Genomic DNA, 288,358 nt, shown 5'->3' with positions numbered 1-288,358 from the left:
TTTCCAATCTGCTCCAGCTCTGGGTTTCCATGGTCATTTTAGAGGGTAAACTAATAGATGAAAGGACATAGTAATACTTTGGTCTTGCTATTGAAGCCTGTAGAACTATGAAGAAAATGTTGGTTAAGATAATGAAACTGCAGCATCTTAAGTAGTAGCCCTACCAAACAAATATGAACAAAAATGATTTAAGCATATTAAAAGTTGACCCACCAGAGTAGTTTTTATATTAAATTTATTCTATATTTCACTTCCTAGTTAACTGTATTTAAATCTCTTAATTCTATTGCATATTTTTGCTTAATATTCTTTCAGTTTATGTAGTATCAAATAATTGCAACACAGTCATCTTACAGCCTTTGTGTACTGATTCTTTTGAAGTATATATTTATGTCTAACACAATACCACAGAGCAATGTAACTGTATTTGAAGGATGAGTCATCAGGAATACCCATTTAACAAAGTACTACAAATTACTTTTCATTCTAGATTAGTAAAAATGTTTACAATTCATAGTATTAAAATTGTGCAAGTTAAATATATCTATCTATTTATACACATATATTTGTTTTCAACCTCCAAAATAAAAGGCAAATGTCTAGGATGTGCATACACTGATTTCCCACTGCACACTGTGCACGTGTGCTGAAACATAATACAATATCACATAAATATGCGTAATCAAATATATATATTTGAAAGCCAAAGATACAGAGCAAGTGGGAAAGAGAAAAAGAGAAACAAACTGAGAGAGAGATATCAAGTATTTGACCTTCCATCTGCTGGTTCACTGCACAGATAGCTATAAAATGTAGGACTGGGGACAGGCCAAAGCTGGAATCTTTGAACTCCCTCTAGATGCGCTGCGTGGATCTTGGGAGCCCAAACACGAGGGTCATCTGCTGCTGCTTTTCTTTTTAGATCATTGGCAAGGAGCTGGATCAGATGCAGAGCAGCCAGGGCTTGACTCAGATCAGTATGGTGTGAGGGAAAAAACTTTATCCATTACAAAACAGCACCAACTAAAATAGACAAAAAGGAACTGGCATCAGAGAAAGAAAAATTTAAACAATCATTAGGTATCACAGTACACTTATGAGAATAAATTGGACCAAAATGGTATTTCTAGTTTCAAATGTGTATATACTGTATGGTTTTGTTTACATATATACATATCATGAACAGACACAATTATTCAGGTGTGACAGAAGTTCAGAGGCACATAAAATAAATGCTAGAAGTAAAGATTGAAGCAAATTGATTGTGTTGTTTCTAATAAGTAACAGAATGCATAGTTGTCAAGGGTACTGCATTATAAATTGCCAAGACAACATGCTGTTTTCCCACTCCTTTCATTTTAGTCTATCTTTTGAATCAAATTTTCTATGCTAAAGGCTGACTTTTGCCCAGAAGTAAAAAATAGGAAATAAAAGTTAAGAAAACGATTTAAAAGAAATATGATGCAATATGCAGGTCCCACTGAGCCAAACTTGCTCTTCTGAATACATTTTGAGGTTCTGTTCCATTCTTCATAATCTGAATCAAAGCATCTGTGTAAAGAATAACACAAATCAGACTCACTTATTTTTTTTTTTTAGTTTTCCTCCTCATATAAAACAAATATTTATCAATAAACTTGGAATAGCAATGGAAGCTCACATGAAAATTCAGTGATGAACTTTTGATCGCTGTGATGTGGAACCATATATAATTACCATTGCACATATAACCTTTCCTAATATCAATCAGCCAAATAGGGAAGGAAAGGCAATTTTAATGATCTTATTGGTCTATGGGTTACCTCAATAATGGGGAAACATAGTGATTTAATTCTCTGTATGACCTCAGTAACCACAGGCCGAGTAGTTAAGTGCCCCACCATGCTCCTTCTCGGCTACAGGCTAAATTGTGCACCCGTGCCTGTTACCTTTCCCCCGACTCTGTTTCATTGTATGTCACACAGAGTGTAATTTTGCTAAAAACAAGCCCTTTAATTATACATTGCCAAAAGTGTCATCTACTGTTAAATGATTACTGAGCTGCAAACAGAAAAACCATAGGCTCTGCAAGGTTCTGAAGTTTCCATTACGTGCACAGACCTCAAGAACAGCTGTTAACAAATCTGTTGGTGGTTCTGTGTAAAAAGGAGCCAGGCTGCCCTCCTGCTGTCCTTCTGGTCAGAGAAAGCAATTTGCATTTTGACAGGCTTCATGGGCAGGAGAAAAAAACAGCATGAGCATAACAGAGCAAAATGAAAGATTTGAACAAGTGCATTGCTAATATTTAAGGTTTAAACAATAAGCAATGATCAGAGATGAATTTAGCTTGTAAAAACCGCAACATTAAAGCTTCTCACTGATTATTTTAATAAAAGTACACATTTATTATTTTTAATTTTAAAACTTCATATAAGGGGAATAGGTTTCACGTATTTAACATATATACTTTTTAAAAAATATTTATTTTTATTGCAAAGTCAGATATACAGAGAGGAGGAGAGACAGAGAGGAAGATCTTGCGTGTGATGACTCACTCCCCAAGTGAGCGCAATGGCTGGAGCTGAGCCGATCTGAAGCCAGGAAAAAGCTGCTCTTCCTCAAGAGTATGAGATTATAAACAACAACAAAATACCCAAATTTCAACTTGCTAATATATTAACATATGTATGTTTATACTCTGTAGATTTATTAGAACAGACTATGGAAAATATTAGTCTTTTGGAGATTGACTTGTTTCTCTAAACATAATGGTTTCTAGTTTCACCTGCTAGTGGCCAAAGATGATTTCATTCTTACGACTGAGGGTAATCCTTGTGCATATATACCACATTTGAAAGAACTTAATTTTTAAAAGAAATATGTGACTCAGCATTCATTTATTTTAAATGAATGCCCTGGGACCTGACATGGAAGCCTAGCAGCTAGAGTCCTCAGTTTGCACACACCAGGATCCCATATAGGCGCCGGTTCTAATCCTGGTGGACCTGCTTCCCATCCAGCTCCCTGCTAGTGGCCTGGAAAAGCAGTTGAGGAATGGCCTGAAGCCTTGGGAACCTGCACCCATGTGGGAAACCTGAAAGAGGCTTCTAGTTCCTGCTTCTGACTGTTGTGGCCACTTGGGGGTGAATCAACGAAAGGAGGATCTCCTCTCTGTCTCTCCTCCTCTCTAGATATCCGAATTTGCAATAAAAATAAAATGAATCATAAAAAAATGCCCTGCACAATGGCTCAGGTGGTTAATCCTCCCCTTGCAAATGCCACTTCTCAGTTGGTTTCACTTCTCAGCTACTCCACTATTGATCCCTACTTATGGCATGAGATAGCAGCAGAGGATGGCCCAAAATCTTGAAACTGCACACATATGGAAGACCCAGAAGAAGCTCCTGGCTCTTGGATTTGCATTGGTTCAATTCAGGCCATTGTGACCATTTGGGGAGTGAATCAATGGATAGAATATTTTTCCTCTGTCTTTCCTTCTTCCTGTAAATTTGTCTTTCCAATAAAAAAAAAATCTTTAAAAAAGAAAAACTATGTAGATGGGACCGATACTTCGGTATAATGTGCTGGGTTTCTGACTGCAGCACCAACATTCCATGTGGATGCCAGTTCATACCCTTGCTGCTCCGTTTTTGATCCTCATTACTATTTGTGTGGCAGAGGCTGACCTGAGTCCTTGGATCCCTGAGCTCATGTGGGAATGTGAAAGAATCTCCTTAGCCCGTAGCAGTTACAGAGAAACAGAATGAGAGAGAGAATTCACTTCCATTCACTGGTTCATTCCCTGAATGACCACAACAGACATGACTGGGCCCGGTCAAAGCCAACAGCTGTGAACCAGGAGCTTCTTTAAATCTCCCAAAAGGTTAACAGGGTCCCTAGCATTTGAACCATCTTCAGATGCTTTCCCTGGCTCATTAACAGGCAGCTGTATAAGAACTGGAACATCAAGAACATAAAACAACAATCATACAGGATGTCGGTGTTGCAGGCCTTGGCTTCACACCCTAACCCACAATGCCAGCCTCTCCAACATTATTTTAAATTTTAGCAAATTACACAGGCATATATAAATGTATGCATATATACACATTTCCAGACACACACACACACACTCATATGAGAAGTCTTCAAAAAGTTAATTAAAAATATATATTCTTAAAATCTCTGTATGATTTTCAAAACTTTTCCAACAAAATAAGTCAATTTTTAAAATGTTTGTTCATTCTCCATACATCTGAAAGAGTCTGTGACAATGTAGTGAGAAAGAAAGAACACTGATCAGGTTGGTTCACTCCCTAAATGTGTGCAACAGGCATATCTGGGCCAGGTTGAGTCGAGTAGCCAGGCCTCCCACCTTGAAGGGCCTTGGGCATGATCTGCTGCCTGTCCAACAATCAGTAGAAGCAAGATCAAACCAGAAGCTCTGATACAGGATGCAAGTATCCCAGTTGGTGATCTAGGCCACACCACCAAAACACCTGCCCCAAAGTGATATTTTAACTATATTTTTCCATGCACTTTTTGAAGTACTCTCATAAAAAAGTTTTCTTGGAAAACTTTTTCTCTGAAAAATCCACACTCACACTGTTTTACTCTGGGATTTTATATGTAATAAATGAAGATAGAGCACAGACCTTGGTGCTTTCATTTAATAAGTCTATAGACAGTATATTGTAGCTAAATTATTTTAAGTTACCTTCTTAATAGGGTTAAAATAATTTTAAATTATACACTGAGTATACAATGTGAGATAATTTTCATGTGTAAATTGTTCATAAGAAGCATTTTTTTTAAACTTTGAAGAAGGAGGTATGTGACAGACCTGTCAATACTTCCAGAGCTGATAAAAATCTGACTGCATCATAGCTTCGTTCTTCTCTCCAAGACTACAGAAAATGATAGAATAAGGTGGGGAGTCCTTGAGTCACAAGTTGGATCACAGCTTTCCCCAGGAGTCATCTGACAAAAAACCAATTATGTTGTGCAGGACATTACTAGGAAATACAATTTTGTACACTTGTCCAGAGATTGGGAGTACCCACAGGTCTCAGTTTTACTGTTAGGCTCCATCTGGCTAGTGCATTACTGTTATGTAGGCTTTGTTAATTCAGAATGTGAAGCACTTCTACAAAAATAATTGATCAGTTTCTGTAACCCAGTAAGGATCTTCTCTTTTCCTCACTTTTTTCTTCTTTCTCTTAGAACAGAGTCAGAAAACAAAGAGCCATGCAAAAATAATTGGTCAAGATGAGAGATTTCAAAAACAAGCATTGGAAATACTACTTTTTATGCTTTTTTTTCTTTGCTTTACAATCAAGAAAAAAATGAATCTGTTGAATTTTGCAAGTATCCATTAAAAGTTGTATCACTGTACTTTTCTTTACACAAAATAAGCATGTGATTTCTATGGACTACTTTTACTTTATTTCAGAATTGTGCCATCCTCACTGTCTGTGGGGTCCTTTGATTCCTTCTGGCTAAATTGCACTAGGTTGGACTTTAAAAAATTCTATTTCCCTAGCTTGACTGAATTTTGCACAGGTTCTCTACCTTAGGGCTCTAAATGGCCTAACCGAAGAGCTAGTGTGCTTTCCTTGTTCTCGGAGCATTTACTATTCTTAGAAAAGTTCTAGTTAAAAACTCTTTCTTGCCCCCTTGAGAAGAAACAAATCTATTGTCAGTTTTCTAATCCAGGATCATTTTTTTTTTTCTCAAGGACTAGAGGGATATGCCTTTGGAATGTTTATATCAATGAAGATAGCACTTCCATCTTCTAGAACATGTTGGAGATTAGGAGCTCAATTTTCCTAGGAATCCAGCTTCAAGTTGTAAGCATACCTCCTTTCATGAAAATAAAGGAATGTTTACATCTTCTGTGAGTTAAAAAATAGCAAACATTAGCAAATACAGGTGGTTATGGTGACCCCATGCCAGCAGCATAGAGAAGGAAATGGGTTGACAGTAAAGGACACTTTTCGTCTATAAGAAACTCACATAAAGGAAATTAAGCTGGGTTAAGTGCTTAATATAATAACCATCTTATCTGTTTCTTAAAGATTTGCTTATTTTTATTGAAAAGTCAGATATACAGAGAGGAAGAGAGACAGAGAGGAAGATCTTCCATCCAGTGATTCACTCCCCAAGTGGTCACAACAGCAGAAGCTGAGCTGATCCAAAGCCAAGAGCCAGGAGCCTCTTCCAGGTCTCCCATGCGAGTATAAAGGCCTTGGGCCATCCTCAACTGCTTTCCCAGGCCACAAGCAGGGAGCTTTATGGGAAGTGGGGCCGCTGGGATTAGAACCAGTGCCCATATGAAATCCCTGTGTGTTTAAGGTGAGGATCTTAGGCTCAGGGCTCCGTGCTGGGCCCCAACATTTTTTAAAAAGATTTATTTTTCTTTGAAAGGTAGGTTTACAGACAGAGAAGGAAATACACAGAGAGATTTTCCATCCTCCGCTTCACTCCCCAGATGGCCATAAGAGCCTGAGCTGAGCTGAACTGAAGCTAGGCACCTTCATATTGTTCAAGATTTCGATGATGAGTGGAGGGGCCCAAAGGCTTGCATCATCTTCCACTGCTTTCCCAGACTATAAGCAAAAAGCTGGATCACAAGTGAAGCAGCCAGGACACAAACCTGACCCCATATGGGATGAGGACACTGCAGATGGAGGCTTAGTTTACAACACGACGGCGCTGATCTCACACCAGAACATGTTTATAGTTCTCCCTCTGATGTCTTGACAGTTAAAAGGTAAGGGAGCCTGTTGATTCAGGCTGCATGATCTCAAAGAGAGCTAACTAGCGAGCAGGTTGAGGCATCCGACAATATAGGTACTCATCCCTTTGTAATATGACATCCATTATATCAGATTAAGAAGATAAAAAGATGTCATGCATCAATACATTAATAATTCCATTAGAATTGCTATCACAGAAAAATTTCCAAATCTTGTTGAATGATAGAAAATAAATTATCAAGGTAGTGAAAATATTGCTGTCACCTGAGTGAAAGCTTACAGAGACATATTGCTAGAGAAAAGGAAAGCAGGGCTTGCTAGACCCAAGCGAGTCCATATGTCTGAACTATAATTATGGCCCTCTTCACTAATAAAAAGAATGTCCATAGGTGTTAGTAAAGTGTTAGATCGATGATATAAATAGGACCTCACCCTGGAAACCCCAAAAGAATTATTACAGCCTGCTGCTGGATAGTGCATGAAACGGGGAATAGAGAGAAAAAAGGCTGAACACCAACCTTTGGGCTGTTATTGCGAGAAGGTTGTCATTGATTCTCATTACGAATTCCAGCTGAAAAATTATAAAAGACTTTGCTTCTGTATACAGCTGAAAAATATAAGCAGTTAAACATGAATTTTTTCCAAAGGCAAGTGATAAAAGTGAACTATTTTCTTGAATTGAAGCACGATATTTTTTCCTTTTTTTCTTACTGCTTTAGAGGGTTTCAGCGGTGGATTCTATCCTTACTGCCTTTCCAAACCAAACCCAGACATTTTCCACAGAGGAAAGAAAACAATAAAACATTTTTCTATGAAATCATATCAAATGTTCCAACCTGCTGCAAGTTGAGTGATGTCTACATAAATCCCAAATAGGGGTTCATTTCCTGGCAACTCTATGTGCATTTAGGATATTATTATGAAATTTTTTTTAAATAGTTTTTATTTGAAATGCAGTGTGACAGAGAAAGATAGGCATGTGCACACACACAAAATGATACACACACACACAGCAGTATCATCTGTCCACAGACTCATTTCCCACATACTGCAACAATAAAGGCTTGACTGGGTGGAAGCCAGAATCCCAGAACTCTGTCCAGATCTCCCATCTGGGTGGTAGGAGCCCAAGTACTTGAGCCATCACCATTGCCTCCAACGATGCATATTTATAAGAAGTTGGTATTAAGACAGGAACCAGGATTTGAACCAGAGCATTTTGAGGTTCCATTTTCCATTATAACTAGCTACCGCTGTATTTACCAAAGGCACTATTCCAATTCTTACGAAATGTCTATACATTTCCAAGTAGCTTAATTTTTTGAGTGACTCAGCTAGTAAGTAGATAATACAGGATTTTTTTCTAAGGTATTATGCAGGAATTTCTATAATCACTGTAAGCAGCATTTTCACTCTATGCCTATAGGCGCTGGTGCTGCCTGAATCAGCTATCAGTGGTCAGAAGTGCCCTTGGGGAAATCGAGTTCCATTGCTGCTAGGTATAAACGAGCAAACTTGGACCACGAATTCAGAAACAATAATAGGTTCAAGGAAACCTTAGATACGAATGCTTGTTTGTATAATCTTTTCTATAATTAGGGCCATATGTGGGAGTTATGTCTGTGAGGAAAAGGCAAATTCAGGCACTGCAAGTATCAAGCAAAGGCAGTGCTTCTTTTCCTTTTCAAGCAAGTGCATTTAAGATTGTAGAATGAATCTTATCTCACTCAAAGGAAATATCAAGCAAAGAAAATTTATTGTTAATTAATGAATCAATAGTACATAGCATTGTGAAAAGTAGACTTAAAATGCATGTAGAGTAAATATTAAAGAGTCAAGAGTACAGTGACTACTGGTTTTAATGAAACAAATATATTTCAATTTGTGGCTATTTTTTGAATCAGGTTTTTGTTAGATATATAAAAAAAATACCATCTCAAAAATAAGTGAATGTTACCCATCCTCTTTTTTACTCCTTGGGAGGATAATAACATGTCCAGGAGTTAAATGCAAGTTTTCAGTTTGCATTCTGATCTGAAGTCAAGAATCATACAGAATATTTGGAATCATTAACACCTGCTGAATTGGCCTTTTAATGGCTTAAAAGACTCTCAGCTCTTTCAGGGTTATCTTTAATTGTTTCAGTCTTTCAAATTTTAAAAAATATATATATAGAGAAAACATCTTTATATCAGGTTTTGAGCTAAATCATGCTACCACAGGAAGAAATTAACAATAAACCTGAAATTCCCAAGCAATTACATGGTTTCTCTACTGATTTTTTTCATACGTATGAGAAGTTTGATGTTAGATACAAAGCTTTTGCACTAGATGACAATGTTTTACAAGTATAATCATGAATGCATTTGGACATCCAGTTGGTTCAGAAATGCTCTGTGGATGAGGTGAGGTTTGGGAATGGGGCAGATTCTCTGATGTGAGAACACTGCTTTCTCAGGTTGCGGTGCGTGATGTGTGATAGGAGCAAGAAAAAATAGAACTAGAGAAGGTGGTGTGTGGCCATTTTTGAATAAATGATCATGTAGGGATTTGGGTGAGAGAACTTCTTGTGAACTGAATGTGTGGCTTTAACTTAATATTTATCTTATTCTTTATTACCAAAAAGGCAATTAATCATTAGTGTAAGTATTAAATCCAAAGTCTTGGAGAAATGCTGTAACAATGACTTTAAGCAGTGCACAATATCATTTAAAAAAAAAAAAAACACACTACACCAATTGATGCAGGCATTTTGACACACCAGTTGAGTTGCCACTTGGAGTACCAGTTGGTATCCCAGATATCCTTTTTTTATTGTTAATAACATTGTATTATGTGATACAGTTTTATAGGAACTGGGATTTCCCCCTCCCACAACCCTCAGATATCCCTTTTTAAACTGAGCTTTCTGCAAATGTGTCCTGGGAGCCATAGATGAAGGATCAAGTTTTTTTGTCCTCCCACCCACTGGAGGAACCTGGTTAGTAAGTGATGAAAGATAACATTGGATACAAAGCTCTGTGAATACATTAAAAAACATTTAGTTGATATCTTAACTGTGAATTATGAAATTCACATGGCAACACAATAATGGGTGCATAAGCAAAGGACTGAGGGGGGAAAGAGGAATTTTCAAGATCTGTATGCTGTTTAATGGGCTATGCATTTGATACTTATTTGTACATTTCAAACTGAAATAGGCGTAATTGTTTATCACTGATTACAATAGGAGAAATAATCCACTTTACCGGATATCTCCAAAGGAGCAGGTGAGAGATAAATGGAACCATAGCCTATGAGAACTTACAATAGTACAGATGCAGACAAACTGAGAGGGTAGAAATTGATGTACACAATTATGCAAGTTGACATGTGGCAGAATTGATGGGCTAATTTTGATAATAGAGCTCACGATATGGTTCTAGTTCTCAGACACACAGGATTGAAACCCAAGAGAAGCAGAGGCTTCATTTTAATCTGGTGCAAAAAGGAAACCTCAATGGAGAAAGTTCAACCTAAGAGGCTTTTCTGTTGTTGTTGTTCTATTTATGTCTGTCACTGAGTGCATGAGGTCCACCTGCATCGTAAAATCAAGCTGCTTTTTACTCAGTCATTCCACTCAAATGTTAATCTCATCTAAACACTTTCACAGAAGCATTAAGAATATGTGTGCTCAACTTTCTGGGCAACGTGTGCCTAGTCAAATTGACAAATACAATAAACCATTGTACCTTGAATAATGCTCCTTCGTTGTCTGAGTTTTTATTTAGTTTCCTATCAATTATAGTAGTGCCTTCTCCAATAAATGTGATGAAAAATAATAATAAATATATAGTAAATATGAAAGTTTCCTGTAAACTAGTGTGTTCATATTATTTACCATGATTTTACCTAATATCATCAAAGACATTTCAAAGATGCAGCTACAGAAAGTTTGAAATTGCAAATGCAAAGATTAATTTCTATATTTAACAATCATATTCTAGTTTATGGCATCTCAACATTCTATTACAGAGCACAAATTCAATTGGGGACTACATTTTTTTGACATAATTATAGAAGAAAGTATAAAGAAGACAGAAAGAAATAAAGGCCAAGACTTTTTCAAACCTTTAGAAAACTTTTTGGATTTTCTTTTTAAGTGAAGATCAACCCAAATTAAACTGAGATGCTAGCATTGAGACTACATTATTTTATTGTTTAAATCACATGAAAAAGAGATCATGAAGATATCTCAGTGAGGTGCTGTGGGAAGGGCAGGCAGCCAGTGAGGCTTCATGTATTAGCAGTAAATAACTAAATAGAGAAAAATTTGCTCAATCTTTTGTTGTGCTCTAATTATTTATAGGTCAGATTGCTAGCTTTGACATACACTTTCTGACCCCAGCCTCGGGAGATATCTGAAAACATCTGCTGAGCATGACTTCAGATCATGGACTGAGTTGAATTTCAAGACTTAATCTTGCAGAATGTAGTAGATTGATATCTTCCCCATCTTCTTGAAATGACTTTTTTCCTGTGGTTACTGATCAGTCCCAAGCTATTCCCAGTAGTAGTGAGCAGTAGCAAAAACACAAGTAATTCATAAATATTACTGCTTGAAAGGTTCTGAGAACTTGCAAAGTAAAAATATTTATTGATAATTATCTGATAATTATCAGTAATATCTTTCTTGACAAACATTTGATTTCATGCTTATGTTTTTAAGAAAATGTTCCTACTTTTCTAAAAAACATTATATTTATTTATTTATTTATTTAAAGGTGAGGTTTACTGTGAGGGAGAGGCAGATAAAGCTAATTTTCCATTCATGGCTCACTCACCAGATGCCTGCAATGGTTGGAATTGGACCTGGCTGAAAGTCTGCAATTCGATCTAGGTCTCCTCTGAGGAAATACGGCCAGAAAGACTTGCGCAATGTTCCACTGCTTTTCCAGCTGCATAAGCAGGGAGCTGGATTGAAGCAGAGCTCCCAGGACCTAGAACCGGTGCCTTACTTTCTGAGAACGATTATGGAGGGTTATATTGGAAAAAAGTCTCTAGACAATAATTGGTTGTGTTTTGGGGGAAGAAGAGGCAGTGCACCTGCTGGCAGGACTGGACTTAAGATGTTTTGAAGTCAGCTAATAAAGTGTTACGAAAGAATGGATATACATATGAAAACAGCAGAAATAAAAGCAAATAACTTCAAGATTTTGGCAATAACTTTTGCTAGAAAATGAGGTTAGAAGACTAAATATAAAATAGGATTACTGGAAGAGCTAAGGAGTAGAATTAGCTATGCTTAGCTGTGGATATAGCAGTAAAATATTTAAAAGTTGGGAAGAATATTTCTGAGCTGAAGAGAGTATAGGATAATGGAAACTACCTTTGGAAAAAAAAATGGAGAAGGAATTATCAAGAAGTTCAAAACACTAGTAAGAAATTGGGTATAATGAAAATGGATAATTAGTCCAATTAAAGCAGGTTTACAGAAATAGGTTGGATGAAATCAGAAGCATGAACTCTAAGTTTAGCTATGAGAGAATGGTAAAGAAAAGTTAGCCATAGCACAAACTAGTTCTGCTACAAGAGGACAGGGAAGAAGGAGGGCAAGAGTATCAAGAATGTGGATCAAAACAAAATATGTTATCTTGTTTTGACTTATTTTCTTGAGTAAAAAAATAATAGCAATTAATTGAGAATGAACTTATTGAGAAATAAAATGAATGGTGGAAGAAAGGACATGATATCTAGAATGATACTCTTACATAGGCAATGGAGGATGGAATCTGACTTGTGGCAGATGCCCAGGTAACTTGGAATTTCTATCAGAAAGGACTGTAGATACAGATGCTGTTATTAGGATAAATGTGTTCACTGTGTACTTAAGTGCTTCGTTTCTTCAGTGACTAGAGGCATCAAACAGAGTTCTAACCAAAGGAAATGTCTCTTAAAACATGGGAAAATGGAAACAAAATGATTATCTCATTATGAGAGGCCTAAAATTCCAGTAATTTTAAAAACTCGTGACCCATAATACAACAAAAAGATCGAAAAGTTTGTTAATATTTGCTAAAATAAAAATGCTTAAAGATGTATGGGCCCAGCCTCTTGCAACCAACATAGTTCCTATTCTTTTATTTTACTCTGTACAAGTATTTATATTTGTTGCAGGTTTAAAATTATCCAGAAGGGTCTTCCATAAATAATTGAAGAAAAAAATCACAGAGAAATTGATGTATTTTTCATAAAACAAATCCTCAACTGAAGCCTTGGAAAAAGCAGACATGTAGGTGTGTGCATATAAATACATTCACTGTTGAGTGACATTAATTACTTTAATCATGACTTTAAAAAACTGCTGTTTCATAACTATTTCAGAAATAATATTAGGAATGCTAGTCTTTACTAGGGTATTCAACACCATGATAACTTTGAATTTTTAGCAAAACTAGCAGTTTCAAATCTCATAAAAAATTTCAAAACTATTTTAAAATATACTAATTAAAATATTATTCATTATGGCAGGAACAAAATATTAATTATCTGTGCAATGCTTTTTATGTTGAAAGGATCGTTGATACAATTTTAATAGATAATTCCACCCTAAAACTGTTTATGTCTGTTTCTGGAAGTGATACATAATCACTAACTGACATTAGCAATAAAACAAAATTTGAATAAAATCTTTAGTAGTCCAGAAAGAGTTTGAAAAGCCTGTAAAACACGTTAGCAGTTCAAACTTCAAGACTCATTAAAAGTGTGGTTGGATATATCTGGCACATAGCAATAAATGTTTCATTGGAGAATGTAATGGAAAGAATAGGATTGTAGTAATGGAAAATGTATATTTTAAGAAGAAATATACCAATTTTCCACTTTTATAAAATATAAATGAGGTTGAAAACAAATGGAAAAATAATTCAGAGCATGTGTGCTTGAAAAATGAATGCAAAACTGGATAGAGCTCTAGGCCAACATCGAAGTACTTTTCTAAAAATTCAGGAAAAAGAGTGCATCACGCAATATGAAATTTCAAGATGTGGACTCTTGAAATGAAGTAGCTTTTGCTTTAAGAAATCATGCAGCAACCACTGAAATAATACAAATCAATAATCTCACCACAAAAAAATTACTTTCTGCCATCCTTTTGTAGTGGCTTATTCCTCCCTTTAGTCTTTGGGAACTATTATTCTGTTCTGTTTCCTGATGAGCACTTTTAAAAATGCCAACTAAAGGAAATTAGACAAATCGAAACCTTTTTTGGGGTTCTGGTTTCTTTCCTTTTTTAAGGATTTGTTTTACTTTTATTGGAAAGTCATATATACAGCAAGAGGGAGAGACAGAGGACTTTCCCAGGCCACAAGCAGGGAACTGGATGGAAGCAAGGCAGCCGGAATTAGAACTGGTGACCATATGGAATCCTGGTGTGTGCAAGGCAAAGACTTTAGCTACTAGGCTACCTGTGTTCTGGTTTCTTTCAGTTAGTACATTTAATGCATGTTAGATTTGGTCATGCATTTTTACATTAATCGGTTGTTCAATTGATTCTATTTGCTGAGGTCTTATTTCATTTGGATTTTTCAATAGCTTATCTGTCTACCTGTTTAGGGATATTGGGATGTTTCCAATTATTTACAATTATCGATAATGTAGGTGAAACATATATGCCTATTTTTTTTCTGCAATGAATTGTCAACGCTAATTTGGTGAAATAGGAGTTTCATATGTTCAGTTTCTTCTCAGAGAAAAAAAATTTAAGTAACTATTTGTATTTTAAGATTGAAAGGAGAATACTGGAACTCAACAAGGGATGCGCAATTTCTACTTTTTACATCACTAATAACGTTAATAGAAAATTAATAATGTGATTATAAAGTGAATTGAAATTATATTGTTGCAAGAATAAAAAAGAAGAAATAAGGGGAAGAGAGATAATTGAGGATTGGTAGGAGAAGGAAGGAATTATGGTTACCTGTTAGAATTGCCTGCAGGAAATATATAAAATCTACTCTGTTTATATTAAAAATTTTAGAAGAATTCCATAAGACATAGAGATGTTGGACTCGCAGAATGAACAAAAGAAAAAAGTCCACCAACAACTGAAATCCTGAGATTTTACTTGGAAGTTGGAGATCTCCATTGAACGTGAAAGAGTGCCTGGGAATAGCTTAACAGGCCCATCACCAGGGATGCCAGACAAGGTTAATATCACTTCAGAGGGGAATCCATCATCATCACCAACTTGAAGTGTATCAAAGGAAGTTATCTGGAATGTATCTGGTAGCTTGCTTAAGAAAATGAATTCTTAGCATGAGGTCAAATGGACAAAAATGTTACATCAAACTATAGTGCTTGAGGCAGCAGAAACATATATATATCTCCACACTCAGAATGCGATAGATGCTTTAACACATGGATCTCACAAATTCAGCTAGACTTAGAACTAATACTAACTCTATAATGTTAGCCCAGGAACTATTGACAACAGAGGGCAGGTGATTTATTAGAATATGTTGTTTGTAGATCTCAGGACTTTAGAAGGACATAGCTCATCTCTGTGAATCTACAGCTCTCCGCTTATATCTTCTCTGGTCTGCAAGGTTAGAAAACACTCAAACTGAACTGGGATCAATTGTACTGCAATACATTCCTTGTGCTCATCCGGGCTTTAATGCACATGGGTCATGCTATATGTCCTTCTCAGTCTTTGACCAATATTTCCCTGTCCCTGGCCACAGACACCAGGATCTTTACATCACTATTAGGCATAAAAAGAGTTTCAACAATCCTACACAAGATACTATATGTTGTCATGTAATAGAGTATAGAAGGACTGTACTTCAGTATCCAAGTGAAAGTTAACCTAAGGTAGCCTACTCAATTGATGCTGATAAAACTTTTTTGGAAAAATATCCTTCAATCAGTGAAAAAAAAAAAAAGAAAACAAATAGAGGGGACTTATTCATGAATTGTTTAAATATCAATCGAGAGAGAAAAGAAATAGGAAAATATATTAATATGGTTTTTGCAAAACAAAATTCTTTCATATCAGACAATAATGAGAGGTTGAAATCAATAGACAAATTATCTAGTTTTGGGAAGTCTTGAGAGATAAAGCAGGAGTAATGATATTCTCTATAAGACTCCCAAAGAATAGGTATCAAAAGCTGAAGTAGATAAATGGGTGTATATACCATGCTTAAAAGCTTCTGTATATAAAAAGAAACAACAAATAGAGCTAAGAAATATCCTAGATATCGAAAAAAATCATTGCAAACTACTTATTTGACTAATGACTAATATTCAGAATACATCCACAAGTCAAAAATATCAACAACAACAAAAATCCAGTTAACAAATGGGCAAAGTACCTCAATGGATAGTTCTCAAAACACTGAATATATGAAAAACAAATAGTCAACATCACGAGCCAGTAGGAAAAAACAAATCAGAACTGCTGTGAGATATCACTTCATCAGTGTCAGAATGGTTAATATCTAAAAGACAGGGACTAATAAATGCCAGTAGAGGTGTTCAGAAAGAGAAGCCGTATACACACATTTGATGAAAATGTAAATTAATGTAGCTACAGTGGAAAAGAATAAGTAGATTGCCTTAGAAACTGAACTAGATGTTCATATAATCCAGAGATTCTACTACTAGATATGTACTCAAAAGACAGAAACATGAACGATCTGATCTCTGCACCACCTTGTTTATCAAAGCACTACTGAAAATATATAAAATATGGAATCAACAAAAATGAGTACCATTAAATGGATGAATGGACAAAACAAATTTTATACATACATCAGATGGGTACCATCAGGTGCATGAATGGATAAAAATGTGTAATACATATATACAATATAATATTAATCAGCTATAAAACAATGAAATTTCATAATTTCATCAAGGTGATTGGATTTTAAAGACATAGTGCTGAGTTAGATAAGCAGGACCCAAAAAGACAAATACTGAATATTTTCCCTGAATGTGAAAGATAAAATTTCTTAGATAAAAAGCTCCAGTACTAGTATCTGTTTTATTGTAAATGTAGTGTGACATGAAATTTTATTTTGAATCTTTGTCAAATTGTTGGCTACTATATTATTATACTTTATGACTTGAGACTATTTTAAAACTTTTTTGTATAAATTTGAATTTGAACAACTTTTTATTTGACTATTTTAGTCCTTGCCTATTACTTTGCTATTATTCTTAAATTAAAAAAAAATTATTTGTTAAATTCTTTACATAGTAAACATTAAGCCTTTGAGTATAACATGAATTTAAAAAATTTTATCTCAAAATAACAATTAATGTAGAGAAGGAATCTATTCAATAAAATGATACCTGATATTTTATTAAATTTGTAAAACATACGGATGTTCAAGTACAAAAGCATATAGGAACCCAACTTGAAATAGCCAGAGATCTTTACTATCTGTTGCATAGTTGAACTCATTAATGTACAACACAAAGAGATTCTGAAATCTGCAAGAGAAAAGTAGCAGCCCATCAGAATAATGGACTTTTCAAAAGAATAATGAAAAAAGGAATATAATAATCTGTAAATTCTGAAAGAAAAAGACATACCAGCCCAACCCAGAACCCTTGAGCCTATTAAATCATCTTTCGTGAAAGAAAGGGAGAAAATTTCAAATTTGACTGAATCCATTAACATCAGGTTGATCTTAAAAAGATGCTTAAGGAAGTGCTATCTCTATAAACAACAACAAAAAAGAAAATATGAATATATAAAATTCACTAGAAAAATAAAAGATAGTCAAAATAGGTGATTTTTTAATTAATGATATCACTGTCCTTACTAGTCAATAAAATGAAAATGGACTAACTTTCCTAATTAAATGAGGGTGACTGGCTGAAAAGACAGGGAAACAAGACATGAGAATATGCATTCAACAAGAAACTTCCCCAGTAAAGACTACAAACACACTGAAAATGACAACATGAAAAACGGCATGGTATGAAAACAGAAATAAAGAGATTGAGTAGTTAGAATTTGATTAGACAAAATAGATTCTGAAACCAAAACTATAAAAAGATCAAGGTATTCCTCTTTATTACCAGGAATTGGTTAAGAAATTAACAGAAAAAGAGAAATTTTAGCAATTATACAGCTACATTAAGGCTGAACAGTATTTTTAGTAATGAAAAATCAGTCATGCATGATATCCAAAGGGAAATTGAAAGTGAATTTAGAACTTATTAAAATAGTAAAATAGCATATCAAACTTTATTAGATTAAAGAAACCTAGTATTAATAGAGAAGTTTATATCCAGATGTATCGGCACAAAAAATTAACCAAAAATAAACCACAACATACCTCTAGTAGTTCATAAATTACTAAAAGAAGATAAATATCCAATAAATAAAAAGGAATGAGGACTGAGAAAATACAAAAGATAGTAAAAACTGTGACAGTCCAGACAATAAAAAATGGCAACAGTGGCAACAGTAAGGCCAGATCTGACATTTGCAGGACATGTTCATGACCTTGGGATCACACAAAGACCTTAGGTTCTTGCAAAGTCCCAGGAATGCGTGTGAGAGTAATTATGTTAAGAACATATCTCATTCTGGAATTAGATCTTGCTTTTCCTTTACAGTTCACATGGCAAGCTTATTGCCCCAAATTGATTTCTGTACATGGAATTGGAAGGACGTGTTTGCCTGCTGTAGGTATTCACTATTAGACAAGATATACCTGGTAGATATTTTATCGTATATGATGTTTAAACTGTTTGGGGGGTCTTTGTTTCATAGCACACTACAGTTGGCTAGATAATTTGTATTGTGTATTTCTGTAAGCTTGTTTGATCAAATGATTAATATCTTGATTGGATGATCATTGCTGAAAAAAAACTCCTGAACATGGCTGGTTGGAGCTGCTCTCCTGTTCCACTTGCAATGGAGTGGGGACAGTCTGGCTGCTACCAGCTGGTGAATAAAGACTCCTCACCTTCAAAGAGTTGGCCTCAGGTTCATTTCAGAGAATTTGGTCAACTCGCAACAAAAACAAGGCTGCTTTTAATTTTTCAATATATAAAAGATAAAATCAACAAACCTTTAACTAGTCTAAGAAGATTAGAGAGATGGGGCCGCTACTGCAGCATACTAGATTCCGCGTCCCATATTGCTACCAGCTTGAGACCCAGCTACTCCATTTTTGATCCAAGTTCCTGCTTGGATCACTTCATCCACTTGGAACACTAGAGAAACTCCTTGCTGGCTTCAGACCAGCCTTCCTGTAGCAGTTGTAGTTAGTTGGGGAATGAACCAGCTGACAGAAGCACTCTCTCTCTCTCTCTCTGTTTCTTCCTCCTTTTATAACTCTGCCTTTCAAACAAATAAAACACGGTCTTCAAAAAATATTTCAAAAATACCCAAAGAGAAAGAATATAAAAAATTAGAGATGAAATAGAAACCATTACAGTTGATATTACAGAAACACGAAGAATCATGAGGGATTGTAACAGACAACCATAAGTCAACAAGTTGTAAAACCTAAATCAAAATGGTAAATCTCTAAATGCATGTAACTCATCAAAATTTATCCATGAAGACATGGAACACTTGAACAGACAAGTAACAATGACATTGAATCAGTAATAAAAGCTGTTCAACACACAGCACCACAGGCCATCACCCCTGAACTCTACCATATGGTAAGTAATGTTGCACACACTGTTAGACCTACATGTCTCCCAGGGATTCTGACCAGCAGGCCCCCATGACCACCAAGGGGATGAGGTGATGGTGTTCCTCAGCAAGAATCACTGGGACAGTCAAGTCTGGCATGACCATTTATTGCAAAATGAACACAAAATTAAATAGATCAAGAAAAGGGGAGGGCAGAAATCATCTGAAAATCCTCCTACCCACCAACAGCGCTATAACTGGCGAGAAGGCAGCTCCGTCTCTCTGGACCCTGCAATTCTGCTGCAGGAAGTGTACACCATGTGTGGATGGCAGGTAACATGGGACTGCACTGACTTCTCAGAGTTGGTTATCGAAAAAGCCCCAGCATAGTCCGTCCAGTAACAGAGAAGGAAATCTGGGGCACAGACCACTGCTCCCTCCCATACGGCCAGTGATCAGGTGAAGCTGAGGTCTCAGTGTGCCAAGAACATTGCCAGGGGGCTCCCCCACGGGCACAGTGTGCCATGTCCTTTTACCTAGAGCAGAGGCCAAGGGGGCTGAGATCCAGGGATGATCTCCCACATGTTTGCCCTTTCTCTAATCTCTGGAGAGAGGAGCAATTTCCCAGTCCTGGCGTGGCAGCTGTCACTACTACTGCCATCAGAAAAGCTGCAAGAACAGCTGTTGGAAGACTGTCTTGTAAGAGGGAATGACAATGACAACAGAATTAGTAATTTCCCACACGCAATCATTCTTCAAAGGGGCTTCTTTCTCAATTTTATCATTAGAAAAGGTTTTTCATAAGCCAAACTTCCACACAACTTCAGTTTTAAATTTTTATAACATCTGTGTAGAAGTATGGGGGCAGAAAAGTAATAGAAAAACAGTGGCTTTCGCCACTCCCCGAATCTTGTTTCACTCTCTCCACTTCCTCACTGTATTTTCCGAGCCATAAGGTATCGACCCCCTGGCCAGTTTCCAGGATTTCAAACTTAAATTTGCTTTAGTGACAGTGTGTATTGTGGTAACTCCATTTTGCCAGACCCGTACATTTCCAAACATGTTTTTAATTAGTCATTTAAAATTTGTTTTTAGGGCCTGGCGGCATGGCCTACTGGCTAAAGTCCTTGCCTTGGACGCACCAGGATCCTATATGGGCACCAGTTCTAATCCCAGCAGCTCCACTTCCCATCCAGCTCCCTGTTTGTGGCCTGGGAAAGCAGTCGAGGACAGCCCAAAGCCTTGGGACCCTGCACCCGCGTGGGAGACCTGGAAGAGGCTCCTGGCTTCGGATTGGCATAGCATCGGCCGTTGCGCTCACTTGGGGAGTGAATCATCAGCTGGAAGAGCTTCCTCTCTGCCTCTCCTCCTCTCTGTATATCTGCCTTTCCAATGAAAAAATAAATAAATCTTTTAAAAAATTTGTTTTTAAAGGTGTATCTTGAAGCTGTGAATTGTCATTCTCATGCAAAAAGATATACCATAAATGCATAAAAATCGATTAAAATTTAAAAAGTAAAATAAATTATATGCCATGTTATTATGTAAGTAAGTTGGTTTTATGTGTTTTGTATATTAAGGCTTTTAGATGTTTCTACTTCCAAGAATAAACTGTTATATTTGAAATTAAAAAAATATTTCTAGTGTTCAGTAGGAAATAACAACGATACATATTTTTCTATTTCACACTTTATCCCTAGAAGTTTACGAGGAAGTAGATGCGTGTATTTTTTAAAATTGATTACTGAGAAAAAGGCTTTCTTTCAGTTGTTGTTTTTTTTAGATATGCATCCTTGAGGAAGCCCAGGGGTTAAGAAGGATTTCCACGGAGCCTGAATCTAACTGAATAAAAATTCATTGGTGAGAAGTGATGAATGGCATTTACTATAGGTCACAGGGAATCATGTTTATCCAGTTATGGAGGATTTGATCCTTCACTTTCCTACACTAGTGGGGACTTCTCTGTGCAATGTTGTAGGAAGCTGTAAAGAGTTAGTAACGTCTTGCTCACGATCAAGTTTTCTTTTGTTAACTTTTGACTTCTCTTTTGAAATATTCTTTAATCCAATACCCTTTCATTGATGTGAAGCACATGTTTCAGGGATGAGAATGTGATGAAGACCTGGACAATGCAGTACAGTGCATTCTGTTCTGTCTGAGAATTTTGGTTCAGTTACAGGAAAATGAATCATTCAAAGACAGTCATCACCATTGTAGAGTGCCCAAAAATTAAAGATGGCCATTGGAGCCTGAAATGTAGTTTAGTGAGAAAAAGCTGACAACTGAAATTCTGGCATACCCTATCAGAGCTGGTTTGTGTTCCAGCTGCTCACTTCCAATCCAACTTATTGTTAACATGCCTCAGAAGTCAATGAAGGCTGTGTGCTTGAGCCCCTGCTACTCCTGTAGAAGACCTGGAATAGGTTCTTGACTCCTGGCTTTGTTACCAAATTCTTATTGAGGGCATTTGAAAAATGAAGCAGGGATAAAAGACCTCTCTCCTCATCTCTCTCTCCATCACTTTGCATTTGAAGCAAATAAAAAAATGTGATCCCTATATAAATCTCATAATAAAGAATTATGAAAATTCACCAAAATAGTGCACTACTTGAAAAAAAAAACTTAATGTACTTCCCCATCTTATTGCCTACATGTTATGTTATTCTCAGAATTACTAAACAAACCAGCATATAACTACGGAACCATAAAATATTAGAGATATGAAAAATGGTATGTGTAATCTGATCTAAGAATCAATGTTTTACAATTTCCGAGTAAAGTTATACATATAAAGCTCTTAGGAATTTACTAACCAAGCAATTGACACAACATGAGTTTCATCGTAGCATCAATTTATCTTATTGCAAAGAATAGACATTGCTAAATTTGAGAATCGTAAAGAAAATACATAAGCAGCAAGTTGTTGAAAAATGTATTCTGCTCAAGAATAAAGAATTAAGGAAGAACTTATCCTGTGTTTTATTTTTAACATACATTTTTATAAATGAACACTCCTCATTTGATCATTTAAAATCATAACTAATCCTTTACTCTTTTTTTGTAATATAAATTAACCCGTTAATTAAGAGTTGCTTGTATCTGCAAGAGGTGCTTCTACGGGTCTTCTAATTATTTCAGTCTTCTGATTGCAGACTGAACTGTGACAGACAGCAGAAGTGTTCTTGTAAATCCAGGCCCCATCAGTGTTTCCATGCAGGAACCTCAGTACCAGATGCCTAACTCCTAGTACTTTCTCTTGGTTTTGCCACTTGGAGAAAGTGTACTTGGCAAGATGACTGATTTCTTACCTACTTCCAGATTCATGTTTGAGATCCTATATCAAATAATAGATTACTAAGTGAAATGGTGTAAGTTCATGTACTATAAGCTCTAAATGACACGGGAGCCTTTAGGGAAAAGACTAAAAGAGATGGCAGAAGTTACAGGTTCCTGTGGACCAAGAAGAAGCAGTAGGGGAATTCTAAAAGTAATTCGCTAAAGGCCTATTCATTCATATTCTTTTTGATAACTCTGCTTCTTCGGGGTTAACACATTTGGCAGGGTTTTATGGGAAAAAGAGCAAGGAAGGGTAAAAACGTCTCAGCTATTTTGTGTTTTTCAGCATCAAGGTCCCACATTTCAGAGCAGCATATGCTGAACTCAATGCATGAGTTGAACGTTTCTAAAATCATGAAAAGAAATGTGTGTGGATACATTTATGCACATGCATGCACACACACACACACACCCCACATACAGAGAAATAGATCTTCCATTCACAGGTTCACTATGCAAATTTCAACAGCCAGGCATGAATCAGGAGGAACCAGGAGCCATGCAATCTACCTGGTCAACCACATGATAGCTGGAACCCAAGCATTCCAACCATTATCTGCTGCCTGTGGGGTTTGTAGGAAGCTGTATTGAAAGTAGAGTTGAGTCTAGAAATCAGGCACTCATATGTGGCAAGCCGGGTCCCAAGCAGTGGTTAAACACAATGTGCCAAAACACAAATTCCAGAAAAACACTTAAATGTACTTGACTTTCAATTCTGTTGGAAGGATAGCATTCAAGGTATTTTATGTAAAATCTAATGGTTTGTATGTTTAAGCTATCAGAGATGACCTCAGAAATTTGCAATTTGTTACCGATAGAATTAAAGTGACAAAGTATATGCTAGCTTCTTAAAGTCATTCCTGATTGTTTTTTAACAGTGGTGCTAATTTAATTCTGTGTTTTCCCCAAAGCACATTGTGAGTATGGATTTAGGGATTAAGGACAAGAATATCAGATATGTTTTTATGAACTGGAATGCAATCAGCTTAAACTGTAATGGTTTCATTTGACATGCTATGCTTTTGCTTATTTTGCTTTGTAACTCACACTTGTATTACTACTCTCTTATTTGAATGAGAAAATCCAACAGCTCACTTAGCTATGTGGATTTATAATTGTATTTGTTTGAGGGACATCTATTTTGTATTGAACTAGTTTGTTTTTATGATAAATTCATAAAAGCTACTATTAGAACATGTTAACAAGTAAATTGTCATGTGTATTAACCCTCCTCCACCAAGGAGTGCATCATAGATTTTTATAAAAACACCTGATACTTCTTTTAGTTACCCACAACATAAGCAGTTCCCAGATTTCCTGGCTTAATATATTTTGAACTTTTTATGGTTTGCATGAATTCATTTAGAGCATTTCTCCTTGATTTTGCTGCAACTTAATATGATGACTTAAAAATAGGATCTTTCGCCATGGTTCAGTGGCTAAATCCTCACCTCACAGGTGCTGGGATTCCATATAGGTGCCAGTTCCCATCCAGCTTTCTGCTTGTGGCCTAGGAATGCGCTAAAGGATGGCCCAAAGCCATGGAACCTTGCATTTGTGTGTGAGATATGGAAGAAGCTCCTGGCTCATGGCCTGGGGAGTGAACTAGCAGATGGAAATTTTTTTCTCTGTTGTTTCCCATAGTCACTTTAATTCACAATAGTCTTAGAAATTGTTACACATATAAACTTTGTAAAATCATATTCTGTTACTATTAATGTATTTATATAGAAACATACAGTAAAATGTTTTGCCTAAGAAAATATATGATGAAGAGATTCAAGGAGTAGGCTAATAATGTGGGAGATCACTCCTGGACCTCTGCCTGCTTAGCCTATGTGGGAGATCGTATGTGCAATACCATCCCCGCCCCCGCCTTCCCAATAGAACTCCCTCTTAGGAGTCTCAGCTCAGCGAGACCTCCAGCTGGCCTGCTCACTGGAAGTGCAGTGAGAGTGGTGGGTTGTACCCCATGCTCTCTTCTCTGTCCTTGGATGGTCTGTGTTGTAACTACCTTGCTATTTACCAGCCACACATCGTGACTATGACCTAAGGCATAGCTTCCTACTTATGTGCTAGCTTATGTGTTATTCCTGACTCATGGCCTCTATGCCTATGAGCTGAGGCATCCCTCCCAGCCTGCATATGAACCATGACCTATGACTTGGTTGAAAGGTCCAGAGAGATAGACATGCCTTAGCCAGTTACAGTGTCATTGTTGGGTAGGAGGACTGTCAGGGAACACCCTGCTGCCTTCCCCTTTCTCAGTCCATGTAATCTGTGCTCACTTTGCAATAAACAGACATGCTCCATCAGACTGTTCCTAGTTGTTCTTGCAGCCAAATAACCGAATACCCATTGCCTCACCCCCTCGGTGCTCTCGGGGACCTGCCAGCAAGAAAAAATCCTGAGATGATAATGTAAGAATTGAGTCTGTGAGTATCAGATCTTACAAAATCCTCACTTAATTGGCTCATTGATTGTTACACATAGAAAAATGTATTAGGTATCTCATGTGATTTATAATTTATCAACCTCTTTAAAATGTGTTACATAGTTACTCTCTCATTTTAGAGTTAATGCCAACTAAGAAATATTTTGCACTGCTTGTCAAATGTTAGAGTCCTCAACTTCCACTAAGTAAATCCCTCTTATTCTAACAATTGAAAAATAAGAACATGAAACTTGCACATCTATCCAGAGGAATGGTTACAAAGTTCACTAATTACTCATGAATTTTTAGACTATCAAATAAAGGTTGGGATCTTTAAAATGTACAACCTAAAATTACAAAAATTATAAGCTCTCAACATTCTTTTTTCAAAGATTTATTTATTTAGTATACAATGTAATTGAGAGAGAGAAAGGGAAAAAGTGAGAAAAAAATCTTCCAACTTTTGGTTAATTCCTCAAATATCCACAGAAACCAGAGGTTTACCAAAGGGAATCTTTGCTGAATTTCAAACATTCTTGCTGCTTTAACTCAACTTGAGTAAATTATCAGTAAAGAAGGCTGTTTATGTCTTAATTTGCCTTGAGACATTTTGTAGTTAGATAAATTTGTATGTGTTTGATATTGTGGTCTTCATTTTGCAACTCAGTTTTTTTATCCTATAAATATTGTCTAACATGTTATATTATGCTTCAAATGTAGTAGAAATGAAGTCAGCTAATGAACTATTATGTATATTAATTATCACATATTAATGATTTGAAAGGTCTGTGATAAACTGTGATAATAAATTAAGCAAGGATGATTTTAAAATATCTTAATGTTCAATCTGGTACACATGTTCTTTTTTCTTAGATTTATTTTATTTTTTATTGGAAAGGCAGATATACAGCAAGAAGGAGAAACAGAGAGGAAGATAGATCTTTCTTGCACTGCTTCACTCCCAAAGTTGCTGCAACAGCTGAGCTTAGCCAGTCTGAAGTCTGGAGCCCGGAGCCTCTTCCAGGTCTCCCACATGGGTGCAGGGTCTCAAGGCATCGGGTTGTCCTCTGCTGCTTTCCCAGGCCACCAGCAGAGAGTTGGATGGGAAGTGTGGCCACCAGGATTAGAACCGGCGCATATGGTATCCTGGAGCGTGGAAGATGAGAACTTTAGCCACTTGGCTATCATACTGGACCCACATTTTCTTTTCATAGTAGTTATAATTTTACCTTGCAGGTATAGAATCATAATTAAAATGTGTCTGAAAAATTTCACATTTCATAGTATGATAATTTTGATCTATATGTTAATTATATTAAAACATGTTGTAATTGTTTTAAGTAAACCCAATTTTTAAAATAATTTCCTTTGTGTAGGAAAAATGTTCATATATATTCTTCATATAATTTTACAATTATGAATTAGCTTGCTATTAAAATGCCAATCTTAATTTCAAAGACAGAGAAATCTCCCATTCACTGATTTCTTTCCTACATGCTTGCGGCAACTTGGTACTGGACAGGACTGGAGCAACAATGCAGGAATCCAACTTGGTTTGTAGCAGAGAAACGCTGTTTGATGCATCGGTTGCCATCTCCCACTTGTCTTGGACTGGAGGCTCTAACTGAGGGCTGGAGCTCAGTTTGAACCCAGGCACTCTGGCATGGAATATGAGAGCCTTAACCTATAGGACAAATCCCCACTTCAGCTGAGCTTCCACCTTTTTGCAATCAGTCACAGCTGATTAACCACCAGTTCATATTCGTGTTAATATTAGAAAGCTTAATATCTTGGCCAACAAAAAATTTACAGATAATGGCAGATATTTGGTGACCATTTGAAAAAAATATGTAACAATACAATTTAATGCAGGTTTGCATTCTATGGTAAACAACACGTGTTAGCACTATAAAAACTATGTTGACATATGATATTATCATGTAACTGTAATGAAGATGTACTTGAATGAAGCTCATCATGCAACTGAGTATTGATGTCTTTTTCCTCTTCGTTAGTTCATCTTAAGAAACAATTATTGGGCCTGGTGCGGTGGCCTAGCAGATAAGCCCTCTTTTTTGAGGGCTGGAATCCCATATGGGTGCCGGTTCTTATCCCGGTGACACTACTACCCATCCAGCTCCCTCTTGTGACCTGGGTAAACAGTCAAGGATAGCCCAATGCTTGAGACCCTGCACCTGTGTGGGAGATCCGGAAGAAGCCCCTGGCTCCTAGCTTCAGATTGACTTACCTCCAGCTGTTACAGAATCATTGAATCATTGAATCATTGAACAGAAGATCTTCCTCTCTGTCTCTCCTCCTCTCTGTAGATCTGAATTTCCAATAAAAATAAATTAATTTTCTAAAAAACCTATTTTTTAGATAGAATAAGAAAAAATAGCATTTGGATTGTTTTCATTTATTAACATAATTTCTCTTAGATGACAAGCTTAATATTTCTTTTTCTCTGATAATACAGAGTCTGATAAATTCTGCAATCATTTATTTGTGCTAGCATTGAAGAAACAAATGATGGTCTCCACTCCTCCTTCAGTAACTTTTTTTTTAATGTTAAGGTGATAGTAGGATTTAAGTTCTCTCCACATCTGAGACTTTGTTACATTTTAGTTTAATCAGTATGTTTCAGTGTAGATTACTTTACTAAATTTAGTATTTACTTTTTATATCAAAACAACAATGTTAGCAGATTACATATATAACTAAATTTTAATAGTGGAAGATACTTAAGGGTAGATGGAAATCTTATGGGAATTCAAAAATGTAATGAAAATTCCACATTAAACATTTTCCCTGAACTCTTTCAAGCATCTTGTATTTATCTGAATAATGTTGTTACATATTATTTGCAGTCAGACTACTGGAATAAGTTGTAAATTGGTAAGAAGTAAGTATTTATTTATGTTCCTGTGCTTTCGGTGAATTTGGAACAATTGTAATAAAATTATTGCACAATTAGACTTACTTCTTTTTTTTGAAAAGTAACAACATTAAAATCAAGCAAGGATTTTTCTGAACAGGGGCAAATTTTCCCTTGTTAAAATGAGTTTTAAATACATAGTAAATGCATGTATACATATTGGGGTATTCAAAGTGAATGGAGTGTGAAACCATTATTTCCTGCCATCATGTAGAGGTCTTTCGCCTAACAAATGTCGACTAAGTGCCAGCAACTCCATCCTAGAATTAAGACAACAGGACTTTCAGATTCCAGTACTGTCCCCAGGAACTGCACCACCTGACCAGGTGGCTGCCTTATTTATCTTGTGACCTATTTAGTGCATCCTATTCATCACTCTACCCTGGCTTACTTTACCAGACGACCTTCCAATTTCTTAATTCAGTGACCTGACTGTACAACCAAACAAAATTTTTCTCATCCCAAAAACCTTTTCTGTTTCTTTCAATGATGAACTTGTATCATTTGAAAATAATTTGTACTCTGTTTTCCTTTGACACAGTAGTCATATTATTTTACACTCCATTCTGGTATGTGTAGCTCTATTCTGTTGAATAGCATGTGGCCCAAGTAGGCTTATTATTTAATCTAATAATAATATGTATAAATTTAGTCATCAGGAATAAATTCCTAACATTAATTATATTCTATGTTACAAGTAAACCTACATCCACAGATAGAATAATCCTGATGTGTAAAAAAAAAAAAAATCCTGATTTAAAGTTTTGGGCAAGAGAGCTTTTCTTAAGTTCAAGTAACAAGATGAAAACTACCAAAGATCTTTTTTTTCAACTACTAAATTGCATTTGGTCTTCGCAAGTTATCTAAGAGAGCTGCTTTGTTCTTAAATGATTTTTAATTAGCAAGTCACATCCTCTGTGGACTCCTAAAGTTTCCTCTATTTCTCCTGGTGCAAAAGTGACAAGAGAAAGGAATTATAACTGTTAAAAAAAACAATAAGCATCTGTCTGAGCCTGTGTGCAGCTGAATGCAAATGATTCGTGTGTTTCAGTGGGGCCAATTTGGTACAAAGGAGCTGCGTGATTCACTAAGATAGAAGCAAGAGACGACAATCCCAGCTGCTGAGTACACCATGCATATGTATAATTTTGTAGAATGAGCAGACCATCAACATGAATTTGAAGTAGAAACAGAAACATCAAAAAGTAAAAATGAAGGACATTAATTTTAGCAGCAATAAATAAACCGATCAGCAAAACATATCTAACATTTGTATTTTCAGATCTTAATAGCAATGCCTTAAGTCTTTTCTTCTTAAGATTTATTTATTTATTGGAAACTCAGATATACAGAGAGGAGGCAAGGCAGAGAGGAAGCTCTTCCAGCCGATGGTTCACTCCCCAAGTGAGCGCAACAGCCGGTGCTGCACTGATCCAAAGCCAGGAGTCAGGAACCTCTTCCAGGTCTCCCACTTGGGTGCAGGGTGCCAAGGCTTTGGGCCATCCTCGACTGCTTTCCCAGGCCACAAGCAGGGAGCTGGATGGGAAGTGGAGCTGTTGGGATTAGAACTGGCTCCCATATAGGATCCTGGGCGTTCAAGGCAAGGGCTTTAGCCGCTAGGCCACGCTGCTGGGCCCACAATACCTTAAGTCTTAAGAGGACAAGCATGTATGACTCTTTACTGATCACTAGTGGTCTCTACCTGGGGATGATTTCTTCTCAGTGCCTCATTAATTTGAAGCCTAAGAATTCTTCAAGACAAGCAGCCAAAGAATCCTGAAAAGGAAATAAGGGAAGGCAGGCAAGGGAAATGGCATTTCCCATGGTGGTCTGCAGGTGAGCTGCCTGGGAGTCTACAGCAAAGAGCTGGGCAGTCCATCATCAAGGTTGGAACACGTGAGACTTACCAAGTAACACATACTATCATTTTATAACAAGACAAAGCAATAAAACTGAACAAGACTGATAGATTTTGCAGCTTTTGTCCAAATGAAGATTATAAATGTTGCTGGTGCCCCATTAATGATTGAAAACCCAGTTGCAGTTCCACAAAAGTCAAATATTAGCAGTAAATGCCCATCTAGGGTTTTCTTAATATATGATGAAAGCAAGCCTATTTAAGCTACAACATCAGCAATGAATAACGGCAGTGAGGTTGAAAGAAATAACCAAAGGAAATATAACTAACAAGTATAATACTACATTTGGGATATTTTCATGGAATGGAGAAAAACACTCAGATAAACTAAAGCAATTTGAATAAGCTATGAACTTCAGTTAAAACTTCTGTATCCATTTTCATTCGTTCTTGCAATTATTCCCTAATGATGTAACATTATGATAATAGGAGAACTGAATCTAAATTTTGCACTCTTTTCACAGATTTTATGTAAACGTAAAATTTCCCAAATTAAATTTACTTTTTGAATGTGCTAAACAGTATCACTGCTTAAGCTACAGAGTGGTTCAAATCAGTGCACTTTCCATTTGAGAAGAAACAAGTTCTAACTATATGACTAAAACTTGGCACGACAGGGCTGCTGAATGCTGACGATGACATCAAAGGTCCAAGGTTTTCCACCGTTATCCATGTAAATACTGCAAAACTTGGAGAAATGAAATCCAATCACAGTAACGAATGACCGCTCTTAATAGCAAGCATGAAATGCTGTAATTCCTCTATGGACATGATTAAATCACTCTTTTTTGATACTAGCTTTCAGAGTTACAAAAATTTTTGCTTCATTATGTTCTTTCTTGTTCATAAATGATACAACTGCTTTTTCCTTTGAAGAAAACAAGAATAGTTACACTATGTAAGTGTATTTTAAGCATAATAATGCCAAATATGAGATCATTCTAAATTTTAAGTCCATTGTTTAGACCATTTTTGAGACCGATTTCTGCAAAGGAAAGGAAAATTGCTCATTGAGATGCTTGCCTATGTAGGATGACTCTTTGGGAAAGAATATATCAACTTTAATCTCTATCCTTTGTCACATTCCACCATGTGTTTGCCTGAGGCTGTTTACACACAGGGATCTTCATTCCAATAAAATCATGTTATACCTAACATAGTTAAGCACAAATGTTCCATCTAAAATGTTCAACCAAAGTATAATTCTTGCTAATTTTGTTATACTTGTGGTTCTTAATGAGTATTTAATTATTTTCTCTGAATACTCAAAATATGTTTCATACTAAGTAACAGACTATGAGAAAAATCTGGTGTGTGCTGCCTACTTTTGCGCCACAAAACCTTAGCTTCCCATCCTTGGCTTGGAGAGTTCAAAATCTTAGATATGTTTCATAAACACCAAAGAAAGACCCTCCAAAACTGCTTGTTTTATCATTTACTTTGCTGTTGTTATATTAGCAATTTCTCTCCTCTGAATGTTTGTTTAATCCCTCTTCTTTCCTATATCAGTATGTGGAACAAATCTGTGCTCTCTGTAGTTTATCCAAAAACATGTTACACACAATAGTTATCTGTGGTGGAAGAGCATTCAGCATATTTCTCTGTCTTTCTCTGCCAGCTGTAAACTGTGCACACACACATACAGGTGAGTAAAAGACTTCTGAGGCCCACTTCAAGAAAACTTGAAAATTACTTGGGAATTATTTTTCTAAGTTATTCTCTTCTAGTTTCTTTATATTGTTATTTTCTACTGATATCAGGTTCATTTTGTACATATATTCTTTATACATATACATATATACACAATATATCTAATATATATTAAATACATATTCCAATATTATATCTAAATATATATTTTGATATATTATATACATATTTATTTAACATATATATTCATTTGAAAAGATCCATTCATCTTTTTTTTAATTGTTAATAACATTGTATTATGTGACACAGTTTTATAGGTACTGGGATTCTCCCCATCCCTCCCATAACCCTCCCCCCATGGTGGATTCCTCTGCCTTGTTGCATAACCACAGTTCAAGTTAAACTACCAGTAATGTGTTGTACTAATAGTCATGAGGGGTTAGATAAATTCTTAGTGTAACATGTTTCCAAGGTATTCACAATGTTTATCTCCTTAAAAACATTTAACTGAAGTAAAATAGTAAGGTAATAAGTAAAAAAATTGTTGTATGCAGAAGTTACATATCACTGAGATAGAGTTTGTATAGACTTCTGGAGTTTTTTTCTGACTGATCTATGTTGTATACTTTTTTTCCTAGACATAGATAATATTTTTATGGGTAAGATATATATATATATATATATACATATAAATGCCTTTGTACATATGTATGTATATAATATTAATAAATAATCAACAAATAAATTATTTAGCAACCACCTCAATCTGTGGACTTAAAATTCTAGTTCTGCCTGGCTTTGCCATTTGCAGGAAGTTACCCCATATGGATTCTTTGATGTTTGGCCAGTCTAATGTTTATAAAGTCATCCACATTGCAATATGATAATTGTTTTTCACTGTAAACAGTTATATAGGTGCCATTATGTAAATCAAAATAAAATAACTTATCTTGAAATATTCAGAATTGCATAAGAGAAGCTTGAGGTAGTCTCAAATTTATTTTCCATTAAACAAAGATTAATGAATGCAAACAGGAGAGTGAAATAACTTGAGATTTAACCAAGCATTAATAAAGTTTAGTACTTTAATAATTAGTTGTGAATTAATGATAATTAACTAATGATAATAATTAATGGCACACTCCATAAGTGATCAGTCCATAATGATCACATATATCATAGATTAAAATAATTCAATTTTAGTTTTTTATGTTTTGAAGTATCTAATGCATCAATGAAACATTTAGACAGTGCTATGGTAGCAATTTCCTTACTTCATCTTTGGGGAAATTGCACCATAAGAAAGACCATTTTACCAATTATAGTCTCCATGACCTCATTATGTGAAGGCAATTACTTGTTCTTTCATCAGCAATGTAATGGCTTTAACATGACGGAATTGTTCATTTCTAAATCCAAATAGAGATAGAGAAGGATAGGGAAGAAAGACCAACAATGGGATTTATTATAAAATAAAATAGGTTTGCATTATTTCTATTGTAGGAAAATGATCACTTTACTCCAGCATCATTGATGTTGACTTTTCTTTTAATATTAGCAATATATAATTGTCTTAAAACGACGGACATATTTTAAGAAATAGAAATTATTTAAAATTCAGTGCAGAGAAGAGAAACAAGAAGTTCTATTCCATTATCCTTGCTGCCCAAGTACAAATATTTTCTTTCATAATTTAAAAGGCAATGCATTCAGGTTTTTTCCCCCTAATAATTGACAATGTGTTTGTTATTCTCATTCTTGGAAAGAATTCGAAGATGTGTTAGTGTGAACAAGATTTTGTGAGATGCAGGAAGTCCAGCTAAACTATATTGATTGTTGTATGAAACATTTCAAGAAAAATGTAATCCAATCCTCCACCACCAATTCAAAACAATGAAAAGGGAGACAACACTGGCAAACTCATTTTCTGAAGCCAACATTGCCTTAATATCAATGCCAGATAGAAACACGACAGAGAAAGACAACTAGAGAAAGATATCCCTGATAAACATAGACTCAAAACTTCTCCACAAAATACTAGTCAACAGAATCTGACAATAAATCAGATGGATCATTCTCCCAGAAGAGCCTGCAGAGATGATTCAGCTCATGCAAATCAATAAATATGGTACACCATCTAAGCAAGATGAGGAACAAAAACCGTATGATCTTCTCAATAGTTGCAGAGAAAGCATTTGGTAAAATTCAACACCATTCCATGTCAATAATCATATACAAGATAGGAGCAGAAAGAACAGTCTACAACACAATGAGAGTGATTTAGTAAAAAACCAATACCAGCATAATACTAATTGGGAAAGAATGGAAGCCTTTCCACTATGATCTATTGCTAGAAAATTATGCCTGCTCTTACCACTGTTATTTACAGCACAGTATTGGAAGTTCCATCTAGAAATGTTCTGCAAAACAGATATTTAAAAATCTAAATCGAAAATGAGGAATTAGAATTATTACTGTTCACAGAAGACATGATTTTACATGTATGACTACCAAAAGTCTCAATAAAGAGATTACTGAAACTCTAAGAGTTTTGAGAATTTGGCAGGGTAACAAGCTAAAAATCAATGCACACAAATCGATGGCCCTAGTAGACACGGACAACATGATGGCTGAGACAGAACTTGTGAGAAAAGTCCCCTTCAAAATAGCAGAGAAGAACACCATCCCCAAGGATATTCTTTGTTTTTAAGTTAATGATCTTTTTACTGGGAAAACAAAAAAGACTAGCATTTACAAGTTGGAATGGAAAATGGTAGTTTCTTCAATAGCAATATTAATAGTGTGCCGGAGTCCAGAGCCATAGCCGACTCCGCCAGCTCCAAGTCATGCTTCAGAAGGTTTTTAAACACAGAGAGTACAGAGATACTCCCTTGGGAAAGGGTTCTCACTAAAAATGTTTATAAACAATGACAGCAGCCTGATACCCAATGCCACTCTAGTATAGAAGGCAGACACTCTAAGGCAACTTACACGTGAGCACATCTCCAGGCTGTCACGCTGGGACAAAGCACACAAATCTGTAGGACTACCATCCTCCTAGTATCCCCAACGATATTCTTAAAATAAATAATAACTCCTAGAAAACTATACACCTTCAAGAACTGAAGCAATGACACTGAATATGAAAACATTATATATGATAGCAATATATTGATATATAACTCAGAAAATCTGACTCTCTCTATATATATACTATGAAAAGAGAAACTCTAAAATCTGTAGACTAGAAGATTAGCAGAGTACTAAAGAGGAAGCTAAGTATTTATTACTAGACACTAATTGAGCATTTTCTGAAAGTGAACACTGACGTGAAGCTAGGCTTTCAAAGTGGTCAATGAATCCTAAGCTGGAAAAGCACACACACACACAAAGAAGGTGAAAAGTAGTTTCACTAAAGTAGCCAAATTTCAAATAAAGAATTAAGCAGCTGTAGGGAAGAAGAAAAAGCAGAGGAATAACTTTGTCAAAGTTAACTGACAGGCTGACTGCAACATTCCTTTAAAACCTCCTTCAAAGCTGAAGACAAGACACAAAGATGAGTTAAATTCTCCTAGAAGATGGACACAAATGTAAACATTGGAGGAAGTTATTGAGTCAGAAAGGAAACAGCCACAGATGGAAACAATTAACATTATGGTTAATGGTGAAAAATTAAAAACATCTTCCCAGTCCATGAAATTAAGAGCAAGTCAAGGCTTTCTGAAATGACCAGTTTTATTTCACATTGTGCAGCAACATGTCTCCCCTGATTGATGGGGAAAAATATTCTTTATTCAAATGAAAACATTTTCTAAGTACAATTTATCAATCTATAAACTTTTAAAATCTGTAAGTAAATTTAGAAAAGTTACTAAAGAAAAAGCTTTGTTATATAAAATTTAAGGATATTCTACCTGTCAGTAGAGGAAGAATTACTCAAAATCATCTTATAGCACTAAAAGAATTATTGAATATTCAACTATTTTACTTGAGATAGTGAAATGTGACAATAAGAACAAATTTAATATAGTCACAACATTTACTCAGTCATGCATGAACTGTTGATCTATGATACAGGTAACATTGTAAATGAGTAGTAATGATGACCTCTTAAATATAATGTGTTAACTGAATATCTGCAAGTAACATTATATGCAATTTTCCATGACAGAAGGTGACTTTTTTCTTTTAAATATTTTTATTATTTTCCACAATACAATTTTGTAACTATAGGAAATTCCTGCTCCACCATCTCCCTCTTCCTCCGTAGTTTCCTCACTCACCATTGCTCCCCACATTATTATAGCAATTTAGTTCTCTAGCAACAGTTACAAATTCAACATGTTGCTGCTCATGTGGACTATGGCATTGTAGGTATGGACAAAGACAGAAAATATTACATCATATTATTGAAGTATATTTACCTGTGTCACTAGGAGTAGAAATGCATACTGCAGGTTATTTTCACTGCCCAGGATGTTAGCCTTCATTATAAAGTTTGTCTGTGGAAACATATTTATGTATTTCTTCACCTATACATGTATTTGTATTATCATGAAGGTTGCCTTATATCAGAGACAGCATATAACATTTGTCCTTTGGGGATTGGATAATGATTTCCAGTTGGGACCATTTTGATGCAAATTGTAGAATTTTACTCTTTTTAAGGGCTGAGCAGTATTCCACAGAGTAGATGTACCACAGTTTCTTTGTGCACTCCTGTTTCAATGGGCATCTGGTTTGTTTCCATGCCCTTGCTATTGAGGATTATGCTGCTATAAATATAGGGCTGCATGTCACTTTCTCATATGTAGATTCTTACTGACTGGTTGTATTCCTGGAAGTGGAATATCTGGATTATACAGCAACCAGATTTTCAGTTCTCTGTGCACATTCCCACCAGCAGTGAAGTAGACTACCTTTCTGCCTAATCCATACTAGACTGTGTTGTTAGTGGAATTCTGAATGTATGCCAATCTCACTGAATTCATACTGGCTACCCAGCATGTAGGTAGCCAGAATTGAGTATCGATGCCTTAGTTAGCTTTTAATTAGGCACAAGTACATCATTTCTTTCAATGAAATATTTTACATAATCATGTCTGAAAACACTATTTGTGAGTCAAACCAAATGAAGCAACCTATACTGCTGTTTGACGTTATGTCATTTACTTTTCTTAATATTTTTTTCCGTTGGACAAAACATTTCTAACCATTTGAAAAATTAACTAATTAAAAGTAGCAAAGAAATAATTTAGTAGTTACCTAGTAAATGGAAAATACCTTAGAGTATTTTCATGTTGTGTGTGTGTCCTTTAGAATACTAATTAATTAAAAATCAGAGAAATTGACTTTTGAATAAAATATTCATGAGTTTTCTTTCAGGTCCACCTAATTATAATTAATAACTAATTAATCCAAGCTAATTAAACCAATCAAGTAAAAATTAACTACTGAAATTTTAAAGGATTTAATTTACAAATGGACCTGCTCAGAAATATTATAGTACAAACTCATTATGAGTCAATCAAATTTCAAATTAATTGTGAGGTTTTCATGAATCTATCAATTATGTGAAGCAAGTTGTAGTGTTAATTTTCCACTGATTTGCCAGACAGAAGACAATATTCTTTTAAAACAACCTTATTTTATACCTTGACTACAAATTAGATTTTCATATTGTTGCATATTCTCATGTGTTATTTATTTTGACTCACACTTACTAATATATTTAGAAATTTGCTTAATATACCTATAGTCCTAAGTGTTAATCAAACATTTTGAAAAAATGAGACAGATACATGAATTATTTATATATCCAGAAACATTGGATTAAAAAACCTAGGATTTAACAATTATATTTAATGGCTTGCATTGTTCATATAATTTGGATAGGGTTCGAATTTGGGTAGGGTTTAGGTACGCAGAATATGAAATAAAGTTTTGAGACCACTCCTTTAACACAGGATATGTTAAGCTGTAGCTTTTGCCTCATGAGGAACGCAATGGTTATACTCATGTTCCTCTTTTATTGCAGCTTCACTCTCAATACTTTGTGCACACATGATATAGCAGCTCTTGAATATCACAATTTTCCTTTTGTTATTTTGTATCTTCACTTAACCAGGGATGGATTTCATTTTCTTTTCTCCAAGGATTGATAAAATGGAAAGGTTCATTTTGCAACAGTCATACATTTTTTACTTCATTATCATCAACTCCTTCAATAAAAAAGACAATTAAAAATCTCTTATTTATAAAATCACTGTTCTGTGACATTGGGTATCGGTTTCACAGAAAATCTTTAATTGGATATTTGGTATGTGAAGCAGTACACCAAGTCATGCTAAACATTTGGCTGACATGTTGGGTAGAGCAGGATAAAAGTTCCCTGTGAGGCTAGCATACCGTATCAGTGCACAGCTTTGGATCCTGGATACACCCTTCCAATCCAGACTCCTAATGTGGCTGTGAAAATAGTGCCCTACCATTCAAACAAATAGATACATAAAAATTGAAGGAAACACTTTACAGAGTAAATCACATTCGAAGCATTAAAGATAGATTTTTTTTTTGTTTCTACATCCTGTGTGTACAATGACTTGTAATAATGGCAGAATACACAATGAAATATGATTTCCTAAGATACATCGCCTTTAATTTAGTATTTCAATGTTTTGGGATATATAATATTAAGGCCCAATGGTATTCACAATATATTTCAAGAAAATAAAACCTCTCTATACAGTTGTTTCTTTTTTCAAAATATTTGTTTCATTTTTTTATTGGAAAGCAAGATAGGCAGAGAGGAAGAGAGACAGAGGGGAAGATCTTGCATGCAGTGACTCACTCCCCAAGCCACTGCAACATCTGGAATCTATAATCAAAAATAAGGTATGTTTTCTTCTCTGTGATGTACAAAATGAAAAAAGTGTTTAGCTAAGATAAAACTCTACAATTGAGGCTGGCATCAAAGTCATCGATAACCAGCAGAACTCTCCTTCTCTCATTTTTTTTTCTGGTGGTTCATGGTTTGTGTCATGAAATTACCTGAAATTGCTTTTAGAATTCTGTCACTCAAAATTATTTTGTTCTTCTGTCTGTGTCCTGATGTCCCTCCCCTCTCTCTCACCTATTACCAAAACATATAATCTTATTCCTTAAAAAAATATCTACCTCATCCAAATGATTTTCAATGACAATTTTGCCTTTTGCAAGCCTGTGTGTTCCACTGTTGTGTCCAAATGATGGTGGTTTGAAAGTTGGATCTTCCTTTACCACAGTAAGAATGATTTCCTTTTCTTCCTCAACCCGCTGTTCATTTGTCACAGTAACTAAAGTGGTTTGATCTATAAACTGTCTGTTTTTTGTATCATTTTAGACAGATCATGAAAGTGTCATATTCACCAAAAACGGAAGTTAATTGTCAAAACATTTGCTGATTAAATAGTGGATTAATCAATTGATTAAAACGTAGCCAGATGTTTTGTTTTATCCATTGTAGTAGATTTGCTTTTGTAAAAGTTCTTGAAATTCACTATTTAGTGGAGCAATAAGCCTTTGAGAACAATATAAAATGAAATTGTTATTTCAAAGATTAAAAAAAGCTTAAAAACTCTTGAAATAGTTCAGTACCTGAACAAGACATAATTTTTCCTGTTTCTTAATATCAAATATTCAGTAACCTTTTCAAGAACCATTGCATGCATGATGTCAAAAGGTTTTTTCAAGATTTATCTATCATCTGTCTATCTATCTATCTATTTATTTTACTGGAAAGATGGATATACTGAAAGGTAGAGAAATATAAAGATCTTCAATCCTCTGGTTCACTACCTAAGCGCCCTAAACCACCTGGGCCCAGCCAATCTGAAGCCAGTAGCCGGAAGTCGGTCTGTCACACAGGTGTAGGGTCTCAAGCCTTTGACTCGTCCTCTATCACCTTCCCAGGCCACAAACAGGGAGCTGGGTGAAAAGTGAAGCAGCTGGGATCCCAAATGGTGGTCACTAGGCTATTGCACTGGGCCCTCAAGAGATTTGTGTAAAATCAAACCTATCTTTTAATTCCATTTCCCACAAACATTTGAAATGCAAACCCTTATTTCTAAAACTATCGTTTATGACATTGCTATATACTTTCATTGCCAAGTCTAGATTTATGAGTTCTTGACATTTTCTTAATACTTTCTTTATCTGTCAGGCATTATGAGTTCATGATGTATTTCTGATGATTTATAGGTAATGTTTCAGGAATCAAAATTTTATTATATATTAATTGTAGAAGGACATTGTGATTTGTAGAAGGACAGCGAACATTAGATAACAATTCACAGGACATCATTTTGATACCACAATTGGCAGGTATGCAAACAACTGATTAGATATCATTTGTATGAGGATACTTGATTGATACAGAAAGATAGCATCAAACCATGATGTAGAAGCAAATGATGAGTTCCATAGAAAGTTTTATGGAAACTATGTAAGCTCCTTACTACCTCCTCCCTTATCCCATGTGAACCTCAGTTTATAAAAGCCTGATGCCGTTAATGAACTTCAGCTATGTCACCACACGGTAGTCCATGCATACTATCATAGGTTCTGTGTCCCAAGTCCATCACTCTAAGACAGCAAACAAATAATAAGAAGCATTGGAAATAGTTTGGAATTTTTTAAAAGATTTGTTTATTTTTATTGGAAAGTCATATACAGAGATAAAGAGAGACAGAGAGGAAATCTTTCGGTGGCCGAATCACTACCCAACAGCTGGCACCTGTATGGGATCCCAGCGCGTGCAAGGCAAGGACTTTAGCCACTTGGCTACCATGCCGGTGCCCTTATTTTGGAATATATTAATAACAAATATCATACTATAGATATAAAACATGACCAGCAGTAAACATTGCTGATTATATTTAACCTTATTATAGCTTAAATTATCAAATTACTAATAATTTAAATTACCTCTACAATGATATTAGACCTTTACCTGATTGCTCTACTTTGAATGTGAAAAACATTAAAAAAAAAACCTTTCAGAAAATTGTCACAGTCTTCAAAAATTTAACTCTCAAATGTCATTTAATTAAAATCAAATATTTTGTAATCAGGACCATTCATATGCTGTGTATACTTAGAATTGGTATATTTGAAGTTATATTTTAATATGTTGAATTTTATTAATACAAATGCATTATCAAAGATCAACTTAACAGAGTACAATATTACTCATTAGTGATTTTATGAACCAGATAATTTTTGGATGAATTTACTGTTTTGTCTTGGATTTTGTTTACTGAGGCACTGAAGGATACACTTGACCCCCAAACCCAAAATGGCCACTGGAGCACAGATGCATTTTGCACAGAACTGCAAATTCCTCACAACAAGAAGCAAAAGAATGCAACTGGCACATTGCAGCTGGATTCTTGTGGCTTCCATAAAGCATTTGGATAGCCTTGTCTATTCTTGTCTGTCAGTTCTTGTCTATTTTTTATCTTGCCTCAAACAGCTGTAAATTATTGTGAGTTCCCTGTGGCAAGTTAAAGGAATGCGAACAGTGACTGGTTTTATAGACCCTTGTGGACTCAACTTATTTCAAGAGAGGAGAAGGTGTGCGTATTTCTGTGGGATATTTTTAGATTCCGACATTGAGTGCAATCACAGTGCTAAGACTGCTTGAGTTTCAGCACACTGTTAAGCTTGTTTCCCGGTGAACCAAGACTGGATACTCTCCGCTCGCCCCGATTTAAAACGCTCTTCTTTTGTCACAAGGTCTATTTGAATCATAAGGAAAAAAATACAAACTACTTATTGTTCTATGATAACAAGCATGACTAGAAGTAAATAATTTAAAAGTAAACAAGTGGAAATTAGTAGGCATTGGATAGTATTGATATTGATAATAATTTAAAGAAAAATAAGATATGGGAAGCCCCAGAAATAGAATACTTACAATCTGTAATTAGAAGAAAGTTTCTTTAACTACAATGATTTTAAAAGTTTCTATATACAAACTTTAAAAAAAAAGGGAGAAATTGATTGAAATAAGAGAATTGGAAAAGGAAAATAAATATAAGCTGGAATTAATCAATAAAATTAGAAATGTCCTCATAAAATAAGTTTAAACTGGGATACAGGGTAAAGTATTTATTAGGTTTATGAAAAGATACTTTCTAATAGGATAAGAATATTCTACACCTTCTCTTTTGAGTGTTGCTGTTAAACTGGACTGAAGACATTGGGCCGCAATTTGAGACCTCTGAAAAATAAGAATAGGTTATAAAGACGAAGAGAATTTTAAATATCATTGAACTGTTGTGAATTTGTTACTTATTTCACTCCTGTATGTTTTGGCAGTGGACTCTCTCCCTACCTGCTCTCAATAAACCCCAAAAATTGAAAAGTAGCTTCTACTACTTGTATCTAGAAATTATATTTAAAGATACAGCACCTCTTTGGTTCTGGCTGAAGAAGAGAAGAGATTCCTTAAAAAGAACTCTAAGACAATATAAAAGTCTTCATTGCTTTTCCTCCATTTCTTTCTAGACTGGCTCTCAAGCTGTCTTGTGTAGGTCATGTCCATAGAAGCCAAGGAAGCCCACAATAACATGACCTTTCTCTCCAATAGGTCAGAAATGTTACAAGAGTGTGGGCGGTATCAACACCTAACATATGTGATTTTGTGTTCCCCTATGTCCTCCTACTACTTGGCAGAAGCTATTTGGAGCCGCATTTAGCAGAAAAACAATAAGCAAATATATGCTTTCTGGCATAATTTCTAGAGAACCAGAAAGTATTGGGAAAAATTAGAGAGAGGACGAGGCAGAAGGATCTCATAAAGTTATTTGTGGACCACTTGGTTTGATTTGGAGCTGAATGAACATGGATCTGATCTTGACCAATACAAAGAAGAATTTGAATATTTCACCTCATGATTGACAAACACAAGATGTGATCATTTCATTCATTTCCTATGGTGCATTTTAAAATTAAGATAAACATAATGGTTTTAAACAATACAAATTTATTCTTGTAACACTTCTGAAGATCAGAATCCAAAATAAGCCTGGATGGGTTACCTTTGATAGAGGTCAGGGTGTTGCCTACAGAGAGACAAGGGACAATTCGCACCTTCCCCTTTCTAGCTTTGCAATCAACACCAGCATTCCTTGAAATTCTGTGGCTCATTATCACTGTAATTTCAATCGTCAAAGTTCCTTGTGCTTCCTACTGGTAACTACAGTGTGGTTACACTTAGAGGCATCCTAGATAATCAAGAATAATTTTTTTTTCTTTTCAAGAATATTTATTTATATATAGCCTCAAGGTCTTTTGTAGAGTACACACATATTGAGGAGTAGGGGTTAAGATATAGATTCTTTTGAAGGCCATTACTAAACCTACCGAAACCACTTTGTTTCATACATTAATGATTCACCCCAGAAACACAGAGAAGTTTTGAAAACAATATGCATTGGCATCACAGTCCATAGAAGAAGACTAGAAACCTGGTCTTTATATAATTTAAAATATAAATACCCATTCAGACTCATAAAATGTAATATTTAAAATTTCAAGAACAGAATCAATAACTACCTTGATATATAAGAAGTAAGCAAGAATATTTCTGTTCACATAGGAAAGTCCAATGGATGTTGAGATGACACCAATTCTGGAAGTATAAAAACACTGTATAAGGTAGAAATCACACAGCGATGATATACTCTGGAACTGTATAGAAAGATTAAAAGAATATAACCAAATATAAAATATATAATATGTTATTTATAATATTTAAATGTTATAATATATGATATATAAATATGTTATATATTTTATATTTTATACAAATATAAATGTAAATACAAATATAAAACATACAAATATATTTATACAAATATAAATACAAATACAACTAAAATATTTGTCTTGTTTTATGGAATATAAAATATAATATATAAAATATTTCTCAAAATAAGACAAAGGATTTCAAGGATATATAGGAAAACAACAAAATGAAATACTTGTCTGAAAAAATACAACAAAAAATTCAAAGTAATGATAATGATTTAAACTAAAGTAATGATAATTAAAAACATGATAAAAATATAACTCAATACACATAAGCATTCAACTGTATGAAAACAGACACAAATATTTTGTGTTTTCAGCCATCAAAATCCTGGAAGCAGCCCGTGAAAATGACACATTGTAAAAAGACAGCAGTGGCTTTCAATAGATGGCGAATGTCTCCTCCAGGGCAATACCTGGAGATCTATGTGTTTGTTATGACTTGCCACTGGCGTTTGTTCTGGGGAGTGGGACAGGTATGACATTTAACATTCTGGAAAAGCAGTTAACTGGTCCAATATTAAAAGTGCAAAACTAAGAAACACACAAGAAAATCATTTCATTAGGTATTGATTTTTCCATCAGAAAAAATATGGAAGCTATAAAAAACTATAATTCTATATCCAGTAAAAATCAAATAACTGAATGCTACAAAATAAATATATTCTCAGGTGAAACGAAACTAAGGAAAATGTTGTGTGCAGATCTGCTTATGATTACTCAAGGAACAAACTTGGAAATTGGAAGCAAATGAGAGAATAATCAAAAGCATATGCAGGCCCAGCGTGATAGCGTAGTAGTTTAAGTCCTCGCTGTGCATACCCAGGATCCCATGTGGGCACCATTTCTGCTGCCGGCAGCCCCACTTCCCATCCAGCTTTCTGCTTGTGGCCTGGGAAAGCAGTTGAGGATGGCTCAAAGCCTTGGGACCCTGTACCCGAGAGGGAGACCCAGAAGAGCTACTGGCTCCTGGCTTTGGATCAGCTCAGCTCTGGCCATTGCGGTCATGTGGGGAGTGAACCATCAGGCAGAAGATCTTCCTCTCTGTCTCTCCTCCTCTCTGTATGTATCCACCTTTCCAATAAAAATAAAATTAATCTTAATAAAAAGCATATGCATCTATGTGGATCAACAGATATGCATATCTCTTGAGACCTTTTAAAAACATTCAACTATCAGGAGGAAATTTTACATATTTGTGTAAAATTTATTTATTTATTATCTGTAATCTCACACTGAGACAGTGATGGAAAGATAGTGATATCCCCTCCACTAATTCTCTGTCCAAATATCTGCAGCAGCTGGAGCTGTGCAGGCTGAAGTCAGGAACCTGGTACTCAATCCTGGCTTCCCTCCTGGGTAGTAAGACCACAGCTGCTGCTCAGATTGGGAAACAAATGGGAAACTGGAATTAGCAGTGGAGCCAAAACCAAAAGTCAGGCACTCCAGTGTAGGATGCCTGCTCTCCACATGATCACCCTGAAAATTTGTGTGTTTTAAATATTTATTTATTTTTATTGGAAAGACAGATATACACAGAGGAGGAGAGACAGAGAGAAAGATCTTCCATCTGATGGTTCACTTCCCAAGTGACCACAATGGCCAGAGCTGAGCTGATCTGAAGCCAGGAGCCAGGAGCTCTTCTGGGTCTCTCACGTGGGTGCAGGGTCCCAAGGGCTTGGACCATGCTCGACTGCTTTCCCAGGCCACAAGCAGGGAGCTGGATGGGAAGTGGAGCTGCCAGGATTAGAACTGGTGCCCATATGAGATCCTGGCACGTGCAAGGTGAGGACTTTAACCACTACGTTATCGCGCCAGGCCCAAAAGCAAAATTTAAAAAGTGTCTAATTCTTTAGGATTTTGTTGACTGTTAACTTATTTTAAAAACTGTCATCCTCATTGAATTAGAAAACACACTCATAGCACATGGCAGGATTCAGACACTAAGGGCAGCCATTAAACTTAATTATCAAGCAACCACTTCATGATTATAAACATCTCTGAATTACAAAAATGAATATAATGTTCCCAAGAAATATTTCAAGTATGGACTTATTTTCTTTGTCCAGGTTTTATGAAGAATGGGGAGAAGTCAGGGGATATCAATACTGAAACAACTGAAAGTAATTGTTAAATAATTCTTTCAAATCAAGTTTCCATCCCTGACCCCAAAAGGTATTTGAGAAAAGCATTGAGCAATATGGATCCAAAATAATGTAATACATTAAGTATTGATTAAACTCAGTTTCTAATAAACATGACAGCATTACAAGGCAACAGTTACAAGGCAAAAGTAAAACAAATGGATGAAATTAACAGTTCAGTTATTTAAGCTGGTAGGACTGTAATAATTCTAGGCCAAAAGAGGAGGAAATTATTCAATAACGCAACTGCATCCTGTAAGAAGAGAAATCTGTTTTGAAATTATTTCTGTTTTGATAAAAGACATTTTTGTGAGATTGTATAAGGAAGTTATGTAGGAAATTAATTACACTAAGTCATAAATAGCACATTCAACTGTATTTTAGTTGAATATACCTATTGTTTGAAAGGTAGAGGAGGGAGCAATTTTCTCAACTCTATTTCAACTCTATTTAGATTCCTCTCCAGGAATCTAAACCTCCATCCCATTCTCTCACACAGCAGGGACACAAGTACTTGAGTCATTGGTCTCATGCTTTCCAGATGCAACAGAGGCAACCAAGTTGGTAGAGCAAATTGGTCAAGACTTGAAACTGGCAAGTTTGCGATGCTTACATTCCAAGAGGTTTGATGAGATGTGTCACAACACCTGTCCATTTTTCTGTAATCTGATGCTGTTAATGTATCCTGCCTCTTACCATTGTAGAACAGTCAATTTCACTAACCCCGTTGCTTAGTAAGACTTCTAAAGGGCTTGGCATTGTGATATGGTGGTTTTTGCCTAAAATGCCAATACCCTATGTAAGGACTAATTCCAGTCCCGGGTGCTCCACTTTCAATACAGCTCCTTGCTCATGCACGTGGGAAGTTCGTACAAGATGCACAAGCCTTCAGACCGCTGACACTCAGAAGAGACCCAGATGGAATTCCAGGTTATTGGCTTTTGTTTGGCCCAGCTCATCTACTGTATCCACTTGGGAACAAATTACCAGACAAAAGATTTCTCTACCTCTCTCCTCTTTTCTATAACTTTACTTTTCAAATAAAATAAATGAAGGTTTATTGACAACCCATGGCCTAATATTTGTAAGAAAGGAGTCATTCTGTATTAAGAAATCTGTATCTGTATTTATTCATTGGTACATGGGAGGCACTGAGACAGATAGACAGATAAACACACACACACAAACTGAGAGTGTATTGATCTGCTGGGTCATTCTCCACTACAGGAGTCACAAGTCAGGAACTCAGCTAATATGTTTCATTCTTGATTCATCATTGGGTGCTTCTCAGTGTCTATGTGAGCAGGAAACTGCTATAAGGAGCTGCAAGCAGGTATTCAAACTCACTCCCTCATATGGGAGCCAAGAATCTTAGCCAACTTCTTAACCACAATACTGAATACGTATTTACTGAGTTTCTATTTTGAGATTAATAGACACAATCATGTTAATTTGATAGTATAGAATAAAAATATTTTCCTGATCTTGGCAAAGGGAGGCGACTCCTCACCTAAGAATCCTGTCCAACTTTGTTTTCAACTATTTTTGTTATTTTCAAACAGTCTATTTGAATAATATCTACTTTTTAGTTTAGCTGAAATGTCAGCCACAAACAGGTGGAAAACCCCAGAAATTTGGATGGATTTTCATTTTCTTTTTACCATTTCAAATAATTGCCATTGGCATTGTTGCAAATGCTTATTGCTGCAGAGTACAGTGTGTTGCTGGGAAAATTAGTGTGCCATAGCTACATGTTACAACTTCCACAAAATGAGCTCAAACAATTATTTCCTTGGGAAATCTATAGTGCTTATGATGATTGAGCTTATTTTTAGTAGCAGCACCACTTAGGCTAACTCTAATGACTACACAAATATATGCACAGTACATAATATTGGACACAAGCTGAAAGTTTTCAGTGCTTTAAAAGCAGTGGCAGCAGACAAATAATACTTAGCTGTGACTGGATCTGTGCCTATTCCAAGTAACTCACTGTCATGGGTATTAGCAGTGTTTTCCTCCATGCTGATTTGAGGGCAGGAAAGCAAAGTCAGGCAGAAATCTTATATTACTGTAATTGGAGAACAAGAGCATCTGTAAAAAGCCTCTCTTTCTTATAGAAAGCTTTGTTTCTCAAAGGAAGATTTTTTTTCAGCCTTGCCAAGCAGAGGTCTCTGTGAAGCAATAATGGAGTCACAGAAAACAAGTCTATTAAAAAATACCAATCGGGCTAATAGCTTGTTCTGTGTCATGTGAAGTAGTGCTTGGTGAATTGAATTTTCCTGCTGATATTTTTAGCTCCGAGTCCACTGCTTAAAGAGGATCATCCATCACTTAAACCAACACAGTTTCCATTTTCTATCTTTACCCAGAAATCGATTGAACGTGATTGAAGGAACGGGGAGTTGTATTTGTTCTTAGAGAAGGCTCTCAGAGCTGTTGCCACAAACCAGAGAAAGCCTTGGGAATGCTGATTTTATCCTTCTAGGCAGCGTTTCCCAACAAATTCCAACTGAAATCATTTATTACAGAGTGGCTGCTTTCTTGTCCTCCAAATAAAGCAGCTACATCCTCATTCCTGCACTGCTTTTACCATCTCATTACTCTTGGCTGGCATTCTGTGTGCTGTGAGCAGACAATGAAGAACTTAAGGGCTTTACCCTGGAGCCAGACAGCCTGCATTCAGAACCAAGGCTGCCACTTAACTATATTTTGGCAGTTACCAATTTGAGGTTTCTATATCCATAAAATAGAGCTATTAATAGTACCTTCCCTTCAATTTGATGTGCAAATTGAAATAAATTATTTGCATATAACACATGCATTCTTATGTAAAATACATATAACAAGATAAAAAAATTATGTATTTATATAAATATATCTATAATAAAAAATTAGACATAAGACCTAATCCAGAGTAACTACTATGCAAGTGTTTATTTTTGAATTTTCTTCTTCGAATGACTTTCTATCTTCCAAGAACCAATCTAACGAGCCATATAAATATGTATATCTGATGTAGGCTACAGGCCGAGTCTCTGTGAAACAGTAATGAAGTCACAAAAAGAGCAAACAAACCTGGAACTTCTATTAAAAATATCAGTTAGGCTAATAACTTGCTGTTTTATTACAAAGCAGTGTTTTGAGTTTTGCCAAATTTTTAAATCATTTTGGCAATACCTCATGTTTGCATTTAATGACTTGATAATTGTTTCTACTTTACATCAATATTTGTACAGGGAAATAATTGGCACCTTAATAAGGCAAAAAGCATTTTATTTCTATGCAAATTAAATGTAGTCCAAAGCCAGTGAAATACAAAATACTACTTTATATTTGATCAGCTTATAAAATCCTATTCATAAATTGAAAGCTATGTTCTATCTATGTTCTATCACTAACAACTAGGAAATATTCAGAATTGCTCCTTTTGTAAACTGAAGCCCCAATATACTTCTAGGCCAAAACAGATAGCTTTTATTGAAGGTACTGCATTTTGAATTCAAACATTCATTTTTTTAAAGTTTATATTTGATACACACATGCCTCAGGAGTTAAGATGCTGATTCAAAAGGAACATTGGAGTGATTGAGTGTGAGTCCAGCTTCCCGATAGTGCATCCCCTTTAAGTCTCAGGTGTGTCAGTCCTTGGCACACACGTGAAGGACTCCTAATGAATTCTGGGCTCCTGGTGTCAGTCAGGCTCCATTCAGGCATTTGGATAGTGGGCCGGGCTCCTGGTTTCACCCAGGCTCCATCCAATATTATTGGGGCAGTGGGCCAATGGTGGAAGATTTCTGTCTGTCTCTGCCTGACTTTTACATAATAGTAAATGATTTCATGTATTTATAACTAGGGGCTTATGTGCTCCACGAAATTGATTGTTATATACATAATGTCCTTTAAATCATTAATCATATTAATAGTGTTTTTTCAGTATTTTGTTTTAGCATTGTATTATTTTAATCTATCTGTATTGCTTACTGTATCTGGTTATGGATTATGTCATTATGGTTCTTAAAATATTAACAAGCCATTGTAGATGTTAGAACGATATTAATGAAATGGCACTTAATTTCTATATGTAAAGTGTGTGGTTACATCATTTTTTAAATATAGATAGGTGGAAACTTAATTTTTAAAAACGAATTGGTCAACAAATGCACACAATCTAAATCCTGAGACAATTTCATAACAAATTACAGATTGAAGGTCATAGTAAAAACAATGCATATAAAATGGGAAAACTGGAAGTCAAGCAGGTGTATATTTGGAAAAGATAGCCATAAACTATTGAGAGGCATTTAGGTAAAATTTCACTGAGTTGATATGTGTAGAACATGGACCAGCGAGATAATATGGAATCTGAAGAAGCCACAGACTTGAACATGTACACACACACCCACGCACATTCACACAGATATTCTACTCCACAAGTCTTATGAGAATGCCCACAAATGATTGACGATATGTTTGATAAAGAACAGTGGTGGTTCTTGTCTTCAGATGAGTAATAGCTGCTGTGAAAAAGACAATGCTACTTCTAGGTATCCACATTTTTCTTCTCTTTCTCTTTTTGAGACTAGGCATATAAATAGACAGGGAAGCAAACACTTTCTCTTTTTGGGTTATGGAAAAATGTATTGCACATCAGAAATGCAAAAGAAAACACCCTTTATTTATCTGAGAGCAGCAGAAATAATGTCTTGAGTCCAAGCTATGAGTATGAAATGGATAAAGTGCTAAAACAGCCACACTTATGAAGTCTAGATGCACAATATCAACCTAAACCATTATCTTGCCCAGAGTAGCAAAGAAAACACATCCTGAGCATTAACTCAAAAGTTATGAGAGGTAATACAGTGATGCTGCAAGGATATTTAGTATATTTTTTTGTTTCCAAAGTATACCGCGAGTGGAAAATCTAGATCTTAGAACACAGTGGATATTGAAAAAAAAATCCTTTCCCAAAGCAAACCAGTGCAAACATCAGCTATCACAAAAAAAAAGGTCAGTATATTTTCCATGGATTATTATGTAATAGCATTTGCTGGACTATGGTCCTCTTAATTTTTCTTTTCTTTTCTTTCTTTTCTTTCTTTCTTTCTTTCTTTCTTTCCTTCTTATTTTGATATAAAAATAAGTACTCTAGTGTTGAAATTGATCAACATGCAAATGCAGGGGCATAAATCTAGCATTGATAAAAATGTAAAAAACAAAGCCAAATTTTGCAAATACAACACATAGAAGTATAGATGACAAATTAATTGAAGGGCTAAAGCTGGCTTTCATATGGTCAAAGAAGCACTGGTCAACCCAAAACCAAATGCACAAACTTTCCAAAGTGAACATAGGCAGAGTGAAGCATGTAGTTGTAAAGCAAACAATATATATCAGAAAAAAAGTTATATCTGTGTTATTTTTCAAAATGATGCAACAAGGAGAATAATACCTCAATAATGGAAGCAACACAGAAAAAAAAAAACTTTTCACCCCAAATTATATACATAGCAAAATTTCTTTCAAGTTAATGTTGCTTAAAGATTTACTCAACATGATAATGCTCAAAATAATTAATTGCTATTAACTATCATCTGAATCAAAATGAAATAAAGCTGTATAAGTAGAGATAAATCATGCAATATGAAATCCTGTATCGACAAAATGATTCTTGAATTGTAATAACTGAATACTTAAAGGAAATATTAAATATGAGATTATTATATACTTGGAAGTACAATATGTGACAAATAATGCAAAGAATGGAAGGTACGTTCCGAATTTTAGTCCTATGAATATTGTACACTATAAATAAAAAAGTGTGATATCATCAGAGACTAGATTCTGATTACTCAAAGATGTGTATTGCCAAATGTAGGATAACAACTGAAAGTAGTTTTTGAAAAGTGTGAATAAACAGTCAGTATTGAAGATATAATAAAATCAATTTTTGGAGAAGACAAATCAACAAAGATTTTTCTTCTACAGAGAAATAGAGTCATAATAAGACAATTTATTTTATATGTATTAGTCATTATAAAATTTTCTTTTAAGCAATCAATATAAATAGTCACATTTAATTCTAGTGTTTCAGCATGCTCTTTATAAGGAAAATCGCAAAATAAGACAACCTAAGTCATACAAATGTATGCACAGGAAAATATATTGCTATGCTATGTGTTTTGGCAACATTAGCAAAAAGAATATCAATCACCATAAAAATGCTACTCCTTTACGATACTAACAGCAATAAAAAAGGAATAAAAAATTAACATTGATAAAAGGATCAAACTTCCAAGAATACAAAAAAGTAAAAAAATGCTAAATGTCAATCAAGTGGAAATCTCTATAAAATAAAATATTGTAGGATTAAAAAATACTTTTGAATTTACAAATAAATCTAGAAATCATCATTTTTCTCCTATCAAACACACCGCAAGCAGACAAAACAAATACAGGTATGCAGATCCACAAACATGTACAAGGTTCTACCTCACATATAGAACCCTATCAGTCAGCCAGACTTAACTGACCTTTATAAACACTATGAGAGATTGAATCACTTACAATGTTCTTGCTTTTTGTTTGTAATCCAATGTCATAGTGTTTGGCATTTTTATATAATGTAAAAGGTTAGAGTATTTTATCTTTACATCAATATTGAAGCTCAGTATCCTCAAAAGCAGTATTTATCCTATTTTATAAAACAATAGATTAAGTTAAATTGGCTTTGTTGTTTGTTATTCCGAAGTTCACACACCTGTAAGTGGTAGACATTGACATTAAAAAGTGTTACCTAACCTAAGAAAGACGATGTTACATCCTGCTTCAAATACAGCAGCAAAGTATGCAAGGGTTGAATTTAAGACTACCCCAAACCAGATTTATCTTATCTAATTCTTTGTTTAAACCCAGTTTAAAAGTAGTAGGAAATAGAAAAAAAAAATGGTACTTTTGGCCCTATAGTAATATTAAGATATGAAATCTATTCAGATGATTTATTCAATAGGAGCTGGAATTGATCTCTGGCACTCTGTTGGGTATGATGATGTAGGAAAGAGACTGACATGAAAAAGTGCTTCAAGATTTAGCAGGCACGTGTCAGCAATTGAGTTTGAAGTTTGCATCACTGAGTAGACTGAGAATGTTGGTGGTTGGAGAAAACCTCGAATCAGAACCATGAAAAATGTCATGTTAACACTCAATAAATTGGAATTATGTGTCGGAGACAGGCTGAGGAAAGTAGACATCCTGGCATGGATTTATTACGTAAAACTAAAGATCTGTCAAATGATTTTCTTCCTCAAGCAAGTATAAAAAATAGACCATTCTCTTATATAATAAAATATGTGATGATGTGAGAGATAATAGCACCCCTGGAAATTCAATGTTTGTTCTTTTATGCAGCTAAGATTGATGGCAAGAAAGCAATCACATATCTGTATTTATTATGTAGCATGGAGATGATGAAGCTTCCTTATTTCTTAAAACAATAGTTGATTTTTATTTGAAAGATAGATTTTTACAGAGGAGAGATAGAAATAGTGATGATCCATCTACTAGTTCAGTACTCAAATGGCTACGAGAGCCAGAGCTGAGCCACACCTGGGTGCAGGGCCCCAAAGACTTAAACCACCCTTCACAGTTTTCCAGGACACAGTTTTCCAAGCAGGGAGCTGGACCAGCAGTGGAGCAGCTGAGACATGAAATGGTGTCCATATGCAATATTGATGTCTCAGGCAGAGGACTAGTCCGAAGCTCACATAAGGGAAGGAAGATCTTTACCTTATTTATCTTATTTATGAACTGCAATTGAATTCATGGCTAGAAATCTTCAGAGTTAACAGAGATGCTTAATAGAACATGCTGCTCCTAGGAGAAATACAGACAGGTAAAAGATTAGCTGATGCTTAACATCTAAACTGAAAGAGAACAAAGAATGGAGAAACTGAAGAAGAAACAATTCAACTCCACCAACCACCTACAAATCTTGATGTGCAGATTTGACTGAAGAAATAGGCAAGATACTGAAAGGAAGGAAAGAAACCACCATACTAAGTATTTAGCACAGTGATTTGAGCATTTCTTCTCCAATGCACTGCTTTGAACACTATAGAAAAAGCATAGCTTCACATCTCTAGAAGAACTAGACAGAAAGTCTGAGCTGGTATTGGTAACTGGAAACCTGGGGTGTTTCCATGCTTTCCTTGACAAAGTAGAGACAATGTATTGAAATAATAGATCATCCTGTCTGAAATGTGTTTTTAAGTGTGCCTAGTGAGTGAGGTTAGGCTCCATCTTTGGGATCGTTACTTCAGTTCCTGAATGTTTCATACCACAACTAGAACCTTCTCTTCCCAGAGAAGCAGTTAGAATATGCAAATACATAAACACCTGCTTAAAATAATTTTTTTATTTTTTCATGATATAGTTCCTTAGACTCAGAGACCCCTTAGACCCCTTTCACCTGTCCCAACTCCTCCCCTGCTACTGTTAAATATGTAAACAATTTTAAAATTAATGCTGAACTTCTTTGAAATGCTTTAATGTTGCTCACAGTCAAAGCAAAACTCTCAGCACATGCTGTTGGATAAATATTGTTTTCGCTTTGACCTTGATCCAAGTATATTTTGTCCATCTTCACATGAAAGGTTGCAATTCTTCATTTCAAGGAAATTCAAGATGAATTTCAGTGTAATGTTGTTGCTACCATTATGTAAAGTTGTTATGAATATTTGCACATTGTTTGCTATAAATGTATTCCATTGTGCTTAATCCCTTCAACTGATACCTCTGGCAACATGTTTTGATGTGGGTTTACTCAACATGTCCGTAAAAATAAATGATTTGTAAACTACAGTGATGTGGATGCACATACACATGAATTTAAGACACTAAGTCACTCAGGTCTGATTCAGGCTATTACTTGGCATTATTATATACTTTTTTGAGTTAGAAAATCAAATAGATGCCTAAAGGAGAGTCCAGTAGCATAGCAGGTAAACTCGTTTACCTGCCTGCAATGCTGGTATCACATTGGACACACCTCCTTGTGTCCTGGCTACTCAATTTCTGATCCACCTCTCTAAATAATGTACCTGGAAAAGTAGTAAATCATGGCTGACGTGTTTGGGCTCTTGTACCCACATGGGAGACCCAGAGAAGGCTCCTAGTTCCTGAGTTCAGCCTTGCCCAGCCATGACCACCATGGCCATTTGTTGAGAGAATCAGCAGAATGGGAGATCTCTCTCTCACACTGTCTGTCTCTATCTTTCTCCCTTTCTCTTTCTATAATTCTTTCAAATAAATCATTTTTTAAAAAACAAAGATAAGTTACTTAACTTTCACAGGAGGAGTAGTAATGGTTAAAAATTAAATTTCACATTAGTATGATGAATATATGATCAAATTGGTTCTGATAACACTAAATTGTGTTTAGTACACTATTCAAGAAGGCAGTATTATGGTAATCAAATTGAAGTTAGAAAATTACAAATGACATTACAAGAGAATAATAATTAAAATTAGAAAACTTTTAAATAATATACCTTACGTTGGAAGAAAATAATTTGAGGAATTTTAAAATCACATTTTTTTCTCACTTCAATTTTTCAGTTCATTTTTTATTCTCTTTGGGAAGGGCAGGACTGTTGTGCCTATGAGATAAATGTGGAAGATGCTTGTTTAAAGTAAAAGATAGGATGGGAACATTTTGTGAACCCAGACATGAAAACCATCAAAGAAATGTTAGTGGAAAAGCACAGGAAACCAGTTTCCCAAGGCTCTGTGAGCTCCAAAGGATTTTTCACAGTTTTTATGACCTATAAGGATCAAAGATAGAATTAATTTTAAAAATGCTAAAATAGGAAACATTGAATCTTGTGATGTACTCTGTAATATGACCTACTTTGATTAATATGTTTTGGGGCACCATCAAGTACATAAAACTTGCATGAATTCATTTTTCAGTTGTCTTAATTTATGTATGTAAGCATACATGTCAGTCAAAAAGGAGGAGGGAGTGGAAAGAACCCATAATTATGTGTTATTTAAACCAAGGTGAGCAGCATGTAGTTAATCAGAAATACAGATGCATGACTGTTTCCCACTTATATTAAAAACTGTTACATAAGAAGTATATTTATCAGGTGCCATGTGATGTCTTCATGCCATTATGCATTGTATAATTAAAATAAGATCAAGAATACCTATACTCTTCTCTTCATCGTTTTCCTCTTTATAACTCCCAGCCAAACCAAAAGATTATTTTGCTTTTCTACCAGAATGATGTATTAATGAATATTGCTCTTAGTCCCCAGGGAATAAGCATTCTATGCAAAATTCATGGATCAAAGCATCAGCAACAAAAAAGCTGATCAATCAACTAATTCCTAGCTGCAATGAGCAAAATATGCCAGTTTTATCCAAGTATTTCAACGTTACGTGTCTCTATGACTGTGTAATTACTAGTGCATTCAACTTAAAAATAGCTAGAAGATTTCAGAAAGCTCATGGGAATGAAATCAAACACAATAAGCATCTTCCAGGAGTGTTTTGAAGATCCCTTATTCTGACACATGGTGACCAGAAGCAGGTACAATTTTGAGTGTTCACAATTGCAAACTGGAATTGAAAATGGAAATGCACATAATTGTATTGTCCATATGGCACATTAGTGGTATGAGTTTATGAGATTAAATCTTGTATTGGGATGAAAAATGATAAGCCAGTGTTATTATTGTGAAGCGTACAATAACATATGGGATGGAAGCCAATAGATCACTCTAAATCAGCCTTAGACTTTCACAAGCCACTGAATGTCACAGATGGGAGCTGTTATTTATTCCACCTTCTTGACATGATGAAAAAAAAATGATAAAAGTTTATCCTTAGCGTGCCTTTTCTCTCTGGGTTATGAGTTTAGTGGTATGGTGATTATAGAGGCCAGCTATTTACACTGATCATCAGGATGCAGCACCATGACAACAAATTAATTCTGACAAAAATTTCATGGGAATCCGCTTTCATAATTTAGATGAGTAAACAAAAGGCACATGGAGTCTTCCTTGTCAGAAAGACCTTAAAAATAGATAACACGCCAGGCTATCTATTTTTTTTTTCTGTCAAATATAGAAAGTCTACCTATTTCTTATGAGTTCCTAAGATGGATTTTTTTTTTTCAGCTTTTCAAAAATATTTTACTATGAACTACTTGGAGTATATATGAATACTTGGTTTGCAAAATATTTGACTAAACAGAAATTTACAGAGAAAAATAATAAATTTCATCCTTCTCTCATAGGTATATAAACTTAGGTCTCAAATTTCGACATAACTGTCTTGCTCATATAAATTCAGCATATATCATATGTATTCACCATGTGTCATATATATGTATGCACATGTGCAGATAGAAGTAGATACCTATTCTTTTGTAAATATTTGTGTGTTTCTCACATAAACGAAGTGCGTGAACAGGTGCAAATATAATTTTATACTGATATAGGTGACATTGTATATACTTGCCACTGTCTTTATTTTTTTTTTGTCCTTGACTTGAAATCCAACATTATAAAATACATAATAATTTATTATTTTACATTCTGAACCCTTTTTCTTTTAATTTTGAACTCATTTAGTGAAGTGTTAAACCTTTGACTATAAAGTGAGTTAAAAATGTTATCTGCAAAATTAGAAAAAAGAAACAGAAATGAAGCAAGAAAGGAGGAAAAGGAGTATCATTAAATTGTTAGAATTGTTCCTAGGAAACACGTTGAATCTGTTCTTTTTGTATCTTTATGTGATCTACTGTATCACAATAATACCAAATTATTGTAAGAACTGTGCAGTAGTGATTATCATACATTTCATATGAGTCTGGCAATCTAATGTCAGCAAATTCCCTTACTAAGAAATTACAAGTGAAACAAAAAAATTGAAAGCTCTACACAATACTGCTTGTGATAGATAAGGGGTCAATTATCAAAAAATTTCTTTACTGAATAACCTTGCTTTCAAAATATTTTCCTCTGTTGCTCAGAAGGCTAAAAGAAATTTGGACAAATGTAGGCACAGAAACATACATCAATAGATGTGGATAAATTATGAATATTTATATATATAGGATTATGCATACAGAGCACACACACACACAATCAGAGGTCATGGGCCTCAATTTGTCTGAGATTGCATTAATAATAGTAATAATGATAAATAATGTGTTTCTTTATCATTTTTCCTCTGATCCATGTTTCTTTATGCATACTGAAGGGTTCCTTTGGAAACTCTGTTGTTTTCTTTATAATTGCCATGATTATCTTCACGTTAAATTTTTTAAGATTACCTTCTCAGTTTAACTGGACTTACATCTTCAGATGATTTTGAAGAATTTATCCTCCTACCTTTTTAATGATATTCCTCCATATCTGTTTCATCCTTCATCATTTTAAATTTTTTCACCAAGTATGTGCATATCCATTTTCAAATGTATTGTATTTATGTATAAACCAAATTTGTGAGCATAAGGAAAGATTCATTCTTCCCAATTAAATTTTATCTGAATATTTCTGGTAAGTAAAATGACAAATTTTAAATTGAGTTTGAAACTCACCAAATGCTTTAAATTTCCCTTCTATCCTCATTAAAATAATGCTGTGACATATTCTTTCATATGCACTTTGTTTTAGTGTTATCTCTATGCATAACTACTCAACCCTTAACCTTGACTTTTGAAAATTGTAATTATAACTAAATGTAGACCTGGTTTTATTAATCTGGCCTATCATTTTCCAGACTTTCCAATATAACACTTGAGTTTTCATTCCATGAAAGTGTTTCTCATGTTCTTTTTGTTTTAGTGTATATCTTTCTCAGTTTCCTTCCCATCAAGGATCTCTATGCCTTCCAAAGTCATTTTATTTTGTCAACATTATCTTTTTAATCAATCACATTATCATTATATGTAGCCTTACATTTTAATGATTTTTTTTTTTAAGATTTATTTTTATTATTTTTTCATTGGAAAGGCGGATATACAGAGAGGAGAGACAGAGAGGAAGATCTTCCGTCCGATGATTCACTCCCCAAGTGAGCGCAACGGGCCGATACTATGCCGATCCGAAGCCAGGAGCCTCTTCCGGGTCTCCCACGCGGGTGCAGGGTCCCAAAGCCTTGGGCTGTCCTCTGCTGCTTTCCCAGGCCACAGGCAGGGAGCTGGAAGGGAAGCGGGGCTGCCGGGATTAGAACCGGCGCCCATATGGGATCCCGGGCGTGCAAGGCGAGGACCTTTAACCACTTGCGCCACCGCGCCGGGCCCCATTTTAATGATTTAATAAATTAACCATTGTGTTCACTTAAGGGCTCATGTAGTGGTGAAGCAGGCTAACTGCAGTTTTTTTTTTTTTTTTTTTAAGATTTATTTATTTCTATTACAAAGTCAGATATACAGAGAGGAGGATCCTCCATCCGATGATTCACTCCCCAAGTGAGCGCAACGGCCGATACTATGCCGATCCGAAGCCAGGATCCAAGAACTTCTTCTGGGTATCCCTCATGGGTGCAGGGTCCCAAGGGTTTGGGCTGTCCTTGACTGCTTTTCCAGGCCACAAGCAGGGAGCTGGATGGGAAGTGGAGCTGCTGGGATTAGAACCGGCGCCCATATGGGATCCTGGCGCGTTCAAGGTGAGGACTTTAGCCGCTAGGCCACGCTGCTGGCCCGCTAACTGCAGTTTGTAATCTCAGCATGCTGTGTTGAAGCTCTGATTCCAAGTTCCACCTGCTCACTGCTGATTCAGTTCTTTGCTAATGTGTCAGTATAAGCAGCAGAAGCTGAACCAAGTTGTGTCACATCCCAATCAGTTTTCAGTCGAGTCAGTGCTCTGGAATCTGGACTTGCTGACAGACCCATATTACTATTTAATCAATTGTTCTAAGATATGATTATGTGGAACATTTTTCACACATTGATTTTCCACCTGATCACTTTCTTCTGATAAGCTTTTTTTTTGAACAGGTATTTTATTTTAATGATGTTCAGTTGTCAATAATTTTTGTGACGGGTTGTTAAAGTGGTCATATGTATTTTCTCCTGTGGTAACTTCTGTCTGTTTAACAGTTCATATTCTGTGTCTTTTTTTCAATAATCCATTTGAGTGCATTTTAAAGGAAATCTGAAGCGTCTGTGTCCATATGCAGGGGACATGAAATATGAAAATGTGTGTCCATATTTTAGGTGAATTATTTGGATAGCTTTTCTCCAATATGATATGTTTATTTTTTTGGAATATCAGTTGCCATTATTTTTGTGGATTTAGTTATGTGTTCTTTGTTTTTTCTATTTTCTGCTGGTTTTCTCACCAATACTGTTTGGCTTTGATTACAGTAATTGTACATAAAGTGTATTCTAAAATAACTGCCAATGTCAATTGCTCAGGAAAAAGTGTAAATTAGGAAATGTCTTTGGAAAACCAGGGAGGAAAGAAGAGTATCTTAGATGATAAATGTCTAGATTAATATAGGAAACCTTCTTTCTCCATTTGAGGCTTTACCATTGTATTTAATTGTTGAAAATGCAAAGTGTGATACAAATTCAAAAGATGAAGAAAAATTGTGAAGTTTACACAAGAATTTCAAAATTTTAAGGAAAGAGTGAATGAAGTTGCATCATCATGAATTGAATAGTCAGCAGTGTTGTGGCACAGCAAGGTAAGCTGCTGACTATGACATGGGCATAGTGTTTTGCACCAGTTCAACTTCAACTGTTCTGTTTCTGATGCAGCTCCCTGCTAATGCACTTGGCAAAGCAGATAATGGTCCAAGTTCTTGGGCCTCTCACATCCATGTGGGAGACACAGAGATCTATGCTCCTGACTTCAGCTTTGCCAAGCCATGTCCACTGTAAAATCTGCATCGCATTTTGACGTGCTTGAATTTTAGTCCAAGATCCACTTTTGGTTCCAGTTTCCTGTTAATGCCCACTCTGAGAGGCATCAGATGAGTGAGTACCTCCCACTCATGTGGGAGACACAGGTTAAATTCAAGGGCTTGCCCCCATCAGCTTTCTCTCTGCCACCTTTAAGTAAATTTGAAAGGCATACTGTATCTTTAGTGAGTATAGATGTAAATTGTATTAGATAAAATAACAGGAAAGTTATATTCGCAGCACATGAAAAAAGTCACAAAATATACAAGCATTCAACAGTGATTAAGCTATCGCTTGGGATGTTCACATCTCATGTCGGTTTTTCATGTTAGCTGGGCATTAAAATATCTGGAAGAAAAGAGGCAGAAAAAGTTAAAAGAAGGGGGCAATACAAAGGTATTCAAAATATGGAGCAGGTGCCTTAAGAGCGTGCCACACCCACATGTTCACATGTAATTCATCAAATCACCCTTCCATTCTCATTCCCTTTTCCACTTTAGCCATGGAAAGTAATAGAGGAGCTGGGAGGTAAAACAGAGAACAAAACTGCTGTATCTTCACCTCTTACTCAAGTTCTCTTGTCAAGTTCCTGCCTTAAGTATGTCTAGAGGAGGAAAGTGAGTCTAACCTAAAGAAAATTCTATAGTTTGACCACTATGTGGAGTATACATTTTAGTTGTAGAATGAAAACATCTTTTCATCTTAATATTTCTGTAAACAATTGTTTTCTTTATTTGAGAATATCCAGGAAATGCATAAGCCTTCCCATTTCACCAATGATAAGCATAGATTTGGTTGTTATGGGCAGAAAATAAAGCTGTTTTCTTTTCATCTTAGGAGTTTTACTTGTCCATGCCTTTGATTACAGCTACTGTGAGCTAAGGTTACTCTTCATTAAGTTCTCTGAAACATCAAGTAACATAGTCATTATAATCTTCATAAGAAAATCTGAAGTTAGGGAATGTAATAGTCAACATTTTATACTCAGTGGATAGCAATGGTGCAGTCCAGTATGCCCTTCTGACTCATGTAGTGTGACAGCTCATTAGCTCTGGTTTCTGACAGTTCCTTTCTGAGAATTACAGGGTAGAGGACAGATGGTCAAATGGTCTCTTGTTTATGCCTATTTGCATGAAAGATCTTTAGTAAAATAAATATTATTCACAATTAAATTTTTTCCAGCCTGAGTTTTAGAAAATAGTAACTTTATTGAACTCTAGACCTTCATATTTTTAAAGAATTGAAAACTTAAAATGCATTTAAAATATTCTATTAATACAGTACATTTCTTTTATCTATTTTACACCTCTTTAATTTTGTGTTTTTGAACTTTGCTTTTCTTTTCTTTTCCACAAGTATCTTTCCCATTTACTGAATGTGTCTATGTAGAATCTTACATAGCATTGTATTTCAGAGTCTCTGCTTTAGAACTTTCTATGAAATATTTTTGCCAGAAGATCATTGATATCTAACAGAAATATAGCTATGATGGGGAACTACAACTTCTCATACTTTATATCCAGAGTGACTTTATTGGTGTAATTATTCTTCGTTCCTAGGTGAGATCTTTTGGCTTCTTTCAATGTCATTTCCAAATTCGGGGGCATATAAGGAGATTTAAACAAAAAAAAATATTTTATTAGAAAAATTGTTAACAGAAGATGGCATACAATTATTTCTGAATGGTTCCATCTTTCTCTTATTTATAAAAGACATATGCCACTTTTATAAGATGTTTTCTAAAAAGCAGAGATTTGAAAATGGGTACATAACTACAATACGGTATTATGTAATGTGATACCTGCATCCAGACTCAGCAAGCAGAAACTAGCAGTGTGCACAATTATCCTTAAATCCAAGGTATTGTTGAAAGAAAAAGAGAAAGATGTGAAAGAGTTTGTAGGTAACAATCCATTTCTTTTAAAGAAAACTCTTCTTGCATTAGTTCTGATTCTAGACTACTACATGCCTAATTTTACAGAACAAGCAAAACAAAATAGAGTGTTGTAGAATTAAACGTTTTTTTGTGAAGAAGGATTGATTCATTTGAAAGACAGGGAGAGACAGGGAAACAGATACATCTTTCATTTACTGATTTTCTAGCCAAATTATCCCAATGGCCAGAGTTGAGCCAGGTGAATACAGGAGGCAGGAGCTTCATCCAAGTGTCCATGTGCCTGCAGAAGCCCAAGGACTCAGGCCATCCTCTGCAGTTTGCCCAAGTGCATTAACAAGGAACTTGAATGTGGGATTCCAGACTCGTAGATGGCATCTTAGCACATCATCCCGCAATCTCAGCCGCATAATTACAAATGTTTTAAGAAAAATCTTAGACAAGATCTACAGACCAGTGTAGTGTCAAACTTGGCTTTAAACTTTTATCAAATGATTAGATATAATATACTACTATTGTATTAAAGATTTGTGAGTATTTGAGATTTTACTTCATATGAGTGTAGTTGAGCATCTGCTCATTAGATGATTATAGCCCTTGCCTCATTGCCCGTGAGACTACAAATGATTTACTTTTTATTTGCTCAATTTTTTATTTAGGAGAACTGTTAAGTCTTTGACTACAATGTAAATTAAATAATAAATGCCTGTATATTTGTTATCAAGACTTGACCTAAAAAATATCAGTATAAAGCTATTAAATATAATGTTTAAAACACCTACATAAAAATAAATTAACTACTATGTACTCTTTTTAGCTTTTATAATAAATACTGAAAAGGGGGAGGTAAAGATGCTGCTCTTTCTCATGGCATATTTAAATTTAACCAAACAGTAGGGCTAAAAATGGATAAAGAAAATGTAGTATATTCACTGAATATTACTCAGCCATGAAAAACAGTGAAATTTTGCCTTTCGCATTTGAATGGATGTAGCTGGAAATCATTACACTTATTGAAACAAGTCCCAGAAGACAAATGTAATATTTTCCCTCTGTGATAGCCATGCTATGGTACAAAAGCGTCACCATTATGAAGAAGATTAGCATCCTGAGCTTCAACTGTTATTTATAGATATTATCTGTGATCTTAAGGAGTAGTGTTTTTTTTTTTCTTATTTGGTATATGTTTATATCTTTATCTATTGGAATGTTAAGCTTGTGAGTGCAAGGTGAAATGAAACTATGCCACTGTAAAATTAGGGAAAGAAGGAGGCAGGAGATAGGGGAGGAGAAAAACAGGGCAGGAGATGATGCTATGCTTCTAAAACTATATCATGAAATACATGGAATATATTAATTTTATATAAATAAAATTAATTAAAATGGCTAACTAAATTTCATGACTAGCTGAGCTGTCAGTTACAGGGCAACAAAAATAGGCATTTAGCCAACAGAAATACAAAGTCTTTTCTACATAATAGCAAACATTTGGGAAAACAGCAGCATGTGGAAAATTGGCAGATTCACAAAGTCCCTACTGAGTGGCTCCAGAAGAAATCACTGGAAAACCGTCAATATGTCACAGCATGTTTGGCTTCACCTTGATGCTTTCAGAAAAGCATCTCTAAAGCAGCAAAATGAGGGAACTAAGCAACTGACACACATGTAGAACAGTCAACAGAGAACCCACAACTTAACTCTGAAGTTGGAAATAACATTGATCCCCAATCCTAAAAATGAGACTGAAAAAGACTCTAAGCAACAAGGAAGAGAGGGCTCCTGAAAGGACCCATGATGAGACTGGGAAAAAGTCCTTCTGTTTTGTTGGGGGCATTAAAAATTAAAAGCATAACTTTTCTAGTCAGTCTGGTAGCTCCAGATGGCTCCAAGGTGGTTGCCCCTAGACAGCTAAGAAACAAAGGTGTGAGTAAGCCAAGAAATAACACAGGCATGTGGACTAGCCCTAGAAATTCTCTCTGTGCTCACAGTTACTCAGAGATTTTGGAAGCAGAAAGCAAGGAATACGATGAAGATGATTTTTAACTTAAACATTATTCTGTGGTTATCATTATTCTATATGCAAAAATTGTGCATGTTATACACCTTATAAATCTCTAAAAAGTTAAAATTTCTGTCTTGCTCCCATTTCCATACTCGTATTTACAACATAAACATCACCAAATGTATCTTCAGTTGTATCTTCTAGTAGAACGGCTTAAATATGTGCTTTCTTCTAGTTCTTTGTATGTGATACTTTTATCTTTTTTTAAACATTTTTTTTTATTTGAAGAGCACATTTTATAGGGAAAGGAGAGACAGAGAGAGCTCTTGCATTCACTAATTTACTTCAAGTGGCCACAATGATCAATGCTGGGCTAATCCAAAACCAAGAGCAAGGAGCTACTTCTGGGTCTCTCGTGTGGGTACAGGAGCGGATGTACTTGAACTATCTTATGCTGCTTTATCAAGCCATAAATAAGGAGTTGGGTTGAAAGTGGAGCCAGGACAGGAGACAGTGACCATATGGGATACTAGCTTATTCTTGATTGCCTATTCCTGTGAATATGGAACTGAACCAGCACATGGCAGATCTGTTGGCCTCTGCCTCTCACTCTAATATTCTGCCACTCAAATGAAATATAAATAAGGAAATACATATTTTTTAAATTATGGCACACAAGCTTTAAGTCCAGTCTTCATTTCATATGTACATGCTGTCCACATCTTTAACCTTTCAAGTGCAAAATTTCAAATCTGAGTGAAAAACAGTAAAAGAAAAAAAATTATATAGGCAAACGCTGTGTTAACATCATCTACCATATACTAAAAGGATAATAATTAGCAGTTGTCACCTTCAAAGTGTTGCAGAAATGTTAAGTTATTGTGTCGCATTGATGTACTTTCAAGAAACTCATAGCAAATACTATCAATAGGACTTTTCACTCCTTCAAACTACAAAGAAAATGTGTCACCAGACTATTTTCACAATTCTAATTACAGTGTCGCTTTTGCAACTCTATAATTAAAGAGTGAACTACCATTTTCTTTCTTAGTATCAGCTATAAAATGAAAATAAAAATAAAATACAATTTGTTGCAAATTTAACAGGTTACTAATGTCCTTATGTGCTCAGTGTATTAGCCTCTACAACTTCATTGGATTTAATCTATTCATTGATAAGTCTAATTTTTAATAGGTGTACAAATGATTATGGCTTATTCTCAGTATTACATGATATTTTCACTACTGCCTCCTCATGTATCAGTAACTAAAATGTTAACTAAAACTTAACTAAAACTATTTGATTTCCTATTTTTTAGCTTTTCTTTATTTCTCAATATTATATATTTGTATGTCAGTATCAAGGCAATTACTATCAAGGTGCATGCTTCTGCCATGCTTATTCTCCTGACATCTTGATTTGTTTTAAAAGTAGATATTATAGTTATTGCATCAGATTTAAACTATTACAACAGTACTGAAGAGCATAGTATATAAGGCACGTCCCCCTCCAGCATATACTGCATGCTTTTGTAAACTGTGATGCATTTTTCAGGTAAGGAATGCTTGTTTATCAAAGCTTATTCAGAATGTTGTTAAAATGCTCTGACTTGTGTTCTATTCACGCAGTTACTATCTATGGGTACTGTTCATTACAGCTTGAGCTCTGTATGACATGCATACAGGTCATGATAAAGAGAAGATGTACAATCACTGTGAGAAGCAGGACCTGAGTGCCAGGTTCTCGAAGGAGAGATTTTGCAGATATCAGTGAGGGCCCATAAAATTTATATGCATGCTGGGCCCGGTGCCATAGCCTTGCACATATCAAGATTCCATATTGGCACTGGTCCTAATCCCAGCAGCCCTGCTTTCCATCTAGCTCCCTGTTTGTGGCCTGGGAAAGCAGTTGAGGATGGCCCAAAGCTTTGGGAACCTGCACCCGCGTGGGAGACCTGGAAGAGGCTCCAGGATCCTGGCTTTGAGTCAGCATAGCTCCTGCTATTGCAGTCACTTGGTGAGTGAATCAACAAACAGAAGATCTTCCAGTCTGTCTCGCCTCCTCTCTGTATATCTGACTTTGCAATAAAAATAAATATTTTTTAAAATAAAATAATATATGCATGCTAAAATTCTAAATCAGAGAGCCTGCTGAATCTTCCTTTCTTCCCACTGCTTTTTCTTTCCCTTTCTCTGGCTCTCTTCCTCTCCTATATCTTTTTCTGGCTGTTTTGGGGGGTTTGGTTGGTTTGTCTGTTTGTTATATAGTAATCTAGGCTTAGTTATCAAAAACAGAGTGACAAAATTTTTGAAGTAAATGTTTCATTTTTCACAAACCTGTGGATCCTCCCCAAATTTTGGGTAATGAGAATAATGGAAAAGAAGGAATGGTTAGTAGTACCTTTAGTTGTACCTGTGCTGGGCCAGGCATTGTTCTAAACACTTCCCATTCATTGTACCAGCCAGCCATTGGGCTAGATGTCACAATCATCTCTTCTTTATATGTGAGCATACGTGGAACTAGAGGTTAACTAACTGGGGATCAAGTTCAGAGTGCGTGAATAACAAGAATTTGGATCTATAATCCTTAATGTAAAAGAAAAAGTGCTTGTTCCTAATGGATAATCTAACCTCAAATTTTCCATCAAAATTCAATGTAAACACCATGGCTAGATTTCTTATTTGTTTTTTTTCCTGTGGTTACTTTTCTAATAATATTTTTTTGCTTATTTATTTGTTTATTTGAAAGTCTGAATTACAGAGACCGAGAGAGAGAATCAGAAAGAGATCTTTCATCTGGTGGTTTACTGCCCAAGTGGACACAATAGCCAATCCTGGGTCAGGCTGAAACCCAGAGACAGGAGCTTCAGTGGGATTTTCCAGTAGGGTAAAGAGAGACCCAAATATTTTGGCCTTTCTCTACTGCCTTCCCAAGTGCAGTATCAGAAAGCTGGAACAAAGATGGGACCGCTGGGACTGGAACTAGTATCCACATGGGATGGCAGTTTAACCCACTGGACCACAGCATTGGCCTGTCTGAGCTGATCTCGAAGAAAACCATTACTTCTCTTATTACTGGAGTGACTGTTGAAAAGCAGATATACTAAGCATCACTGAGAGATTAGGTCACCATGTAAGAATTCATGCCAACTAAATATTCCGCACACAATGCTGTTGCATACCCTATAAAATCAAGTCTGTCCTTTTTGTCCTCTGTGAAAACGGAATATATTCACTTCTTCTCAGCTGCAAAGCAGTGATCGTTGCCATCAGTGCTGGTCAAAGTCTGTTTCGCGTTCATCATTATCTTAATTTTCCATCTCTCCATCTGGTTAAGTAATTTTAAGATTTTTTCCAGTTGGTAATCCACTCTACTATTCCTAGAAATTAGATAATAAAAGAACTCACTATAAATAATTTTGTGAAGTCATTATTAAATTGTTTTTCTTTCTTATCAGTTTCACTTATCAACTATTTCTTAATTTTATAAAAATTTAGCAAGAGTAGAGAAGAAATAAGATGAATTTAAAGGCTTTTGCTTTGTAAAATGTATATTTCAATAACATTTGTTTTATTTATTTTGCTATCTTTTTTTCTTTAAGAAATCACTCATACAGTAGCTTAAACAGCTCATCAATTCTAATCAATGTGTTAATATGTACAGCTTCAAAAATGTGAAAATCTTAATGAAAATGATACTGATGCAGTAAAATGGAATAGCATGTATAAAATTATATCTTTCTATGTTGGTGCTATTGTAAATTGCAGTCATAATTATTCATTTTATCTCTGGTTGAATTGGATGTATTTCTAGAAATCCGAATTCAACTAAAATATTTATGCCAATTTTTAGACAAATTTTATACGAAATATAAATATAGAATTGTTATGACCAATATGGTACTGAAGACTTAGGAAGCTCAAAATTTGAACAAATAAAACCACCTGAAATCACCACTCAACTGTTTAGTAAGCAGTTCTTTCCGAATGTGAATAAAAAGCTTCTTGGGACATCTGAAACTACAACAAATGACACCTCTCAAGGTCAAAACATTTTGATTAACACATATTTTCTCTAATAAAACAATTCTGGCTCTTCCTAATATGTTAATTTGTCACCTTTCTTTCTAACAGCTGTTATTCTCTTTCAACCAGATCCAACTGTTTACCGTGGAATGCAAGGCAATTTGCATTCCACAATAAACAATTGTCTGATTGACTTGGATTTTATTTCTCATTGCACAGGCAGTATTAGCTCCGATGGTGTGACTGAGGAGAGTGAGGTGTAACTAAGACCCTCCACTAATGGGTCAGGGGTCTTTCTTGCCTCTCTCAGTGTCAGTTCCCTGCTATTGTAATGAAAACACTTCAAGCAACACCTAAGATCCTTTATTAACTTATAATATTATATGATTTGTTTACCCTATCAAAGAGTTCACACTGAGTGAAATGGGTAACAGCGTAAAGATGCACATATCCTAAATTGAAGTGTTTGAGTTCGAGGCCTGACTCCAGATTTGGTTCCCAGCTACATGCCAGTACAAAACCTAGGAGGTGACAGGTTAACAGAGGAAGTAACTGGATTCCTACTAACCACTTAGAAAATTCAAATTTACTTCTCTGTTTCCAGCTTCATCCTTACCCAGTTCTGGCTGCTGTGTCAATTGGGGAAATAAACCGATGAATGAGACTTTTCCATGTGACTTACTCTTTGTCTCAATTTTTTTTTTTTTAACGTAAGTAAATGTATGCACTTTTCTGGAATTAGGCTGGTTTTCTTCCCATTTGCATTCATTAGTGTTTGTCTCTCCTTTTACAGCTGATGAATGATATTTAAGTAAGAACTCTCATCTTTTTATTTAAGGATTTATTTTATTTTATTGTAAAGTCAGATATATATATAGAGAGAGAGGAGGGTAGAGAGGAAGATCCTTCCATTGATTCAGTCCCCAAGCTGCTGCAATGGCTGGAGCTGCACCAATCTGAAGTCAGAAACCTGGAGCTTCTTCCAGGTTTCCCACGTGGGTGCAGGGTCCCAAAGCTTTGGGCTGTCCTGGACTGCTTTCCCAGGCCACAAGCAGGGAACTGGATGGGAAGTGGGGCTGCCGGGATTAGAACCGGTGCCCATATGGGATCCTGGAGCGTTCAAGGTGAGGACTTTAGCCACTAGGTCACACTGCTCGGCCCCATAGGATTGTTTCTCTTAAGATTTTATTTATTATTATTGGAAAGAAAGATCAGATTTACAGAGAGGAGAGACAAAAGGAAGATCTTTCATCCTTTGGTTCACTCCTCAAATGACCTCAATGGCCAGCACAGAGCTGATCTGAAGCCAGGAGCCAGGAACTTCTTCCATTGTTCTATGTGGGTGCAGTTTTCCAAGGCTTTGAGCCATCCTCAAATGCCTTTCTAGGCCAGAGGCAAGGAGCTGGATGGGAGGCCGTGATTAGTACCAGCACCTTTATGTGTGTATTTATCCACTTCCCATTGAAGGAGTCTTAGATTTGTTTATTCAATTAAGAAGAAAAAAGAAGGCAGAACCAGAGAGACAAACAGAACCCTCCTCTTCCACTGGCTCATTTAGAAATGCCCAAGAAGACTGGGCTGACATAGGGTCCAAACTGGGTATCAAAATGCAATCCGAATCACTAACATGTATGGCAGTGATCCAGCTACTTGTTTCATGTGGCTGCCTCTTAAGATCAGTGTAAAGAGGAAGCTGGAGGCAGAGATGGAGCCAGTGCTTGAATCTGGATGCTCCCATTTGGAGCACAGGTATTTCATTGCTAGGCTGTCTGCCCTGAACAATTTTTAGATTATTTTACCTGTGAACTTGTTTCTCTGGGAAGTCATTGTTACTAAATTCTTTATATGAAATTCTAAATGTGGTGTAGGTTCACTGAAGTTAGGTGATTAGCACCTAATCATAGCTTCTGAGTATTTGGGGGATGTGTTTATTCTCAATGTTTTTGAAATTGGAAACAGTCTACTCAATATTTTACCTACAAACAATTGATATGTCACTCAGAATGCCTTTTAACAATCTTAGCTTTTTCCTTCACAATAATACATTAATAAAAAAGAGGATGGTTCATTTTTAACCTATCAATCATATTCTAAGTTTTTCACTTCACTGCAAGATTATAAAATGAAATAATGCACATGAAAGCACTTTGAAAAGATCTGTGGAAATGTAAATTATCGTTTTTACAAACTTCTGTTAAGTCTCAGCTCTGCTACCTAACTTGAATGTCTAATTTTGGAACATCACTGAAGTGACTTCCCAGCTCTAGTAAACTTTTCTCTGAATTCTACCCGAAAGATTCTTCTTGCAATCCATGCCTCACCTTTATTGTCACAACCTGAGAATGCATCTCCAGGACTACCCAAGCAATATAGATTACTCTTACTAGTCTCCCTTCTGGAACCATACCTTTAGGTTTTCAAATCATTTTACACGATTTCTACGTCTATGTTGTGTTAGTTCACTTCTAAGATTGTGATTTCCAGGACTGGTGTGATGGCTCAACTGCCCAATCCTGTATTTACAAGAGCAAGTATACATATGGGCACCTATTCATGTGCCGGTCGCTCCACTTGCCATCCAGCTTTCTGCCTGTGACCTGGGAAACAGCAGGTGATGCCTCAAAGCCTTGAGACCTTGCAGCTATGTGGAAGACACTGAAGAAGTTCCTTGCTCCTGGTTTCGAATCAGCCCAGCTCTAGCCATTGCAGCCATTTGGGGAATGAACCAGAAGATGGGAGATCTTCCTGTTTCTCTTTGTCTATAAATCCAATTTACCTCCCCCACCAAAAAAAAAAAACATAAATCTTAAAAAATGTTTTGTAGCTTTCATATGTTTGCTTCTTGTCTGTTCCACCCAAACTCACCCCCATCCAAAAGACTATGTTCCATGAGATCAGAAATCATATAAACTTTCTTCAAAAACTCTATGGATCTCTAATTCAAATATGCAGATATTACCAAGAATATATGCAAAAGGAGGAAACTAGTATGTCACTTAGTTAATAAGCCAAAAAGCACTTTTAAAAAATTATTCTTAAGCTTATGAAAATAGCCACAATTTAAATATGATCATTGTGTGACCGGTGCCATGGCTCAATGTCTAAATCCTCACTTTGCAATTGCCAAGGTCGCATATAGGTACCAGTTCATATCCTAGCTGCTCCACTTCCCATCCTGCTCCCTACTTATGTTCTGGGGAAATAGTTGAGGATGCCCAAAGCCTTGGAAACCTACACCAGCATGAGAGATTCAAAGAAATCTTGTGGCTTCATATCTGCTCATCTCTGGCCATTTTGAGTGAACCAGCAGATAGAAGAACTTTATCTGTTTCTCTTTTTTGTAGATATGCCTTTCTAACAAAAATTAAAGGTCTTTGGGTTTTTAAAAGTAAGTCTTTCAAAAATGTTTAAAACAATAAATCTTTGTTTGAAAATATCCAAACATATTTTTAAAAAAATAAGCTGATCTGAAACCAGGAGCAGCTTCTTCCAGGTTTCCGACATGGATGCAGGGTCCCAAGGTTTTGAGCCATCCTCTATTGCTTTCCCAGGCCACAAGTAGGGAGCTGGATGGGAAGTGAGACATCCAGGACATGAAACAGTGCTCATTTGGAATCCCAGAACATACAAGATAAGGATTTAGCCCACCCCCAAAATTTTGGCTTCCCCAAAAAAATATTTTAAAAATTTCAAGATTGCTTACATTCAGAACCTACTAATAACCTTAACAATATGGATGAGAGAAGAAAAAGGTGCCCTTCTTCACCGTTAGTGGTAGTGAGGGCCAGCACAATTCCTGTTGGAAGTCAGTATGGGGAGTGCTAAGAGAACTGAAAATTGATCCCAAGTGACTTGGCTATCCCACTTCTGGGAATATATATAAAAGAAATGACTTCTGCTTATGAGAAAGGGATCTGCAGCCCTATATTTACAGCAGCACAATCTATAGTAGCAAAGACATGGAAATAACCCAGATGTGTTATCAAAAGAGGCACAAATCCTGGAGTTCCTTAGAATCATACTAACAAAATTTTACATGTTGTTTATAAATAGAGCATCCAAGCCCAGATGAGAACACGTCTGTTCACAACACGGTTTACTGAATATCTGAAGCCCAATGGTGAGAACCGTTGCTCAAGGAAAGATTTTTTTTTTAAATATCACCGTCTAACTCACAAGGTTCCTGGTCACCCGAGAACTCCGGTGGAGATGCACAAGAAAATCAATGCTCAACAAAACCCACAGCTAGGGATGAAAAGCAACTTAACCTCAAGTTTTATTATTTAAGAAATGTGTTTTGTAAGGGAATAGCGGCTGTAGGCAGTGATTCTACTGATAGATCTGGACAAAGTAAATCCAGAACCTTCTGGAGAAGATTTGCCATCTGGGAAGGATGTATTAAGAACATTTGTGATTCATGGGAGAAAAGCAAAATATCAACATGAACAGGAATTCGAAAGACATTTATTTCACCCTTCATGGATGGCGTTGGAGTTTCAAGGTTTCAGTGGCGAAAGTAGCTACAAATAGGCAGAAATAGACAACGAACTAGAGGTAGAAATGAAAAGCAGAAATAGAAGCTAAAGATGGGACAATCATTGCGATTTTGTGATCAAGCTTTAGCAGAGGGTTTGCTTATGGAGTATTATGAATGTATATACATATCTTTTTTGAAGCAGAATCTACTGTTAAGGATGCTGTACAACAACAAAAGCATTTCTAGTATTTTGCTCATTCCGTTGGTAAAGCATCACTAGAGTTTGAGAGGATTGATAGAAAGAGGTTCTTGGAAAGCAAAATCAGTTCTCTGAGAACTTATTCAACACAGAAATGTCCATTTTGAAGAGTGTATTTCCAAATAGAACTGGCATAGAATGTAAATTTGAGTTGATAAACACAGACTCAATTGCTTCCCTGGGTTGTTAAATATTCTACTATATATCACAGCATGATTCTGTTTGGAAAATCACTTTCTCTGTATTCAACCGAGTGGAGTTTACATTTATGAAAGAAAGATCATTGCATGTACCTGGGATCTGAAGTTATGTAGTGCTTTGGACACTGCACTAGCTTACTCAGGACGTTTATAAATCCTTCACAAATCACTTTACGGAGTTGCAGCAGTTCTTGTTTGCTTGAGGCTTCGTGCATTTGATCTTAGTAACACAAAGATGTCATTATCACATTTTATTTCAGTGTGATAGTCTGCAAAACCCATTCACGAATCTTTCATATGTGATTCTACAACATTAAGAAACATCATAATTTCCTTAAACAAGGTGTTCACATTTGCATTCCATAATCTTCTCATGGTACTCTATTCCTTTTCTTACTCTTGCAGATCATATTAATGAATATAAATGGGGCTGTTTTTCTTTTGAATGTGCAGAAATTCCTTTTATCGCACTCAGGACTCCCTTCTGTTTTTTTTTTTTTTAATAATCAAGCAACAATCACTAAGTAATATGATTTTAATTGAGGAAATCTGTCTTGATGACCTGGAGAGAAAAATTACTCTTAGCAATGCAGTGCTTTTTTTAAGTATATGATTGCTACTCAAATTGCTGTACTATGAAACAGGTTCTTGCACTTTTAAAGTAGTTCAGAAAAATGTAAACATTTACCACACATGGAGAAATGTGCAGTCAAAAGAAATGAGTTACCAAATAATTAGATCAATTTGCTGAAAAACTGAGTTTCTTCTCAGTAAGTTGGCTATGCTATTATGTGTCATTTCTTCCCAAGTCTCAGAAAAAATCCTGTACTTTAGGACAAGTGACCTATATCCCACTAATGGTAAGATAATTTACCTTAATGTGACAGTGTTCATATCTCTTGGTCTTTAATTGAGATTTCTCTTTAATTTATAAAGAAACAATAACTTTAGAGGGTATGGAAGCTGTACAATCAAGATGCAACCCAGCCCTGAATCCGCTAAGGACTTTCTTGTTCCCCTAGGGTAGAGTCCCCCAGGGCAACTGAATTGAATGCTGCTACAGCAAGGCCTTTACGATGAACAAAAGCACACATATTCATGGGTTTCACTAGTATATTTCAGAATATATATAAAATTTAATGATCAAAAATCAGATTACCAACATTTCTCCTTCCTTGTCATGACTTTGATTGGAGGCTTAGAGTTACTGTTTGGTATTTGTTCACAAAAGGTCTGTTAGGTTGTCATGGACCACAGCCTCCTCACCATTCTTATGGTGCTTCTTTCTTCTATTGGATTCTATTCTGGCAATTCATTAAAATTCTCTCTATCTTTTTCATTCATCTCAGCCTGTTGTAATCAGCATTCTGTGTCCACATTGCGTATTTATTAGCTTCCAAAAGTGAAGCAGAGTGTGTTATATTTGTCTTTCTGTGCATCTCTTATATAACTTTACATGGTATTGCCTAGTTCCATTTACTTTGGTAAAAATGGCGGGATTTTGTTTTTTTTAGTAAATGACTTTTATTTCATGGTGTATGTCACATTTTCTTTATGCATTATAAAATCTTTTGACACATATACAATAAAGGGGTCTTCAGGGTTTAATCACCACTTAAATCAGCTCTGAGTAAATATATACATATATATACACACACATATATCTCTCCTATTGAATATGCTTTCTGAGAAAAATTTAATATGTAATACATGCATGTTTAACAGTACAAGTTCAAATTTTCAACACATGAGTAAAGTGTATGTTTATCAGAAATTTTTACAAGAATTTCAGAGAAATACAAAATGCCATATGAAGTATGCTTATTATGTGATTTTTTCATTGTATTTTCATATGTATTTCAAAATATAATTTCTTATGTATCTTGCATTTCACTTTAAAATCATGGATTATTATTTCCATCACTCCATCTCCTTACCAAACATTGTAGAGTGAAAGTTATAATTATCTATGTTAGATGTAAACAAATCACTCCCATAAAGTTTTGTGGTTTCCATGAAGCCAAATTGATACAAATTGGGTGATTTCTCAGTAGACACAATGCATCATTTTTATATGCCACACTTCTGCCAGAACCTAACTAATATGTAGTTTTCATCAGTGAAGATCATCTGATCTTCATTTCTTACATAGTGAGAGGCACTTTGGACTTGTAAGAGAATGAGTGTTTTCTTTGGTCACATTTTACATGTAATAGATGATATCTAGAAAATTGTATAAATTGCAAGTACAGTGATGTTACTTTTATACGTAGGTTGATGTGAGGAGTCTTTAACAATGCATAGAGATATTAGAAGGTTGTAAGATCAATAATGATAAGCTGATGCTCTTAAAAGTGCACTGTCTACATTGTAAAATCATCAGTATTTGCAGTGAGTCAGGTGAGTTATATGTGGCTAAAAGCTATGGAAAAGAGTTGCATCTCTCCCCTAAAAAGCTATAAAGTAAAATGGAAAAGAAGAGTAACTGTTAAAATTTAGAATTGATAAATACCAAAAGATACTTTCTCTAATTATAAAAACAGACACAGTTAAGACAAATGAACAAACAAACAAAAAACACAAATTGCCTATCATATGTAAAGACAAAGCTTTATCCCCATACACAGTAGATGAAAACTTTCAGGAAATCAGAGCCCTGTTTCCCAGATTCCAAATCCCACACCACGACTTCTGTTTATAGGCCGGTAAATTAACCAAACATCTAGGGAGAAAAAAATGACACGGCCTGTTGTGCTTTTGTGTGCAATAGTATATGTTGGGAAGTAGTCTTTTGATGTGAAACTTCTACTGCTCCAGTATTTCAGTGTTGAAGAACCAAACAACAGGGAAAGGAAAAGAACCACAGATGAAAACAAAGGCAAACTCACACACACACACACACACACACACACACACACACACCATGAGACACAACCAGAGTAAGGTTCACGGTATGGTAATGGTAACCACTTTCACTGAAGCAAACTGGAGCAATGAACCAGGCAAATCACTATTCTCCCACAGATATCCTGCCAAGATATTTCCAGTGTGAGCACAGTGGGTCGATCCTGAGAATCAGAGCAGAGCCAGTGACACACAAAGCATCACATCTAGACAACCTCAAATTCCACTAGAGAACTACACACACACACACACACACACAAAGATGTGATGCCCTTGTTGTATGTATGTAAGCCCCGCCTGTGAAACTGCCATCTCACAGGGTTCCAGTTTGTATCTCAGCTACTCCTCCTGATAGTGCTCCCAGGAAATGCATGGAAAGAGCAGTAGAGTGTGGTCTCCATGCTTGGGCCCCTGTCACTCATGTGGGAAACCTGCTAGAAGGCTCCTAGATACTGGCTTTAGCCTGGTTCAGCCCAGTCATTGCAGTCATCTTAACCAGCAGATGGAAGCACTGCTAACCCAATACTTTTGCAAATAGTCTTTCATTATTTCCAGTCAAAGCTTGCAAGTGTGCTATCAGTTTCTTGACCAACAGAAAAAATGTTTCATCAAATAACTAGAATCTATAACAAATCTCAAATGCTCTGTTTTCCTTAAGTTTTCACTGTTTAAACTAATGACTGTTGGCTGCATCTTCTATAGCCATTTTCTTTTCCTTTTGGTCCTCCTCTTCTATTCCCTGAGACATTGTATAAGCAGTTATCATAACCAGGGACAGACAGGTAAAAGATAACCATTCTCACTGACCCTCTTAGAAAATGCAGCCTTTACAAAATGTTCCACTGGTGATCTCTGGAATGAAATTAGCCTGTGTTAAATCCTCAGAAGTCCTATTTTTGGAATTTGGATGACAATTAGGGATTGACACTCACAAGTGAAAATGACTTGAACAAAAACATTTGTAAATATGTGTATCTCAACAAATGATGCTAGGTCTCCTGGGCACACATTTTTAAGATAAAAATAGCCATGAAAAATAAATGAATTCTAGCTTCTAAGAGGGTAAATGAGGGCATGATGATTAGGTTCATCTTGTCTCTCCTGGTCTTCATGTGAATTGCATTCCATGCATTTTTGAATTATTGAAGGAAAATGGCTATAAGAGGAAATCATAGAGAATAAAATCATAAAGAATAAAATCTTTGAAATTAAGAATAAGCATATTCTAACTCACATATATTTCTATTTTTTAAAAGATTTATTTATTTATTTTGAAAGGGGATATACAGAGAGGAGAGACAGAAAGGAAGATCTTCTAGCCAATGGTTCACTCCCCAAGCGAGCGCAATGGCCGGTGCTATGCTGATCCGAAGCCAGGGTCCAGGAACTTCTTCTGGGTATCCCACACAGGTGCAGGGTCCCAAAGCTTTGGGCCATCCTCGACTGCTTTCTCAAGCCACAAGCAGGGAGCTTGATGGGAAGTGGAGCTGCCGGGATTAGAACTGGCGCCCATATAGGATCCTGGCATGTTCAAGGCAAGGACTTTAGCCACTAGGTCACACCGCCGGGCCCTATATTTCTATTTTTTAAGCCACATGACATGATTTTCTTAATACACACTCTAGGAAGAAAATAACAAACAAAAATTATTAATTAATTAATCAATAATATTAATAATCAATAATCACTTATGCTATTTTTGGTTGGATGATATAAATTTGTGTATATTGAATTTCTTCTTAAAATGTTTTTGTTAAGTAATTAACATTGAGCCGATCAGTAAACTTTGACTAAGAGTTATCTTAAATGTAGATATAAAATATTTAAAAATTTTGTACAATTATGAAAATTTTAATTTTTGATCTTTTAAAGTCAACTATTTATACTTCTCTTTTTAATTTTTTCAGCTTTTGAAAGTGTAACAATAATCATTTACGAGTACTGACTTTCATAATTTTTCCACATTCACCTCATAAATTGAAACCTTTGTTCTAACACAGGGAAAAGCACAAATCTGTTTTTTTATAAATTGTATTTGTGAAATATTGGGAAATCATTGTATGGGTTTAAACGGACTATTATATGGAACTTTGCATGGTATGTTATTTTTCTTACTTGTTATTTTTTTATTTCATTCTACCCTATCTAAATTAATGCTAAATGATTTTATTTATTTATTCATTTAGGTTTGCATGCTTTTAATGTCAAGAGCCTAGAACACAGATTCTGATAGGATGAAAACAGGTAAACAAAAGTGATAGAACATTTGAAAGAAGAAAAACATGTAGAATCATGTAGACCTGCTGTAAAATGAAGAACAAATAAAAATAATAAAATATGGAGAAAAGAACTGGCATAATTCCATACAGGTGGTATGTGTCTGGGAGAGAAAGAGAATGAGAGAGCCACTGTGAACTTCTGAAATACTTTTAACATACTTTTTTTTTTTTTTTTTTGGCTTGCTTGCATTGATGCTGGTAGCAGGAATGTAGTGATGATAGACCAAGGAGGGACATTCACAGTTAGAGCCCCATCACTCACCTCATGTACCAGCACTTTGCAGATTCTCTTTTGTGAATAGTTGATACCTGTAACTGGTGGAAAAACAGCTCTTACTTAACTTTGTCAGAAATATAAGCACTAGTGTGAGGGAGCTGAGCCAGTGCCATCTGAAAGAAGCTTTTGATAGGCTAGGGAGAGAGAAAACACGAAAGGGAGCAGTAATGAGCTTTGGAGAAGCTGAGCAGAAGGGCAGGCAGAGTGGCTCCAAGAAAGGCAGGGAAAAGTGCAAATGGGACGCCAAAGATAAACTTGGAGTTCTTCTAATTTTGCCTAAGTGACGCAAAACCATTTCCCCGAGCAGATACAACATCTGATCACCTTGAAATGAGAAATTGCTTGAGAAACAAAAATGGATCCCTGCACTTAGCAGAATGAGGAAAGTATTTTTACAGATTGTCACTTTCTCTGAGGAAACCACACGATCCTTAATTCAGCAGTCTCCAGGAGCTGCTGTGAACTGTTACATGGTTTGGGTGCAGATCATAAGCGTCTCACGTACGTTGTCTAACCCTGACTGTAGAGATTTATGTCGAGTTTACTCAGTTTCTAGGAGGTACATGTGGCAACTGCATGCACTCATTTTCCATCACAGAAAGAAGGAAAGATGTGAAGAATATCATCCAAATTCACTTGGACCCAATGACTGGGTCAGGTGTTATTTTCATGTTATTTCATGTTATTTTGTGTTTTCCATCAATTCCTTACTAGGGTTCTCAGTCAGAAATCAAGACTGTGCTTCGGCCCATACATTATAATAGATTGAAACAGTCTGCATAACATTTCTAGAATGAATAAGTACTGAATTCATTGTCCCACCAATATCTGATATTTTTATGCAATCATCTTTTGGATTGCAATTTTCCATTCTTTCAGTGAGATGCCTGTTTTCAGTCCAACTTTTTCTTTCATTCTTTTTCTGTTTTTGCAATTAAACCAAAAAAATCGTGAGCATGCAATAAATCACTGGAGACTAACAAGGAAAGAAAAGACTTGTAACCTGATCAAAGATTAATTTAGAAATAGGCTCAGCATACCTTAGAATAGTACTAGAGAATATAGTATAAAGAAAACAGATTGGAACATAAATCAGAAATCTGTAGTCCCCAAAATCCCATATGAATTCTTGAGTGTGTGCCTCTTGACTGTATGTCTGCTTCCTCCTACAATAAGATTTATACGTGAAGTACAATGTAAACTATAGCAGCCGCCCACATTGTAGAGCTGTTTGTCCTCTTATGCACTGTGGTTTTCAAGTCTGAAAGGTTTTGATTGTAAGAAACTCGTTATTTTAATAATATTTTAGATTTTTGGTTAGGATATAAAATTAGACAAATGTATGAATACAGAATGAAATTTGAAGCTTGCACACATTTGATAATGCTCAATCTACCCATTCTTCACGGTGAATCTCAAGGATCATTTCTTCATTCAAGACCTCTTCCAGGAGGGAAAAATCCCACATTTTGATTCCCAAGAACTGTGGACAGCATTCCATTACCTAGATGCACTTATTTGGGTTATTCTCCTAGTGATTTCTGTATGTTAAACTCTAACTCAAGCCTCTTAGGGACTACATCTTTTTCTTCTTGGAATTTTAAATTTGCCTTGAACCCAATGCTTCATGCACAGTAAGGTTGTCATTAGCCATTCGATGGTAACAGTCTATGAGACTCGTACAAACTTAAGGTAGCATTTTCAGACACAATATTGTTTTAAGTTAAGTTACTATATACTTAATTACATGCATTATTTGAGCTACAGTTTGCACGTTAATTATGAGTGCATAAAGTCAAACTTCTTGTGACAAGAGAGTTGTTTTGTAAATTCGAATCCTACTGTAGACCAAGTTTCATTTTTATTTCATAGTTGCTTCCTGAGGTAACTGAAAGGGACAGTGTGATAACTAGTATCTCTAACGAGCTAAGTTAAAACTAGTCTGAGAGGCAGAAGGTGAAATTTAAAGATAGTTTTGCTAGAGGATCATCTGCTAAGAAATCATTCGTGAAAAATAATCTGTGCTGATGAGAAAAAGAAGTGAAGAAAAAGATAAGGGCTTTACTATTTTGAGTTCTTTGTTTTGCTTTTGACAAGGTGTCTTTAGTCCTCGCTGTGAATATTGTGTATGTTGTTGGGGTCTAACACTCTGAGAAGTGCAAATGAAACCATGCCAAGTCATGGCACATGGTGTGTGTGGGAAGAATAACCCAAAGACTCAGCGTTATGGCAATTACTTCTGTAGACTGCTATGTTAAGCTCAAGATCCCTAATTTGTTTAACTGTTTTGAACATCCAAAGTTCTAAAATGAACATTGCAAGCTGAACAAACAAGCAAAAACAACAGTAAATCATAAACATGGAATTTTAATTATTAGCTATTCTGTGTATTGAAATGCTAGGGAAAAAGGTCACAGAGTGGAAGCTCCTGGTTGGTCTCTGAAAGCAACCAAATAATTTGTTGATATACTCTCAAATGAAGCTTGTACTCATTCATCACTAAACATTGGTGAAAATTATTGTTAGTGAAAATTGCTATGCTTATTAGTAGATTTAGTGCAATTATACAATTAGCATCTCCCCATCACTCTTTTACAGTTTACAAATAATCAAATCGCTCAGTCAAAAATATTATAAGACAGTGTCCAACTTTACATGATGTATTTAAGAAAAGATAAAGATCGGACCCAGCTTCGATTGCCAGTGGCTAATTCTTTGCCTTGAAGCTGCTGAGAACTCATATGGGTGCACTTTTGTACCACAGCGACTGCACTTCCCATCCAACTCCCTGCTTGTGGCCTGGGAAAACAGTAAGAATGGCCCAAAGCCTCGGGACCCTTTACTCACGTGGATACCTGGAAGGAGCTCTGGCTTCAGATCTACTCAGCTCTGGCTGTTGGGGTCACTTGTGCAGTGAATAAGTGGATGGGAGATCAGCCTTTACAATAAAATAAGTCTTTAAAAAAAAGAAGATTAAGATCCCTTTGTCATTAATTAGTGAGGCATTAAAGTATAGCTAGTAGCTTTGTACTCAGAACAGCATTTTCTTTTAAAATACAGATATGAAATATTTCCAAATATATTTTCTATAATGTGAACAATTTTTATTCTGGTTACAAAATTTCAAAGTACTATGCAGATACAAAGTGTAACATATGTTTGAGGTAATGCATTTTCTAGGTAAGTGGTTCAGTTAGAATATAGTCATTAGTAGATCTGAAATTTTGGTGGATAAATAATCTGTTCATCAAGTCACTGCATTTCAGAGTGTGCTAAAGTATCTTTTTCTTCTCAAGAAATAGAAACATCAAGTTGATGTATGAGTGGGTGTGCAACAGAGACCACCTTTTCTGTTGTTTATTTCCCAATGCTCTGTGAGAATAAAGCATTCCCACTAATTGAGAAGCAGAACTGCAACTCTACGTTTAGGTTTAAACTTGTGTATCTGCCATCAACAAGTGTATTTCTCTTCCTTTAACTACCTTGGACATTGCAATATTTTAGGCCCATCTTTCCATTATTCTACAATATGATGAAAATTTTCTTAGTTCTTCCTAATAATCCGCATATCCGCAAATATGTTCATAGAAATATGTTCAATGAAAAATAGGGTAAAAGATACCTGATTTGGTGCAAAATTTTGGAAGTCATGTGTACTTTTACAGTAAACATTCTCCACTCAATTTTAAAAGATGTGTAATATGGATGGATTTTAAAATTTTTGAACCAACGTAAATTTATCTTTTAAGTTTACTGCCCATGGATATTTAACTTGTATTTTAATTCACCAAGACCTAAGGGCCAGCAGATCCAGAACTCCAACAGTGGCATATCAACTGCCATTTTGTACAGGATGGCAAAGGCTTTGAGACTAGAGGGACAACAGGGAGCAGTGCAGGTGTTGAGCTGGGAGTGAACTCATTTCCTGCCCAGTGCATTGTACTGGTTCCACAGGGAAAATAATACCGATTTTGGCACTGTATGGGTCAAGATAGGTGTGGGTTGCCCTCACTCCTAATGGCCATCAGTTTCCTGCACAAGCAACACCAACATTCTAGTTATTTGGGACACCTGGCATCTCCCTAATCTTGGGAACTGCTCGAAGCAGAAGTAGGAGAAAGGTTATACATACAATGGTGCAGCCTCAGCGTGGGATCACTGGGGAGGAGACTGGATTAAAACCCATCTATTTGTTGCCTACAGGAGATATATCTCACCAACAAAGTTTAGGGGAATATGTATCTCCTGGATATTGACATTTTGTTTTTATTTTCATTTCTTCAAAACAGTTTTTTTTCTTCAGCAAATTCTGCACTGATTCACATGTCATACTGTAGCATCATTTTCTTCAAGAATGTTTTGATTTTATTTTTTTAATTTCTTCAGTGACAATTAGTCATTCAGCAGCATGTTTTTCCCTTCATGGCGAAGTAAATTTCTGTTTTTCTTCCTATTGCTGATTTTGTTTTGTAGCCTTTCATTTAAGGGGATGTATAGTAATTGTGTAATGGAGACTATCATATCCATATGTGAGGATGTGATGCAGTATGCATCTCTACTTCCAGATCAAAGATGGACTCCCAATGAAACTGTTTACTGTATCTTGACATTAGGATGATGGACTCCCTGCTGTTGTCCATGCCTGCAATGATGGACTTATGACTGTTTATAAAAGACTAAACTGGGCCTGACACAATAGCATAGTGGTTAAAATCCTGACCTTGCACACACCGGGATCACATATGGTCACTGTTCTAATCCCAGCGGCCCTGCTTCCCATCCAGTTCCCTGCTTGTGACCTGGCAAAGCAGTTGATGACTGCCCAAAGCTTTTGGCACTCGCGTGGAAGACCCGGAAGAGCTCCTGGCTCCTGGCTTCGGATTGGCTCAGCTCCAGTCATTGCGGCCACTTGGGGAGTGAACCATTGGATGGAAGATCTTCCTCTCTGTCTCTCCTCCTCTCTGTCTTTCCTCCTTTCCAATAAGAATGAAATGAATCTTAAAAAAAAAAAAAAGACTAAACTGCTGTAATTGCATAGGGAAAATCAGTGGATGCAGAAGGGATTTGGTGAGGGGACAAGGGAAATCCTAGAACCTATGAAATGGTATCATAAAACAACAACAACAACAATAATAATAATAATAGTAAATGGGGAAAAAGAAGTGGATCTTAAAATCTACTGTACATTTTTGTATTGTATGAGAAATTGCCATTTGTCGATATTGCTTATAATACTTAAGGGAAAATCATATTTCTCAAGAATGCACTGATCAGTGAGAACATTTATAGAAATCATACTCTATCTCTATGTGTTTATAGTTTCCTTCAGAATGATAGTCCTTTGACATATTACTAGTATCATATGTTCTAATGAGCATTATTTGTGCTGTATACGTCTCAACATCTGGATGTTCTGCATGACTAACCAAATCTCCAGATACTCAAAAGTGTCTGGGGTTATGTTCTCATACTAGAGGAAGGGCACAATCAGTTCTCATTTTCCTGTCTACGTAGCAGTGATGAAGGGATTATCTCTAATGACAAGTTTACAAATTTCTATGGAATTTGACTCAGGAACTTTGTGTGGTAGCCAGCACTGTACATTTTGTCTTACTGAGTAATATTGGAGGAAACTGTACATACTCATGCCAACTGGGGAATGAAGTAATATGCAAACTCTTTGTCTTGTGTCTCTCCACCTCTCAAATAAAGAGAATTCACAATCTTCTATTTTATCTATCCTATGCTAGGAATTGAAAAAAGATATGAATAAAGGTACTGAAAACATTCTTTCCTAAGAATCTTTTAGAAAAAATAGTGATTATTAACTTGAAAGTAAATCTTACCAAATGTGTTATTTGTTGATAGCCAAGGTCATGATCCTTACCTTAAAACCTAAAGCGAGAAAGATACAGAAGCATGTGGAATAGAACCAGGAAACATTAAACAATCTATGAATAATAATAATAATTAACTTAATGCATAAACAGGTGAATAGATACAAATATAGCTAATTATTCCCTAAAATTTCTGGAGAAGATACATCTAATTTCAGATCCTGTGTTCTCATTCTTAGGTGGCAATAGACTCTGTATGGAACTATTCTGAAAGTTAAACACAACCATCATATACATGACTGTGAGTAAATATTGTTTCAGACACTGAAGATTTTTGAAATTATCATAGAAACTTCACTTGGTTGCTACATCAGGAGAGCCAAGAATCTGTAACCATGCACCTATAGGTTCATATGCATAATAGAAAACATATCTTAAAACACACAAAATTTGGAATGCCAGCATGCAAGTCTATGAGCAAGCAAGCAGTTCTTCACTAAAGCAGAAATATAACAATTCTGTATGCCAAACTTACATGTAGTATTAATAAAAGATGTATCTAAACTGACAAAGTCTTATCAAAAACTCAGGTAAGAGAAAAATAAATAATTAGAACTCTTAGCCAATTCCAATAGGTTTTTTCACCTAGCTTACTAATGAATTCATTTCACAGCAAGATTGAAATTCTGAAAATAATCATAGAATTTAGAGGAACACCTAGTTGAATGCCTCTAGACTGTTCACATTCTATTACTTTTGATCAGTCACTGTAAGCCTTTAGAAAAAGAACACACTTTACTAAAATGAAAGGCAACTGTGGAAAAGAATACATGCAGTTAAGTCAGGGAGAGGGAAATTTGCTCTGAGAGGGCAAGCCCTAGCTAGTCCTGATTCAGGCATGTCAACAAAGGCAAATAGTTAACCATCTCTTAGGAGATTGCACGGACTGTAGGGAGCCATGCTGTTAGAAAGTGGAGGCCGCTGTTCCATGCACACTCAAACTCTGCAGATATTTCAGAAAGTCTCTCACATTTATGTTGCACTGAATTCTTCTGGAACTTTTCTGGAGATCCTGTCTGTGTCAGCGAAAGCTACTTTCGCCATGCCTCCTTTTCGCAGTTGTGTAAGCCCTCTCTTTTATTCTCAAATATGCTTCCTCAACAGTTGTTTTTTGTAGTTTGCATGATTTCTGGAAATTGTTTCTTTTGAGACTGATCTTTTATTTGACTGTGAACTCTTGAAAGTAATGATTATGATTTATTCAGTTGGTCAGTTCACTAACTAATTTATTCTTTTGATCCTCCAACCTGGAGCACAATGCTTTGAAAATACTGAACACCTTGTTTTCAGCCATTAATTTTACTTTACCGCCTTATTGACAATCACCATGAAGAACTATTGGCTTTCTGACAGACCGATGGTCTAAGTCCTCAATGAGTTACTTTATTTTATTTCACACACTCCTCTTGTATCCATAAACAAACTGGCGTCCACTTTCCTGTCTTTATTTTGTCTGTGGTCTTACATGCTTTCCCCTACTGGTTCCACTTTATGCTTCCATGATGGTATGTTTTGAAATAGTCCCATAGCGTTGATACTATTGTCTTAAATTGGGTTTACTGCCAACTCAGGTGAATATCCCAAGCTGGTCTAGGCTGGCTTTCCAGAATCTGCACACGAAAGGCCCATAGTTTCGGTATCAATGTCAGGCTTAATTTACTCATGAGAATGAGCCATACATGAGGCCTGTGTTGTGGTGTATTGAGTTAAGCCACTGCTTTCAATGTTAGCATCAGTTGGAGTCCTGGATGTTCCAGTTTCTATGTAGCTTCCTGCTGATGTGCCTTGCAAACCAGAAGATTTCCCAGTACCTTGGTCCCGTGCCATACAAATGGGAGACTAAGATGGAGAACCAGGCTCCTGGCTTCAGTATGCACCAGTCCCAGAAGTGTGGCCATTTGGCAAGTGAAGCAATAACTAGAATAATTTTTTGTCTCTGCTTATCTTTCTCTGTATAATTCTGTACTTAAAAATAAACAAATAAATCTCTTTTAAAAAGAAATAAGCAGACACATAGCAGTCACTTAAAAACTACTGCTCACCAGCCCAGCACAGTGGCCTACCAGCTGAAGTCCTCACCTTAAACTCGCCAGGATCCATATGGGCACCTGTTCTGATACCGGCAGCTCCACTTCCCATCCAGCTCCCTGCTTGTGGCCTGGGAAAGCAGTCGAGGATGGCCTAAAGCCTTGGGACCCTGTGTCCGTGTGGGAGACCAGGAAGAGGACCTGGCTTCTGACTCCAGAACAGCACAGCTGTTGAGGTCGGTTGGGGAGTGAACCATGGGACAGAAGATCTTTCTCTCTGTCTCTTCACTCTGAATATCTGACTTTGCAATAAAAATATAACTCTTTAAAACAAACAAACAAACCAAAATGTACTGCTCATAATGCAGGAAGCCTTGAAAGAATGAAAGATATTGTATAAAAAAGACAGATTGGTGCAATGTTTTGTAACTTGCATCCATAGGAAATAACAAAAGGTGGATTTGCAGTCTCAAAGTTGTTGAACCAATAACTCTAATATACTATTTTTCCTACCAGGTGAATTTCAGAGAGAAATTTAATGACACACAGAAGGCAAGATTATAAAATATATCTGTCACAGTACATACAATTTATATACTAAGGCAAGGAAATTATGATACAAGTTAAAATCAAAATTATTTGTGATTTGTATTGTTTTAGAACTCTAAGAAGCAACTCTTATATCTGTATACAACAATATTCTCCAAAATGGGAGAATGAAATCAACTTGGTTTCCAGGATGTCCCATTGCTTACTTTGCATTTATTCAAACAGATTCAAATTCATTTTCATTTCCAGCCCATATGGTCATCCCATGAGTATTTTGCATAATTCTCAGGTACATAGCCACTGAGCTCTAAAACAAAAGGAAGAGCATTGCAGGCATGTAACTTATTCATTTTTCTATATAGCAATCCATGACCCTTAAAGAAATGGTACAAACTCTGGTGAAACATATTAATTTCCAGTTGTATTGAATAGCAGGTCAGAAGTCGCTTGTGCTTGCAATGTGAGGGGCATGCTGGTGAGAGAAGGGGTGCTCAGAACTGCTTTCACCACTGAGCTAGGGTAGGAAGCTTCCATCTGAGTGGGAGTTCAGGATCTGTTCTGTGATTTCTGTTGCTAGGCAACCACTTCCTTTGTCTGCTTTGTTCAGAACACTAGCTTTATTTATACTCGGTTTAAATGATGCAGATCATAATGTGAAATCATAAAAGAAAATAGGAAAAATTATATCAAAGATTATTCCAGTGAATTTTTAATACTGTATGAAAAACTAATAAATGTTGATGCAAACAGAGCTTCTAAAAACCCAAAGATGCATAACCCAATGAATCTCTTCGGCAAAAGCTATATAATAAACTGGAAAAAATTCTGATATCTATGACTGTAAAAATAATACCAAGCAGCTAGCTTACAATCTAATAATGCTAAACATAACTTGAGCAAATTTGTCAGGAGAAAGAATGTTTTTAAGTGCCTGATGCTGGTCTAAATGCCTCAAAAGTAAAATCTGTTTTTACAAATGAATTTGTCAAGAATTAAAAAAATAAGATTGAGAGATACAGAATAGCAACAGTGTATTCATAGGTTTCCAAAGTTGGATGACTTTTGAAATATGTTATAAAGTTTCCTATAGCTTTGACCTGCACATATGCTAAAATTGAAGTAAATGAACTTTTTGATTATCAAAATTTCTTTCTTGATCTACCCTATGTTAAAGGTTTTTGCTTGTTTGTTTTTACAGTTCTGAATCTATTACTTGAAAGGAAGCCAAGCAACAGTTACTATCTAATTATGTTTATGATTACTTAAGTCTTCACTCTTTCTTCTCATTAACTAATTCTTCATTCTATTACTCATTACTGACAGCGAACCACTGCGTGCCCACAAGGTCCAGCTGTGTTAAAACTTTATAATCTCAATTCATCTAACCTTCAAAGGAAACTGCTAGGCAGGTGCTCCTGGCAATCCCACTGCACAGATGAGAAATGTGAAGTACAGAGTGTGACCAGCTTCCCAAGGGACAATCACAGTGGGGTGAAACCTGAACAGAAACTCTTGTAACACTAATATGGGTGTATCCTGCCTGCTGAGCTACACATTTATGAATTATTTTATTATATAAGCAAAATTGTATAATCGACTATTTTTTTCTGAATACACTCCTTGACTTGGTGTTTGATAAACAACCGAGTCAACATTTTCTACCTTTATCTCTTTTGAGTCTCCAGACTGAACACCATGGGCTATGGAACAGATGCACGACTTGCAGCCTGTTGTAACCTTAGCTGATGTGTGTCCTAGTCATGCTATCACTCTTCATACTTTCCCTGCTGTTGTTACAGTATGCAACTAGAAGCTGCCAGAAGACCTAAAGGAATCTCATTGCTGCTGTCATCTTGTTTGCTTTCATTCTTATGAATGTCTTCAGGCCTTCAGTGATAGTTAAATGATAAAAAAAAAATAAGGGTTAAACACATTAGAATCTGTTTATCAGCAGCATTTCTTATGAAAGTTGAGCTATTTCTAGACCATTTAAAAATGCTTCCATGCTAAGAATCGATTGTTCTTTTTTTATTATTATTATTTCACAATCAGTGCGATGAGTTTTTGAGGTAATAGTAAGTCTGGTGTCAGAAATATTTCTCACCTGTTTATACAAAAGCATTCATCTGGGGGAAAAAAAAAGAGTTCTTTTATGCAAAGCTGTCACTGGTAACAATGACAGAACTGGGAAAAGATTCTGATACCACTAAAACATTAAATAAGGCTACACTTCAGTAAAAAAAAAACAACCTGCTTCATCCACATGCAGTTGCTTTCTAATGAAATTCCTGTCTGAAGCATTAGTCTTCAAATGTTCTAGTTCAGGCAAATAGGGAACAGAGTCTGAAGTGCACATGTGCTCACGTGCTCCTTCACTACACAGAAACAGAAGAGCAAGGTGATAAAAGCCAACGGTGCTGATGAGAGTGAGGGGCATTCAATTTCCTTAAGCCTTGTTAATTTTCATTTGACTGCATTTGACATTGTTGTGAATCAAAAAAAGGTCATTTTAATCCACTCACAAAATTCTAGCTATCCCAAAGCAAATGTTTCCCGTGAATATACTTCTTAAAATTGTTCACCAAAAGTGTTATTATTATTATGAAATTTGCAAGAAAAGTGTTTTCTTGTTAAGGCTTTCCTCTGGAGTAATACAGTTAGATAATAGCCCAGGTGTTGGCAGGTTACTGTGTGCCAAACCCAAGGACTGTATCACGTACAATTAGTCCCCAAAATGTAACAGAATTGGCATCAAGAAATTCCAGTCACAAAGATATAAGTCTGTTAAAGAAGTGGATCCAGTTCCTGGGGGATAAGCGCTTTGCTAACACACACAACAAAAGCCTGCAGAAGATGAAGGCTAACAACTTCAAGCCTATCATTGCACACACTGACGCTATCAAGGCTCCTGTCAAGCCTAGGGAAGTCAGCCCATAATCCCAAAAGGTGCCAGTCACTACCTGAATCCACTTCCCTATATTGGCCAACTCCAGCTTAGGAAGCATGCTTCTATCTGCATCCCCAAAGGTTTTAGGCTATCCTGGGTAAGACCAAGGTTATGGCTAAGCCTGTGATATAGACAAGGCTCAAACCAAGCTTGCACCTGGACCTAAGCTCAGGCTATACCTACACCGGTGTCCTCAATTCTACATCAGCCTCCTCCCGATGGCACCAGCTCCCTTCAAAAGCTCCACAGCAGTAGCCTTTGCCTCTCAATGCAAAGAAAGAACTGGTGTGAACTACAGGTGGCTGTCAGCATGCCTTGGTTTAAAAAAGCAGCCTGGTGAGCCCAGCGCGGTGGCGCAGTGGTTAAGGTCCTCGCCTTGCACGCCCGGGATCCCATATGGGCGCCGGTTCTAATCCCGGCAGCCCCGCTTCCCTTCCAGCTCCCTGCCTGTGGCCTGGGAAAGCAGTCGAGGACGCGGCCCAAAGCTTTGGGACCCTGCACCCGCGTGGGAGACCCGGAAGAGGCTCCTGGCTTCGGATTGGCATAGTATCGGCCGTTGCGCTCACTTGGGGAGTGAATCATCGGACGGAAGATTTTCCTCTCTGTCTCTCCTCTCTGTATATCTGCCTTTCCAATAAAAAAAATAATAAAAATAAATCTTAAAAAAAAAGCAGCCTGGGCATTTTAGATAAAGGAATAATTTTAATAATAAAGCAGTATTTAGCAGTATTATTGAATGCTCATACATTTGAAATATTGTTTAAGATAACTGGAGTATATTAAACATCAAATGTGGGCCAAGCACAGTAGCCTAGTGGCTAAAGTCCTTGACTTGCATGTATCAGGATTCTGTTTGGCCGCTGGTTTGTGTTCCAGCAGCCCTGCTACGCATTCAGCTCCCTGCTTGTGGCCTGGGAAAGCAATCCAGGATGGCCAAAAGCCATGGGACCCTGCACCTGCGTGGAAGACCCTGAAGAAGCCGAACGCTCCTGACTACAGATCAGCTCAGCTACAGCTGTTACAGCTACTTGGGGAGCGAAGCAGCAGACAGAAAATCTTCCTCTCTGTCTCTCCTCCTCTCTGTATATCTGACTTTCCAATAAACTAAATAAATCTCTTGTAAAAAATAAACATCAAATGTATTATTTTATGTTATGAAATACAAAATAAGTTGCAAGTAAGTAAGGTACATTGTGGCATTCATAATAGTCATTCCTTTATATGAGCTAAATCCAAGACAAGAAAATTAACAATTCATTAACATTTATGTTTTTTAGGTGATTATTTTACAGACATTCTAAGGACTAAAATAAAAAAGTTTGAAGCATATATTAAACAAATCATTAGAGATAATATGCCTTTGTATAAGCTGACAAGGAGACACATAGGTAATTAGAGAACATACAAGAAAGAATAAGAATTAAAAATTCTAATTTTTGTAGACATTAGGTTTCTAATTCCTGATATGTTGAAGATTAATTTAGATACACAAGTGAGTCACACAGTCATAGAATTTGGGATCAAGCAGGTATTATAAGTCACAAAGGCAATTTCAGAAATAAAATCATTTCATATTTTTATTTACACTTAGAGACACAATCAACCCAATAAACTTAATTGAGGACTTATCAAAATACCACAATATGGAAAATAGCTAACTTTAAAAAATAATAACAATACGAGGAAACATTCACATAATTCTACCTCCCAGGGAACACTGCTTTAGATTCATATTATTTATACATATAGACTAATCAAATTTCTATGTAAATGATTCTTTCCCAAATTTGTGTATGACAGAAGGCTAGTAAGTATCGGGCTCAAAATCTGAAGGCAATGACATGGCAAGGCTAGGCTGGACATCACTGCCCGTTTGAATGAGATGCTGAGTGTTTATTTTGACATTTACCTATTCCTTTTGCATTTGTTTTGCTTTTCCCTTCAAAAAACTGAAAACTGTCTTTCTTTAGTGGTCAAAATTATCACCTTATTTAAGCGTTGTTGAAAAAACAGTTGTGCTCTGTTCAATTCTGTCCCAAACTACTTCTCTTTAATAAAATACTTTTTCTACAGTATAATATGCTTCTTGATTAATATCAGATTGCACCTAATTCTATAAAAGCAATTATTTGAAATATACATGTTCAGTTTATAATTTTAAGTAAAGGGGAAAAGTACAAGATTATTATATTAGCATCTCAGTAAGGCAATTTATTTAAGTAATTTCATATTTTTAACTTCTGAAAAATGTCTTCCATGATGCCTGCACTAGCCTACATTCCCACCAAAAGTGGAAAAGAGTACATTTTTCATAACCACATCAGCAGGTGTTGTTTGTAGATTTCCAAATGTAGGCCAAAATGTATGCCGAGTGAAACCAGTGAGGAGAGGGTTCGAAGAACTGAAAATGGATTCGCTGTATAACCCAGCTAGCCATTGCTGGGAATAGAGCCAAAGGTAGTAAGATCTGCATATAAGGGAAAAATGACCTGAAACTCTGTAGATATAACAGTACAGTACTCAGTATCAAAAGCATAGAAATAGCCCAGATGTCCACCAATAGAAAAATGGATAAAAAATTGTAGTACACTTACTCCACATAAAACAATTCAACCATTAAAAAAGACAGAATGTCTACCATTTGTTACAAAAGGGTCACAGAGACTGTTAAGCTCTGTGATGTAAACCAATTCCAAAAGCACAAACATCATATGTTTTCTCTAATATAAAACAACCTTCATGTAAATTACAAGATCAATGGATATATAAGTAAAAATGTATATACATATATTTTCTAGTTTCGGATCTGCTCAGCTCCAGCAGGGCAGCCACTTGGGGAGTGATGCAACAAATGGAAGATCTTTATCTCTCCTCCTCTCTATATATCTGACATTGCAATTTATATATATATATATATATACACACACATATATATTTAAAGTAGATGCATATATTATCATAGATGAATTGCATAATGGAGACTAGCATATCCAGATGTGAAGATACAAAACAGTAGCATCTTTATACCCAAACAAAAAGAAGACACCCAATAAAACTGTTAGATATACCTTGGCAATAGGATACTAGACTTCCTGCCAGTGTCTACACTTACAATGCCATCAGACATTTAAATAGCAGAATGTTGAATTTGTGACTGTTGCTAAAAGACTATACCACTGTAATAATATGGAGGAAAATAGTGTGCAGGGAATGGGGAGGGTGGAGGGGTAGTCCCTGTGTCTGTGAAACTGTATCATGAAAAACAAATAAATGAATCTGTGTGTAGAAACGTAAGTATATAGTTGTATGTGTGTATATATATTTGTGTGTGTATACACGTGTGTGTTTTGCCACTCATTGCTGTAAAATTCAAGCTGTTTTTACACATCAGTCCTGATGAAAAAAATACACACACACACACACACACACATATATATGCTTTTCCTACCTTCTCTTCTTAAAAAAGAATTATAAGAGCTTGCAGCACCAATAGCAGTGGTGGATTAAAAGTTCAGCTTATTTTTCAAAGTTTTTGATTAGTATAACAGGCCAGGAAGTTGAATCAAAATAAATGAGCATTAAAGTAAAATGAATTGTATCTTAGGTAAATTAAAATATGCATCATACCACAATGTTTCCAACTCTCTCTAACTCAGGGATGTAACAACTACAAGCACTTCATATGGCAAAAATTATGAATCTATCACTTACTTGTTAAACTTACGAACAACTGTGCTTTGTTCTTAAGGTACTTACGTTTACATGATAGTAAATAATGAATCAAGGTGCTGCTTTGCCCACGTATATTTACAGGCATCAAAGACCACAGAATTATTCATTCAACATAGTTTAAACCATTTTAAGAATTAGATAATGATAACGTCCTTCTTATACTTATCTAAACTATTTAGCTAATTCTAGATAGCATATTAATAGACATAGTGTGTGCTTAAACTCCTTAATGTTAATTGACTAATAACTTGCTTGTATAAATAGGAAATGTTTCACTGGTGATGAAAAATAAATACATAATATTTGAAACATATATTTTAAAAGTGCTTTGGTGAGAATGAGTAAAAGTGAAGAGTTGGAGTGTTTATGAAACACAATCTCTGCACAGTAGTCGGCCAACAATATCCTGAGTTGTTATTGCTTCGCTGGGGAAGTCAGAAGTTTTCCTGAACAACATGTTTTGCCAGCAAATCAAATCTGAATTTTAGGCTAGTTTAAATACATACCATGGTCATTTATAATAACAAAAGTTAAATCTCAATCCAATTCAGAGAAAAATGTGCTTAAAATACTCTGAAGAAATAACAATTTTGTCCACAGGTTGACCAATTAAACAGTATAATATAAAAATCTTAGAGATAACTGGATTCCCAGTTGGAAAACTAGTCTTCTGTTCTGCTCTTTAGTTATAAGCTCTATGTCTATAGGATTTTAAATGCTCCACATTGTAATCACTGTGGATTAAAACCACAGCCGTTTGGCACAGAGAAAAGTTTGAAAGCATTGCAGGAGGCACCATCAGCAAGAACAGCAGGGGTGAACTTTATTAAAGCAGTTTTGCCACTCATTGTCTGTAAAATTCAAGCTGTTCTTAAACATCAGTCCTGATGAAAACTAACTTCTGGAAGCTGAATTCTTTGCAAAATTTCCTAAGGCTAGTTTTTGCCATGGGCATGCCAGTGGATTAAAACAAAAATTAAAGCTATTTTGTTGGCTTTAAATATTCTGATTTTTTCTGTCTAGATTTTCTCATTTTTCTCACGAACAAATTCTGACACATTTAAGTGGAAACAAAAGAAATGCATTTTCATAAATGATCATTACATTGTGCTTTTCTCCAGCAATAATCTCTACTCAATAGTTTTCAATTTTAAGTTTAATCTGGTGCTTTACATTTGATAACATTTTACCATAATTAAATGTGAGTTTAAAAGATATTTAATAATGCACAAGTGGCCAGTGGCATGGAATGAAATGCCAATTATTCACCTACTACATCAGTGTCCCATAGGGGCACTGGTTTATGCCCCAACTTTGGCACTTTTAATTAAGCTACCTGCTAATAGCCTGGGCAGAATAGCAGGGGATGGCCCAGGCCTGGGAGCCCTGACCCCATGTGGGATATCTGGAAGAAGCTCCTGGCCTGCACCTTTCTACCAGCTAGCTCTGGCTGTCACGACCATTTGAGATATGAAACAGTTGGATGGAAGCTCTGTCTCTTTTTTTCTGTAACACTGATTCTCAAGTAAAGTAGATAAATCTTAAAACAAAAAGAATTTGAGATGATATTCAGCAGCATCATGTTTTGAACTCAAGTTTTTTTCTGTTAACTTTTGTTTTATATTAAATTATTATTGGGGTAAATTATGTCTAATGTATATTTATCATTTTAGCCATTTATAATCACCTTTATAGTTCAGTGGCACTAAATGCATTAAAAATGTTGGGTAACCTTCTTATTTATTTATTTATTTATTTATTTATTTATTTATTTATTTATTTAATGATTTTCCATATGCTCTGTGATTTATGTTAACTGATATGATTCTTGAAGGCTATGTGGCTCCCTCTTGTTAGCTCATCAGAGTGAAAATTACCTTGAAATTTGAGATTCTTAAATCTTTGAATTCCCGCAAAATTAAAATACAAAGCTGTTACTTAGTGTTTTGAAGTTCCTAATGCTGTTATTGGATATTGTTTGATGTAGAAAGATAATAAAAATCAGACAAGACCATTTGTATAAAATAAATCTTTATTTTCTATCTACAACGTCCATTGAACATCAGAGAAGTGATATGTGATTTATATCTGCGCACCTGCTGCAAAGTATTGCATAGCAAAATCCTGAGTTTTGAATTACCAATAGAAAGAGATTAAACGAGAGAATCTGAATGAAAACAATATGCATTTCAACAAAATTTTATTATATTCTATTATGTTAAGATTTTGTAACAGCATCTGGGCAAATTATCTATCTACTTGTCTGTCGGCACCATCTCACACACAAAAGCTGATGTTTCAGAGTATTAGAAAATCTAGGGACATGAACAAGCAGGATTTGGAAGCAATCTTCCTTCTGAAGCACTAGAGCTAAGGTCCTGAAGCTAAATACAACCTCAGTCTTGGGGAAAACCCTCAACTCAGATTAGAAGCGTCATCAATGTTTCCTTATATTTGTGCACAATATTTTAACCTGAGTGTTGTGCAAAAAAGCAAAAATCCCCTGCACCTTTTACTCCCCTGTTGCCATTGATGTTGCCATGATGAATCATGTTCAAATTCTATTTTACGGCAATCACTGAAATCAACACAGGCTGACTTTTGCTTTGAAGTGAAACTGCCCAGATGTTGAAAGACTGCTCTTCTTCCATTCCCCTTTGTCCAGTGCTGAACTCTCAACTTTCAAAGCGAATCTTCCCAAAGTTCCTGAAGTCAACCTTTTAGCAATCCATTTTGTTTAGTTTTCTGTTTTCTTTTTTATTATTTTCCAGAAGAAGTCAACTGTATTCACCGGCGTTCTGTAAACAGATTCCACGATATGTGAGGATATGTGCACAGATATGTGAAAAGAAGCCCCTTGACAGGCTGGCTGCAAATGGGAGACTGCAAGATGCTTTTGGTGTATTTCAGTCTAAGTGAAAAGGCCTCAGAATCACAGAAGCTGCAAGTTTAACTATCAGTTCAAGGCAACAAAGTCTGAGTGCTACCAAGGGGTTTGCTTGTATAAATTCTGGGATTCAAAGTCAATTGGCAGAGGCAACAAATATTTTAAAAAACAAAAAAGGAAATAAAATATTTAAGTATTATTTGTAGAGCATGTTTGGAAGAGGAATATTCCTTTAATTATTCATTACTCTGGAAGAATTTTATTTCATTTTCAAAGACAAATGAAAGCTTTGCTGGGTACGTTATTCTGGGACAACAATTTTTTTTTTTTCTCTTAGAATCTGGAATATGCAGCTCCATTCTGTTACCTACAGGTGATACATCTCAGCAACAAAGATCAGCAGAAACTCTATCTCTTGATTTTGATGTTTTTTTGTTTTTATTTTCAGTTCTTCAAAACATGTTTTTTCTCATTACATTCCTCACTATTAGATCATCTATTAGCATCATTTTCTTTGAGAAGATTTTTTATTTTCTTTTTCACTTCTTCAGCGACACATTAGTCATTCAATAGAATGCTATTCACCTTCAATGCGTTGTAAGTTTCTATTTTTTCTTCCAGTTGTTCATTTTGTTTTGTTGTTTTTCAATTTAAGGGATGTATAGTAACTGTGTAATAGAGACTGTCATATCCAGTGGCATGTTTAACTTCCTGGCAGTTTACATTTCTGTTTTTCTTCCTATTGTTGACTTTGTTGTGGCTTTTCACTTGTGGGGATGTATAGTGACTGTGTAGTAGAGACTGACCTGTCCAGATGTGAGGATACGGTGCAGCATGCATCTCCACTTCTGGATCATGGATGAACTCCAAGTGAAACTGTCAGATATGTCTGGTCAATGGAATGCTGGACTCTCTGCCATTGTCCATGCCTGCAATGATGGACTTATGACTGTTTATGAGGACTATACTGTTGTAATGATAAGGAAGTGAGGGGAAGGAGGATTAGGGGATGGAGGACGGGAAATCCTAGTGCCTATTTAACTATATCAAAAATGATAATAATTGTAATAATACAAGAAAAGAATCTTAAAAAAATTTAAAAGGAAGTGATGCAGAGGGATTCCTATCAGATTATGGCAGATGTAAGGCGAGGATTTAGTGTCAAGGCAGTTGCAATGGGTCCCATGCACATTCTTTTCATAAACATATATTGCTACTATAAACAAACAAACAAACAAAAGCAGGGCCCAGTACAATGGTTCAATTAGTTAATCCTTCCGACCTTCAAGCATTGGGATCCCATGTAGGCACTGATTCGTACCCTGGCTGCTCCACTTTCCATCCAGGTCCCTGCTTGTGGCTTGGGAGAGCTGTAGAGGATGGTCCAAAAGCTTGGGACCCTGTAACCATATGACAGTACCTGGAAGAAGCTCCTGGCTCCTGGCTCCTGGCTTTAGCTCATTTTCGGCTGTTAACACTTAGGGAATGAAGTTGTGTCTGAAAGATAGTTCTCTTCTCTCTGTAAATTTGCCTTTCCAATAAAAATAAATCAATATTAAACAACAACAACAAGGAAACAAAAACATATCTCCAAATACAATTTTAAGAATTGGGGCTTGGGGTCTGGCATGATAGCCTAGGGGCTAAAGTTCTCACCTTGCATGTGCCAGGAAACCATACAGGCCCCGGTTCTAATCTCAGTAGCCCTGCTTCCCATCCAGCTCCCTGCCTGCGGCCTGCAGAAGCAGCAGAGGATAACCCAAATCCTTGGGACCCTGTACTCATGTGAAAACCCAGAAGAGTCTTCGGGCTTCTATTTTTGGGTTAGTGCAGTTGCGGTCTATCAGGTGCTTGGGGAGTGAATCACCAGACAGGGAAATTTCCTGTCTGTCTCTCTTCCTCTCTGTATATTCTACTTTCTAATAAAAAAAAAAAAACCCTGAAAAATAAAAACAAAAGGAAATAAAATTTTAATTATAATTTTTAAGACTTACTGCAACCATACCACTAAGATAATATTACAACCACCAAATATCAAGAAGATTGGAGACCAAAAAGCATTAAAGTACATCCTAAAATTGGTGACTTAAAAACTGAGGTAAAACAGTATTATAGGTCATTTTTGAGAAATTAAATCATGAAGGCTGCTCAAACTTAGCTTCTGAATCTAATACTCAAGTTGAGTGTTCTTATAGATATAATAGGAACCACAAGTTACCTTTCTAATATTCATTACATATTTTTCTGATAGGCTAGCAAAAGCAGATTGATCATTGCATCAATGTTCTATGACTCTTACCCTTATTCTTTCTAAATCACAACATTCTCAAATTGAAATGAGATATTGAAGGGAGTTTCCTCAGCACAATTTCTCTTACGCAATGAGTGTCCGCGGAAACAACTGTCATTAACATTGGTGTTTCTTTGACTCATGCAATTTTTATTTGCTTGAGAGGAACAATGTTTGGGACAGAAAATGACAGTTCAACAAATATACTGTTGTTATGTATTTAGGTTTTCTTTGTTAATAACCTCGAATTCAACAGTATGAAACAATTCTCGGAATCTAGAAACTTGGCAGCAAGAAGCTGGCAGTCCTGCGCTCTTATGTGAAATCTTGAAGAAACGAAGTGGACTGTTCATGTGTCTATATCCATACCACGAACATGACCACGAACTTTTAGTTAGCCTCAGCCGAGCATGAGCTAGAAGTCAACACTAGCATTGTGATTGTAGAGTTATTGCACATCCACTAGTGTCTAACTTGTTAAACATGAGAAGAATTCAAACCATTCTGATTCATTTCATAAAAATTTTATGCAATCTACTACAAGGAAATGGTGTTTTGCATCCTGTTTCAAATTTTAACTTGAAATGTTTTCCTTTTAACAAAAAGAAACCTTTTTATACATTGTTCTAACTAGATGTAGGAGGTTTTCATTGGAGATGACATTAATTATAAGCAAAGCTAATGCAACAGATGGATGATAATGAGATACATTGAGTCATCAGTTCAGAGAAAAACACACACTTAGATGAGAATGACAATGAGTATTCATGGCCATTGGTATACTATGTATCCCATCTGTCAAATAATCAGATTCAGAATTTTATTACCTTTGTTAGTTGCTGAATGTTTTATAAGTTATGCTTATAACAAAATGTAATTTCAGAGGTATTGAAATAATGTAGATTTTGCACAATGCTTAAGAATGGTTCAAAAGTAGAGCTACCAATTCTATTTCCAGAATATTCCCTAATAGTTTCTGTACAGATATTTAAATTTAATACCATACTGCTATATGTTTTAAAACATACTCTAGTTATAATTTGTAAATATATACCTTGTTTATACAATAAACTTGAACTATGAGGTGCTTCATTGTTTTAAATTCTGATTGAATAACATCTAATCCTTTATAAAGGAAGTTGAAGATATTATGAAAGAAAAATAGTCATTTAATAGTAATGTGTGACACTTTGGATATACCAAACCACCTTGACATCATTGGAGTTACATTCATATGTGTTAATGTATCTGGAATTAAGAATTCCTTTGTTTGCAAATAGCCAATTAGAATAGGGTATGTAACTAAACAGCATGACGGGAAGTTTTACAATGGGCCTGGCGTGGTAGCCTAGTGGCTAAGTCCCAGCCTTGCATATGCCAGGATCCCAAATGGGTGCTCGACTTTCCATCCAGCTCCTTACCTATGGTCTGGGAAAGCAGTCAAGCAGAGCCCAAGACCTTGGGACACAATGCCCGCATGGGAGATTCCAAAGAAGTTCCTGGCCGCTGGCTTCAGATCAGTTTATCTCTGACTGTTACGGTCACTTAGGGAGTGGACCAACGGATGGAAGATCTTTCTCTCTGTATATCCTTGTCTCTGTGTATCTGCCTTTCCAATAACAATAAATAAATCTTTAAAAAATATTTTTCAATGCTTTATTATGATTTTTTAAGAATCGTATATTTTAAGAGTGATCTGAACATACAACAAACACACATATTGCAGCCTATCTTGACAATCATCTCATAAACAGGTAGTATCACCTTTTAATTTTTTTCAGAAATTTATTTATTTTTATGGGTAAGGCCAGAGCTGGGCCAGGCCAACGCCACAAGAGCTTCCTGTGGGTCTTCCACATGGGTGGCATGGGCCCTGCTCCACAGCTTTTCCCTCAGTATGAGAAGGCAGCTAGAGTGCAGCAGCTGGTACTCCGATGGGGGATGCAGGTGCACAGCCAGCCGTTTATTCTGCATGTCACTATGTCCGACCCGTCACCTTTTCTTTAAGCAATACCGTTTATAGATTTTTGTCAAATGAACTCAGTAGTGAGTCCAAAGCACAACCAAGGCATCTACAGTGCAACAAAAGTGATAGAGACTTCTGATAGTTGCTGCTTTGCCTTTTCTAGAATATCATGTCCTTAAAAAAGAAAATAGCAAACCTTGCTGATTCTTTTAAATGTTGCTTCTTTCACTTCGTAAAGTGTTTTAGTGACCCATTCAAATTGTTTCACTGTTAGTGCTTCAGTTCTTTTAAAAATTGAGCCCTATCCCATTACATTGCAATTTGTATTTACACTTTGAAAGACATTTAAGAATTTTTGGCTTTGGCTAACTATAAACACAATTGCCATAATCATTTGTATCTAGATTGATCTAATATAGAATGCTGTGGCTTTTCTTGGGTAAACACCTAGAAGCGGCATTGTCTATTCAGGAGTTCAACGGACAGTTGCCCCTATAAGAATTTTTTTCAACTATTTTTAGATTGTTACACCATGTTGCATTTTAAAATAAGGTGGGAGAACTCTAGGTGATCAGCATCCCGACCAAAATGAGGAATTGCCATTGTCTCCAAATTTAAGCATTCTTGCAGGTGTACAGTGGTATGTTATAACAGGTTTAATCTGCATTTTCTTCATGACTAATTACTCTCAGCATCTTTTTCTGAGCTTATTTGCTCTCCATGTGTACTTTGCATTCATAACTTTAGTGGTACAAATGTACTGGAATGATTTTCTTTTTATTGCTGAGTTGCATGAAGAATAAGAATTTTGCAAATATTTTTTAACATTTATGGTTTACATTTTTTGAAAAAATTACTGTGTTTTAAGAGAAACATTTAATTTTGATGAGTTTTAATTTTTCATCAGTTTTTCTCTTTAAGGTTTCCTTTTTTCTAATAACTATTTGCTTAAAGCAAGGTATAATAGTGTCTTCTTTAATTGCTCCATGAATAATTATGCATCATTTAATTTTCAGCTGTATTTCTTTTCAGATCATGCTATATATAGTTGCAGTAATAGTAAAGGCCTATTTCTTTTTTGAGAAAAAAATGAAAGTTCAATTATTTAACTGCTGTTCAAAGGCTTGTCCTTCCTCCTTTGTATTATTTAGGCACTGTGTCAAAAATCAATAAATTGATACATGTGGGTTTATTTTTGTACTCTGTATTCTGTTTCATTGATGTTTATGCCCCTTTTTTTCTTAAAACAGCTGACTTGAATTCTCTTAGCTTTTATTTCTGTAAAAATGCCTTCATTTATAAGAAGTCTCAAAACCAAACAATCTGTATTCTCCAATTTGCTTCTTTGACAAAGTTTTCTTTTACTTGGTTTACTTCCATATACATTTTATAACTGAGTAATTAATTTCTATCAAAAATTTTAAAACATGCTTGTGGCTTGTGTTCTCATAGGACTGCGTTGCTTCCTTCCTTTTTTTTTTTTGTTTAATTTCTTATGGGACAAACTCATTCTATTTACTTACTATTTGAAAGACAGAATTACAGACAAAAGGAGAAAGAAGAGAGAGAGAGAGATAGCAGCATCTGGAGCTGGGTCAGTCAGAAGCCAGGAGTCAAGAGCTCCCAAGGATGCAGAAGTCCATGGATTTGAGCCATCCTTTGCTGCTTTCTCAGCCCTTCAGCAGGGAGCTGGATCAGAAGTGGAGGAGTGAGACATGAACCAGCCGAAGTGAAATGCCAAGTGCCAGCACCCAGGCAGAGGCTTAGCTTACAACTCCATGGTGCTGACCAGTCTTGACTCTATTTACCATTTTGGAAAGAATTTGATATTTTTAGCAGATATTATCTTCATTTCTTCAAATACAGTATATGTTTCCATTTACTTAGGTTGACAGTTTATAATCTTTATTCTTCAGATAAGATGGCTTGTTTCTTCTTGCCCAAGTGTGATAACCATTTGTAAACAGGATCTGCTAGGGAAGAAGTTAATACAGGATAGAACTGGGCTTTCGCTAAATTCCCAGAGCATTTAATTATTAAAGAAAAAAAAAGAATATATGGACTGTGTGATCACAGGCTTTGATCTTTTATAAATCTATTGTAACAATAAATTTAGTATAGAAGGTGTTAGCACGTTAGCATTTATGTGCTAGTTGCAGCTGTTTTCTGTAAACAAAATGACAAAAAAAAAAAGGTTTGCAGAATATGAAGAAGGAAGAACAAAAATGGAAGATGATAAAACAGTCTTCAATACCTTCTATTCAAACTTCAGACTACCACTATAAGATCCAATTAGTTTTTAAACATACAGACGTCACATTTTACCCAGTTTTCTTAATGAGTAAGTATATATTTACTAAGTTCTAGTTGAAGTATTTATAAATCAAAAATGAGCTACCTAGAAAATAAAATTAATTTAAAAACCATATAATACTCAATGTTTTATAGAAAATTCTCAGCAAGTTAGATGTAAAATAAGCCTAAATTGTACAAAAATCACAGGGCCCAGTGCAGTAGCTTAGCGGCTTAAGTCCTTGCCTTACACTTGTCGGGATCCAATTGAGTGCCAGTTCATGTACCAGTGGACCCACTTCCCATCCAGCTCCCTGCTTGTGGTCTGGCAAAGCAGTTGAGGATGGCCGAAAGCCGTGGGCCTCTGCACATGGGAACATCAGAGACCCGAAAGAAGCTCCTGGCTCCTGGCTTTGATTCAACACAGCTCTGGCCATTTCGATCATTTCGAGAGTGACTCATCAGATGGAAAATCTTCCTCTTTCTCTCTCCTCCTCTCTATACATCCAACTTCTGAATAAAAACAAATAAATCTTTATAAAATTCGCTAAGCAGTTTCAAAGTCATACATCATGGGCCCGGCGCGGTGGCGCAGTGGTTAAGGTCCTCGCCTTGCATGCCCGGGATCCCATATGGGCGCCGGTTCTAATCCCGGCAGCCCCGCTTCCCTTCCACCTCCCTGCCTGTGGCCTGGGAAAGCAGTCTAGGATGGCCCAAAGCTTTGGGACCCTGCACCCGCGTGGGAGACCCGGAAGAGGCTCCTGGCTTTGGATCGGCATAGCATCAACCGTTGCGCTCACTTGGGGAGTGAATCATCGGACGGAAGATCTTCCTCTCTGTCTCTCATCCGCCTTTCCAATGAGAAAATAATAAAAATAAATCTTTTAAAAAAAAGTCATACAGCATTAAACAGATTTGAAGCCCTAATAACACATGGACGATATGGTAGCCCACTGGGGCCTGCAAAGGACATTTGGTACCATAGCAGAAGAATAGAACAAATTGGACAACCACCCCAGCTAAATGACGATAACAAAAATCTGGGCAAATGGAGACTATAAGTTTGGCTATGTCAGCCCATGGACACTGAACAGAATTCCTCATCCTTGAATTGGTGAGATCAAGAGCATTTCACAACTATCAAAATCACCTGGGTAGAAGCCTTGAATCTTGCGCCACATCGGGACCCTGGGTTGATACTGGGTGGCCATTCCCCATCCCTGCATAGAGGTTGGGAGACTAGATATAACTCGTCCCCTTATCTCCTCCCTTCCCTGAGAAACAGGGAGAAGAAATAAGAAAATTTAGAAGCAATTTTTTTTCCCATCCACTTCTCCCTAATCATCAAATCTTTCCCACCCTGCTCAACTATGTAAACATCATCAAAAATAGAATTAAAAATAATAATAATAGAATTAAGTGCAACACATATCATTTACAGTGTATTAGTAGCAATAAACACACTTTGGTCCTCTACCATGTTACTTGTCTTTATAAGTAAAAATATTCAGTTAATTTTATTTTTTTTTTTTACATTTAGGATTATGATACTTTTCTTTTGTAGCACATATTACTTCTCTACCATTTGCTAGATAGTATGACACTTCCAATTAAGTGAGAAAATTAACCACTGTATTCTGAAAGCTAAGATCTGATTAACTTTTAAATCATAATTTTGTTTTGATTGAGAAAATCAAATGGTAGGTTATGAACCTGAACATCCCAAGAGAAACAGAAAATACTTTTGAAGAAAATGCTGCAAAAATTTTGTAGATTGTGCATTTATCAAGAACATTTTACAATGTTAACGCTAACAACTCTTCCTAGTATCTTTTCAAAAAATTTATTATAAAATAGTAAGACTCATACATATGTAGTATTTTATTAGCACTTAAATGAATACTAAAAGCATGAATGTTATTACAGATTGTATGTATATCATGTTGAATAGTGAAATGTTAGGCACCCATTTTAAGAAATGTTTTCTGAGGACAGATGTGTTGCACAGCAGGTAAATCTTCTGGCAGTGACAGCAGCATCCCATGTGGGTGCCAGTTCATGTCTCAATTACTCTGCTTCTGATCCAGTTCTCTGTTCATAAACTTGGGAAAGACTCAAGTGCTTTGGTCCCTACATCCTCTTGGGGCACCTAGAAGAAGTTCCTGGCTTTTGGCTTCAGCCTGGCTCAGTCTTTGCGTTGTGGCCATGTGGAAACTGGATCAATGAAAGAAGACCTTCATCTCTCTATGTATATCTGTGCCTACTACCATCACCCAGTCTCTCTCTCTTTCTCTCTCTGTCCATATATATACATGAATATAAAATTATTTTAAGTAAATAAATCATTCAGAAAAAATTTTGATAAGAATAACTTTTCCCTCTCAAATTATTGCTGTCTTCAACCCAAAATCATTACATACCTGTAATTCTAAAATTGATTTAATTTGAATTTCCAAAATGGAACAAGTCATATATCAACTTATGTCTATGAATTAATTTGTGTATGTTATTTAAAAGGTAGTAAAAGCATTTCATGCCTTGATATCACCAACAAAAGTAGAAGATAATCGTTTGTCTACCAATTTGCTTATATTAAAATAGGGAAACAAAAAAGGAAACTAATTAATGACGCATAGGGAAGTATTAGAAAGACCTGTGTTTTAATTATGTAAAAAAATACTTTACGTAATAGAACACTTAAAAGCAATCTCCAAATTTTAAACTGAAAATACATTTGCACATTTTGTTATATAAGCAGATAGCAATGCATAGAAATTATTCCAAGTGATTTTAAATTACAATAAATTTGCTGTCAAATAACATAAATTGAAAAACGTAAGACTTATTTTTGGATTCTGTATTCTGTGTCATAAGAGTTTATATAAGTCTCTTTTTACCAAAGCATTATTATTGTGAATTCTCTCAGCCTTTGCTTTTTTTTTTTAAGATTTATTTATTTTTATTGGAAGGTAAATTTACACAGAGAGTGAGAGACAGAAACATCTTCCTACTGTGCTGGTTCACTCCATAAGTGGCTACAATGGCCGAAGCTGAGCTGTTCCAAAGTCAGGAGCCAGGAGCTTCCTCAACTGCTCTCCCAGGCCACGAGCAGGGAGTCGGAAGAGAAGTGGAACAGCTGAGACAGCTGGGGTCGACATGGCATCCCAGTGCATGCAGATGACTCAGTCACAAGGCTACTGTGCTGGGCCCTAGCTTCCTTTTATTTATTTATTTTTTTAGTCCAGCTCAGATTGTATAAATGAGTGAGTGGATATGAAACTGGACCTCAAAAATATGTTGTTTATAAGAAATTAATTTTGAATATGAAGGTATAGATAGAATCAATGCAAAATAATAGAAAAGATGCATCATAAAACATTAACACGGTGCAATAAGTGTTTATATTAACATCAGATAAACAAGCCTTCAGGGTAAACATCATTTGAGACAAAAATTAAAAATTAACAAAATATCCATTCCTATAAAAACACATAGCTATCTTGATATATATATCAGACAATGTAGTTGTAAAATACATGAAGCAAAACTGATTCAACTATAAAGAGAAATTTTCAAATACAGTTGTAAAGCTGAAAATCCCACTCTGGACTATTGACAAAAGAAACTAGATAGAAGATCAACAAGGATAAGAAAGAACTTAACAAGGCTGGGGAGAAACTGCTAGATGTACTGTTGGGAGTTAGGGATTACCCAAGCAGAGAAAACAGGATTGAAGCCTGAATACCCCAGACAGTAGCACAAGGACAGAGACTTTACACTGTTTAAAAATCCAAGAAAGAATTCAAGCCAAATGGAGTGAAGTCAATACAGCTTTTGGCAGGGCTGCAGTCTCTACACAATAAGCCGTTGTGTTATCTCCAGTAAAATATCACAGTAATGATTCTTTTGTTATTATCGGAAATTGGTAATGCATAGCACATTGCTGATGCATATTTTTAGGAGGAATTTTCATGAAAGTGGTTGTGGTGCTAAACACCTCCAGCCCCTGCTGTACATTAACACTCCGCTTGCCTCCTAGAGCTTTCTACATGCAGCTGGAGATGTTTAGTCCTTGTGCTTCTTATTGCCTACGAGGCTTCTTCTGACAGTCAATACATTTTTAAAAGGGTGTGAGTTATTGTACTACAACAGACCCCAGGAAAGATTGAAACATGTAAAATGAAAGTCTCCAGGCTCAGAAGATTGTTCTTCAAGACAATGCCTGTGAGTCTCCAAATGTAGTAAAGAACACATTGATGCATAATATAAAATTCATGTAAATCTTTTCAAAATGAATTTTCATTTCTTTTTCTTTAAGCCGGGGGACATATAAAAAGATGGAGAGAGAAATCTTGTGTATGCTGGTTCACACAACAAATGCCCACAAATCCTCCTGGCATCTCCAGGTGAAAGCCAGGAGGCAGAAACGTCAGGATGTGGCACAGAATGAAATAATTGAGTCATCAATTGCTGCTTTTCAGTGTGCGCATTGGAAGAAGGCTGGCTCAGTAGCAGAGGTGGAACTCAAATGCAGGCATTCTGATATGCGAGGTATGTCTACCGCCATACCACCCTGAACGTGCCCGATCTCGTCTGATATGCGAGGTAGGCATCCAGATGTGGAACTTAGTGCCTGCATCACATTCCCAATCCTAAATCATTATTGTGTATTCTAAAGAAATTCTATAAATAATCCTAAAATGTTGGAAGGCTGTAAGTCACAATCTCTTTTTATGTTTCAAAGGTGCTTTCAGCATTTTTCTTATACCAGAGTTTTCAAGCTAACATCAAGTGGACAGCCCCCATCCCTGGGTATTGATACAGTTTGGCAGATGGGAGCACCCCCTCCCCATTCTTGCCCTCCTAGATACGAGGAAGAAAAGGGAAGAAAAGGAAAATTGGAACATATGCCCCACCCATCTTCATCTATGCCTTGACCCTCTCCACCCTAAACAGTGATTTTTGTGGGGATGCACCCTTGTCAACCACGCAAACAACATTAGTCCAATGTGCCACAGTACAACTTGCTGTCTTCAGTTGTAGATGTCTTGTTGAAACCAATATGGATAGCCTAGCAGTTAGCACATGACTTTCAGTGTTTACATCCCACAGCAGAAGACATGATTTAACACATATCTGCTGCCAACTCTGGCTTTCTAGCAGGTAGTTATTGTGGCTGAAGGATTTGGGTCCCTGCTGCATTTATGGAAGACATGAATCAAATCCAGCTCTGGGCTTCAGCCTGACTCAGCCTTAGCTATTACAAACATCTAGGAAGTGAACCAGAAGATGGGAACTTTCTGCTTCTCATTCCAAAAGAGTGAAGAGTACCAAGCCCATCGACAAGAAGTCAGCCTTGAATTACTTTCACTTCTCTTTGACAATTAATGTACACACTGACACTGTTCATTAACAAACTTGAGATACCAACATTAATTGGTTTGTATATCTACAATGATGCTTATTGCCTACTAATATCTATTTTACATAAACTATGTATAGTATATGCCATATTATTTTAATTTTAAAATACATTATATCATACTTAGTACACATCATCAATATATATTAATTATTATTCATTTGCCTAAATAATCAGCATAGTTTCTCAAACTATAACATATTTATGTTTTTTAGTCTTCAGTCTTTGTGCTTATAATTTTTTTTAAAGATTTATTTTATTTTTATTGGAAAGGCGGATATACAGAGAGGAGAGACAGAGAGGAAGAGCTTCCGTCCGATGATTCACTCCCCAAGTGAGCGCAACGGCCGATGCTATGCCAATCCAAAGCCAGGAGCCTCTTCCGGGTCTCCCACGCGGGTGCAGGGTCCCAAAGCTTTGGGCCATCCTAGACTGCTTTCCCAGGCCACAGGCAGGGAGCTGGAAGGGAAGCGGGGCTGCCGGGATTAGAACCGGCGCCCATATGGGATCCCGGGCGTGCAAGGCGAGGACCTTAACCACTGCACCACCACCGCGCCAGGCCTGTAATTTTTTATTTATATAAAATTAGTGGATACCACATTTTTCATGATACAGATTTAGAAGTACAGGGTCTCTTCCCCTCCATCCCTTCCTCCTTCTCTACTTCTCCTACCTTATTATTTTTTTCTGTTATTGCAATAGCACATACATTTAACAAACGGAAGATTCCAAGATACAAGAATCAAATGTGATGCCTCAATTGACAAATTAACCGGCAAGCGTCAGCATCCCATACAGATGTTGGTTTATGTCCCAGCTGCTCCCTTTTTCATCCAACTCCCTGATTATAGCCAGAGGAAGAAATGAAGGATGGCCCAAGACCTTAGGGCCTTGCACCTATGTGGGAGCCGTGGAAGAAACTCCTGGCTCCTGGCCTAGTGTCAGCGAGAGTCTGGCCCTTGTAAGTATTTGGAGTGAACCAGTGGATGGAAGATCCCTCTCTTTGCCTTTCAATCTCATTCTAAATGTGCCTTAAAAAAGAAATATATGTAAATATTTTTAAAGGAAAAGATTCCAATCATGAGAGCTATCAACATAGCAAGTAGAGCAAAAAGAAAAAAAATAGATTTACTATTATTATTAATGCTGTTAACACATGCTATGAATAACAGTGAATTATTCATATGCTAATATCACTTGTAGGGATTAAATTTTTCATAATCTTTATATTATTTGTCTTATATTAGACAGAAAATATGGTATTTGTCATGTTGGGACTGGCTTATTGTGGTAAGCATAATGTTTTCCAGCTCGATCTTTTTTTGTTGCAAAAGATAATATTTCATTCTTTTTGCAGCTGAGTAGTACTCCACAGTACTTATATACCACATTTTCTTTATACAGTTCTCAGTTGATGGACATCTATGTTGGTTTCATATCTTAGCTATTATGAATTGCACCGCTATAAACATGAGGGTACAGTAACCCTCTAAAATGCATATGAGGCTCTTGCCACAGACCCTGAAGCAAGTGTCTGCCAGCAAGTGCAGGATTCCGAGTCTTTGGAACATCCACCTCTGCTTTTCTATGCCATAAGCCGGGAAATGATTAGGGAGTTGAGCAACCGGGACAGGAACTGGTTCCCATACAGGATGCCAGCACTTAAAGATGGAAGATTAGCCAGTTGAATCACAGTACTGACCATTACCTGGATTTCGTTTAAGCAAATCATTTTCAGTAGCCTTGAGACCAGTGGGGTGTGCACAAAGAGATTGAAGTGAAAAAGGTACACTTGGCCATGATTGCTGACTTATTCCTAGTACTGTGGTAGAAAAATAACTAATGTCTGATCTTTATCATTTATCATAATATAATATCTAATATTTCTAATGCTTAACATAACAACCCTTTTGTATCTTCAGAGAACTCATAAAAAGTTTACACAGGTTAACCCACTTAATGTATATATGCTGTAATTACCTTCATTTTACAGATGAAGAAAGCAAGGCATGCACGTTACATATTATGCCCCACAGAGGAAGAGCAGGGATTCAAATCAGGCTGTGTTGCATCATTTCATACTTGACCACATAATCAAAAGATATTGACCCATTTTAAATCTAGGCTTTTCTGATGAATACCTGGTAAATCCATCAGAAATCACTTAAAAGAGGTGCAAATTAACTCCATAGGAAGAACTATTTCATTGTTACAATATGGGGAAAATTAGTAGGGGGATTGTAACATAAAATTTAAAATTGAAAATAAAATTTAAAAAAGAGATGCAGATTTTTTAAATCTGAAATTATTGTGGAAGGATTTCTGTGCAGCTGCTTTTGAGAATTAGCAAGAACTGCCGGTCTTGGGTGGTGACTCAACATGATTATCTCCAACTTCAATTAATCAGTGCTTGAAGCTCATGGAGACAGGAATTCAAAACTGAAAATACAAGAGTGGTTTTAACTTTAAAGAATTATTAATTTATTTGGAACTCAGAATTACAGATTGGATGGAGAAACAGAATGAACTGGCTCACTCACCAAGTGGCTGCAGTGACCAAGGTAAGCCAGACAAAAGCTAGAGGCAATAACTTCATTCAGGGATCTGCAATAGGTCGCAAGGGTCCAGACACTTGGACCATCATCCGCTGCTGTTTCCCAGGCAATCAACAAAGGACCTAGATGAGAAGCAGAGCACTCAGGACTCGAAACAGCGTCAATGTGTGTTGCATACCTCACAGGCAGTGGCTTTGTTGGATATAACGCGATGCCGGATGGTAAGGAAGTGTTTTGGGATGTTCAGTCCATCTGAGATCAGGATGAAGAGGGGAGGTGATGTGCAATGAGCAAGAAAAGACAGACCCACATAGAAGTTTTTAAAAGCAGGGGCCGGAAGGAGCATCCTACCAAGAAAGAGAGGAACCACTCCTATTTGAGAGAATTACATATCTCCATGACGGGAACAATCCAATGCCTGTTCTAATAGCTTTTGTTCATTTGGTGGATTGGTTCATGTCCACTTGATCCACTGAGGGTCCTTGTTGCTTGTTAACTAATCATCATCCCAGCCAGGAATTCCTTAGGTGGATCACCTCATGCTCAGAGTGAGCAGGAAAGCAGAACAAGAATTTCTTGAAATTGTTGCCTTAGAAATGCATGTTGCCTGGCAATGTGGTCTTGCCCACCCAGGACCTTGTTAACACAGTATCACGTTTGTGGCTTTTATTTCCAGACACCTGATGCTGGTCGATCTTTGTCCTCTGGCTGCTGATATCTTGCCATAACAACCTTGGCCAAGGGTTTTGCAAGAAAATCTCAGAGACACAAGGCATAAACAGCTCTCAGAAAAATCCACATGAAAAATCAAAGGTAAATTAGTGTATATCTTAGTTCTGTGCAGTACACAGCATGAATCTGGTGCATTAGGGCTATGCTTCTAAAACTGTAATGTATGCAAGTAACTTAGGGAGTTATTACTGTGAAGATTCTGATTCAATACATCATTTCTTTTTGATTATACATTCCTACTCATTTTCTCCTCTTCACTTCATATTTGAGCTCTTATTCCACTTTACTCATCTGAAGTGTCTCTTTCATTATGCTCTGAACTAATGGAAAACTAAATAAAGCCATGTGCCCATGAAACAACTCAGAGGCATATGCAAATATGCAAGCGGGAGTGAGTACCCAGCTTACAGTGACATCTTCACTGTAACGTCATCACGAGCCTCTAGCAATGTGTGCTGAATACAGCACGGCTTAATGTGTAAAAGGACCCCTCTGCACGATCATCGATAGCTCAGTAGGAAAGATGTCAATTAACCTACATGACATAACACAGAAAGAAGGATAAATGGCAAAAAATAACTGGGTTAAGACAGTTGACTCTGCCAAAATGTAAGGTGGTAGGATGAGTACATAAAGGAAAAGAGAAAATACAGAGAGAAGATAACAGACCATAATTGCAAGTCAGATCATGAAAATGCACATGTCTGTGCAAGGCTTACAGCAGAGTCTTCTCATGAATAGTACATATTTATTCTCTCTTTCTAATAGTAGGACAATATTATTGGGAGAATACTAAAGATATGTGACTGGATCAAAGACTGTGAGATTTTATAACTCCATGAGTGTCTTTGAAAGCCACTGATATCAGCCTGTTACACTTTCTACAGTGTTAAGTCCAGAACTGTATGTGATCCTGGAAAATAAACTATGCTGCTGGAGATGTCTTTATCTGGAGTATCTTGTCTGCTTCTTTCACAGAAGCAAAAGATGCCTAGAATGCCCCCATATTGTACAAGAGGGCAAATTGGACATGTCACTCACTTGCCGTTTATCCACTGAGTTTCTTAAGCAATGGTTTACAGTGCTGAGCACATCATATATGATATCATTGTTCCCTTTAAAAATAACTGCACTCCAGACAATTATAACTTGGAGATGGTAGGAAATATGTGAGAGAAAGATTTAAGAACATTTTAAGAGGAAAAAAAATAGGGTAAGTGGTATTAATTTGATAGTCAGGAAGTATACATAACGCTAAAGAAAAAGAAAACTTTAAAGTAGTGAAACCATTTAAAATACAAAACGTACTTCTGAGAAAAGTTTTTCTGGGATCTTCTGGCTTCCATTCTTCTTTTATATGAGTTTGAATCAAGCAACCTATATTTGTTGTTCTGCAGTAGGTGAGGTTTGTTGTTTTCTTAATAGCTAGTTTTCTAATAACACACTAACTGAAAGAAAAACTGCAAATTCTTCCTACATTTGCATTAAAATTTAAATGAACATTATATTTAAAAATTGTGAACATGCATAATTTCACAGAAAAATGTAAGAAAAATATGCAAAAATGAAGTTAATATTTATTATAGCAAGTTCATAATGCATCTTTGCTATTATACTCTAGCAAATTTACCTGTTTATTTTTCAGAACTGCCTTCACAATTCAAAATATTTTCTTAGAGCCTATTTCCACTTTTGACAAAACTTGTGTAATTCTGTTGATAATTTGATACAACATCTTGTATAACCTCGTTTATTGCTTACTTGAAAGAGTAACTTCATTTTTTTAAAGTTCACATCGTGTGCTTCATGTTTACATTGTTGGAAATTAAAAATATTGTTTTTCAGGGTGTAGACTGAAACATGAAATTACAAAGGCTTGATTTGTATTTTATATCATAATTCTTATTAAATCACTATTTTAACGAAAAATTATTAAAATCTTGTATCCGTTCAATTTTTTCAAATGCTAGAGACATTTTATATAATAATCTAATGATACTATGTGAATATGTTTTAATAAAATTGTCTACTTAAAAAATAATATCATCAAAGTTGCAATATTCAAGACAATCTAGTAATGTCATAAGACTGGATATATAAATCAATAGTGCAATTTTATAATCTGAAAATAAACTCTTACATTTAGTTCATTATTTTTGTTTTCATGAGATACCAAAAATATCTGATGCAGATTTTATATCAACTGTTCTGGAACATTAAGAAATCCTTGTGTAGATATTTATTCTTTTCTCAAACTAATGCAAAAAATAGCTTGAATGAATCACAGGTCTCAATATTAGTACTAACAATTTTTTAAAAATGCATCAGGAAGAACAGGAAGGATTTCATGACTTTGAATTTTAGTGTTTTAAGATTTTAGACCATAAGTTTGAACGATAAGTGAAACAAATGAGAAATTGTAATATAGAAAAGTTTAAAACTTCATTCCAAAGTATATTATTTTTTAAAGTAAAAGGCAAATTAGACACCCGGAAAAATGTTTGAAGTTCAGGTATTGAAAGTTTTACATTGAGATTGGCATAGTGGTCCAGCTGGTTATGCTGTAAGTACGGTCATATGTGTTCTATAACAGAATGCTGGTTGAGCATTCTGATAAAACTGTTACTCTTGATAAAACTGTATTTTTGATGTATGTGCTGCTGAAGCTAGCACTAAAACTGTTTTTTTTTGAAAAAAAACATAGATTCATTTATCATGCATATAATTTATGCACATATAACATATCTATATATCATATACTAATTGGAAACGTAATACCTAGAGGATAAAAGCAGTCAGAACCTGATCCCTCCAAGAGGCTAACATTACCAGTGATAGTCATTCTCTCCATGCATGGACAACTCTTTTCAGTGTGTATTTATTTTTCCTGTTTATCTTATCAGACTTTACCTAGTTGCTATAAGTCGAAGTCCAATTCATCATATATATAATAAGTCCGTTTACATTTATCTAAATGCATAGAGAGTATTATAAGAAATTAATCGGGCCTGGCAGTGTCACCAGCAGCTCAAGTCCTGGCCTTGAACACGCCGGGATCCCATATGGGCGCCGGTTCATCAAAAACACCAAAAATACTGGAGAAAGGGCAACCTCTTTAATAGATGGTATACTTTAACAGATGGTGTTTTCTTTTTTTAAGATTTATTTATTTTTACCAGAAAGTCAGATATGCAGAGAGGAGGAGAGACAGAGAGGAAGATTTTCCTTCCATCCAATGGTTCACTCCCCAAGTGGTCACAACGGCTAGTGCTGTGCTGATTTGGAGTAAGGAGCCAGGAACTTCTTTCCAGGTCTCTCACAGGGCACAGTGTCCAAAGGCTTTGGGCTGTCTTCGACTGCTTTCCCAGCCACAAACATGGAGTTGGATGGGAAGTGGAGCTGTGGGGATTTTTTTTTTTTTTTTTTGCCATCCAATCCTATCAGCTATTTTCAAAAGTGTCCTGGATAAAATCACTTCCTATTTAATCCACACCTATTTCTGTGGTTCTTTTGTCAGTATCTCCAGTATGGATTAATTCAACGCCTCCCCCTCCCCCGAAGAGTCAGCCTGTGCTGTTCATACCACTTATAAGTCTATTGGCAACCCAGTAGCCAGTGTGATCATGTTGCAATGCAAACTGGATCAATGTCACTTCTGTGCTCCACATTTTCTAGATAACTTCTCACTTTGTGGCAGTAAAATCAGAAATCATTAAGATGTTCCTCAATCTTTACATTCTTCCATTATGCTGCCTTATAGACACCATTCACTTAACCTCTTCTCTGTCATCCACAAGTAAATTGTCCTTAACATTTCTTGCCATGAAATCATTATAAAAAAGTGACAACCTTCACAGCATTTCCAGTTTCTGAATTTCCTCCCCTGTATACCTTGTTGGGTATCCTTCCAATCTTTGTTCAAATGCCATGTCTCACTGAAGCTTTCCTATTTCCTCAAGTGATATTTTTTTTTCCTTCTTTGTGCATCTTTTGCACAGCATTTATTATTTTTGCATATTATATATTTCAGTAAATGTTTTGCCTATAATTTATAGTCCCCAGACCAAATATAATTTCCAGAGAAAATATTGCTGTTTGTTTTTGGTGCTTTGTTTTCTTTTTCTATATACATTTTCTTAGGAAATATATCCATTATATTCTGAAGAATAAGCACCTCTGCACTAACAGCACAGGACAGGCTTCTCCTGTGTCTCTATGTCATTATCCTTATTTTCAGCATGAGGATAAGAATTATACTTATCCACTTGAATGCCCATAGCGACTAAAAAAAGGAGACTACACTTAAATGAGTTGGTGCTATGCTAGGCACATAGTAAAGGTCCCCAACATCACTTTGGTAATGCTAAGTATGAATGATGATGCTGTGCCACATGGTTCAGGGGAGGCTTGTTAGGATTTGGTTTCCTAGAAACAGAAAATTCACAGCACAGATCCTGCTGCTGATTTCATAAAAAGCTTGGACAACTAAAAACTGATCAGCCAGAGAAGACTTAAGTTCTCAGAAGTGTATTAGCATTTGTCTGTCATCCAATGTTCACCAAAGCACTGTAATTCTGTTTATTTTTCCACTCGGCTACTTTGAAAGTATTCTCTTTCCTATATTCACTGTCAAGGTAAAATATCATACTTTGAAGCAATGGATTCTCTTTCATCTCATTATTCAAGCAGCAAAAAGCAAAGCGCATAGACAAATATTTGATCTTCATCAGGCTTAATTGCAACCTCTGGCCTTTATTATCAAATCATTTCATTTAATATATCCTGCAGGAGAATCAAGATGCTGGAATAGGGTAAGGACACGTTAAAACAGATGGAGAAATATTAGCCAGTGTGAAGCAGAGAGGGAACATAGCAGGATATAGGAAAGAACAAAACAAGAGCAGAGGGGTATCTGGAGACTGACAGACACAGGAAAGCAGCGGGTAAAACAGTGTAGTGTTGCAGTGACTGCTACTTCAGCAGCATTCAGAGAATGGTGATTTTAATTGCACCAGCAGCCAGAACTCCACCAGCAACAAGTTTTCACCCAAAACATGTCTAAGTAGCTCTCAGATCTGATGGACAGCAGATCAAGTACACTAATAGTGGCATATCAGACACCATTTCTTACAGTGTGGCAAAGAATTTAAGACCTCTGGGGACAAGAGTGACCTGCACATGTTCTGAGCTCGGCAAGAACTCACTGAACTCAGTGGATTGCACCAGTCCCACAGGAAAATAATACAAACTATGGCATTGTATGGGTCAAAATAGATACATGTGGTGCTCAGACCTAATGACCAACAGGTTTCTGCAAGATCAGCACCACCACAACCCTAGCTATATAGGACTCCTGGTGTCTCTAATCCTGGGACCTGCTCCAACCAGTGGGAGAATGGTTGTACAGACATTGGTACAGCTTCAGCATGGGATCATAGGAATTGGAGACAGGTAACCAGGAGCCTGGGCTGTAGATAACATGGTGGAAATCTAACAAGAATCCAGAGCTGGAACTTGCTGGAAGGAATAGCACAAGTGACTACAAACAAAGAGCCATGTGCTAACTGCAATAAGTAAAACCGAACTGTGGGCCTGTGTGGGTGACACAGCTTAGAAACCTTCCCCAAGGAGAAGAATCTGATAACCAGAAGTACAATGGCCAAAAGCAAAAGAAGAGACAGAGGCACAATGAATATTACTGAAGACTCCCCTGCAAAGGAACTAAATCTTTTCCCAAACTCAGTTCACTGAGGGAAGACATTGAGAAAATGGGGGATACAGAATTTAAAACATGTCTTATAAAACTTCTTATCAACATTAAGTAGGCATTCAAGGAATCTAAAGAATATTTTATACTGGAAATTAATCAACTGAAAGCTGACATATCAGAAATTAAGAATACAATGGAGCAAATTAAAAGTACAGTGGAAAGTCTCCAAAATAGAATGAATGAAGCAGAGGGAAAAACCCTCAAAATCAGAAGATATTTTCTGCCACCACTAGGAAACAAGCAAAAATCTGAAGTAGAGTTGGATCAGGCCAATGGGTTCTGCCTTTGGTTTTCATAGGCTTCTGGAATGTGAATCAATCGTAAAGATTCCCAAAGTCAGTAATTCTTCCTTTGAAGAATTTGCAATCACTTAATAATGCTGAGCACTGAACACCAGTTCATGCAAAAGCTAAGGCTCGCGGCTTGTCCAGCTGGATATCCTATTACCTGACATGATGATGGATCAGCAGACGGGTCACATTTGGCAGGGCCATGACATTAACTAGCACTCAAGAACCATATCTGGGGGTAGATTCTTTGAGGGATGTGTGGGCCAAACCCTGTGGAATTTCTAGCCCCACTGGTTAGCTCAAGAGTTAGGGTGGTGATGGACTAAGCTAGGTGTGATCAAGGAGCTTGCCATCAATCACAGGTAAAAACCCACAACAATCTGGACTGGACAAGGCAGCAGCACCCAATGTGCATCATGAATAGGGTGTGTGGTGGGCCGTGCTGCAACATTCGCCAGCTCACACAAGGCCAGACTGTGCCGGACACTGGCTTAAAACCCTTTAGCATGTATGAGAACAGAGTCTGGGAGTGTATCAAGTGGAGGAACTTGGGAAACTCCCCTGGCAAGTCATAGATCCCGCTGGTGAAGATGTGGTCCAGACCTGGGGGTTGGACAAGCTGGGCAAAGTAGCTCCAACAGCAGGCTAATGTGTGAATTGGTAATGGAACAGGGATGTACTGGGCAGGACTGAGCAAACCTTAGCCTACAAGCAAAACTAGAAACCAGGAGGGAGCAGAGGTCATGCCAAGCTAGGCTCTTGCACCTACTGGTCTGCATGAGTCATGGACACTAAGCCACAGTGTCTAAGGCAGAGGATGGGACAGGTGAGGGGCTGAGCCAAGCTGAGTCAGAGCAACCACTGGCATGCACATGGTCTGTGGCTGAGAACAGGCCTGGTTGGGGAGCTAAGGGACACCATAACTGGGTTGAGGTTCCCACCAAGGGGCATGTGGGCTAGAATGGGGGCTGCGTTCTGATTAGGAAACGGTTGTAGCCTCCCTTGGCATAAATGTGGACGGGGACTGGACACACTGAGCTGAGCCAGACCCCAACACCCTCTGGTGTCCTGGAGGACCAGAGTAGATGTGGGATGGACTAGGCTAGGTCTCAACCCCTACTGAGCCATGTGTGAGCCATATGTGGGTATGGACGAGCCATGGCTGGGCTGAAACATCCAACAGCAAAGACCAGTTTGGGTTGAAGACCAGTCAGGAAAAGCCACTGTTCCTGCTAGGATAGGAGGTGAACTGAGTAGAGCTGGCTCATGGACCCACTGGTATGTGCAAAATGTGGCTTTTCATTTAAAGTGATGTACAGTAACTGTGAAATGGAGACTAACATATCTAGATGTGAGGATACAATGCAGCATGCATCTCTACTTTCAGACGAGATGGACTCCCAATGAAATTGTTTACTGTATCTTTTTTAAAAAATTATTTATTTATTTTTATTGCATAGTCAGAGATATATAGAGAGGAGGAGAGACAGAAAGGAAGATCTTCCATCTGATGATTCACTCCCCAAGTAACTGCAACAGCTGGTGTTGTGCAGATCCAAATCCAGGAGCCAGGAACTTCTTCCCAGGTCTCCCACATGGGTGCAGGGTTCCAACACCTTGGGCTGTCGTCTACAACTTTCCCAATCCACAAGCAGGGAGCTAGATGGGAAGTGGAGCTGCCAGGGTAAGAACCGGGGCCCATATGGGATCCTGGTGCATTTCAAGGTGAGGACTTTAGCCACTAGGCCATGCCACTGAGCCCTACTATATCTTGACAATAGGATGCTGGACACTTTGACATTGTCCATTCCCACATATGACTGTGTATGAAGAACTATACTATAGTTATGATATAGTGGAATTCAGTGAGCGGGGATGGAATTAGGGAGACAATAAGGGAAATCCCATGGCCTACAGAAGTATGTCATAAAATGATAATAATAAAAAGAAGTAAAAATGTATATATTCAAATATATCCTGCATTTATATGTCTTCATTGCAGCTAAATGATAAGCTGCTTTTCTCTCCAGGTTATGGTAATATTTACTAACAATTATTGGCTCATTTTTGTTTTCAACTTTATGCTTTTATTATACAGGTTGCAATGCCTAAACCATCATTCTCTGGAGAACTAAAAATAATTATGACAACAAACAAGTAATGTTTTTAGTGCTCCATCAAAATCTTCCACAATGGATATGTCAAAATGAATAAACACTATTATATTGTAAAATCAACTTACATAATTATCATGGATTTTTAGGTATATTATAAAATCTACTATCTGAATATGTGGCATGAGTCTTTCTATCTTTATAATTGTAAATCATAATTTCAATATTTAAAATTGATATATGAAACTGGAATAGTATATAAGTAATTATGGCCAAATGAAATGATCTATAAACATACACACACAGAAATTTACTTGTTTTACTCAGTTAAAAATTACAATAAGGGCCCGGCGCGGTGGCGCAAGTGGTTAAAGGTCCTCGCCTTGCACGCCCGGGATCCCATATGGGCGCCAGTTCTAATCCCGGCAGCCCCGCTTCCCATCCAGCTCCCTGCCTGTGGCCCGGGAAAGCAGTCGAGGACAGCCCAAAGCTTTGGGACCCTGCACCCGCGTGGGAGACCCGGAAGAGGCTCCTGGCTTTGGATCAGCATAGTATCGGCCCGTTGCGCTCACTTGGGGAGTGAATCATCGGACGGAAGATCTTCCTCTCTCTCTCTCCTCTCTGTATATCCGCCTTTCCAATAAAAAAATAATAAAAATAAATCTTTAAAAAAAATAAATAAAAAAAATAAAAAAATTACAATAAAGGCCAATCTTAAACATTCTAGCTCTGAATATACTCATGATTTTATCTTAAGCATACAAGTCCCCATTTTTCCTAAGAATTTTTCTTGTGCTAACATCATCATTATAAAAAGTATTTCTCACTTAACTTTGCCTGCAACATCAACCCAATTGCTTAGCACAATTATCATGTAAGACTTTTTAAATCTGTGATTGGGAACATGCCTGTTTGGGGAGTTAAGGGGACACCTCGCTAAGTTGTGGTTCCTGACAGTAAGGGCAAGTGCTAGAATGCAGGTGGTGGTCTGGGCTGGACATGGCTACAGTGTCCCTCCACATGCGAGTGGACTATGTCTGGGACTCACCAGACTGGGCTAGACTCCAGCACCCACAGTTGCCTTGTAAGAGCCAGAGTGGGTGAAAACTGAGCTTGGATAGGTCTCAGATCCCTCTGAACCACTTGAGAGCTGTGTCAGGGCATGGACCAGGTGTTACTGGGCTGTAACACCCGACAGTAAGAACCAGATTGGGTGTGGGCCAGTTGCGCAAGGCCACTGTAACTGCAAGGACAGGAGGTGGTCCAAGTCAGACTGGGCCAAGGACCCACCAGTGTAAGTGAGATCTGCCACTGAGAGGAGACCCAATAAAGAAACTTGGAGAGCTCCTTTGTCAGGGCACAGTCTCTGCAGGTGACCACAAGAACTGAGTAGCTCAGACCAAGCCAGGGCATAGTACCCTCCAGCATATGTGTGGCTCAGATCTGGGGGTGGGCCAGGCTGAGGAAACCTGAGAACCAAGATGGGGTGCAGGATAGGCCAGGTTCAGCAGCACCAGCCAATTTACATTGGGGATGAAACTGGGTGCTGACTGTGCCATGTTGGGTGGCAGCACCATCTAATATGAGCTGGAACAGGGGCAGATTGGCCTGGGCCAGGTCACAGCTCCCACTGGCAAATGCTGATGTGAGACAGGCCATGTTAGACTGGGCCACAGCACCCACCTACACATATAAGACCTGGATTGGGGGGGTGTAGGCCCAGTAAGGGAGCAGTTGGGTCTTCCTGCTGGACCACTGTTCCAGCTGGTGAATGTAAGAGGTGGGACGGAGGCCAGACCAGGCTGGGCAGGGCTACAACTCCTGTAGACTGGGTTAGGGGGTGAGCCAGGATGGGCTAACTGTATTCCTTGGTAGAAGCATGAGTCAGAGTAAAAGCAGGCAGGTTGGAATTGGCTGCAGTTTACCTGGCAAATGCTGGGACTAGGGGCAAGTCCTGTTGAGCTAGATTGTAGAACCACATGGAGAGTTGAGAGAGTCAGGGAAGGGAGTGGTCCAGTAGGGAAACTGTGGATACCTCTGTGTTGAATGGCAACTCTCACTGGTGAGAATGAAAACAGGACTGGGGGTGGGCTAGCTACACAGGTGGTAGCATCCAAGGGCATGAGTGTGAGCTGGAAGGTGGAGTCTGTTGGGATGAGTTAGGCTTCAAAGATGTGTGTGAGATCTGAATGGGATGTGGGACAGACCAGACCTGTGCACTGCAAATGCTTTCAGGTACAGGAACCAGGGCTATGGACAGACCCTGTGAGGGTTATTCGAGGACACTTGATTGGGCTGCAGTTCCCCCAGTGTACATGAGGGTCGAGTATGTGGTGGGCAGGGTTGGGCTGGGCTATAGCACCCATTGCTTTGTGTAGGGGAAGGAGAGCAGAATATATCGATCAGTTACTCCTGAGGTGGACTAAGTCAGTCAATGGGCCTTGGAAACATGTCCTCATCTCTTGAGTGATGATATCAACAACATCTCAGAACTATCAAAACCACTAAGACAGCTTTATCCAGTGTGTCACAATGCTGGTCCCTAAAAGTTCAAATATCTTAATTATGAGAAAAGAGAAATACAAAAAACATAATACATAAAGGAAGATAGAAAATCAAAATAAAAGCTATGGTAGGAGTGTGTGAATGTATATGTATAATCCATTTATATTTGTATTTAGTATTTTAGCCATATAATTTATATATATGTATTTACATAGAAAGTGTATATTGAATGTATGTAATGAGTTTATTCATTTAATTGTAAACATTCACACACAGAGAATTGTGGGAAGCACATATACATTATTCCAGATAGTAGTGAATAATGAAAGAGGATGGAAAAGAATAATGCAGAAGTTGGAAGAAAATACGTGGCTGTCTTAGCTATTTATAGCACATTGCTTCCTTGAAAATACAGGAAACAAATGTAGCAAGATGTTCCTTTCTTATTATTTTTTTAACCTCTAATCTGAGGTACCTATATGTAAGGCTATTTGAAATATTTTAAACTTATTTCAACAGTCCAGTGGACTCCCAATTTGTTATCTTGGGTTACAACTTTAGATTTCTGGTCATTTTTGTATTTCCCTAGTCACCATTTAAGTTTACATCCCTGCATCCTTGTTTCATTCAGGTTATTTACCCTTTTTTTTCTTCTTTCCTCCATACAATCGTGATCATATTTAACCTATTGCCCTAATATCTACTAGCTGCCATGTCTCCAGATGACCAAAGCGCACACTGTTAGAGGCACCCTGCAGGTTTGAAATCATTGCACACTGTCATTCAATATTTATGTCCATGCATTCAAATTGTCTGGAGTATATACAGTCAAGTAAAGGATTCGACACACACTTCCTGCTTTCCTGGGAGATGGGGCAAAAACTGCAACTTGAGCTTGTGGGTTTAATTGTAAAAGCCACTATGAGAATTATTTTTTCAAATATAAAATGGTGATAATCTCTAACACTCAAGAGTTGTTTCAAGGATTCAAGTAATAAAAGTAAGCCACCAAACAAGTGAGTGACACATTCAGAGTTGTGAAAGGTTAAACACAAGTACAGATTGAGTCAGTAAGAATGGGGAACAATGTATCCTACAAGTTCCCCATTGAATCCTGTGGTCAAAAACAGACCAGCTATCCTAGGTTATACAAGGTTTTTTGTTTGTTTGTTTTTAATCTGCTTTGAGAAAAAAAATGCAAGAATTCTCTTACATTATAAGGGTCCTTTTTTTGTTGTTTGTTTGTATGTTTTTTGAGCTTCCACGAAGTCAGAGGCCTCAGTAACTTCACTTCTAAATTAATTCTGTGTGATGCATAGGACTAGAGTGTATCACCAAATTTATCCAAGATTAAATATCCATTTTTTTTCTGTGAAATATTCTAAGGTGATGACATTTTATTAAAAGATGATTCAATACCTAAACACAATTAGAAAAACTGTCCACTCTACATACCGTGCCTTTTGAAACTAGTTCAGCCGTTGTTGAAGATCGTCATGATGCATGCTCCAAGAAACCACAATCAGATTTTTTTTTAAATGAAACATTGCACTAATATAGAACCAAAGTTAACAGTGCATTCAATGAACGATTTGTGTTGGATTAACTTTTGCCTTTCTGGAATTGAGTGCTTTGATAAACAAACCAAACCAACAATGTGCCTAGATCACTGTTGTACAATGGAAAAATAACTACACTGTAAATGTGAAATTTGCTCATGTTTCAAATTTTAATATACTTTTAATAAAACTGAAGTTTCAGTGCTGCATGCATATTATATTTTTATAATTCAATGTCCCCGTTCATGTCAATATTTATAGACTGCATACCAGAAATTGTAATTAGCTTGATTTCAATATTTACAAGTACTTCAAGCATAAATTCTGGAGTGGAGCTGAAAGGCGTGGCACGCAGTCATGATTAACCCTCTTCATTGTAAGAATTGACAGAAATGCTCATATCACAAATAGTCAGCTTTCCCCTGGCCTCAGTCTGTTTCCAGCAAAAATATCTGTCATGATTATGTCCTTTAAAAACAAAAATGTTTTTGTGTTCTGTGGCAAGTGAATGCTTTTTATAGCCTATAAAGCATGTGAGGAAGAATCTGAAACAGCCTAAAGAGATTTTGTCATAAATAACTACTGATAAAACACTCTTTACATTTAGTATGGATTTACAAAATGTAGTTCACATATTACTGAAAACCAAAATATTTAAATCAAGGATAAACACTAATAAAATACTTACTTTTATTTAAAATATTATAATAAATAGAAAAAATATTTTATTATAAAATGAACTATAAGAAACTATACTATGAAAATGTTTTAAAAGGGGACAGGTTGTGTTTTCCTTTAAAATAACAACCACATTAGTGAGTTGAAAAAAATATTCTGGCTTACATTGACATTTACTGCCTTTTTTGTTTGTTTTTGCTCTCAAAACTTTCTGGATCTAAATATTGGTTCCGTTTTTATTCATTCAGTAAGATGCACAGCTCTTCACTGCAGAGAGCCATGCCATGGACAGATTGAGCAAATGTCACAAAAAATCATGTTAATATGAAGCACTTCAAGTTCAAGTGTATGAAACTGACAGGATGATGTTCGAAATGATCAGTGTCAAAGCGTCAACAAAAGGAGAATAAAAGCATTTTTTATTTTTATCCAAATATATCAGACTTCAGAATTTAGGTTAGTTTCAACAAAAACTTCACCATAGATCATTCAAACCAGGACATGGTAAGAGTGAAAGGGAGTCCTTTTAATAACTACACATGTAGAACAGGTATAATCTGGAATGTTCCTGGGTAAACTGATCAACCTCAAAAACGGGATTAGACTGCAATTACATGCAGAAATCATACCTTTCTCACAGATATGTGAAAAAGATAAAATAATACAATTCACTCAAATTAATTTTGGCAATAGTGGCTGTTTTTCATCAGTCAAGTATCAGTCCAAGTTTATCACCTCCCTAAACCAGCTATCACTTCAAAAATAGCTAGCCAGTATAATAATTTTCCAATGCAATACCCTGTTTTTATTCTCATAATTGATATTTTGTCGATCTAAAATTGTTTTAGCTAATGTTTGTCTATCTCCTTCCCACGGTCCTACAGTATGCAAGTGTTCATGGTGAACAGAGTCTTCCACCCACTTCGTTATATCCCAGTCTCCAGGAATGGAAAGATGCCTCGGACACTGAAGGCATGCAAACATTTTATTAAATGAATGAATACATTCAGAGAGTTTGTGTCTGGTTCCATTTTCTCCTTGGTACCAAAGACAAATTAAACCAACTCTCCAAAGTAAATTATGGCTCTATTTATTTTTTTAAGTATTTGGACTAAATGATCCATGCAGTTCATTCCACTGCTGATAATTAAGTCATGCCCTCTGTACCCCCTTATCTCTTTGCTACTATTTCCTTTCCTACCTGCAGCAAATAAGAAAGTTGGTTGATAAAGGGGTAGGGCAACCACTCTGCTCACAGTGGATAGATGCTCAAGGTTGATCATTTTGCCAGTAACAATTCCCTGGTATATGTTTTGCACCTACAGAATTTGGTTGATACAGAGGTAGCCAGAAGGTATTATTATAGTCAATGATAAAACTGTTGATGTAATAATTGGCCAATAATAAAATCATTAGAGGCTTACTAAAAACTAGGAAAAGGTGGGAGCCCAAATCACCCCTTAACAATTTACATGTTGATGGGAAAGGAATTCATTCTAGGCAAACAAGGCTTGCAATGTCCAAATACATTTTTACAGGAAATCTATGATTTTCTGATAAGAAGCACTTCTAAATAATCATGAAAATCTTTGCACTATGAATTCTTACTTTGGAGGTGTTCTACTGATGAATAATTTTGATTCTCACAAGTGAGTCATAAATATTAGAAGCAAGGGTTCCAAAAACAATACTGATAAAATTATTTGGAAAGGCTAAGGGATCCAAGAAATGAATAAAACCAGTGTTCATTTTTTAAAAAAAATTGCATGTGAGATAATTGCAATTTACTAATTTGAACTTCTGTCAGGTCTGTCCAAACTTTCTTCTTGATCTCTGTGTGACAAGCATGGGATAGCTTGCAAAGGTGAGCAAAAACCCACTGTTTTTTTTACAACAAATTCCATAAACAAGAGAACAGCATAAAAGAGACTCAATTAGACATACATCCTTTAGGCATAGATAATGTTTCATTGCAATGTTGGGTGTCCTTAATGAGTATCAGTTTTTAAAATGGATGTGATTCCCAGAAAAGGAATGAAAAGGTTTCTTATTGACTCAGTTTTAAATGGGGAATAATAATTATATTATTTCATACAGATTCTGATATATTCAATGAAAATTGACTACTGACTGTTATAACGATTCAGCATTTGTTCAAAGCTCAAATTTATAATAGGTCATAGATCAGATTTTAATTAGTCCAGGAAAAGAACAATTTTCAAATTAATCAGCATTTATTACCAGCACTAGCAATTTTTAGAAATCATAAAAATTTTCAATGATATACCAAGTACTGGTATGTTCTAAATTTTACAAGTTAACTATAAACTGGTTATGTTTTTGCAGTGCCATAAGCAGCACAAACTTGCATGACTCTCTCATATATAAAGCACGGTTGAAAACCTTCCAAGACCATAAACAGCAGAAAACACTAAATCAGAGTTTAAAATGACAAATAATTTAAGGCTAAAATATTTGGTATTAATAATTAATGTCAGTAGCCTTTCTAGTCTAATAAAGGAAACATGCACAAGAACTACAACTTTGAACAAAACATCACCATTTTATCTGATATATATGTATGTATGAACGTATGTCTGTATATATATATGTATATGTGTGTATACATGTATATATACATGTATATGTAATTTTATCGCCCTGAAAACTACCCACTCATGTTTGGCTTAATACATATGTTAGAAATGTTGGGGAAGTATCTTCCCATTAAATATATATATATTTTTTCCAAGAATATACAATATAAATATGCCATTTATAAATCATGCCATAAAACTAAATGCAAAATTTGCACATTATTGCATGCTTGATGTGATAATACATGCCTGTTAATGACTCTCTTATGATGTACCTCCTTCATAACTTTTGCTTTCTGTACAGTAGCAATAATTGGGAAGGAGGGATGTTCAAATATGATTACAGGGCTAGGGGACGGTATAATTTTTAGGTTCCTTATGGAGGAATAACCTCATCAGCCAAATATTGGACTATAACTAAATCAAACATTAAATAATGCCTTAAGGGGATCTATTGTTATGTGAAGCGATCAGAGTTCATTTTTCTTAATTTGGCTGGAAGATTCCCTTCCATTCTAGTGGTTCCACCAGCCATCTTTTGAAGCTTTGGTGGCAAATCAGCCACAGACTGGCTCATAGGATCAGACAACATCTTGGTGGTTTTAGACACCAGTTTTTCTTCTGAGTTGCCAGGAACTGAACTTATTCGTTGAAGTTTCATAGGTAAATCTCCCAAACTGTAGGCTTTTTCTGAAGTTGTAGAACTCATTCTCAACAGTTTTTTGGGAAAGTCTTCTCTCCCAGTAATCTTCTGAAGCTTAGATGGAAGTTTTGTAGTAATGTCTTCCAGCCCATCTAAGCAGTCCACTGAATTATGTCTTTCTTTGCTATTGGTTATGGCTGGTGCTATTAAAGGTGATGACATCAGAAGCATTTCCTCCTGCTCTTTCACACTGTAAGGTGGGGTTGGAACTTCAAATGTTGCATGGAACTGGGAGTAGTCAACTTTAAAGAATCCCTCTTCCAAAGAAATTACAGGAAAAAAACGATGACCCCAGAGAACTTCATCTTCTGTGTATGATGTTCGAGCTTGACAAGTCATTCCTATGAGAATAAAAAGAATCATATTGATGAATTACACACAGTGGAAGCACACATAAAGACAATTTGATCATAATTGATTGTGCTGTCTCATTTGTGATTTGATTGTTAATATAATTAGAATGAATAATCAAATAGGTTAAAAGTTTTACTGTGGGTTAAAAGCTTTGATACATATGCTTCAATGAAAGACATAGGATGCTGACCTTCTTCCTGCTTGAATGACAATATATCATCATTATTGTTTATTATCCATAAGCCAAAAAATGACATTGAACTGTTTCAGAACACACAAACCTCTATAGGTACATGATGAGAAATTTATATAATCTTCTTCCATCATTCAAAAAGCAATATTGTGGCTGGGGGAGAAGCAATGTGAGGGCAGAATGATGTCACAGTGAGTAATGTCACTACCGAGACACAAGCATCCCCAAGGCGCAACAATTCATGTTCCGACGGCTTCACTTATCCAGCTTATCCAGCTCTCTGCTGATTTTCCATAGGAAAGCAGCAGAGAATGTTCTAAGTGCTTCTGCTCCTGGAATCCATATGGGAAATCTGGTAGAGGCTCCTACTTCCTGTGTTCAGCCTGGTCCAGCACTGGTCATTGCTGCCATCTGTGGAATGACCAATGCATGGAACTATCTCTCTCGGTTTTTGTTTCTCTGTATTACTTTGCTCTTCTGTAGAACAAAGCATGGAAAATAACAGCTTTCTCATAGGACTGTTGTGAGCATGAAATAAAAACATATACAAGGAAATGCAAAACACATTAATTCATTATAGTATCTAGAAATAATTTGATCTGAATAAGTGAGAGCCTAGTGAGGGCTGGCAAGGGAACTAAAAGGGTCAAAGATGACTTTCTTAAATAAAGGAATGAGATATTTTTACGTTAGATAATGAAAAGTCATTGTGGTGGATTTATGGTTTGGGATCTGTAAGACCAAAATGAACTTTTATTCAAGTTTTAGTGATCCATTACTGAAAACAATACAGGCCATTCTGCCCTACTAATACTAGCACCTCAAACATTTATTATTTACTTCTGGTAAAAATATTCAAAATCTTTTCTTCTACATTTTATCAAGGCACAAAAGCAGGAAAAAGAATACGAAAGGTTGATTTCCAAATGCTACTTTATAGTCAGGAGTAAGATGCTGTGGAGTTCCAATGCATAGGATAGTTCATATAGATAATGATAACATAATTTTTTTATTGAAAACATTACAAAGAACTTTGAATTGTTTTAACTTTGCCATCATAATACCTCTAGCATTTTTTAACCTGAAAAATTTACATCAGACAACACATAACTTAATATATTATGGTTCATATCAGTTACTGAATATCCATAAAATATCCATGTTACAAAAAGTACCCAAAATATTTACACATAAGAATAACAAACCACTTTCTAAAATATTTTACAATTTTTATAGGCATGCAGCATCTTGTATTTTCCAGTTTTTTAGTCTTTGACATAATATTTCATAATTTAAAAAGATAAATTACCACTCAAATAACATTTAAATTGTATTTCATGATATACTGACTCACTTTTATATTGAGAAATGTAATGGGGCTGACTTTGTGGCATACAGGTTACACCTCTACCTTCAATGTCAGCATCACATACAGGCACCGGTTTGAGACACAGATGCTCTAATTCTCATCTAACTACTAAAGCACCTGCAAGAGCAACAGAAGATGGATGGCTGCAATGCTTGGGCCATGCATTCACACGGGAAACCCAAACACTCCTGGCTTTTGGCTTTGGCATGTCCCAACCTTGGCCACTGTGGCCATTACATGAAGGAACCAGCAAACAGAAGATATCTCTCTCTCTCTCCCTCTCTCTCCTTCTTATCTTCATCCTCCATACCTTATAACTGCTTTACAAGAAAATAAAAACTATTTAAGAAAAACTAGATAAAGTATGTGAAATAGCAAATATGTACTTTTCCTATACACTAAGAAAAGGGATAGTGTAATGAAATACCCTTTAATTTCTCCCTGAAAGCTCTATTCTGTAAATTCATGTGGTATATGTAAATTCTCTACATAATTTTCTTGTGCACAGCACTAATTAAATTTCAGACACAAGATCATACCATGTTTAAATTGCTAAGTGATACTACTTCTCTTACAACTCTATTTTAATTTTAAAATCATTTCATGGACAAGTTATTGAGCAGAATTATCTAGAGTAAGGACACATACAATATAATACAGTAATGTGAATTATAGCATATAAGTCCACCCTCTCATCAACATTAAGGCATGTGTGCTTTAGCAACTAGAAGAAAACAAGATGATGATATTTGTTCAAATATTCCTAATAACAAGAACACTGAAATTCAGTTAAGTGACTATCATCGTATTAGCCCATTTCAAATTGGGTAGTCTTTTTTTCCCCCAGAATAATAATCTGAAATAAAAAATGGAATTCCAAGTTACTGATTTTCAGGCCATATCAAGAACTGTTTCCTTAAACTTTACTAGCATCTGTGGTAAAGAAGCAGAGAATCATAAATGGAAAGATAAAATGAGAAAAATAAAATTTTAATTTGAGGGAACTATCAAATGATGATCATAAACATGATCAAAATAACCAGTGCCCAATGACATTTAGAGTGAAAACAGATTTTCAAATGCTTGTTCACATTACCATACCTAAATAACTGCTGCTGCAGTGCAAGTGCATGGCTTTGACTGAAAGAAAAGTAGGGATTTCTTGTGAGGCAACATCTTCTGATAAAGGAAAAGTACACTCACTCGGATGCCAACTCCAATATCTAATAGGCTCGGAAAATTACCTAACGTGCTCTGGGTGCTTTCCATTCTATGTACATAATAATGTCCTCGCTTGTAAAAGTGCTGACAGTTTGCAATTTAAGGGTACAGGATGATCTTGGTATTTTGACAACACCTGATAGTGACTGCGGCACTTGCTGTTACGTAGCATTCACTTATGGTTTCTGTTCTTCCAGAAAATCATTGATACTGTGCTAACATAAGCAAGAGCTGCATCATATTACTAATTTAGTCCATCCCAATAACATGCAAAATTATGTTTTATAGTCTCTGAGTATAATTCTTTTAAAAATCATAAGGCATAGAAAAAGTCACATTACTCATATTCCCAGCTTTTAGAGTTTCTCAACATTTGCCATGCATTTTCTCTAACTGTAGCACAGACTAAATATAGGAAGCTGAAGTAAATTAAATTAAAATGTTTTGGAGCAAGATGAATGATTAATGTAAATTACAATACTGTATTATATTTCACCACAAACATTCAATAAGATTTCAAAATTTGCTTGTTTTGCTATTCTTTTCATATTTTGAATTCTATGTAGGTACACAAATATCAGATATTTCCAACTCATAAACATCATAGCTTTAACATCTGCTTTCTCCTCAGTGTATTATTAATTTGTTGTCAATACTTAGATGATGCTATGGAATCCTCATAAATTATATGACAGAAAAATGTCTGTGATTTCAATTTGTGGTTTATACAAGGAGTTGAGATAAGATGTATTTGAGGGACTCTCATTTTGCAAGTTTCCAAAAATGATGCTTAAAAAATAAAATGCAAATTTTAATTGAGAAGCTTCAAAGTAGATATAATTATGTTGTCTAAGAATATGCATGTATCATAGCATCTTCTCTGTCTAGAATTCTTTATATCACTACTCTAATCCAAAGTATTGTGAAATACCCTTGCTTACATTCAAAACTGAAAATACTATTCAATCCAAATGAGTGCAGGTGAGTACCATTATTGATAGGGTACTATGTAATTGCACGGCTTAGCTAGCAATATGACTGTTTGCATGTTTTAATCAGATTCCAGACTTGAACAAATGCGGTGAAAATCAACACAAGCTCATCTCTGTGGAAACTGGCAAAGCAACAGATGCTGCTACTGGAAATAGCTAGGACTTCTGAATCTTCAGATGAAAAACATTTTGTGAGGAGGGGTTTGTTCCATGCTTGATTCATGGATTTAAAGTGGTAGATATTATTATTTAATGTAATTTATTCCAAAGGCATAATGTCTATTTAAAATAGCAGGGACAATGTAGCTTAACTTATTTAGTATAGAACTTTTTCCTTTTCCTGATTTTGCCTTCATTCAATACTGAAGTGCATCTCTTTAATAAATTAAACATTTATTAAAGGACAGCTTAGGGCCCAGCGTGGTAGCCTAATGGCTAAAGTCTTTGTCTTACATGCACCAGGATCCCATATGGGCACTGGTCCTAATCTCGGCACTCCACTTCCCATCCAGTTCCCTGCTTGTGGATTGGGAAAGCAGTTCAGGATGACCCAAGGAGTTGGAACCCTGCACCTGCATGGGAGACCTGGCTCCTGGCTTGGGATTGGCTCAGCTCCAGCCACTATGGCTGTTTGGGGAATAAATCATTGGATGGAACATCTTCTTTTCATTCTCCCTCCTCTCTGTAAATCTGACTTTCCAATAAAAATGAAACAAACAGCTTTTTTTTTTTTTAAAAAAAGGACAGCTTTGAAAGCTTGCTAAGTGAAAATGACAAAGTGATTCAGTATTTGACAAGCCCTTAATTCAACTTTGAGAATATTCAAAACTCACTAATTTAGGCTGTATATATCGCCACTTGAGATTGGCAACATCGAGCTAAAAACAATATAGTCCCAGGCCAGAAAGGATATCTCAATACTGTGACACAGAAAATATCACAAAATCAATAACTTTTGCATTGCAGAGACTTTATCTAAACCTTGCCTAATGTGAAAGTGTTTTAAAGTGTGGGGGGGGGGGCAGAGGATTGCAGGGACTGACAGAGTTTGAAGGAGAGGAAAAAGAACTCATTCTCTAGAAATGGTGGCAGTTTTATGAAATGTGCATTAAGTAAATACCAAAGCAAGAATTATGAAAAAGGAAAGCTCCCTCAGTTAAGCTGGGTACTACTAACGTCTTTATAGAGCTATGAGTCAAGTTTCTCTGCAAGTTTCATAAGTTCTATTCTATCCTATTAACATTTTGCTTAGGAAAGTAGTATTAACCCCCTTCCTATTTTCCAGAGGTGGAAACTGAGTCACAGAGTTGCTATAAAGTAATAAACACAGAGGGGATGAAGCCACAATTTAGAGTTCAGCGATGGGTTGTGCAGCCGGTTGGGTTGCTGCCTGTAACCCTGGGATTCCATATGGGTGTCAGTTTGTAACCATTACTCCACTTCTGATTTGTTAATGGTCCTGGAGAGTAAGGGAAGATGTCCCAAGTACCAGAGCCCCTGTCACCCACGTAGGAGTTCTGGAAGAAGCTCCAGGCTTCTGGCTTTAGACAGATCCAAATCTGGCAGTTGCAGCCATTTAGGGAGTGAACAGGTAGATGGAAAATCTCTCTCTCAACCTCTCTGCCTCTGTTATCTGTAACTCTGTTTTTAAAATGTATTTTTAAAATCTTGAGAAAGAAAGAAAGGAAGGAAGGAAGAAAGAAAGAAAGAAAGAAAGAAAGAAAGAAAGAAAGAAAGAAAGAAAGAAAGAAAGAAAGAAAGAAAGAAAGAAAGAAAGAAAAGAAAGAACGAAACTGAATCTGAGCATTCATGCTGTCGGACCTGGCACAACAGGATAGTGGTTAAGTCCTCGCCTTGAACACACCAGGATCCCATATGGGCACCGGATCTAATTCAGGCAGCCCCACTTTCCATCCAGCTCCCTGCCTGTGGCCTGGGAAAGCAGTCAAGGACTGCCCAAGGCCTTGGGACCCTGTACCCGTGTGGGATACCTGGAAAACCTCCTGGCTTCTGGTTTTGGACTGCCTCAGCTCCAGCCATTGTGACCACTTAAGGAGTGAATCATCAGATGGAAGATCTTCCTTTCTGTCTCTCCTCCTCTCTGTGTATCTGACTTTGCAAATATATATATATATATATTTTTTTTAAAAAAAAGAAAATTCATGCTGTCAATTCCCATGTCATTGGCCTTTCAATCAAGTTATACTGTACAGTACAAGGTGAGTATTAGAAATATCCATACCATTAATGAATGTTCACAGTAATTTGGGGTATAAGATCATCAATTCTATGAGTTTCTGATTAGGGAACGAGATGCAGTACAATGAAGACAAAAATGAGGGACAAAGAAAATGTCAGTTTGTATAGATATGAATATCAGAAGTACACTGCATAGATCCTTGAAATGCATACAGAGGCTTGAAGACAAGCCACAGCTCAACCTTGTGGTCCATGTTGTTGAACTCGGTGAGTCTGCCCTTGGCACTCTGAGCTTAAGTTTTTCCAATCACTAAAATTGACAGTGGTACTTATGTGTTGGATCCATCAGATACTGTTTGTGATGTGATAAAATTTTGAAAAATGTAATCTATTATACTTTTGATATTAGCTTTGGAAAATATAGGAAAACAAAAAAGATTTATTATTGAATAAATAATCCTTCAATTAAATAGGCAAAACTGCTTAGATCCTCCCTGGAAATTGGTAAATTCTGAATTGTTAAATATTAGTGAGAATATTAATTAGATATTGGGTACTTAAGAAGAAGTTACTATGCACAATACAAATTTTACTAACTTTAACCATTATACCACCACAACATAACTGTGAATGAGATTATATGACTTTCATATATCAGGAAAACACAACAGCTTGTAACATTCGAATAACAGAACATATGCAGAAGTACTAACTCCAAAATACATACTGATTCCCACACCCACGTTGTTCACCAGTAACTTTTCTACTTTATGACTTCTTTAGCAATAGGGCATTGGAATCTAACTACAGAATTGAAAATTAATAAATATACATCCATCCTTGCATGTACATATGTGTGTATGCATTTGAGGCTATTAATCATTAATGGAACATGATTCATTTCTACTGCAGGGTATAGATATCTAAAATGCTTCCTAAATAAAGAAAAGCTTCAAGTAATACTATAACAATCTGAAGCAAAGAAATGCTCCAGTATATCCAAAGATGATATTTTGGTGTACAAAGCAAGCAGACCATATTAGTCATAAAATCTATTCCCGTGCTAGATAAAGCAGTGTTGCATGGCTAGACTCACTCAACAGCAAACAGTGAATCTCAGCTCCACTGCTATTTGATGTGTGTGCTTGATAAATTGCTAAATCACTTTAAGCCTAAATTTCATCATCTGTAAACTGAATGTTACTCTGCCAATTTCATATCAGTATTATTATGATTAAGAGCAGTTAAGTAATATCGATATGTAGAATAGTTTCTAGCTATAAATCTCATAAGCCTACAAGTCGCATTTACACACAAAAAATTGAAACACTGAAGAATATCCATAGTAACATATTGCTTTTCATTCTTTAATCAAACCTCTTTTTGTCTTCTGATTGTAGCTGTTTGTAAAAATGGAATCAGTTGGTGGCTTAGCATGCCGAGCAGTTTGTGTTATCACAAGTTATTTCCTATCCGCCCTGCATATTCCTGCAAGGATTATTTGCTGAGGTCTGTAGCTGTTTCTTTTCTAAAGTACTTCCAAAACTCACCCATCCCCCAAGATATAATAATAACTGTGAGGCTCACTTGGCTTTCTGTGCATGTTCTCTATTGTGCTGCACTGAGATGAACTCAAATTTAAACTATAAACTTTCTGAAGCTTATGGTTTTTTAAATCTTGTTTATAAAATATAAAGACACTGTGTACTCCACTGCTCAATAACACTGAGGTTACTAGCATCGGGCTCTTCTGGGATAAGGGTTGCAAAACCATTAAGAATACATAAATGGCTCCCAGAAACTGTAGTTTTCAAATAGATGGAATCCCTTTAAAGCTCAACATATTCTGCTCAAACAGACTTTTAGAGAGGAGAAGAAGTTCCTGGCCTACATTCAGCCCACTATTATCCTCTATTATTTACAAGCACTTGGTTTTACAATGTGTTCTGAGACTTTAGTTTGCTCTTGCAGCTCAAGCTAGGTCAAAAAATTCCTTAAAAATAAGAAGAAAAAACAAAAAACCAATTATATTTGTTAAAAAATAAAGCTTCACTAAGAAATTTAACAACAAATATTTCAAGCCTAACAAGTTCCCCAAAGAATAAAAGAAAAAAAAAATTAGATCTCTAAAAATAACTGACAGAATAAATTGCTGTGACTCCCAAAAAAGACTGCAAGTGGAAATGCCAAGGGTCAATAATGGTAGAAACTATGATAAGGTATTCATGATGCTGGAGGAATATTAATTAGAGGCAGGACAGAAAAATCAAGACTTTGAGCTAATGTGTGGTGTACTGGTTAAGTGGCAGTTTACAAACATGCATTCCATATGCCTGGTTCTAGTCTGCACTATTCCAGTACACATTCGCCTTCCTAAGAATACATACCCTGGGATGCAGAGCTCATCGCTCAGATGCTAGGATTGCTGTCATCCACAGGAGAGACCAAGACTGACTTTTGGGTTAACAGCATCCAGCTGGTTCAACTTGGCAGTTTCTGCTCTTTGGAGTGAACCACTGAACAAAGATTTCTCTTTCTGCTCATTGTCTGTCTCTCTACCTTTTCAATAAAAGCTAATGCAAACAGAAAGTTTTAAAAAGTGAACATGTAATTTGAATGTAAATTTAAAATTGCTCCTGTTTTTAAAGATGACTATTAATGATTGTCATACTATTCATTGAATTAAATTCAGATATAAAATGTGGATCATAGTAATAATCCATAATGATTTCTTGTCTTATTTGCTTATTTAATTTGTGTTTGTTTTTCTTTTTTTATTCCTTTTAAAATTATTTGTATTTGTAATGCAGAATTTGCAGAATGAGGAAAGACAGAGATGTTCCATCTGTTGATTCACTCCCTAAAGGACCTTGGTGGCCAGAGCTAAGAGTTGAACCCTGAAACTGGGAACCCAGAGTTTCTTCCAGCTCTCCCACAAGGACGCAGTGTCCCAAGGCTTTAGGTCATCCTCTGCTGTTCTCCCAGGCCACAAGAAGAGAGCTGGATTGGAAATGGAGCAACCTAGACTTGAACTGGTTGCCAGCTTGGATGATATCACTAGCAGATAGAGGATCAGCTTGCCAGGTCACTGCACTGGTCCCAGACTTTCTTTCCTTTCTTTCTTTCTTTCTTTCTTTCTTCCTTCCTTTCTTTCTTTCTTTCTTTCTTTCTTTCTTTCTTTCTTTCTTTCTTTCTTTCTTTCTTTCTTTCTTTCTTTCTTTCTTTCTTTCTTTTTTTTTAATATTAAAGGCAAGAGAAACAAGCAGAGAGAGACAAACTTTCATTGACTAGTTCAGTCTCCAAATGCCATAATAGTCAGGTCTATCCCAAGGCAAAGATCAGAAGCCTTAAGATTCATTCTGGTCTCCCACGTGGATGGCAGGAGTCCAAGGACTTGGGTCATCTACCATTGCTTTCCCAAGCACATTAGCAGCAAGTTGACTGAACTGGAGCAGCTGAGATTCAAACTGAGTCTGTTCTGAGAGAGGCAGATCAAACACAATGTGCTCATTGCCACAAATCTATGACATCATTATGAAAACAAATTAGGTGGGATTATGATCTAATGCTCAGTAAACATTTGATTACTGATATCTATTCATACAATTAATTTCCATGCTGTGTTGACAAATCTGTGGCTTCAATTCTACTCTTACTTGATGCAGAAGCAGTACAGATTTTACTAATCCCCTTTCAACTGAGTTTCATTCTCTTAATTCAGCGATGTAGATATTCCCTTCTCAGATTACCGTTTTCTTCATTCCGTTTATCAAAACTGCTAAAACATGCACTGCCAGTTACAGAATCAAACAGCTACCCAAATCTATTCATGCCATTGTTTTTCTCTAATAAATATGACTTTTAGATTCCAAAACATCTTAATTGTATAATATAATCTAGTTACTGCTTTAAGAAATCCATATTATAAGACTGACAGGGGAAAACGTATTTTTCAAAAGGAAACAGGACATTTTTCAGATGACTCTAGAATTTAATTTTTTGGAGAACAGCATTCTTAGTCTTAAGGGAAAGAAATCTGAAAGTTTTACTTGAATCAATAACCTGTATTTTAGCTTTTTCAAAATGTTACATCTAAAAAGCAGCCATTGAATGGTTGGATTAATGCATTTTTAAGGAAATCTGCAATACCGCATTTTGCAATGTGATGTTTATGTAAAATAAACACATAAATAATAAAAACAAATGTCAAATTTCCATTATGTCTCCCTAGTTCCTCCAAATTCATACTCTTAGTAATCATTACAATGTAATTTAGAAACTCGATGTTTTTAAACATGTATTTATATGAAATGCAATGTTATTACACAGAGGAAAGAGACCGTGAGTAAGAGATAGAGAGATCTCCCATCCACTGATTCACTCCTCAAGACAGGGCTGGGAAAGGTAGAAGGTGGGAGCCAGGAACATCATTCGGCTCTTGTATCTCTGTGTAAGGGACTTAAATATTTGATCATGTATTGCTGTTTTCTCAAGCATTTAGCAGGGAGCTTGACTGGAATCAGAGCTCCAGAGACTTTAAACAGGGTCCAGCATCACAGATGCTGGGTTAACTTGCTGCATTGTAACAGCACCCAAGAAATATTTTATAGATTGAAAACAGAATTATCTGGGGAGTGAACCAAGAAATGGTAAACTCTCTTTGTCCATCTACCTTTCTGTGATCTGTTATTCAAAAATAAAATAAGTTTTCAAAAATTTAACTGTCTTTTAAATATATAATGTTGTCAGATACATACACATACACACATATTACAGGTACCCAAGCTTACATATATCCCACATTATCAGATACCATAAATGTGCCAATGGCATGCATAATCAACTTCAATTAGAAATAACATTTAACATTTACTAAATTTATTAAGCATCTAATTTCTGCTAGAAACTCTTACTAGGTACTCAATGATTAGGAAATACAGCAATTGGACAAAGAACCCACCTATAGCCCCACTTTTTTTTTTTTAAGGTTATTCCTGCCACACAGTTAACATTTACACAGTGAGTCCTTGGCGTGGAGAGATACAAAGGTGAAATTTTTGGTGCATAAATTTAACTAACTCTTGCTGCCTATTAATCCACGTCAGTTGCAAACATGGTCCAGATTGTAGCAATCTTCTTATTGGAGTTTTTATCCATTTTAACCACCTTGAGCTCAATACTATGATGGGTAGTATATGCTTAGTACAGAGCAGGATGAGCAGAAGGGAAAGTCAATTATAATTGGCAGAGGTGAAGTTAGTCAACTTTTTGAATAACACAGATCTACAATCATGCCAATCTAGTACCCCAGCACTGAAGATGTGTTACTGAAAGAACAACAAGTGATAAACTTATTAATGATACAGGGGGAAATGACTCTTTGAATTCCTTTTGTTGCCTGATGATATATTGATAATGTATTAACTTTTTCATCTCCTGAACTTAAAATTTGAGGAGACACATGTTTTTCCTAATGGTTAAGTTGTCAGTTAGGAAGCTCATGCTCCATTTCAGAGTGCTTGGTTCTTGTCTAGGTTCCAGCAACGGATTCCAGCTTCCTGCTACTGTGGGTCCAAGGAAGCAGTGGGGACAGTACAAGTGGTTGGCTCCTCACCATTAACATGGGAGAGGAATTGGATCCCCAGCTCTTGGGTCTGGTTCCTACCTTGCTGCTATTATTATTAAACATATAGTTTCTGCCGGACATCATTCCAGGTGTTCAGTCATAAGGCACTACAGCACTGGAGTGAAATAGTAGATGGATACATGTTCATCCTCGTTAGCTCTCTATACCTCTCAGAGTCAAAAATATGGACTGAGAATCACCTCTACCACATCTTACACTGATTAGGGGAAATTTAGCAGTCTGAATGCTATATAATTACTACATAAGTTTTGAGTAACTGTTGAACAAAAACAAAAACAAAACAATTGCTGAGAAATCACATTGTTTTTTTTTTTCTTACACCATCTTGAAATATTCAAAAGTATGTGTATCTGTTGCCATTCACTAGGGAGTTTAGATGTAACCACTGAATCATGGAATAATTAAACTAGTTTTGATAGACTTGAAAATTTGACCTATATTGAATTTGAAATCTTGTTGATTTTTTTCCTATGGAACTACGGTTATCACCTTATCAAAGGTTGCATATCTGCCAGATAATATAAAATGAATTTCATTCATGACTCTAATTTGTATACAGGCTAATACATCATTTTTAATTTTTTAGAAACTTAAAATTTGGCAGAAATTCAAATATATTCTGCTTGCTTGCCTGCTTAGAATAGAGTCTGAATAAATATTTGCAATTCAGCAGTTGTTCTGATTCTGCTTTGCAATAAAAGGTCAGAGAAATTTGCTTCTAATTTTGTAGTTATGCTTCCTATAATGCTTAAATGAAAACAATTTTTCTGTAATTTTTTTGTGGACTATTCCTTTGTTACTTTTATTTTTGGGTGTGAGAATATCACATCATTTTAATTAGTATACATACACATTTTATTATGTGCATTTTTATAGCTCATAGTTTGAACATATATGTACAAGTCTTTTGAAGTTATTTAATTTCCTGCTGTGTCATAAATAAGCATCTAAAGCCTGTTAGTTTCCTTAGAATACATGGTTTCTTAGCTTCTTGAATATTATTGCAATTTATTTCAATTCCATGAGGTACAGGGGAGGGACGCTTTTAAATGTCAATGATAAAGCACTTGACATGCAATGAAAAGTTATTTCTTAAAAACTCAATCTTCTTCAGAAAGAAAATGATAACCCAACTCTATATATTTATGTTGAACTGCAGTTAAGTTATTAAGGCAGCCTAGACAGTCTCCAAAATTTTAAAACGAAACCTAATCTGCCTACATTCATTTTGCTAATGTGGAAAACCTAGCTGTAGCACCAAAATTCTCAAATGGCCCTGAAATTTTATCATATGTATCTTTGCGATTGTGTCAGCATTTATTAACACACTGTTCAGTATCATAAAGTGAACTGTACATAAAGTGAACAGTACATAAAGTGAACTGATAGTCAAAGACATACTAATGTCATAAAACAGTATCCAGGGCTAAACAAGTTACAGAGAAAGGACACCTGAGATGCTGCACAGTAAGATGTTCTGTCAAACCTCCAGTAAATAGAATAGATAACTGGCCAAGGAAATGTTTGTTTTGAGTGTTTGAGTTCAATCCGTGACTTGGCTACCCAGAGTAAAAAAAATGTGTACTTTCCATTTTAATGTCACCTCACTAGTGATGTTCATACTTAAGTCTTTTTAAAGATTTATTTGTTTATTTGAAAGGCAGAATCAAAGATTGATAGAAGGAAATACCTGAGGAGAAATCTCCCATCTGCTGTCTCACTTCCCAAAAGATCAGCTAGACCAGAGCTGCACAGACCTAAGCCAGGAACTTCTTCCAGGGCTGCCACGCGGGCGCAGTAGCCCTAACTATTGGGCTATCTCCTGCTGCTGTCCGTAGCCTGCTAGCAGGAAGAATCTTCAGAACTTAAGCAATCGGGTCTCAAAACTGTAGGATGCAGGCACCACAGGCAGTAGCTAAACCCACTCATTTTCTAGACTCTGCCGCAAAAGATATAATGATATATTTTGTTTTCAGGATCCTTGTGATGTAAGCAATTATGTTTTCTCTCAGATGAAAAGGCTATGTCTATGAAAATACACCAAATACATGAACAAATACCTCAGCAAAGCCAGACACATGGAGAGAATGCATATGGAAAGATGCCTACCATCATATTCGTCAGGCCTGGCACAGTAGCCTAGTGGCTAAAGACTTGCCCTGCATGGGCCTGGATCCCATATGGGCACCAGTTCTAACCCTGGTTTCCCCACTTCCCATTCAGCTCCCTGCTTGTGGCTAAGGAGAGAAGTCAAGGACAGCTCAAAGCCACAGGACCCTGCACCCTCATGGGAGAACTGGAATAGGCTCCTGGCTCCTGCCATCAGATTTGCTCAGCTCTGGCTATTGAGCTCACTAAAAGAGTGGACCAATGGATGAAGTACTTCCTCTCTGTCTCTCCTCCTCTCTGTATATCTGACTTTCCAATAAAAATAAAATAAATCTTTTAAAAAATCATATGTCATTAGAAATTGCAAATTAAAATGGCAACAGTATGCTTAGAGTCATTACTAGGATGACTGAAATCTAAAACATCAATAACGCCACAAGCTGGTGCAGACGTGGGACAGGGGACACTCCTTCCTTGCTGGTAAAAACAAGAAATGGTAGAGCCACTCAGAGAAACAGTGTAAAATTAAACAAAATCTAACCATACGCCTGAAAAAATTACATTCTTTGAAATTCATGCAGATTTATAGAAAACGATGCCCACACAAAAATCTGCCCAGGACTATTCATAGTTGCTTTAGTCATATAACTAACCAAACTTAGAAAAAATTGAGATGTCCATTAAGTGGGGAATAAACTGTGACACATCTATACAGTGGAACAATATTCAGTGATAAATGTGACATTAGGCCATATAAAGGTGTAGAGAAAATCAAATACAGCTCACTAATTGAAAGAAGCCAGCATAGAAGACTGTATCATTTTAACCACATGACATTTGAAAGAATGAAATTATGAGACAGGGGAAAATCCATGATTTCCCAACGTTAAGAGGAGGGAGAGATGAACTGATGACACATGAGAGATTTCTAGGGCAATAAAACTCCTCTATGCGACCTGACAATGGTGGAATATCTTGGCACATTTGTCAGAGCTAAGAATATAAAACAAAGAGAGAGTAAGAAATGATGTAGACTTGAGTTAATAATGATGTGTCAGAGTGGCTTCACCGATTATGTCAGCAGTACTACAAAGGAGTGGGATGGTTAAACAGGCTGATAAATGGAACAAATTTTGTGAAGATAAATGGGAACTTGGTATCCCCGCTCAATTTTACTGTGACCTAGAATGACTCTAAAAACAAAACGTATTAGTAAAACCATGAAAATTTTTACATTTAAAAAAAATAAATTATGTGGGCCTGGTACAGCAGTCTAGTGGCTGAAGTGCTTAACTTGCAAGCACCAGGATTGTATATGCACATTGGTTCCTGTCATGGCTGCTTCACTCCTCATCCAGCACCCTGCTTGTGATCTGGGAAAGCAGTCAAGGATGGCCTAAATCCTTGGGAAGCTACCGCCTTCTGGGGGGACCCAGAGGAAGCTCCTGGCTCCTGCGTTCATATTAGCTCAGCTCCAGTCATTGGAGCCACTTGGGGAATGAACCAAGAGATGGAAGATCTTCTTCTCTGTCTCTCCTTCTCTCTGGAAATCTGACTTTCCAGAAAGAAGGAATGAAATAAAGAATGAAAGGAAGGGAGGGAGGGAGGAAGGAAGGAAAAGAGAGAGAGAGAGAAAGAAGGAAAGAAAGAGAAAGAAAATCTTTTAAAAAAGGAAATTAAATAATGTACTCAAAGCATCAAACTTTATAATTGGTAGAGGTTTGTATCTCTGGTCCAAGTGTAAATTATCCTTGAGAGTCCTTATCAAAAATTATATGCTACACGCCAAGCATTTCACTGAAGGTGAAGGTGGATCCAAATAAAATGAAGCAAATGGTGAATAAAAGCACAGACATAAGTTTTATCATCAAATATGTGTTATTTTCTAATAACTTCTAAATTTTATCACTTTAATTCATAGAGGCATACTTAAAATTTTTTGGAATGTTTTTACTAATTGTTTTAAGGTTAAAATGAGAAGTGACGGCAGACAAACTTTATTTGTTATCCATAAGTTTTGTTCACTCTTAAGAACTTGCACACCATTTCAGGTAATGTTTGCACACCTACATAAGTAAACTGTACAACTGTGTCATTAATCTGTCTCCACAAAACGAAGAAAAGAAAAAAAATATATCTGTTTTTATGTCTCATAAACTGATTTATAAATCCTATGTCTAATATTGAAATTTCCGCAAGCAAAGATAAAATTGTGTAGCCATTCCTTAAAATATGAAGAAAAAGACCCTGCTTTAATTTGCAAATAAAACTGTCCTTAACCTTACTGAATCCATTCTCTCTGTAGCTGGCAGCTCTGGAATTCTTAGAGGAAATTATCATGCTCTTTTGTTTTGCATCTTCCCTCATATAGTTCATATTTTTCTTAATCATCTTTCAGATGATTTTTAAGTCTACAGTTATGTAATAAATGTGGATGTAGTAGAAATTCCAATACGGCAGTTTCTTGCAAGAGAGAAAGTTAAGACTACCATGGGAATATCCCAGGAGCCCATGGAGAAATGCTCTCATCTTAATTAGAGAAAGGCAAACATGTACAGATTATTTTTCCAAGAAAAACTGACAGTAAACATTTTAAAATCTCAATTTTCTGGAGGTGTATTTAACATTACATTTATGAAACCTCAGCTTTAGGAGCTCTCACTAGCAAAAGTCTCTTCCATTTTCATACATTTGATTTTATCATTTTATATTCCACTTTTTTTTCCTTAAGAGAATTCTCCAAATTATGTAAACTTCCATTCTCACCAAAATTTATTTATGTAGATTGCTATAGCATGCAATCAAAGCAAGGCACTATGACAGACATGCATACGTAAATAAAAAAGCTTAACCTTCCCTTGGTGGCATTGTTTCACAAGTTTTGTCTTCTGTTTATACTTATGAACAGTGGAAGCAGAACACACACACTAAACACCTCTTACTATTTGCCTATTTCACCCTTGTTATACATCTGATTCACTGTAACATCAAACACTGCTCTTAACTTGATAGCGTGCACTCTGTCCCATCTCCTTCCGAAAGAAAGTTCTGACAGCAGTTTCTGACATAGCACTTGATCATTTAATGTAAGAGGACTCTCTCACCAACCACATTCCTATCTTACGTGGGTTCTGTGTTGGGTTCTGTATTGAGTCCTGGAGTGTGCAAGGTGAGGACTTGAACCACGAGGCTGCTGTGCTGGACCTAGTCAATGTTTTTAACTACAGCTTCCCAACTGGTCTCTTCTCTTCCTTCAGTCTCCACCTGATCAGATATTTTCTCCACTGGACAGTAGAAGTGATTGCTATAAAATACTGTCAGATTTTATCAAAGCCTCTAATAAAACACATCAATTACCCCCTACTAAGTGGAGCACACATTTTTTTTTCCTGATGATAAACACAACTTCCCTTCAATGTGTAACACCAAATATTTCTAATCTGATAGAGGTTTTTCAACATTCAAATGAAATGGAGAAGTCTACTCTTTCACTGTAGAAGTTGTTTTGTATAATAACATCTTGGTTCTTGAAAAATACGTATTTAAGGGGCAGCCTTGTGGCACAGTAGTTAAGATGTCTCTTGGGATGCTTGCATATGTTATACAATTCAAGTCCTGGCTTCTCTGAAGCAGGTAATGATTCAAGTACTTTGTGTCTCCTGACCAGGTGCTCCACTTCCCATCCAGCTCCCTGCTTGTGACCTGGGAAAGAAATCAAGGGCAGCTCAAAGCCTTGGGGCCCTGCACCCATGTGGGAGACTCAAAGAAGTTCCTGGGTCCTGGCTTTGGATGAGGTCTGATCATTACAGCTATTTAAGGAGTGAATCAGCCAATCGAAGACCTTTCTCTCTGTCTCTCCTTCTCTCTGTATATCTGCCTCTCCATTAAAAATATTTATCAAATAAATAAAACAGTGACCAAACATGTGGCTGTAGAGATACATAGAAAGCAAGTTTATCAAATTTGATGACTGCATGGATTTAGATGACAACGAAGTTAAGTTTCGAATGAAGTCTTACTGGCAAACTGAGGAAGTTGGATTTACTCTAATTTGTACTACCCACGCAAGGGGAGATAAAAGTAGCAAAGTCATGCCCCATCATTTTCTGAGCTTTCCTGGTCAAATTTGATGACAATTTTGTAGTGTCATGCCTGCCAACAGCTTTAGCCGCTAGTAGAAAAATCTCTGTGCATCTACTCACATGTCATTTTATTAAGAACAATTACTTCTAACTAAACTGCCTCCCCATTCTGTCAAGCTCAAAGAAAATGTTATGACCGAGGTGTCACCTCAAGTCTCAAGTTTCTATATCTGGTATTAATTTCATTAATTATAACCTTTTTGCTTCACTCTGATCTGCTGACAGAGCACTGTCTGGGGCTCAGCCAACTAATCAGATTAAATCCTGTAAGTTAGAAATACATGAGTGCAAATTAATGTAATTGTTTCTCCAAGGCTCTATTCTGGACAAGCAGGTATGAATAATCTTAAAGTAGTTTGCTAATGGTAAAATATAGCTTAATGCAAGCCATTCAATTTCATGCAGTCCAGAGCTAGCTTTTGAAAAGCCACCACAGCTCACTGCTATTTTCACAGAAAAAATAAAATTGGAGAATGCGATCCAGCCATCCCCCTACTGCATATAAGCAAAAAGACTTGAACAAAATTAATCAAATAGATGCCTGCATCATCATTTTTATGGCAGTACTATCCACGATAGTCAAAATTTGGAACCAACCATGGTGTCTAATATTGGGTGAATGGATAAAAAAATATGGTATTGATACAAAATGAAATATTCAACTATAAAACATGAATGAAGTGTATCAGCAGTAGCAAAATGGGCTCAACGGGAAAATATCATGTTGAGTAACACAAGCTGGACCTAGAAAGACAAATACCACATGTTCTCCCTCATATATGTCAGCTAATCTTTAAAAACCAGTCTTTAAAAAGCAAATGTTTGGGCCCGGTATAGTAGCCTAGCGGCTAAAGTCCTCCTTGCCTTGAATGCGCCAGGATCCCATATGGGCCCCAGTTCTAATCCCAACAGCTCCACTTCCCATCCAGCTCCCTGCCTGTGGCCTGACAAAGCAGTTGAGGACGGCCCAAAGCCTTGGGACCCTGCACTGATGTGGGAGACCTGGAGGAAGTTCCTGGCTCCTGGCTTGGGATCAGTGCAGCTCTGACCGTTGCAGTCACTTGGGGAGTGAATCATCAGACGGAAGATTTCTGTCTCTCCTCCTCTCTGTATATCTGACTTTTCAATAAAAATAAATAAAATCTTAGAAACGTGTGAATGTATCAGTATTACTGTAAATATGATTTGGTAAGACTTTGCTTTATATGTCCCATGCCAATGCCTAAGAATGCTATGCTACCCTAGTTTTAATGATCTGTGAATATGGGTCATTTTTCCATTTAATTATTAATTTTATTTCTAGTTGTTATTTGTATTCCCACTAAACAATACTGCTTTTGCATTTGACTTGTTAAGCTTGTTATTTAGTGAAGTTTAAAGCCCTTTTAATGTCATGTAAGTTTAAAATAGATTATCGAGGGTATTATATTCTTGGGATTATATCTACAATCGTGTTGAATCTGCTAAAAACTAAAAGTAAGATACAAAAAGACAAAGAGAAAAAAATTAAAAGTGGGCCAAATGTACTGCAGTAAGAGATATGATAAGGCAAAAATTATATACTTCAGTGCATATTCCTTATTACATGGATAGTGCAATTAATGAAGCCCAGGCTTGCTTCTGGTGAAAATCTCTAGAAAGCAGAATCCATTGCACTGAATTCAATCAAAGGCAGAAATGGAGAGGCACAGAGAGCTAACTGCCCAGACATATACAGGCCAACACACTTTGGCTTATAGATGATGGCTGAAGTAGTAAAGTGAACTGGCTCAGTAGCCATATAATTTTAGATAGTCAAAATCCTGGCTCTCTGTCAAATGAGGTGAATAATGATGGGCCAGAGGCGTGGTTAGTGGATTAAGTTCCTTCCTATGATGCCGACACTGCATTTGGAGTGCCAGTTCATATCCCAGATATTTCATTTAGAAACCCAGCTCCCTGTTAATGCACCTCCCTCCCTTGCTCTCATTCTGCCTTTCAGGATAATACACAATCTTTAAAAATAATTATGGTCATGTTTAAATTATCCAAAAAATTCAGTGCTCTGAATAGGTTTAGAGAATATTCTGAGTTACCTCTGAGTTGGCTCTGTTTGCTATTAGAATATGTGGAGGAAACAGCCATCTGTCTCCTTCTCCACTGTCATTTAAAAATAATATTTGGACTCCAATCCTTGGTAAACCTATTCTGGGGAAGCAGGAAAGTGACAGGAATCAACATGGTATAATATATTAAATGATAGGGACACTTTGATTACTGATTCAAGATTTCACTTTACATATAAATGCTACATAAAATTGGTTGTAAATAAGACTGCACAAATAGCATAATATATTTTATATGGTAATTTGGTTAAAATTGTCTTTTGTTTGGTACCTTAAACTAAAGCATTGTCCCTAAATCTATATTCAGCAATTGGAGTAAGAGACTGGCACTGATTCAGAGAGTTAGGTTGTGTCAGAGGGTAATACATCCTTAGGGCTTCTGGTTCTATTTTCATTTGCTCCACTTTAATCCAGTTACACACTAATCAATGTAAGATGTTCCAAGTCAAGCCCAGCATAGTAGCCTAGCAGCTAAAGTCCTCCTCACCTTGAATCACTGGGTGCCATACGAGCACCAGTTCTAATTCCAGCGGCCGCACTTCCCATCAGCTCTTGCTTGTGGCCTGGGAAAAGTGTCAAGGATGGCCCAAAGATTTGGGACATCGAACCCACATGGGAGACCTGGAAGAGGCTCCTGGCCCTGGGCTTTGGATCAGCTCAGCTTTTGCCATTGGAGTGACTTGGTGAATGAATCATCGCACAGATCTTCCTCTCTGTTTCTCCTCCTCCTCTCTGCATAGCTTCCTTTCCAATAAAAATAAGAAAATCTTTTTTTTGAAGATTTATTTATTTATTGGAAAGTCAGATATACCTAGAGGAGGAGAGACAGACAGGAAGATCTTCTATCCAATGATTCACTCCCCAAGTGAGCACAACGGCCAGTGCCGTGCTGATCCAAAGCCAGGATCCAGGAACTTCTTCCAGGTATCCCACATGGGTGCAGAGTCCCAAAACTTTGGGCCATCCTCAACTGCTTTCCCAGGCCACAAGCAGGGAGCTGGATGGGAAGTGGAGCTGTTGGGATTAGAACTGGCACCCATATGGGATCCCCCACGTGTTGTAGGCGTGGAAAAAAAAGGTCTTCCATGTCCTTGGGCCCCTGAACCCATGCTGGAGATCTATATGGATATCTAGGTTCCTGTATTTAGCCTGACCTGGCCTGGGCTGTTGTGACTATTTGGGAAGTAAATCAACTGATGGTAGATTCTCTCTCTCTCTCTCTACTTGTCTCTCCTTTTCTCTCCCTGTGTCCTTTTCTTTGTAACTATGCCTTTAATGAACAAATCTTAGATACTGCATCTATCAAAAAAAATAAAAGAAAGAAAGAAAAGAAAAACGGTTCGTACATATCCAGTGTCATGGGAAGAAGAGAGAATTAGTAACAGAAGATTTTCTAACTTTGCCAGAGAAGGGCACGTACCAGGGATTAGGCTGGATGTTAAGGCAATGAAATGCCCGATATATACGTCACATTCACTCAGAGTAGCCCTTTTGTAGGAACTAAAAGTCTAACTGTTGGTTCTGTCTCAGCCACAGATCTATCATAGTGATGGCACATTCATTGTTTATGTCAGTACCTCTGATCAGCCTTTGCAAATCACTGTCCCCAAATAGCAACACTTGTTCTACATCCAGCAAACTGATGCTCCTAAACTTATAACCCAACTTTCCCTGTCCCAACACATGAAAATTCCCATCTTTCTTTGTTTTAGCTGCACATGCATGCTGGTGGTGGACATGGCTGAGATCTCAAAGAGACCCAATAGGATGTGCAAAGTTTTCATACTCTCTGGAAAACAATAAATTTTCCAAAATTTAGTTGTACGTGATTTTCATAAATGTCTCTTGTTAATGAAACATGCTGTGATCTTATGAAAACAAGGTTTATAACTTAAATGCAAGCAATATAAGCAGTTGCGAGTGATTTCTGAGAACGGAATCATTGGAGTCCAGTTGCTTATTTGTCTTCTAAGACTTAATTTTTGCATTACTACAATACAAATGGCAAGCATCACCCTTTGAATAAGAAGATAATGGTGTAAAAAATTGCAGTCAAAAACCTGTGTTTTCACATCTAACACAAAAACAATATCTTGCTCTTTCTGGAATTTGATCTTTAGCATCGTAAAGAGTAATAGTGGGAACAAAATGGCTTACTGTGTTTACAATAAGGTGCACAACTACAAAATGCTCGTATATTTAACAATGTCTATTAGATTCAGCTAATTATGTAAGAGTTATGCACGGCTTAGCAGAGAAACCTCTGTTTATGACACCAGCATCTCTCATCAGAGTGCCCACTAGAGTCCCTGCTACTCGGTTTCTGACCCAGCTTCCTGGTAACACATGTGAGAGAGCAGTATGAGAGCCCCTGCTACTCCAATGAGAGACCAGGATTTGGACTTCCTAATCCCTGGCTTTTGCCTGGCCCAGTTCCAGTCACTGTGTGTCTCTCTCTCTCTTCCGCCTTTTTCTCTCTGTTGTTTGACTTTCAGACACATAAATCATCCTTAGAAAAGAACAATATCTTTCATGTATATTTGAAATTCTCTGAACATTCATTAAAAACTGGTATGTGAATCTGTCTTTCATTCTTCCCCTTTTACTCTGTGTCTCCCACATATCAATAGTTTCTGAGGGTTCTGGAGTGACTTGGGGAGTACAGTAAACTATAAGTGAAGCAGGGGTCATCATAAGAAATAATCACCAGTTTCTTCATACTTTCCAGGGAGAAGCAGTTTTATTGAATGTGATACCCTATCCACCACTGCTTTCTCAGCCATAGGCAGGGAGCTTGATCAGAAGGTGAACGTCAAGGACAATGAACCAGTGTCCATATGGGATGCTGGCACTCAGAAGGGGAGTATTAGTCAGTTGAACCAACAAGTCAGCCCCTATCAGTGATCTTAGAGGAAATTTCTGAGTTACAACAGTAAGCCAAGGGACAGTGATGGATTATTTCAAAACACAAGTCAAAAAGTATTAGAAGTACACAAAAGAATCTCAATGAAAAGCAATTGCAAGACAAAAAAAAAAAGCCAAATAAAGCCTATATCTGGAACACTTTGAGTACAGGAATGAAATTTCTCAACAAATCAGAGATGATACAAATAAACTAAAAGCCATGCTGATCAGAAAAGGGAAATGAAAGGAAGAGGGAAGCAGAGTTAGCAAGTGGCTATCATTTTAGAGAACACACAGTACCAATAAGAGGAGCTATTGGAGATCTTGAACACTCAGCTAGTAGGCACATGAAGGAAATGCAGGCACACACAGCCTGACTTGCCCTTGAAGACAAGACCATGCGAGATGCCTGGCTTCTCTCAAATACAGCAGAGACTAGAAATGCCCAATGGCACATGAAGTTCAAAATTTTTTAAAGAAAACGATTTACTTTATATTAAAATGAATTGCAGAAATATCCTCTATACACACGTATAAATGTGTGTACAACCAGGTAGTCTGGATTCTATTAGTGTTTTCTTGTTTCATGTGACAGCATTTTCGGTCAAACAAGTTGTCTCAAATTCAGTACTCTGAGAGTGTGCTCTTACTCAAAGCATAAAGGATTCAAAAGTATCTCCATATATTATTTGTATTCAATGAATGATTAGTTGTAACGTCATATTTGAAGAACAAATTTAGTGACAATTTTAGTAAATTATTTAAATGGAGATAAGTAAAGATTTTCCCATATTAAATAAGCAAAACACTAGGCAGACTCTGCAAATCACCATCTTAAATAGATATCAGTTTCTACAAATTGAAATAACATGAAAATTAAACTTCTACATAAGCTTATAAGTGTCAGAAAAAAAAATTGTGGTAATGCCCAAGAACATTCTGTCCTGTGACCAAATCTTTATAAATATTTTCATATATCCCTTTGGGCAAAACCTAATTTTTATTCAACAGTGTCCTTTCTAATGATTAATTGAGTTCAGCAAATGGCTGGCACTTAGTAAACAACACATGATCCTCGAGTAGCAACCAATGTGACCAAGAATGCCTTGAGAAAGTTAGAGTCTCCGGCAGTCTCTGTTCCCTGCGTGTTCTCTCTTGCAAGTCACACAGATGTGTCACATGCTTACCATCGAAGACCAGTGAAGGGAAGAGGACTATGACTGAATATTTGTTTCAATAAAAGAAAAGGTGATGTTATCACTGATATTTAATGACTAAACCATATATCTCTCTCCTGTGTTTGTGGTAGAGTACGTGTACAGGCATGCTTGCTTGTAATGGAGTGTTGTTTTCATTCACAATCATCTATGGCAAACAACTTACCCTTGCTTGCACACTCTACCAAGAATGAAATGATCCTTGTCTTTACTGACCTAAAAACCTAGGGAGAATAGACTTTAAACATAACTTTTCAACAACTGAATCTCATCTCAGTCATTTCTGGAACATAAATTTGGGCGTTCACCCTGATCTTTAGTGGTCAGGGAAGAAAAGGGATCATACTAATTTGTAGAAAATTGCTAAAGTGAAGTGATCTACCACCCAGAATGCATGAAAAAGAAAACCAGAAAATAGAGAGAAGGAGTGAGGCATCAACTAAGTAGGCAGGGACCAGGTGGCAGAGAACCATGAAGCTATACTAAGAAGACCGGACTTTGTTTTAAAGGAAACACTTAAAATTCCAAGGGTTTTCAACATTTCACTTAGTTAGGAATTAATCACCTCCCAGTTACATTTCTTTTATTTATTTTCCAAAGGCCCTCCTGACTGACTTAACAGAATTGTTAGCCCTGCTCACATAACTGCTTTCACATAAATGATTTCCCTGGTGCTTTTTGCATCATTTGTTAAAAGACTCTATTATAGTCAATAATTTACCATTGTTAGTTTGGCCTGCACCCCTGTAGGATTAGTATGTTTTTGATATAAGTTATCTTCTGTTTATACAACTGCTCCCACAATTCTACTTGTATATTGCTTGCAGGTTTTATTTCAGTGGTAGACCCTTAATGAACACTTGACTTTTATATTGCTTTGAAAACACTAAAAATTTGGTGTAACAGAAGCTTGATATATGAAATATTTTAGACACCGAAATCTTGGTTGAAATGAAGAGCTATTATTTAATATTTAAAATGACTGAAATGGATACTTACAAAATAATTATCAACAAAATAATACTACAGTGGCACATATTTTCAAGTATAGAGGAACACAGTGCCCAGCAGGTATCTCTCAAATTCATATCCCTAGTGACTGTACTGAAGAAACTAAACACTAGACAGCAGCAAGTATTACTTCAAGGATGTTTGGATTGTTTTTATTGTATCATTCACCGTTATATGATAAGTGTGCCATAACATAACATCATGAGAACAGAGAATGAATGACACAAATCCCCTAATCCACAGATTAAACTTCTACAGAAGACAAAGATATTATAAGTGCGTCACAAATTATTAGTATGCACAAAAGAAACCTTGTCTGTAGAATTACTGAGGTAAATGAAAGAACAAATGTGGGTATGATAAGCAAGATCAGATACAGGACTTACAGGAAAGCAATATGCAAATGGAGCTTGAAGAGGGATATAAATTATGTAATTGTGGAGACTTAAAAAAGACATTCAAGGATTATGGAAGACAATGAAATCACGGAAAAGTGATATTTGAGAGACGGGAACATTAAGATTGATGTGCTTGACACATAGTAAATACTAGGAAAATATTTGTTATTAGAGAAGATAAAAAGTTAAATCAATGAAAACATGAATTTTCATTGGACTTTAGCCAATGAGTGAATATAGAAGAGAGATTGTGGGGAGTGTATGTGGTGCCTCGGCCTTCTTTGTCCTGTCATTTTTGTGTGCTTCTTTTTCATTTTCTTTACCTTTTTTTTCTGTGCTTTTATATTGTAATTCTATATAAGTAGTAACAGTTTTTTTCTTCCAATTATAGCCCCTTTAACTACATTAATGCATGATGGTAAAAATGACCTAAAATCAACTTAATATTACACTTACATGATTTTGCTATTGTTATATCAATAATATTTGTGAAATCCCCAGCAATGAAATAGCAAGCATTATATATTTCCTTAAGATATCCTTCATTTCAGAAAAATGACCAATGTGAATACTACTTTAAAATATATACATTAATTACAGTATGATGATATTCAATGAGTTCAAGGAAAATAGAATTAGGTGGTAAAGTTTATGGAAAAAATTTGAAATCCAAGTTGTTTTCATAATGCACATTCCCATTAACTTACAAAACTCCTACATGTATAATTAATATATCATATATTATACTGATGTTTTCATAAATGTTTCAACAAGACATCTAAGTTTGAAGATGAAAATACTACTTATTCAAAAGAAAAGCCTTAGTTACATCTATTACATGAAATTAACTCCCTTAAACTCTTGTTGCACTGAACAACTAATTGTAGCTAATCTAGAAAACACGTTCTGCTTAAAAATCTTGAAGAAAATAAAATGTAATTAGGCAGCCAAACCCAGTGGCAAAAATATAGGGATTGTGTAGCTAGGTGGACAATTTTTGTCCTTTCTAAACTGCCACCCACTTTCCATCCTGAGCATATCAGTCTATCCCAGGAAGATGGTATATTTCTCCACTTTTTGAAGGCTTCTGCTACTTTTTTTTTTTTTTTAGTGTTCTGAGATCTCTCCGCATTGGGTCTAGTGACATCTGAACAATGGCAAGGAGCCCTGGGTGGTCCGCAGAGATAAAATAATTGTAAATTATTTCTGGACTCTGGAGAGGAGCTTTCTCTGGTCCTTACTTGGTTCCAGCTTTGGCTTCACTTTCTCTCTTGCACTGATCATCATGGTCGCTCAGGAGTCCCCAGTTACCTCAGATAGACAGAGAGACTAATATAAAAAGTTTTGGACAGGAAAAAAGTCATCTGGCCTAAAATTGCTCATCCTGTGCCTTACTGGGCAGCCTCCTGATTTGGCTTTTACTAGTCCTCACTAGGTAGGATGCAGAGTTCAGTTATTCCTCACTTGCTAAGTTATTGGGGATTTCTCTGCTCACCCGCCTAAGAATGTTCTACTCTTCAATTGTTAATATATGGCTTATTAGAATTAAAAAAAGAAGAATATCACTCTAGAAAACATCAAACTCTTCAAGAAAAAAATGGAAAGCACGCTATAAGATGCAGAAGTTAGTAAAGACTTCTTAGAAAAGTCACCAAGTCATCCAAAATAAACAAATGGGAGAGAATCAAGAAAGCAGAATGGGGTAAGGACACATTTAAACAGGAAATATATTAGCCAGTGTGAAGCAGAGAGGGAACATTCCAGAAAATAGAAGAGGACAGAACATCAGCAGGGGGTACCTGGAGACTGACAGACATATGAAAACACCACAAGGGTATGGTGTGGCAGTGACTGCTACGCCAGCAGCATTCAGCGAACGGTGATCTGAAGTAGCAGCCAGAACTCCACCAGCAACAAGTTTCCACCCAAAACAGGTCTGAATAGCTCTCAGATCGGATGCAGAGCAGATCAAGTACTCTAGTAGTGGCATATCAGACACCATTTCTTACAGTGTGGCAAAGAATTCAAGACCTCTGGGGACAAGAGTGAGCTGCACATGTTCTGAGCTCGGCAAGAACTTGCTGAGCTCAGTGGATTGCACCAGTCCCACAGGAAAATAATACCAATTATGGTATTGTACAGGTCAGAATAGGTCCATGTGGCCCTCAGACCTAATGACCAACAGGTTTCTGCAAGATCAGCACCACCACAACCCTAGCTATATAGGACTCCTGGTGTCTCTAATCCTGGGACCTGCTCCAACCAGAAGTGGGAATTGAGTTCAAATGAAAGTTGATATATCAGAAATTAAGAATACAGAGAAGCAAACTAAAAGTACAGTGGAGAGTCTCCAAAATAGAAAGAATGAAACAGAAGAAAAAACCCTCAAAATTTCCTGTCATCACTAGGAAACAAACAAAAATCTGGAAGCAGAACTGGATCAGGCCAAATAAAGTATTCAACAAGTGAGAGACACTATTAAAAGGCCTAATTTAAGAGTTATGGGAGTATCCGAAAGCGCAGAAAGAGAAGCTGGGCTTACAAATGTACTTACTGCAATAATAAGGGAAAAATTCCCCACTCTAGAGAAAGAACTGGGAAACAACATCCACGAGGGGCACAGCACTCCAAACAGGCTTGACCAAAAGCAATCTTCACCATGACACATGATCATCCATAAAGTTCTCTTCAATCAAACATAAGGAAAATATCCTTAAATGTGAACGTGAAAAAAGTCAACTGACATATAAAGGAATGCCAATCAAACAGACAGGAGATCTCTCACAGGAAACTCTACAGGCAAGAAGAGAATGGAGTGACATATTCCAGATTTTAAAAGCAAAAAATTGTTGGCCCAGGATAATGTACCCTGTAAAACTTTTTTTTGTCTTTGAAAATGAAATAGAAGTCTTCCACAGTAAAGAAAAGTTGAAAGAATATGCCTCTTCCAAACCAGCCCTACAAAAGTTACTTAAAGATGTTCTCTTGACAGAGAAAAGGAATAGTACCACCAAAGGCAAATGCAAAGAACATGACGGTAAAATAACAACAGAAGACTAAATCAATGAACAACTCATCACTTAAATGACAGAACCAAATTACCACCCATTTATATTAACCCTGAATGTAGATGGCTTAAACTCATCAATCACTTTTGGACAACAAAAATCAAATCTCACAAATGATTGCTGGCTCTGTCTCTTTCTGTACTTATCTGCTTACATTGTAGTCCGTACCCCACAACCTGCTTTTGCTACAACCAAAGAATGCCATTTCAGATATGTCAAAGTATTTTTTTTTTCAAAAAAATGTCCTGCAACCAGGCTTTTCAAGGACTATATATGTAGTCTCACAAATTCTCCTTTTCTCAAAAATCCCATCACTGACCCATCATTAACACATTACTCCACAAAGTCCCTTTGTACATCACAAGGGCCATTTCCCCAGACAACTTTGCTCTGGGAGCTATCTCACCCAAGATGGTGTGGCTCTTCAGAGTATGAGGAGGCAGATGCTAAGGCATTAAGGCTAGATCCAAGTCACAATGGGGACGGGTATGTCTCTTTCAGTCTTACGGGTGTGCAAAATGTCTGCTTCCCCCAAAAGCTGCCTTTAGCAAGATTAAAATGCTGAAGCACTCCTCTGGGTCTTCAGTTTCATCAGGAAAACACCAAGAAAATAGTGATTCTACCTTTCTGAGTTTTATCATATCATTAGACTAGAGAAGTTACCTACACTACTCTTCAGATACATTGGTATTAATAAATGTATACATTTCTATTTGCAACACCGTTTCTCCTTGCAACACTATTTCTCCTTGTTGGTGAGAGAACTTCAGCAAAACATATGTTAATGTTATACCAAATCAAGTTAGAGCTGTTGAAATGCTTCAGTTGTTCAAAATAAGTACAAAGCATACGGATTAGAAATGAAAGTGTTACGAATAGCATTCAATATTGTAATTTTAATTTCTCATTTTAAACAATTTATGTGAATCTTATTATTTGTATGACTTATTCCATTTTTGATAGCTGAAAATACACTTAGGATTGCTTATACACATCTCCAAACACACTTCAATTATTTCAGTTTGAAAAAAGCTATTACACTGCTATATTGTTAATGTTCTTATGGAGGACAAGATCACTGAGTTTGAGAAGTATGCTGCAAATAGTGAACAGTCACCATAGTAAGGTAAAGCGAAAACTCCTGAAACAATAAAGTTGAATGTCTGTGTTCTTTGCTCTTTCTGCTGTCAGATGAAGATTGGCTTGAAACAATTCATATACTTGTTTTGTTTTTATTTTTGTTTTTTTTCTTTTTTGGAAACGTTTGGCAGTAGCATTTCTATCCAGTCACTGGAAGATTCTGAAGAGGCTGTTCTTTCATTAAGTGAGAAAGGCATTCTTCCATGACAGCTTAGTGACTGGCAGGAATCCCATTTGGACACTGGTTCATACCCTGCTTTTCTGCTTCTGGAGCAGTTCCCTGCTTATAATCTGGAAAAGAAGCAGAGGATGACTCAAGCCTTTGAGCCTCTGCATCCATGTGGGTGATGCCCCCATCTTCGCTCAGATCACACCAGCTCTGGCTACTTGTGATCATTTAGAGAATGAACCAGTTGATGGAAAATATCTCTGTTTTTCTGCCTCTGCCTTTCCCTCTCTCTCTGTCTTTAAGTAATTCTAACTTTCAAGTAAATAAGGAAGGAAGAAAAGAAGGAAGGAAGGAAAGAAAGATGAAAGGAAGGAAGGGAAGGAGGTGGGGGGAGGCGGGGCAGTGTGAGGGCTCAACTGGTTAATCCTTCACTTCCAAGCACAGACATTTCATATGGATGCAAATTTGTGTCCCAGCTGCTCCACTTCCCATCCAGCTCTCTGCCTTGGAACTCTGCACCCACATGGGTGACCAAAAGAAGCTCTTGGGTCCCGGCTTTGGAGCAGCTCAATTGCAGCCAGTGCAGTCATTTGGGGAGTGAACCAGAAGAGGGAAGGTATCTCTCTCTGTCTCTCCTCTTCTCTGTAGATCTGCTTTTCTTTTCCAATGCAAATCTAAAGATCTTTAAAAACAGGAATAAAAAATACATCTCAAGGGAAGTTCAAATGTAGTCTTGTTTAAACTACTGTGCAAAAAAGTAATTTCTAAATATTTAAAAACAGGTATCTTCACTTGTAAAGGTTACAGAAAACATACATTTTAAACAAAATGCCCTGATTTTAAATCCTCACAGTTGATGTTCTCCAATAGTTAGTTTTATAGTGATCTTAAGCATGTATGCATATTAATTCACCTCAAATAATGTTCATGTTTTCACTCTTGTGCCTAAGCTATATACTCTCTCATTTCTCTCTCTCTCACACACACACTCACACACACACACACACACACACACACACAGAGGAATTTTTTTTAACTGGCATACTTAAGGTCTGAAACTGAGGACTATTTTGCTGAAAAACAGCCTATCAGCATTGTATCCAAAGGGCAAACAAGTTAGCTTGTTTGTCTGAGCTGATTTTGATAAGAGATCAGGAAATCAGAGCACAAAAATGAGTGAAATTAATACAAACTTTGAATGAACAAAAATCATGGCACTCACAGTAATTATACAAATATTTTTAAGGTAGGTGAATTAATCGAATGCACGAGGAAACTGGAGGTAGCTAGTGTGTTAACAATTTGAACCTTGGTCATTCTAAGAAGGATCTGATGATTCCCCACATCTTAAAGGAGCCTCAGTTAGTACATAAGAAACTTGTTGCATTCCTGATGCTTGTTGAGGATTATTCATTCTAAACTTCTGCCATAAAAGTCGGAGGAGAGCAAATGTGGCTGAGTGAACAAACATAGCTCTGGACTGCAATGAAATAAGAAGGCAGATAAAATTTTTCATGAGAAATGTGTTATTTTTGAAAAGATACAGCACATACGATAATGTCTTAGTTGATCAATAAATGCTACTTTGGTTGACCAAAGTTTGTATGTACATGTTTTCTTGTTGCTTATATATTGAATAGAATTCAGTTGAATTTCAATTAAATTTATGCAAATTTATTTGGGACACTGGTTGAACACCAGATGCAGGACCAAATGAATTGTAAAACAGGGGTTAAAATAAGAAAACTGCATGAAAGCACCTCCCAAAAATTAGAAAGCCCCCCTCAACAATGGAGACTGTCATAACAGGGAATTTCTCCTGTGGAAAGCACAGAAATCTTATGGACTAAAGTCATTTCAACAGCCAAGACAATATAATCAAAACTGGTATTAAGAGATCAGTTCTTCAAGATAAAGAGAGGGGACAGAGGTCGATTAGATAAGCTAATAGAGCTATCTCATTGTCACATTTCCATGGTTTTAAAATTCAATGAGATTTTTAGACAATTTGAGCACTCACTTGAGAGATTTTAATTTCATTTTTTATGACATAGCTAATAGGTGAACAGCAGTGCTCATGCATACTTGGCCTGGCTTACTCTCTGGGGCTTGTAATTCTGGCACAAAGCTAACTATTGCACTGACACAAACCTCAACGAAACCAATAATTACTAAGTAATCCCGGTGTAGAAGTCCCACCAGACAACTAAAGTTCCTACATAGCACTGCTAATGTCGAATTATTGAATTTCAAACCAGAAGTGTTTAGCCAATGCTATGATGAGATAAAGTGATTTGAGACTGCTTATCATGATTAAGGCTGTAGACTCCAGGTTATTAGAATGAACGAGAATATGAACTTGATGAAAAGAAAACCAAACACTCATTCTCATTATCAGGAAAAACAGTAAGATTGTTTGTGAATTCATTCAATGCATTTAAATGATTGTGGTGTCCTCTTGTTTCCTACATTAATCACATTTATAACTGAGGAATGCCATAGCTATGACAACGCCTCAAGGCCAAATGATTTGCAAGGAGAACAAAACGCAAAGTCCTAAGCTTTTGGGATTTATCTTTTAGATTGAAAAAAAAAAACACTATTATTAGTGACTAAAGTAAAGGTCAATAAGAAATTGAATTAAGAATAAGGGGCTAATATTGAGTTAAATTTAAAGATTCAAATAGCAAGGTGCAAGAATCTTATATCTAAATAAGCATTAGCATTTGCATGAAAATATTATCCCAGGGACACGTGCCTTTTTTTTTTGCCCCAAAACTTACATAAACAGAAAATTTAATGGTGAAAGTTATTCACCATGACACTAGCAGATGTATTCAGCATTTTCTTTTCCTTACATGTTAATCCAAAGTTAAAAAGAATACTGTTGATAAAGGCTACCGATAAATCATTTTTGTATTAATTAAACATTGTGTAACATCTGCAAACATTGTGGAAAATTTGTTGTGTTTTCATGTTTTTAGTGGCTCTTTTTTTAAATAGCTCTTGTGAAGCTGCTCTGATTTCAGATTAGAAAATTACATTGTTCAGTTCTGGGATGTCATTTATGTATACACCATTTGGTATGAGATACATAGCAGAAATTCTACATTTTGTGCTGCACAGAAAACAAGAAAGGGATTTAAAAAGTCAAAAAGCAAATAAACAAAGCCATGTTTTTGTTTTCATCTTTATAATGAATACAATTAACATACCACAGAGTAGTGAGTATATCATAAAAGCCATTTTAAAAACACATAGCCTTGTAAAACTTTGGTTCAGTTTCAAAGTTAAAAGATTCATTTTATATATTGTTAAGTACATTAATTTCCATTCACTTATTATAGTTAATTTTCTAATATTTTTATAAAAAATCTTGATCATTTTAATTAGCTCTCACTTTTATATTTTAAAATATTCTTAATTCCTAATAAGGGTTGCCATCATTATCTCATTTACTGCTTCGCATCTACTACATGATAAGCAAATATTTGATTTTTTAAAAGGAAGGGAAGGGGCTGGCCCAGAGCCATTGAAGACTAATCCTCTGCCTGTGGCACTATTACCCCAAATGGGGACTGGTTTTTGTCCTGACTGCTCTGCTTCTGATCCAGCTTCCTACATATGGCCTTGAAATGTAGCAGAGAATGATCCAAATCCTTGGGCCCCTGCACCCACGTCGGAGCTCCAGGTTTCAGAATCACCCAGCCTGGATGTTAGCAACCATTTGAGAAGTGAGCCAGTGGTTGAAAAATCTCTTTCTCTCTCTCAGTTATTTTGAATTTCAACTAAAATAAATACATGTTTAAAAAATAAAAATAGGGTCTGGTGTGGTGGCTTAGCAGCTGAAGTCCTCACTGTCTTGAACGTGCCAGGATCCCATACGAGCACCGGTTCTTATCCCAGCAGACCGCTTCCCATCCAGCTCCCTGCTTGTGGCCTGGGAAAGCAATAGGGGATGGCCCAAAGCCTTGGGACCCTGCACCCGCATGGGAGACTTGGAAGAAGCTCCAGGTTCCTGGCTTTGCATCAGCGCAGCACCGGCCATTGTGGTCACTTGGGGAGTGAATGATCGGATGGAAGATCTTCCTCTCTGTCTCTCCTCCTCTCTGTATGTATCTGCCTTTCCAACAAAAATTAAAAAAAAAAAAAATTTAAAGGCAAAAATAAAAGGAAGGGAAATAAAATGGGCATACAAATCTTTTGCGTAACAGCATGTCAAGCAGTTAATGATTCTTTGAAGTATAAAAACATGCTGTTGGGATGTGCACACTTACACACTAGGTGCCAAGAAGCACTCTCTGATGAGCAGATGGGTAAAGAAAGGGAGTAAAGAAAGACATGAAAATATCTCCTATAAAAGTACAGAAAAACACGAAAGCCCTGAAGTGAGTGGGAACTTGACAGGTACGAGCGACATGAGGTCGTCCAGCACACCTGTAGGGTAGTAAGTGGGAAGAAAAAAAAAACAACAAAGTAAGAACCGAACCAGCAGTGCTGGTATTGTAGCATAGTGGAGTGAGCCACCACTTAAAAGTGTCGCTTGGGCCCAGCGTGGTGGCGCAAGTGGTTAAGGTCCTCGCCTTGCACGCCCAGGATCACATATGGGCGCCAGTTCTATCCCAGCAGCCCCGCTTCCCTTCCAGCTCCCTGCCTGTGGCCCGGGAAAGCAGTCGAGGACAGCCCAAAGCTTTGGGAACCTGCACCCGCGTGGGAGACCCGGAAGAGGCTCCTGGCTTCGGATCGGCATAGCATCGGCCCGTTGCGCTCACTTGGAGAGTGAATCATTGGATGGAAGATCTTCCTCTCTGTCTCTCCTCTCTGTATATCCGCCTTTCCATTAAAAAATAATAATAATAAAAATAAATCTTTAAAAAAAAAAACGTGTCGCTTGTCAGAGTACAGGTTCAAATCCAGCCAGTTCTATTTGTAACCCAGCTCCCTGTAAATGTGGATAAGAAAGCATTGGAGTGGAGTGTAAGTGCTTAGATGCCCATATCCCACATGTAAGACCCTCAGGGAACTTTTGGCTCTTGATTTCGACCTAGTCCAACCCTAGTCGTAGTGCCCATCTAGGGAGTGATCCAGAGGCTAAAAGATCTTTTGTCCTCACTGCCTCTAATTCCGTCACTGATTTAAAAAAAAAAATAAAATTTTATTACAAAATATTTTAACCAGGAAATTAGTAAGGAACTTTCTTATGTTAGGGCTTGTAGATTAAAGGAAAGAAAAACAGGCAAATGGAAGACTATTATGGAGAGTTTCTGTTTACTTACAATAAACAGTTCATATACACAAGGTCAATATTGAGTCGACACATGCAGTTTCTACTCATTTAGTCCATTAGTTCTGGTGAACATGTCATGTTAGTGAAAGTGGACTTCAAAATCTATATAAGGTCAGTTAAAGCTTAAAAAAGTGTGTGTGTGGGGGGGGGGATAAAATGAAAATAAAGCAAAGGATTGCTATTGCCAACAAAATAGAACTTTGGGGTAGAATTATCAACATTTTTAAAATTCATGATTAATCTCTATAGCTGAATGAATAATCATCTTGTTTCCCTCTTTAATGTTTAAGCTAAAATTTGAAAAAAAAAAAGTGAGAAGAAACTCTTCCTTGAGGAGAAAAAAACAACAGAAATGGAAAACCAATATATAGAAAATCTGGCTTTAAAGGAAATAGTTACATAATATAGAAGTCAAACATATTAGCCAGCTCAACATTCATATCTACCTGACTCTAAAGGACAGTAGCAACTACTTCTGCACATACAATATTACTTAGAAACACATGTCTTTCTGCTAGTAACAAATACTGCTGAAGCCCTCTTTCCTTTTTCTGTTGGGTTCTCCTTTAGCGTAGCTTTCTCAATGTGAAAGCACTGCTTTATTTTTTCTTCTTTATCTGTTTGAGAGAAAGTGTGTAGGGGGAGAGAGAAAGAGAGAGATCCCATCCATCAATTCCTTTATTTTCTAAACCTCTGCAGTAGACAGATCTGAGCCATTTTCCCCATGAGAATGGCAGAAATGCAATTATTTGAGCCATCACTCCTGCTTCTCATGCTGTTTGACAATAAGCTGGATCCAGGAGCTGGAGCTGGGCTTTCACCTATGTATTCCAAATTGGGATGTGGTTATCCACTCCCGAATTTTCCGTCTTACACAAGATTTTTTTTTTCTTTCACTTTCTTCTTTAAATTTCATGGAGATCATAAAGTTTTTCTGAGTGATAACATTCAAAATAATGCACATAAAGTCATTTAATTATATATATATATTTTTTTTGCCTGAAGGCCTTGGAAAGTATTTGTACTGAGAAAAGTACATTTACAAAAAGATTAAAAAGTGAGGAAAAATATTACTATCACTTTTGTGTATTCCAATATTTTCTTCCTTAAAATCTCCCTTTCATATTGTAGAGATGCTTTGGGAATTATACAATTATTATGACTATTTATCATGTTATATAGCAAAGAACAGAATAATGATAAACAAAGAATCAGAAAGTCCTTATTGTTTTTTTCCATGAAATAATGGCAACTCAAAAAAAAAATTCTGTGACTGAATTCACAGACAGGTGTTATTATTATCCTATTTTCAAGATGCAGTAACTGACGTTTTAAAGCTAATTTGTTCATTCATCTTCCACCGTTAGGAGTAAAACTTGCACTTCTTCAGGTGTATAGAGAAAGGCTGCGTACAACAATGAAATCCTAAAATACCAGAAACGGAAATCTTTAAAATAAGCAACAATTTTGACAGCACTTGACAGGGCAGAAGAAAATGTGATGAAACAAGAATTGAAGAGATTGCTAAATTAAAGTGACAGGCAGTAATTTCACAGTGAGTGATGAATTTGTAGATAGCAAGCCAGATGAACACAAGTGGTGCCTACCTACTGGGACATACAAACCAGCTTTTGGAACATGATATTATAGGGATAGTGTGTTTATTTCTAACTGCATAGACGTTTCATGCATTGTTCTCTTTTTGTGGGGAGGCTGCCAGTTCACATCAACTGAAGTCTATAAGAAAAAATTTGCAAACACTGAATATTTAGTCATTAAGTCAAAAATGCTGAATTGACATCAATGAAAGAGCCATATAATCCAATCTGTACATGTGAAATGTGATTCAGTGTACTGGGTGATGTCATGATCAAATACGCTATTATAAAATCCCCACTGAAGAACAGCAAATTTGGAAAAGATGGGGAATTTTATGAAAAGTTTACAGTTCTAGAGAATTCACAGAAGTAGGCGGAAGCATTCCAGAGGAAAGGAACAAAAAAGTTAAATCTCAGAGGCTAATAGAAACCATGTCTGCTAAACAAGATGTGGAGAGAACCAGAGAAAGGCAAGGTTACTCTGACCTGGCTGGAGTGGGTGCTGAGAAGGTTGGTAGGCTCCTATCAGCAGTACTTCAAGGGGAGGCTTCAGATGACTTGGAAAAGACCACCGTGCCAGGCAGAAGGCAGGGCAAATGGATTAGGGGAGGAAAAAACTGATGAGACTATTCCAGATGACCACTAAGCATGTAAGAGGAATAGTGCATAGTGATGAGGAAGGTGAGTTTTACTACTAACTATAGAAGATGAATGAATAAATTAGCCTTAACACAACAGTTACTGCATCTGGAAAACAGGAATAATAGAACAATAAAAATACCTGTTTGTGGGTTCAGTCAAACAAAGTTTGTTTTGTTTTTTTTTTTTTTTTTAGTTGTCATTTCATAGAAACTAATTCTTTTTTCCTTTGCCCAGTGATTGAAAACTATGGGATAACTGGATGGGTGTTTTAAGTATAATTTTAAGTATCTTTTTTTATTGCAAAGAAAATCTCAAGTACAGGAACTCGACTCTCTTCCACGTTTATTATATGTGGAAAGTTAGATAAAATACAACCAGTCTTGACCACCTACTTGCCACTCTCCTCCTGTGTCCTTTCCCTAGGTTAGGCTGAGAAGCACATGTACATTTGGTTCTTATGGTGTTGGTGGAAACACAAAGGGGCACTGGAAACAAGGACAAGGCTCTAGTAGGACAGTGACTCACAGAGCTAATTAGGAAACAAAGGTAATGAAGCTCCTGGCTGAGCTGCCAAGGAAGTGACAGAGCTGGTGGAGCGATGTTGAAAATTGCCCTCAAACAAACAGCTATCTTTTCTGAGAGAATTCTTCATTGGCAGAGGTACCAAAAGAATACAGAATTATTTTTGTCACACTATCCTCCTTCCTCAGCCACATGTAATATCACTGGGTATGTAAAATCGACCAAGTCCCCTACTCCTTATTACACCCTGCATTCCAAAAGATTTGAAGGGGAAGGAGGAAGAGACCAATGCAGCTTGCCCTAAAGCCTGAAATTTGCTTAATTGCATGACTGCTTGGTCTTCCAGCATCCCACCAAGTGTTTATAGGATTGATTCAGGTGGCTGAATTGTGGATCTGAAGCATTGTTGAAGTTAATAGTGTGGTTTGAATCATTGTTATTGCTTTAAGTCAGATTGCAGTATCCTTAATTAAGTGTTCTATGAAACAAAAGGAAACTGCTTTGTCCAGTCACTAATCATAATGTCAGTTCAGAGTTCACTGAATGGCACACTCAAATAAAAGTCTCAATTTTGCTAAGAATGTGTAAGGCAACTTTCTCTGGGAGAGGCCTCATTCAGAATTTGAAGCAGCTTGTGGCTTCTGCTTGGCAACCACTCCAAACTGCAAGGCTTATCTCTGTCCTAAAACCTAGCAGGTTTTCTATCTAGTTACATAAGCAACTAAGTAGGTCAAATTCACCACAGTGTATCCATTTGTCAATATTCCTCAGTGGGGAGGAAATTTGATTGTTTGCTGTTTGCTGCTATAAAATTTGCCCAAAAAGTGTTGGTCCTTCCTTGCTGAGCCCCTTAACTATGGAACAATGCTATTACTTATGTAGCATCCCCTTGTGTAATTGTACTGTCTCAGTGGTACTTGGGAGGTTGTACAAACAGGTGTGGGTATGTTTATAACCATAATTCTTGCATCCTTACTAGTCATTGTCTTTTCTTTGACTCAGGGTTTTGTGACATATTCCAGATCAATATGGATGTGCATCATGTTTCTTAACTCTTATATTTCTGTGCATATTGCAATATAAGAAATGTAAGGCTGGGCCTGGGTCTGCAGCAATGGCTCATTGGGCTAATCCATTATTGGCAAACACCTGGATCCTGTATTGTCCCAGCTGTCCCACTCCCCAGTCAGATTCCTATGCATAGTCTGGGAAAGCAGTAGAGGATGGAACCCTGCACCCATGTGGGAAACCAGGAAAAAGCTTCTGATTTCAGATGGGCAAAGTTCCAGGGTAGTGGCTATTTGGGGAATCAACCAGCAGACAGATCTCTGTTTGTTCTTCTTGTCTCTATAAAATCTACCTTTGCAATTAAAAGAAATCTTAGAAAGGAGGCACAATTTATTTACTAAATTTATCAAGTTTAATTTTTCTGTATAATGCTTTATTACTTGCTGAATCTTCAGAAGTCTATAATTACTGAAATTTGACAAATCATCAGTGTTCTCTTAATTTCTGTGTGACGTATACATATTCTTATGATAACCTAGTTAATCGCATGTTCATGCTGCATATCATAATCTATCACACAAAAATTAAGACACACACACACACCTTCTCTAAACATTAAGATAGCATCTGAATGCTTACATTCCTTCTCAGAGTTCCAGCTCTTTTTCTCATTCTTGCTTCCTACCAATGTGTACACATGGAGGCAGCAGGTAAGAGCTCACGTATCACTGAGTCCCTGGCTTTGGCCCAGCTCTGCAGGCAATCATTGACTGGAACTAGAGGATGCAGCTCTGTCTCCTTCTTTCTCTTCCTTTCTCTCTCTCTGTCTCTTTCTCCCTCTTTCTCTAGTTCTCTCTCATTGTCTAGTGAGCAAATAGAAAATAGTTGATTCAATATTATAAAACACCTGCATTTGACAATGTAATAGTCCTTTATTTGGAAAGTTCCAAAGACTTAGATACTAAGAGTTTATAAGCATGCAATCTTTATTTTTTTTTCTCCACATGGGAATTCCAATAATATGTCTACTTTGAAATGATCACTTTACTAGATCAATAATTAACTCACTTCACTCAATAATTAACCAAGAAGAGAGGGGGTAAATTTAAAATAATGTCAAAATGAAACAGAAAAAAGAGAAACACGAATATTTAAACTTCACTATAGTTCTTTATGGTACCTCGAGTTCATGTTATTCCTTCTGCAGCTCCTGTTCCTGCCAAGACTTAAACCATTTCTGTGGTTTGGCTACCCCAAATGGATGACAGCAACTCAGCAACACAAAGGAAAATTGTCTTTCTCCAAATTTCTGTTTCTTTTTTAGTTATATCATTCTTTGATCTGTTTGGTAAGTATGCATACAAAATACTATTTAGCATTCATTCTTGGTTTTGTTTGTTCATTTAAAAAAATGTCACCAGTTATTAAGTCTCCTTCTTTTGCCACTGTATCTATACATTGTGAGACCATTTCTGCAACATATTCCAGGTACTACAGTTCTAAAGAAACTAGTACATATTTGAGATTTCATTTGATACCACTTCAGTTCAGGTTTAGAATCTTACATATCTGCTCCATCACTTTTTACTCTTTTGATTTAAGTTGTGTAAACTTGAAGATTAAAGACCACAACAGAAGGTGAAGGACAGAGCAAATTGTTCAACCACCCCACCCAAGTGTTGGCAGTGAATATCGGGGCAGAGACTCTAAGGTGAACTATGTCAACCAGTGGATTCTGATGAGATTTCATCATGCTTGGAGTGGTGAGACTGGCATTATCTTGGAAAATTTGAACTATCAAAACCTCATGAGCCGGACCTTCAGAGCATTAGGAACCCTGGGGTGGTATCAGGTGGCTGTCCTCCATCCAGGGTGCAAAGGCTTTTGGGAGGCTGGGTGTAGCTTCTCCCCATATTTCTCCCTTCCGCCAGATACAGAAAGGAAAAAAAAATGTGAATGTAGAAATGGTGATCTCACCTAACTTTCTGTAACCCATGATACTAATCACCTTAATCAGCTATGTAAAAATCATCAACAAAAAAATGAATAATTTTTAAAAAGACAAATTTAAATTAAGTTTCTTATCCTTACATATTAACCTCTAACTTGGGCTTTTCAGAACATTACACTGTTGTACCTTGGAGAGTCTCCATTATTGTACATAGAAATGTAAGATAGCTCAAATATTGTAAAAAATGATACTTCATAATATGTATTTGTTATTTCACACTACTGATATGTAATGTTCAAAAACCTTAGCAGTATGCCAGCAGTACTACCTATTCCAGCTAAGAACAAGATTTCAGTTGAGATTGACCTATATTTCACGTATCCATAGGGTTACTTCCCAGTGTATGAACACAGCTTACATCCATTACGATCTTACTCTGAGATCATTCACCAATTAAACATGGACATCACATGATTCACAGGGATAGATGCTTTATAAAGGGCACCCTCACTGGTACCTGGCACTGAAGTGTCACAGAGTAAATCAGAGCTACTATAAGGTGATACATTCAGCAGAAAATGCTGTATGGGTCTTCATTCATGTGATTACCTCTGCATATTACAGTAATGTGAAATGTCTGCTGGGCAATCACAGAATGAAAAAAAAAACAGTGACAAATATGGATAATGAAAAATAAAGAAAATCTTATGTGGATGACAAGAAAATAATTGACATAGTAATGGAAAAACCATGGATTTAAAATATGTATCTAGATGAAATAGAAATGTCCAATAGACACACAAAAAATGGTTAGGCTCTCTAGTCATCAGGGAAACATAAATTAAAACCACAATGCAATTTCACCTCATCCCATTAGGATGTCTACCATCTGAAAATCAAAATGATTGCCATGGTATGAAGAAAAAGGTACCCCAATACACTGCTGGTGGAAATGCTAAATAGTACAACCACTACAGGAGATAATATGAATATTTCCTCAGAAATCTGAAAATATATGCACCATAGGAACTAGCAATCCCACTTTTGGGAATTTTCTTATTAAAAACTGCATATAAAAAGCTCAACATTAACTGTAACTTAGAGCTACTATTAGAATCAAATAGCCAAAACAGAAAAAAATCTCAAAGCAATACTTACGTAGATGTAAACCACATTAATGCATATACAAGCATGAATGTGAAGTTAACTTTAAACTATTCAATTGCAAGTATTATATAATTGGGGATAGTCAGAAGCTTGACAAAAATGGGGTACACAGACACAGATAATTTCTGGTACAAAAAGCTACCAACTCATAGGTAAGTTACCTTTTAAATATAACAAAACACAAATACAGAAGGAAAAGCTGTGGGATCTCGAAATAAATACAACAAAGTCGGGGCCCGGCGCGGTTGCACCGTGGTTAAGGTCCTCGCCTTGCACACCCAGGATCCCATATGAGCGCCAGTTCTATCCCAGCAGCCCCGCTTCCCTTCCAGTTCCCTGCCTGTGGCCCGGGAAAGCAGTGGAGGACGGCCCAAAGCTTTGGGACCCTGCACCCGCGTGGGAGACCTGGAAGAGGCTCCTGGCTTTGGTTCGGCATAGCATCGGCCCGTTGCGCTCACTTGGGGAGTGAATCATCGGACGGAAGATCTTCCTCTCTGTCTCTCCTCTCTGCATATCCGCCTTTCCAATAAAAAAATAATAAAAATAAATCTTATAAAAAAATTAAAAAAATAAATATAACAAAGTTGCTCACCCTTACAGGGTATTTGTATTTGTCAATCACTCTTTCAAATTTTTAACAATAATAGTTTAAAGTCAGTAATATTTCAATTCCATTCAGAGATAAGGAAAATAAAGACCAGAGAAACCAGGGTTAGTGATTTTCCCTGAGTCATACACTGGGCAGTGGGTAAAAGTGGGACTGAAATTCAGGCATCTGGCTCCAAAACACACTGCCCAAACACTATACTGGTGCCTGTTACATTTATAGCCTACAGAAGTACGAATGTTGAACACAGCTCCTCCTCCACATTAGATGAGAGCAGGAGACCAAAATCCTGAACGTCAGAAAGAGAACAAGTGAGCTTGTTCCTCTGGTATCAAGCATCCTATCTTGCATGGGTGTTTTTCAGTTATTCTTCTACACACCTCACTTAAAATCTATTCAACAAACCCCGTACTCTTCTGAAATGACCACAGAAAGGCATATCAGAAAAATAATGTTTTTTTAATGAAAATCAAAATGCATTTTGGAAATAATTGTTTAGCATCCTCAAAAAATGCCCTGTTGTATGTTTGAAGCAGGAAGAGCAGCCATAAGCGATCATAATAAGGATTTTACAAGGAAGCTGGAAGAAGTAAGTAAAAACGTTTCCAAAATTTCCTAATGATTCAAGCTCAGTTAAAATTCATAGTGAGGGCAGTAAAGGCTCTGGTAGTAATGGACTGAAACCTAGAGCAATTAAATGACAAGAAGAGGTGGTTAGATAGACTAGCAGAAACATCTGGGAGGTAACTAGACCATTTGTTCTCCTTCACTTACCCTCTCTATGGTATTGTGCTCTTTCCTCAGCAAAAGACCATGGATAATTTGGACTCTTATGGCTTATTTTGGTTGTAGCAACTGCTCAATTCATAGAGTACAGAATTCTCAGAGATTCTCTATCTTATGTAATTAAATTCAATTTTTCTCCCTCTTCAACACGTATACCTAACATATGTATACACACTATACTTATACACACTTCAGAAACATCTTACATGGACCTGCTGCAATACAATTTACATGCATATACACATCACACAAGTGCATACACGTAACCCCACACACTTTTCATACATGCCTTATATACACATTATTCCAAAACACATATGTCACACATGACTTACTGGTACACAAAACTAATATGCTCCTATAAACCACCAACACTTAAATATACAACACACACACACACACACACACACACACACACACACACACACACACCACACTGCTTTCCAGTCACACACATTGTTGCTTTTAACACTAAATGTAAGATACATGGAAAAACTTAAATATCACTATACAATAGTTTCAATATTTTAAATGAGTAACTTATTCTCAATGCATCTAAAGTTAATGGAATTTTAATCAAAATCTCAACATTTTTCTTTAAATTTTGGATAACATGTCAACTTATTTCTAATGTCCCTCTGCCAACTGGAAGAAAAATTATTCAAGGATAGGCAAGATATTTCTGAGGAAAGGTAGGGAAATAAGAGAGGAATAGTTTTTCTTATAAACCAAATAAACAGTTGAAATGAATGTAGCAGTGAGATTTCAGTATAGGTATATTAATAGAAACATTCCATAGAATTTGTGAATATTTCAACTTATTAAATGAAGAAAATCATTATACTTGGTACAACTTCATTTAGTATCTGTTCAAAGCTAGTTTGATTATCTTACTTAACTTAGTAGAATGACCCCAGGATTCATTTATGATATTGCAAATGACAACATTAACCTTTTCAAAGGCAGTAAAGTAGTCCAAGGTGTGTGTATCTCATATTCTTTTTCATTTACTCATGGGAAATTTTCATTTACTCATGGGATATTGTTTCCATATCTTGACTAGCATGTATAATGCAGATGGCAGTATCTAGGATCTTGGAAGAGAAAAGGAAGGAATCTTTGACAGACATAAAATTTCAAATATTTAGAATGAATATATATCCAAAGGAAATAAAATCTGCAAATGATAAAGTGACCTATATCTATATTTACAGCATCACAATCTGTAATAATGAAGACATGGAAATAACCCCGATGCCCATTCAAAGAATAAATGGATACAGAAGCTGTGATATATCTACTCCACAGAATATTACTCATATCTTCTCTCCTATATAAGGCAACCTTCATGCAAAAAGCAAAGTCAATAGATATACTGGCAAACACATATATACATATATTCATCTAGAGGAACTGTATAATGGAGACTAGCATACCAAGAAGAGAAAATACAGCACAATATGCACAAATGAAAGAAGGACTCCCAATGAAACTGTAAATATATACTGGCAATCGGATGCTGGATTTTCCATCATTGTCTATACCTATAATATCATGATATACTTAAATAGAAGAATGATGGACTTGTCTGTTGCCAAAGGACCATACTCTTGTAACAACACATATGTGAGAAAAAAATGTGGAAAGGGGGGAGTGGGGAGGGTAGTAAGGGAAATTCCTGGGCCAACGGAACTGTGACATGAAAACTAAAAATTAAAGAATGAAAATGTTCTAAAGGTCTTCAGTACAACAACATACCTATAGCTAATAAACTGTATTCTACCATTAAACACAGCTATGAGGGTCAAACTCAGATTCAGAACTCTTACTATTACATAGTTATAATACTAAGCTTAGACAATATAAATATCCAAGCTAAAGAAAATGGTTATGTAAGCTGTTAATTATGCACACAATGATGTATAGGGAAGACAAAGGTGTACAACAGAGTTCAGAAAGAATGTGTTATAGTAGGATGCATGTGCATAATTTTGCATATATACAACAGCATTAATATCAGCAATGATAATAAAATGTTGTTTGCACATTAGCACAACCACATATAAAAGCATGAAACAACACACAGAGCTCTGAGCAGTGAAGTATTGACAGGAAACATTTCACCTTTTCTTCTATAGAGCTCTGATTACCATGTATTCAAATAAAGAACAGATTTCAAACTTCAGTGATTAAATGTATATTTGCATATATATATATACAATATTAAATGTATATACGTGTGTGTGTATATATGTATGTGTGTATATATACATATAACCTTAAAAAAAACAGTCTGTCCTCTATGCTAAGGCTTGTGTCAACTTTATAAATGAAAACCAACATTTAATATTTCATTCTTACAAATGAGAAAACAAGTCAAAAGATGCTCTTCAGTATGAAAGTGCAATGATTTTACACCCAAAAAGTGACAGCTGCCTTTATTGCCAATGACCCAGAATCACTATGTATCTCAGAAGATGACATGAATAAGAGATTGCTTTTAGAGCTTAGAAATCATAACATGTAGTTGAAGTCTCTTTCTCCTCCTAGTCTTTTCAGGTGAACAGTTCAGTAGACATTACTCAACAGTGTACTCCATATTTATGCACTATAGCAATGCTGAAAGACAGAGGGTTTGAGTAAGTTTGGAATATAGTGGGAGGTTATAACTAGCTGTAGATGCTGAAGCAACTACTTTTGAAAATTTTTGTTTTCTATTTTTGAGAGTACCTTCCCCAGTTGAATGTTATAGCTTTCTTCTAATAAAAGTATTCTGTGATGCTTATGCATTCTGACAAATTTAAAAGTAATTAACAAGGCGATCAGTTGATAATCTAGGTAACCTATCTTAAATGCACTCGTATCAAGACACTCAACTTTACTGTACATGCTATTTTTTCACAATTATAGTCACAAATGACATATTAAATCCTTATTTGAATTGAGATTCAAAAATTATTGAACAACACAGACTTCTGTATCATGTTTTCAAATACTGAGTACCACCCTGCAATTTATGGAGATAAAAGGCTTAGGATCCTGACCAAAGGTGTCAATTTCATTTTGAAATCTAGATAATTTTCAGTGCTAAAATAAGTAAATAAGTAAATAAATAAATAAATAAATAAATAGTTGTGTTGACATACTAGTGAACAATTAGGGAAATAATAAAGACAGTTAACCGGAATGCTGCAACACTGACTGACAACATAACTGAAGAAATGCATTTTAAAATGTTGCACGGAGATGGATTTTGTGCCCATAGAATCCATAAAAGGTTTTGAATATCTATTTGATATGATATTTTTTCTCTTTTATGGCATTTGCCTCTCCTAGAGGGAACCCCTGTGTTGCACCGTGCATCTTGTAATTTAAAGTTAATTTCAATTCCTCACACAACCTTGCCGTAATCATGTAATTTAACACTGCATCTCAACCTTGTTAAGACATTCAACATAGTTTTCAGTTTAATCCATCACCCATGTTTGGTATGTGACAGTCAGAGAAAAGTCAATGAAAACCTCGGGAACCTGGTTAAAAATAACTATGGCCCAGGAATTTGTGCGCTATTCTGACAGGACATTCCAAAAGCTACCCTTCTCCTAGAGTTTTAGTTACTGTCATTCACACAACACTGGGGAAATCCAATTCCTCCAAATCCAATTACCCAAGTAGAAATCCAATTCTTTAAGTCTTCCCTTACTCTGTAATGATGCGTTGGGTTCCACAGTGATCTAACAAAGGGGCGGGGGGTAAAAAAGAAAGCATATCACAGGAAAACACAAGAAGAGAGAACCAGCTACTCATTTATGACTGAAAAGAGGCTTTATATTCAAGTGTGAACAAGAAAACATAACACTCATAATTGGTTTCATTTATACAGCTAACTACCAAATCAATCTGAAATAGGAAGAAATATTTTTAGTATGTTAAATTCATTCTAGAATATAGAATAAAAATATCCTTATACTTAAGAACTGAAAATTCTTAACTAGAAAATAAGATATGCATGAAAGAAAAAGTAAATAGATTTTACTTCTTAAAAATCTGAAAATAACAATGAATGTTATTATGTTGGAGTAGATGAATATATACAGGAAATTTACTTGATTCACCAATTTCAAACTAAAATAAAACTGTTTAAATATATACACAATAAATAATTAGTGGCACAACTGTAATATAATTTCTGTAAACCAAATAAAACAAAATAAAAGCTGAAAATACAATAGATTCTGCAAGATACTGTATATATTTAATGTGATATATGTAACTTGAACCTAGTAAAGATTTATGTTGTCAATCAAAAGCATTTATTGAGAAACACTTATTTTTGCAAGGGATACATATATATATATATATATGTTTCTGGTTAACAATGCATATTTATTTGATAAACTAAAAATATAGGTTTCACATATGAGATAAAACTAAATTATGGGTATTCACGATTCAGACTACTCAAAATACCACCATTTTGATCAGACTATTCTGAGAAATTTGTCAATGTGCTAAGGAGAATGGGAATTTTCAAGAATATTTCCAATGTCATGGGTAACACTCCCCATTTAGTTCATTGTTCTATATTCCTTATTTTATTAGGTAATATTATCCTGTAACTCATTTCAAATCCAGCTATATAAAATTGGATATTAAGAATGAAAATCATTCTTTTGATAAGAAGAGAAATAGGATACTTTTTCAAGAGATCTTCATTGTCCAGTACTTATTAAACACTCACTACATGTTAGTCATGTGCAAACACTTCTTTTGATATAACTAAGCACTAAATTGCCCCTGGTTCAAAACTACAGAGAAGTGAATAGTGCATTTATTATTCAACTCTACTTAGTGCTTCACATAAACAGAAATATTCATCAATAGTAACCTTGTTTAGAAATGCTTGTTTATAAATGAGATCCATTATGACTTTGAGGGCAAGAAGCCATTTGGCAGGTTGATCCCCTCTGCTGGGGAAATGAAAAGATAATTTTTCTGTGAGAACTCTTCCAGATATATTTATTCCTGGATCTCTTCCTCTTCTTCACTCAGTCATACTGCAACATATTGCATGCTGCTCTAACTTGGAACAAGCACCAACCTCAAAATTCAATTTGGAAAATCTTAAAAATAGACTGAACATATCATGACAAATCAAACATTTTCAAATAATGCTGTTGGCAAGGTGGTTTTTACTTAAAATGGAAAATGTTAACATTTTGCAAGAAGGTGGGTTATCTTCTTGGCAGATATGTTTTAAAGTACATTGAAAGGAAATACTGAAAAAGAACCCATCTCAAAAACAGTAAAATCAGTTCTATTCTAGGAAATGAAAATATCAAAGCGACCTGACAACAGAAAGCTACATGATTTTTTATCTGACAAAAAAATAACTTTATTAAGAGGTTCCTAACAGTAAAGCAATGCAACTTCCTACTCAGAAGTCCAAGACATAAAATCACAGAATATATTAATCTGATTGTCCCAGTGAGATTTAAAATGTCAGCTCCCAATTCAGCAAAGAGATACTTTCCCCATAGATCAGTTTTGGGGAGCTCCCAGACACCACCACTTTCCATTGCTGAAAGTGAATATATAAAATTTCCTGAAAATAGAAGTCATTTGCTTCAGGGGAATAATTACTATAATATTTGTACAATACAGGTGACTGGAGGAATTAAATTCAATTATATATATTTAATCCATTGCTTATTTTTCCTGATACTATACATTCATTTGTTCATTCAATCAGTAAATTTTTATTAAAAGCCAACCTCCTTGTATCTGTTGGAGAATTTGGAGATATTACAGAGATATATATCAGAGGTTAGTCCCAGTCTTCCGAAATTTAAATCCCATCTCAGATTCTGTGTATAAATCAGGGGGCAAACGTGCCTCTGTGTGTTTATGTGTGTTTATAAAGCTCTTCCAGTAGCTAATATTTGGCAAATCACAAAAATGAAGAGCCTTTTGTGTGTTAATTGACAGATACTGCTTTATCATAACAAAGTTTGTATGTGCATAAGGAATATAAAAGAGGACCAAGGACCATGTGGTTAAGGTAAGCTCAAGCAATTCCAATTTTCTAATGTTAAGGTAGCCCTTTTAAGAAAAAAAAAATCTTAAAAGGCAAATTACGCATACACTACTGTGTCTGTGGTTTTCCCCTATTTGGATACATGATGTAACATCTACCTTCCATCAAAAATTGAGAAAAATGAGCCTGGAAGGCACAGACCTGGCAAGGTTTAGGCAATGCATTTGATTATTCAAAATGATTCCAAATCACTAGTAAATGATTTCCAATGAGCAAAGAGGTAGAAGAAAGGGAACTTGCAGGTATTTGAATCATTTGAGGGGAGGAAACAAAATAGTAAAAATCCACCAATATTATATAATTGTGTGGATCCAGGTTGACATTTTTCAATAACTCACTTATTTCCCCAAAATTTTCAGGTCTTTTACCTTCAAATGTCAAGATATAAATCCTTAGAAGTCACATTATACCCTAAGAAAAATATTCTTTCAGCCTTCCATACTTTTTTTTTCTGTAGCCATTAAATTTTAAAATACAGTATTAGTACAACCCTGGGCTTTTATTTCAGCTAAAACCGCTGGTGTTTGTTTCCTTCTATGTTCATTTTACCTCCGTGACTTTAATTTGTAATCAAAATACACAATAGTGTACAGAATTTGTTCCCCTCAAATAGTTAAAGTATGGTTGAAAACATAATAAGCTAATATTTATATATATTATTTTGAATTTTTGAATTATGTGGTACAATTTTGTATAGATTGGGATTTGCCCTCGAAACTCCCAACCCTCAACAGATTTCCCCCATTTTACTATAGTGTATTGTCATTTTTAAGGAATCATAATTGCATCAGTCTCTTATTTAAGTAAATCCCAACATTGCTGGTACAGACAACATCAGACAGTCCAGCATCCCATTGTCTACACATGTCTAACAGTTTCATTGGGAATCCACCTTTCATCTGGATGCAGGGATGCATGTTGCATTATACCCCACATCTGGATATGGTAGACCCCAGGACTCCATCACTATAGATTTCCATAATTAAAAAGCCATGAAACAAGATCAACAACTGGTATGAGCTAGAGCAACAGCCTCAACAACATCAACAACAATTTACATGAACCTGAAAAAATGTGCCACTGAGTAACCAACACATGGGTGAAAAAAAGGAAACACAAAAGTCTCTTGGGAAAAATGATGCCACTGTGTAATCCATGAGCCAACAATGAATTCAACAAGAGAAAAGAAAGTATTTGGAATAAATTAAACTGAAATAAAAACATCAAAACACATGGGATGCAGCCCAAAAAAAGTATGGATGAGATTACTGAAGTTACACTTTCCATCCTGGTTTCCTTATAAGAGAGAACATATGGTATTTGTTCTTTTATGATTGACCAATTTCACTGAGCATGATAGTCTCTAGTTGGGACCACCTAGTTGAAAATAGTATAATTTCATTATTCTTAAAAACTGAATAATATTCCATGGAGTAGATGTACCACAGCTTCTTTAACCACTCTCCTTTGGATGCACATCCGAATTGCTTCCATGTCTTTGCTATCGTGGATTGTGCTGCTGCAAATATAGGATTACAGATCCCCTTCTCGTACGTAGATTCCATTCCTACGAGTGGAATGGCTGTGCCATGTGGCAGATTTATTTGCAATAAATAAAAAGCAAAGGCCAAAAGCAAAGGCAATCAAAGCCAAAATGAACAAATGGGACTATATCAAACTAAAAAGCTTCTGTACAGCAAAGGAAACAATGAACAAAGTGAAGAAGCAGCCAACAGAAAAGGAGAAAATTTTTGCACACTGTACAAATGATAAGGGACTAAATTCTAGAATTTGCAAAGAGCTTCAGAAACCCGCGCGGGGGACAAAAACCTGTAACAAAATGTGCAAAGGAAGTGAACAGACATTTTTTAAAAGAACAGATCCAAATGTCTAACAGACATATGAAAAGATGTTCAGGCTCCCTAGCCATCAGATACAAATGAAAACCATGTTGAGGTACCACCCAACTCTGAGAGTGGCCTATATTCAGAACTCAACTAACAACACCTACTGGCGTGGATGTGGGAAGAAAGGCATCCTCCTTCACTGCCTGTGGGAATATAGGTTAATACAATCACTGTGGAAATCAGTATGGAGAGTGCTTGGAGAATAAGCTAATATTTTTAGGAAGCAAAAGTTTTTTTCTATAAAAACGCACAAATAACCAAAGTGAAAAAAAAATTCAAAAACCTGCTATGTGAGATGACATAACTTTCTGACTTTGACACCGACTATGAGAGAAAAACAAGAAGAAATCATTCCTTTAGGCAAATGCAGCCCCTTATTAGTGACTGATTGACTGATATATAATTGACTGAATTGATGCATTATTCCTAGTGGGATTATGTTAGAATTTTATTTTTCTTAACTAATCATGAGTTTGAGGAAAGCTAGTGGCAGGACAATTTATCCTGAAAACATGGCCAGAGCCTAAGAGTGGGGCCTTGATTTGCTGACTATTGTAATCGAGAGTTATAATACAAATCCCACCCACAATAGGGTTTTTAATATAATTTTTGAATGAATAAATTAATTCCGTTTTGGTATTAATTTGCATTACATTAGGCATGCTGATGATCATTCACTTGGATCTGTTGTATTTTCTGCTTGAAATATCTTTGTAGTGATTAAAGTTTGTGTTATTCTTGTACACTAATACTACATCCTTTATAATCTCTGATTTGATTTTCAGTTTACTGAATATTCACTTAAACCTACTTGTCCATTGCCTCAGAGTCTTAACATCACCTGCTGTGTTTCACTCTCCATCATCATATGATCTTGCCTTGTGTTTGAGCGGTTTGAGATCCATCCCATTTGGTGGAAAATATGGTGGTTCTCTGATTAGAAATGGTTTTTTAACACTGGAACTTCCCTGCAAATCATCCTCGAGGCTTCATTCATTCCCCTTCCTGTACCTCATTTTAGGCAAATCCTTCAGTTTCTGAATAACTTTCAAAAATCAATTAGTGATAAGTTCTCATATTGTAATTCCTAAAATTTTAAATTTAACTAGGATCTCAGTACTTTCTTATCTTGCATGGAAATGCTAAATTCCTTTGGCCCACCAAGAGGTAGGCCTTCCTTGTTTCCCAGTTTTCTTCTCTTTCTTTCTTTGCTTCTTTCTTGTAGCTGTACCCTCTAACCACTAAGCATCTTCTGAAAGTACAAATAGAAAGGAGGAATCAAAGGATAATGATAAGGTCTTGGTTACCCCATAACCACCACTCCATACATCTTCCATATAACTATCTACTAAAATGATTACACACATTGAAGGTGCATGGGTTTCAGAAGATGTGCCTTCCAAATGGGAGGTAAATAGATAAATAAACAAATAAATAAATAAATAAATAAACCCACCACATCTTAAATAGCAAAAAGGAAAGCAATTATACCTTATAGTAACTGATACTTTATAAGTCTGATTTTTCATTTGAAATAAGGCACCCTGCATCAAAGCATTTAATCTTATAACAATATCACATTATCACATGAGTAATGAGAGAAATCTTTAACCATTAGTGTATTTGTCATCCTACCATAGTATCTTACCAACACATCATCTGAGAGGCCTCAGAGTGATTCAATGGTGCCATATCAGACCACAAATGTAAGAGGAATAATGGAAAACCACTAAAGGAGATAATTGAAATTCACAAAGAAAGAATTAAGAAATCATCAGAGGCATGGGAAACATCTCGGTGTTAGGTTTGGTATCTACTGCTCTATTTCTGTGTGATCTGGCTTTTAAAGTAGAATCTGTTAAAGTCATATTATCATCTTTGATGGATAAATTGATATTTTAGTATACCTCTGTACTTCACTATATTACCTTGAATAATTTGATCAATCTTAAGATACGTGCTACTTTTGCATCTGATGGGGTCTATCATGGTCCCCAGGTAGCATGACATTATACTCTCTTGAACTGTCATTATCTTCCCACATATTTATATTTTGATATCCAAAGGCTTTATCTTACAAACTGCTCTAATAACAAAATAGACATTCTTATATTGAATTTTAGCAAAACATTTTGGATATTATGTGACAACTTGGAATGCTTGGATGTGAGAGCAGAAAATAAAAATGGTTTATTTCTCCTAAGCATATTTTAGTTATGATTTTTGGTTTGCAAAGAAATGTATGCTTTATGGCTACCAACAGCTAATACTTGCTTAGTGTTTTGTTTATCTCAAGGTGCTTTTGCATGCAGGATCGCAGTAAGCAAACTTGGCATGTGATAAAGCACATTAAATGTAGAGCCTTCAGAGTTTTCAAAGCATGGAATGCTGATTCCCCAAGTTATCATTGCTCCTTTAGTTCCAATACACAGTTATTAAATGCTTTCATTTTCAACCAAAGTATCTTTCTTTTTAGGAAATGTAGACAATGTGGTAATGATTAAGAAAATTGTGTTTACCCACATTCCATCAAAGGAAATTGCTTTGAAGATATTATGTATTTACTTATGATTGTTCATACACATATATGCTAAAGCATGAAACACACACATGCACATCACTTCACATATTTATAAGTGAAATTGATCAATCATCCACTATACACATGTACAACTTTTTTCAGGTTTTAAAATAGGTCTTATGGCTAATTATTAGTGATGCACACTAATCCACATATTCAGCATAAATAGTTCCTCTTTTTAAAGTCTGAGATTAAAATAAATAAAAAATAAATTTTGAGATAGAAAAAGAGGAGGTAAGAGTTCCCATCCATCTAAAAACTATAGAAAAATTAATCATAAAAAACATAAATGTATTTGAGATTAATGTGTAAAAGCAGGAAGGATGTTTGAATACACAAAACCAAATATTTGTAAGTCATTCTACATATGCTATTTTTTCTATCAATATCTAGTGAGAACACTTTTTCCACCCTAAAGCACAAGGAATAATAGAAAATGATAAAATATTTGTATGCATGGAAACTCTATGCAGAAAATTGCTTCTCCAGTAAAAACAAGAGAAGACAATAATTTTACTCAATTCTAACAGTGTAGCATCTCAAGTCTAATTTAAGAACCAGCAGTCAGTAATGTACACCAGGCAAACTCATTCAGTTCATGAACTCATTTTTAAGCAACTTTTATCTACCAAAGCCCAGGTGTATAACAATCATTTGTGATATTTTTCTAGTTTCTTTACAGCTTCTCAATGCTTACATTTCTTCAGTTTTATATTTTGAGCTGATATTCTCATCTAGGTCCTATTTATGTTGTGTACACATTACTTGTGTGCTTCCTCTCATTTTTTCTTTTGTCCTTTTGGTGCCTTAACTATTTGTTATCTAAATGCCCTGCAAATCAAATTCTCATCTCACCTGCCTTGCATTTTGTAGCATGAGCAGTTCCTCCTATTTCTTAATGTATCACACTGCAGAAATAAATGTGAAGAGCTGCCTATGTATCCACCTAATCATTCTTCTTCCAACCTGGGATTTCTATCCAACCAGACAAATATATGCTGCATTGTGACATGAAAGGGTGAAATCATTGTCATAAAAATGATACTGAATCTCCTTTGGTTGATCAACCCCAGGGAATGCTCTGTGGAATGCTTGAGATGACTACTAAAGCTGATATTGATTTTCAACAATCAGAAATGGAGGAAATTGTCCCTTACAGGAAAAGGATATGGATAAAGTCAAAGGAACTGAGGTGTGCACTGAATGGTAGGCAAAGTATGGCTGCTTCTATTCTATTAGCCTTGGTGTGGCTTTTCCACTGTATGTTGTAAAAACTAGACGTGAGAAAGTTGGAGAAGACAGAAAGAATAAGAAGGGAGAGGTTTGCACTTCTGTTGCATTTGGAGCAGTCCCTTGCCTGCACTGTCATTGGTTCTTCAGGTTCACATAAGCTCACTTCAATTATGGCAATTTGTGGAGTGAGATAGAAGATGAAAGACACCTTTCAATGGAACTTGCATTATTTTTAACATATTGTTTACCCAATACTATGTCAATTAATTCCATAATGTTGTATAATGATACTGAGGCCTTGTTGGGGCTTTTAACTGACTGGATCTTTACTCTGTTAGACCTATCTTCAGACCATAGAAGGTCTCCCCAAGAGGCCACTGAACTTATCTGGACAATAAGACGCTGAACTTTATGCTAGGCATGTGTTTGCAAGCAATGAATCTCAACTGAACTTGAACTATGGTTATGCAACAAGGTGGAGGAATCCACCATGGGGGGAGGGGTATGGGAGGGGTGGGGGGGATCCCCAGCGCCTATAAAACTGTACTACATAATATAATGTAAGCAACAATAAAAAAAAAAGACACCTTTCTCTTTCTCTGCTTCTCTAAATTTCAACTAAAATAAATAAATCTTAAAAATAAAGTGGAGGTAGACATAATATGTGATGATAAGAAATTCACAACCAGACTACTTTGCTTATAAAAATTAATGCAGATAAAATCTATAAATTCTGAATTTTCCTTACCTAGTTGCTTTTTTTTTCAGAACTAAATAAATAACCAGATCTGTTTCAGGTGTTTCTGTCAAATCCAGAAACCTCTACGATATTGTCAGCATGAGTAAGCACAGTGCTTTTGATATTAATCAATCCATTTTTCTTGGAAAAAGTTAATATCAAATAGTAGTTTTCTTTTTTAAGGGATAACCATAAATTTCAGGATTCAGTCATTGAAAAGAGAAGGTGATATTTTAGAGATAAAATACAGATAGTCCAGGCATTCAGTCCAATCTCTTAAATTCATTTAACCTCAACTGACTGTTACAGTCTAAATTGTATCATTCCTTTCAAATTCATATGTGAAAGCTCGACCTTCAATGTCAAAATGGCAGCATATCTGGAGATGGAATTAGACTGTTCAAATGCTGTTGGTAATGACAGCATCTGAAGTATATTTCACTTATTTAATATTGCCTTGCTTAATCTGCTTTTAGCATTTTTAGATTGTAATTCAGATGTGGCTGTTGTAGCCAACAGATAAAGCTACAGTTGTTGCATCCACATCCATTTTCAAGTGCCTAGGATCATCTTCTAGTCCAGCTTCCTGCTAGTGTACAACCTGGGTGGCAAGAGATGATGGCTCAAGATTTCAGATTCTTGCCATCCACCTACGAGATATAGGTGGAACTCTGAGTTTATGTCTTCAACCTACCCCAGTATTGGCTATTGTTGGACATTTAGCAAGTGAACTAGTAGACGGAAGCTCTCTCTCTCGCTCTTCTTCTTCAACACCTATATTTTATAAAATCCTTGTTTTCTTCCTTCTTGTCATCTTCACTACCATCACCAGCATCACACACACACACACACAAATTCAAACTTTCTTGAGCATATTGTGGACATGGTTCTGAATACTTTGCCTATTAAATCATCCAACTTGCACAAAGTTTCTATAAGGTAGATACTATTGGTGTACACATCTTATCATATAGGACACAACACAGAGAAATTAAGCAACTTGCCTCGAGCCCACTTCTGGTAGGATTCTCTAACCTATATATTATAGAGTTTCTGAAGCACCCTTCTCATTTCTAGTTAAATTGTCTTCAGTTTCCATTCACTACTGTTCTTCCACAAATTTAGTCTTTATTATTAATGTCAAATCTTCTTTCACTTGCAGAGTCTTTTTTTTTAATATGAATATCTTTTTGGCTCAGATACAAAAGCTAAAACTGTTTTGTGCTGTTCTGCAAGGCTCATAAATAAATATTTTCTTTGTAAAAACAAGAAATCTTAAATATTAAACATTGTTTTAAAATCCATGGGTAACTTTATCATTTGGCAAAGTAAATTTACCTTCACCATGGTTACTTATGGGTATTAAAGTAGTATTTCAATGTGAAGTAAGATTTAATCACCACAATGTAACTCCTTGAAAGAAAATTTTAATGATGTCTTCTTTTAAAAAAATCACTTTTTAAAAAGAATAGCACAGTGCTCCTATCATTTCCTCATACATCAATGCTGGATTTCGTTAGAATATGCATTCAAGAAGTATATCTCTCTCTTTCCCCCCTCCCCTCTCTCTCTCTCTCTCTCTCTCTCTCTCTCACACACACACACACACACACACACACACACACAGGTCTAATCATAATGACAACAATGCAAATATCTTGCAGGTTTCTGCCTATAGAAAGTTAAAATGAGGAACTTTAAAAAATAGAATAATAAAAGTATTTACTATTGAGGTTCCTATATGGAAACTGACACCATCTCTTACAATTAAGATGGTAGGGTATAAGATTACCTACTTTTAATGCTGACTCCTTAGTAGCTAAGTTGCCTTGAACTAGCTATTAATCATTCTGTTTTTGTCTCTAAAATGGCGACAATGCCTACATCATAGGACTTAATGAGAACTTAACAAGTCCATATTTGTAAGTCACTTAAAAATGTTTTGAGCACATTGCCTCCTACATAAAAGACATGAAAATATTATGATTTTGTAGTTAGTCTAGAAAGTTAGTAGGAACATGCCAGGGAATCCTTCTCAAAGCTTATCTCTCTGATTTCTTTCTCTGTCTCATTCTAAGCAAAATAGTAATAAAAATAAAACAAGGAACGGAATTCTGAACACCATTAAAACTTTTAAACAAAACTGAACCTTGGAACCTGTGCTCTGTCTGGGTCAGTGGATTAAGCTACAGTCTGCAGTGACAATAGCCTATTTGGATGCCTATTTGAGCCCTGGCTGCTCTGTTTCCAATCTAACTCCCAGCTAATTCACCTAGGAAAGCAGCAGGAGATGTGCCATTACTTGGGTCTCCACTTCCCACATGGGAACCTAGTGGAGTCCCAGACAGCCTGCTCCAGTTCTCCAGTTCTATTTTGGCCATTTGAGCAGTGGTAACAATGGATGGAAGACTGTGTGTGTGTGTGTGTGTGTGTGTGTGTGTGTGTGTGTGTGTGTGTGTGTTCCTCTCTAATTTTACCTTTCAAATAAATAAATCTTTAAGTTAGCTGGAAATTGCAAAATATATTGAGGAGTATGTAGGGGATGTGAAGGTGAAATTCTTTTAACATCTCTAATGCTTCCAATACTGAAAACCCAAGCCATTTCTTGATCTTCTAATGTCCCTTTTGCATTTTTCTTCTCCAAAATATTCTAAGGGTACTCTTGATGATTGAAGCCCAAAGCTCTTCTTTCAATAGGATGTGTAAGATTCTGTCAGGAATAATGTAATTTTAATCCCTATGCAATCTTGTAACTTCACAAACCTTGGTCAACTGAAAAAGCAAACAAAATAGGGACAAAGAGACTCCACATTCAGATTTGAGTAGAGCAGTATGAGGCAACCATATCTCTTTTTTAATCTTTCACTAAGATAGATTACAAGAGAGCGTTTTATTAGTTTCTATGCCTAGTACCAGATATGCAGTTGGGTCACAGTTTCATTAGTAGACATTTTATCTTGTCCTTTAGTCACCATTTGTGATGTATATGAGGCTTGTTGGATGTGGACACATGTATATTTGTGTTTGCTGTAAGAATATGATTATGCATGTTATTAATATGTTATGTTCCATAACTTTAAAATGCATGCTTCGTCTATTTTCAGCTTCATGTCTTAGGAAATATATGGAGATACCAGTTGTTTATTATCTACAGTGAACCAGCTATTGCTCTGAGTACCTTAAATGCATAAACTCTTTCATTTACACATTACCATGAAATGGGAACCATAATTACTTTCATTTTATGTTTTAGGAAACTAAAATATGGATGAATGTAGGACTTTCCCAAAATTAAATGGGTTAACAAACGTTGAGCTACTTTCATCCAGGTTTTTGAGACCCACAGTATTAACTACCTAATGAAATATAACTTCTCAATAATTGTGTGTATTACCAGCAAGCAACTAACATATACAAACAAAACAATAATTTTTACCTACTTCAATGTCACTGACAGGCAAAAATAATCACAAAATGACTTTAAAAAGCACGAACATTATGTACTCAAACAAGAACATTTCTTAATACTTAAAATCACCGAACATTATGTCCAGCAATGAAGATCAGTTCAGCATTCGTTGGAACAACATAATTACAGCACTGCTGCCCGCTCCATTTTCTAACTACACCCTTATTAGCACATCTGAGAATTCAGTAGAAAATGAGCGAAGAACTTGGGCTGCTGCAGCCATGTGAGTGACCTGGCTGAAGTTTCTGGCCCCTTGCTTCAGCCTCATTCAGCTGTAGCCCCAGCCACTGAAGCCTCTCGAGGAGTGAACTGGTGCATGGAAGATTCTCTGTCATCTCTCTCTGTATCTCTAACTTTTAAATAAATATATATATACCAAAAAACAGAAAAACAGAAAAACTCAATCACCATCATGATACTATGTTGAAAGTGTACATGAGCAGGTCAAACTCTCTGGAATTGGACTTGAGCAAATATCTTAATCAGTGCATTATTTAAATATTGCAATTACAATATGAGCCTCAGGAAATGATGTGAAGAGTCACCAAGAGTTTAAACCCTTTCTGTTGCTGTTAGAAGCCCTGACGTTAGGGAAGCAAGCATCCTAAGCACCTTCATGTTTCTAAGCACTCTCTTATACCATAATTCTTTATGAACAACCTGAAAATTATTTTTTCAGGTAAGCAACTCCAAACCAACAAGCTTCAATTTCTCATACAATTCTTTCTTCATTCTCCTAACTTACCAGTTTGTTGCACTTCTCTCTGAATCAGATAGGGATGGAATACTGTATTCCATTATACATGGAATAATTTTTCTTCCATTTTAAAATAGGAAGTATTGTTAGGTTTTATTGGGTTCAACTATCTGCTAGGTATTCTCCTCTGGATTTTATGCAGATTTAACCCTATGGGTTTTCTCACAGAAAAAGATATTACTGTATTTCACACCTGAAAAAAAATTGATATTGAAAACATTATAGTAATACACATAACTGTAGCACAATTGCCATCATACTACAAATAACAAGCCCATACCCTAAACTGTATAGTTTATTTATTTATTGGAAAGTCAGATATACAGAGAGGAGGAGAGACAGAGAGGAAGATCTTCTGTCCAATGATTCACTCCCCAAGTGAGCACAACAGCTGATGCTATGCCGATCCAAAGCCAGGATCCAGGAACTTCTTCCGGGTATTCCACAAGGGTGCAGGGTCCCAAAGCTTTCCCTGCTTTCCCAGACCACAAGCAGGGAGCTGGATGGGAAGTGGAGCTGCTGAGATTAGAACCAGCGCCCATATGGGATCCTGGCGAGTTCAAGGCGAGGACTTTAGCCGCTAGGCCAGGCCGCTGGGCCCAGTCTTTTTAAAATTTATTTACCATTATTATTATTATTATTATTATTATTATTATTATTTTACTTCTTCAGGTATCTGAGGGGAAGGTTGGGGGAACTAAATGATAAACCTCTTTCTTCTCACATAGAAGAAAAAGAATAGAAAATATTCCTAATCTTACCTATTAATTATACAGAGACATTACTGGTTCTACAAGACACACATGCAGACACTCCGTGATGATTAAATAAACCAAAAGCACAATTAGATTAAAATTATCTCATCTTCTAAATCTATTATTATTTTCCTGATGCTTAAGGGAAAAGTATTCATGTCTAACTCTATCACAAATCTCATTAAAATATAATAGGATAAAGGTTTGGAAGGGGATTAAAGTTTTCAGGCATTACAAAGAAGAATCCAACTGATACAGCAGAAAGCACTTCCTGTCAGATTTCAGTCTACTAGATCCAAAAATGAATCTTTCATTTTTTGAAAGTTTTTAGAATCTATGCATTCATGTGTGTGTGTATGCACGTGTGTGAAGGGAGACTGAGAGGGGAGGGACAGCCAGAGGTCTTCTACTCAGTTGATTCACCAAAAGAGCATCTGGAAGGTCATGACTGAGCCAGACTGAACGGGAAACCAAGAACTCCATTCGTGTCTTCCATGCAGTTGGCAGCAGCCCATGAACTTGGGCCATCTTCTGCTGCCTTCCACATGTATTAGAAGGGAGCTGGACTTCAGTCAGGACTGCCATTAGAGATGCTGGAATTAGAAGTGCTTTTTCATAAAGTTGTTTAAAGTTTTAAGATCACTTCACTTGTTTCTTTACTTCGGCTCTAAATATCTCACTTCCCTATAATGATATTAGGAATATCATACTGATTAGAAGCTATAACTAAAAATTAATTCTCTAATAAGTATTCCCTAAAATTATTCTCTAATAATTATTAGTGTGTTAAAACAAGTATTAATGCTTGGTTTTGGTCTTTGGACCTTATTTTTTTCAAAATATGATTTGCAATAGAGAGAGCTCAGATATTTTGTCATGAGAAATTTGAAGAAAACTTTAGATAATTAGAATGCATAGATACAAAAATTATTCAAAAAGCATTTAAAAGACAATATAATTCTATCATTATCACATATAATAGCTATGATTTCCAGTTACTGTTCTTCATTGTGCAGTGGGGTTAAAAGGAAATAAATGGATATTAACTTACTAGAAAACATCTAGTACAGATGAAATGCCTTGCTGAGGCTTTTATTTTTTCTTAATATTTATTTATTTATTTAAAAATAGAGTTATGGAGAAATAGAGATTTTCCCTCCAGCAATTCATTCCCTTCATGGCTTCAGTAGTCAACATGCGGCCAAAAAGAGAAGATTCTTCCAAGTATCCCACAAGAGCTATAGGGGCAAAACCCTTTGGCTGTCCTCCGCTGCTTTTTCCAGGCCAGTAGCAGGTAGCCGTACTGTCAACAGAGCTGTTGAGACTCAAAACAGTGAACACATTGCATGCCAATATTTCAGTTACTTTACCCTGATCCTCAGGTGATTTTTAATTCTTTATCATCAGGTCTCTGCATTAGAACACCACACTCATGTTCATGTTTACTTATTTATTTAAGGGGCAGACAGAGAGAGCATGTATACTTTCATCTGTTGGTACCCACCCTGCAATAACCAGGAATGGGTGAGGGCCAAAGCTAGAAAGTTAGAACAGAATCCAAATCTCTCAAAGAGGTTGGGGCATCCTGTTATCTAAGCTATCACCGTTGCCTACCACATTCATGGTAGCAGGAACCCCGGATTCAAAGCTGTAGATAGGAATCAAACCGATACCCTGAGATGCAGGACACAGTTGTCTTAACGAGTATCTTGAGGACTCAGCTAAATGTCCACTACTAAGCTATTTCTAATAGCTTCCATAAAAAGCCAATCTCCCTTCATCCTTCAGTTTTTGTTAGTCACTGAGTCTGTAAATTAAATTGGGAAAACTGACTCACAGTAGCTATAGTTAAAAAAATTTAGCAAGTATATACAAAAATACTTTTAAGCATTTGAAAAAAAAGTTACTGAAAAAATGTATTTCAAAAGAAAAAATTAATAAAATTAGAACATTCCCCAAATCTCCTATTTTTAAACAAAATATAACATAGAGCAGAAGTAGAAGTGTGGTTACCTTTTCCAACAACCTACATCAAACTAATCACTAAAAATTATCATTTCCCTGCAGAGAATGAGACATGGAGAAATCATGGAGTTTAAAAAAAAGAAAAAGAAAACTTGTCAAGGTGGCAAATAGTAAAGAAATCATGACATTGATGAAACACTGATGCTTGTACGTTTTGCACTGGGTCAGTAAGTTCCTAACAGTAGATAAAGTTAACTTGGCTAAATCAAGAAATGCACGCAGTTCTCACTAAAAAGAGAAAAATTTAAATAACATTTGCATATACTGGCAACATGTTCACACACACAGAGAGATTCATGTCTCCAACATCATGCTACCAACACTCACTGGGAATACGATATAGTCACAGGAAAATAATAAGGCTTATTGCAATTCAATCCACACAGTCTCAGAGGAAACTGTTTTAAAAGCCACTTTTACATGAAATGTTTGTGGAGATCGCATTATGTATACCGAGATGCCTGCAGTCTAGATTTGCTATTTTGATCCATCAGACAAATATAGCTTATGTTCCAACTGAATTTTCCTGATTTCCTCACTGTGTGTGTACATGTGTGCATGCATGAGAGAGCCAGTTGAAGAGGCTTCCAGAAAATCTAGATAATGCAAGAAACTTGTAACTTGTACATGTGATGCCATCTTATAATAGAACACTAGAACATAATTTGATTCTTTCTAAATTTTGCTGTGGTGGAGGATTTTTTTCCCCTACTTTTTTTTTTTTGCCAGCAGATTGCTAAGAAATGAGAAAATACAAAAGCAAAGACATTAAAATTTCTGTCATCTTGGGCAATGCTGCTAAGCCTAATACCACCATAGTTTTTCTGAACTCTCACCATTTAACAGCACTGATAGTTTCATTGTATGTTTTGGTTATTATTTTCCATAACACTGTTTTGTAAGTGTAGCGACTCCCCATGCATCTCTCAGCTCTCTACCCCACCCCCCCAATTCTCCAATCCCACAATTTTTACCCCATATCATTACAGTAGCAAAGTATTTTAGTAGCAGCTACAAGTTTACCATTCTGTTATTTAAGTCCATCAGGGCATTGTAGATATTGGGAAATGCAGTGATGCTGTGACCGGCATTTTGGTTATATATATTGCTTCACTGGAATTAGGATACTAGTATAATATAATCACAATAATTATTTTAAGGGCGTGTTCATACAAATCATTTGCTAAAGTACAACTTAAAATTGAAACAATATTTTCCAATATTTTCTGTATTAGATATGTGACACACTCAAAAGCAGAAAATATCCCTATCATTTGCTTAATAATGCAATTTAAAAATCACTGTAAAATTAGCATTTCAAAAACTAATGTAGTCAGGCCTGGAGCGGCAACCTAGTGGCTAAAGTTCTCGCCTTGCAGGTTCTCAGATGGGCACCAGTTCATGTCCTGCTACCCCACTTCCCATCCAGCTCCCTGCCTGTGGCCTAGGAAAGCAATCCAGGACTGCCCAAAGCCTTGGAACCCTGCACCTACATGGAGACCTACGGGAGACTTCTGGCTCCTGGCTCCTAATCAGGTCAGCTCCAGGTGCTGTAGCCACTTGGGGAGTGAATCAGTAGACAGATTCTCCTCTCTGTCTCTCACCCTCTCTGTAATACTGCCTTGGGACCCAGTACCCATGTGGGAGACCAATAAGGGGCTCCTGGCTCCTGCCTTAAGTTTGGCTCAGCGCCAGCCTTTGTGGCCACCTGGGGACTGAACTCTTTCTCTTTGTATCTCCTTCTCTCTATAAATCTGCCTTTCAATAAATAAAAAACTAATTAATCTTCTAAAAACTGATGTGGTATATTATGACACATAATAACAGAAAATATGTTCTTAGTTCAATTAGCATATATAATGAAATGGAATTGTATGATTGCTTTTATGTTTCCAAATCACACACAAATGTGTTTTAAAAAGGTAACTCAGATTCTAACCATAGAGCTCATTTGAAATTTAACTGCAAAAGCCATTTCTAGTTATTGCCATTATTAAAGATCAGAAAACCTTCTTCCAAAAAGACTAATTATAATTTTTAAAACTTTATTGCAATCGCTTCTAGGCCTTTCGGCTAAGATCAAGTGTAAAACGTAACTGCAGTTGCCATCTGTCAAATTCTAGGTTGTTTAAAGAGTTAACCTTTCTCTATGTATTACAAAAAAAATTTTTTCCCCTGTATTTCTTGAGTAAAGTGGGATCTGTGAGTATTGTGTTCGATTTCCTTCAACTGTCACTCTGGTGTTGGCACCTGTTCTAACCAACTCCATCCGAACATTTGTTCCTTTTATTCCAGAAGTTAATCTTTTAAAAAAAGGAAACTTGTCACTCCTCTCAAGCCCATAAGCATTGTCCCTAAGATAATTAATTTAAATAATTAAATCCTAAAATAAGCCAAACATGTTAAAAAAAAATCTATCTCATTACGAAGTATTTAAAAACTAAGGCAATCAATTATTTTTATTTGAATATGGGTGTATGGAGTATATTAAAATTGTGATATTATAAATACTCTATGTAATATGTTAAATTTACCCACGGAATCATGAATTACTGAAGCACTGTAAGCAATAAAAAAGGTAAAGCGTCATTATCATACAGTCTGTTTTTTATTCAAGTGTTGCAAAACCAGTCTTGGTGGTGAAATGAAGCAGTTTTTAGGCATGGAAATTAGTTTCTATTTGAGAAATCTAGCTCATTTGTCCTGGACCAGTGAGTTGTTTCACTTTAAGAATATGCAGTATTTCAAAATCTATGTGCTGAAAGCCAGTCCAGATAGTCAGAGGACACTCCTTCCCTTTGGAAGTAATTAACATACAAGGTGTTAGTGAATAAATGCTTACATCTACAATAGGAGAATAATACCTATTTTTGGTCAAGTTAAACAAAACTGCATTTGATGGCCTCTTTGCAGGTCAGGGAATGCCAAAATGGAAACATAAGTTTTGAAGAGAGGAGAGAACTAAAAATAACACACAAAGCATCTATGCATTCGTGGCAACCATAGCTACATAGTAAGCAAAACACAGCTGTAGACTATTGAATTTATTGAATATGTGAAAAGTCATTGCATTCGACAAAGTATTAAAGAAATTTAACATTTTATGATGACTACACAGTGCTTTTTAGCAGATATAAATTACATATTAAGACATGCTTTCAAATATGAATACATATTCAGTCTGCTTAATAATCCTTTGAAATTCCTAAAATTGCATCAAGGAAAAACATACAAACAAAAGATTTTTTAAAAGTCTTAAGATACAGAAAACTAGTGATACTGAAATCATAATCGAAAGGAATTAATTAAAACACTACTTCACAGGCCAATGGCTTAATAGTTCTTGAATGTGAGAGTGATACCAGATTTGGCATCACACACATCCACATAAAACCAGAAAGCATTCCAAAGGCCATGTTCATCTCAGATCATGAGCTCTCTACTTAAACTCTAATTTCCTTAAACCCTCGTGCTGCCTCTAATCTATTCCTAAGTTTCTATTTTCATAGTCACAGTTAAGCTAATTATTCAGGAAAATATCCCCTACTCCAAAGATATGCCACATTTAATCATCACACAGTTATTCATACACACTTTCAGAATTCTCATGTTGATGCAAATCCCAGCAGGTTATCAAGAAGAAATCAATTGCATGCTGTAATATTTAGTGAGACTTTAGCACATCATGCCCAAATTGTATTATTTCAATCAAAGATTAACTGCACTGAAGTAATTAAAGTATTTAATATTAATGAAAATTAAGCTTAATAGCTGAAATGTCATGTTTTCTCCCTTTTAAATGTGGTAATTTTTCACTGAAGAGTCTTCCCACTTCTCTAAAGGATTACATGTTGCTGTGTTTTCTCGGTCTATTTATGTTAACTTGCCAACCCACTGCTTTATGGCTCATGGCTTATCCTTCACAGTGCCAGTCTACAATATTTTGAATAGAATAAGTTAAATTTAGATATAAAACACTCCTACAATGCAATATTAAGCTAATGAAAATTTCTTTAAAAAAATCATGATTGGTTGATTGTGCAGCCCAAAATATTAAAGCTTTCTGTAATTTTTAGACATACACATAAATAAAGAAAAAGCTTGAAAATATGGCAACTGCTATCTCTGATGAGGCTTATAAAAATAATCTCTATAAGCAGAAATTTAACAACAAGAATTCAGAATTATTCTCAAGCTTTAGATGATTCATTTTTTTATGTTAATGCTTAAACCTGGTCGGTTTTTTAGACTTGCTTCCATTTGATAAAGTGCTTTTATTTTCTACTGATTTGAAGGAAAGTAACAAGGAAACCGAAAGGCTGAGGGAGATGACGATGTAGCTTTGTTCTGTCAGAAACTGAGCTTCTAGATCAAAACCAACCATTACAGTAGATTTTTACACTACTCATAATTAACTAATCCAAATTATATGGTGTATATTAATACTAATAAAATGCACATTAGATTTTTACTATTTTCCAGCAGCATATAACAAATTAAAAATGAAATAAGAAAGTCATTAGCCATGGTGATTCTCTTATTCCTTTTCTCTTCTTCTTAATGTACTATCCTAAGAAGAAAACATTTTTAAGGAGACAGGGATGGGAGAGTAAGTATGACTGTTCTCAAATGTATTTCAAGAGAAATTCAGAACAGCATATAACTCTCTCTCTCTCTCTCTCTCTCTCTCTCTCTCTCTCTCTCTCCCTCTCTCTCTCTCTCTCACACACACACACACACACACACACACACACACACAGTAAAACCTCTCTCATATGAGGCCACTGCTGTCCAGATTCCAGGATCCCTATTTAGTATGTTTCACAGTCCCACCTAATTGATGTCAGCTCCTCCCCTCACACAACAGGATCTAGCACATGGTCTCCATCAAAGCAGGATCAAGCCTCTAATCACACTCTTTCCTACTACTTGATGTGTTCTAAGTGGACAAAGAACCTGTGTTGAACACAGAAGATACCCACTTCAATGAAAATCATCTGCTTGGAAACTGGTCCCAGGGTATATGGGGGCCCTCCCTTTTTGAATTCATCATCTCTTGACTCCCACTGTTGTGTCTGCTATATTCGATCCACTCCCCTTATCCCTTCAGTTGTGCAGCTTAGTAGCTGAAAAAATTTCTCCTGGTTTCTACTCAAGGCAATCAAGTGAGTTTCTCATTGACTGACTCATGTTGTTAAGTCTTATGATCAGCTGGTATCTCAATTCTTGCACTTTTTTATATTTAAATATTTGATATATTTGAAAGTTATCATATATATAAAGAACAGATCCAAATGTACTTTATTTTCCAGATGACTGTTCCCTTCTTGCAATGTTATTTATCTAAAGGGTCTGTGTTTCATGGGGTTTATAAGCATTTTTTCCCTTCCTCCTCTGGAAAAAAATATTTTTAATAAATAACCTTCAAAAATATCTTCTTGGGACTTACTGCTCAAGAAAGGAAATTTAATATTTCTACTATCACACACTTTAATCAGATTCTGTTGGCACCTTCAAAATAATGGTTTCAGTCTTGGGCTTTAGGCAAGCTGTCATTCAGAAAGTAAAACAGAAATTAACAGCACTTTTGAAAAACTAGTGAATGAAATTCCAGGATATATGAACCCTGTTTCCTAACATCTCTAATTCACCACCATCTATTATGCTAAAATAAGATTAACAAAATCAGCATTATAAAAATAATCAGCAGTGGCATGAAATGACTAAATTAGAAGAGAGGTGACCCATTTAAATCAGAAATCATCTAATTAGCATTGACATGAACTGATCAATGTATTATTAATATTATACCCTTAAGATGTTATCAACAAACAAGAAGGAAAAACAGTGAATTATCCTATTTCCAGTTATCCAAATATTCTGTTCCCAGTTTCCAAGATTGTGCTGGAATAAATGTGGAAGTAGGAAGATTTGCACCAATGTGAATCCTCCTCATGTTTCCAAGAAGCTCCAATAACACAGATGCTAAACAACTTGCTTTGGTTCCTGTATCATGAATTTCAAGGAAGACTGCTCCGAGGACAGTGAAATGTGATGATGTGCAAAAGGAGGAAGTATAACGAAGTGAAAGCAAATCACGATTTTTTGGTTAATATGTTAAATACTGAAAACTAAAGTTGCTAAAGTGCCTCTCACTGATACACTTACCTCTTAACATGCACAACTCATTCTGAAACTAAACCTATCATTAAAACACTTTTTCTGAGTTAGTATTAACATAACTGTGAAGATTTAATTACGTTACTGAAGAAGCCTCCAGAGGGTTTATTGCTGAAGATTTCTGCACCAAAGTTATCAATGGAAGAATGACACCAATAAGCAAAATCAATTACTGCTTTCAGGATTCCTAAACCAATAGTTTTTAAGACTATAGAGGGTTGAGACTATATTGTAGGGTAGATAAAAAATAGTAACAAATACTACAACAATTAATATGGAATCATGACATTATTATTTTATTTTATGTTTATTTTCTTGGAAGGCCAAGGCACAGCCAGAGAATACTCTTCCTTGTACTGGTTCATCCCCAAAATTTCCGCAACAACTAGGGCAAGGCCTCCTTGAAACCAAGATCTTGGAATACAATTCCAATCTTCCATGTGTGTGGATGGAGCCAGAGTACTTGACCCATCGCCTATTGTCTCCGAGGAAGCACATTAGGAAAAAAGCCATCATGAACTAGCCACTTTAACACAAAATACTCTATACTAAACTGCACCTTCTGTTTGCTTTTAAAATGGTTTCTATTGTGAAATAAAACACACAAAGTACACAAACACAAGTGTGTATCTATATACAAGTACCTGAGTAGAGATCAATGACTTCTCAGAGATAATACCCATAGACACAGCCAAAATCAAAAAAGCAGATACTTTCATACTCATCCCATAATGCTCCCCCACTGCCCACAGCTCAGATACAGCCACTTCCTTCTTCTCCTCACTGGCTGGAACTCAAAATTGTACTTCAGTATGAATTGCAGTTTTATTTAGTCTACCTTTGAAATTAGGAAGATGGACTCAGGCAGTTATTTGCTTTATGTCCGTCTTATTTTGTTTAACATTACATGCTTGCAACTGAACCAGTTAACCACAGTGCCAAACACCCAGCTCCAAGTGAAAGTTATTTAAATAGCCACAGAGCAAAGAGATTTGAGATTTAACAGAAGGTGACAGCAGGACAGATCTAAACAAACACTCACAAGCATCTTAAATCATACAGCCAAGACATTAACAACCTCTGTAGTGTCCTGACTTCTTGGCAAACACAATAAAATTACCCAAGATATACTTAAGAAAACATGATAGTTTAAACATTTAACAGAGTGTGTGAATAGTATTAACAATGATAGGGCCCGGCACGGTGGCGCAAGTGGTTAAAGGTCCTCGCCTTGCACGCCCAGGATCCCATATGGGCGCCGGTTCTAATCCTGGCAGCCCCGCTTCCCTTCCAGCTCCCTGCCTGTGGCCTGGGAAAGCAGTCGAGGACGGCCCAAAGCTTTGGGACCCTGCACCCGCGTGGGAGACCCAGAAGAGGCTCCTGGCTTCGGATTCGGCATAGTATCGGCCCGTTGCGCTCACTTGGGGAGTGAATCATCGGACGGAAGATCTTCCTCTCTGTCTCTCCTCTCTGTATATCCGCCTTTCCAATGAAAAAAATAATAAAAATAAATCTTTAAAAAAAAAAATGAGAGATTTTTTTTATTAAAACTGTCTTCTATTTTGAATAACAAAATATTTTAAAATCATTTCTAAAACCAATTTCAGTTTTTAAAATTTCTTTGAGGATTGAAGTATTGAGCTTCATTCTTACAGCAGAAGAAAACATGCAACAAATATTCTCATTAGCTTTCCTACCATAAATCTTCTTTCAAACATCATGATGGAATATCAGTTAATAATAAATTACAATCATTCATGTTAAGTTTTTTCCTGCCAAAAATAAGAAACTAGAAAATAGTTTCTAGAAGAAGCAAGTGTTTAGGAAGAAAAAGGCTGAATTGGCTGATGCAGAGTTTCCAAACTTTCTCACTTCATCACCTCCTTACGGTATCTGTATTTTTTTATGATGATCCTTGTACAAAAGCATTCATCCAGTAATTAAATCCAAATATTGTACTTACTATTCATGTCAATAACAGCTTGGCACCCTCTTTAAAATAGTACACAAAAAATCAAAAGAAAGTAGCATCTTTCTGATTTCTTAATTATTATTTTCCATAATAAAGTTTGTAGGTAGGGAAGCAGATTCCTCCTTCTCCCTCTCCCTAACCTGCCCCCTCCATTTTCCCTTCCCTCCATTTCACTTCCAATTATCACAGCAGTATATTCCCTTAGTAAAGATTACGAAGTTTCACCTTCCGCTATTCAAGGGTATGATGGCACAATATTCCATTTCATCATAAAAGCTATTTAATAGTGGTGTGTGTGCACATTTCAGGTCTTGACATCATCTAATTATCACTACTCTTATTTTCTCTTCTTCACTTATTTTTCTTATCATTGCTTGTTAATAAAATATCATGTGTTAAAACTCTAGCTTCTTAGAGATATGACATCACCAAAAGTAATTTATTGTGCAAAAGTATGGAAACTGTGAATTAAATTTATTTAATATTTTGTGGAATTAAAAACAGGTGCTATTATACTCCCATTGAAAATAAAAAATATATCCCATCTCCCATGAGTATACCCTGGGTGTACAGTTAGGGAATCACCAAGTTAAAGATAAATAAATGTAATTACGCTAAGGAAACTCAGTGATAGGAATCTGATGATTTTGAAGATTCACTAGTTTGAAAACATTAATTTTACATAGTGGGACATAAATAAAACCATTTTTAAGAACACTAAACTTATAGTTGCACTTACAGCCGTAGGAGAGTAAGTGAAATACAAGAAAAAAGGAAATCAAGTAGAAAAGTCACTTCCTTTTTAGACTTTAGGTTTTAGCAGATGCCAGAAAAAGGACTAACAAACAAATAGGAAAGTCTACTTTGAGAATAAATGCAGGTTAAAAAGAACCAGGTGATTTTAGGTAACAAGAAAAACCTTCTTCAATAACAAAATAACTCTTGAACCAAGCTCTAAAGCCCTAGTTCTCAAATGAGGATGAATTTGCTTCCCATGGAACATCTAATGAAATAACATGGGATGCCTAAAATTGACACTATAATATGAGGAAATACATAGCACAGCCTTTATGTACTTTCTGCTACAACAAGTTATCTTAACCAAAATGTCATGATGGGTAACTTGAATAAATATTTAAATATTCAAATGTGTATGTAAATGTGCTTGGGTGTGCACATCAATAGGCATTGTAACAAGAGCAAGCAATACACAAATAGGATTGTAACTGCTTAAATAAAAGCATCATGCATGCAGCAAATTGAAACAGTTCTAGTGCAGGTGGAGGTTGCTATAGAAAATGACAATAAGTCTCAATGTATACTCGTAATTAAAATGCGATATTTGTCTGAATAATACTTTCAGTAAATGAAGGACCAGTGGGTTCTACTTCAAAAATTAGGCAAAGGCTAGGTTGTACATATTAAATGCTTCTTTCTGCTTTGAAATGTGATATAACACAGAACACAGCTGATGTACACAAAGCCCATACCTTTTATAGTCATTAATGAGCACAGCATGACAGCACGCTGAGAGATTCTGACAATTGATCAAGCAAAAATCCTGGACCAAAATTATACTTATAATATGCACATACATACAAATGGAAAAGACACAATTACTAGCATTGATTCAAATAACATTGTTTTATTTATACCAGAATATGACTAATGTCATACTTGAAGGCAAGTGAATGTCATAGTTTGGATAATAACCTTGGATTATTTAGGTGAGATAGATATACACACTATCTGAAGACCACCAGACAAAACTATGGCAACCAACATACATTCTTTAAAGCTTTTCCATCATACTAACAGATGTACAATGGAGAGGTTAAAGAAAATGGATGTTGTGTTTTATAGACAGACTGACCATTTGATTGATTGATAAGAGTTTAACAAGCCAGGCTCAGAGCTCAATTTTCTTACATGTTTATATTCAGTCCTTCAGATACTCTCATTTTATGGCACATAAAATGGAGTTATCTGGACACTAGAAACTAGAATGAGAGTTTGATCTCAGTGTTTCCCAGTATGCAAACACCTATCATGCTATGCTTCTCTTAGGTTGAAGGGAAGAACAGACCCCATACTTTTTCTGTAACTGACCCTCTGCATACCAGCTGTTTGTTGCACTTCAGTAGCTGCTGGGCAGAACCTAAATTGAGCATCTTACTCCTAAACTTTCTGTTCTTTCTCCTTTAAGGCAAGTTCATTCTACTCTGTGCCCAAAGTAGAAGATCAATCTCGCGTTTACATCTAACAGGCTATCAATATTATTGCAAAAGAAAGTAATTGAGAATAATTAGTTAAGTAAGAGATATTCGTGCTTCTAGCAGACTAAAACTGTTCAGAATCACCTGTAAAAAGTTCAAGGGCCACAAGGAATATTTAGGGAAGTTTTAGGTTTTCTCCTTGACACTACATTAGCTTTTGAACTTTGTTAAAGACAGTCACAGGCAAGTGACTAAATTCATTCTAGTAGCAACACAAAAAATATTCACTCTACATACTTAAGCTTTTAGTAAACAGAGGGAATTTCTCAGAAAATCAAATATCAAAAACATGAACTCCAAAGATACTAAAAAACTGGACTGTATTTTTATTGTATTATTTTGTTTAATCATCAAACACCAATCTACAATGCCTAAGAATTGTTTTCACAACATGAAGAAGCAAATGAGACTTGTAGAAAATCAAAGAATTAACCTGAGCAGATAAATCATGATAGTGAATGTCTCTGCATTTTTGAAGGGACCAGCCACAGGACATTTTGTTTGATTTTAATTTTATCCCCAATTCATTTCTTTTGCTCAAATAGCTTAAACTTTCTCTCAATGACAAAGGGAGATTCATGCACATCATTTTCAAATCAATACCCAAATGCAGGATAATGGCCACATATAAAAAATATTTTATCTCTTTTAATTTCCAACTTGTCTCCTATTTTTATTACTATTTTTATTTATATAAATCCTAGGAAATGAACTCCCTTTTCCATATCTAAATATACACAGTAGTTACTGTGTCTGTTTATATAGATGGTCTTATTTATTTCTGGCAACAATCCCTTGAAAAGGAGATACTGTAAATCCTGTTACCAAAATAGCAAAAATAACCCCCCCCAAAAAAAAAAAACACAAGGAAAATTGAGTTCCTAAGAAGTGATCCTGTCCCACTGGGAACAGCTTTATAAGTAAGTGACTGTCAGCTCTTCAGGCATATAGTCCTGAACAGCCTTGTCATCCTTTCCTTTAGCCCAGCAAATCAATCCTGGCCATAAATGAACTGTGCTTCTGAGTCCCCTTTAATGACCTTGTGCCCATATCAACCTCACTAAAATAGAAGACATTTTGAATGGTACTCATTTGTTACCCAACATAAATATTAATGGCACTTTTTCCCTCCCATTGAGTTAGATCAGAACCCTAAATATCAATTTCATTAAAAAGAAATGCTTTTGCTGTTGCTGCTACAATAAGTTTCCAGAGCTAAATGACTTAAATAAACAAAAAGTAGTATATTTCTAGAGCTCAGAAGTTTGATAAAAACATATTGGCAAGGTTACAATCTTGTTAGAAACTCTTAGGCAGCTGGATTTCTCACCTCCGAAGGCTGTCCTCATCCCTTGGTTTGTGCTTAGCTAGCCTTAGCTTTCATTTGTATATGCCCCTCTGTGACCTTCCCACCACTGTCTTTCTCTTCCAGGAATTCTTGTGATCACGTGCACCTGGATAACCCAATATAGATTCCCTGTTGCAAGACCTTCAAGCAAATCTGCAAAGCCTCTTGCCAAATAAGGTAACAAACTGGGCATCTTAGCAGGCTCATTAATATGCTTGCTTCAAGAAAGGATAAAGTATGGTGTAGACAATCATCATAGAGCTTAAGAAACTGCTTAGAACTCCTGAATTCACATTGAACTTCCTTATGTCAAGTCCTGGCACCACTTCTGATCTCAGGTTACTACGTAAGAATGTCCTGGGAAGCAGTAAGTGATTGCTGAAGCGCCTGTGTCTCTTTATACAGATGAGACAAGATTGAGTCCCAGGTTGCTGGTCTTGAGCTGGCCTACACCCAGTTTTTCTGAACCTTGGGAAAGCAAACTGATGAACAGGAGCACTCTCTGCCTCTCTAACAACAATAAAGAGTAAATCAGTAAGTTTTCTGAAAAATACACACTCAAGTTTTAAAAACAACTTGGAAACGATACATTATTGCCTAAATAATTTTTAAAATGCTTATCTTATGGGTCCAAATCATGTAAGATTACACATGGCACAGAATTGCTCACAGGAATGAAGAAGTATAAGCATAACTGGTACTTTTGAAAGAAGGAAGGAATAAATGTAAAAGTAGCTAGGTCTTATATAAATATATATGTATATATATATATGCATATGTACACATAAATATCTCTCCATGTTGAATTAATACTCTATATGTATTTCAATATCTGTATATCTATATCTGGATTTCAAAAACAAAATTGAACAAATAATTAAAACAATATAAAACAAATATTTCAAAATATAGTTAATTATCACATACATGTTTTGAGTACATACATTTCTTTTTGCTCATATGTTTGAAAAATTTTATAAATAAGGTAAATCCATATTGAAACTAATCTGAGAAAGCTCTTAAAGATGCTGAAAAATGAACCAGCTCAAATGACAACAAATAATATGATGCCACAGTGACAGCCAAAGTGTAACATCTTTCTGTTATATGCGAAACTTACTCTTAAACCAAACACTAGATTGAAATATTTGTTTAAATGCACAAAGGACTATGAGTTTCCCTCTGTGCCCAAGCGTTGGATGCTTGTTCCAGGGTTTAACTAGGTTCCATGCAAAGCTGCATTTTACAGCAATGAGATTTGCTCCAGGTTAGTTGAAGACACTAAGATTATAACTGGATATTTTGTAGAAGAATTAGGGGTGCCATCTGTTCCTGAGTCAGCAGAAACAGAGAATTTCCATCACCCATTTTTAGTTCTTTGCTTATGAAACTTGTTTTTCTGTTGTCAAAGGCTCTGGGGCAAATCCAATTCCAATCAGCAGCCTAAGCTGCAAACTTGAAACCAGTAAGCAGAACGTCTGCGAAAGAAAAGCTAAAAATGAGCCACTCGGACAAATAATTTAGAAGTACCCTTTCCTTAAAACCGGATTGCCAACAGTCAAACTGTCCTCCTCTACACGCAGTTTAAAGCTTAATTTGCTAAATCAGCATTTGCTTCAAATCTATTAAAGAATCTGCCTCTCTTAACACATCTGATAGCCAAAACCTTAATTCCTACACGACCGTCCAGTTAGTGTGCAAATATATCAGTGTGCAAATGTATCCGATGAAGCCAAGCCCCAACATTACTAGGTTGTATGTTTTCTTTCAATATTGTCTATGGCAAGATTCTGTCCTTTGCACTTAAGAAGTCAAAACCTAGTACATATTAAAAACAATGTTACTGAAGATGAGACAGTGGATGGCATGCCGGGATGCATGTGGAGGATATGTCAGTTCATTGGGGCAGAGGATGTAGGGCAGAACAAATTGAAAAATTATACTGGTCAAGCTTGCACAGCAAGTATCTGGGTGAAAAGCAATTCTGAGGTGGAATATGTCAGCCAAGGAAACTTGAAAGAATTTCCTCATCCTCGGAGAAACAAAATCAACAGCATTTCAGAATAATTAAATCAATTGTGCAGCACTCCAGAGCATGCTGCACATCGGGGACCCTGGGATGACCCTGGGTGGTGTTCCCCCATCCCTGAGTACTGCTCCAATTAGGATGCTGTGTGTGGCTTGTCGCCTTCTTGCTCCTCTCTCTCCAGATACAGCAAGATGAAAAAGAAAATTGGAAGCAACAGTCCTATCCACCTTCTCTTATTCCTCTATCTTTCCCTTCCTAATCAGTGGTCTACCTTTGCATGCACCCTTCTCAACTATGCAATCATTATCAAAATTAAAATAGAACAATACTTTTGACCAAATTCCATACCCATCACATTGAAATGATCACTATTCAAGAATTCTTTGTACTTACTGATTTGGCTACATAATCTTTGAACAACAGACAGAGACCGGCAGAGATCTGGCAGCTTTTGGCTTTTGCTTCATTTCTGAGATATCTACACCATTCAGCATTGTGCCAGATCAAAGTATTGGACCCAGAATCCAACTAGAGTTTAGCAGAGAGGACCCAACTTCTTGAACCATTTTCAGGTCTTTCCAAAGTGCACATCAGCAGGATGTTGAATTTTGAAACATAGCTGGGAATTCAGTGCACAAACTCCAAATTGAGATTACAAAGGCTGGTGCTGATACAGAGTTAAACTGCTGTTTATGATTCTGGCATCTCATACAAGTTTGTCTGTTTACGTTCTAGCTGCTGCATTTTTAATGCTGCTCCCTGACAATGTGCTCAGGAAGGCAGCAGAAGATGACGCAAATACCTGGGCTCCTTCTGGCCTTTTGGGAGTTAGAAATAGGATTCCAGGCTACTAGTTTTTGGCTAGCTCAGCCCTGGCAGTTACAGACTTTTGGGAAGTAAGTCAGTGGATGGAAGATCTCTCTCCCTGTCACTCCATCCCTCTGTCACATTGTTGATCAAGTAAGTGGAACCTATAAAAACAAAACAAAACAAAAAAAATGGAACTACAATGAAATATAAGGGCACCCAAAGCAGACTGTCAACCTCTACATGAAATACATGTCCCAGTTCTAGAATTCTAAGATGTTTAATCGAAAGCCCTCCAAAGGTTAAATTTAGGAAGCAACTGTCAAAATAGTCCGTATTGTTAAAAGATTTACAAAATGCTTGAAATGAAAAATCGTATTTTGTGGATAACAAAGCCAATGCATTTGAAATGCTAATTATTTCTCCAATATTAAAAGTAGAATTTTTGAAAATGCCATCTGCTATGGTCTGCATATTGGTTTCTCTCCAAACTTCATGTTGGAACTTAACATTCAGTGTGACAGTATTAAGAAGCTAGCTGTTTGGCAATGACAAAGTCATGAGAGTTGCACCTAATGAGTGGAACCAGTGAGCTTATCAAGAAGTCTTTGGTGGATTGGATGTGATGGCTTAGTGGCTAATATCCTTGCCTTGAATGCACAGGGATCCCATTTGGGTGCCGACTCATGTCCTGGCTACTCCATTTCCACCCAACTCCCTGCTAATGGTCTGGGAAAGCAGTAAAGGATGACCCAAGTATTGGGACCCTGATCCCACATGGAAGACCTGGAGGAAACTGCTGGTTTTGGATCAGCTCATCTCTGGACTTTCAGGCAATTTGGGTAATGAACCATTGGAAGGAAATCTTTTTTTTTTTTTTTCTTTCTCTCCTTCTCTCTGTAAAGCTGCATTTCCAATAAAAATAATCTTTAAAGATTTTTAATAAAAGAGAGTTTGGTGAGCTTCCCTTCTTCTTTGGGCCATATGAAAAGGCTGTAGCAGGTGGTAATTTATGAGGCAAAGAGTGAGGCTTATCATACATGAACCTATAGATAGGTGCTTTGATCTTGTAATTTTCAGACTCCAGAACATGAGAAATAAATTTACATAATTTCTAAACTATACCATATAAGATTTTTTTTTTACAGTAATTCAACAGAGTAAGACACACCTAAGGAGCCTATGTGGTAGTGTGGTAGGTAAAGCCACCAACTATGACACTGGCATTCCATACTGGTACCTCTGTTGCTGACCTGGCTACTTCACTTTGGACCCAACTTCCTGCTCCTCGCCTGGAGAAAGCAGCAGAAGACAGTTCAAGTGGTTGGATCCCTATCACTCATGTGGGAGTCCTGGATAATACTCTGGGCTCCTGGCTTGATCCCGATGCAGTCCTGATCATTGCAAGTGTCTAAGGTGTGAACCTACAGATGAAAGATTCTCTCTATATATATGTATGTTTTGCTCTCTTACAACATATAATTCCAATAAAAAATGAAACATAACAGAGACCAATTTGAAGCACCAATTTTATAAATGAAATATAATGTTTTCCAATATATATGAATGCTAATTCACCTGATATTCCTTGATTTAACAAACATGAGTAATAAGTACTGTGGAGTATATGAGCTTTAGAGCATTGTTTTTCAAAATTAAATCACAAAAGTAAAACTCACTTTATTTAGAACTCAAGAAATTACATCTATGAAAATCATTAATATCAGTATTATTTACATTCATGGGCAATAGTTAACTTGGAAGAACACAAATACTGATCAGATGTTACCAATAATAAAACATATTATAGATATGAATTCTACATAAAGAAAGAAATCTGTCCATATATCCAGGCACTATAAAGATGCTGAGGACAGAAAGATAGTAAAAGGAATATTCCTAAAGCAGATAATACAGAAAAAGTACATCTAAAACATAATCAGATTTGTGATAGCATCTTCCCCATACCTATATCTATATTAAGTATTTTTAGTTTACAGGAGAGGGAAGACAAGGAGAGATTAATTAGTTCACTTAACATCAGAAAACCAGAGAGAAAACCACTTTGGGAAACTTTAGTTCTAAATTCTCTTCAGTAATAATACAGCATTTAATGTTGAGCAACGGAGAAGCTTGAATTGAAGGAACAGTATGAATGAGAACTGTATCATAATATATTTATGTTTGCTTCCATAGATCTTTATAAAATAAATTGTTGCCTAAATTTAGACACAATCCAGTATTATATTAAAAATAGAAATTTGGATATTTGCACCTTTTATTTTCCTCATAGCAAAGAGATCTTCAGCTGAAAATGTTTGGGGAAGAAACTGTGGCATTATAGGTTAAATCTCTTCCTGTGATGGCATCCTGTGATGGCACTGGCTCCACACTCACCTGCTCTACTTCCCATCCAGCTCCCTGCTAACGCGTCTGGAAAAACAATAAAAGTCCCTTGGCCCACATATGTCGGAATCCCCAAAGAAGCCCCTGTCTCGTGGGTTTCAGCCTGGCACAGTTCTCACAATGGTAGTAGCCATTTGGGGAAAGAATCAGTGAATGAAAAGTCACCTCTCTTTCTACATCTTCCTATCTTTGTAACTATTTCAAATAAACATTTTTTTAAATTCTAAAAACAATTGCAACTGTAAAATGTCAGATTACACTTAATATTCAAATAAGTGTAAATTTATCCATTACATTGGAAAAAAGTCCACGTGAGAATTCATCAAAATAAAAACGAGGTACTATTTTAAATATCATGGAAAACCAAATAATTGAGCATTTACATTTTCATCTCAAGAAGCTTGGAAAAATTTTTAAATAAATCTCAAAAAAATAGTAGTGAAAAAGAAAGAAGCTAATAGAAGCAGTGCAAAAATGGAAAATATGCAACAGATAACCTCAAAAAATACAAAATATAGCTCTTCAAAAATATTGAAAAGTATAGAAAAAGCTGCAAAACTAGTAAGGCATAAAGGGAAAAAAAAACACATATTATCCATGACAGGAATGGAAACAGTGGCATGGCCATCATTACTTCAGATGACACAAAAAAAAGTACCATAAATAGATTTTACTTTTGAATTTGATGTATTATAATAAATAACTAAATACTTTAGAGGAATCAGCTAAGAACTGGCATAATAAGAAGTAGAAAATCTAACTATAGTATTACTTGATTTAAAAAGAAAAAGTGTTTTACAACTAAAATATGCTAAAATAAAATCCCCAGACTCATACAACTTCAATCATAAGAGTTATCGAACACTTAAGGCAGACAGTAGCATCAATCTCAGATAAACTCTTGAAAATACAGAAACATTTTTCAAACTGCTCTTCTGAATCTATATGATAATCCTGACAAGGACATTATACATACACACACACACACACACACATTTTCACTAAAAATAAATTCAGCTAATAACTCTGATAAAAATAAATACAAATAAGTAAAATAGTTCCTAGTCAAATTCATCATTATATAAATGAATGGTATGCCATATACTGAAGCAATATTAAAAGAATATTTTATAAAGAATTATTGACCAAAAGGAGAAGGAGGTGAGTGGCAGGGATGGAACAAATGGAATATCATGATAGCCTTAGAATTGCATCTGCAAATCATATTGAATCTGTTAAAAACACATTAAAAATATTTTTTAAGAAAAGGAATTGCTCAACAGAGGTAGAAACGTTATTTAATAAAAGTAAATATAGTCATGATAAACACTGTAAACAGGAGATTTTATTCAGATGTGTAACTTTTCTACAAAGTATCAATTATTCCCTGAAAACAAGAAGCTTATTTTAACAAAATATATTATTGTGAAAAGAAAGTGGTAAAATTCAAATATTATTTACAGAGAAGACTATAAAGCTGTTGTTGATTTCTTTTGTGATAATTATACTATGGTTACAAAATATGTCCATTAAAAGAAGCCTGATTATGTCTAAGTAAAAACTCCATATGACTTTTCTGTAAATATGATTACACAGTAATAAGGTATTTAAAAAAAGAGGGAAAATATATTACATGAATGAGTCAGCAAATCTATGCAACATACAAAAAGCACGAGCTTTTGTGACAAATATTTTGACTACTATTTGGAATCTGTCATATGTGGCCAGTTAATCTCCTTGCTGCTCCACTTTGGAGCCAGCTCCCTGCTAATGACATGGGAAAAGCAGTGGAAGATGGTAACAAGTCCTCAGGCCCCTGCAGCTAACATGGGATACCTGGATGAAGCTCCTGTCTCCTGGATTTGGCTTGGTTCAGCCCGGAATAATGTGGTCATTTGGTAAATGAATTAGAGATTCATGGATTCTCTCTCTCTCTCTCCGTCTTCTGTCTCTGTTTTTTTCCCCGCCTCTCTCTCTCTCTCTCTTTGAAATAAATATTTTTAAAAATAAAACAGGATCTATTAGATGTAATGTAAAAGCCACCCCTATTCTGCACTCCAACGGCTGACACTGAAATGCTTCACCACCTCTTTGTTTCAAAACTGTTAAGTTCATATTTTCAAATGACATTTGAAAGCTTTGATGAATAACAGCTAACTTAATTAAAGAAAAAACAAAAATACTTGGACTGTGGACAAATAACCTGATATAATGTAAGTTTGGGGCCTGGCACGGTAGCTTAATGGCCAAAGTCCTAGCATTGAACGTGCCAGAATCCCATATGCACACTAGTTCTAGTCCCAGCAGCCCTGCTACCCATCCAGCTCCCTGCTTGTGGCCTGGAAAAACAGAAAAGGACAGCCCAAAGCCTTGGGACTTTGCACCTTCATGGGAGACCCAGAGGAGGCTCTGGGCTCCTGGCTTCAGAGCAGAGAAGTTCCAGTCATTGGGGCTACTTGTGGAGTGAAGCATCAGAAGGAAGATCTTCCTCTGTCTCCCTTCCTTTCTAAATATCTGACTTTACAATAATAATAAAAACAATTAACTTAAAAACATAAGTTTCAGGGAAAAAATAGAAATTCAATATAAAGTAAAACAGGTGAAGAATACAGTGTTTGTATATTAATGCTAATGTTTGGAACAAATTTTATAGTCAAGATGGTTTCTTAGAGTCTTGAATCTTCCCAAAGATTCCAAACAAAAAACAGAGGAAATGATGATATTTTGTTCTAAGCATATAACAAAAGAAATTGATATTTTGCTAATGCTAGGATCAACACAATTTTAATAAATCAACATGCCAGATTATTTCTATATGACATCGAGTCCATTTGAAATGCTATTAACAAACATTAAGCTCATCTGCTTCTGGAACAGTATAATTATTTTAACCTGTACTGAAACAATGGCAAACTGTCATACTATCAGCCTTTGATCTAAAATTATAGCTTTAGCAATCCGTTATAAAGAAGCATTTCAATAGCTGGAAAAGGCTGGCTACAAACGCAACGGTCATTGTTATATATAAAATTCATGTCCTTCATGAGAAAACTGGGCTCTTCATCTGAGTTCAAATATAGTGCCGGTCAAAGAGGATTAGAAAAAGTATCGAACACATAAATAATGCTCCATACTATTTGGTAAACTATTTTAAGCTAAAACTATTACTTTTTTAATAGAACAATTTTCAAATTTTATCTTATTTCATATATATTTTCCTTTGAATTTCCACATATATTTTAACTCTGTACATGGCATGCTTATGATAAAGCACATTGTCAATAGATTTTTTTTTTACTATGCAATGATATATCCTTACGTATAATAGCTTAATAAGATCTCAACCTTTTCAACACTGTCTTGCTGACAAAATTATTATCCCAACTGTATAGTTAAGGATACCAACATATATAAAGGGACAAAGGCTTATAAAAGATCTTACAAATAATACATATTTGAGAAATTAATGCACCAACAGAAAATATACCTGAAAAACTTTAGGAAGCACAAACAATCAATACTCAAGATAAGGGATTGATTAACTTTACTGTGATCATCACCATTACCAAATACAATTTAAAAGTATTTCCTGAGCCTGGCGTGGTAGCCTAGAGGCTAAAGTCCTCAATTTGCACGTGCCAGGAAACCATATGGGAATCGGCCCTAATCCTAACGACCCTGCTTCCCATACAGTTTGGTGTTTGTGACCTGGGAAAGCAGCCAAGAATGGGCCAAGCCTTGGGACCCTGCACCCGCGTGGGAGACATTGAACTCCTGGCTCCTGGCTTCAGATTGGCGCAGCACTGGCCATTGTGGTCACTTGGGGAGTAAATCATAGGATGGAAGATCTTCCTCTTTGTCTCTCCTCCTATCTGTATATCTGAATTTCCAATAAAAATAAATAAATCTTTTTTTTTTAAAAAAAAGAATAGAACATTGGTGTACAAATAGAAAAAGACCTCATGAAAGTGTATGAAGAAAACGGCCACCTTACAAGTCAAGGAAGGAGGTGTCGAATCAAACCAGCCCAAAGCAAAGACAAGAGAACAGATGGTCTCACTGCCTCCTTTCAGTAGCTTGTGCCATGTATACAGTTTGAACCATTGTACTATACCCCATAACAACAGAAAAGTAAATGAAATTTTAAAAAGAAAAAAAAAGTTTCGTTGTTTTATTTTTAAATAACGAAACAGGAAAACCAGAACACTCACATTTAACTTAAACTACTATTCCCCTGCACCATGAGCATGTAAAGATCTTTTGCCTAAGACATCCAGTACTGCTTATAGCATCCTTGGCACACTAATACAGCAGTAACAAGTAAGAAAGTCTTCTTATAATAAAGGGTACAATCCTAGCAGGAATCATACATATTGAACCTCAAACTTCAGTTGTTAAATGTATTTCACTTGAAAGGTAATAATACACAGAAATGTACACTTAACATGTATAGATCAGTGGGACGCGTTTTGGGGGTGATCTGCAAACAATTATACTTGAGAGTTGCAATAAAACTCAGTCGTAGTTGCTATATGTTTTGGCAAATTACAAAACTGTAAATGCTTTTCCTAAACCTGGAAAAAAAAACAGAAGCAAGAAGACGTTTTTATGTTTAATGACAGATACTATATTCTAAGAAATAATCTTGAAATACGTTTATTTGCATACTATCACTTTAAAGGAAAATATAGGCAAATTCTTTTCTCACCATAATAGTACAAAGTTCAATTCTAACAAATGTCAAAATTAAATTTTCAAAATTTAGTTGTTAAAAAATTTCTCTTAATGAGAGCAAGATGAACCACACTAATCCTTACTAGAAAATGCAATCAAGAGGATTTCTGTTATCACATGATGCTACTACGAGTTTTTACTGCATTCATAATCTTTGGATTACAAAGTTGCAAACTGAAGGCAAAAATTACAAAGTGAAGGTAAAAATATCAAAAGCTTTTGCTTTATAGGAAATCCTCAAGGTCAAAGCCAAGCCATAGCTTCCCTAGGTTCAGCTGTGACAGACTGCACACGCTGCTCCAGGACTGAGGATACAGCAGTAATGTGGAATCTGTGTGTGACATTCGTGCTTGCACATTTGTTCAGCTTAGCCACCATAAAGCAATGAAAGCGTGCCTCAGTCAAAAGCTATGCTTTTAAGAATATACCTAAAAGAAAGTTACGCAAAAGTAATTTTAGGCAGTTCTGAAATAAGTTAATACTAACTTCATAAATTAACATTAAAGCTTGTTAAATTTTTCAAAATTCCAAGTTACATAAATTAAATGTGTTTAAATATTTGTTCAGTATCCAGGATGGAGTGATGGCTCAATTGGCTAATCCTCCACTGCAAGAACTGTTATCCAATATGGGCTGCAGTTTGAGTCCCAGTGCTCCACTTCCCATCCAGCTCACGGTTTGTGGTCTAGGAAAGCAGCAGAGAATGGCTTAACATCTTGAGACCCTGCATTTGCTGGGAGACATAAAAGAAGTTCTGCCACCTGACTTCAGCTTGGCTTAGCTCAGGCTGCCGCAGCCATTTAGAGAGTGAGCCAAAGGATGGAAGATCTTTCCTCTCTGTCTCTCCTTGTCTCAATATATCTGACTTTCTAACATAAAATAGATATATCTTAAAAATAGTTTGTTCAATATAAATACCTTAATTATACCAGCGATAATCAGTATTAAAATACTATCGTGAATTAGCAAACTTTTAGTTACAGAAGCTGAAATAAAGCCCACTTTTAAATGATTTATGTCTGTATTTGCTATTTGAATGGGAAAGTGACAAAAGAGGAAGGGATAAACAGAAAGAGATCTTCCACTCACTGGTTCGTTCCTCAAATGAGCACAGCAACCAAGTCTGGGCTTGGCTGAAGCCCAGAGCCACAACTCACATCCTACTGTTACACATGAATGCCACAGACTCAGCATTTGGCCATCTTTCACCGCCTTCTCAGTTGAATTACCAAGAAGCTGATGCAGAAGTAGAGAAACATGGATTTCAATCTGCACTCTGTTTTGGGATCCAGGCATTGGAGGTGGCAACTTAACCTAGCACACCAAAACCCTAGTTCCAAAGCGAATGTTCATTTACTGCCTGATTCAATATAAAGTTTGACATAATTTTGCTCAAATAATATTAAAAGCTCCTTATAAAATGTATTTCATTTATACATTGCATATAACATAGACATATATAGTAAACATTTAACATACAATTTTCAGTTTTGAGTACATACAACAGATGAGCAAGCATTTATTCAGCGGCTAAGATATTCTGTTTGTCAAAAATATATGAGAGAAATAAGTGTGAAGGAAATTATGCTACCTTACAAATGTCATGAAATTGGTACTAAACCAATGCTAAACATCTTCAAGAAAAGGAGCAGTACCTTGAATTATAGCTCTGACATGAGTTATAGAGCCACAGACTTCAAATCTGAGCTATATCTAGGCAATGTTGTCACAGCCAGATGCAACGGCAGCAAAATATGTATTTCCTATTCTACAACACACCCGTAGAGTGTTTAAAATTAAATACAGAATTGAGTTATTATCTTAGGGGCTGCAAAGCTAGATGCCTCCATAAGACACAATGAATTTGATTTCCTGAGGCTTTTGAGCACATCTAGCTTTCCCACTGACATACAGACGAGCCTGCTACAAATGTAGGTATCTGAGACAGCCTGAACCAGGTGAGAGGTGTGGGCAGTGGGTGGGAAAGGGACACTTGGAAGCAATTAACTGCTTTTGAAAAGCTTCTTGTAAGTAAATTATTTAGTGTTCACTTGTTAAATTCTTAAAAAAAATCATTTACAAGAAATTACTCACTTCTATAAGAACACATTGAGTCAGGCTGATAACAATTCACCCCACCACTGTTCATTTCAACCAAAACAAAATATTTTTACAAAAACAATTTTCATTATGTCTTGCATGTGGTGACTTTTAAATATTAAAGGGGACCAAATCCTGCTGAGGATGGGAAATAAAAATACTAATAGTTCTCTATTGCAATAACGCTGGTCAGCTGAAACTTGCAAAATGCTTTGCAAACCGCTTCATTTTTCATTGTCAAGCAAGAGAAGAGAGGACAGACAAAATTTAGCATGCTCATACTGAGGTATATTTACTAAATTTCTGATCTCCAAAGATAATTTGAAATAATTTGTGTTTCTTATTGTGTCTATCAGCCATATTTTTCTCACTTCCAATTTTAGGCTAGAAAATGAATAAACGTGTATATATATATATGTGTGTGTGTGTGTGTGTGTGTGTGTGTGTGTGTATGTATTCAACTTTTCATTTGACTTTTGTAAAGATTTCTTTATTTTTATTGGAAAGGCAGATTTGCAGAGAGAAGGAGAGACAGAAAAAGATCCTCCAATCACTGGTTCACTCCCCAAGTGGCCACAGTAGCCAGAACTGAGCCGATCTGAAGCCAGGAGCTTGTTCTGGGTCTCCCACATGGATGCAGGGTCCTAAGGCTTTGGATCATCCTCTATTGCTTCCTAAGGTCACAAGCAGGAAGTTAAAAGGGAAATGGGGCAGCCAGGATAGGAACCAGCACCCATATGGGATCCCAGCACATGCAAAGTGACGATTTCAGCCGCTGGGCCACTGCATGGGCTCTATATGTTTTTTGTTGTTGTTTTACAGTGTGACCTCTAAATTTTTTTCCAGTTTTATTTTTTTAATTAATTTATTTTCTAATAACATAGTATTATGTGAAACAGTTTTATAGGTATTGGGATTCTCACCACCCCTCCCAAAACTCTCCCCCCATGGTAGATTCCTCCACCTTGTTGCATGACCACAGTTCAAGTTCAGTTGAGATTCCTTCATTGCAAGCATATACCAAGCATAGAGACCAGCATCTTATTGTCCAGATAAGTACAATGGCTTGTTGGGGAGACCTTCTCTGGTCTGAAGGTAGAGCCAACAGAGTAAAAACCCAATCAATCAAAAGCCCCCAACATATCATCAGCAGCAATATACAATGTTATGGTATTAATTGATGCAATATTGCATAAACAATCTATTAAAAATAATGCAAGTTCTTAACCGCATCCTGTGACTACTCCATTGACATTTCAGCAATTGAGGTGCATACCAGTTATATTAGGGGTGAAGCACAAGGTTTTGAAAGTATAGTAGGTTTTACAATTTTTCAAAACACATTGGTTGAGACAGTATTAATTACAGGTTCAAAAAGAAGAAAAAAATTACAGGTTAAATTAAGGCAAACATGTGGTATCTAACCCTTTGGGATTGTTTTCTTAAAACTATTTTTTTTTCAAAAGATATACACACACACACACACACACACTCACCTACCAATCATCTATCACATGCACACACACATACATGCACACACACACATGCACACAAATGCACACACAAGATAAATAAAAACTAAAACCAAACATGAGTCAAAATTTTTGCACTCCTGTCAAAAATTCTTCAGTTTAGTTATCTCCTATAACTCTTCTGTTTTGGTGCCAGCATGGTAGTACACAGGCTAACCCTCTACCCTGCAGTACTAACTTCCTCTATGGGTGCCATTTCTAATCCCAGCCTCTCCACTTCTGATTAGGCTGTCGGCTCACGGCCTGGGAAAGCATCGGAGCATGGCCCAAGTCCTTGGGGCCTGGGTATGTGAAACCCAGAAGTAACTCCTGGCTTCCAGCCTCAATCAACTTCACTTCGATTGTTGTGGTCATCTGGAGGGTGAACCAGGAGAGGGCAGAGATTGCACTCTCTTTGTCTTCCCTGCTTTCTCTGTAAAAATCTGCCTTTCAAATAAAAATAAATAAACCTTTTAAAATGCCCTTATATTACAAAATATTTACAAGAATTAGGAACCAAATCACTAATCCCACTGGTAACATAAGTGAAAGGAGTAGTTTTTAATAACCCAAGAAAGCATATGTCTTATGGCAAGTGCAATACTGACATCATAGGAGAAGTAATATTTTCAATCTTCTTCTTACTTAACAGCTATAAAGTACGACCCTAAAGCGTTTTGAACAAGAAAAGCGCATGACAGTTTTGAAGCGTACTGCTTTATTATATGAAAGTGAAATCCCGAGGATTCCCTGTCTTTTAATAGCAACAGCAGAATGTGCTTTTCCTGTTAGAAGTTCTTGTTGTCCTTTCTTGAGAGTCATAACAGATTTTATTGCTAAGAATCAAGCAATATTCCACTACTGCTTATTTAGACATAAAACACTCTCTATAGCCTTATGGTGAAGCTACCCAGGGAACTTACATTACAAATAACTTTCTGGGAATTTGTAGATGGATATCACGTGCAGGCCTTTGGTGTCCATTATATCCCACATTGTTAATAAAAACTTCATGAATTTCTTATGGTAGCTTTGATTCCTTTTGCAAAAAAAAAATGCATTTTAAAAATTTTAAAATATTTGAATACATCTTTTGGGAAGTAATTGAGCCAGGAAAACACAGCCCTTATGAATGCATTAATAAAAGAACACTGAAAAAATTCCTTTTCCCCTACCATGTGATTACACAGGAAGACAATACCCATAAACCAGAAAGTGGGCACTCACCAGACCCTGGTGCCATACCCTGATCTTGAACTTTCCAAACTCCAGAGCTGTGAAAAAATTTTGTTGTTTTTAAACTACCCAATACACTGTATTTTGTTACAGCAGCCCAAACTGAGTAAGATAGCACTAGACTTTAGGATCAGAAAAAATTTTGTAGCATTTACACATGCATATATATAATTGTTTTTATGCATCATATATCATGTATTATATATATTATAATATTATATACATATATAATTTTAAGTCTTAGAACAAAGGAATAGGCAGCTAAGAAATGACAGTCAAAATACAAAAGACCAGCAAAATCTATTGTCCCTCACCAAAGGACAATAATAAGTCTACTGAAATTAAATACCAGTAAAAAATTTCAGTGGTACTGCATCTATGCCAGTAAAAGTCATGTAGAGGGAATAGATTCCCAAATTTATCTGATTTTAGCAGGTCTTTCAACTTCCCGTACAGATCTTCAGAGAGAAATGAGTAGAGATCCAGGACTTTGATTCCTATCAGACAGTAATGACTTCTGTATTCCATTCCTACTTCACTACATCCCATGTGTCAGACCCAACCACATGGTGTTCTTTAACTTCCACTCCCAAGCATTGGCAACGAAGAATATTCCCTCTGGGCACAGGTAGTATCAGAGGAGGCCTTACAGATACAAGACTTTTCTCAACAGTGTCACAATTTCTTCTGAATCAATAAAGATCACTTTTGGGGTGGTAAAGTGGTATATCTATACCCTCCAAACAGAGCTATCAGTAGAAGATGTGTAGAGAGCTGGAACCCCCTCCATTCCTGCCTAATAATGAGAAGACTGCAACATTAAAGACAGCGAGTAAAAACCTTCACTAACACTCCCATCTGAAAATATGATATGCTGAATCACTCTTGGAAAAAGAAATCTGTTAAGTCAAGGACATAGATAAGAGACAGAGTCTGACAAACTGTCTATGTTTAAACAGATAATCAATAACAGAACCTGGAAGATATCAAACTAAATGGTAAAAAGAAAATATATATATATAAGCTCAAATGATGACAAACATATTAGAATTATCCCAGTGAGGCAGATGTCTGGCACATAAGTTAAAATTTCATTTAAATCACCCACATCCCATTTCAAAGTGGATTTTAATCCTGGCTCTACGCCTGATTCCAGTTTCCTAAATTTGTATACACTGGGAGGCAGCATGTGATGGCTCCGTTACTTAATACAAGTGCTTTCACCCACATGGATAACTCCAGACTGTGTTTTCAGTTCCTGGCTTTGGCAAAGCCCAACTGTGGCTGTTTTCAAGTATTTGAGGATTGAGCAAAAAGATGAAAGGTGTCTATAATATCTATCATCTATCTATCTATCTATCTATCTATCTATCTATCTATCTCCATCTCTTCCTTGACATAAATAAAATTAAAAGTTTTAAAGTGTTAATGGGAAAAATATTTTGAAACTGATGTCCTAAAAATGGTTACTCAAAGGGAAGAAAACCAGCATATGAAAGGAATCATCATCATGGTCATGTTTCCATCAACTCAAGTTACAATGGTTAAGATGCAGAACCAGCTTAGATGTCTGTTGACAGAGTCATAAAGACGTAAGTATACATTCATTTTCATAATAGTACATTATTCCCAATATCTGAAAAAGAGAACCAACCCAAATGTATACTGAGCCAAAAAAAAAAAAAGATTTTCCAACATACAATAGAATATCATTCAATATTATGAAGGAAGACAGTTCAGACATGTGCTGCATAATTTCTTGGTGAAATTATAATAAGCGAAATAAGAAGGCAAAAAGACAAATCATATAGAATTTCACATACCTGAGGACCTCAGAGTAGTGAAAATGAGAAAGAAAACTCATAGCTACTGTGGTATGGGGGTATTAATGGCATCGGGAGTTACAAGATAAAGAAATGCAGTTTTACAAGATGAAAGTAATTGTGAAGCTTCATAGTGGAGATGGTTGTACATCACAAAGCAGATAAGTTGATAGATTGTATGTTACTACTCTAATGATGTGTGTGAGTGGTGTGGTGTGTTAAGGATTTGAATACTGAAAAATAAAGAATTGATCAAACATATCCATTCCATGTACACTTTTCTGCCTCCAAGGATTGTTATAAACTCACTTTTTTTTTCCTGTCATTTCAATGAAATTTGGGAATGATGGCAGCTAAACATCCATGCTTAATTGAGCATCTTAAACTTCAAGTGGATCTTCAGTTGTGATTTATTTACATGCTAAAAAAATGCATACTGATCCAATTTTTCTCTCCTCTACCTGCTTTCATAAACAAAAGATTTCACTGAAGAAATGATGAAGTCCTGTTAGCAATAAAACTATTTTATTTTAAAAATAGGTTAATTGTGTTGGAGGATGTGCTGAAGAGAACAATGTGGATGATGGAAGAGGAAATCCTGAATCTATGGAACTGTATCATGAAAAATAAAAATCTTTAAAAAGAAAAAACAATCAATAGTGTTCATTGTTATCCATTTCAGAATACTCCACCTCCCAATACAGCCAAAGTAGGAAAAAAACCTCTCATTAAAATAAAACAATGTAAAATGCTATCACAAGACTAAATTGTGTTTTCATTTCTCTATGGACAGGCTGGATTGAGACGATCAAATCAAACAGAGAGAAAACTGAGTTTATGATCTAGCCTAGACATAACCAAGCCATACAGAATGGGGCTTTGCATCAGATTGTACATGTATGTATCTCAGATGCACCAGTGATTATGTGGGTTTGAAGAAGTTACTCAGCCTTCCTGACAATCATTCATCATTTGTGAACTTGTTAATGTCAATATCTCAAACATGGTAATATACTAAAATAAAAACAAAACACTTTAAATAGGAACTAACACAGACCCACTACTTAAATAGTTTGTAAAGTTATTAAATCAGTGTTTCTCTGGAAGTATGGATGAAACACTACCCTACAACCTTACAAGACTTTCTGAAAATATGGACTGAAGTAAAACATTCAACTCTTTCGTACGACATTGAAAAGCTTAAGAAAAATGATTGCAGTGCTTTGTCCTAGTCTTTTATGATTGCCAAGCAAAATGCAGAGTCCATACTAGAAGATTCTGCCAGTGTAAAACTCGTGCTTTTGAATTTTATATCTTGTGCTACACTAAAATGGTTTTCTACTGATTTTACATTGCAAGATGTCTTTTTTTATTATTATATAAAACTTCAACCAAAAAATGCAAGGAGGAGATTAAAAAGTGTTGATGCTAAAAGAGTCTTGAAAAGCAAAAACCTACCATCTGTAGCAGGAGGACTTCATAAAACCCAGGAGTGTCTTCTTACCCAACTGTCAACACCAGGAAGCATGCCAAGGGGACAGATGCTAAAACCAGAAAGTCTCATCTAGGGCGTGACATCAGAGTCCTATAATTTCTCTCTAAAAAAACATTAGTCACCACAACAGCATCAAAATATTATGGAGAAAACAAATGCACCCTCCCTAGTGAAGAATGCCTTCCATTAGATGACTGCAGCACTAAAATTCTGTTAACAAAAATGAACACACTGGTTTGTAGGATGAAAAGTCATGCCTTTATTGGACTAGTCTCCAAGACACCAGGAGGATTTTTTTTAAAGCCATTGGCAACAACAGGGATCATATGGCTAATCAGGAAAAATAACAGAAAGCATTACTAAAAATAGCTTTCCATCACAGAGCAAAGTTGAAGAAAATAATAAGGAAATCTCTCCCTTTGTTTTAACAGTACACCAGGAAGCATGTGATAATCAAAGTTCATAACTCCCACATTAAAAAGCGAGAATGATGTATTTTTCATGCCATTGCAGGGGGGAAATTTGTGAGCCATAAACAAAGTATCCTTGGGCAAACTACAGTAAACATACAGCTCAAGAATTGCTGAACTTGGACTTTTACTCCCACTGGATTTTGCCTTCTCCCGGAGAAGATACCGAGCTTTGAAGATTTCAGAATCTTCATCTGTAGCATGTGCTTCAGAACCAGGCTGAATCAGAAAGTATCACTGGTGACTATGCCTTTGCTCAGCTCTGGCTTTCACATGGCTAGCGTGTGGTAGTCAGCCATGTTTCATGCTAAGGAGCCCTATTCACGGCTCCCGTGTAGACTGGTGTAGCAGTCTGACCCACACATATCTTCCGGTCTCTTCCCTCCCAACCACCATGTGTCAGTCTCTTTGCTTATCTGTAAGTACAATGGCCTTGTCGTTGGAAGTCCCACAAAATTAATTCCTCATCTATACATACAGTGGCCTTATTCATGGATGTCCCTAGGCAGTAATTCCACCCCCTCAAAAGCCCAGAGCAAGGCAGCCATCAGGCGAAGCCCAGTGCCAGTTGGTGCTGTGGCTACCCACCAGCCCTGAATTTACCCACTACTTGGCAACGGTGACTTGTGGCTAGGGCCCCAAGCATTGAGTATGTCCTGGCTCAGTTCCCCCTAGTAGCCATCACTGTGCCAGGAAGTCCATCCACCCAAGCCCTGAGACAGATGAGCCTGTCACACCCATCCAGTATATTTTCGATAATAGCTGCTATTTTCAAAATCTAGAAGTTGGGTATTTTTAATATTATGTCTTCATTGGTTCAGAATTTCCAATAGCTTTATATATATGAAACAAAGTTTTGATAACTTTTAATTTGATTATTATCTTGTTTACGAATATTCTCCTGATCCTTGATAACTTTTCATTGGATGGCAGAAATCCCACAGTTTATATGATTGGATATAAAACATTGTGAATTTTACATTGTTGAGCACTAAATATTTGTTTGTACCTATAACTATTTATGAACTATGTTCTGAATATTCTACATAATGACCCTTGAGTTGTATTTTTTCTTCTCTAACTGATCTGAGCAACACCTCCTCTCTGCCCTTAATTTTTTTCTAGGTTCCCTTAAATCTCCTCACTTGTTTTCTACCTCTCAGGAATTGCTACCTTTCATTTTCTCAGATCCAATGTCCTGAGAACTGATTTTATATGTCTGGTTCTTTTTAGGCTGGTCTAAATGTTATCTGTTTATCTTATTTGTTTGTTATGAAACTGGATTTTTTCTCACATATTTATAATCTTAGAAGCTAAGATTCAATTCTTTCTCTCTGAACTCTATTTTTTTTTTTTTGCAATTTGTGTTGTTTCATTTAATGAATGCATATATTTATATCCTCAGAGCTGATAAGTACCACCAGAATAAATTAAACTAGGCTGGACACAGGCAGAACACAGTGTCAGATCATTTTATTTTGTTTTGTTTTATTTCATTACTTTTTCCTTAGGACTTAGGACTTCTTGTGTCATTTTCTTTTATTTTAACCATAAGACTAAATGACAAAAAAATATGTTTACAGCCTTGAGTGCTTCAGTTTTAAACGAGGTTCATGTTGTAGACATTAAAATGACCTGCATCAACAATGGATATAATTGAATTTATTGTTTTTAGCAGGCAATATATAAATTTAGAAGCACTGTACATAGTTTAGCAAGAGAGAAAAGAGGAGTATGGGAAACAGGCATTACAAGAATAATGTGGAGGAGAGTATACATTTGCCAAAATCTAAGGCAAAATGAATGTCACACACTACATGAGTTTAGGGATGCAGTAACTTGTGCCTCGTAGCTGAGAACTCAAATGAAAAGCTCAAAATTTACTTCAGATTTTCATATCTCAAGTTCAAAGTATAGTTCCCTTTAAAAACACTCAAGACATACTTTGTTCATATGGAACACTCTATAGCCTATTGTTCCAAATCATAATTTCTCAGGGTTTTTTTTTTTGTTTTGTTTTGTTTTTTTGGCTTTCCTAAAAGACATGTTGGGGTGGGTGGATTAATGAAAGCTATAAAAACAAGAGCTCTCCCAAAAATTTAAATATTCTATGGAAACAATTCTAAATTGGTAAGGAAATGAATTTATGTAAGATAACACATAAATTTGTATTATCATAATTTAAGGCAAACTAACTTTGCCTCATAATTGGTGTGGATTTATGTATATATTGTTGGAGTTGGCACTGTGACACACAGCAGACTGAACCACAGTCTATGATGTTGACAACCTGTATCAAAATAGTAGTGTTAAGAGTCAGCTGCTTCACTTCCGATCCAGCTCCCTGTCAATGTGCTGGGAGGGCAGCTTAGGATGGTCTGAGTGCTTGGGTGCATATGACCCAAGTGGGAGACCTAGAGAGTATTCCAGGCTCCCAGCTCCAGGCCCTTTTGTTGGTGCCAGTTGGAAAATGACTGAGGGAATGTGAAAATCTATATTGCTGACTTTCTCTCTGTTTTTCTCCCTTCTTTGTTTCTCTCTATGCCTTCCTGTGTCTCTCTCCAACTGCCTTTCAAGTAATGGGATAGTTTAATGCATATGTCTAGTTCCACTTTTACACTGAATTTCTGCACTTGTTAATATGCCCAAACACTTTGTGCTAAACTAAAAAAATTCAAGTAGATTAATGACGTCACACATTATATAGGTTAAAAATCCCCTACAAAAATTAAAAGAAAATTCAATTATCATAACTGTCAACAGGAAGTTTGCAATGTGATGGGGCCATGATGATGCTACCCCCATGAGTGTCTTCATGTTGTTGCCGTGGTTGGTTATAGTTAGGCAGAGTTAGTACTATGAGAGTGTGTTTTCATTAACTTTGGCTGGCTCTTGACCTCTGGCTGTCCTTCTCCTTTTTGTCTCTCTGTTATAAGACTATGTTTGCCAGTTGGTAGCACTACAATCTTAAATATCATAGCCTCTAAACTCATGCACCAAATACATTGGCTTATAATTTAGCCAATCTGATTAAGCAGGAAAAAACACATCAAATGAAAACACAATAATGTATGATTTATTTATGGGTATAGCTGTTGTTTCGCTTCTTGTTTGGAGAAAAGTTGCTATAGAATGTAATGAACACTTGCCAAAATCTCATACAGTTTATGTTAATAGAAACACAAATTAAGATACTCAAAGTTTGGACATATGCTCCAAAGGGAGGACAAAGTAAACCTCAGTAAAATTTTGATGATTACTTGGCCGATCATAATGGAACTTGATCATTGAGTAGCCTGAAAGTGGTGTTTAAAGGGGGAAAGAAATGACTTCCTTGTGCTCTCTTCCCTATTTTTAACCCCCTATGTTGGGTCTACATCCTTCAATACTCTGACAACATTTCATTCTTTTAGGCTATTTTCATGTGTAGAACAACCCTGTTCACTTATTATAATTTTTTTTTTTACTATTAAATGATTCACTCTACCCTAAAATCAGTATCCATCTAGAATTTAATCTTTCTCACTTTAGTCAGTAGGTTTGTGCAGTTACAATTTCCACCATCTTTCTTTTCTTCCCTTGTTCTTTTCCCATTTAGCAGCTATTGATGAGTTGGATGGACATAAGGAGTAGGGATAATAGCGCAGAGCAGAAATGCTGGCACCTCTCTAGCTCTAACTTTTTGAATACGGACTTATCACAAGAGCCTGGTTATTTTGTAGGACAGCAATATAATGTTTGATATCTGTGCTGTGGAGTTTTGCCACCTCTTTCTTACGTCTGATTTTCAATAGTTTCTGTTATTTTATGGGAAGCAATGTTGAAGTCGTTCTAACCATCAGGACTCCTTGCTCTCATCCTGCCCTTGAAGAACCATACCAGATTCTTTCACTCAGCACTCCTTGCTGCTAAGAAGATTCCTCTTGGGACTGATAAAGCCCAGTTACTTAATTTGCTGTGCAGTTAGATTATGTTAAACCAAAGCTTAACTGACATAGAAAATGCTTGATGATTCAGCTAATATGGGGATGGAGGGTTTGTCTTTTCAGGTATCTCCAGGAAATTTCCCCTTTTCTGAATTTAACAAGTGAAAAGAAAATATTAGTTTATATTAGAAGAACACTTACTGAAAAACCACTTAAGGAAATTTTAGCCTCAAATTTCCTTGAATGGGACTTTTCCAAGTCACTGAAAAATTTCTTAGGATTATATTTGTGTTGTCATGGTTTATAAAGTTTACAGAAGGAAAAAAAAAGAAGTCTGCAGAAATTGCATGGAACTGTGTGTTATGAAACAGTAAAGCATGGGGCCCGGCATGTTGGCCTAGAGGCTAAAGTCTTCATCTTCAACGTGCCAGGATCCCATATGGTCACCAGTTTTAATCCCAGAGGCCCTGCTACCCATCCAGCTCCCTGCTTGTGGCAGTCTAGAACAGCCCAAAGCCTTGGGACTCTGCACCCGCTTGGGAGACCCGGAAGAGCTCGTGGCTCCTGGCTTCGGATCGGCGCAGTGCCTGCCATTTTGTTCACTTGGGGAATGAATCTTCAAATGGAAGATCTTTCTCTCTGTCTCTCCTCCTCTCTGTATATCTGTCTATGCAATAAAAATAAATAAATCTTTAAAGAAAAATGAAGCATGAATTCCAAGCTTTGTATCAAAATGAATCATTTGATCTAATTTTCTTGCATTTTTTTAAAAATATCCCTACAAAAAGAGAGTTCCATGTACTTTATAAGCTTTAGATTCCACAAGTATTGTTCATGCATTGTCTAAATTCACTTATCTGAATCAAACCCTAACCGGGACAAATATATGTCCACTCTACAAAAACATGGTAAGAGTCCTCACCTTCAGTGTTTTTGTCTATTATAATTTTAATCAACTGAATTTCATTTTAGTTGAAAGGCAGAAAGAAAGAAGGGAGTCACGCAGACAAAATGAAAGATCCCTCTGCCTGTTTACTCATCATCTTACCACAAAAAGCCACGCCAGGCCAAGCCTAAGCCAAGAACCTGGATCAGGTAGGAGGCAGGGGCCCAAGGGCTTGGGACACCATCTGTTACTCCCCAGAGTGTGACATCAGCCGGAAGTTCAATCAGAAACAAGGAACCAGGATGGAAGCCAGGCACTCTGTCATTGTGTGTGGATGTGAGGCTTCCAATTAGTTCACTTAACAGCTGCCCCAATAGCTGCCTCACTCTTCAACCTTCAGTGCTTTAGCATGGGCTTAATGTCCAAGGCCAGCCAAACTCCTCAGTCGGCTGCTATATCCTACGTGAACAATTCTCATCAACACACTTTTGTGCGAGGTAGCAATTTATGTTTTTTTAATTAAATTATTAACTAAAATAAAAATCATTTAAGAATAAGGTTTAAAGGTAGATAGCCAATTCAAATAAGATACTAAAGATAAATCTATTTTTTTAATTAAAGAAGAACAGAATCTGCTAAAAAGGAAACTGTTAAAACAGGTAAAATGAGTTTCTACAAGCTGGGAAATGACTGATTACAACTCTAAGTTTGAAAGAAAAACTAGTTTTTGCAAAGCAAAATGCATACATACTAATTGAATAACCAAAACCCCATACTAAACTCTCATTTATTTGCTATTTCCAGTGTTATGTTGATCACCTTTGTTTCCTTCTAGTACACTTAACATCTGATTTATTTTCCACTGTAAAAATAAAGGTGAGCCCGGCATAGTAACCTAGTGACTAAAGTCCTTGCCTTGCGCACTCTGGGATCTCATTTGGGTGCCAATTCTAATCCCAGAGGCTCCATTTTTTCATCAATCTCCCAACCTGTGACCTGGGGAAACAGTGAAGAGACCCTGCACCCATGTGAGAGACCCAGAGGAAGCATCTGCTCCTGGCTTCACATCAGCTAAGCGTGGGCCATTGCGGCTGCTTGGGGAGTGAGTCAGTGGATGCAAGATCGTTCTGTCTATATTTCCTTCTCTCTGTATCTCTGACTTTCCAATAAAAATAAATAAATTTCAAGAATAAATAACTCAAAGATAAAAGCTAAACATGGTTTTGTACTTTACGTATTTAATTAATTCACAGTACTGTCAAGTGGTTTCTAAATAATACATACTTTGGAAAGTTATCTAGCCAGATGATTTTCAGCAAGTCCAAGGCAACACACTGAATTTTGATGGACAACTAGTGACACGATCCAAAGAAAGCTGAACCAAACAGCTAACAAGCTGCTTGGGATGCCAACATGGCATTTTGTCCATGCAAGCCAAAAGATGATACAAAGGGAAAAAACAAAAGCTGATTGAAGTCACTGATCATTTGAGTCTTAACTGAAAAATAACCTCATAAGATGTTTTAATGTGCCCAAAGAATCTACTGGAATATGTCAATGTCCTTCATTTACCCAAATACCAATGACTAAGAAAGGTATCACCACGCATAAAAGATGTAGGAAATGACAAGTAGAAAAGTTTATAAAAATTATCCTAATTAGAAAACAGTCACACATTCCATTGCAATAAAATTGTCTAGGGCCAAATAAGACATTTAAAAACATAAAACGCACAAGTATATAGGTTAAATAAGGTAGATTTATTTCTTACTAAATTGTACCTCAGCCAAGTTTGGTAACAACAGAAAAATTTAGAAATTGTATTGTGTGTACTCTTTAATCTAACAAGTTTCTTGACTTACTGCACAGAGGCAATGGTTCAAATTGAGATGGACATTTCAAAAGCAGGCTTAATCTCGGACAATTTCCCCGTCTACTACAAAGGGACAGTGATGCCTAATTCAGGGAGAGGCTGTGAATAAACACTAAATATACGATCTGCTCATCTGTGCTAGCACACTGCAGTGAGTGCTGTTGTCACCCTCACATTACACATCCATAGAAAATTGTGATGACATCCACTAAACAGGAATTCACTGAGGAAGACTGGCATTGTGGTGTATCAAGTCAGGCCACCATTGGCCCTCTGGACATGATTTTTATCTTGGTTGCTTCACTTTTACTTCAGCTCCCCACCAATGCAACAGGAAAAGCAAAAGAAGATACCATAAGTGTTTGAGACCCTGCTGCCCACGTGAGATATATAAATGAAGCTCTGGATCCTGGTTTTTCTCTGGTTTGCACTTGCTATTGGTCATAGCTATCTGGTGTGTAAGCCAGTGGAAGAACAATCTCTCTCTGTCTTTTCCTTTCTCTCTGTAACTCCCAAATAAATTTATTAAACCACAGTTACAAAATCACTGAAGTAAATCAGTATTCTCATTCTCACAAACCCATCTTATAGAAAAATGTGGAGAAGGTATTCATAGTTTGAGTTCTGAATCCCTTCCAAAACAACTAGTAAGGAATCATACCATTTTTACCTGACCAGCTCTAACAAACAAAACTTTCCTATAAAAACAGAAGAAATATTTACCTATGGGTACCTATTTAGAAATGCAATCTTATGGGCTAAAGTTGTGGTACAGCAAATTAAGCCATCATCTGTGATGCTGGCCTCCCATATCTAAGGTAGAAGTTTGTGTCCAGCTCTTTGGCTTCTTTTCATCTCAGTACTAATGCATCAGAAAAGGTACCACAAGATTTCTAAAGTCTGTGGACTTCAGAAACCCAGGGGTTAGACCAGAAGGGGCTTAGCCCTGGCCAATGAAACAAATTGGGAAATGAACTAATTGATGGATGATATCTCTTTCTTTCTCTTTTTCACCGCCTTTCCAGTGCATAAACAAATCTTTTTAAGATACACAATTTCCCATGGCAATAACTATGTAAGGTTGCAACACACAGATATCATTGTTATTTTTGTAAACAGAAAGTACTAGTTAAATATATTTAAGTTTCATAAAGATATTATCTGAAAATTTCAAACAACTCAAATGTCTATATAAAATGTGCTTTAAAAATAATATTTTTCTTTAATTATGTAAAAATTTCCTATTTGAATTGCAGGCAAACCAGTATAGGTGCCCTGACAAAACGACAAAGATAGGCAACCAAAGTGGTATTCTAAACACAAAACTGTGAGTTTTCAAAGCTGTTCAAAGAAAGTATTTTCAATATTTTTCCTTAACCTTGTGTGTCTCATGGGAGAGCAGATAATATTCCTCAAATAACACCACACCACATCATCTCGTCTAGCTTTTGTTCTTGATGCTTGCTAAAATTCTATTCATCTTTTAAAATTCTAGTAAAGTGACATTTTATCTGAATAGACTGTCTTGACCTCAGACGCACAGGAGCATTTAATCATATCCTCTTTTAAATGATACTTTTTGTTCCACGCCTTTCTATTATTAAGTGACTCACACCCTGGAGTTTAAATGAATTACATTCTCACCTCTCTTTAGAAAAAAAAATGCTAAACTACTTTCAAATGTGATTTTTAATATTTGGTAGGCTTAATGCAGCATAGTTGAAATAATAAATAATCACAGGTTATTGAAGAGTGTGATTTAACAATGTGTTGTTGATAAAGAACAATCTCCTGGAAGCATACTTTTAATCTGTGAAGAGATTCATGTTAGGCAATGTGAAAGAGAACAATCCTCTTTTATAAATGCCCAAATAAGTGTAAAAAATTTACATTTTAATATTTTCTATAGATTGCTTAATGCTTGCTTTTGTGAAATTCATAAGGTACTGAAAAAATTGATGTTACTCTTCTTTTTTAATTTACACTTTTGCTTTTTCATGTTAAAAAAAGTAATACAGGTTAAAACGTAATGAAGTGAAAAACCCCAGGACGCTTTCACTACTGGTTTTTCTTTAAATTTTACAACAAAACTATAAACCTTGATTTTATTAGAATTTAAATAAGCTAGAGAACCTCATATTTTCAAATTATATTACTTAATTAATATAATATTCAAAGTTTGGTTATTCAAGAATTTCCTTTAGTCCCCTTATCCTAATATTATTTACTAAGATAGCCCTTACATAAGCCAAGAACATATGCACAACTTAAAAACACAATCGCCAAAACTCCTCCAAGTGTGACTGGGTATGAGAGGAGATATTTCAGAAGAATATTACAGAGAGAATATCCTGGGAAAAGCACTTTCCTAAATAAAACCCACTGTTGCTGTGTTCTGAAATGATACTCAAATGTACAGACGCCATCCTATCATTTCAACTAAGATAAAGAAATGCTACAAATGGCAAAGGGATGCAGCAGGCATCTGGCTTATTGCTGCTATCCTTGGCCAGCTCATCCAGTCCACTCCTGCACTTTTGCTGCACATGAATAACAAACTCCCAGATGTTTAAGCTCTTGCTGGTTGAATTTTCTACTCTTGTAATCAAATATGCTTTAAAGTTGTACACTATTATTTACAAGAACTCTTATTACAAGCTGAAGTCCAGTTTCTCATACAAAGTCATGTTAATTGCATCATTTCATTACCGCTTCTTTTATTAGACATTTAATCATTCTTCATTTTTTTCTTTTATTTTTCCATTTTTTTTTTTACAATCTTTACATAGTTAGTTGGGGCACAAAGGTTCAAGGGCTACAGGAAAGTGGGTAAGATCATTATTCTTCAGTTTAAATAACTGTGTTGCACAAGGCATGCAGCCTCTTAGTCCAAGTGTTTGATTCATATATCATATATTTCTGCCAAACACTATAACCTAGTATACTGTTTTCCAAGTCAGTGAAAATTTAGTTAATAGTTAAGTTACTGAAAAATATCATCATTTGATGTAATCTCACACAGTTTCCACTCTTGATGAAGGCTGTGGAGTAGAAAACAAGCTAAGAACCTTGGCATATATCATAGGCATTATTGCAGTGATAATCTTCAAAAATGAATTAAACTAAGAACTATGTAATATGAATGACTGCTGATAACAACAAAAATTACTTACAATTATTGGGTGATGCTTAGATATTCATTAATATATAACACAAAACTAACTCTACAATGTTAATTTAGCATTCTTAATTCTAGCTTTCTCCGCCTAACAATGAAATAAATATAATTTCTCTCTCCATTTTTTTTTCATGAAGAAAACAAGGCCAAAGAAACTGAATCAAGTTTCCCAAAATAACATTTAATATTGCAAGGTAAATAAAGGCTAATGTCAGGCAAGCCGACTCTAAAAGTCTAACCCTATAAATAATGCCTGATATGATGCTGTACAACACCACAGTTCAATCTCCTCTAAGATCTAACGTATTAAAAAAACAGCATTTCAAAAATAGCATGTACTACATTCTTCTACATGATATTCAAACAAGTCTTTCTCTAAGGGTGCTGACACATTTGTTCCAGTGTATACAGAAACCAATCACAGACTCTCCCAAGAAATGAAACCAAACATACATTAATAGGGTAGAGCTATACTGTAATATCACGAAAGCTTTGAGAATATGTGGATTTTTTCCCTTCCTTTCAAACTGACATAATAACAGTGGTTCAGCCATTTATGATTACTTCCTACCAGAGCATCAGTGAATTATTCAAAAATAACTTAAATATGAGGGAGTACAATAGGTAAAAATATACCAAACCAAGACTCTTTTTATAAATAATAAAAAAAAGCCAAGGATATCAGTAGGTGTACTGGCTGGCAACTGTATTTTCATTAAAAAACTGTCAAGTCACAAAAGGTGGACTCTAACAAAAAAATACTCTTGAACTGCTGATATGATCAGAATTAAAGAAATGTAGTTGAGAAATAATTGCATAACTGAAATACAAATATAGGAAAAACATAAAATTATGTTTAAGCCATGCTACCATCAACATCATAAAAGTTTTAGATATTATGGTATTTTGTACTATTATAAAATATTAATTTCCCCTTGCCTTAGCAAAAACTAAAAGCAATATTATTAATAAATCATATATAAAAGAAAAATTGTACTCAAGAATATTATTTGACTTGAAAAATATATAGCATGCTGGAAAAGGAGATAATTGTGTTCTATTTCAATATTTTTCTCTATCATTGTAGCTGACAGTGATGACAAAATTATTCTAAATGCTATTCAAAAAGTTAGTTTCATATATAACTCTGCCACTCCATTTCAATTTCAGTAAATGTTAATATGAAAACCCAGCAATATTCTGTAAACACTCTAGCTGTAAACACAATTTTTAAAAATAAACTTAGCACATCTTCGCACAAATTAAAATCATCTTCATGTTACTGACAGATCTTCTAGATTATGCCAAATAATTCAACTAAGTATAACATCAAGAGCATTGGCGCACGCTGACAAAACAAAATTTGATGTACGATGTGCCAGCACTGTGGCATGGTAAGTTCAACATCCAAGGGTTGTCACTTCAAGTCCCAACTGATCCAGTGCCTATCCAGCCCGTGTTAAGTGGCCTGGGATATCAGGGGAGGATGGCTCAAGCCCTTGAGCACCTGTGCCCACGTGGGAGACCAGAAAGAAGCTCACGGTGACTGACACCAGATAAGGTTAGCTCTGGCTGTGACTGCCACTTAGGGAGTGACACTTTGACTAAAAGGTCTCTCTCCCTACCTCCCTCCTCTCTACAATGCTATCTTTCGATTTAAAAATATATACATATATAAGTAAATCTTAAAATAAAAAATTGACATAAGGAAAAATAAGGAAAATTTGTTCTAAGGAAAGATACAAGTAATCAAAATTGAAATTTCATGATTTTACATATACAGCTTTGGTGGAGATGCACAATGAAAGACCAAAGATATTAGGAAACACTCACTGAGCTAAAAAAAGTTTTTCCTGGGGCTGGCACTGTATTCAGAGCAGGTAAATCCATTGCCTGTGGTGCCAGCATTCCATACAGATTTGAGTCACAGCCACCCCTCTTCTGATCCAATTCTCTATACATGTGTAGGATGGCCCACGTGCTGGGTCCTAGCTCCCAGGTGGGAGACCCTAGCTTCAACCTTCAGACTGGCCCAGGTTCAGATTCCGCAGTCACTTTGGAATGAATCAGTGGATTAGAGAGCTGAATCTCTCTCAACTCTTAATTTCTCTATCTGTAACTCTGTCTTTCAAGAAAAATAAAACAAATCTTTAAAAAATTATCCTAATTGGCAATGCGCCTCTTTGAATTTTCAGTAACTCTGAGTCAGTCATAAAATATATTACCTGTAGTATGTCAAAGAAAGGAAACGTTCAATGAGAAAAATTTTCCAAAGCATCCAGATTGTTAGTGGATGATACAAGATATAAAAAAGATTGAAAGTAAGAAAGGAAAGGTTTCAGGAAGAGTATTTTGGTAGTGAAACAAATGGATAAAGTAAGCATTTAGGGATGGGCTGGTGCTGGCACAGTGAAGATGGGATTGCGATGCGACCATCTGAGTGTCGGAGTTCCAGTCATGCTGTGGCTCCTGATTCCAGATTTTTGCTAGTGTTGCCACAGCAAACATGCTCTTGTTACACACATGGGAGACCTGTGTGGAGATTCTGTGAACAACACTGACTATTTGGCTACTGACACACTGCAGGAAAGTGTTTCTCTCCTTTCTCTTTCCTCTTTGTTCCTTTGCTTCGCAAATACGTATTAAATTAAATTAGATTAAATTAAATTTGAGAAATAGAAAACAAGTATTGTCTGACTAGAATATGAGAGGTTGGGAATGAGTTCAAAACAAGCAAAAAATAGCAAGGTTTTATTTTGTTTTACAAACAGTTTTTGTTTTATTATCAAGGTGAGGTTTTTCCTTCTGGAAGACTTTCAAAGTCTAGGAAAATTATTTTTTTATTTCCAATGAAAAAGTTAGAAGTTCAGATGAATCATTATGGACTCTAGTAAAATAGCATCTTTCACACCTTAGTCTGCACCAAAGTTATGTACGTATATCAATAATAAAACAATTTAGCTATGAGTAACTAGATGAGGATATGACAGGCATGGTATGATCATAATAACACAACATTTACATTCTTGCACAATCTCAGGCAATGAAACGCTTCAGGGAATGTATTCTTCAGTAGATAATGGTATGCTTTCACATTTGCTGGTAAAACAGTAACAATTGTGTGACTAGAAAGCATGCAACAACTTAGACTGAATGTGGTTACATACCAAAAGAAAATCTTGAGCCACAGGAAAATTAGACTTATTTATATTATTTTTTCTCTAAATCGATACAAAATGTACTTTGTTCAAAAAATGGAGAATTTACTTATGTTGGCATTGACTAAAGCAAGTTCTATTTACAATATCTCATAAAGCATAATATTGGCTCTTGGTTCACTCCAAGTATGTAAACAAGAAGCCTACAGCAATCATACCTCACACACACTCACACACACAAGCACCAAAATATATTGAAAACTCAGATATTGCCAGTCATTCAATCAATGGGCAATGTCACTATTAGACTCCATAACTATAAAATTTGATGCTTTATCTTCACGGAAGTTTTAATACAGCATAACATAAAATAAATATTTTTAACATAAATTAATTTACCTTGATTGAGTGCTACATTTTAACATATCCTGAAATATGACATAATAGCCTACAAATATGCAATTCATATGTGTTGGTTTTTAAAAACTAAATTAAGATAGCACATCAAATTATAGATTCTAATTTTCTTCACATCTTCACGTTTTCTAAGAATTTTAAACAAGTTATTGATTTTTCCTATCACTGTGGAGTCAATTTCTAAAATATGTTTTTAAGGTATACTCATTATAATTCTCTACACAATCTTTAAAAAGAACAATTTTCACAATGATTTTGATTTTAAAAGTAACAATTTTTGACCATTTATCTTTGCTGAAGCACTGACGTATCTTATCTGGTTTGTAATACGCATCTATTACGTTTCTTTGACCACTCAGAGACCGGTGATCCCTGGATCATTTCTGATTCAGCTGAACTTGTAACCCTCCAGACTGTCCTCACTCTCGTCCACATGCTTCTATAATCCTACAGCCATTCCTCCACATACGTCGCACTCTTCAACCCAAATCCAAATGTGCAAACTCCTCCACTTCATACTGAATCCCACATTCCCTCCTGTGCACTGTTATGCTATCTTAAATGTCTTGTCCTTAATCTTTAGACATGAACCATTGAGAATGAGTAATGTTACACGCTTTAAATTTTCAACTCATCTTCTCTAAAATTCTAGCCAAATGCTTTTTCAAGTAGACATAGTAATAGATGATCATTTCTCGTCGGAATTACTGCCATAGTATCCCAACCCACCCATTGGCCTCTGATGTAGTCTCATTCAGTACTTTCTCTGAGTTAGGGAGAGTAATTTCCCCCTAAAGTGCAATTGTCATTATGTCCTTCTCCTACTTAAAAACCATCTCTGGAAAAGGGTTTGGACCTGGACATCTGGGGTACCTAAATCATTCATCTGAGTGTCTGTACTCAACTCTTGGCTCCCAATCCCAGCTTCCTATAATGCAGCACAGTTGATCCCAATAGGAAGCCTGTGCGGCTCACATTGTAGGATTCCTGCCACCCATATGAGAGACCTGAATTGAATTTCCAGCTTCCAGATTCATGGCCAGTCCCCCACAAACCATTTCAGGCATTTGGGGAACGAGCCAGGAGTTGTGGCTGGTATTCAAGATACAGCATTGCAAAAACACACATGGGTGTCTCCCAAGCTTTTTAACCGCACTGTAATGTTTAATTGTTTCTTTTATTTAAGAGCTAGCTGTACTTTAAAAATGCCCTTTTTTAATTACAGGAAGGTACAACTTTCCTTCATACTGTTATCTTACCTGTGACAAATCTATACCACACATTATTTATTTATGTCTAACCAATTATATACAAAGAAGTCAAATGTACAGATTTTAGTGATGGTGCTAAAATCTCTCAAGAAGAATTATACTGATACAAATGTTAAAATTTTTCAAACATCAAGGTCAGTGCTGGGCACAGTAAACTATGCTGCCACCCATGATAATGGTATCACATCTAGGAGGGCCAGTTCAAATCCTAATTGTTCCATTTCCCATATAGCTCCCAACCAATGGTGCTTGGAAAAGCAATGGAAGGTGTCCTTTGTCCTTGGGTCTCCGCCCTTGAGAGACCCAGGGGAAATTCCAGGTTCTTCACTTTGTCCTGGACCAGCCCCAGCCATTGTGACCATTTTGAGAGTGTACCATCGAATGGAAGCTCTCTTTCTCTATCTCCCTCTATCTCTTGTGGTCACTCTACCATTCAAATAAATAGTCTTCTAAAAAGTCTTAAAAAGCTGTATTTTCTAATCTGTAATGTTTTATGTTTGCCATCTCCTGAAACTCCTTCTTTCCCCCTGTTAACTCTATCACACACTGTACTTCTAAACAGAACCATAAGCATAGTCACTGATAAACAACAAACACCTTCCACTGTGCTTGAGTTCTTCTCACTACTCTTTTCATAACACTTTTCCCACCTGTCATTGCCTGATTAACTCCCACCCTTCCATCTCGAGCTTAGACTGTGTCCTAAAACACCTCTAGCAATGTGGTACATTTCCCCACTTACATGACCACTAAACTCTGGATCTTGACTTGTGCTCTTTGGGACCTTCTGACTTTCTTAACCCTATCTTGGATCCAGAGTTTGGCATGGTGCTTGATGTATACAGGTTGCTTAACACAGCTACAGAAAATATAGAAATCTCAACAGCTACCTCTTTCACTGCATTTTCTCTAAAGCCTTGGAAATTTTGTACAAGGCCAGATGTAATTGTAAGACATAAATCTATTGATTTGACTTCCCCTCTACTAAGCTGACTAACTAGCCACCTAATCTTAATGAAATATGTCATTATGAATTATTTTGAAGAAAGGGAGTAACAAAAGAACTATAACAAATGAGGCATTATTTCTAATAAGAAAAATGCTGTATCGAAATTCAAAGCACAAACCATATCTGACTGCTCTACCAGAAAGCTCTTAGAAGGGCACATTTTTCTATCTCATTGAATCACAGTTTCCATTTGTGTAAAATGAAAGCCTTTAACTAGATCTTCACTAGGATGCATGTAATCTTTATAATTCTATCATTCCACTTCTACTATTCAATTAGGTGACAGCTACACTTCAAAAAATCATAAATGCACCGTTTCTTACTTCCTCTCATTTTTTTCTGATTCCAGTGATATTTCAGTTTGTGCTCTAAAGAAAACTAAGAAATATGTTGCTTCAAAACTGAAAGAAGTATTATTAGATTTTACCAAATTTATCCCAGTCAGGGAAGTCATCATATTAAGCAGATAAAATTAAATGATTGGCTCCGTTAAATTATAATGTTCTAAGCAGTGTCTGCACTATTAGCCTTGCAAACCATGGACTACAGATGGAGTCTTTGTAAAGATTTCCTTTGGTAATGATTTGGACACACTTTAAAGATAAGCTGAATTCAGTTTGTTAGAGAGAACTTAAACAATGTTAAATAACAAATCACTAATGTTGTACAAAGCATCAAATATATATAATATATAATGTATATTTTATATTAAAGAGAGTCAAGTAAGCTAGAAAAAGACTTTGTGTGTGTGGCGGGAGAAGAATAGCAATGCAAAACTTAAAAACTCACAGATAACATGTTAAAACATTTTTGCCGCTGATAATACTAATCTAATAAACACACACATATACACAGAAGGAGGCTCCAGCGTTTTCTCTCTGCATTCTCTAAGTAGTGTTGCCAAATACAGCAGGACTGCAGCCATTTCTGAGGAACTGCTGAATCAGGAGAATGAGTCACGTACTCTGCACAGACAAATGTCTGAAAAGTGTTGAGAGTTCACACGCAGGCCTGCGCGTCACCTCTGTAAGAGCCAGACCTTCTCCACGCATCAAAGCCCGGTGTCCTCCCCCAGCACACCTCTGCTTCCCTTTGTGTGTCTTTGGAAGAAAGTTTTCTTTCTTAGGAATCAAATGCCGTCCCCCGCAAATTTCAAAATGGGAGTGTCCAACTTGAGTTGGTACAACCTACCACCAAAGATGGCTCTGAAAACATAAGTTGGGACATTTTCCAAACTTAAAAATAAAAGTTAACAAAACAAAAAGAGCTTAAATTATATTAAAATTTAATTTGGAAACCTGGAAAATCTGTTTGACAGTAATTTAAAGGAGACTAACATGCTCTTTCTCTAATAGCCTTTAAGATTTCATCATGTCTCTGAAATGGTCTAGACAGCCCTGCTGGGAAGCAACCAGCAGGACTGAGGGGGTCTAGACTGGGCTTTTGCTCAAGCGGTAACAGGGACAGATCAGAATGCAGGTCACTGCTCAGGTTATGGTTGTACATTTGTGGCATAATTGATTGAGAACTACACCTTCTATAAAATCAGTACAACATTATGTCCCAAGAGAAAATCACCCTTGGGCAACAAAAGACCAGCTGTCTTCCCTCCTTTCCTCCCTACCATGTTCCAAGAGGAGACCTGCTCTCTGCTGATGGCTCTCTGTGGCTATCATTAATAAATACTAGAAGATAACAGTTTATAAAATAACTCTGTGCTATTTCATCTCATTCAACATCTATTTTCAACAACAACAACCATAATACAGCCACAGTGATTTCCCACATGAATTTCAGTCCCAAGGTCACTGCTATAAAATGAGTAGGTCAATGATCTTAGTACTTTTTCTTTTCCACACAGAGCCTAAGGCATAAAAAAAAAAAAAAAAAGAGGGAGGGTAAAAACTAATCAAATGGAGGCAATGTCAAATTGGCCCCAGAACTCAAACTTGTCAAGATAAACTACAGCTAACTGGGTCTTAAACTGTATACACTCATCAATGTTGTTCAATAAAAGCACAAATCTCTTTAATCTCCACAAACTTTTTCTCTAGAAAAGAAAGTGCACAAATGGTTTATTTTTACTCTTTTTACTTTCTTCTGTTGTATTATTGCTATTGTTCTCATGATATGGTTCCATAGGTACCGGGATTTCTCCCTCCACACTTCTTCCCCCACCAGTTGAGTTCCTTCATATTATCCATATTATTACAACAGTATAGCCCTTCCGTAACAGTCACAATTCCAACATTCTGCTGTTTTGTGTATGATATCGATGAAGGTACAGACAATGGTGGACAGTCTAGTATCCTATTTTTTGGATATATTTAACTGTTTTACTGGGAGCTCTTCTTTTATTAGGGAGTTGAGATACATACTGCAAAGTATCTTCTCTTCCCAGTATGCTGGTCTTAAATAGTATAGTTTTAATGACTAACAGTGTTAACACACAAAAAAGTGCATAAAGTGTCCTTTTAAACTTTGACATAAGCAAAAATAATAGCCCTTCTATGAAACAATAAATAACTGCACAGAGTGTTCTGGCTTAATGAATGTGGAACAGTTCTAACAATCAGAATCCTCTCCGGTGAGTGGCACTGACATCCTCATTTGGCATTTATATTAGGGCTTCACACAATGTTCCACAATGGATATCACATCTTGTTCTGGGTTATGATGATGAATAGCAATGCATTTTAATTCATGCTCCCAATTGGCAATGTTTTCTACCCACATTATTTGCTTTAGGCTACATTGATCAGCATTCCCTAAATTCACAAAAAGCTTCATCACTGAAGACTGAACAAATTTAAAAAGGTACGTGTTCTTTTGCCATTCAATAGTGTGGCAGCTTGGGTCAAACTGTGTTGCAACCAGGTTGTTCATTCAATAAATATTAGTGACTTTTCTTGCTATTTAGTAGAAAAGTTATATGTAAATCCTCTGTACTTTTTAACAAATTCCCTTAGCCATAAACTCCGGCCGTTTTAACAGCATGAGTCTGAGTGAGGTCCAGAAGTCAGCATCCTACTAAGGACCTGTGTGATGTTAACATGTATAATTCCAAGTCTTCTTCCTGAAAGACTTGAAAATGAGCAGGTTCCTCATTGATTAATGATGCTCTTTGTCTCTGGAACATGCTTCATTATAAACTGTTTTTGCACCATCACAATGTTATTATCACTTATCAACTGGACTATATTTAAGGTTTGCTCTCCCTCTTTTATCCATATCAGATTGAGGCAAAATGTGACAATGCAGAGTTAGCCCTTCCCCTTCAGCAATTTATCCATACCAATCTCCTGCACAACAAATGAGAAACTTCTACTCTAGGATACTAATGATCATCTTAACTTTTGCGTAAGTGACAGCAATATACATCAGAAGGAATACGACATACAGGCAAAGATACTTCTTGAGTATCTTTGAGACTTAACTGTTGACAATAGTACAATGAGAAAAACGATGGAGTACATTAATGATAAGTTTAAATTGATTTATTCAGTTATCTACAAAGCAAAATTTTCCATTGAAATGAAACTAGCATTTTCAAAGGCTGAGAGAACCTTCTCAGATTGTGGAGTGGGATAATCAGTCACCTCAGCTTTTGTACAACTACCTTGAATTTGGCACTGAGATTTTCATTCCCAGAAAAACCTTTCAATCACGACAAATCAGTTAGGCTCATCACCCCATCTTGTGCTTTAATATTCAATTAATAACATTTTTGAGTGTACAAAAATCCTAACAACTATCCATGGAAAGAAAATGGAAAAGTATGATTTTATTGTTTTATATTAAAAAGGAGTGCAGGGACCCAGAAAGTTAAGTTATATTTTGACTTGCTAAATTGCAGAAATGGTGTTCCTAAAACAAACAACAACAAACGTTCAATGAAGAAACAACAAATAGTTAGCAAATGCATATTTTTGGGAGTTACTGGGAAGAAGCTACTAATGAAATGTCCCCAAAAATACAGATCTACACATTATCACCTTTTACCTGAAACAGTAGCAATCTTCTAAAACACCCCCAATGACATGAAAAGGTAACTGCATATGGGGAGAAACAGAAACGGAACTAGAAACCAAACAATGCTGAAACTGGTATGAGTTGCTCACCGCTGTTGATGAGTTAAGTTGGAATTTAGAAGACTAAATAACATTTCCAGAGGTCAGGACAATGTTACTTCACAAGATTGCTAGCTGGTTTGCTGGTAACTGTCTTTTGACACGAAAGTCAAGGACAGTGGTTAATAATAATTAATGAAACAAAAGAAAGGGAAATTATAGGCAAATATCAATTATTCACAAGTTGTACTTTTGCTGTATGATTTATTCATTTGAACATTTCTGGCTCCTTTTCAATAATAAAAAGAAGAGTTGAGGGTTTGTTAATACTGTTTTATTTATTATTCTCAATTTAATTCCCTATTTTTGACAGAGTCATGTATTCTTCTAAGCAGCCGGTGGAACTTCAAGATGGATCCCAGGGGCTTTTTCCAACTCCGTGTGTAATTACAAGGAGCAGCTTTGAAACCAGGGCCATTTTCATTATTTTCAACATACACGTAGTTTTCTGAGCCAGAAAATTCCAATCAGGACCAAATTACCTCTGATCAAGGGTGTTGTAACAGCCTGTAACTAGCCAATCTCTGTTCTAAGTCCCATTCAATTGCTCCTCCATCTTCTGCCAGGGGAATCTTCAAATACTACATGCCTTGCCCTGCTGTAGTTCCTTCAAAGGATTTGCACACTGCAGAATTAGCTCCAAGGAATAATTCTAGGCTAGTCCCCAGTTGGTTACCCTCCACTTGCTCTGAACTCTCACCACACCAAATTATTTATAATACCCCCCAAAAAATAGGTCCTCAGAGCCTGTACTCACTGTCTATCTGGACAGAAGACCTGTTCCTCAAGCCTTCTTCAAGAACTTCTGCTTCACTTTCAAACTTAGAACATACTGCATTCTCAGGAGGCCCTTCTCAGTCTTCCTCATATATATAAATATATATATACCCATCCAAGGACCACGCCTCTAGTTCCTAAACATAAGCTCATTTACATTTATTTTAGTACTTACTGCTAATACTAAATTATCTCAACTTCTTTCTCCTTCTGGACTGTCCACTTACTTCCTTCTTACTCAACCTTGTGCTAACTTTCACAGAGCAAAACAAGGGTAACCAAAATGTATTGATTGATTTCAGATAAAAATCAACTCGTTCACAAACAACAAACAAGCTTATAAGAAGAAATTAAAAATCACCAAATTAAAATAAATTTGTTTTAAAAGGAAACATACATATTAAAAGGTATTGTGGGGTCTACCACTTTACTAGATTTACAGCATACAAAATAAACACACCTAAAATAAAGGCCTTCATCCATATTGCAATATTTGGAAATATAGGCATACCTAAGAAACACATGATAAAACTGCACATGTAAAGAAATAAAAAAGCTTACTTAACATATCCAGACTACTAAATATATGAGTTTTTAATAGTAAGATGCTAACTACAGAGGCCATTTTTGCAAATGACTATTAATCAACAATTCAGAAAATTGAAAACAAGCCAACAAATAAACCCCAAATTTCACCTTCTCTGCTAATGAAAAACAAGAAAACAATGGTTAAAGTAAAAAACAAATAAAAACAAATAGTGCATACTTTGACAAGAATATAAAGATATGGGCCCACTGATCTACAACTTTCTGGATGGCAATACCAAAATCAACATCAAAGTCCACCAGACTTAGATTTTCCTTTATCCAGGTATTCTGCCTGTAGAAATTCATTTAAGATAGTAGGCTTGGTGATACATAAATTTCAGTTGTTAAGCATATGATTTTTTTAAAAAAAGGATTATCTAAATGTATCAAGCTAGAAGAGAGTAATATTTCAGATGATTAACACATTAACATATAATTATATAACTATTAACATAAATAAGTATCTTCTGCATATTTGTGTTTTATTATTTCTTTTTAAAAAGATTTATTTATTTTACTGAATTTCAGATACAGAGAGGGGAGGAGAGACAGAGGAAGATCTTCCGTCCATTCATTCACTCCCCAAGCAGCTGAAATGGCCAGAGTTGAGCTGATCTAAAGCCAGGGGCCAGGAGCCTCTTCCAGGTCTCCCACGTGGGTGCAGGGTCCCACGGCTTTGGGCTGTCCTTGGCTGCTTCCCCAGGCCACAGGCAGGGAACTGGACGGGAAGCAGGGCCACCAGGATTAGAACCGGCGCCCATATGAGTTCCCGGTGCATGCAAGCTGAGGACTTTAGCTGCAGGCCTCTGCACCAGGCCCATTGTGTTTTATTATTTCTAAGAAGAACATATGCTTAATAATATTTGCCTAATAAAATTTGTTGTTTTAATAAATTGTTAAAAAAATAAATTGGAGAGAAGTGTCAGAGGTGATTTAGCACATAAGATGTTTCTTACTGTATGTAAAAGAAAATGAAAACAGTATTCCTGACAGTAAAAAATGATAGAATCACATATACAGAATGCAAAATCGAACAGCAAACAGCAGTTCCTCAGCCCTACCAGAAAAAAAGATCTTGTTTTGTTAGCAAGAAATGCATGCATTTCAACAAACTACTCATTAGGGAATTTTGAGTACAGATATATAATGTAAGTAATATTATTAAAAAATTTAATGAGCTGGGCCTATGCAGATGCAGACTTAGTTTTGAGATAGTTACTGTGATATGGATGCAGCATTAGGTGGAAATGAAGAGCCACAATGGAACTGAGAGACATCACCAAGCTAGAGAAGCAGCTAGGTACGTATGCCCTAGAAACACTCGCAATCGTTGACACCTCTACCTCAATGCTGCAGTCTAAGGCATATGCCCTTCTCAGCATGTTTGAGCTCTATTGTCTTCTCTGCTTCTAGCCTTCCTTGACCTCCCTGTACCATACAACTCTTTAGCCTTGCTTTTTTTTCCTCCCACACCATGTATCACTTCTAACACTCCAGATGACGCACTTTATTCTGTTTCTTCCCCAAGAATGCAAGTACCCACAAGGACAAAAATGTTGCTTCTGCTAACTAAAATACCCTTTATGGTCCAGCTACAATCACAAATTAGTTGGACAGAAAAGAAAAAGGTGGTAGTGTTGGAAGAAAATGAAATCTTTAATTGAGACCAACTTTGCACATGTGGTTGCAACATGAGGGCAAGAGAACCACGTGGAATTTGTACACAGTGATTCTAAATTAAAACAGTAAACACTTAAGAGGACATGTTGCCTCGAAATTAGTGGGAACTGTAAGAGTATACCTGTGGGGCAGTTTCATACTGGAGATGAGTGGAATGGTAAGTACTTAATTCATTAAGAAACTGAGCATCTAAACAGGGGAGGACAAAGAGAACTCAGGACACATAAAGAACTAATAACAAAAAGAATGTGGAACGATATGATGTCTCCAAATTAAAGGAAAAGCCTTATGAACATAAAGAAACGAATAATGGGATGTTTTTCCTATAAAGACCTGAAAGTGCCTGAGCAAAGACAAAAAAGTCAGTTTGATGTTTTGATGTTAGAATGGTAAGAGTTGAGCTTGAGACATGGGTGATGAGCAACAATGCATGAGATACGGACCAGCAATAAAAGAGATGATTTCAGCAAAAAAACAAACAAAAAAAATCATACCCACCCCCCCACACACACACACACCAAGGAAGAAAGAAAAGACAGCTATGAGAAAAAGATAGAGTCAAGAAACGTGTAAAACTGAAGTGCCACATTGTTTTTAATAGAATAGGTGGAAAAATGATATGCCAAGAAAGGGCTGGGACAGCTGGCACCGGGGGCATAGAATGAGAAAAGGTCTAAAATAGATCCCATGGGGAGTGAGCCTGAGAGTACAGAAAAGACAATTAAAAAGACTGCCAAATAGCAGCAGAAACCAGATTGAAGTTTGAAAGCATCCAGTTCTAATGAGCCAAATCTGCAATGCTTTGTTTGCCTCTAGCAGTGCTCTCTCTCTGGGGAGAAGAAGCAAAGAGAACAGGAGTCAGAGGTAACCTACGCTTAGAAATTCACTGCATGAGCACGGATGCAGAGGTTATGAACAAAGAGGCTAATCTGGGGCCTAAACTCTAACTCACTTGCTTCAAGGAGGGCAACAGTCCCTGAATCTGATCACTGTGGAGCGTCTGCAAGCAAGAGGGAAAGGGATGATTTGAGTCCCGGGCTGAAGGCTGGGACTCATGGAAATTAGAAAGCTTCTATTTTCTCATATCCCTCCCCCATCCCATTCCTGCTGGGATCACAGAAATGGGAAGAAGCAAGAAATAAATGAGATCGGAAGACTTACCAAAGGACTGCTGAGAAGTGAGCAATTGGGTGTGTAGGAGAGGGGAGGACAACAGAGGGAACATGAAACTGGGAGCTGCTTAAAAATTGTACACATTTACAGGACATCAATTAAATGCTTAAATAAACTACATGCTATCCATTAAAAAAATAAATATTTTGTTGTACCTAGTTGGAGGTTCCTAAATTATGACCCATACAGGTTATGCTTACTAATGAAACCTCCACAATGAAAATTCAGTGGAATCATTATAGTGCAGAGAATGTGCCTCCTCCAGTTCTATAAATTGTTACCCCACCCTCCACATTGTCCACTCTGCTGTTGCCACCTCTGCCTTCTTTTGGTTCCCCCAATAAATCAAGTTCATTGGCAACCATGGATCCTTGTTGCCAGATGCTCCACAATGCATGCTACCCGCTCTCCCAAACTGCCCCGGGATGGTCTTCCACATAGCCAAGTTTTGTCATTTTAGACAGGACTTCCCTTACTGTCAAACTGCAGTAGCTTGTAAGGTCCTCCATCACCGTGCTATGTTGCTTATACTTGATACATCTGGTTAATTTTTTACGTATCATGATCTATTGCCTCTAGATGGAATATAGCTCTCCAGGATTTCACCATCTTTTTAGTATCCAAATACTTCCAAGCACACAGTATACACCCAATAAATAATTGTCATATACCTGAATACTAATCGTACTTAACTGCTACAATGATAGGAGTTCATATCCAGCAAAAGTTAATTCACAAGGTTTGGTACCAAAGAACATGAAAGGAAAGGATGATACTCTTGCTGCCTTAAAACAATGTCCAATTGTTTTAGCAATTGCCTTACCATAGACAATGCATACATATCATGAGAAAGCGAAATTCATTGTGGATATAGAGATAAAAGAGGAAACACCGTTAATGATGAGTTTTTTTTCTTTCTTTTTTTTTTTTTGTTAATGATGAGTTTGAATGAATCTCAACAAAATTTTAAGTGTTTAGGCTATTTTTACCAGGCTATCTGGAAATGCAGACAGATTTTGCAGAATTGGAATAGTGTGAGATTTAATTAGTGAAAGCATACACACAAACATAATGTCAGATACATTTTCCACTATATAAATTATGTGTGATATTTTTGTTATTTGTCTTACTATATTAGATTTGGAGAACAGGCTTCATTAAGAGAGTAACAGGAAATGGACTTTAATCTCTTCTCCATAAAAGGCAATCAGTAAATACGAAACCCAGGCCCCCGCCAAGTTTTCACATTTTCCATGGAAAGTATTCTCTCTGTTCCTTACTTTTAAAAAGTGGGAGTGAGGGATGACATTTTAGAATGAAACCTCTAATTCTGAAGAATAATTTATGTTAGAAAAGTTTCTGTAACCTTTCATGTAGGACGTTAAAACTGAAAAAAAAAAAAAAAACCTACTTCAATGTCTTTAGGATGCCCATTTAGAAGATAAAACTCTTAAGATTAATGAATACTTAAATCTCAGGCCTATTCAAATTTAGAGACATTCTAAAATAGCTGTGCCAAATTCCTCAAGTGTCTCAAGGTCAAGAAACACATACAAAAACAGCTACAGAAGTAGTCCATCCTTGCAATGATGAAGAAAATGGTTTTCCTTCTTTAAAAACAAATACAAACAGCTTTAAAGGCAAAGCAGAAAAAAAAAATGTGGGTGGGTGGAAGGATAAACAGATGCGTAGGTAAGCATAAAGGTAGATCGATCTAACAAAATGTGTTTAAAACTATCAAAAACTTTACTCATGTCTGTGCTTAGAATGATAGTAAGCAATTTACTATGAGTAGGTATGTGAAAGAAAAAGAAAGTACTATATGTAATAAGAAGTTAATTAAAATGACAAGATCTGCTTCTGAACTTAATAATTCACTAAAATTCCTATTTTAAGATTTATTGTACCAATACTCCTTGAATGTGGCTCTATTCTTTATCATAAATTGTATTTAAAAATAACATTATGACATTATTTTTAACCTAGGTTGAAAATTGCACAGGGGAGTTACATCATAAAATAACACAAGCCAGATTTCAGATATGGGCTAAAAAGCTGAATCTTCAATTGTTCTTATTAAAATGTTAATTTTTAAGTTGAAGTACTAACAACAAAATAACAAAATGATAGCAATACCAGAAGTATATGCAGGGAGTTGGCTATGTCATTCTGACATTAAAGAGAAGGAACTCAAACTTATAAACATTAAATATCTTGCCTAAATTTCAAGTAGGCATTATTTGATATGGGGACAAAAATGGCAATGGCTTGTTTCACCTGATCCATGGACAAAACTGACTATTACAAATTTAACATCTTCTACTTTAGTGTAAAGCTTAGATTTATCTGTTGTGGACAGTATCAGTTTCAATATGGCTACAATTTACACAACTAGCATTTTAAGATTAACATGAAAATGGTAGAAAAATGAGTTATATATTTCATGCTTTCTCATTTCTTATAGAAGTTGAAATATTCAAGGCGTACATATATGTTTAGGTATATGCATGAGGAACCTTCAAAAGTTCATGGAAATATACGCCTAAATATTATGCATGCATTTCAAACATTTTTACAACAAAAGAAAGTTGTCTTTTACTCAATTTTCCATGAACTTTTTCAGGTATTTTCATAAAAATACGTATAATGATTTAGAAATGTCATTATTAGTCTGAAGCACATAGCAGGGACCAAACTAACTAGAGAATTTTAAGCCCCAAATAATAGACTCATAACTGTTATTTCCTTTTTTCTTTTGCCAGCTTATCATTCCTCAAGAAGTAGCAAATAAAAAGAAGGCATTGTGGCACATCAATGTTACATTATCTTAGAAAATCCTATCATATACATTCATACTAAAGCATAAAACTAGGCAAAATCTTTCTTTTTAAAGAAAATGTTTTTCAGGATTCAACTGGAGAAATCTACTGACCCACTTTGAAATGAAAATGCTGCTTTCGTGTGTACACTTACATGGAGACACATTTGGAATTTTCCACTCAGGTTGCATATAGTAGATATCAAAGCTGTATTACTATCACCCAAGTCACCATCCCCACGGCAAGAACATGCATGCTGAGTTCTAGCTGCTCACTAATTACTGTGAATTTGTTAACCACAAATATTAAAATAAAAAACATGGTTATAAAAGAATCCAACTTCAATTCTAAAACACAACATCCCAATCATTTCTACCAATCTTCTCCGTTTTCTTTTTCTTTTCTTCACGATGAGCATTTTTGAATTAGTTTCAAGTATATAACCATCAAAACAGTAAACCTTAATTTTCATAGTAGTATCAATTTCATGTTGTAAAGAGATAAGTTATTAATTTCAAATTGTGAATAATGAATTAGCCCAGTCTATTCCAGGTATTACACATATAACAACAATCATTAAACAATAAAGAAAGGATGACACATCTGTATGTTTACTTACCAGTTGTTTCCACAATGCCTTCTAGGATGACGACAATCTCGAACTGTTCAGTTTGCATGCTTCGCTGAGATAAGTCATAAAAGGGGCTTTTGGCATCAATCACGTGGCAAATTGTGAGGGGGGACACAAGAAAAAGTTGATCTGCCCCTGTACTAAACCCTACGTCCAGTTCAAGTTGGTCAAGGGGAAGGAACTCACCCTCAGGTGTCTGTCGAGACTAGACAAGCACACAGAAAAAAAAAATAAAAAGAGAGAGAGAGAAAGAGAAGAAATCACCACTTGTACTGAAATTTTAAAGGCAGCCCAACAGTAATTTTTATCATTGCCAACACTCTGCACTATCAATCATCTGCAACAAAATCATAACAAATCATTATGCAGCTATGTTCTAAGCAAATGGGCCAAAATCCCACATAGCTCCTGCAGAACATACATGCATTATTTATAATATACAACTTGCTATAATTACCATTCCCTAACTCACAAGCTTTGGAGAATTGTCTGGTCCAATAATGGCTGTTAGCACAAACTGAGGAACTGAGTGTACATGTGCTACTGTTTGACATAAATCCCTGCATGTTAATTCACTGCAGACCAGATTACTTTTTTCTTCACATAGCAAATAAGTAGGCAGTTCTTACAGATAATGAAAACTAGAAAAGGTCGACTAACATCTACAATATTTATGGAATTATTGCCAACCAAAACATTTTTCTAACATTCCAGAAGGCAACAAATCAATAGAGACTAAAATATAGGAATGAAGAAACTAGATTATGCTAGGTATAGAAAAATTCACATGATAAAAACAAAACATTTATAGTGATATTTAATCATTTTTCAAAATCCTAATAAATAGATTACAATTGTTTAGTTCTCTTTTATGAATTTTAAAAGATAGTGATAACTTCTTTGAATTTAAGACACAATTTTAAAACCCACATCTTATAAACATTATTTTCATAAGGTATCACCTTTTCAGTATAAATTCATCTAAATCTTATTCAACTAATTATAAAATTACACCTAAACAAAATGGAATCAGGCTAAAAGACATCAGCAAATTACAAAAATACTTACTTAGCTGTGATGTGTAATGATGACATATAAATAAACAGCTAAACTTTATATTAAAAACAGTGATAAACTACTGGCTTAGAAATCAGAGGTGGCATTTAGGAAACTAAACAGGACTTTGAAGAATTCCAACAATATTAAAAGCAGTTTTATGAATTGCTAATCGAATAAACAAATTCAAATACCAGCCTGTCTATCAAAATTTTAATTCAAGCACAAAATTTTGCTCTCGAAATTCCAGGAAATGTATTGGTTTGTCAAGTGGAATAAATGAGACTAAAAATACTTGGACATGTGACTTAGTAACACATTCTTTGTGACAAAACAGAATGAAGGGTTTCGAATTTGAGGTGGTTTATTGTGGCAGCAAGCAATTGAAACAAATGGTCTCAACTACAGAGTTAGTTAATAAGAGAGACTATTTGTGATGAAATTCAGAGATATTGTTTATGTAGAAGAAAATCTAATGAGACTAGCTTTGTTCTGCAGATCATAAACAGTAGAAAAATAGAAGAAGAAGATTATTTTTTTTAATTTAAAAAAGACAAAAAATTCATACTTGAAGGTACAAAAATAAAAGCAGCAGTTCTAGCAACCAGCATGAGACAAAGCTGGGCATTTCCAAGCCAAGACAAAAAAAGCTCTCTTTGGAACTTTTTCAAGTGTCTTTCCAAAACTATTTAAACTAGTAAGCTATGGACAAGACCAACCTATTGCCAGCTACACTCTAGTATGGCATGTATTAATTATTGGGACAAGCAAAAATTAATAAAAACACAAACCCCAAGTCACTGTCATCTAATAATGAACAGGTGCTATATAAACACAAGGTGGTATTCTGAAGTTGCTAACTAGAAACAAGAATTTACATTATTTTCATGATTATTCCTAATCTCTGCTTTTCTTGCATTAATGGCAGATAATTCTCTAAAACTTCAATTTCCCATTTATTTTAAAATTATTTTCTCTCAAACATTTTGGATATCAATATTAAATTTAACTTCATTTCCCTGTATTTTATCTATATTCTGTCTTGTTCTAAAACATTTGATTATAAGCTATCAAATTTTATATTCCCTAATCACGCCACAATGCATGAGCACAAGTGGCCTAGAAACAGGCAGACTATCAGGAGACTGCCAGCAGAAGTACTTTATTTTTAGTAAAGTGATTTGTTAATACACAGGTAGACTTAACTATGCATGAATCTGTTCCACACCAACACCATGTATGCTCTGATCTTAAATGTTTCTTTTATATACACAAAAGCTGGCTATGTACCAGTCCTTGAGGGCTTTGTATCTTATCTGGGTCTTTCTGTGAAATGACACTACAAGAAAAGTAGCAATTTAATTTCTTTGAAAGTCCTCAAAAAAGTGATCAGCACTGTGCATCCACTGACCTTTATTTTACAGTGATGCTATGTAATCTATCCTTTCTTTAATGACTGAGATACAACATATACACAATTTCATCGTTCAAGTCCTTCCTTTGTTAGAACATCAAATGTTTCCATAACCAAAATGTTCAGCTATCTCATTTTTTTTGTTTATTTCTTGCATTCTGTACAAAGGTTGCAGAGCCTTTAAATCACTGGAATTAGACAGGTTGGGCTCAGGTCAAGTGTCAAGGGTGGAGTTTTGAAAGAAGGTGCTCGAAGTATTAAAATTTACATGGAATCTCTGTGCTCATGACTAGAGCTGAGTTACTTTATCAGTCTCAGTAAAATCCCACATACATTTATTGAATATATTGTAAGAAGCAGGCACATCCTACCCTAACATTTTACATGACCCTAACCTAGGATCTTCTAACTCTGATATAAATCTGGAATTTGGCTGCAGCAAAGAAAACAAAAAAAGAAAGAAAGAAATCTTGTATTAGATTTAAGTGTCTTGTGTAAACAGTTTGAGAGAAGTCATGCTCAGAGAATTGTGATACATGCAGTGATATGAAAGGAAAAGATACAAACGAAAAAGGAGTTTTGTGTGTGCCTTTACACAAGTAAACTGTGATCTTTAACCTGAGTTTGTAATTGATAACACAAGAATTCCAGTTTGATACTGTCTTACTTAGCTATCAATAACCATATCCCACACAGATATTTTTCATTGCGAGCATAATATTTTGAGATTGCAAGACTTAATCTCATTCATCATATAATATTTAAAATTAGGATGGAAGTAACCCAGTCCTGGCATTGTGGCACAGCACCTCTAACCCATGGATTGGACACCTCTCTCTCCATTCTGAGTGCATAGAATCAAATCTAGCCTCGACTTCAGACTCAGCTTTCTGCATATGCACCTGGAGAAAAGTATACAATGGCAGCATTTCTTGGTCCCCAGGCATCCACGTGAGCGTCAGAATGGAGATCCTGGCTCTCATTTTCTCCCTCTCTCTCTTTTACACTCTCTGTCTCTTCCTTTCTCCCTCCCTCCCTCTCTGTCTTTCAAATAAGTCAGTAAGTAACTTTTACAATAGTAAATCACCAGTAATATAGTACTATAGTGATTATTAAGTTATTTCCTTTAGCTGTATAAATTCCCTAACTCCAAAGGGAATAAAGAACCATAATCATTTCCTGAACCAAAAACATATAAAGATATAGAGTCAGGTAGATGAATGTTAATTCAAATTGTTTTCAAATTCAAAGTAATTGCTGAAAGTTAAGATTGATAGCATAAATTCCATAATACCTAAAAAGATTAATAGAACTGATTTCTATTTTATACAAGTCATTTTGAACCAGATGAGTGCTGGAGTAACTAGTAATATAACAAAATAGAAGGAAATAGTGAAAAATAAATTGTTAATTGTTACAAACTAAGAACATAATTCGCAAAATCTATTATCAGAGAATGACTGACATGCAACTTTTATTTCCAATTCTATTTTAATTTTTTCTGCTTGATTCCATCACTGCAAATTTGGGACTTGAGAGAAAATTTTGAGAAGTCCAAAGTGTAAACTTAGTTTAGATTCACTGTTCAAAAATTAAATTTCATTTTTTCAAATTTATTTTATTTATTTGAGAGGCAGAGTGATAGAGAAGAAGGGAAAAAGAAAAAGATTGTTTGCTTCATGATAAATTCTCCAAAGGGCCCAGCCACTGAGCAGGGGCAAACAGTGTATGTGGCTTCCTTGTGTGAGCTCCAAGGGCCAAGTACTTGGGTCAGCGTTCTCTGTCTTCCCAAGCACATGGCAAGCAGCCTGATGAGAAGCAGAGCAATCCTGACACCAAGCAGTACTCTGAAATGGAATGCCAGTGATTCATGTGGAATGTTAAGCTACTGCATCACACAATAAGCCCCACAAATGTAATTCTAAAGTAATCGGTTTCTGAAATAATTTAATACAATGTAGATGTTAACAGTAATTTAGAAGTTACTCTTCATAAATGCATGCTACTTAATATATCTTAGTTGTACACATTTTCATATTCTTCAAATGGCTCCATATATAGAATTGAAGAGTTATGGAACACGTCACAGTGAAATATATTAATTCCAGAGGAGTTATTAAAGTCAAACAGCCTTGATTTCCCTGAATGTCCATAAAGGTCTACAAGATAATTAATGAAAATTGTAACTACAGGTGGAAAAAAATAAGTTACATATTGCCTAGAAAGGATTGTTGTGGTCATGTCCTTTGTAGACAGTTTTTATATTATAGATGAGGCCTCTGAGTTCATACAAAAAAATATGCACATACACACAAATACACAATCCTGAAATCCATATCTGACCACCTTATTTCTATGGGATATGTGGCCAACTGTCCACATTCACTCTGCCAGGTCCAAACTCACTAATGCAAACCACGTCTTTTGCCTTTCTTCCACTCATCTGACACATGACTGTGTTCATTCCCAGCTATAAATGAGTCTCTGGGAGTTTGAATTAAAGAAGGTAAAGGGAGGAAAAGAAGGAACGGAACAGTAGTAGTGGAGAGAAAAGGGACAGGGAGGGGAGGGGAGGGAAGACAAGGGAGGGGAAAGGAGGAGAGGGGGTAGAAAAAAAGGGCCTCAAATGAAGACAGAAAGCCTTTCTTGTGTATCATTTGCATGCACATATACACACATGAATTTTATCTTTAATTTACTTAGCTTTAAACATATGATATGTGCATATGTGGTTGTGGATGTGTTTGTGTCAATGTGTGTAGGTATGTATGGGCTGAATATGTGCTGAGGGCAAAAATAAATTACACTGATCAGCTCAAAATAATGCCACAAAATGAACCAAAACCAGGTTCCAGGACTGGGAATATTAGTGTCAGATAACTCAAAGCATGGATGCCCATGGCTCTATCATTTACACCAAAATTTTACTCAGATAGAAGGAAATACAGTCTTGGAATTTTATATTGATTGTCTAGTCAAATAAAACCAAATTGTATATTTATTTGGAATCCTTAAGACTAAAATTTAATAAATACACAGATGGGAAAAATGTAACAAGATTAAAATAAGTGGTTTTTAGCACTGAGCTAATTAATATTATGCTCACTTTTATGAAATAACATACCTTACAGCAGATCTAAATATAATTTACCTTATAATAGATTGTGTGAAGCCTTTATATAACTAAAATAAAAGGGTAAAATTATAATTCTTTGGGAGCCTTATGTGGAATTTATAACTATGAATAGGATTTGTAACCATGCTTGCATATTCTGCTTCTAAACACCTTCAGAGCCAGCTAATGCTTTTTTCTGTTTCTTTGTATCTTTTGTCCTTACCTACTGCTGTTTTTCTATGGCTCTTTATGTACCTTATGTCGGTTGATACCATTCTCTGAGTACAAGCACCCTGTACTTTTCAGGATCCATGTTAAAACACTCACAAACACACACACACAACCAAGCCTACTGCTACTCTTGAAAAAAACTATTATTAGATTTTATAAAGAACAAAAATTCTAAACTTACTGGAAAACTATTCAATTCTACCTGAGTCAGAGAATGCTAAGCTAGACTATATAGGAATTGTACTATTATTATTCTTTTTCTTATTTTAGGAAGAATGAATCCACTTAAACATGACCAACCAATTGAAGACCTAGCCTGTGAAATCTGTTGGTCTTCAGTCTTAGATTCCTGAAATATTGTTAATAGCAGCTTGAATGATGTTCAAATACAGGCACACACACACACACACACACACACACACACACACACACACACACATTTTTTTTCTAATGAGATAATTTTCTCAAACTTAAAAACAAAGATCACACTAGCCAAAGTTAAAAAAAAGTCAGTTATTCCAAATAAATTAATGCTCTACTATTAACTAGAAAACACAGAAGGATGCAGGTGAGAATATGGAATGAAAGGAAATTAATAAATGCATGTCAGAAAATTATTAATCTTGAGGTCCAAATATTGTTACTATTAAAAAACTAACAAAACATGAAAACATATGAAAAGTATAAAAAGTTAATATTTTTGCAGATAATTTTACTACATCTCTACTTCATCATGGTCGCACTCAATGTTGAATGGAGAATGGAAAAGGGTATGTATGAATGTCAAACTTGAGAAGACAGGAGTGAAAAGGAATGTGCTCCATTATCTTTCAACAAATAAAAGCATTGCAGACATGACCTCCTAGGAAAGAAAGATGATTATAGCAGTGAATAGAAATATAACTGCATAATATCATACTTCTCAGGGAAAAAGTTAGCCTATCTCTGTTTCAAAATACTAACACATCAGTGGTTGGTTATATTTTTAAATCATATTGTAAAAGGTTTGGACACCTGTACTTACATAACCACATACATATACAAACACATATACATCTGTAAATGATTTCACATATAAATTAAAAAATCCTCACACAATATATCAAAATTTTGTTAATGCTCATGTACAGGACAGCCAATCCTACGTATAAGTTTGGTTGAAAGAAGTAAAATTCTCAAATTCTTTAAACAGAAAACTAAGTTAAAGTACCTAGCAATTCAACCACTGGGCTCAACACCCTTACAAAAACATTTTAATCAAATTTCTGAAGGATAATATTAACTTAGTTTAGCTATCATATAAAATAATTCCTATATTCAAGACAATTATATATATATATACTTATAAAGTTATATATGTAAAAGTATGTACATATAAAGAAACTGATTTTCAATAAAAAAAAAAACGTGAAAAGGAAATACTTATCTTAAGTGAGCTTCCTAAAGCTATGTTTAGTAAGAATATACAAATTTTTGAACTTTAAGTCCTTGGATTTTTATTTAATCTACTTTCTTTCCTTCTGATTTGAACTAGAGTTTAGCCATCCAGGCAAAAATGTGTAGGATCTGAATTTGATGATGGCAAGAAAATTTTTCTGTTTCCAAGCTATGAATTCAAGAATAGGGTTGAAATAAAACGTAAGCAAAATTGACATAGAGGAAGATCATCATAAAAAAAAATAGGCAGAGAAGTTTTAAGAGGTTAGGAAATTTAAAATAATTACAAACACTATCATGGTAGCAAGCATAAGCCTTAGGCATGTGCTTAATGTCTTTCATCCAGTTTTGTTAGTGGTAAAATTTTATGTGATCTTCATAAAGCATTGTTATTTAATGTTTAAAGAATAATGCTTTAAAATTACAAATAAAACTGACATTTGGAACGATAAAAACTTTCTTCAACAAATTGTAAGGAATAAGAGAAAAGCATTAGTAACTTAAATTGAGTAACAGGAAACACGGATTCAAGCTACAGTTACTGTTAGTAATCGTTACACTGCTTTTTGTTGCCTTAACATCTACATGTTCTCTAGCTAAGGATGTGTTTATCTGAAATATTAAACAGAAGTTAAAACAGGAAACTGAGCAGTTGTAATAAAAATCCAAAAATCTGACAATGAAATATTATTATTTTAAAGCTTGTACTATATCTTTGTTTCAAAAAATACAGCTGACTGTTTTAGGTCACTTCATCTCAGTTCCTAGGAGAAAATGAGATCAACTTGTTAAAGGTAAATCTCCCTTCTAATTTTGCCAAATGCTATTAGCTCATGCTATTAGCTCAACAATAAAATATGGCTCTTCTTTAATGAAGTCGAAGGAAATGATATGAACTACTAGAACAATTTCAATTACCAAAGATACCGCAAATATATATATACACATATATTTATATATGTACATATGCATATATTTATATGTATACATATATTTATATTTATAGATATTTATATATATATATGTCTGAAGAAAGGCCACTGATCACTCCCTGCTTTCACAAGGACCAGGGGGGATTGTCACCATAAGTTTGCTTAAATATCAACTGATGCTATGCATCAGCCATTTTTATTTCTAGTACTTACATCTTAACAAATCAACATTTAAACAACTGTATGGGAATATTTATTTAAGTGTTGTTTTATCACCTTGTGTTAATATAGCACCTTGCTTCAAAATTGTCTAAACTATAAATCATTATTTTAAGCAGGAAACTTCTTATGCTATATGTGATATACTGTCCAGTGTAATAATTTCTTTATCACACTGCAGAGGCTTATTTTCCATATCTTAATAGAGGTAGATGGGCAAACACATCAGATGGTAGATGGGGATAGAAAGAAATAGATACTTAAACTCATTTGCAGTTAATTCTGTTTTGTTAAAGTAAGATTAAATGTAGTTCAAAAAATCTTAGATTTCCTTGATAGAAAGGATAAATAAGCAGACACATGATTGAAAAAACCGGAAAATGATGATAAATAACGCTTAAAATCTAATTTCCAGTTTTCACTAGACCAATCCATGTGGTAAACAACTTGTCAATTAAGAGTGTCAGAGTCTGGCCACCTTGACAGAGAACATGACTGCATTATCAAATAAAATATTCCCATACACGCACTAGATGGAATCTATAGAGATGACACATCTTGACCGATGTATATAAACAGGTACTTACAGCAAGAAGCATGCAATAAACATGTCCACAACCACCCTCCTCAGCCGATTCAACAGCCTGATTATTTCAAACAATATTCAACACAACAGGTTAAGTTTAATTGCATGCTCTTCATCAAAGTTGATTGTAAAAGCTTGGAATCTACTCACATAATGTATTCATTGTTATCCTAATTTTTCCTAATTTGTACTGTATATACATAGTGAATATGCAATTCATGTGTAGTGAAAGGACAAGGAAACTGCTCTGATGCAAACACTTTCCCTGAAAAACTTTGTCAAGAATAATTAACCTAAGATCTTGTAAGAGACTAATGGTAATGACACAAGAGCAAAACTTTTCAAAAGTGCAGTATATCACTTCCAACTAGAAGGCAAATTGAGTCTGTGTATAACAACGCACACCTGTTTAGAAACTTAATCCTCAAAAACAAAATCTCAAATAGTTACCATATCTTCATGTTATCAACAATAAGGTTTCAAGCTTTGTTTCTCCAGGCAATCTCACGTAAAGCTTTTTAATTTATGAACGACTTATTTGAAGTCAGCTACTTTAATTTAAAATCATTCAAAACCTAAGACAGTCATAAAAAAAGACTACATATGTGTGTGTATTATAAGTACAAGATAGATAGATGATAGATAGATAGATAGATAAATAGATAAATAAATAGATGATAGATGTTGCAAATGACAAGGTTACACAATTAGGCTGTGATACCTTATTGCCAGACTCTTAACTGGATTAAGGAGGATTTCTCTGGTTTGCCGTGGTGCCCTCTAACGACTAGATGAACCTCACAATAATCATGCATATGCACTTTGTTCTAGCATTTACACCATGGATGGTAGGAAATCATCTTTAATGGATGCTGAAAAGCTTCAAGTAAAATGTGCAATTGACAAAGGCTTCATAAAATCAAGCAATTAAGAAAAAATTAACAAGAGGCACTGCAGGAAAAGCACTCAAGCTTTCACGGAATACATCTCTAGGAAAATGTTTGGTAAAAATAAAATTTAAAAGAACCAGGTGACATTTTTCTGCTGTATACTTTTGAAAAAAGATGACCACAGACAGAATTAAAATGACTGAGTCTAGAAGAATTATCCACCAGCTAATATCATTAGCGTGCAAAAAGAATGAACATACACAGGAAAGACGAGGGTCAGGGGAAAAGTTGGGGTAAGTTCAACACCTAGCTTTTTTCCACATAGAAGCAGTTCAGGTCTAACTCCTCAGGTTCACAGCAGTCCTGTGCGGATAACAAATCAACACAGCAAAAGAGCCAGGGCAGAAAGGAGAGCAGGGCACTCATTTACTAATTTCCGCCAAGACTCCAGCAGCCAACACACCTCCCTAGGTGTTACTAGCCCCCAAAGTGATAGCAGCACCTCTGAAATGATAACTTGGAACTAGACTTTGTGGGAGGGGGAAGGTGCACGGTGCGGTTGGAATCCCTGCTTCCTCCACACCCATCAACCAGCCAGCGAATGGAAGTTTACTTGCCCTGCCCGGTAAGATCCGGCGAGGTTCTGGGGCGCCTTCGCCTCCCGGCGGCAGTGAGGGAGGGGGCGGCCTGTCGGGGCAGGGGCGGGGAGCACTTACTTTGAGCAGCTTGCAGCGGATCTGCGCCGAGACCATGTGGCTGTTGCGCAAATTGCCCACCCGGAACATGAGCGTGAGTTTCCCGTCCCTCATGGAGATCACCGCGTGTTCGCTGAACATGAGGGTCTCGGCGCGCTTCTTGGGTTGGGACATCTTGATGAACATGCAGCCAATAAGAAAGGCGTCCACGATGGAGCCCAGGATTGACTGGAAGAGGAAGAGGATGATGCCCTCGGGGCACTTGTCGGTGATGTACCGGTAGCCATAGCCGATGGTGGCCTCGGTCTCGATGAAGAAGAGGAAAGCAGAGGGGAAGTTATAGACGTTGGCCACACAGGGCGTGTAGTTGCCGACGTGGGCTTTGTTCAGGTCGCCCCGGGTGTAAGCGATCACCCACCACATGGAGGCCATGAAGAGCCAGGCCACGGTGTAGGTGAGGATGAAGATAAAAAGGTTCCAGCGCCACTTGAGGTCCACCAGGGTGGTGAAGAGGTCCGAGAGGTAGCGGCTTGTCTCGCTGCCCAGGTTACCGTGCTGGACATTGCACCGGCCGTTCTTGTCCACGAACCGCTGCCGCTTCTTTTTGGGCACAAGTTGCTGCTGCGGGCCCTGGCCCGGCCCCTGGGGCTGCAAGCCCGAGCCGCTGGACGAGGTGGTCACTACCTGGTAGTCGTCCCCAAATTTCCTTCGGATTGCAGACATAATACGGAGGGGACAGCCAGATTCACACGCGAAGCGAAGGCGCAGGAGCCGTGCGCGGAGAGCCAGCACCAATAGGGAGGTGGGGGCGGGGGGTCGCAGCCGGCAGGTAGCCGAGGTCTCTGCCCCCTGCCGACGCCGCTCTCCTTTTCCCCTGGGACCGAGGCTCGCTTTTCCCACGCAGAGGCTCACAAAAAGAAAAAAAAAAAAAAAAAAGTGTTCGTCCGCACTCAGGGCCGGACGGATGGTGCACGGTTCAGGAACCCAAGCGTAATTTTGCCTCCAAGCTTTGCGAGGCTCCTCTTCGCTTTCCCCACTGCTGGCATCCCGGGCCACCTCCTGCCTTTCCGCCGCCCTCCTGACTACCCTGCAAACTGACTACTTAAAATTAATGAGTTGACAAGTGAGTCCCACCCCACCGGCCAACTCGTCAGGCTGCCAAGGCTGCGCTTTACCTGCCGGGGGTCAGACCCACCCCCCTCTTCCCCACCACTCCACTATCTCCCTCCCCCTCCCCGGGACAACCTCTTGGCTCCCCACTGGGGCTCCCACCTCCTATCCTTTCGCCAAAATCCTGCCCAAAGGCATGTCGCCCGGGCACTGGTGCAACGCCCCCTACCCACGCTCTCCTGGCTCAGAGTCCCCCGCTCCGGACTCCAGCGACCTGTCCAGCTGGGATGCGAAGGCCGCCGACTTTCCACGGGCGCCAGCAGCGGGGGCCCTATGGCCGAGCCTCCGAGGCCCCCAAGCCACCCCCGCGCTCGGGCAAGTCGCGGCAGTGCACGGAGAGGGGGCACTCACCCAGGTGAAGAGGGCAGAGGGCGGCAAAGGCTGCCCGGCCTTGCACTCTGTGCTCCTCGCTGTTTTCCTCCTTCCCACTTTTCCTGGTGTACCACGATGGACGCCAATGCAGGTCTCCCCGCAACCCCCCACCCCCAAGCTCCGCACCTCCTCGAGGGCACCACGCTGTCCTCGTCAGTAGACCCTGGCGTGCCACCAAGCACAAACTGTCTCCGGAGCGGGACGCTGAGGTGTCTTGGTGCGATGCCTTCCTTCCTGGCAACAGAGGGTTTGCTGGATCAGATTCTGAGCCTTCGGGTCCAGGTGAGACTTTAGGTGAAGCACGGGCGCCGCTCCAGCTCTTCCTGCGCCTCACTGTGGAAACCTCTGTCACCCGGGTCCTCGGTCCCCCACTCCTTGTGCGCGCTTAGGAGGCCGCGGGTGGAGGATGCGAGGCGAAACAGGGGAGGCGGGAATGTGGTATGTGTGCTGGTGCGTGTGATCAGCTGCAGAACCGCGCTAGCCCCGCCTGTCCCTGCCTTCCCCCACCGCTCCAGCAGCCCGAATTGCACCTCCGCGCCTCAGTTGAGCCCGCAGTGTCTGGCAGCTCAGGAAATGCCTGCCCCTCCAATGAGAAGCGCCTCTAAATTTGCTCCCCTGGTACCAGCCAAGTCCCTTTCCTCGCCCCTTGTCCCTAGCCGCCGCTCGCTGCTGCATCATCAGTCAGAAGCCCCCAGCAACAGCAAATGCTTCCTCTGAAAGGAGAGAAGTGAGATGTGCCTCTGTCACGAGGCTCTCATTCAAACGGAAGCCTGGGTTTGGGGATGTATCATAAACAGAGATCCCAGCACGCTCCGAGACAGGCGTGTTCAGAACTTAGAAGTTCCAAGCAGTGGAGTGGACCCTAGGAGGGGAACAGAGAGGAGGGACAAGACCCAAAGGAACGTGTCCAGTCCCTTATGAAAATGGCTCTATTGCAAAGGCTCCGAATACCTCGAGTTAATGTGTGGCTGTAATTGAAGGAAGAAGGCTGGGTTTTAATGGCCTCTACCTGGCAGTTAACTTAATGGAGGGGCAAAGTGCAGGAATGGTTAATAAAGCTGCCGCAAGTAAATACCAGCTTACTTGCCACATTGCAGAGTTTGTTTTAAATGACATGATACCTAATGCCATGTTGCACTCAGCCCACAGATTAAAAAAAAAAAAAAGAAATTCATGAATTTGCTAGAAAGTCATATAATCATATTTTGAAAGCAAAGAACAGTCTTTGAGCCCTGTGCAAAGAAAAATATATAATCACTCTACTGTTCTCTGCCTGCAAATGTTCCCTTCCACTTCCCTGATGCTATAGCCTGTCAGCCATACCAGAGCACCTCTTCCATTGCCATCTGCTTAGGACCTCTATCCCCAGCTAGGATGCTTCTGTTGGTCTCTGATAACAGGTCAGTACTTCTCTGTTACTCTTCCAGGATTACGTAAGTAAGGAAAGTGACAAGCTGCTCTAATTCTGCAAGGAAAAAACCTGATTTGAATCCTAAAAGGACCATTTTCAGGCTTGGCAACCTGGAAAACCAGGAGTTTTCCATTTTTTTCCAAGTACTGCCAGGTGGAAAAAAGAGAATGAATGTGGTTTTATGCTGCATGTTATAAACGATATGCTATACCAGGCTAGGATGTTTCAACAAAACCTAGGAGAAATTGTGAATGAGTTTTGGAGTTGCACTAAGCACCATGCTGTGAAGTAACACATATATTCTTTTTTTTCATCCTGACGACTGTCCCCTTACCTCTCAATGCCCTTTCTGGGCTGGTTTCTTTGGATTCCTGAAATATATTGAGCTATAATCCCTCCCTGTGCCCTTGTACTTCTTATTTCCCCTTCCTGTAGAGACCTTGCCTTGATACTCCATGTGTCTGGCTCTTTCGGTGATTCGGATCTTGCCTAAGTTAGTATCTTCCGCAGAAAAGCCTTCTGTGATATCCCAGGTATTTCCTGCTACATCAACAATCCATCTCCCTTCCAACAATTTTTACCCTAGGTCTTATTTCTCCATTTGTTTGTTGTCTATCCTTCTTGCCATTGCTGATCACAGAACACTTTGTCTTTTTTTATAAAATATTTGTTTGATAAGGCAGAGTAAGAGAGAGAATATCCCCTCTGCTGATTCACTCACTGAACAGCTGCAATGATTCCATCTGAGTGTTCCACATTGGTAGCAGGGAATGCAAGCACTTGGACCATCGTGTTTTGCTTTCCAAGGTGTATTTGCAGCAAGCTGGGTAGAACAAAAGCAGTCATGACTTGAACCAACACTTATGTGGAATGCCAATGACTAATTACTGCACTATGATGCCAGCCTGGATCTTGTCTCATTTATTTGTTGTTGTTTTTGACACCCAGATGAGTTCTTGGTCAACATTGTTTGTTGTCTTAAATTGTGCCATTCCACTTCATTAGAAATTCTATATGCATTGAAACTCAAGTGAAAGATTAAAATCACAATCAAATTTGGCATTAAGTAACAAAGTGACATGTACATTCTTTTTTTTTAAAGATTTATTTTTATTATTTTTTTATTGGAAAGGTGGATATACAGAGAGGAGAGACAGAGAGGAAGATCTTCCGTCCGATGATTCACTCCCCAAGTGAGCACAACGGCCAATGCTATGCCGATCCTAAGCCAGGAACTTCCTCTGGGTCTCCCACGCGGGTGCAGGGTCCCAAAGCCTTGGGCCATCCTGGACTGCCTTCCCGGGCCACAGGCAGGGAGCTGGAAGGGAAGCGGGGCTGCTGGGGCTAGAACCGGCGCCCATATGGGATCCCGGGAGTGCAAGGTGAGGACCTTAACCACTGCGCCACCGTGCCGGGCCCGACATGTACATTCTTTAAAGCAAATAATATTTGTCATGCTTGTTAGTTTTAAAGTTGACATCCAAGGCCCCACACAATGGCTTAATGGCTAAATCCTCACATGGTAAGTGCCAGGATCCCATATAGGTGTGTTCTAGTCCTGAGTGCTCCACTTACCATCCAGCCCCCTGCTTGTGGCCTGGGAAAGCAGTTGAGGACATCCCAAAGCCTTGGGACCCAGCACCTGTGTGGGAGACCTGGTGAAAGTGTCTGGCTCCTGGCTTCGGATCAGCATAACACTGGTCATTGCAGTCACTTGAGGAGTGAATCATTGGATGGAGGATTTTTCTCTCTGTCTCGCCTCCTCTCTTTATATCTGAGTTTGCAATAAAAATAAATAAATATTTTTGAAATTATGTCCAATCAGCGTCAGAGTCCTTTTGATTGTATTACACTGTCTATCATGGTTCTGTTTGTTTGTATGTGTGTGTGTGTGTGTGTGTGTGTGTGTATAAACAGGAATCAACATTAGGGCATAACCAATAAAACTATCACCAACCACAGCAGCAGCTCCTGAAATTACCAACTTTTGTCCAGTTGTCCCACTTCCAGTCCAGCTCCCTGCTTACAGACCCTGGTGTCAATGAAACATAGCTAAAGTGCAGAGACCACTGTTATCCACATAAGAAATTTGGATGAAGCTTTTAGCTGAAGACTGGCCCGAATTCCAGTTGCAGCCACATGGGAGTGAGTAAGATGGAAGATTCTCTCTGTCTTTGTCTCTCTCTCTCACTCTCATCATTATCTCCCTCCCTCTCTCTATAATAAGTAACTCTGAAAAAAAAAGCTAATAATACCCTTGAATCCCTGTTTTATATATGTCTAAACTCAAATGACTTTTTGGATTTCATGCAGTTTCTTACATTTTCGTAAATGGTATTACTAGATTGAATATTGAAATAAAAACCCAAAGTTTCTGATTATTTCTAAGGTCTGACAAATTATCAATAACAAAGAAAATACTTCTCTTGAAGCATATTTACCATTGACCAACAACTAAATTCATAAACAGCTTTATACATCAAAAGTATAAAATTCTGCCCAATTCGCTCATTTCACAAAAGAACAAAGAGAAGATAGAAGTAGAATATGACTTTCTTAATGTCATGGAATTGAGAAGAGGAAATTGAGAATTGAACAGAAGACAGTGCAATCCAGAACCCAGAGGCTTTGTCATCCCTCACCAGGTGGTGGCTGACTTATAAAGGAGCCATGGGTTCCTATCCATAGTCTGCTCCACACTTCTTGCATAGGTTGCTCTCAGGCCCTCCAAGATAGGAACCAACCGGGACTTCCAGCCTATCCTCTTCTTTCCCCGTTATGTGGTTTTTGCTGTAGCCACTGCTGGTTAGCAGCTCTCCCAGCATGTCCTACATTAAGTTTATTTGTTCCTCCAATTTCTCATCAGCTAGAAAGTCTTTTTCCCATCCCTGCAAAGTCCAAATCACACTAAAATGCATGTAAGAGAAGACTTTTCAAAAAAATTTAACTACTATCTCTCCAATAAGTTGTCCCTTATCTTCCCACTAAGAGCAATCTGCCCCGTCTTTAGATTTGCAATGTAACATTGTTCATTTTCTGAATTATATTTTTGCTTAGAATTCCCAAAGATTTCCTCCAATGAAAGTACAAACATCTATCACATCAAAAACATCAATTAATCAAGTGAGCCAACATAGATTTCCACATGCTAAAGGTTTAAAAGAATTTGAGAAAGTAACTAAACACACTACTAACCCATTTTAGTATGCCACACAATGTGTTTGGATCATAAATGTTAGCATCTCTCATACCTAGAAGTGCAGTGTAAAAATATTCCAGAACTCATCTCCCCACTTCCATGGTCTCTATTCTTAGATACATAAGATGACCTGATAAGTTAAGTATTTTTCAAGATGCCATCATGTCACACATTAAATATGACTGCTGCTTTGACCTAATTGTGACATTGAGGCCAACACCTCAAAATGTTTACAGATAAGCCAAATTCATCTTTCCCTGTGAGGACAGCTGCTTACGGGTGAGCCTCTGGAGGATGGCCAGGTGGATGTGTATGGAATGCATGGCAGAAAGCCACCTAATCTGGTGCTTTCTGATGAGCTGAGGTGAAACATTGTAGGCAGAAAGGGTCAAACCAAGGAGAGGCACATGATTTCTGATCAAACTTCCAAAAGAATCTAGAAAAGATGATTTCAGAGCACACTTAAAGAGAGAGGGATGGATTATGGACAAGCCATCTTTGCGATGAAGAGATCAAAGCCAAAGTTAGCAACAAACTCAGCTAAGAGAAAGCTACCTGTTTGTTTCACCCCAAAAATACTTATGGCAAATTTTTTGCTGTATCAAAATTTAATACCTTCATGCATAGCTATAATTCTAAAAATAAAGGAACTAACCCTGTGTTTTAAACCTAAAAAACATGACTTTGTACATGCACTTAAGCTATTATATAACTGAACAGTATGGCAAAAGAGTATATCTAGTATAAAAGGAAAAACCTTTGCCCCTGAGAAGTCCAAATTCTAAAAATGATTTAATCGACCAACTGTGACAAAAGCAAGGCTTTGAACAACTTAGTGCAACAGGAGTCAGTCTCCTCATTCACTTTTTGCCAGAGTGACGGATCACATGACAATCTACATGGACAGAAATATTAATTACTTTCAGAATACATGGTAGGTTAATTAATACTCTTTTACTCCTAGATTACCATCCTCCAAGAGGACAATGAAGTGGACAGCCCTGGAAATCTAAAGCTTTTGTGCTTCAAAGGTGACATATTCCCATTGCCACCCTAGGTCGTACTGTATCTGAGAAGAGGTCACTCTTTGAAATGCTATATGTAATTTTGGGAAAAAGAAGTAGTGTTCCTTTTTTTCCCCTTTTCCCTCTTAAAAAAGAATACCGAAGCTATTTTCTCCCTTGCCAAAAAAAGAAGGGAAAAAAATGAAAAGGAAAAATCAGTTTGAGATTTGATTCCACAGACCCAGGAAGAGCAGAATTGCCAGACCATGGCGCATGACTCACCCAGCCTTTAATCTTGGCTCCAGACCCCGGCCTCTGCCTGAGGATTCAGCGGAAGGTAAAAAGCCATTGTCACTTGGAGGCCACATATTTGGCAAGGTGCTCCTGACTGGAAAGCTCTGTTTTGGAGTACTTTGGTTTATAAAAGTATAAAGGCTCAAGGTTTTCAGAATTAAGTCTCTGTTTAATAGGAAATAACTATCCCAAGAGCTAAAGATTTATTGGCAGCATATTGAGAAAAAAATAACAGTTTGTTTTATTTATTTCTGTCATTGTAAGTTGTATCACTGAAGATTTCTCCCCTGAGAACATAAATTTTGGTATGTCAAAATATGTAAGTTATAAAAATATATATGTCATGCTTTAAAATGTAATAAAATAGCCACTTAATGTACATTAACCTTCCATGTGGAATTCAAAGTTGGTGCAGCTTAAAAATAATAAAGATACCAGGTTAGTGTGGTAGCCTAGTGGCTAAAGTCCTCTCCTTGAATGCCCTGGGATCCCATATGGGCACTGGTTATAATTCTGGTGGCCCTGCTTCCCATCCAGCTCCCTGCTTGTGGCCTGGGAAAGCAGTCAAGGACGGCCCAAAGACTTGGGACCCTGTACCCACATGGCAGACCCAGAGGAGGCTCTGGGCTCCTTGCTTCAGATTGACTCATCTCTGTCCATTGTGGTCACTTGGGGATTGAATCATTGGATAGAAGATCTTCTTCTCTATATATCTGATTTTCTGGTAAATATAAAATAAATCTTTAAAAGAATAATAGAGACATCATACTAACAAATATATTGGCAATTATAATAATGACAATAATAACCATTAATGCAATGAGACAAGACATTAAAAGAGGACTGCTATACTCACAGTCAAAAAATAAGGCCCTTTAGGAAATGTTGCTTTAGCTAATGGGAATCTCTCTAAACCTACAAAATTGTAGCAACTTGGATTTTGTTCAACATTAAACTTCCTCTGCCCAACTTTATTTTAAAAATTCTGCAGATTTTCATTTAAAATCTATCCTAAAGGTAAAAAAGTAATATGCAAATTAAAGTAAGATTAATAATTTGTGCCCACTTTACAAAACATTGTAAATGTACCAAAAATATTGGAATATAAGACATAAATAATAGCATATTTAATGTTAGCAAACTTTTCACTCTAATTACAGTGTCAGTGTATTCAGAAATTAATTAAATGATTTTCTAATGTTTGGAAAATAGTAATGCAACTTTTAGAAGTTTAAATAATATATTTTCCAAATATTATGACATTGAGTTCATGCAACTTACCTGGAAAGAAGATGCTGAGAGAAAAGTAAGACAATAAGTTTCTTAGAGGATAATCCATTTGAAAAATAAATAGGAATGGTCAGGGTTAAAAAACAGTTTTGAATCTGGGAAAAGAAAGAATTAGAAAGCATAATTGAATCAGATGGACCTCAAAATACAAGTTAAATGATGTCTTGGTCAACCCAATGGGGACCTCCAGAGAAAAAAAATTGCTGATTTCCAGAAAATCATATTTGGAAGAAATGGCCTGGTCCTGTTGTTCTGCTGAGCTATCATTGGCTGGGATTTACCCTTAGAAAAGTGCATGTGGAGCTAAGTGTTGCATCAGATTTGAGAGTGTTCATGACAGCAACTATCTGCCCTTCTTCAGCCGAAGGATGGATTCCTCTGGAGATCCCATGCAATGGCTCATCTCCATGGCAGACAGAGTCTTATTGGTGTCTCTATAACATTTTTCTTACTGATACCCCAAAATAATTCTATAGTCTGATCAACTGATCGTGAATTTTCAGCATTCTCCTGGTACATTCACTTGAATATCAATGGAGAGAGGGTATATATCATAGCAATGTGAATGATATATTTTTTTTACTATAGTTTGATTATATTTACCTAGAAGATGGGAATATATTATTTGTCTTTAGCTACCTGCAGTACTAAGGCTTCTTGAAGACTGTATGGCGTAGCAGTGGGGGTGGAGAGTAGGGTTGTAGAGGAAGCCTCAGACAACAGGGCAGGAGAAAAGAATAAAGAGGAAGGCAGTAAAGATTCTAGGCGACAAAGGATGAGAAATGGATCACATTCGTCACAGCAGGTAATCCAAGTCATAAAGGAAAAGAGAGTCACTGAATGGAATTTTCTGAAATTGAATTGCTATGTTATGCTTCCTAGCTGTGCATTAAAATGGCATTGAGTTTCCATTCCACACCAGTTATATCATTAGACTTATTGGAGATAGGGCTCAGGAATTATTATTTTTCAAAAGCTCTTCTGGTGATACTGACAGCACAGCTAGAATAGAAAAATGCTGACCTATTGAGAACCACATGCATATTAGTAGAACATTCCAGGCAAATGTCATCCTTGGAAGTGCCATTAATCTTCCTTCCCCTCACTTTTTGATGACAGAGACAGTAGAAATTAGCAAACTTTGTCTCCCTAATCTCTCAAAGATCAGCAGAGTCCAATATGTGTGGATGTTAGCTGTAGGCAACAGGAGAATCCTTCAGTGGAACATACCTTAGCAAAGCAAGACACATTTTGGCATTGATGATTTAATTCAACCCTACCATCAACCTAGTCATAAATAATGAATTCGAATGAAAGAATGTGGAGCTAATAGATTGCAAAAACTACACATCTTCAAGTTTTTCCATCAGTAATATTTCTACATTCTGCATATGTGTATGAGAAAATTTTTTTTATTATTCTCCTTACCACTATGCATTACATTTTACAGAAGGGAAGTGGGGAGCAAAAGTGGGAGGGAAGAAGAAGCAAGAATTTAACATTGTTCTTAAGGCAAGAGAACAGAACATCAATGTGGACTCTACGACAGAAAATAAACTGAATTCAGCCATGATGGTTGTTTGCTTTATATAGCATGATTGTTCACAGGTGAAAGTATAATTGCTAAATTACAGAAACAAGAACAATAGTTACTATCAACTAGGGTGTCATTTTTACACATATATAGAGTTGATTCCCATTTTTTAGGGAAGGAAAATCTCAGGGTAATTTTCATTTGAGAATAGATAACTGCTTTGCAGTCACCCTTTAGAAAGGCAATGTAAAGGGACCCACTCTCATGATTACCCAACAGTCTTTTCAGTCATTCACCTGACTCGCCAGAAAACAACAGAAAGGCACTAGGTATTTTGTCAGGTGTGGAATGGGAAAGCATTGCAGCTCTTATTTCCTGAAATGTAGCCCTTCCTTCAACTCAAAGTTGGTATTTAAGAAAATCTAATTTCATGTTCAAATAATTATTCAAAATTTACCTGAAAATTAAGAATGTATCCATTTCATTCCTAGGCAGAGCCTCCCTGTTCATCATGAACCAAAGGCGATGTTGTGGCTCCAGAAGCATCCAGGTATGAAAGCAGCAGTTAAAGTGCAACGATCCTCTACAGGCTACTCTTTTTCCTTCTCTATATGTACTCATTTAAAAGTATACTCATAGATCATACAGTAGCATCATTTTCTCCAAGAAGGTTTTTTGTTTTCTTTTTCATTTCTTCATCCACACATTGGTTATTCAGCAGCATGTTATTTAACTCCATGGTGCTGCAACTTTTTAAACTATTCCTGTTGTTGATTTTGCTTTGCGGCTTCTCATTTAAGGGAATGTGTAATAACTGTGTAATAAAGATTATCATATCAACATGTCAGACTACAATGCGGTATGCATCTCTATTTCCGAACCGAAGATGACCTCCCAGTGCAACTGTTAGATATGTCTTGACAATAGGATGCCGGACTCTACCAGTATCTGTACCCGCAATGTCTGGATACACTTAAATAGTAGAATGATGAACTTATGACTGCTTATGAGGGACAATACTACTGTAATAATATGGGAGAAATCAGTTAAGAGGAGGGAGTTTGCGGAAGGGGTAAGGGAAGTCCCAGAGCCCATGGAATTAAAAATAATATAGGGCCCGGCGCGGTGGCACAAGTGGTTAAAGGCCCTCGCCTTGCACGCCCAGGATCCCATATGGGCATTATTATTATTATTAGAAGTGTTATGATACAGAACTTTAAACCATCTCTTACAACTTGGGCATCCCCTGTTTGGAATATTGGTTTGAGTCCTAGCCACTCTAATTCTGACCCACAATTAGCAAAAATGACTGAAGTGCTAGGGGCCCTGCCACTCTAGTGAGCTGCTCAGAGGGTTTTTCATGCCGCTTCTGGTTTTTGCCTGATTCACCCTACACCATTAGCTATTGTGGCCATTTGGGAGTAAATCCATAAATGGAAGCTTTCTCTTTCTTTCTTTCTTTCTAACTCTCTGCCCCCTTCTTTCTGCCACTCTCTCTCTTCCTCTCTTTCAAAAAAAAATACATATATAAGTAGAAATTTTAAAATAATTCATGTAATGTTTTCTGTTTCACTGACTTTTATGAATCATGACATGCCTTAACTAATATGACTTACTCAATGAGATAGTCCAATTAGAAAATCCTAAACCTTCTTAAAAACATCCTAACTCTATTATGTATAAAACCATATTTTCTGTTACATTATTTAACACGATGTTGACCTGCCCTGCAAGATGCAGATTTAGGGCCCAGCGCGGTGGCGCAGGTGGTTAAAGGTCCTCGCCTTGCACGCCCCAGGATCCCATATGGGCGCCGGTTCTAATCCCGGCAGCCCCGCTTCCCTTCCAGCTCCCTGCCTGTGGCCCGGGAAAGCAGTCGAGGACGGCCCAAGGCTTTGGGACCCTGCACCCACGTGGGAGACCCAGAAGAGGCTCCTGGCTTTGGATCGGCATAGTATCGGCCCGTTGCGCTCACTTGGGGAGTGAAACATCGGACGGAAGATCTTCCTCTCTGTCTCTCCTCTCTGTATATCCGCCTTTCCAATAAAAAAATAATAAAAATAAATCTTTAAAAAAAATAAAAATAATATATAAGAGAAAAAAGTATATCGTCCAAACAGAGTCTAGATGACTGACAGAATTTTTACAGAATCCAAGTTCTCTATTAGAGTCAATGAACATTAGTGCTTTCTTTATACATATTTGCATTCCACATTTACATTTCTGTATGATCTTTGCTTTTTATGAAGCTCATAGATTAAAAAAAGAAAAGTAGAGTGAGATTTTACAAAATAATGCATAAGCTTTTACATTTAAAGTCCTATCAGCAACTATCCTTAGTACAAATCAAAGCAAGAAATTAACAACCAGAAGAGTGGGAGGAAGGAAAAGGAAAAATGGAGGGAGATGGAAGAGGGAGGGCAAATTCCAGCTATCAACAAAGCACATATGCTATTTTACATTCTGTGAGACCTGCTGCTGCTGAAATGTCCTCTCAACATCCTGTCAATGTCAGGACATAAGCATCACTAAATAAACTCTTGTGTCAAAATACCACATTGTGATTATTTATGCTTCTTGGCAACACCAATGAATGACAAGGCAGCCTCTGTGTCTGTGAAAGGTTGCATACCAATTGATAGATACACCACAAATGAAGGACAACGTGGTCATCAGAATGTTTAAGTTGTACCACTAAATTGTATATATTAGCAATGACAGGAATTTTTCCTGAAAGAGAAATATTGTATAAACCAACATGTATCTATAAATATCTGCTACCAAGTACACATTTGCTTATTGAAAGGGAAATATCATTGACTTTTTTGTTATTTAATTTTTTGCTGTTTCACCATGTTCCTTCTTTTGGAGTTTAATTTGGAGCTCACATTTTCAGAATAGACTGTAATTACTAAGGACAAAATCTAGATAACACAGCACAAAATCTAGATAAACAACATGATGATAATGTCTTTACAAAGTTTACACAAAGTGTGGAAGTTAATTAATGACTTAGTTGTTCCTGAATTCCATATTCTCTCTTATTCCACCAAATAAGATGAACAAGTGGCATATTTCTGGTCAATGGAAGAAAAACTTGCATTGTGAAAATATTTTGTGAAATCAATTAGCAATTTGTGAGATTGTTATACTTTGTGATACGCAGTTAAAGGCAAACAATCATTGATGGGTACTATTCAGTTACAGATAATATTCCACTAAGATTTGAGTCTGTTTATAAACTGATCTACTTGATGTTTGGCAAAGAGTTCACAGTTAAATTACTGTGACTTTCAGGGTCTGATGGGGTCCTGGGACTGTAATCAAAGGAGTTTGATTACTTCCTTTACACTTTCTGGTTGTACAACTTATGCAAGCTGCCAACCTTTCTGTGTTAGATGTTTTCTCATTTTTGAAGTAAGATAGAAATATCCCCTAGCTCTATGATGTATTTTGGTTGAGGGATTAAATGAGATCATCACAAAGCATGGAGTCTGAGGTAGAGCACAAAATATTTTCAGATCAATGAAAAACAACTAAATTTAGACATTATATGAAAATTAAATCTACATGGAGAATATTTAATTTGCTAATAAGCCTACAGATGACTTTGTAGCCAGAGAAATACACTGAAATTAAAGCTATAACTAAATCCAAAAGATTTCTAATGTTTTCTCTTCCCTTTATAATATTATAGATTTATAAATTCCACACTATGCATTTCCAACACGAAAGTGCTTGCTTCTACTCCCAAGCTCTGTTATTTTCCTTATTATCTTAATGTTGCCTGTAACTGCATTTATTCTACAGTGGATCTATTATTTCTAATCTAGTAGATAGGTGCCTATGCTCACTCTTACTTTAAAAATCTGCTAATAATGGGAAGAGAAATCCACTTTCTATTTTATATGGTAAGACTCTCAACAGTCCAATGAAAAGTTACCTCCATCCAGGATCTGAAATTTTTGCATGTAGAGTTAAGTTTCTGGTTGCTAACAAGACTTGCACCTTGTTCCAGAACACTGGTTAATGTTCCACTAGCTTTGCTTCTGATCCTCCTTCCTGCTGTAAGGCAGTATATGATGCCAAATATTTGCGACTCAACCCCCTATATGGGAGATCATCTCTGTTGGGACCGAGTTCCAGGCTCCTGGTTTCACCCTCTTCCAGCCCTGACCTTGCAGTGAAACAACAGAAGGAAGATATCCCTTTCTTAGTGTCATTTCTCTCTCTCTCTTGCTCTTTCTGTTGCTCTGCCTTTGAAATAAGCAACAAGTAAATTTCTTTTTAAAAGATAACTGTACCCACACCAGCAACAGTAGAACTAATACATAAATCAAACAAAACAAAGCCTGCCTTAACATTTTCTTGCAATGAAATTGTACAAAGTGTGTTCATCAACACCCTTGGAAGTAAACCTGTCAGGCCACAGGACCTCTGAAAGTGGCTGGAACAATCTCAACCTGGGTCTCAAGGTGAGTGCTTCTCTTGCATTGGAGGAAGTAGTACAGAGAGGAGAGATGTCAGCCCATCTCTCTGGGAAGAGATTCTGTCAAGTTTCCCAAAGTTAATCAGTCCCATGATTGATTTTGAAGCCCATTCAACATGGCATCATGCAAGCCATGTACTTGTAGGTGTAAGATATTAAAGTAAATAGGTGCCAGGAAAACATTAACCCTAAAAACTTAAAGAAATCCCACAGATTGTATGAAACTGTAAGTTTTAAATGAAGTTGGAATATTTCTGTTAGCAGCAAAGATGTTCCAAGATGATCCTTACTTTATAATCTTGATTATAATAGCCTTTGTGTTTTTTAACTCCAAAATATATATATTTTTTTATCACCAAGTCAAATACAGGACTGCACTGAGTCACCTTTCAAACCATTAATCTTTCATCATTCTCTGTGTGAATTAGAAAGTGACACGAATGGAAAAAGAGCATTTTTGTCACACTATTAAAAAAAACTTACAAATAACAATTTAGCAACACTCACTCCAGTATTTCAAACAATGATTTTATTTTTTTTTTTTATTTTTTTTTTTAAAGATTTATTTTTATTATTTTTTATTGGAAAGGCGGATATACAGAGAGGAGAGACAGAGAGGAAGATCTTCCATCCGATGATTCACTCCCCAAGTGAGCCGCAACGGGCCGATACTATGCCGATCCGAAGCCAGGAGCCTCTTCCGGGTCTCCCACGCGGGTGCAGGGTCCCAAAGCTTTGGGCCGTCCTCAACTGCTTTCCCAGGCCACAGGCAGGGAGCTGGAAGGGAAGCGGGGCTGCCGGGATTAGAACCGGCGCCCATATGGGATCCCGGGGCGTGCAAGGCGAGGACTTAACCACTTGCGCCACCGCGCCGGGCCCCCAAACAATGATTTTAGACACTAAACCCACCTAACATAATTATGCACATTTGAATCAGTGTTTCTTAAAGGCAAAATAGCTGTACTACAATATGTGTCACTGATACTTCAATTCTACATGCCTTTCAAACAGTATAAAACCCATGATTTCAACATATGTCTCACATAAAAACAAACAAAAAAACAGTAGCAGAGACATATGTACAATCTTCTGACCAATATCCTGGTAAAATACTTGAAAGTAACATTTTTATTTTCAAACATAAAAGCACTTAAGGATCACAAATTAATTTTTTTCAGCTTTTACTTGGAATATGTTGGAGGGTAGAAAGAATTTTATCCTGAAACTTTATCCTCCAGATTTTCCTACTTTTTGCCATTTGTTTACCATAAAAATAAGGATTGACTACAAAACTACTATGGTTTCTGGCAATGGCTTTTAACTCTGTGTAACTCATGATGTAGGCATTTTCTAAACCTGTGATTGGGAGTTGGGAAACAATATAGTCTTGAAACTATTTCTTAAGAGAGGAAGTGTTTGGGCCTGGCACGGTAGTGTAGCGATTAAAGTCCTTGCCTTGAATGTGCTGAGATCCCATATGGGCACCAGTTCTAATCCCAGTAGCCCCGCTTCCCATCCAGTTCCCTGCTTGTGGCCTGGGAAAGCTTCCCATCCGGCTCTCAGCTTGTGGCCTAAAAAATCAGTCAAGAATGTCCTGATCCAGAAGCAACTCCTGGCTCCTGGCTTCAGATTGGCTCAGCTCTAGCCGTTGTGGCCACTTGGGAATGAACCATCGGATGGAAGATCTTCCTCTTTGTCTCATCTGCCCTCTGTATATTTGCCTATCCAATAAAGAATAAATGAATAAAATCATTAAAAGGAGAGAGAGAGAGAAAGAGCAGGCATTTGAGGGAGAAAAAGTAGAATGATGGAAGCAGAACTACTACTCTCAAAACTGGTTACAAAATGAAACCTTATCTGTATCAATGATTTCTCTTTGATCAATCAGGCTTGTTCTTCTATGAATGCTAAGAGAACTCCAAAGCCCTTAGGAGCAGCGTTCACCTTTCGTCATGTTCTGCACTTTAATAGATGAGGAAGAAGGAAGGAGATGAAAAAGGGATGTGCATACTGTCCCCATTTCTGATATTTGCTCACATATTCATAGCTGAGACAGTTACAACGAAAGTGAATTGCTTGCAGCCAGTTTTGTGGTCTTTTGAGTTACGCCTATGCCTACAATGCTGACATCTCATATATCCCTTACCTGGCTGCTCTAATTTTCATCCAGTTTCCTGATGATATGCCTGGGAAAGCAATGGGAGATGGCCCAAATAATTGAACCCAGGAATCCAAAAATACTGGAAGAAACTCCAGGAACCCAGCTTCATCCTTTATCTGTCCTTGTCTTCGCAACCAGTTGGTAAGCAAAAGGTTCTGTCTCTTCTACTCTCTAAAAATCTACCTTTCAAATAGGTTAAAAAAAAAAGTGAATCACTTGAGGAGTTGAAAGTCTCAGGAAAGACCTAAGTCATTCCCTTGAAGGGAAAGCAGAATGAGAAAGAGAAGCTAGCAACCAAGCCTGAGTCACAGAGCACGAGCGCTTCCACCATATGCTATCTGTCACACGATCTGTCTCTCATCAAGCCTTACATGGACTTTTGTAAAGCATGAATTTCACAAATAAGCAAGTGTATGGTGGGGTTGTTGAGATTCTAAATAAAAAAAGAAAGAAGCGTTTTATTACGATTTCTGTTTTTTAAGACTTGAATGCAGCATGCTTTGCTGCAGAAAAGTATAACACTGCAGGAAGGAAGCTGTTTTGAAAGTGGCTTGTTTCGGAGAGAACTCAAGATGGCCGATCGCAGAAGTCAGGTGTGGCTGAATGTGCAGAAAGCTTAGGGACAGGATCCAGTGGAGTGGAGAGCCGGAAGAAGAGAATTGCTGGTCAAGGTGACTGAAATGCCCTGAAGTCCATCAGAGAGAGGCAGATGCCACGCAGGAGAGAAGGAGCTGCTGAAAAATGCTCAGGATTGCAGCCAGCAGCCCAGGAAGGTGAATACAGCTGGCACCCTGACCCACAGAAAAAAATCCCAGTGAGTTTCAAACCAGTACACGGTGACTCCTGTCAGGAGTCTTTGTCTTCCACAAGAAGATAGTGGGAAGCAAAGGAACCCACAAGAAAAAGAAACACCAGTGAAGGAAGGCAAACCTGAGGAGAAACCCACAGGCACCTGATTGGGCACCCTCTACCCACCCCCGCCGACCAATAAGGGTACACCATTGAGGAGTGGACCATTTGAGATAGGGACATGTAGAGCTAGTACTGAGTCTAGCCGCAGCTGTCGGTGCTTACCCGACCTGCACTGGTCTGCACATCCCATCTGCCACCTGAAGAAGGCAGGTCAGAAAACAACTCTCCCCATGCAGGTGCACAGCTGGTGTCTCTGTCCCGCAGCAGCCTCCTGGACCCCAGACAGGCATCCCAGAAAACTCCAGCAAAACACCGGAGACTAAAGGCACGCGGGGGCACACACATTACCAACAGCAACAAGAAAGCCCACAGATCCGAAAGGCCATGGGGAAAGGGAGAAAAACAGGAAGTAACACAGATGAGGGAGCTAGCACTTCCCTGAAAAATTAGCAAAGATCACATCAGTCTTAGAGTTGCAGGATGAAGACATTGAGGAGCTCCAGACAAGAAAAAAAAAATCATTGTACAGTTCTTCAAAGACAATGAGAAATGATGGCAAGAACTCAAGGTATTTAAGAATATATCATCACAGAGATGGAATCAACAAAACTGAAATACTGGGGCTAAAAAATACAATAAAAGGCCTAAATAACAGAACAAATGCTGCAGAAGAAAGAATATCAGAATTGGAAGAAAACCAATCTGAGAACACAAAATTAATTATATATTTGGAATAAAATCTGGATAAATCCGAGAAATATATCCAAGAAATAAATGACACCATCAAAAAATCAAATATCAGAATTATAGGAATTCCTAAAGGTGTTTAAAGAGAGGCAGGATTGCAGGAGTTATTCAATGAAAGCATGAAAGAGAACTTTCCAAACAGTGGGAGCAAGAGGGGAAACTAAATGCAGGAAGGGCAGAGCACCCCAAACCAATTTGATGCAAAAAGACACTCAACCAGTCACAGTGTTGTCAAACTCCCCACAACTGAACATAAAGAAAGAATACTGAGCCAAGCACAAAAAGGATCAGATAGCTTATAGGGGAAAAGAAATCAGAATCACTATCACTCAGAAGAGCCCCTTCAAGCCAGAAGAGAACGGAGTAACATTTTTCAGATCCTAAAGCAGAAAAACTGTCAACCTAGCATAATATATCCAGCAAAGCTCTCACTTGTATTTGAAAATGAAATAAAATATTTTCATAGTAAAGAGAAGTTAGCAGAATATGCCAACACTAAGCCAGCCCTAGAAATGCTGCTCAGAAATGTGCAAGAGTCGGAAAGTTAATCATAATCAATGATGGCAAAAAGGAATATCTTCCCATTAAAACCCACAGTAAAAGAAACCAAAGAAGATGGCTTGATTCCTGCATATTTTGGGGTATTCAAAGAATATTCACATAATGCTTACTGAGTCAGCTCCAGACTTAGTTATTTGAAAGGACCCTAGAGAGTGGCCAAGTGACAAAGTTGGCAGCAGACATCATTTATTTTCTGTGTGGTTCCAGAAGAGGCAAACTACAGAATAAATAAATAGAGATGATAGGTAGGTAGGTAGGTAGATAGATAGATAAGGCTCCATTGTTTGTCTAGACTTCAACTTACATATTAGGAATGATAAGTGACAGCAGAAGATTTTAAAAAATGTAATGGATGATAGAAGTTGCAGAAGTTGTGTTAACTGAAAAACAAAGTGGTGGAATCTAGTTGCAATTTAAAAAAATCCATGATGGATGGGTTTGTAAAACCATTATTTCTATAAGTTTAAAAAAAAAAAAAGACTTGTTCGCATTGCCCTCCACGCACAACATACTCACATACTCTACCTCTGTTCATCCTGTCATATTCCAATCAATCCACACTTTGGGAAATAACCACCCTCTTCTGGAGTTCACATGTAATGGGTGCACTTCCAGCCTAGTCATTCAACAGATTGAATCTTTGCATTTCTCTGCTTGTTTTGTAGTGAAAAGCTGGCACTATATGATAGGACAAATAAAGATGAAATTACTATGAAAGGACCAAGGATCATCCACGTTGAAACTACTGGAAGTTGCTTTCCTTAACCACACTCAATGTCCCTAGCCTTGGTTTTATAAATATTGTGACCTCAAAACATTGATTCATGGGCTAATGGAAACAGCATTATATGAACTGATGGACAGCAGAGAGTCGGCTTCTGCCCTGATCCCTCCAGGCACAGAGCTAGATTTGTCTCCTTGGGATACCGTAAATACAGAACTGGAAGGGCGAGAAGAGCACTCTTCCAGCAGTGTTCCACATAAGCTATCAGGCACTTCGACAGGCCCAGTCTTGCTGTGAGCCACCTCTTCTCCCACTAGCTGCATTAGTCTTCCCTGTTATGGCATCTGCCTGAGGCTGAGACTCGCATATACATGAAGTGCCTAAGAATAGAAGGACCTGAAGCTCAAGCATATTCACACATCTTTCTTGAAAGATTTCCTATTTCTGAAGTTGTTCTGAATGTTCTTTTGAAGACCCATGTGCATCCTCTATTTTGCCTTCATTTGAATAATTTCAGGTGAACTGTGCTAACTGTATCCCCCAACCCCATATTCTACTTCCTTTGATTTACTAAAAGGATCTTCTGTGAAGAAATTCATAGCTAGCTCCAGGCCCCACAAATACTCCCTTCCCTCCCGCCACTCCAAGCACAAGTTGCACCCTTATGAAAGCCTCTTGCTTGTCTTTCTTGGTCATTCTTTCCAGGCCTGGCTTTTATTTGCCTTTGTGAGACACGATTCTTTGTTCTTATATGGCCAATGGACTTATAGGAAGAATTTTTAAAATTCATGCCAATACCTTCTATTTGACTTAGTCTTCCTCTCTGTCTCTTCTCCACCCCCCATTACAGATTGTAAGGAAGACCCACAGTAAACTATCAGCTCTTTACAGAGCAAATCTCACTACAAATTTTTAATTCAAACGTATCTTTGTTTTGTTTACAACCAGAAATGGCTAATTGAATAATATAGGATAAGCTAGCATCACAATCCCTAAGCATATTCCAGAGCCTAGCACCGCGTTTTAGAAATGTATTGACGTGGTAACTGTTTCATTGTTGAGGGCTTTGGAGTCCTGTGATGAATGAAGCAGAGAATTTTAATGTCATTATATATTACACACTGATCACCCTTTATTGCTGTGCTGGTATATTGACATGATATTGTTGCTACAGAAAAGTGGTCTTACTTGTTTAGCAAAATGTGCTATGGAAATCGGGAGTAATTAATTTCCTTGGGGCACAATATTAGCCCATCAATGACAGATAGGGAACTCATGATTAGTTCTTTAGCCTTCTGATTGCCATGAGCACTGTGAGAATGGCTGCCTTGGTCAGAGCTGAACTGATTTGAAGCCTGCAGCCAGAAGCTACTTCCACTTCTACCACGTGGGCTCAAGGAGTTGGACCATTTTCTGCTTCCTTTTCCAGGCCATAAGCAGAAAGCTGGCTCAGAAGTGAAGCAGCTGGAATTCAAACCAGTGCTTGTATTGGATGCTGGTGTTTCGGGTACAAGATTAGTTTGCTGCACCACCGTGCCAACAAGGTGGTTGATATTTTAAAATGTTTTATTTTTTATTTTGAGATCACATTTTAAATTTACATTTCACTAAGGCTTACTGGCTCTACTAAATAGAAAGTTCACCAACTAAAATTGAAAAAAAAAAGCCTACAGTCCAACAAGAAAAAAGTAAATAAAATTCAAATTCACTCATTTAAAATCACTTTCCATAATAGTATGTAATTCATACTGATTTGTTAAGTAAATATTTTAAGCAAAGTTTGACAGAACAGTAGTAAAAGCAAAACTAATGCATTCAGGCATAGCTTCCTTTTTTTCTTCTTTCCTTCCTTCCTTGCTTCCTTCCTTTCCTTTTAACTCCCACACATAAGGGAGTGTGTCTGACTTATTTCACTTCACATTCTATTATTCAATTCTAATTGCTTTGTTGCAATTGTTAGAATTCTAGTCTTTGGATAATTTTATGTTTCATTCTGAATAATATTCTATTGCTATTTTCTTTATCTGTTCATCTAAAGGTGGGGAACTCATTTGATTTCATAATCTAGTTATTTTGTGAACGGTGCTGTTATAAATGTGGAAAAATAGGAATCTCTCTGATACAATGAGTTCACTTTTGACAGATGGATGATGCCAAATGTATTTTTTCAGCCTTTATATCTTTTGAGTTCATATCCATACCTTCAACCTCCATCCTCAGTATGCCTGTTTTGTTGCTTTGCAGTCATGGCAAACTGTGTGAACTCAAATGTTATCAGTACAACTTTGCAGGACACACCATTGATCCTTCCTTTCCCTTTGAGATTCCACTGGAATCACTGTCCAGGCCACATCTTCGAGTGTCTTAGAGCAGTGTTTGACACCGTGTTTTTCACTCCATTCACCATCCCATCTCCCCCACATATTCAGCAAGTCAACTTGACTTGTCAGTTCTTTAACAGAATGTATCTCATATCCATTCCATTTTCTTAACTTCCCCTGCAGCTGCTTTACTTCAGCAACCCAGGATCAGTCATCCGAAATATTGCAGTAACTTCCCATCTGTTCATTCTCTCTCCAGGCTTTCCTAATTACAGTCTCCAGTGCTCTTATTGGAAGCGTTTTTAATTGTTCATGGCCCTCTCCTTCTTTAAAATCTCTCTTATTCCTACTACCCCCTCCTCCCCAATAAGACTATGGCTTTTTGAAACAATGTTATGCCTCAGTTTTCTAGAAGACAAATATAAAACCTTTAGCTCCTCCTACTACATTATTTGGGCTTCAAACTTTTATTTATATCATAGTTCTGAGCTTTAACTCATTATATATCTAGGAATTTCAAACTGAAACTTACACATAGAGACTATAACTTACTTGTGTTATGTCATGCTATATAATGTTGTACCTGGAACAGAGTAGGAGCTGAAAAAAATGGCTGGGCTTGATTGAATTAACAAAGTAAGGTCTGCTAAATCTGCATCTTTTTTTTTTTTTAAATTGTGAGATTGTTTTGGCTTTTACTTTTTTTTTTTAAAGATTTATTTTTATTATTTTTTTATTGGAAAGGCGGATATACAGAGAGGAGAGAGAGACAGGAAGATCTTCCGACCGATGATTCACTCCCCAACTGAGCGCAACGGGCCGATACTATGCCGATCCGAAGCCAGGAGCCTCTTCCGGGTCTCCCATGCGGGTGCAGGGTCACAAAGCTTTGGGCTGTCCTCGACTGCCTTCCCGGGCCACGGGCAGGGAGCTGGAAGGGAAGCAGGGCTGCCAGGATTAGAACCGGCGTCCATATGGGATCCCGGGCGTGCAAGGCGAGGACCTTTAACTACTTGCGCCACTGCGCCGGGCCCTAAATCTGCATCTTGCAGGGCAGGTCAACATCGTGTTAAATAATGTAACAGAAAATATGGTTTTATACATAATAGAGTTAGGATGTTTTTAAGAAGGTTTAGGATTTTCTAATTGGACTATCTCATTGAGTAAGTCATATTAGTTAAGGCATGTCATGATTCATAAAAGTCAGTGAAACAGAAAACATTACATGAATTATTTTAAAATCTCTACTTATATATGTATTTTTTTTTGAAAGAGGGGAAGAGAGAGAGTGGCAGAAAGAAGGGGGCAGAGAGTTAGAAAGAAAGAAAGAAAGAAAGAGAAAACTTCCATTTATGGATTTACTCCCAAATGGCCACAATAGCTAATGGTGTAGGGTGAATCAGGCAAAAACCAGAAGCGGCATGAAAAACCCTCTGAGCAGCTCACTAGAGTGGCAGGGCCCCTAGCACTTCAGTCATTTTTGCTAATTGTGGGTCAGAATTAGAGTGGCTAGGACTCAAACCAATATTCAAACAGGGGATGCCCAAGTTGTAAGAGATGGTTTAAAGTTCTGTATCATAACGCTTCTAATAACTTAATTTTTTTTAATTGAACCAATTTCTGAGGTGATTACAATCCAAAGAAACAATTTTAGAAATATTTTTGTATTGATTCATTAATTCACTGTAAGCAGATATGAAACTAGCTTTCAAATATATATATATGTATTTATTCCTCCATATATTACATAAATAAAAATATATTTCTTCTAATCAAAGTCAGGATACTAAGTAAAGTAAGTAAAAAGCAATATGAATTTTCTTTTTATAAATGTATATTTTTAATTTTTAATGATGTTTGCATTGTTGATCTAGGTGGGAAGGATAGAGGGTTAGGGAGAGTCAGCGTGATCATTGTTTCCAAATATTCCAATTTTTCTTCCTGTACCTGGGGTAAGCGGGGAGACAAGGGGAGAATCCATACTCTGCCTCTCAACCGCACAAGTACCTAGGGATGAGGAACAGCCATTCAGTGTCAACCATGGATCCTGTTGTGGCACATGCTCCAAGGGTTCTGCCCAGAATGTTTTGATAGTTTTGACCTCCTGTCAATCTCACCAATTAAAGGATGAGGGAACCGTTCTAATGTCTATTGGCTGATACAGTCAATCTTAGAGTTTCCATTAGCCCTGATTTTTGCTATCATCATTTAGCTGGGGTAGTTGTCCAACTTACTCTTTTCTCCTTCCTCTGCTATGGTACCAGATGTCCTCTGCAGGCTCCAATGGACTGCTATATCTTCTAATGGCCTGCCATCAATTGCTCCATCTTTTCCACTGAGTAGGATTAGTTCTCAAAGACAGGCCCAAGACCCCGGGCCAGACGACCCATGCCCCGTAGGACTCTGCACCCCCAGGGCTTACAGACCCAGTACACACCATACTTACAGTGGAATGGCTTACCTCACCTCAGCAACAATCAGCGGGGAGTTCAACCTGAGTTTATCAAACCTGCTCCCAGTTCCAGCTCATGCTGGTGGGTGTCGTATCCCAATCCAATCCAGACACCCCCTGTCCTGGCCCTATTGCGGACTGGCTGGTATTACAGCCCTACCTGGCAAGTCTTGCACCCAATCCTGGTTCTCAGATCTGCTAGTGGATGTTATAAACTGGCCCAGCCTGGCCCACCTCCAGACCTGACACACATATATGTCGGTGGATACTATAACCTAGCATTGTCTAAGCTGGACTGTGTCCTGACAAAGGAGTTCCCCAAGCGCCTCTAATAGATTTCCTACCAGTGGCAAATCTCACTCACACTTGTGGGTCCTTGGCCCAGGTTGACTTTGTCCACCTCTTGTCTTGCCAGGAGTAGCATCCATTCCCAACTGACCCACATTCTTTCAGGTTCTTAGCTTTGAATGTTACAGCACAGTCACACATGCTCCACACCCAGACACAGTTCTCATGTGGTGCAGTGGTAGCTAAGACTTAGCCCAGCTTGTTCTACACTCACCCACTCTCAGAAGTGCCAGTGGGTACAGGAGTCTAGTCCAATCTGGTGCTCCCAAGACCCAATCCACATGTGTGTTGAGGGAGATTGCAGCCGTGTCCAGCCCAATCTCTTGCTCTCATCCCAGCTCTCATGCTTACCAGTACGAACAGCAACCCAGTTGAGGCATCCCCTTAGCTCTCCAAACATGCCTGTTCCCAGACACAGATCTTGCCTGTGGCAGTGGAGATTGCACTTTCACAGTGGTGAGCCTAGATACCCCCCGAACATACTCTGCCAAGCTTCCACAATCACATAAACCCATTTCTTAAATGACACATACCACAAGAACTTTAGAAAATTTTGTGGAAAATGTGTATTATGAAAGAAAGAAAAAAAAAAACCCTAAATTTCTGAGAACATAATGGCTTCAGGGAAAGACTTTATCCACAGGTTTTCAAAGTATCCACATTCCACAGATTTATTATTTTTTTTGCATCAGTCTAGACACATGATTTAAATCCATGTTTCTGTGAATTTGGGGTATCCATGTGTGTGTATAGACAAGTAGAGAGATTGAAATGTTGTTGTCAGTTGTGGGGTGGGGGGTCTGAAGCCATCTGAGAATAGAGTCTATCTCTCCTTCCTCCTCTCTTTCTCTCATATAAAATATATATATATATAAAATCAGATATAATATTATATATATATGAGAAATGTATGTGTGTGTTTCTCTAAGGAATAACAAGTGGCACAAGAAAAGACTCACTTGCATAGTTGTAAGCATACATAATCGTTCAGGTCACATTTCTAAGTTTGGTTAAAGAGTTTTTGTTGACTGATTTTCCAGAAACTGTGTTCTTTGAGTTTTCCCATTCCATTTGTTGCTCTATTTGTCCTCTCCACCATGTACTCCAGCCAAGGAGATTCTTTCTAATACACCATAAGTAAGACAGGAAGTGAAATCAGTCATCTTTGAGGACATCTGGAAAATCCTAAAGGGATCACATACATGTTAAATGTGAAGCCAGGGTTGAGAACTCTGATACATGCAGGATTTTTATGTCATGTCAATGTAAATGAATGCATCCTTTGTTTTGTTTTTCATTCTAAGAACAATGCAAACCTGACAACGCCTTTTGCACAGAAGAGTATTTGTATTAGGGTTGAGCTTTTTTATGTATTAATTCTGCAAGTTGGGAGATGATGAATTGGATAAGGCAAAAGTTTAGATTTAAGACAATTAAGTGACCTGGGTGAGTGAAGTAGGAATGAGAGAGAGAAGTTGATGAATTCAAGAGGCATTAGAAGAGGGAGTTAATAGGAAAATAATTGATTCTCTTGGTACAAGTAATAGAAAAGATAAGGAAAGACTGATTCCTGAGTATGTACAAGTAAAAGATGATGGCAAGATAATGCTGTCATTTAGTGAACAGAAAGTAATGAAAATTATCAAGTTGTGAACTTTACTTTAGGTTTTTAAGTTTTACATGAAAGAATCTGAGTATTTATGTATCTGGATTCAAGATTTTTTTTTTCTTTAAGTGAGCATCAAGCTGACACTCAGTATTTTCCTATGTTTGCTAAAACTTACCTTGGTTCTCAGAACTATAAAATATCATCACAGAGGTGAGATTCAGAATAAAGTATGGCATCCTGTAGTAGAGAGACATGTGTGTGCGTGTTTCTGTGGAGAGAGAGAGAGAGAGAGAGAGAGAGAGAGAGAGAGACAAAGAGAACCAGAGAGAGAGAAAGAGAACCAGAGAGAGAGAGGAGAGGTCTGGCTGCCAGGGTCCAGAGCATCAGGCAGTATATTTCTGCTCAATAAATATCATGCAGCCTGTGATATTTTGTTGTAACAGCATGAAGCAGATTAAGAAATGGTGACTTTGTTTGAACAACACATGCTCCCGAAAGATGAAATACAACAGCAAACTCCAGTGAGGTATAAAACAAAGAAATGGGGTATGGTTGTAAGTGAAATGCATTCGAGTTAGGAACTTTATTTCTTGTTTGTTTTATAACTATCTATTCACAAACCAGTAATGTATTGGTGCTCACTGTCTTAAAAAATTTAGACTAGCAATAAAGATGAACAGTGAGAACAGATAGCTCAGAATGATCAGGAAAGACCAACAGGAAGACCTGTTACTCAAAAACATGAAGTCATCTGACAATCACTTTCAGTAATAAAGCTGCATTTTGGAAGAATAAATTCTGTTTATATCATCAAATGTCACATTAAGAACTCAAGAATTGCTTATGGAAGGACATAAGGGGGTCATTGTTCAACCAGGATTCACAAGTTTGTGACTTTAGTGGGCAACCTGTCTTCCTACTTGGCCGCTGGTATTATGCCTGATAGAAACTCATGACACAGCAGCTGCTAAATATTGTGAATCTCTCAGGTGGGCCCACCTAAAAGCTGCTATTGGTTAAAATCTAAAGCAATAGATCCAGCTTATCAAAGAGATGTGATTAAATCAGAGTGGCACATGCTATGAAAGATATTCTAGTTTGACTGTGAAATGTATTTTTCTGCTAACATTTCAATGTGTGTCTGATGTTCTGAGAAATTACTTCAAAGAGATTAATGAATACATACTGTGATACCTGACTCAGGACAGCTAAAAATTTGTCTAGCTTTTTCTTCATTTTGCTCCCCTACTGAACTCTTTTGACACCCACTCTCCAACACCACAAAAAAAAAAAAAAAGGGCTGATATATCTTTCAGAACACTGTCAACCCTTCCTATAGAAGTGGATACTACAGGTTGAGTGCCACTCATCATTTTTTTTTTCTTTTGTGTCAAGCAATGTATAATTTTTAAGGTACCTGTAACCTTTTTCTGCTAATATTTTTCATGTTCATATTCCTTTCATGTTTTCACAATGCTCTCTAAATTGTCTTCGGTATTCATTTA

The 288,358-nt window shown here is 36.6% G+C and overlaps 1 protein-coding gene across 2 annotated transcripts; it reads right to left on the bottom strand.

The window, feature by feature from the left end:
* Positions 1-127,056: 127,056 nt before the first annotated feature.
* On the bottom strand, positions 127,057-261,045 carry KCNJ3 (potassium inwardly rectifying channel subfamily J member 3). Of its 2 annotated transcripts, XM_040972024.1 has the most exons (3): positions 260,277-261,017; positions 249,669-249,885; positions 127,057-128,749 (listed from the first exon to the last, which is right to left on the bottom strand). In XM_040972024.1, exons 1-3 carry the CDS (start codon positions 260,976-260,978, stop codon positions 128,163-128,165), a joined length of 1,506 nt encoding a protein of 501 aa, XP_040827958.1. In that variant the 5' UTR covers positions 260,979-261,017; the 3' UTR covers positions 127,057-128,162. The 2 variants fall into 2 exon arrangements, with proteins under 2 accessions (XP_040827958.1, XP_040827959.1); XM_040972025.1 differs by lacking the exon at positions 249,669-249,885 and having other exon boundaries at positions 128,078-128,749; positions 260,277-261,045.
* Between the last annotated feature and the right edge of the window lie 27,313 nt (positions 261,046-288,358).

The sequence above is a fragment of the Ochotona curzoniae genome, unplaced genomic scaffold (assembly GCF_017591425.1).
Source record: "Ochotona curzoniae isolate NIBS_2020 unplaced genomic scaffold, NIBS_Ocur_1.0 contig_2210, whole genome shotgun sequence".
Lineage (NCBI taxonomy): Eukaryota > Metazoa > Chordata > Mammalia > Lagomorpha > Ochotonidae > Ochotona > Ochotona curzoniae.
This window is presented reverse-complemented; position numbering and strand designations above follow the sequence as displayed.

Coding starts and splice junctions, on each gene's coding strand:
- KCNJ3 (XM_040972024.1), bottom strand. CDS start 260,978: ATGTCTGCAATCCGAAGGAAATTTGGGGACGACTACCAGGTAGTGACC. Junction 249,886..260,276: donor TCCGCTGCAAGCTGCTCAAA/GTAAGTGCTCCC, acceptor GTGCTTGTCTAG/TCTCGACAGACACCTGAGGG. Junction 128,750..249,668: donor AGGCATTGTGGAAACAACTG/GTAAGTAAACAT, acceptor TTATTCTCATAG/GAATGACTTGTCAAGCTCGA.